Consider the following 266181-nt stretch of genomic DNA (forward strand, 5'->3'; position numbering starts at 1 on the left):
TTATTTATTCAATATGTAGATATTATGGGAAGCTGGGTTGGAAGAAGTCAAGAGTGGTTGATGGATGAAACATCAATAACCCATGCTATGCCAGTAATACTGTCCTGATAGCCAAAAATGCAAAGAAGTTGCAAGCCTGGTACTGCATTTCTTAAGCAAGACTCATAGTTGGTACTTCCAACAGTTTTTGGTATTTCTTTCCCCCTCCCTTTAGGGGATATTTTTCCAATGAAATCTGTAGTTTTAAGAGGAGGAGGAAAGAGGAGGAGAGGGAGGCACTTTAATCTGAACTTTTGTTAATTTGGAAATGTGATGAAAGCTATCAGTTCACAAGTAAACCTTTTTGCAGGTCCAATTCAATTTAGGGCAATTCTGCCCTTCAGCCTCAGCTGCTTTCTCATGTGCTCCCAATTGTTCTTAAGCCAGCTTTAGAAAATCCATTTCCAGTTTGACTCCAGTGGTTTCACAAGAATTCTGAGCTGGTGTTCAGACTAGACCGTGGACTCTGTAAGATTCCCCTGTTCTTGCCCTTCCATTCAGAAAAGGCAGGAGTAGCTAATTGGTTCCAGTATGGACTGGCCTACCAACACCGCCCTTCTTCTTTTAGGGATTCTTCCCTCCTAACTAGCTCCATACTGTTTCTTCGCTTTTCCAATTTGTTGGGAACTGGGAAAGCGGGATGCTCCATTCAGCCATCATTTCTCACATTAGCTTCTTGACACTAACATGAACCCTTTTTAATTTCTTTTTTTCTCTTATAGCTCCATAGAATTGCTCTGAAGCTGCAATAATCAAAACAATAAGGAACAAGTTATTCTTTTGTCCTTAAGTTCTTCTGAGATCTGGGGAAACTTTGCAGCAAGGAACAATAGATAAGTCAGCTTCACAGAAAGTGGTATGTCCACGAACAACCCCATCCTATTTCTTTACCTCCATCCTAACTTAATGCCTGTAACTTAAAAGCCAAGCTATCTTGGAACTCAGGCTTAAAAGGTTTTCAAAAGAGTCCTGTCAGTGGTAGGATTCACATTTTTTTACTACCAGTCTGTGGACATGGTTTGGTGGGTGTGGCAGGGGAAGGATAGTCCATTCCCACCCCACTCCAGGGGAAGGTTACTGCAAAATCCCCATTCCCTCTCAATCAGCTGGGATTGGGGTCAGTCAGAGGTGGTATTTACCGGTTCTCCAAATTAGTCAAAATTTCCACTACCGGTTCTCCAGAACTGGTCAGAACCTGCTGAATACCACCTCTGAGTCCTGTGCTCAGAAACAGCCCTACTGGTATATTGTAAGGAGTAGTTGTGGGGCACATTATACCCCATCCCTACCTCTGCTGCCTACCTCTCCTGATTTCCTTCGTTTGCACCTATAACCTCTTAGCTCTTGCATTCATAATTAAATCTACTCTCTATATAATTAGGAGAAAGAGGGGAGGGAGACTTTACTTCATAATTAATTCACGGTTTACTTTTCCTACATTCCAAGGGTAACTTTCTATATTTACCACCAGATGGGTCCATAGATATAGAACTCCACTATGCAACATTACAGAAGATGTCAATTATCAATCTAATTTATACCCATACATATGCACATTGTCTCCTAACAACATGGAAATTACTGGTCAATTCTTGCATATTTTGTCCATTATGCCACAAGCACAAAGTCCAGCTTTATCTCAAGTATGTTCATATTATTCTATGCAAAATCCAGTGTCTACCAGTCATGCTAAAATACCATTACCTATATCCTATCAAGCATTGTTGTTTGTAAACATTCTGAAAATTACTACCAGGCTGGGTGTGTGTTTCAGACCCTGGAGTGTGCATTGGGGACTTATTATTATTATGGCATGTACCCTGGAGCAACATCTGGTGTCCATAGGTTCTCAAGCCTGCTGTACTGCTTCAGAATAGAAATGAGTTCTGTGCTACTTGGAGCATAAAAAGAAAATGTACTAATCCTTCCCTCAAAAGCTACCTTTAGGGAAATGTTGAGAAATGCATCGGTCCAGAATTAATTAGAGGTAGGACACATTTCCTGTTTTCAGTTTGATTTGGCTTGGCTTTGCAATGAGCTATTCTCCTCCAGAGAAATTCTGGAAAGGGCTGGTTACTTCTCTTATGACCCATAGACTTTGTGTCATGGTGTGCTGCATTTTTCCTTCATTGACTGATTCATTAATTCTTCTCTTCATGCATTATCGTTACTACCACTATAGCCACTAAAACCCCATTCATCCCATGGCTAAATGTGGCTCATGCTGAGACTTCAGCACCATAAAAAAACCATAAACTCAGTAACAAAAACTTTGAATCTTAGCCTTGCTAATTTCAGCCCTTGCCTCCCTACACCCTAGGATATGTTAATCGCATCTCCTGGAGATGAATAAATTGGCCATCAATAAGTTAATGCTTCAGTGTTTATTGGTCAGGCCAGGAGTGAGGCTATTTTAGGTATAGTTGCTTGGGAAACTATGAAAACTAATTTGTATTAATTCAGAGTGTAGTTTCAAGGCTATAATTCCCTTCTTCCCCAGTCCCACCACATAGCAGAAGGAGGAAAGAAATGGAGATCCACAGGTGATAAAAGTTGACAAATGAAAGTATGCATGTGCATACTTACCAGAAAACTGGTAGGATATAATTATGTTTGCTGCATAATTGACACATTCAATAGCAGGTCCATGCATTGCCACCATTGGAAGCAAAGCAACTTCTTTTGATATATTTTAAAGCATTTTAAAGCATCTGATGCCACGAAGCATTTGCCAGTTTTTCGAATGGTGCATCTTCTCCCAAACTGCCTATATTCTGATATTATTGTCAGTGTATCTGGAATTCATTCACTTTCCCAGAATTCTGTGTTCTTGTTCAGCATCTCTGTTCTGGTCAGCTTGACCTCTTCCAAGACTGCACTGTGGAGAAAAGGTCAGAAACTAAGAGTGTCTTTGCTTTTCTCTGACTCATCTGTTGCAAACATCAAAATAAGTTTCACACATTGTGTCTGCACTGCCCCTATTGGGTTCTGGAGAAATTTCACGCAATATAAACCATGATGGCAAGACGTAAAGGAATGCCAATGTCTTGAAAACACATAATAGCACAGAATCATAGGGGCTGTTTTAAAATATTTCTACCTCAATGCACAGTTTGAAGACATTGTGCTTCTGTCTGTGTGTTTCTGTGATAATGGTCAGATCCAAATCCCAAAGGTGCTTTTTCAGGAGGCAACTGGACTTTCTTGTTTTTTTTCCTTTTGAAGACATTTTGCTTCTCATCCAAGAAGCTTCTTCAGCTCTGACAGAATAGTGGGGAATGGAAGGATTTATATTCCTTGCAGACAGCTGGTCATTTGCATCCTTTTAGCGGGTTGGGTTGTTGAAGTACTTGGAGGTTTATCTGAGTCCTTAGGGTCACCTGAGTAGTGGTCCTGGTTTCTGTAGTCAGAATAACAAAATAACAGGGTTGGAAGGCACCTTGGAGATCTTCTAGTCCAAACGCCTGCCTTGGCAGGAAACCCTACACTACTTCAGACAAATGGTTATCCAACATTTTCTTAAAAACTTCCAGTGTTGGAGCATTCACAACTTCTGGAGGCCTTGTTCCACTGATTAATTGTTCTAACTCTCAGGAAATTTCCCCTCTGTTCTAAATTGCTTCTCTCCTTGATTAATTTCCACTCATTGCTTCTTGTTCTACCCTCAGGTGCCTTGGAGAATAGTTTGACTCTGCAATTTTTCCTCTGCAATTTTAGTCTGCAATTTTTCCTCTGGAAATCCATTCCGACTCCCACACCATTCAAAGGGTGTTCATCCCAAATTGTATAGCTAAAAATCTGTAGAGATTTTCAGTCATCCAGGTCATGGTTGTTGTCTTCAAGGAATATAAATCCTTCCATTCCCCACTAGCTGAAGAAGCTTCTTGGATGAGAAGTAAAAAATCTTCAAAAGAAAAAACAAGAAAGTCCAGTTGTCTCCCGAAAAAGCATCTTTGTGATAGTCATGACCTGGAAGACTGAGAATCTCTACAGACGTCAGACCCAAATATTATTTCATATTTTTCCAACTCTCATTTAAAACAATGTACATAATAACCACCAAATCAAATCCACATGTGTCTAATTACAGCTACTGGACCTGGAGACATGTTTATAGTAAGTGGGTGGTTGGCTCTTCCTGCCTAAGATAAAGTAGCGATGAAGAAGTGGGCAGGGAAAATATTGAATCTGATTTAAACACAATCATAATATCATCTTCATTATGCAAGAACTTACAATTCACTGGCTGTTTTTGCAGGGACTCTTTTACACTGTACATAAAAATGCAACCACATTCTATAGTGGAATTGACAGCAATGGCTTCATGGATACTACCTGGATGCCTTGTCAATTTCTCAAATCTACAATGCTGGAACCTCCTTATGGCTTTCCACCTATATTGACCAAGTTTAAGTTTGAAGCCCAGGCTGAGCTCATAGGAATTAATTCATGGGAATTCACAAAGGAGGGGTGGATTCAAAGCAATGGGGGGGAATGAAGACTGCCACATTAAAATGCAATCCAAAAAAGGGTTCCAGCACAAATTCCACTGGCTTCATTGCCAACCACCGTTCTGCTTCTGCTGATGATTGTTTCTGTTTTTATATAGGACAGAAGACTGTAGCTTTATTTCTCCTCCCACCAAGCATTATTTGTCAGCTGGAAAAACAACCACAAATTGTGCTCTTTAACATGTGGTGGGGCTAGTTGGGTAAATGGTAGACAGATGCTTTGAATTGTGGCGTTAGCCACCTTTCAAGTTGCTGGACTTTCACAGTTCTGCAATGAGCATCATAAAGCCATGTCCAAAATAGCCAGCTGGCAGACCGCAGGTAGGGAGGAGGCTCATGATTGAAGTGGGAGGGACTTTCCCAGTCTTTTTGCTCTTAGAGCATTCTTTTCCATTTCATACCAGAGCTCTTGACTCTCTTTCTTAAATGCTTCCCCCACTCATCACCCATACACACTCAATGGGGAATCACCAGAGCAATGCAAATGATTTCAGAAGTGAAGAGAAGTGAAAGGATGGTTGGAGGAAGCTGGAAAAATAAAGAACAGATGTCCCAGGTGGAATCTGACTTGAAAGTACATTTCTGGCCACAGAGCAAATGTCTCAAGGTTCTCCAGTCATCAATGGAACAGTTCAGAGGAAATAAATTAGGGACTTTCCTTCTCCAAGACACCTTGCCCACATTCTCTCCATTTTGCTGATACACCACTTATTTTTCTCCCTCCCTCTTGATCTTTTTTGCACAGACAGTGAGACAACCCAAGAGCTCTTATATGAGATGAAGAGCAGAACCGAAGCCTATCCTGAGATTTTCCCAAGGATAGAGGGTCTTGAGATGGCCAGCCTTCTCTTTCCCTAAACCACAAGTCTTCTCTGGCATCTTTCCTTTCTCCACTTCCGGAGTTCAGTTTTTACTCTGGTCCCTGCAACTCATCAGCTGCCTGTCTGGAACGAGTCCCCTCCCACTCCCAAACCACAGAACCAAAAGTAAAATAAAGAAATGAATGAATGAATCCATGCGTGCACACAACTGCCCGCCATCATAGTGTACACAAAATGATTACGCATGAGTCCTCCTCTCAACAACCTTTTCCTTTCCCACACCCCACATACTGTCTCTTTTCATCACAGAGGAGACGCAGAATCGGAGAAGAGGCCAAGATCTGAGGGAGTAAGAAATCTCATGCAGAGTTTTGTTTCGTTTTGTTTTGACTTTGGCCATTTCTATAGCGGTGATTGAGAACATCTCTTTTCTGCACAGCACATGTTTCAAAAAACAGACCTACTGCTTGTGGAAAACAGCGTGAAGCCCAAATAAGAGCTTTAGCTAGAGATTATGCAGGCAGCTGCCTCTATGGAAGTTGGTGTTCAGTCTCTCCTGTAACCCACACTCTTTAAGTAACACACACTCTAATCTGCATACTCTTTCATGGCAAAATGGCCACAAAAGAGTGTGCAGATAGGACAAAGGGAGCTAGACAGAGCCCAACTATGATTATCTTCAGGGCACAGGGGGCAGCAAGCAACGACATGTGCAACCTGTCACAGATTTTTGTCCGAATGGCATTGCAATGTCACACCTCAAACTTCAATCCTCCTAAGGTGTGAGTGCGATGTCATAAATCACAAAGAAAAGGGTTGGGAGTGTCATGCTGCTTTCATCAATCTGACCTCCCCTTTATTTGTCGTAAGTCGAGGCATACCAGTACTTCTCAGAAAATACACAGAATGGAAATATTTTCAGCAGATATAACATTATGCTCTTTTGGAGTTCCTATTTACTGGTTTTCTTTTCTTTTTTAATTGATGTTATTCCTTTCCCAAAGCAGGAACGGCAAGTATTTTGTCAAATTTGCCCCACAGCCTCCCCCATATCAATGGGGAAAACTTCCCAGTTCTGGAGAAGCCCTTAAACGAAATGATGAAGTGACCGAGAGCCAAGCAGAATTCCCTTCCTCCTCCCGAGCGCTTGCCACCCCGCGCCCATTGACTCAGAAGCCGAGCCCAGAGAATTCAGCCGAGCTCCTTCTCCGCCAAGGGTGCAAGAGCGCACCCATCGGCCAGAAATGGGCCACCTTCACAGGTCCTGCTCGCTGGAGAACAGCGGGACTGCTTTCCCACTCAGCGGATCCGGCTTGAGCAGCCTGGCTGGGAGAGGAGCAGTTGGCAAGAGCGCGGAGCTGAGGGCTGCCGCTGCCGTGGGAGGTGCGTTGGAGGACACAAGGCTCGCTGGAGAAAGAATGTAGAGGCAGCTCAGCGGGGAACAGGGGAGGATGTGGCGGCGCGTGTGAACCGGGACTCGTCGCCGAGGAGAGTTCGGCGGGAGGAGTCCCGCAAGGCCGAGAGGAGGAGGCGGCGGAGCAGGAGCAGCAGCAGAGGAGGGGGAGGCATCCGCTCGCAGCACGGCCAGCGGAGTTTTTTCTCCTTCGGCTGGACGGCGCGGTCGGGAGGCGCTGATCGTCCCGTTGCGGCTGCGCTCTTGGCTAAGCGGGAACTTTTGGCCCCACAAAAGTGGGACTCGGCAGAGCAGAGCGCTTGGCGCCAACAAACCTCCAGCCGGCATGAGGCGCGCCGGGCAAAGAGCGGGCAAGGAAGGAGAGGAGCGGACGCCAGGTGAGCGGGAAGGCAACGCCGCGCGGAGTTAAAGGGCGAAAGGGGTGGGACGCCTCGCCTCTCACAATCCGAATTGGCACGAGTCGCTTGGGAATCGGGTGGGACCGATGGGGCAATTGTAAGGGCGAAGGCGAGCCAAGAGACAGAGACAGAGACAGAGACAGAGACAGAGAGACAGAGAGAGAGAGAGAGAGAGAGAGAGAGAGAGAGAGAGAGAGAGAGAGAGAGAGAGAGAGAGAGAGAGAGAGAGAGAGAGAGAGAGAGAGAGAAGGCGATGCGCCCGCAAAGCCACAGCCGTGCGATTTGCAAGCTTATTTGGGGCTGGTGGCGGGGGGGGGGAGAGCCCGGCTGGTGACGGGGACGAGGTGGGACCGTTTACACATCTCGTGTCGCCAAAAACGACAAAAGGCATCTGGCCCCGATCCTCGTCCCCTTTTTGAACTTGGTGGACCCACAATTGTATTCTCCCTTCACGACGGGGCTGTGCTGGGCACTGGTTCTAAGTGAACTCCAGTTCACCATCACCGATCTCCACATTTCGTTATGTGGCGGGTGGGTTTGAAGACTCCTCCCCTTTTTAAAAAGTTGCGGTGGGACCCTCGCCCATTAACGGGCCTTAATCCAGAGCAGCTTCCTCGGCAGCGCGTTCATGCGGGGAAGAGACCAAGGACCCAATCGGCATCTGGCTTAGCGGGGGTCCCCTTGGCCTTTCCAGCTTTTGATGATCCGACATTCAGACGACACAATCGGGCTAACTAAACTTCCCCCAAAACAATTTTGGGGAAATATAAACGAACAATGAAAGTAACAGGGAAGATGAGCATGAGATTAAGGGGAGTGCATAAGCACACCAGTGTGCCTACCGTCCCTGTCCTAATATTCCCCTGTATTGGTATTCATTTCATATATTCATATTATGTATATACATATATCTGTTATCTAATTCATGCTTGATGAAATAAAATATTATTATTATCATAGCACTGTGCATCGGATAAACCATTCCCAACCCAACACCTCCCAAAGTGTTGGATTAAGACAGGGAATTAGAGTGCCAGATGGGAAAATTTAATTTATAGCATCAGTTTTTAAGCCAGGAGGCATTGTTCTCCTCCTTTGCTTTGGAGTTTGCTTGTGCATTTATTTGGTTAAAATGTTCATGTACTGAATTTATACCCCGCCTTTCCTCCAGGGCAGCTCAGGGTAGTATACCTAGCAGGATCCGCCTAAGTGGGTTGGACTGAAAGCATATGACTGACTTCAAACTACTCAGAAGGGCAGACTTGAACCCCAGTCTTCTAGATCTAATTCAACATTCTTTGTATTTGCTTCTGGTATGATCAGGTGAATGCATTTTCAGGACACCCATGGATCTTCTCTGGAAATCTTGGAAAAAAATTCACAAAAAATGGACAGAATTTAGGATAACTGCAGCAAGGTTTTAAAATGGCCATATTAAATAGCTCTAAAGAAACGGCTGAGATTTCAAAAGTTTGGAGTACAAGGAAGAGAAAAGCACTTTTTTAGGAAACAGCCTAGTCTTTGAAATGAGGAGATCTCTATGAAGATAGCTTCTAAAAAACAAAAATGTACTCATTGTGTTCTCTGGAAGTATAATGGAAGAAAATAAGCAGAAGTATATGAGATGCAATTCTAAAGTAATGGTAAATTTAGCAAAATGTGGTAATAAAATATGGGCAGTCATCCAATGCATAATCAAACCAATGCCATTTGCTTGCAAAGAAACATGCAGCTTCTACTGAGCCAGTGATTGGACAGGCCTTCGTAAAGTACTCTGGAAATGGGCAGGTCAAATCCAGAAAAAAGATGGAGCCTCTTAAAGGTTTAAGGTTTTTTTTGCTTTAAGGTTTAAGGTTTAAAGTGAAATTGAAGGATGGTAACTAACAGTTCAACTCCTTTCCTATATAATTAACTACTAAATAAACACACTTAATTTCTTTCCTATTCCAGACTGATCACATTTAAGTCTCTTCCCACTTCAGACATAAAACTGCATATATGGACTTTCAAAAGTTAATTTGGAAGAAGAACTTTAGGCAGTATCTCTCTGCTGCAAATTAAAGCAGCCCCACTTTTTTTTCAAGCAATTAAAACTGAAGATTCACAACTTCTGCATACTGCTATTGAATATCATATATTGAATATATATATATTCTGTGCAAGAGAATTTAATCGGATACACACTTTTGATCTACAAGAAAGGGCAATCCAAATATTTATTTTATTTAAACAATTTATATGGCTACCCACCTCACTATTAAGTCTTTGGGTGGAAGGATCCTTCCTTCCTTCCTTCCTTCCTTCCTTCCTTCCTTCCCCATACAAATGGACTTTTTGCATAAAATACAGCATGTTATAAAATAAATTAAATTGCAACTGGGGAGTTCTGTAATGGTTTGCTTCAAGAACAACTCGTTGATCAGTTTGAAATGTCATATCGTCTCCCTGGGTCATTGTTTTATCAGACAAGCAGAAACATGCTGGGCAGACAGTTACAGATCATACAAGGTCAAAATATTCACATGACATCATATTCGGCGTGTAGAGCTATTATTTCATTTGTGGACTGCTCTGTGGAGTATTGTAACTAGAACAGAGTGACGTAGCCTGAAATAAAATGAATACGGACTGGAATCTCGTATAAACATAAGCACAGCATCTTTCTGATAGTAAATACAATAAAGCTGCTCTGTCCTTTTCTTCAGGCTGATACGGGATCATGATTTTAATGAGTAGAAGAAGTTTTGAGTTTGTTCAAAATCTGAAGCACTTCTCCACTTGTTCATTTCCATATTCACACTCCCTTCTGCTCCCTCTCTTCCTCTCCATCTGAAGTAAAGGACAAGGGGGAAAATAGAGGGGCATCAGGGGACAGCATCTGGAGTGCCTGGCAAGGACACTCCTCCTCCGCTCATGATTTCATGACTCTCTCTGGGTTCAGACTTATGGGAAGAAGGTTTAAAGGTACATGGACTGCTTCTCCTATTCTCTCCCTTTCCCACAATCTCCCTCTTGTAAGGATCCAATTTCAATGCATCCACCATCTGGAAAGAATATTACTTCAGCTAGACTTCAGGAACATGAGAACACTTTTCTTCAAACAGCCAGCCCATACATACCCTCAGCTTCACAAATATTTATACAAATCTAAACCCCCCAATAATCTTAACTAAATCACCTTATTTTTGCTGGTATATCCCAGTGATATTGAGCTGCAGTGCATGAATTGACTGGTGGTCTGCTTTTAATTTCCTGTTTTACAGATGATGTAATTTCACTGCTTTCTTGACTATGGAAACCTAATATTGTGTTTGCTGTTAATTTTGCATTCATTTTACAAGTCCTGCATTGTCTATTTTCACCATTCTTGGTCATGAAAAACAGTGGGGTACTTAGGCAGAATCTGTTTGTCTGTCTATCTGTACTTACATCTGCCTGTATTTACACCTGTCTGTCTGTCATCTATGTCTATCTATCTATCATCTATGTCTGTCTATCTATCATCTAATTTCACACGCATCCCTGTCAGACAGCTAACAACCAATCAATTGGCAGCCCCTGATATCAAATATGTGAATGGAGTTTGGAACACATCAAATCCATCACCTAGATCAGACCTGCACAACTTGTAAAGGGGACAGGATGACACTGATACATTAAAAATCATTGCAAGCTGCAAAGAAATAGTTGATGTGCCATTCAGCTACTCTGCAGCTAATGGAGCAGAGTTAATGGAATTATTACTTGCTAAAAATTGCCAGCAGGCCACACAAAGACTGCTTCGTGGGATACTTGTGGCCTGAAGGCCATATGCTATGCAGGCCTGACCTAGATGCTGCATACATCTTGCTCATGGTCAGGCTGCAATGAAAACCAATAGGAAATGACTGCAGAAATGTGGAGCATTCCAGACACATACCTCTGGGTGCACAAGAGCCATAATTTTAAGAATTATGACAAACATGCGTTGGTTGAAGTAATTAGTGCACATCTAAGGGAAGACATGTTGACACCTTCTTGGAACTTTCTGATATCAGTTAGATAATTTAGATCAATCAATGAGTCTCTGGAAGGCATTCAAAACAGCCAGATCTACACAACCCTTTCAGTTTCTAGAGGAATTGCTTGATGGCGTCATTACCAGGTGGAAGCCTTCTGATATACATATGTGATATATCTTAATAATATACATTAGGGCTTTGAACCTGATACTGATATCATCTCTCATAGGTTCCTATTCAAAATAATAGAAGTATCCGCTTTGCCTGGTAGTCCTTTAGATTAACTGTTTCCATTTGTAAACAGTAAAGTAATCATTACAATCAGAGGTGACATGCAAGTAGTAGTAGTAATAGTAGTAGTAGTAGTAGTAGTAGTAGTAGTAGTAGTAGTAAAAGTCATAGGTACTGGAGTTCCAGTGTGTTAAGGACGTGACCCGTCAAAACCGCATTCCACAAAAGCGCGGTTGACGAAATCGCGTATGTGACGTCATCACAACGCGATGAAAAAGATCGAAAAATTGAAATAAAAATTAAATTACAGCAAGCCGATTCACATACTATATTGCCAAAAGTATTTGCTCACCCATCCACATAATCAGACTCAGTTGTGAGCAAATACTTTTGGCAATATAGTATATATAGCAGACTTTAAAACAGCATTTCTTCAAGGACTACAATCCAAAAGTAGGCAAAGGCAGGATATTTGAGTGTCTGTGTGTGTGTGTGTGTGTGTGTGTGTGTGTGTGTGTGAGAGAGAGAGAGAGAGAGAGAGAGAGAGAGAGGGGGGGGGGGGAGAAGATTTTAAAGGTTCCTCTTATATCCCCCTGCTATTTGTTTCCAGCATAAAGTTTACATGAGATGCTTTATTGTCTTGGGCCCCTGGATATGGGAATCTGTAAGAATGTATTTTCCAGATTGCCTCTGCCCATCCTTTCCAATTTTCTGCGTGAAGAAAGACATGTCTGGAATAGATAATGCCTTCCAGAGGCACATATGATGGACGGGGCTGAAGCAAGCAGCAAATGTTGGCTGTAACCCAAAATGGGTGAGGATAGTTATTCTCCCATATGCCCCTCTTTTTCTTCTTTCTGCTAACTCTCACTCTGAAATTAATATATAGGCAGCATATACAGTATGTTACTCTAGGGCTGCGGGCTGATTATCCATGCATTTAAGGACAAGGATTGAAACTGCTGGACAAAAGACTCTATGTATATTACTTTGGCCTACATTCCTTTGATCGGTATGAAATTATTTTTCATAGAACAGCCAACAAATTAATAAACAATAGAAAAATCTGCTACAATGTGCCAAATATAGGATAGTATTAAATTTATGATTTGGTGTGTGATCAGCAACTATCTGTCTGGCATGTCTCACCGTAAATGCTTACATACGATATTGTCTTGGAATGAACTGAAGAAGCTATTTTGGATGAGAAGTGAAACATTTTCAAAGGAAAAAAAAAACCCCAAAGGGCAACGCCCAGTTGACTTTTGAAAAAAGCACCTTTGAGACAATTATGACCTGGATGATTAAGCATCTCCATAGACCTTGAAAGTACGTGCTGTTTTCTTGTGTAAAACGTACCATTTGTGGATCTGATTCATTCTGGTGCAGTGAAGTGGTTTAAAGGCAGTTGGATTGGACGTTTTCCATTGTTGTGTTTATCAAGGAAAAAAGGAGGAGGGAATCAATGTATAAATAGGACTGTATAACTTAGCAATTATCTGATGAAGATTTGTTCTGCCGTGGAAATATACACTTAGTATTTTATCAGGAGATACTCTTATTATCTCGTCTTATTGTTTCTCCAAAGCATTCACAATGCCCTACGTGGTTCCCCAACCCATATCTTATCTTCACAATATCCCTGTGTAATAAATTAGTAAGGGAGATAACGATTGGCTTAAGATCAGCCAATGAGCTTTGAAGTATGGTGGGATTTCCCAAGGTCTATGTAATCTAGCCTAACTCTCTTACCCAGAGAGTAATATTAGCTCCGAGTTACTTTCTTAGCCTTAGTCCACTGAGTCAGATCATGTTTCATAATGAAATCGAGTACATACTTGTTTTGCTGACATATTTAACTGTTCTTATCCAACAGAGGGTTTAAACAAGAGGCCCTCCCATAGTTTTGTCAGGTTCTAGCAATCAGCTTTGCTTTTTTCAACTTGAAGCCTTCCTTGCTTGTTGGAAATTCTTGGAAGTGTATCCAGAGTGCCCAAATTGCGGAGAACTGGTGGAGAGATTTTTATGTATTAAGCCTGACTTTTGTTTGGACAATAGTAATGATTCCAGGTCAGCCTCAAGCAAAATTCTCCACTTGTAGTTTTCTGATTTTCAAACTGCTATGTTTGCATAAATATTGGAACAGCAGCAAAGTGTGTTGTGTTTGGTAATTAGTAACTTAGCTGAAGCTCCTTATAAGAACTACTGGAAAAATAGCAAAGTTGGGATCTAGGAAACTGGATCTTTTAGCTATATTGGGAGTTTTTTTTATTGCCACCAGCAACTATATAGAAGACAAGCAAACTGGTAAGCAAAACTTCCATCTGTGGGCCAAAGTAGCTTGTTGGCAAGTCCCTTTTTTTTTCCATTTCTGCATTTTTCTCTGCAGTTCTCTTTCCCTCCATCCCCCAACTCTGAGTTTGCAAATAGCATCCCAGGGCTGCCAGTAGCTGAATCTGAATATATAAAAATATATTTGGGAGTTGAAAAAGAGGGATCAAAGCCTTACTTGCTCCCCTTCAAACGAATTCTCTTTTTCCCTTCCAGCAACCAACATTTGTGCTTCCACTCTTGCTATTACCTCCACTTTCTGAATGTTCTGTATAGGCTTGAATGGGCAGATCTAATTATTTACAGTTGTTAGGAGGCAACGGGAGCCTCCTGTTTACCGTGTTAGAAGTCTGTAGGAATGCCAACAGTTTGTTTTCACCTTCAGGGAAGGTGTCTTAGTCAGTCATAAAAGAAAGACAATCGCAACCCTCTTTTTCTGCTCAACATATTGCATATTCATTCTCCTGCTGGGGAGTTCTTTCTTTCAATCTGTAATTTGGCTGTCTTCTCCCTTGTTGTTGTTAGTTGCGAAGTTGTGTCTGACGCATCGTGACCCCATGGACAAAGTTCCTCCAGGCCTTTCTGTTCTCTACCATCCCCTGGAATCCATTTAAGCTCACGCCTACTGTTTTGGTGACTCCATCCAGCCACCTCATTCTCTGTCGCCCCCTTCTTCTTCTGCCCTCAATTTTTCCCAGCATTAGGCTCTTCTTTAGTGAGTCCTTCCATCTCATTAGGTAGCAAAAGTATTTAAGTTTCATCTTCAGGATCTGGTCTTCTAAAGAGCACTCTGGGTTGATCTCCTCTAGGACTGATCAGCCAAGAAGGGAAGGCGGGGAGCCAAGCATCCCCCCAATGGTTGCAAACCTTCCCCATATGCAAGAAACACTGCAAACTCCTATTTTTTGCAGCAGGACTCGTGCTTAAAAATGAATATGGATGTCTGCTAGTAATGACCACATTACTAGCAGGACAATGCTGGTGCATAGGCTTTGTACATGGTGCAATGGTAAGCCACAGAGGCCATGTCAACTAATATTGATCTGATATTAGAAATGTCAATACAGCGTTAATAAATCTGTGTGCTGGAATTGTATGAACATCCACTCTCCTTTTACTTTGACTCTGATTTTTATGTAAAAACAACTTCCATGCCAGAGCTGTATATTTTTTCAAAGTCAACCCCAGGGTTTCTCTGCAAGTTGCCACCGAATTATAATTTCTAATATAATATAATAGTAAAGAATAGCTAGATAACGATCGTATTTAATTTTAATTATTTAACAAGCCAATGCATGCTGTGAAAAGAGCTTTTGGAAGCATACGGGGCATTTCCTAACCAACGTAAGCCTTTCAGTGCAAGAGAAGGGTAGAATAAGTTGTCAGACTGGTTAGGAAAGAGTCTGCTCCAATGCCAAATCTCAATTTTATGTCAGTAGTCTTCCTGGCATACTTTGTCAATTCTCAAGCATTTCATTAGTGGCTCAGCATTTTTGACCTGATTCACTAACAGTAGGGAGAAATGTTCCCTGGTCAAAAAAAAAAACCCCTCAGTTGCTAAAGAAGTCACGATCCTTGGACACTCTTGGTTGACTGAAATGCATTCAGTGGCTTCAAGGTGAAGGAAGAAGAACCTGCCTGAGGGGAGACCTCTTCAAGGAGGTCAGGTGATGCAATAATGAGGGTTTTTTAAAATGAAGACTGTCCTATTCATCTAATCATTTCAAATTTGATTATTGGGTGAATAGGCGGAAATATAAATGTAATAATAATAATGATAATAATAATCAAAATACAAAGACATACAAGTAGAAATTGAACGACTATTGCAAGGGCAAACAAGGGTAGTAGCAATAGTAATAAGCACCTTGGGTGCAGTCCCAAAACAACTAGAGCACCACTTGAACACCATAGGCATTGACAAATTTACCATCAGTCAATTGCAGAAGGCAGCTGTACTTGGAACTACTTCCATCCTGCGATGATGTCTGTAACACCATCAAACATCCAGATTTGCCTATCCCAGGTCCTTGGTAAGAACTCAATAGGTAGACAAAAATGCCAAGTCCAGACTGAACATCTGGCTGACTGTGCGATTAATAATAATAATGTGGAGTTGTAATTTTTAAATGACTATAGAGTGCTGTAATGGCTTGCCTAATAGTTCATTTCTTTCTTTAATTTTCTCTGCAAAGTTTGAAAAGGTACAGTTGTTTCACAAAGCCACATGACTCTCTCTGTGCTCTAAAGAGCATCCTACAGTTCTGGGTCCCCTCCCCCAGCTTTGGATGCATGGTGATAATCTTGGCTGAGCCAAGAAAAACATTATCAGTGATTCCATAGCATGGAGTATCACTTTGAGGCAAATCATGGCCACTTGTTTGTTGTGTTTCATTCTTTACTTTTATATAATTGGCTTAGATGAGTTTTGTTGTTGGACAGATTGAAAATGTAAGTAACCATGAGAGATGGCAATGACCATCCATAAAAGCCCAATCGGAATAATATATTATCTTTTTGGACTGCATCGATCAATATGCTTTGGAAGAGTGTATGTTGACTGGATCTCTTCAGATGTTACATCTGATATACGGTAATATCTGAACTTCTTTCTTAAGATAACTGTGAAATCTAAGTACTGTGCAATTTTCAGTCTATTATCTGTGCTTAGTACTGGATTGTCAGCAAAAAATACTAATAAGATGGCCTTTAACTAGATGGATTTTCTAATTACAACTAGTGTTGCTGTGAAAGCTGAATCACTGGATAGGGATTCATTGCCGCATTGTCTAGAGCAGGGGTGTCAAACTCGAGTTCATTGAGGGCTTCATCAGGGTTGTGTTTGACCTCGGGGGTGAGGGCGTGACCAGGGGGCATGGCCAGCCTGTGGTGGCCCAAGCGCTCTGCCAGTGAAAATGGAGCTCAGGAAGGCTGCACAAAGCCCTCCTGAGCTTCATTTTCATTGGCAGAGGCACCATGGGCCAGTCCTTCACTGTTTCCAGGTGGCCCGCAGGCCAGATCTAAGCATGCTGCAGGCCAGATCTGGCCCAGGGGCCTTGAGTTTGGCACCCCTGGTCTAGAGGATGCTACAAGTGGTGCTGCCCTTTTCTTTTACAAAAAGAATACAATTGAAGTGTGTCTGTCTAATAAAAGGGAGAGGAAGAGATCAGATCAGGAATGTGCAGAAGAGGGGGCGGTTAAGAAACAAGAAGTAGAGGGGAGAGAAATTGGATGCTTCAGCAGGAAGTATTTTTCCTATGAAGTGAAGGAATTCTATTTCAAGTTCTATGCAACATTTTCCCAGGCAAAGTTTGTATTGGATTGCAGTCTGTTACTCATTTAAGATGCCATTTCAGACAGTTGCAGTCAGGACCAGTTCTATAATTAGGCACAGCCTGACAAGTTCAGACAGCACATTTTGGGTGTTTTGAAAGGGTAAAAATGAAGAGGTTGTGATTTTACCATTAATGCATCATTACTGCCAGAAATGAGATGTCCTTGTGGCATTGCTTCTCTCTTGTGCTCAACTAATTTAACAGGCCTTGAATTCTAGGCAGATGACTCTGGACTGTGGCAGGGTAGAAGAGAAGATGATAATACCATCTAATATTTTAATTTCAGTCAATAAATATCAAATCAGTGCTGCCCTGTGTCTACAATTGTATCTATATTTTAACTTGTATCTTGTTTTGTTTCGTTTTCTGTGAAAATCATTGCTTGGAAATTCATTCCTACACTAATTCTGCCCTTCCCCTTAATATGTAATAACTTGCTCCCGTTTTTCAGTCCTATGTGATGATATAAAATGAACTTGGCCTTTTTTGGCACAGTGACAATGTATTTGATATGGAAAGTCTTTTATAATAGAAACCTCACCTGTTTGATAATAGTAGCCTCACCTGTATCTCCTTTGCCTTGAGGATCTGATTGCTCTCTGTTTAAAGGAGAGTTTCCTGTTCCTACTTTGTTACAACATGAGATTCAGGAAGCCTAAGGACTAACATTGTCTTTTACTTCTTTTTAAAGGTCCTGGCAGCCGAGCCTGAAGATGCTGAGATGCAATCAGCTTGGAGACATCTTTAAAGAGCCACGCTCTAAAGATTGTGGCGTGAGCTCCCCCTGGTGGAAAACAATTAGAACAAAAGTTTCTTGATGTTTAAAGTGCATCACTCTCAAGTCATGGCTATTGTTAGCACAGCGCCCCCTAGTTTCTTATTCTTTCCGGAAAATGAAGTTGTGGACCCAGTGATCGTACTTCACTACAATTATACTGGAAAGCTGAGCCGTGGAAAAGAAAAAAAATTGACCATCATTGCACTTCTCATTATCTGTGGCTTTATCATCCTGGAGAACCTAATGGTGCTGATTGCCATTTGGAAGAACAACCGATTTCACAACCGCATGTATTTTTTTATTGGCAACCTGGCCCTTTGTGACCTGTTGGCGGGAATAGTTTACAAAGTGAACATTCTGATGTCAGGAAACAAAACTTTGACTTTGTCTTCCACGATCTGGTTTGTTCGGGAAGGCAGCATGTTTGTGGCACTGGGCGCTTCTACACTCAGCCTGTTAGCTATTGCTATAGAACGGCATTTGACCATGATCAAAATGAGGCCATACGATGCCAATAAAAAGTACAGGGTTTTCCTGCTTATTGGAACATGCTGGCTTATCTCTCTTTCTCTGGGAGCTTTGCCCATCCTTGGCTGGAACTGTATTGGCAATTTAAGAGACTGCTCCACCATTTTACCACTGTACTCCAAGAAATACGTGGCATTTTGCACCATCATCTTCATAGCCATCCTAGTGGCCATTGTAATCCTCTATGCCCGCATTTACATCTTGGTGAAATCAAGCAGTCGGAATGTCACCAACCACAACAACTCAGAGAGGTCCATGGCATTGCTGAGGACTGTTGTGATTGTGGTTGGGGTTTTCATTGCCTGCTGGTCTCCCCTGTTCATTTTGTTGCTGATTGACGTCGCCTGCAAAGTGAAAGAGTGCTCAGTTTTGTATCAAGAAGATGGCTTCATAGCTTTAGCGGTCCTCAATTCAGCCATGAATCCCGTCATCTATACGCTGGCAAGCAAAGACATGCGCCGGGCCTTCTTTCGCCTGGTGTGTGGTTGCTTGGTGAAGAACAATGTTGCCATGTCTTTGCCTATCCAGCCCACCCCGGATCAGAGTCGAAGCAAATCCAGCAGCGGCAACAACACTCCAAAACTGAACGATGACTTTCTGAAAACAAAAAATTTGTCGTACATCACCGAAAAGAATAAACCTCCGTTTTATAATGGAAATGTCTGCAAGTGAAATCTGCTGACTGGGCACTTCAATGATTCTTGTGCTGTGGCTTTTACAGAGCCAAAGAGAAAGGGGTTGTTGTAGTTTTTAAGTGGAGTTTCCTGCACTTAACTCATAGGAAGGGCAAACTTGAGACCGCTGCTTAATTCAAAGTGCCTATTTTGAGCACTGAGCTTTAGGCCTTCACCAACTGATTTAGGAAAGGTTTGGCTGCCTCTTCTAGTTCCCGTGAGGATTGTGTAAAGAAGAAAAAAAAAAAGCGCTACCCCTGACATTGCATTCTTGATGCAATTCAAATGAAAAAGTGTACTTACTAGAGAAACAAGGTAGGAATGGCTGTTGATTACTCAAAAGCACTACATGAAATTCACTTCTTATGTTACAAAAGGCAACTGTGGAAGCCCTTACAGGACCCTAGCAGAGTCTTCCTCAGCCTACATCCGTCTGGAATCAATGTTTAGGACTTAAGAGAGTGCCTGGACAATTTAGCATCTATATGACTGGCTTACTTTTTCCGTAATAGAAACACTTATAAACATTCTGTGATGTCACAGTCATTCAGCAAGCAGTCTGGGAAAAATGCGAAATCATTTCATAATGATGGCTGGTCAGCTGGTTGCATATGTGTACAAAACGCCCTTCTCCACTGTTACTGTTCATTGGCCGCAGGAGACAAAACTTTCCCTATCCTGCAGTTTAAGGTGAATAATATACAGATATTCTATCCAGAAGAGATGCAATGGCTCAGTGGCTAAGACTCTGAGCTTGTCAATCAGAAAAGTTGGTAGCTCGAATCCCTAGCACCGCGTAATGGAGTGAGCTCCTGTTACTTGTCCCAGCTTCTGCCAACCTAGCTGTTCAAAAGCATGTAAAAATGCAAATAGAAAAATAGGAACCACCTTTGGTGGGAAGGTAACAGTGTTCCATGCACCTTCGGCATTTAATCATGCCGGCCACAATCACAGAGATGTCTTCGTACAGAACTGGCTCTTCGCCTTTAAAACGGAGATGAAAACCACCATCCAGAGTCGGGAATGACTTGCACATATGTGTGAGGGGAACCTTTTCCTTTACCTTATTCTATCCAGGCTGCAATGTTATTGATTTCTGTTAACATTTTCACAAATATTTATTCATCTATTTTGAGATGTGTTATATCAAGAAATCAGGGCTTAAGTTAGAATGCGGTGGTTTATTTTGCCAGGACTGATAAACAGCTGCAGGCCCAGCATTTGTTGTGTTGAAGTACACCAATCAAGGCATCCTAGGGAGGAAAAAGAGGGATTTTAATTTGGGGCACCAACCTTTGTTTTTCTTTGTATTTGTTTTCTTTTTATTATGCCTGCTGTGTGGCATAGGTTTACATTATATGGCATTATAATATGCTAGTCTGTATATAATATAACTTTTTATTGTAACAAGTACTGTGAACATGTAATCTTCAAATATTTTTTAAGTAAATGAAGAAAACATCTTTATGTAAGTTTTGTGAGATAGAAAATAGATGCTCAGTTAATCCAGTAATCAGTCTTGCATTTACCGGTGCAAATTTCCAGTGCAAATCAGCAGTTGTGACTAGAAGCCATTTCTGTATTCTTCTGTATATATATAAAAAAACGCATAATCATTGTTTTTCACTAAAATAGTTTTTTTATTATTATTTAATGTAGTTCAATGATAAAATTAAAACATGTGACTTGGAATTTCATGCATATTTCACCTACATATATTTTGATGTGGGTTTTGATTTTTTTACTATTTGGGAAGAATGTTACAGATTGAGAAATAGGTCTGCACTATTGTTGTTTAAAACCGAACCAGATAAATGGTCTATTGGAAATGATGTGATCCTCCCCAAAATCAGGAAAAGACAAAGCACAGGAAAATTGTTGCTACTTAGAGAAAGATATACAAATCACAAATCATACTTCACTGTTGACGCTCCTTGGCAGTTATATCTAGGCTCAAATTGAAATCTCTACATTACATTGAAATGTTCCTTGTTGGGGTCTTCCTATACATTAATCTATTCTTAGGCTTATCTGCCTAAGCCCTTTATACAAGTAGTCCTCAGCTTACAACCTTTCATTTAATGACTGTTCAAAGTTGCAGCATTGAAGAAATTGACTTAACAACTGATCCTTGCACTTATGACCATGACAGCATTTCTACTTATTATGATCAAAATTTGGGCATTTGGCAGCCACAATGTATTTATGATGGTTGTAGCATTGTGAGGGTTGTTTATACACAATTTTCCCAGCCCGTTTCTGACAACAAAGTCAATGGGGGAAGGTGATTTTCCTTAATGACTGCATGATTCACTTAACAACTGCAGTGATTGCTTAACAACCACAGCAAAAAAAGAAAGGTTGTAGCAACAGAAATTCTGGTCCTTTATTATGGTTATAAGCCAAGGATTCCCTGTATATACTCTGTGCTTATTTTGGACTTAAGCCTTGTTTTTCTCCTCATTGTTTTGTTAATAGATCCGGCCTATTTTTGTCAAGGTCAACTTCTTTACTCTCTACACCGGTAACAGCTCTCCATGAGGCTTAGACATTTCCTTAAATATATGCCATAATGAATTGCTGTTCCACAATCCATCTGGAAAATATAATATTTCTCAGAGAAATGCCATGAATTGATAGAATCGGCCAATTTCATAGAGCCTGTCTTAAAAAATTTGTCAGGGGAAAGTGTGATGCCTGAATTCTTCCCTCGGACTAGATCCAACCCAGTCTGGGATCGGAACCACAGCAAAGCCTATCAAATCATACAGTCAACAATGAGCCAAGTCCTGTCCATGCCTGGTGACCACTACATATGGAAATTGCTTCCACCGTGCAAGCATTTCATATTGCTTGCATGCCATGAGGGAGATCTGAATGCTATTCCTTTCGAATATATCTCTTCTTTAGATGGGTTCTTTGGGAAAAAAATTAAGAGTTATAGATATGAATCAAAATCGAAGAGCAAGAAACAAGCCCTTCTCTTTCTAAATGATGACAGAAAAATGAGACAGGAAGGGCGAGAGCAGATAAGACTGTCAAATACATCTTGAAATGCTGGCAAGGAACAGGAGACTGTCTGAGTCAGTCAGACTTTTCCTAAAGCCAAGTGTGTCCACCCATCAATCTGCACAGCCCACAAAATGTCATGAGCAACAGCTATCCTGTAAAAACGGGTAGCAAGAAAATGGTTCTGTCTTTGTGCAGTCAAGCCAAGGCTGCAGTGATAGATGAGATGCAAAACAAAACTCATTGCTGATTTTCTAACGAGGAGGGAGAAATCCTTCAGATTTCCAACTTCACATACAGTAATCTAGCAAATACCAAACCCTGCACTGATTGGATGTCATCATTACTCTGGATACGTTTACCAAAGGACTATTTCTCACTGGTTCATGTTCCTGAGCAACAGATTGGATAATTGTTATCATTTCATGAAGCCTTCCTGAACATTTCTGCTGTAGTACAGTGTCCCAGAAAACGGATCTTTTACAAGAAGCTTTTGCTTTATTTATTTACCATTTTACTAATTAGACTTACAGCTTTCCTCTGCAAATTTCACTTTTGTTTCTCCATAATTTCTTTCGGTAGTCTGAGATACAATAACTGCTACCAAATTACTAAATAAACTTCCATGGTTGAGGATAAACCTGAACCTGGATCTCCCTGGTCCAAGTACAACACCTTAATTACTACACTATATTGACTAAAAAGGGTTTAGACCATTGGTTTCTTCCAGTTGTAAAGCTGGCATTATCTGATATCCTCCAGATGTTTAGAATTAATTTCATCGTTCTCAGTATACACAGCCAATGGTCAAGGATACTGGGATCAAAATATTCAGAGGACACCATGGTGTCTATCTTGTTCTATATGTTCCAGGTCAAGTTAAAACTTCAGAATATAAAAACTAGTTTACATTTCTTAGACTATGCATTGCACAGTCAATTGGCAAACGGCAGTACTAAGTCTAATTTGAGATCATTATTTGATTGGCAATGCTGAATTTCTGAGAAAGTAATATTATAAATTAGTACTCCAAGTTTGGTTTGAGAATTGGATGTGATACTTTTTAATGTGCTTCTGGTGATTCAAAGGTTTGGAACTGTTTATTTTGAACAGGAAAGTACATATTATGGAAATGGAGGAGACAAATTGCTAGTTGACAATGATCTTGCATTTGAAGCAATGTTTCAATAAAATAATATTAAATCAGATAATTAGAACAGCTCCATTACATTATTTAGAATTATACTTACTTGAAAAAGTCAGTATTCTTTATTTCTATTTTGAAGAAGAGCTCCAGAATTTTTATTAATGAGTTCAATTTGTGAATTCTTACTTTCCCCTCCTGTTCAGCCAAATGATTTGTAATCTTAGATGACAAAGATCTAATATTACACATCTGGAAAGTATAAATTCAAAGAAAGCTGTAATATTGCATTTGCACACAATTTTAAGTACCCATTTGATATGTCATCAGTACAAAGTAATTATCAAGAAAAATGTATAGATAAAAGCAGATATAGTTTTTATTTTTAATGAAAAATTGAATCTTTCAGATTTGCAGTTTGCTGAAATTGTGGGCAGGAAAATCATGTTTCTTATATTCAACTCCCTCCCATTCAAAAGTAGCCAAGAGTCTTGTTTTATGCTTTTCTTTCTTTTTTAGAAACTGCCTAGGATGGTTAACAGCTGTTCTTTGTGAAGCGATTTGAATCATAAGCTATATTTCATCAGTCTCCAATTTAAAAGTCTCTGTAAGAAATTATGGTTTTTTTTTCTGAAATAAGTTGGAGACAAAATACTATTGTTCAAATGGTAATATAGCTCATGAAGAGACCACTTTCTGCCAGCTGGGCTGCTAGCAAGGAGGACCATTCAGTTATCTTCTCCAGATGTTAGTTTTCCAAACTGGAAATGACTTTTTGTAAGATTTGTTTAATTTGACCTTGCTACAAATACATAGCATTAAGAGGTAAATATTGACATCATAGAAAGTAAAACCTTTTTTTTTTTTGGCCCCCGTGATTTCCAGACAATACAAAAGTGGCTATAGATATAGAGAGAATTGCACTTGTTTTAAATGTACAAACTCTTTGGGAATTGAAATTCCAAAAATACAGCAGACACTTATAATTATCTTCCCAATGGCAACCATTCATAAGACAGTTATTGGCATGATATAGATATTCCTGCATCAGGAATCTGATTAATCCACCTAAATTAAATTAATATATTTCTTCTTAGGCTATTAGTTATGCAGCTGATCCAAAAAGAATCCTTGAACTGCATGCTTTTAAGGTGCCAGAAAATTCTTTGTTGTGTATACCTGAAAGAAGTGTTAATCTTAGCTTTGTGAAGATGAATTGCAAACTGCTTGAGACCATTTAAGTCAGAACTCACTTCAAGTAACAAATGCCTCTAGAAGATCTACAGGTCAGGCATGAAAGATCAAATCCACACATGAAGGTCCAGTTAAATCAGTTTATTGCTAATCATGCCTATGCACAGGAATCTTCTCAACTAACGGTGAGCATCTGCTTGGCGTTAGATAAGGATCAACAGAATTCAGGGGAGGTTGGACTTAGTTCACTTGTGCCTACATAGGGATTCTAGGCTTATCCCTCTTTTAATTCTGCCCCCAGGTTCTCCCACTCCTTAGAATTTAGAGATTTAATATTGCTTCTGTTAAAGGAAGTGTTGTCAATTAAAGTCATTTATAGATCTAAAAGTCAGAGCATGGATCTGCAGATATTGGAAAAAATTAAATGGGTTGCTCCTTGGATGAGAAACCACCAAAACCCGTCTAGAACAGTGTTTCTCAAACTTGGCAGGTTGAAGATGTCTGGAATTTAACGACCAGAATTACCCAACCCGCATGACTGTCCATGGAATTCTGGGAGTTGAAGTCTACACATCTTCAAGTTGTCAACATTGAGGAAACACTGCTCTAGACTGTAAACAGTAATCTATATTCTAAGATGTAGATTAGACTGGGAAGTTTCAAACAAAGACCAGAAGGTGATAGTGGCAAATAATTTCTGTTTCGTTGGCAAAACCACAATCCAATTGAAGGTATACAGTATTGACTCATGAGTGACTTTCTATTTTTATAGCTGTCAATAGGCTTATCCTTCGTTAATTGAACCAATCCAACATTTTTGTTAAAAGCCTCAGAGCAATTAATTTCACAATTTGGGGTGGGGTGGGAATTTTTTTGATTTCTATTACATTTATAATATATGAAAAAAAATGTAATTATGAAGTAAATGTATTTGAGTAATCCAAATTCTTATGATAGGATAATATGTTCTTTATTATTTCCTTTATTAATTTTAATCTTAAAAATACTATTATGCTTCCAGCTTCATATACCCCACCCCACCCCCAAATAAGTAACAGATGAAAAAACAGGAAACCTTATTCTACTTTGTAATGTTATAACATTACCACTACACCACTTGCCCCTACTACAGTCACTCCTTCCCCCTACTACATATGTTTCCCCTACCACCACATATTATATTCTTGTAGGAAAAGATGGGCACACAATTTTAGACATGACTGGAAAAGAAGAATTACATGCCTAATAAAACACTCTTAAACACTCTTTTATTAAATCAAAGTAATTTCACACAGCATATTAATAGAAAATTCAATGCATGTACTTCATACACAGATCACATCAAGTCAAAGTCAAAACAAATCGCAAACAATCTGGAGTAGTGTTATATACAAACTGAAATGAGACATCTGAAGTGTGGGGAAATGATCATTTACTTGAGAAACAAGAATGTGTTAAAAAGTTGATTCAGGATAACATTTCTTGTTGGCATACTATCTCACAGAGTCATTTTCCTTTGTCTGATGCTTGTTCATTGCATTTTTTTCTGTTTGCTTTCTACTATTGTGCTTATTATATTACATTTCTTACTTTTTTTTAGCTTTAATTTTCTAAAGGAAACAAGACTTGTGACACGTATATTCTAACTTCACAATCACACACAACTCAGATCTTTTCTTCTGTTAAAACTCCACTGAAGAGTAGAAAAATGGTTGTTGTCTTCAGCAGATTGACTTCAAAAATATAACTATCTACCATGTCTATATAGAATGGGACATGTGTATATGTACACAAACAGTGTTCCTGTTAAGGAATGAGAACACTTTGAGTAAAGACACTTTTCTGAAAATCCTTTTAAGCAGTGTTTTTTTTTTAAATGCTTCCCTATTCCGAAGTCCTAAAAACATATTATTCTAGTACCCTGCAGAACTGGTATTTCTTCAGCCTACAGAAACCTCAACGGATGATGTTCTTTTTCTATGGACCTACAGCTACACTTTTATTTCTGATTGTGGCTTGTTGCACATCTCACCAGCCACGGGGCCAGTCACTTTTTTTCAGCAGGCTGTTGGAGGCAGAGTTCAGTTCCAGAAGAGACAATAGGTAAATTGTACTCAAGATGATGCTTGATCAGGTGGCTAATGCTATCAAAGGTACGATCCTTTGTACGAATCTGAAAATAAGAAAGGACATGCAATCATATCATTTGCCAGATTTGATTATGCTTAACTGAAGGTCCCAGCCAGGTATAACAATACATTCATATGAATTCAATAGGTATGGCAGTCTGGAAAATTATACGATTTGGAAAGTCAGGCTGGGAGAAGACCAACCAAATTAGTGAGGAAACAACTTCAAAATGAACCTATTTCTTTGGTCTGTACCTATTTCTTTAACTACCAAGCTTGATTCTACTAAACTAAAACCCAATATAAAAATATTATACTACAGTCGTGGAAAAAGACTACTTTTCATCATTTGTATATTTCTTTGCAAAGTTTTAATGTCCAACTTAAATAATGTAAATAATGAGCAAATACATGGATCACATTGTGAATGTGGAGACTAAAATTAAATTGAAGCTCTGGGATATTCTTTAAGAGCTCACATCCAAATTTAGGAATTGGGGTCTTTAACAGAGCGGCAAATTATTTGAGCAGAAAAACCAAAATTGTACTTCTAAAATGTGGCATGTTTCCTCTCTTTATGAAGCATCTCCCTGCTTTGCAACCTCAGCCTAATATAGCCTCATTGATGTGGTGAGAATAATCTTTGACTGTCCTCTGCTGTTCAAACATGAAAGTTACACATATTATTTCTTGGTTCTTCATCAAGAATCAGAGACCAGCCTATAAATTAGTTGAGAAATTTAGAGGCCATGAAAAGGGTGATGCATCCTACTGACGTTTTATCGGCACTAGGGATTATACAGAATCATCCTTTCTACTATATCAAGACCAAAAAAACACTTTTTCCCCTTCTCTTTCCTGATGGGAAAGCAATTCTCTCCTAAATTAAGGTGGATCCAAGCTGTATCAGAAATGGCTTCCAGGGAATGTGGCTCAACAGGTTCATATGGAAAGTTACTCAGTTTTGAAAGAAATTGGCTAGGAACTAGAAGTAGATCTGCTGGTGCATTGTTGGAATAGAGATTTATTTGCAAATAAAACTGATTCCACAGGAAGAACCAGCAGAATTCTTTTTTTCCCTTTCAGAAGAAAATGATTCCATGTATAATCTAGCTAGTTATGCTGATCACTTGAAATGAATTTGATACATACGTCAAAATCATTTCATCTGACACATGAATTGCTAAAGGGATCTGAAATATTACATCAGTTTATTTGCCCCTAGATTGCTTTGGAGAGATTCAACCATCTTTCAGGCCTTAACAAGGCCTTAAACAAGGCTCCAACTCTTCTTCCATAAATATGAAAGAGTTAGTGGAACAGGTGTCTAGACTTTATGTTGAGTTCTCTGATACTGACTGGAGAATCTCTTCACAAACTTTGCCTTCAGACATGAGAAAACAATGCCATCTGCTATTCTGAGTGTCTGTGTTTTGCCATTCCTGTCACTCTTCTTCTAGAAAGTTATCTTAGAATGAGAATCGACAGACAAAGAGAAACCATTCTCCTGTTGTTCTGCTACTGTTGTTGATTGAGAGTGGATAGGGAGAGTTCATGGTTTCATCTACAAGAAGAGGATATTACTGAAATAGAAAATTCCATCATCCAGTGCCCTCCAAGCCCTACTCTTCAGACAATGAACAATGTCTTCAGCTAAGCCTGAGCCTTGCAGTAGAGATAAGGATGAGAAAAAGGCAAACCTTCAACCAGGGGAGGGCTGCTGGGGGTTCGCAGGGGTTTGGGAGAACCTCTAGCTAAGATTCTGTGCAGTTTGGAGAACCCCCAAATCTCACTCCTGGCTGGCCCCACCCAGCCCCTCCCAGGAGTCCCCTCGCGGCCTGTTTTGGATGCAGGTAAGGGTACATGCGGAGGGCAAAAAATGGGCCTACCAGATGTACTGGATGGCCTCCAGAGCCTGGGGAGTCCGTTTTCACCCTCCTGGAGGCTCGAGAAAAGCCCCCAGAGCCCGGGGAGGGGAAAAACGCCCCCCTCGGCCTGCCGTGGTGCAGGAGCCCAAGTAGGCTATTGCCCACCATGTCCACATCCACCCAGCAACCAGGCAGAGAACCCCTTGCTAAAAATTTTGAAGCCCACCCCTGCCTTCAACCAAGAACTATATAGATTGTTTTGTATGGGAGTACTTTTAGCAGCCAAAAAATGGCATCTGGGCCATCAGGTTCAAGCCTAAATTCAGGGTAGGAGTCCAAACTTTACATCCAAAACCTGGAGCAAGAGAGAATGACTTTATTCTTTGCAATATTGCCTCAAGTAAGCATATCCCTCCTTAGATGTTCTCAATGCTAAGCACGGCTAATTATGGCAAATGATCATCATAGGGCTTGATTTTTAGTGCCCTGATTGTTCCCTTCTCCAAGCCTCAATCCATCTTAGAGCACCTAGTTCAGAAATATTTCAGGCTGCATCTCATCAAAGTACATTATGATAGAATGATTTTTTTAATGATTTGGAAATGATTCAAAAAGAAAAGAGATAATCGGATGAAGAGTGAACTCTTGCAATTTTTAAGATCTTGGTTATTTCATATCCTTCCCAGAAGAGACTTCTCTTGCCAATAAACCATACCAACTAGCCCTGCCAGTTAAGTAAAGAACTGGGTTTTTAAAAAGGTTTTATTTTGAAATTGGAATATAATATTCTTTGCTGTGGTTCCACATCACTGTGTTGGCTTTTGGATAGGCAATTCGGGGTTATCAGGAGCTGCGGTGGTACAGTGGTTAGAATGCAGTACCGCAGGCTACTTCTGCTGACTATCTGCTGCCTGCAATTTGGCAGATTGAATCTCAACAGGCTCAAGGTTGACTCAGCCTTCCATCCTTCCGAGTCGGTAAAATGAGGACTCAGATTGTTGGGGGTAATATGCTGACTCTGTAAACCGCTTAGAAAGGGCTGTGGACAGTGCACCGTGAAGCAGTATATAAATCTAAGTGCTACTGCTATTGCTATTAGGCTGTCTTGTCCTTCCCTTGCTGCCTTACCTGAAAAGAAATTGCAGAGGTAATGTCTCAAAACATTATTGAGGTGAAATCCTTCAGGTTATTAAGCTGAACTTTTGTAGCATCACTCTCCCTTAAAGATCTGTCCCTCATTTCATTTTAATCCCATTCATCCCCCCCCTCATGAAGCAGTTGCAGATATTATGATGCTTATGGTTGAAACTTTTATTAACTCATATCCTGCTGAACTGAATCACACTGCCTATGGATTTCAAAATGAATCAAATGAATCAAAATGAATCAAATCACACAACTATTGAATCTCAGGTTTTCTATCTGAATTAAATCGAGGCTGATTTGCACACACCAAATACTTACAAAGGTTCTTATGGGGTGATATCCCTCAAGAAGCAGGACTTCTCTGCAGTGGGTTTCATTAAGCTGAAGCTTAAAATTGCCCTGGTCCCTAAGATATAATTCTCTATTGCTCTGAATTTTGTATTGCACCACCACAAGTTAAGTGTGAATCAGCTTTAATGATGAAACCAGATAGTCCAGAAGGCTGGGTCTCTACAAGTAAAGTAAAAAAAGGTCTCTCTCCTTAGGATCACATACTTACAACTCCTTCAGGATCTACCAACAGAAGATGTTTGGCTTGTCCATTCTGTAATCCAGTGAGTACATAGGATCCTGGATTGGATGTACTTTTCCTAACCAGAAAGTCTCCACTTTTCTTTAAGAGCTGTTCTGCTTCTTTCCTGGTCATTTTTCCTTGATACCAGGGCTCTGTGCTCAGTTCTTCAGCTGCAGCTGCCCCACTTGCTCTGGAAAAGAGAGGACTGGTACATTCAACTGAGGTAGCCTTATTCAAAACAGGGCCTGGCATTTGATTCTTGAGAGCATCTTCGAAAGGGCCTGGTAAACAGTGGAAATAACAGAGAGAAATTAGCAACAATTTATGCCATCCAAATTCCTAATTTTCCCCCCCTATATACTGTGCTCAGGAAAGAGATCTGGATAAATTGCAACTATCATTCTCTTCCACTGAGACTGAGGGATCTTAAACCAGGTTAATTTGAATGGGTTGTCCTACTGCATGTCAAAAATTTCTGAACTTTTCTAGTTAATTCAGTTGGATAGAAAAGAAAATATATTTAACTTTTTTCCAAAACTAAATACATTTCAATATGATTTTTATGAATAACATTAGCATGTTTCTGTACTAATTTAGTTAAAAAGTGATGAAAGGGCTCTTCAGATTAAAAGTTGGGTCAAAGAGAAGCTGTGGGATGATGGAGTGATATGTAATAAAAGAATAACAGCAAGCCTATTACCTTAGCAGAGGAAATAAATTTTAAAAAGCAAGAAATTCCTAGATGTTTTCAAGCATCACTTTCTGGACACTGCCAGCAGGAGGGATAAGAACTAATCTCAACCTACAGTCCAGGAGGGTCTCATGATTGTTGATATTCAAAGCCTTGAAGATGTTCAAGAGAATTAGTCATATATATTTCTATCCATTTTCTAGCACAAAGTCATTCCCTAAGGCAATTTAATCATCCAGGAGGCGTACTGAGTAGGCAAGCAAATGATAGCCCAGCTCTTCACATACTCCATTCCTATCAAGGAAGGAAGGAAGGAAGGAAGGAAGGAAGGAAGGAAGGAAGGAAGGAAGGAAGGAAGGAAGGAAGGAAGGAAAGGGCTAGCTGAACCCAATCATCCTAGACAATTTCTCTCAAGACTCCAACCTTTCTTTTTAGAGAGGAAGGTTAGGTTTTAACTCCAGAAGACTCTCAAGGAAAGGGTTTATCTAGGTTGTTAGAATCAGGCTCAGCATGCATATGGCATTGGTCATGCTTACTGATAACTTGTGACAGAGTCAGGATGGAGGAACATACTTCTTGATCACTCAGCAGTACTAAACATGGTATTCTTTTGGATCGGCTTCAGGCTTGGGAGTGGAAGCATTGTACAGAATATACCGAATAACAGAGTTGGAAGGGATATTGTAGGTCATCTAGTCGAAGCTCTTGCTCAGGCAGCAAAGCCTATACCATTTCTGACAAGTGGCTGTCTAGTCTCTTCTTGAAAGCCTCCAGTGATGAAGCTCCACAACCTCTGAAAATCAGCTGTTCCACAGGTTGATTGTTCTCACTGTCAGAAAATTTCTCCTTATTTCTAAGTTGAATCTCTCATTTATCAGTTTCCATCCATGTTCTTTGTCTGGCCTTCAGATGGTTTGGAAAATAGCTTGACCCCCTGCTCTCTATGACAGCCCCTCAATTATTGGGACACTGCTACCATGTCTCCCCTGGTCCTTTTCTTCACTAGACTAGTCATGTCTAGTTCTTGTGACTGTTCTTCAATATGTTTTACTCTACAGTCCCCTAATCATCTTTGTTGTTCTTCTCTGCACTCTTTCTGCATCTCCACATCGTTTTCATAGCGTGGGTGACCAAAACTGGATCCAGTATTCTAGATGTGGTCTTATTTATGTGTTATAGAGTGGTATTAGTACCCTCACATCATTGTTCACAGTAGTTCTCCTGCTTTCTGTGTGACAAGTTCAATTAAATTGGAATATTAAATTAAATTAGAAAATGAATGGAAATTGCTTGCTGATTATTTCTCTGAGTCCTAAATGAAGATGATCACTGCTCTATAGCAGGTTTAAAGCAGCAAGTGATTGGAAGTTCGATTAATCCATCATTTCCTCCCTGCAGAAAAAAGTGCAGCCTTCCTGCTCAGCTCTCATTTGCTTTTCCAAAAGCAGAGATAGTCAAAATAGTTGACTTCAAAAAATCAGGAGGAATGTTGAAAATTTGGTTCAAAATTAAATATATTTTTTTTAGCAATTGTTGGGGAATTGAATCATCACAATCTTTTAGCCAATAAGTGTCCTTTTTGAATCTCTTTACAGGATTGCATTTTTCACTCAATACAATAGTGGCTAGAAATTGTTGACCGCCTACTGAATTCTCCAAAGCAAAAAAAAGATCATCTACTTCAAATTAGATTTTTAAAAGATGGTAAGGTGAACGTACTCATGTCAAAAAGATCTTTTCCTGGCCTGTTGTCTTTGGTGCTTTCTATTTTTTCAGTAAACAAATGTTCAGCCTCTGTCTGAAGAGCATGGAGCATTTCCATATTTATATGTCGTGTATTCACATACATTGGCATCTCTTTTGATAGATCAACATTGGATTTCCTTCTGGCAGACTGTAGATGTCCAAAGACCCTGTGAAACCAATACATCCAATGAAAACCAATTTATATCCTGAATTCAACAGGTCACTTTGCTTCAATTCTAGAAACTCAGTTTCATTCTTTGTCCATTATGTGGAATTTATTCTGCATCACTGTTGACCACAGCATTATTCCAATATTTTTTTCCAATCCTGTGAACAATCCGACTTATGCAGTTTTTAAACTGTTTATTGCTCAATATTAATTATAACCCTTTTGTTCTCATTTTCAGTAGTAAAATAACATTATCTGGACACAAAAGCCATACAAACAGATAAAATAAAAATGGGGAAAACTTAATAATTCTTGTCCTCTACAGGTACAGTAAATGAAATTATTATAAATCACTTAGTCAGTTCATGTCAATTCATCTGAAATACCACTGCTACTTTTAGAAGAATACAATAAAAGTGACAGAGGAGCAGCAGGAAGTTAATTAATTTGGGAAATATTCTTTGCTAAATAAAAAGACTTCAAGCAAACTTACAGGGGATTTTTACAAAAGAGAAGAACTCTGCTAGATATGTTCGATAGCTAAAGAGCCATAGTGTGAAAACAAAATTTAACCAGGATAAAAATAGAAAGCTCTTCTAACACAATGCTCTGTAATCTTTCAGTTACAAAAGCTCATATTGCTTGGATTCTGACATTTACTACACCAATACATTACCACTTCCAAGGTTCTGGAAGGAACTCAACAGTGGCCAATGCCAGCTAAAGAACTGGCATATGTGATTTCACATTGTGATGATGATGATGATGATGATGATGATGATGATGATGATCATGAGATCATCATCATCATCGTCGTACTATTTATTGAAATTGCTGTACCAGGAAATGCCAGCGTTAAAGAAAAAGAACTCAGGGGGGGGATCACAAAATAGCATGACGTGGCCATCGAAACTACGTGGTTATGGATGAAACATGTAACAATGATACCCATTGTCATCAGGGCACTTGGTACCATGTCCAAGAATTTTACAAAATACATTAAAAAATTGCAGCTTCCTACAATAACTCCAACGGAACGCAAAAAACTGCGCTACTCGGAACATTGTACATTTTAAGAGATATTTGGTTGATACCTAGGATGCGGCAGCAACCCGTATCAACCATCAGAGCCTGTCAGTGATATTTGTGATGCATTTGTAAATGTTCAGTTGACTGAGTTTCATGTTTAATGAATAAAAGATATAATAATAATCATCATCATCATCACAAAATATGTGCAAAGAAGAACGACTGTGGCAAAAGAAAGCAAAATAGTACCAATATTAAGAGGCACCTTGGGTACAATCCCAAAACATCTGGAGCACCACCTGAACACCATCAGCAATGTGAAAATCATGTTTAGTCAATTTGTCAAGGCAGCTTTACTTGGAAAGCTTACACCCTACAATGAAACCTTGAACACCAACAAACAGCAACATCTGCCTATCCTAGGTCCTTGGGAAAGACTCAATAGGTAGATAAAAATGCAGATCTTGTTGTTCAGTAACATCAATGGCAATGATGTTTAGTAATAGCACTTAGACTTCTATACCACTTCCCAGTGCTTTGCAGCCCCCCTGTAAGCGATTTGTAAATTCAGCATATTGCCCTCAACAATCTGGGTCCTCCCTTTATCAACCTCAGAAGGATGGAAGTCTGAGTCAAGCGGTACACCAGACTTTTTTTTATTATTCTTTTACCACATCTTTTCTATATAATTCAAACTCTCTGTTCAATCAAAAAACAATGAAAGATGGGTACAAAAGCCAAACTCAGGAAAAGCCAGATCTGCATTGTCTTGCCTACTCTCCAAAAGGTAAGTAGGGACAATACCATCTGAATTATGTGGAGGCAGGGAAATGCTATTCCATATGGCAGTGATATAGAGAAAGCATGTTTCTTGGGTCCTATGAGATAACTGAGTGAGAACCTACTGTAGAATATGACTCCTGCCTATCCAATCTTATTGGATGGGCAGAAGTAATTGGAACTATGTAGATCTGTACCTTGAGTATACATATAAAATACAAGAGTATAGCTTACCTTGCCTGCTGGGTGCCTGTTGCCGTCTTCATCACACAGATCTCTAACGTGCTGGCTCTGGTAGTATGTTTGCTCTTTTCCCAATGCTGATGCAGACTAAGGTGGTAGTAAAATATTCTTCATGCAAACGTTACCTTTAAAAACTGTTATGCATTTTCAGTAAGTCTTTTTTTTATGATTGGTCCAGGTGCAATTCTACCCAAACCCAGTTTTCGTTCATTCATCATGTATGACACAATGAGTATGCATAGGAGGAGGAAAGTAATGATGACCTTCTGGAAAACTGCATTCCTTTCCTGTTTTATTAACCCCTGTAATTCTAAATGACAAAGTTGGTATATTACATCTATAAAAGGAACTCCTCCAGTTGAATCACTCTCTCCTAATGAATGAAGAAGAGAAGAGAGACAGAGAGACAGAGACAGAGAGAAGGAAGGAAGGAAAGAAGGAAGAGGGAGGGAGGAAAGGAAGGAAGGAAGGAAGGAAGGAAGGAAGGAAGGAAGGAAGGAAGAGGGAGACGACTATTTTAGTTAAATTAGGAGAGTGTAAAGAACAAAAGTTACCAGAGCAGTGCTTTCCTTCACAATCTTGTAAACAATTGTTAAATATTAAATACTATGAATAAATATTAAATATTTCCTTCATTGTATTATTAGATGCAAGATACCAGAACATTTAGAATCTCAGCTAATGCACACTGGAATAAACCAAACCAAAATTAGTTTCAAACATGACCAAGCAGGAAGGAGATCATCAGGCCATGTTATTATTCCTGAGTCAACTACACCAACATCTCTTTTTGGCCTATCAGTCACTTATGGAAATAATAGAACATACCATTGTCCTTATGCTACCTATTACATTTTAAATGAAGATGCTACATATGTTAACATCTGCCCAAATAGTAATGGCATTTAGGGGGAGAAAAGCTCATAGGTGCCTTAGACGCAAACAGAAACTCTAGTGAAGATCTTGTTCCCATGAGAAAAAGCAGTGGCAATACAGAATTAGAGATTTATGATAAGGCCGCTCTTCTGTGTCAAATTATACTGACATTTTGAAAAGATGCAGACTTAAAAAAAATTACAAGAAACGAGGACAATGGGCAGCTTTCATGGATCAAATAAAAATATGGCAAGAAGGACTTATAGTATTGTATATTGGTACAGATAGATATCATATATAACATACTTGTTATAGATAAAATGAAGAGGGACAAGTATTTCATTCTCTGTTCTGATATCAAATTTTGGGTCATGCAGCTACATGGATTGGCTGGAGAGGCTTTAGTAAAGTTCCTCCCCACCCTTTACTTCTCTGTATCTTTTAGGCAGCTATTTTCAATCCACCTTCAACCTTAATACTCTGGATGACTTTCATAGGGATTGCTTTGCTTACCTGAGCAGGATCTGAAATAGGGGGAATTTGACCTTGACTCTTTCGTCCATTTGTTTGGAAAACTATTGTAGTAGGGATGTTCAGCCACTTCGCTGTCTTCTTCCATCCACAGTTCATCCAGACTTTGCATCCTGCAGAGAGGTGCTCAGTTAATTGCTTCTTGATTTATCTTCATTTGTTATCACAATGAAACAATATTTAATATTGGGAATGGTTTCTAAACAAAGAGCTATTTTTATATCAGAGTATCTGTGGATCCTAAAGTTGGAAATAATGTAGGCACATATTTACTGCAGAAGTCATTCTTTTAGTCGTTAAACAATTAAACAATTAGGAATATTTTATTGGTGTACTTTTTTTTTTTTGACAAATGAACTCTCAGGATAATGTTGTAGGATCCAATCTGGGTGGTCACTGGGACCAGAGGTTTTTGTCTTCCTAGCTTTGGGAGTCATGCTGGAGTCCATCTTCAGGGAACTCGTCTCTAGCTGAAACCTTGAAGATGGTGCCCATCTTCTCACTGAAGATGGGCTCCAGCACAAGTCCCAAAGCTCAGAAGACAAAGTCTCTGGTCCCAGTGATTGACCCAGATCGGATCCTACTTTTCTCTGAGCTCCTCCAAAGGGCAAATATGAAGTGTGAGAAGAATGCCACTTTCTATCTTCAGTAGTGCGTATGAATAGGTAGTTTTATGCATTAGGACTGAAAGCTCTATTATGGTACAGTTTGAGCCCTCATTCCTTTAAACAGAGTACAAATAAATCAAGAAAATACTGAAAATTGCTCCTGCTCCCAGGGGTTTCAACCCAACTTCGAGATCTACTTTACTGTTTTATAACAGTTATTCAAAGATTAATAATAACAATATAATTTGTTCAATTTTTGAAACCACCTCATCAAAACTCAATGATATACAGAAGCAACTTAGAACTAAGGAGAAATTTCCTGACAGTTAGAACAATCAGTGGAACAACTTGCCTCCCAAAGTTGTGAATGCTCCAACACTGGAAGTTTTTAAGAAGATGTTGGATAGCCATTTGTTTGAAGTGGTGTAGGGTTTCCTGCCTGATCAGGGGGTTGGACTAGAAGACCTCCAAGGTCCCTTTCAACTCTGTTATTCTATCATTCTATCAGTACCACTTTGCCTGCCTGATTCTGAATATACAAGCAGGACAATTCAGCTGTCTAAGATCTTCAGCATAAAAACATTTGCTTTGCCTTCTATCTTATGAATGTATTTCTCCCATTAAAAGACATCCTAATAAACTTTATTGCCCCTTCACTCTCTTAGATGCAAGAAAATAATCAAACTATTATATGTAGTCCTTAACGTACAACCACAATTGACCCAAAATTTCTGTTGTTAAGTAAGACAATTGTTAAGTGCATTTTGAGCTCTTTTACAACCTTTCTTGCCACACTTGTTAAATGCATCACTGCAGTTGATTAGTTAGTAAGCTGGTGTTAAGTGAATCTGGCTTCGCCATTGACTTTGCTTGTCAGAAGGTTGCAAAAGGTGATCATGTGACTTGGGACACAGCAACAGTCATAAATATGAACCAGTTGCCAAGCTTCTGTATTTTGATCACATGATCATGGAGATCCTGCAATGGTCGTAACTGTGAGAAACTGTCATAAGTCACTTTTTCAGTGATTTTTTCAGCTATTGTAACTTGAATAGTCACTAATGAACTGTTTTAAGTCAGGGGTGGGTTGCTACTGGCATTACTCCTGGTTCAGCACGCCAAAATAAGAGTTCCTGACTCTAGGGGGCAGTGCTCATCTGTTACAAAGCCGAAGAGCCAGCACTGTCCAAATGTTTCTGTGGTCATGTGCCCAGCATGACTAAATGCCAAAGATGCAAGGAACACTGTTGCCTTCCCACCAAAGACGGTCCCTATTTTTCTACTTGCATTTTTACAGGTAGATCTAATTAAAACATTTGCAGCTAGGTCTAGTATTAAAATTCCTGAGTAAAATAACTCTTGTGATTCCATTAAATCAAGAAACCTGTGTGTATAAAAATCTCAGTGATGCTACTCACCTGTCTTGAAGTGCTGGAATCTTAGAGGGGCAGTGCAAATATTGCTTAAAACGAAGTTCAAATGCTTGCCCTATGGTACTGATTATATCCTGGGCAAGACCATCACAACATTCCAGAATATGACATGCTGGAAGTGATGAGAGAACAAGACCATTATTCAAATATATCCAGGAGAAATCTGTATTACTACAGTTTCCAATTTTATTTGCTGATTTTTGTAAATACCAAAAAAAAAAAAAAAAAATCATCTAAGCAATGTTAATGGCATCATACTGGCATTTTTTTAATTCTTGATTAGGAGCTGTCCAGAGTTTGATATAAAATGAATGGCTAGGTAAATGTTTTAAATAAATAAATACATTTTATCTGACCACTAGGTCATTCCTGGAAAGAAAAGCAAAAAATTGAAGATCTGACTGGAACTATAGGATGTCTACTCCTGGTATAAGTAGTTAACATGTTTCATTTCTTTGATAACGTTTTATACATCGATCAGTCTTCAAGATATCTCAAGATCATGTTAAAATGCACTTCTAACCACTCCTTGGCCAAAAGAGCCCCCAAGTGGCTTTAACATCTTTTGTTCTGACTGTGGCTTCCCGAGAGCATGAAGCAAACTCCTTGTCCTGGCAAAACCTCTTTTATTAATTTACTCGGAATTCTGCTCATTCACATCCAGCAAAGTCTTTCAAGGGAGAATTTACAGTCACAGACCTTATCTGGCTTGGAGAGCTGCCAGACCGATATCTGCAAAATTTGGCAAGGAGTCTTGGAGAGTCACGAACCAATTAAGTGAACTAATTGTCTCCTGCAAATTCTACTCCCCTTTGCTCCTCTTTTATTTCCTCGTCCACCTGTGGCCTTGCTCCCAAGTTGACCCCCGTTATTTAGCTGTTCCTTTCGTCTGACAATTCTGCACATGCGGAGAATGTAATAGATGAACAGCTGGGAACAGGCTCCAGCTGTTCATCTGCCTCACTGATGTCTAACTCTGAAGGCAGCTGATAACTTTGCCCCCCCCCTGCCTCTGACACAGAGCCCTCATCAGAGCCTTCCCCAGACTCCAAGACTGGCCCATGTTCCTCTCCAACCTCCTCACTATCCGAATCTGCTGCCAGCTCCACTGGCTGCTGGCGGGCCACAACCAGTGATGGGTTTCCATTTTTTTACTATCGGGCAAACATATGCACACAGAAGAAAACTAACCCACCTCAACTTTTGAACTCTACCACTTCATTTGCAAAATGTTGAGAATACTGCCCTTCCTGTTGGAGGGCATAGGTTTAAAGGGACAGGGAGCCAATCCAGGAGATAGCAAATGCTACATATCTAACTATCCTCAACAAAGTTATGAAAAGTTCTTAAGGGAGCAACATTATAAATGTAAGTTAATCTTGCATGCAAATGCAACACACTCGCTGGACTGGCTGTTATACAATCATTCTTCTTCCATTGCAAAGAGCTATGGTCCAATAGCGGTTAGAACACAGTATTGCAGGCTAATTCTGCCGACTGCCAGCAGTTCGATTCTCACCGGCTCAAAGTTGCTTCAGTCTTCCATCTTTCCGAGATAGGTAAAATGAGGACTCAGACTGTTGGAAGTAATATGCTGACTCTGTAACTGTTTAAAGAGCGCTGTAAAGTACAATGAAGTGGTATATAAGCTCTTATTTCTAATATATGAAAGGCTGGGAAGTCAGTCTCAGATCTTTGATTATTTTATTAATTTGGCCCTCAATTTGAAGGCAACCAAAACTCCCCATTGGCAACAGGAAGGGCATCCAACCATTAGAACACTCTACTAGCTCCATTCAGTTGCCCAGAGTCCATCCCGCAAGGGATTATGGGGTCAGTAAAAGATGTTGTGCATTAAAGGCAGAGGTGGGTTCCTACCAGTTCGCACCTATTCGGTAGAACCGGTTCGTCAAATCTACCGAACCGGTTAGAAGAGGTTCTACCAGTGGACCCGGAAAGCAGGCCACACTTACAGAAGAGGTTCCAAAAATTTTTGAAACCCACCACTGGTCCTTGGATATGATTATTCTACACTATCATGCTCATATTTATAAACTCAGTGCCTCTGCAAAAGGTAAGGATGACTACTGCATTTGTGGTGCAATCAGAACATTGTGTGTGTTGAAGTTGTTTTAATGCAAACCAAAGATGCCTTTTAAAAAACAAGTTTACATCATATTCTTATGCATGTCAGTGCTGTGTGAAGTAATTTAAGGTGGTTCTGACAAGTGTCGTTGGCATCTTCATATCCGGTCACATGGGCAGCAAGCCACTCCCATCCGGTCACATGGGTGGCAAGCCACTCCCACAAAGGAGGCCACACCCACAGAGTAGGTTCGAACAATTTTTGACACCCACCACTGATTAAAGGAAACAAATATCTGAACAAATAAATACAAGCACACTGCTAGCAAAATACCTGTAGGAAGCCATTAGAAATAGAATAATAATGGAAGAGAATCTGGACAATATATTTTCAAAAGGAAGATGAGATTATTTACCTCTGTGATTAACAGGATCCTTAGCTACATATGCAACATAGTCTGTTGTATCCTGTTGGAGGAGGATAGAGAATAAAAAGTGAAGTATCTATCATGAATGTGAAAGTTTCTTTTTGTGCTGATTCAGAGGTCAGTTCAATTTTCATCTGAATCTTTGCAATCTGGTACTTATGCCTGGATCCCACAGTGACAAAAATATTAGAAAAATCCTATCACATTAGATTTTAGAACGGATACATTGATCAAGCAAGCCTTCTCAAAGTCTTGCATAGGTAACTTTGTAAAGCAATTGAGCAAATCTTTAGATTCAAAAATCAACTGAAAGTTTGAGATGCTATTTTCGAAAAGTGGACTCTAGTTTTCCAAGTCCATTAAATGGAGCTCTTACAAAATATGAAATTATTATCAGTAAATCTTAACTAAACTTCATGTATATTGTAAACCCTGCTGAAAATATGTTCAAGTATCAAGTTTCAACTGAAACTTTCTTTGTCTTTCTCCCTTACCACTATGCCCTAAAGGTGTAACAATGAGCAGTTTCCTCCCCAAGAAAGACAATACATTTGGCACAATGACCTCTTGCATCAATAGCAAATGGTAGAAAGGAAGAGACTTACCACATCTACTCCAGATGCAAAAGAAATAGATTGCATATGATGGTTTGCTATAATCTGTAGAGTTAAGAAAACATAATGTGTGAGGTACACAAGAATTCTAGTTTTCTTCCCCTCCCCCCAGCTGTGTTCTTGAGTATGTACAATCAGAAGCCCAAATTAGAAATACAAGGGTAACAGTGACAAATGTCATGTATCTCTACGCCATCCATTAGAGTACATTCAAATGGCAACTCTGTCTGTAAGATCTTCAAGAGTCATTCAGATGTGAACCTGGAATTTGGCAATGAAAGCCAATGCCTCCCTGCCCCCATTTTTAATTTTATTTTTTTAATTCCAGTATGGCTCTTAATATACAGACGACCTTTCATTATTAGGTACTTCGAGAATCAATGCAAAGAACTAACAACCCCAGCTTAATGTCTGTCCCCATGACACTATTCTTGTCTCATCCTCTGGCCAGAGGTAGTATTCAGCCAGTTCAGACTGGTTCGGGCAAATCGGTAGCTCTGACAATCAGCTGGCCCTGACCATCTGCCCCTGCTCTATCCTGTCCTTTATTTCCTGCTTTCTAGCTCACCTCAAACGCATGGCACAGCTGATCCCCTCTGGCAGCTGTTTTACTTACCGTTGCTGACTTGGAAGGTAAGCAGCTGAGCTTCTAAATGCTCCATTTTTGGCAGTGCGCATACCTGCACACAAAGCACATGCTCACCGAACCAGTTATTAAACCGGCAGCATCCCACCACTGCCTCTGGACATGGTTTACATAGCCCTACCAGAGGTGGGTTCCTACCAGTTCAGTCCAGTTCGGCCAAATAGGTAGTAACTCGGTCAGAGACGCCCCTGAAACAGTTGTATCGGTGGAGCCATAGGCACCGCCATCTTGTTTTTTGCTTCTGCGCATGCACAGAAGCAATTTTTTTACTACTATGCATGCACGCATAGCGTACGTGTGAGCAAAGTGCCTGCAAATCCACAGCGCTCCTCTGAGCGAACCGGCAGTAACAGAAGCCAGAACCTACCCACGAGCCCTACCCTACTGTTTTCTATAGTGACAAACACCGAAGCTTTTCTCTTTAAACCACCAAAGTCACATCACAATGCTATGTAAAATGTGTAACACTGGTCTCTGGTTGAAGTTGTAGGCATACTAAAAAGCTAAATTATTCTCTTCTTTCATTCCAATTTGAGTATTTTTGTCTTTATGGCTTTTAAATCAAGATCCAGAAATATTCATTTCTTTAAAACATTTATATTTATCTTTTAAACTAAAAAATTAAAAAAACATAAATATATAAACAATTAATCTAACAACATACAAAGCAAATTCACAGCTTGAAAATAGCATAACAGTAACTATGTAAAGAAGCATGCCAGATCACTACCCACTTTACATCTGCAGGATGTACTTGAAGGGATGGGAAAATGAAGTCACTTATTGGTGAGTTCAAATGGAAGAAATGGCCTCTCGAGTTATACACATGTATCTATATTTTTACTGAAATAATTGTATATTCAAATGTTATTTTTTTTAATTATAAGAATTAAGAACGGAAATAGCTTGCTCACACTAATCATGAGAGTTTAAAAAGAGATAATGGGAATGAGAAAAATACCAACCTGCTTGCAGTCGGGAGTCATCAGGTTTAAGCTGGTAGTAGATATATTCAGACTGATGTTCATTCCTGCAAACTGAAGATTGGTCTTCCCCAGAATATTAGAGAGAGCTTTACTTGGTGGCTGGGAAAGTAAAATGCACATCTTTCAGTACTCTGTCCACGTTTGATTCCATATGAATCCCTCTGAATAAATTGTCACCTCTAAAATTTAATAGTCAAGAACGTGACAATTCAATCAACAGTGTACAGATGCTTTCAATACTGATTTAAAAGAATAGAAAATACTACAAGGAACAAAAATGGATCTCATTTTGTATAACCGAGAGATGGAAGAAATATTTTTAAAACTGGAAACAACAACCTTTTCTGGAAACTGGATCAGTAACCCCAGCTGCTGGTGAGAACTTGCAGGATTGCAAATCTTAGCAATAGCAATAGCACTTAGACTTCTATACTGCTTCATAGTGCTTTTACAGCCCTCTCTAAGTGGTTTACAGAGTCAGCCTATTGCCCCCAACAATCTGGGTTTTCATTTTACTCACCTTGGAAGGGTGGAAGGCTGAGTCAACCTTGAGCTGGTGAGATTTGAACTGCTGAACTGCAGCTAGCAGTCAGCTGAAGTAGCCTGCAGTACTGCACTTTAACCATTGCGCCACCAAATCTTAACTCCTGCTTAAGATTATTTGTTTTCAAAAAGTATTTATAGGTAGTCCTCGATTTACGACTACAATTGAGCCCAAAATTTCTGTTGCTAAGCAAGACAGTTGTTAAGTGAATTTTATACCATTTTACGACCTTTCCTGCCACAGTTGTTAAATGAATCACTGAAGTTTTAAATTGGTTATTAAATGAATCTGGCTTCCCCACTGACCAGTGGTGGGATTAAAAAAAAAATTAGTACCAGTTTTACTACCAGCTTGGTGGGCATGGCATGGCTTGATAGGCGTGGGCATGGTAGGGGAAGGATGCTGCAAAATCTCCATTCCCACTGCACTCCAGGGAAAGGTTACTGCAAATTCCCCATTTCTTCATGATCAGCTGGGACTCGGGAGGCAGAGAATAGATGGGGGTGGGGCCAGTCAGAAGTGGTATTTACCAGTTCTCTGAACTACTCAAAATTTCCACTATCTGTTCTCCAGAACTGGTCAGAACCTGCTGAATATCACCTCTGCACTGATTGCTTGATAGAAGGTCACAAAAGGTGATCACATGACTCTGGGACACTGCAACTGTCATAAATATGAGACAGTGGCCAAGCTTCTGAATTTTGATCAGGTAATGAGGGGATTCGACAATGGTCAACTTCGAGTGGTCACTAAATGAATGGTTGTAATTCGAGGACTACCTGTATTTTAAAGAGCACTTGTATTGACTGAAGACAAATAGGTTTCTAAATAGGCACTGCATTTTTTAATGATCCTAATTGCTATGAATTCAATCATATAAATATGTACACACAATACACATTAAATGCACAAACTCATAAGTAAATATAAATAGCCTAGTTTTTTCAGGGACCATTTATCGCCTGAGGTTTGTGCCCATCCTGTAAAATTGGGCAGAGTTGGCATGCTCTTGGTTCAATCAATTAAACCGTATCAACTGATAAGAGTCCATGAAATGGGCCTTCTGTTTCTGGGACTGCCCTTTTGTAAGAACTTTCCCTCAGATTCATATGGCCTGTACCCTGTACCCTGGCTTTACTTAAATTAGCCCTTTAAACCTGATTCTTCTCCAAGGACTAGAACTTAGAGTGGCAGGCCCGATGTATGATGAATTTCTAGAGACTGAGCTATTTTCCTTGCAATATTTGGTTTTATTTGGTTGTGTATTATATTGTCTCAAATTCTTTAATATTGTATACTAGAGATACAGTGGAGTTGGGCAGCTTGTGTAACCAACCAAACAACCGATAAAAAACTTATCTGTCTCCAATCTCATTTTTCAAAAATGAAGTTTGAGAGCAGTGACTATTCAGCTCCACTTAATTCTATTAACAATTGCTGAGATTCTTGCTAGATTTTTTAGACAAAATAATCTTAGTATGTTGAAATTAAACTTGTCTGTGATTGGATAGTAGAGATATGACCTTTTCAAGCCTACTGTGTACCACTGAAGTTTGACATCAATAATACACTATGATTAGAAACAAGGCATATAGTCTTAAACTCCAGCTGAATGACCAGTTTCGGTTGTTTTATTCCATGTCATTTGAGTTGAGAGATGATGTACAAATCAAATTTATCTTGCATACTTTGTGATATCCAATAATGTGAAGCCAATCATCTGGAGGTTTGGTTTACATTGTTACAAATATAAAAGGTACATGCCTATCTGTTTTTTGTCAATCCTACAATAGTTGTTGATATCCTGAGGCAGTCACTGGATAATGTTTGAGGGAAAATAGACATAATTTAATTCAGACATTTTGTGGATTGGGAAATCAGCTGTTTGGAATGGTAGACCTAACTACTTAGTGGGATTACTTTCTTCTTGAAGAATTAAGTGTAAGCTTGAGAACTCTCTTGAGCTCTCTACTATAGTCAATAGTTTGAGTGGTAGAGTCATAAAAGTGAATTTTGTTAATTAAAGGCAATATAGCAGCTATCACATGTTCAAAACGTTAGGAACTATTGTAGTCATTTGTAACCCATCTCTACTTATCACTAAACTGAAATAATGTTGTTATTCATTGTAGTTGCTTTGAGTCTAGCTCAGAAACTCACAAACACCTCAATGTGAATGAACAAAAAAATGGAATGAAATGATTTAGGTTGGGTTAGAAGGTGAGTTAAAGAAGTGGATACTAACTAAATCTGCCCAATTTTAGGATTGGGCAGAGTATTTAGTTGGGCACAAACTTCACAAACTGTATATATTTGTTTATATTTATATGCATTAATACGTATTGTGTGTGCACATATTTATATGAACACTGACCCAACGTATAGGAATTAGGCTCATAAAAATGCAGTGCCTATTCAAAAATCTATTTGTCTTCAGTCAACAAAAGTAATAAGAATGTTAACAAATATAATAAACCACCTTTGTTAAGATAATAAACCAGGAGAAATCTGAAATGCTAGAGATGAAACCAAACATACTGGTAGATCAATGGAAGAACATTTTATAAAAAGAAAAGTTCATATTTCCTTTTCTATTTTCTATTTCTACATAGGGCTTTAATACAGCTCTCACTTTAACATGCTTCTGTACTGTCATGACTTTCCATCCAATTATCACATGTTGTTGAATCATTACATAAAAACATAAATTTCATATGTTTAATGTTCCTAACACTGCCTCAAACCCATTGCTTAATGCAATCTGAATAAGAACAGCAGATAAATAATTGTAAATAATTACATGATAGGTACATGTAAATTATAGCAATATTTGAACTGATGTACCCATGAGTTAATTTATCCATGTAAAGAAAACTGCACTGGGCTCTATCATGTTGCAATGCTTAAGATATATTAGCACATGCTGAAAGTACCCTAGCACAATACTACTTGATACAAAAACATCCTGCCTGCAAACAGCTAAAATTACATAGAAAGATATTCTAGTTAGTCTTTTTCTTAATGTGGCTCCATCTGCAGTAGAACCTCTGATAAAAAGAAGCGTGACTACTATTAAAATAATACTCTCCATAGAGCATTATCTAATATTAATCTGTAAAATAGGGTCAGTAGTAGCTTCAGTAGGTAATTTTATGATATTCAGGTTAAGGCCCACCAAATTTGGGGTGTCCTTAGACAGCTGTTAGGTTGTTAAATGGCACTAAGACTTAAAATTGTCTGTGTCTCTTCACAGTCATCTAGTAGTCATCTGGATTGAAAACCAGTTTGGTCTGATGGTTAATCCTTAACCCTGGTTAACTCGGGTTAATACACCAAGCAACGAACAAGAAAACTCGAGTTCCAATCCTACCTTAGGCATAGAAGCCAACTGCATACTTTGGGCTCTTTTTCAACCTAAGGAAGAAGATAGTAGCAAGCCACTCCCAAAAATGTTGCTGAGAAAACTGAATAAATTTTTCCATATAGTCACCAGAAGTCAATATATAAATGTGAATAAAAAATTAATTCTTCTTCCCAGGACCCTCTTCTGCTCAAGTTCTTATATATGTTTGTTTGTACAAAAAACTAAACACAAATGTACTTAGTGCTTATCAATTATTTGCATCACATTATCTTGGGTAGAAGCAATATAAATTAATAAAAAAACAAGACAGCAGTTTTGTTTGATGGTGAAGATGTTCTAGAACTGAAAGGACTTGGGCTCATGTCTGCTTTGATGCACAGAAGCTGACTGGTTAATTGTGGGACATTTTTCAGAGATAAAATTGGAGAAAGGCATGATAGTTGGGCAACAATGGTAAGCCAATAAATAAAATTAAGATTACTACCTTTCTTCTTTTAAAAGCTCCTTTGGTTCCTGGCACAGCTTCACAAACAAGGCCAATTGCTTCTCTAAAAAGATAGAATAGGATGTCAAAAGCAAATGCTTATGCTATTTTTCTTCATTTATTTTTACAAACAGGGCTTGAAAATCTAAATTGGTCCCTTATGACACACACACGTGCACACACACACACACACACACATATCTGCAGAAAAATCTGAAGTTAAAATTAGCATTGTATGATATTAGGCACTTGAAATATTGTATATTTTGACTATTTCATACTTGTATTAATTGTGCTAATAGGAACAACACAATTACTCAAACATCAAATTTTCCTAGAGGAATGTAAGTTAGTAGCATAATACATTTTCAATGCATGGATTTTCCTTCTATCTGAAATATATTTTTTGGGATTTCTGGAGTCAATGAGATTGGTTTTAGATTAGATATAACAGGCATTTCCATACCAAAAAGAGTATATGAACATTTATTATGAACCAATGCAAACAGTCTGAATAAATACATGGCACACTCTGTCTTACAGTAATTTTCATTTCTTGCAGTTTTTGGTTTAAATGCACACAAGCACATAAACGTACACCAGGACAGAGCACAATCCTTCACAGTCAAATCAGGTCAAATAAACTCTTATTGAATATGATGTCAGGGTGATCTGACTGCTTTGTTATAGAAAAAGACTCCTCAGTCTTAATATTTACTTCTATTATAGAGTGACTGCTAATATTAGTTGTATGCTGAGCTATGACTGAAATAAAATAAAAGGAAATATAACGTAAAATAAGAATTTAGTGTTGAATAACCTTCATAGTTCTATAGCCAAAAACAATCGGCGGTAATGTTCTATAGATACAGGTAGTCCTCGATTTACAACCACAATTGAGTCCAGGATGTTGCTAAGTGAGACATTTGTTAAGTGAGTTTTGTCCCATTTTATGACTTTTCTTGGCACATTTGTTAAGCGAACCACTGCAGTTGCTAAATTATTAACATGGTCATTAAGTGAATCTGGCTTCCTCATTGACTTGGCTGGTCAGAGGGTCAAAAATGATGGTCACATGGCCCCAGGACAGAAGTGGGTTCCTACCAGTTCGGACCAGTTTGGCCAAGTAGGTAGTAACTCGGCTGGCCACGCCCCTGAACCAGTTCTATAGCCGGCACCATCTTGTTTTTTACTTCTGTGCAAAACAATTTTTTTACTACTGCGCATGCACGCATAGCAGGCAACAAGCACACTAGCACAAAGCGCATCCCTGAGCGAACCAGCAGTAACAGAAGTCGAAACTTCTGGAAACTGCAACTGTCATAAATATGAATCAGTTGTCAAGCATCCAAATGTAAATCACATGGCCATGGGGACTCTGCAATGGTCACAAGTCTGAAAAATGGTCATAAGTCACTTTTTCAGTGTCATTGTAACTTTGAATGGTCACTAAATGAACTGTTGTAAGTTGAGGATTACCTGTAAAGGAAAACGAGGACCGATGCAGAATGATCCATGGTGCAGAATGACCACATACAAGAATCAAGAACTCATCCCTAACTTCTCCATAAACCATTTTGCTTAGCATGTTTTAGAGACGATTTCAGTATGTTACATGTATCCAAACTGTTCAGAAATACAGTTGTTTTTTTCACTTTTCATCCACAGTATTGCCAAGACTGTATTTTATTATTATCATTATTATCATTATTATCACTATTATCACTATTATCATTATTATCATTATTCGCAACAACAGAATTGTATCACAGCGGCCAGTTGTTTCGCCAGATTTGGCATTGATTACTAGTCGGACCCCACTCAGGGGCCTAGGACATCGTAACGTATTTTCGTAATATGTGTGCAGATCTAAGCAGTGAGGCTTTTGCATTTGACTGATGGTGATTTTGTCAATTTTTAACTGTTTTAAATGTAATCCAGTGCTTTTGGAATAGCACCCAGTGTGCTGATTACCATTGGAATTACGACTGCTAGTTTGTGCCATAATAGTTGAACTTCGATTTTCAAGTCCTTGTATTTCGCATTATTTCATATTCCTTCTCGTCGACCCTGCTATCACCTGGTATTGCGATGTCTATGATTGTAACCTTATTTTTCTTAACCAGTGTGATGTCTGGTGTATTATGTGCCAGTATTTTGTCCGTTTGTATGCAAAAATCCCACAAGATCTTGACCATCTGATTTTCAGTGACTTTTTCAAGCTTATGTTCCCACCACTCTGTTGTTGTTTTAATATTATAATTTTTGCACAAATTCCAATGGATCATTTGTGCTATTGAATTGTGCCGCAATTTATAATCAGTCTGCGCAATTTTTTTACAGCAGCTGAGTATGTGATCAACAGTTTCATCAGCTTCTTTGCAAAGTCTGCATTTGGCATTATCAGAGGATTTTTTGATTTTGGCCTTAATGGCATTTGTGCGGATAGCTTGTTGTTGTTATTATTATTAGGCATTCTGAGGAAGATTGTATGATTGTTGAAAGGCAATATTATATGATACAGAAGAGAGATAGTTTTCTGGAAACTTGATCCTAAGATTCTTAGGACTTTCAAAATAATTAGTGCTTGGAAGAAGGCTTAAGAACAGACCAGAAGACTAAAGATGATACCTGAGGTAGATTCCCTAAATTGAATTCTGTTTCAGCAGCTGCAAAATTATTGTTTCATAACAGATGACATAATAGTTGCTAGCATTTTTTTCTCTGCTAGCTGTTTCCTATGCTGGGACTGGAACTGCAGGAAGGAAGGAAGGAAGGAAGGAAGGAAGGGAAGGAAGGAAGGAAGGAAGGAAGGAAGGAAGGAAGGAAGGAAGATGCTGCATGCTGAGAGTTTTGTTAGTTTGTTTGCTGGCCAAAGCAGAAACAGGGTAACTTCTTTATACTCAGCATAGAAAAAAAACAGATAATCAGAAGGAACGATTAGTGCCTCTTGTCCTTTCTTCCTATTGCAACAAATCAGATGATAAAAATTTAGATTAGCCTTGCAGAAGTAAATTATTATTTAAAAAATAGCAAAAGGAAAAGTGGGAAAGACTGAGTGGGTTTATAAATAGAAGAAAATGGCATCTTATTCACATTCCCTGAATGCAACAGGATTACTGCCCAATAAAATCCTTATCTGGGAACACCAAATTACCAAAATTATTAAGTGCTTTTAAAAAAGTATGGCAAAAATAGGGTTAAATGCTGGCTTGCATTTGTTAACTCTTTTGAAGCAATGGACAAGCTTTCTCCAACTTGGTGCTGTCTTCATTGGAAAACTAGAAGGATTGAACCTCTATTTCCTGATTTCCACAGCTGACAAGCATTCCCAGAAGAGCATCTGTTGGCAAAAACAAGTCTCCAATTCTTTCATGGATGGGTGTTTATCTTGCTTTCGTGATCAGAACTGACTATTGGGCCAGAAAAGGATTTCCAACCAATTAATATAGGGCTATTGGGGCAAAAAAGGTAAAACAATGCATAAGTAAAATATCTCCTCCTTTTTTCTCCTTCTTTATCCATTCCTTATATATGGCATATATCTAGCTATTAATATACACATAATGATATTAATACAGTATCAAACCTAACTGACTGCCCTCAAAAAGTGGGCTCAAAATATTAAATCAGACTTTATTAATAAGCTATCAGAATAAATAATTTTTAAAACTGATTTACTTTGGCAGCTTTATGTACTTTTCAATGCATATATTCACAATGGACCCAGTCGGTTATTCAATATTGCCATAGTTTCACCTTACTATTTAGGAAACCTATTGTTTTCCCAGGTGGTAGAGTCAAGGCTTGGCACATAAATGATTATATCCTCCAGATTTATAACAGCATATCCTCACTTTCAAATATATATACTCTTGGATTTATAAAATCAATCACAGCTTTGAAACTATACAGAAGCTGTATTGAAAAAGTGTTCTGAAAAATGATATGAATGTATTTACATTGAAAACATGGATTCAAAATTGACAGCAGCAAGTTTTAAAGATTAGACTCAAGCAATATAGTAGTTACATATTTCCTGCCTTAAGAATCATTACACATCACAAAACAGAGGCAAATAAAACACGCTTAGAAATCTTAACTTGACATACTGTTGTTATTTATTTGGAATTTCGTACATAAAGCAGCCTTTTCCTACTTAGGACATTTCCCCATAGCTCAAATAAAGCACTGAGCTGCATTTCACAAAAGCTTATTGGTGTTAATAATTTGATAGTCAGAAAAAGGTGTCATCAGGCAACTGGTTTTTTGTCACATAGATTAAAACAGCTCTCCTCCTATTTATATTTCCTCTGTGAGAAAGCAGAAAGGTAAAGCTGCCACAGGGTATATGTTCTCCCCATGGTCAATCTCAGTTTGCTAACTCATAGGGTTGACTTGATATCCTAATTTTCCACTCAGAAAAGGTTGCTGTCTGCACTCCTCTCGATATTTCCAAGTGGCTGGAAAATCACCTACCAATCACTGCATTACAGGAACAAATAGTCCTCGACTTATGACCACAATGGAGCCCAAAATTTCTGTAGTTAAGTGAGACATTCGTTAAATTAATTTTGCCCCATTTTGCGACCTTTTTTGCCACAGTTGTTAAGTGAATCTCTGCAGTTCATAAGTTAGTAACACGGTTGTTATATGAAATCTAATTTCCCCATTGACTTTGCTTGTCAGAAGATTGCAAAAGGGGATCACATAACCCGGGACGCTGCAATGGTCATAAATATGAACCAGATGCTGTGGATCTGAATTTTGATCACATGATCATGGGGATGCTGCAAAGGTTGAAACTGTGAAAAACTGTCATAAATCACTTTTTTCAGTGCCATTGTATCTTTGAATGATCACTAAACAAACAGTTGCAAGTCAAGAACTACTTGTTGTTACATCTGCAGATTTAGTCATCTGTCAGAAGGACAGTGGATGGGCCAATAAAGGGATCACCACAAACCATTTCCCTCCCTCCCTCCCAATCCCTTTTTATCTTTCTCTGTTGCTTCATTGTGCAACTCTTAAATATGAGTTTAGTATACTTGGTGCAAAACCCATGTTCAAAAGAATCCCAAACAAGAGGTAGATATAATGGGCATGGGTTTTTGCTGTGAAACGGCTTACTCCATCCTTCATCTTCTTCCTACAAACCCCACCACCACTGCTGCTCTGCTGCTAAGTCTCTGAATTGGAGGTGAGTATAAAGGGAGCAAGTGCTTGATCAGAAAGAACTGGACTTCCTACTCGCCAGAGTAGAATGGTCCCTAAAGACACTGTCCAAGAATATGTCAATCATTTATATGCTATTTATAAATGCATATATTACATAAGCATATATATATATGTCTCACTCGTCATCCTCAGGCTGGTTTTTTGGCTTAAAGCATGGCCGGAGCTGCCGTTTTTCTATAAATCTTGGTGGGGAAGTGTGGAGTGCTGGCTTTGTTTCAGTAAGTGAATTGATTGGCTGTGTGGCTGTATCATGATTCATAGATTGGTGCTGATTGGTGCTGGCTGTGTGTCCATTGTTGTTTGTGTTGTAGCGGCCTGGGTGGTGATGGGGCTCGTTTGTTTACCAGCCACACAGCCAATCAATCCACTTACTGAAACAACACCAGCACTCCACACACCCCCACCAAGATTTATAGAAAGACGGCAGCTCCAGCCATGCTTTAAGCCAAAAACACCAGCCTGAGGATTGCGAGTGAGACCTTGCCAAAACGTTGCCAAGACAATCTCAATCTTACACAGGAAAAGACCCAAATACAACAAGAAACTTACATATAATTATCATCACCAGCAACATGCACCCTGCACTATTCCTGGTATTTTTCTCCTTCAAGTAAATTAATTGTATCTGATTCAAAAGGTACAACAGTGATGGGAATGTATGTAGAATATATCATCTTACCTTGTTATCTGTGTTCTAGTATTAAAATCCAGAGATTTCATGGACCGCAAGACCTTTATACATCCCAAATACTACAAAGAGGAAAAAGTGTGCATATAATATAACTGAAATAAACTTTGTACAGCAAATCCATACTCATACTTTGATAGACAGAGGTTCTGGTTTTATTTATATCTCTTCTCCAACAATTAGTCCATCAAAATGGCTTGCTAAGCATGTATGGTAAAACAAATCCCATTATCCCCTTTCTTATTCTTATATATTTTTTCATTTATCTATGCAGCAAATAATCATTTTTTTAAAAAAATTGGAGCCCTCCCTATTAGGTTAGAAGCTACACAGAAGGCCCTTTCACTAGCGTGTACATTTTTAAGCATACTATTATTAGTCTAGGTTGCATAATTAGTTAATGCTGCAGAAAGTCCCTTATGCTTATAATTTAATTTGATGCTACATACAATAACTGTGCAAGAATAGAATGAGTTAGAAAATTTGCATACACGATATCATTTGTGTCTACTGTGGGAAAATATATCCTGTGCCGCATGCATGACCCTCAAATTGTGAAAGGCATCAGAAGCCATGCAGACCTGTTTCACGTTCTTTTCCTAAATGTTTGCACACCAACACATCTGCACGAGAATTTAGGCTTTACAGTAAAAAAAAGGCTAACTTGCTATTGACAATTCTGCAGCTGTGTAGATATATTTAAATTAGACTAACTTGATTATAATAGGCCTGGCCAATCTCTCCTTTCTCTGCTGGAAAAGAAATAGAAGGCAGCTGTAAATTTCCTGGCCACAAACATCTTTTGCCTGGTCCAGATATTTCAGTCAGTAAACAACTTTGGGCCAGTTGCATGCTGAATGTAGAGGGATAATGGTTGGAATTCAACTTTGCAGGCACCAGTTTTCTGCACCAATAAATCTATTGACTATTGGGAGCAATAGATGCAAACATAATTGGCAGAGGGACTCAGGACTTTTGTCCTCTTTCTTTGTCAAAAAGGCTTGCTTTGTATGTTTTTTCCCCCTAATGGACCTTCTATGGATTATGCTGAAATTTGAGGGGCTTTCATCTCATTCCTTGTAGGTCATCTAGTCCAACCCCCTGCCCAAGCAGACCCTACACCATTTTTGACAGATGGCAGTGCAGTCTCTTCTTGAAAGCTTCCAGTGATGAAGCTCCCACAACTTCTGGAAGCAAGCTGTTCCATTGGTTGATTGTTCTCGCTGTCAGAAAATTTCTCCTTATTTCGAGGTTGAATCTCTCCTTGATCAGTCTTCATCCATTATTCCTTGTCTGGCCTTCAGGTGCTTTAGAAATAGATTGACTCTCTCATCTCTGTGACAGACCCTCAATATTGGAACACTGTTATCATGTCTCCCCTGGTCCTTCTTTCACTAGACTAGCCATGCCCAGTTCCTCAAACTGTCATCGTATGTTTTAGCCTCCAGACCCCTAATCATTTTAGTTACTCTTTCTAGACTCTCAACATTTTTTTTATGGTGTGGTGACCAAAACTGGATGCAGTACTCTAGGTGTGGTCTTACTAAGGCTTTATAGAATGGTACAAGAACCTCCCTTGATCTTGATTATCCCTCTGTTAATTTAGATTTCATTGGCTTTTTTGGCTGCTGCTGCATACTGTTGGCTTATATTTAATTGGTTGCAATGCATACAATACATACATGCAAGCTGTTCTGTAGACAAACCTGAGCAGCTTAGGTTCGCCATTGTTTCCTTCTGAGGGCTGAGGAAATGTGACTATTCCAAAACCCAGCCCTTCTCATTTACTTTAGATTTAAAGTGATATGAACAAAGGTGTATAGAATCACACATGTACACAAACACTTTTTATGGCATTTATTATTTCAACTTGCACAGGTGGTAAATAATATTACCTGAGATGTTCAGCATATTATGTAAATCAATTAGAAATATAGACATTCCTGAGTAACATTCACAAATAATCTGAAATTTTGGATTATTGGTGGAATCCTGAAATTTTAAGGAAGCAAAATAGAATGAGCATTCATACTTATGAACTTGGCTATAAATAAATGCCATAAGAAAGTGTGCATGTATAAAAAATAAAATTGGCTTACTGAAGAAATGAAAATGATTATGCAGAATTTTGCAAAAATGATGATTGGGATGGAGAAAAAACTGCAAAGAGATACTAAATTCTATAAGAAATTTACCATATCCCCAAATATGAGATAGCAATCTGAACAAAATACTATATATAGGCACTATTATTGCATTTTTAATCATGAAAATAGCATTTTTATAGCAGCTTCTAATGCTAGCCCCTCCCCTAAGTTTGGTAGTTTGCCAGTCAGCCCATAGTCTAAAAATAACCTTGCAAAATTAGACATTTCTTATATAGGCACATTTGAATTCATGCCTGTCTGAATGCAATCTGTCTCACTACTGCCGCATAATACTTTTAGCTGGGAAAAATAACCCTGTCTTTGAAAATTTGCCAACAGTTATTCATGTTGAACTGATTATGCGTATAGTAATGTCATAAAACAGAACTGGCTTCATAAAAAAATATCCAGGCTATTAATTGCATATGAATAAAGGTTAAGGATATGTTTTGTTTCAGGTATTTTTTGTGTGAAGCATCAATGCACAGACTCTATAAGTCTGTTATATTTGATTGAAATTTATTTTAAGATAGCAGAACTCTGCATGATTGTATTTTATTATTCTTAGATTTTCAATTCAAAACTACAATATAAATAGATAAATTTCCCACTCATACTTGGCCCATCACAAGACCCATTACAAGGCTCTCACTTCACACACCTACGCCTGACCCATCACAAAATCTCCTGTTCACACGAAGCCCTCATAAACAGAACACTGAGATTGACATGCCCTAAACTAATATGTTACCTAGTCTGGTAATAAAACTTTCAGAAAGTAACCCACAAGCTCTTGAGAATGAACCTTCACCTTCAAAATTAAATTACTTAAACAGAGAAATTAAATAGAAATTTTAAATTGTAATATATTAAAAAGATAAAATAAGCAGAAGGAATTAATTATATTATTGAAAATATACAATAGCTCTTACCCATCTGGGAAAGTACCATAATAATAGAGAACTGAGACAAATACAGTAGTAGTTATGCAAATCAGGTTCACAGTTGGATTTTCTAAAAACCAAAATAAAATTAAACTGAAAATGACAAAGTGGAAGAGAAGGCTACCCACTCTGATGTGATATGATATATCTTCTCTATCTTTGTGGGGGTATCCACAGGAAGAAGTAAAAAAAAAAGTCCTACCCCACCAAGGCATTTTGGCCTTTGGTCACCAGACTATTAAAAAACAAAAAAACTTTATTTACTAAAATGTGCATGCAAGCTTTTACAGAATTATTAAGAATTATCTATACTGGCCTGAGATCCTTATGGAAGGTAGAATACAATATAATAACTACTCATGATAATATTTTGATGAGTGGCAACACAAGACCTACTAAAACTGACCTCTTTTCCTCCTAAGTCTTTATTTTCCTGATCTTAGATTCCATTCCAATAAGCATGTTTTTATCGTTATTAATTTTATATTACAGGTAGTCTTTGAATTTTGGCCACAATTATGACTGGAATTTCCATTGTTAAGCCTTCTGATCATCGAATCAGTTTTATGACCATTATTCTTTTTGCTGTGCTCATTAATCTGGCATTCCCACATTGACTTTGTTTGTCAGAAACCCTCAGGGAAGAGAGGTGAATGGCAATCATGTGAGCCCGGGACTTTGCAACCTGGCTGCCAAATGCATAAATCACAAACATGTGACTGCAAGAACTCTGGTGCTTCTAAGTGCAAGGACCACTTACAAGTCACCTTTTTCAACACCGTCATAATTTCAAACAGTTGTAAAATGAATAGTTGTATGTGGAGGATTACTGATATGTTGTAGGGTGATACCGGAATTTGGGGTTCATTTTCCTTATTAGAAAATAACAATTATTTGACACTATCGCTATCTCAGTTGTCTTTGCTATTGCTGCAAATCTGTCGCGGAATCTGCAGTTGAAGTTGGAGGGAAGAGTTAAGAGGCTGGGTAGTCTGGAATCACGGAAGGGGAGGAAGCAACAGAAAATACACACCCTCTCCAAACCTTGGAATGTTTATCTAGTTGTTCCGTAATGAGTGCAGCTTGTCTGGCAAGATTTTTGTAAATAGCCGAGTAGCAATAAAAATACTGCCCTGATCAACTTTTAGTGTCATTCTGGTTCCTTGTTGCAGACAAAATCTGATGAAACAGAAGTGGGAATGTCCCTAACTGTTAGCCAGTATATTCCAAAAAAAGAAAAAGCAGCTAGGATTTCTTGACCCTTAATGCCATTTGCATAGATACAGAATTTTACTAAATGTGCACTCAACATAATGGATGCTTCTCATTAATGGATGTAGTGAATATGCTTTTATTTCCAGATGAAAACTATGGAAAGCAAATATACTTTGATAAGAAATGGTACAGAAAATGTAAATACCCAGAGTACAGTCCAGGAAGATGTTTCCATAAACACTCCTTGAACTAATCAAAATTGTGTTTTATTGCTCAGAAATTCTCATAGACCCGGAAAGAGTCATACTATGCTTTATTTATGAAGTTGGTTGAAATCTAATTTTAGAGCAGCTTTCAAATTAAAGTACTTTGCCCTATGCCAATTTTTCTAATTATATTGCATATTGTTATTTGTTTTTTTTTTCCATAATTAAAATGTTATTGTATACATTAAAGTAATTTTTATCATAATGTTTTTAATAATTTCCTATGGCCCTTTTTATTATATCAGATTGTCAGGTCATGGTTTTCTCACTAATGAATACAGGGATCAGTCACAGTAGTTTCAGTGGTGATGCAATATCAAAACTCCCAAATGTTTCTGTAGCAGCTGGATTGTTTATCTCTGTTCTTGATGTATGTTCTTGATGTACTTCTTGGCATTCTAAGATAAATCAACAAACTCCACCATGGAATCAAATGCCATTCAGAACCAGCCAAGTATCAGAAAGTGATATGAAGCTGGGGGCCATATTCACATTCTTTTCTCTGCAGCATAAACATATTCCAGTAACTGTTTTGGTGAAGCTGACTTTACCTCACCTCAGCCCAAAGCTGAGGTATGTTAAAATCATCTTCAGCTGTTCCAGTTTTCAAGTCTGCATTTAGCACAATTTCGATCATTGGGATGCCTTCTGTTATTGTTGATGAAGTCGAGAACTTGGGTTTGCCCTATTATTATTGGACAATTTATATTATGGCTGTAAATCCTTCTCCTTTCATAGTTAAAACAGGCCACAGTCTTCCATTGCTATTTCTAAGATGAGATTCCGTTTCTCCTGGAGTCAACCTGAAATATTGAGTGCTAGTCCTTTACTGAGAAAATGCTACTTCTTTGCTGAATAGGAAGCCATTTTAAACTAAGAAAGAAAGCCACATTGTGTCAGAATTTTGTTCCTTTCAAACATTGCCATTAGCTAATTGGATCACTTTCAGATCACTGCTGATTGTAACTCTAATTTAAGGTCCAGAAGATAACACTTCAAATTTCCACGGCGTGAACGATTCACTAGGTAGCTTTGCACAAAATAACTAAGGTCTGAGCAAAAGAGATCCATTAAAATGCTTCTATAAGATTGTGACATGAACTCCAGACCTTATTACTTGCATGTGATATCACAACAAAAGTAGAAACAGGTGGATTTTTTTACTGCAATGTCACAATATGTTTCACAATTTTAGTATCACAATGTTGAAGACCTGATGCCTATGCTTCAAAGCCCTTCTAGAAAAGAGGGAAAAAAACATTTGAAGCTTTGTAATTAGAATACCAGGGATAAATGATTAATCTAGTACACATTTCATCAATGAAGGATATTTCTTAAAAGAAAACTTTTGTTCACTTGTTTCAAACATAAACATCACCTTTCCATGACAAAACACTGAGAAATGTATGTGTTTCATATGCTGTGCATAGAGGCCATGATGCTTTTTAGAATTCCACTGCATGACTGAATCAGAACATTTTATTTTATGATCAGTTTTGAATTGTTTTAAATTGTTTGTGGCTAATTTCCTGATCAATGTCTGTGGCTGTAAAACGGAGCTTTGCACTTTACAAAGTTCCTGCAATTTCAGAGCAAATGAATCAAAAAAAGCAATTTTGAACAAAGACTATGTTTGCTTTTTTAAATTTATAGGTCAACTTGAATAATAGAATCTAAATGCATAAGCACTGAGATATCACACAAGTATGTTAGTTGCATACCATATATATTAACAAAAGGTTGATATGTCTTGTTTAATTTAGTAATAAGGAAGCTGACAGGAAGAAAGTTTCTTCTCTCCATAGTCACCGTTATCCAACAAAAATTGCTGAAAGAATCAGATGGCTGGCTTTGAAAGCATGGTTGTTTTTAGTGTAGTCTAGTTATATTTTTATAAATAGGAAGATCTGCTGTTTGGAGTTGCGGAGAAACTATATAGCTTTAGCTATTGCTCACCTTGATTTGTTGGTGTTAATATAAGAAATTTGGAATTTTTCATTTCCTTTTCTATTTCAGACAACAAAATATCTTGGTCAACACAATTTCATGGTACTTCTGAATAATATAATATGGACCCCAACTAATGTAGCTAATGGAAGTTACAACTTACCATAAGTAGAATAGATTTTTCTGGTGCACAAATGAAAAAACAAACAAAACAGAAGAAATCCCATTGCACAGAACTAATGCATGTTGGATGTATCCCCATATATGTGGTATTGCATTGTCAATTATAAGCAGCAAAATTGCATCTTTCCATAGTTATTTTAAAAAGGTTCTGAATTTAAGCTGGCAAATTAGGCTGAAAAAAAAGTTGGCTTCATTTTATTTTCAGCAAATGTACTTTCACTGTCCCTTTTTAATATATATTAATTGGAGAGGCATAATCATCCTTTCCGATAAATATGCTAAAAGCTGGCACAATTTCCTAAACTATATGAAGATATTCGTGTATTTGTAGAAATAGAGATGATACACACACATACACACATAATTTGACTATAAATCTACTGTATATCAGTTTTCAAAATATATTATTTATCAGAGAAAATTATTGAGAGATATTTCAGGTTCAGCTTGATCTAAGAGCAATATGTTAACTAATGAAGCTACGTGAAGCTGCTTCCCATGCCAATCTATTGCTTTACAACAGACATGGCTTGTAGACAGTGGGTAGAAGATGCACCATCTACATTTTTTAAATTTAAATCAATAAAACAATGCAAACTCACAACAGTTTAAACAACAATAAAGATTTTAGCTGTCTTCAGCCACTGATCCTTGAAGTTAGATTACGCTCATAGTTCCAAACGGTTAGGTATTACAGAATTGAAAAGGGATTGCCTTGAAGGCATTGTTTCCATCCATCATATGAACTGATGCCCTGTACTACACTTAGAATTCTGGATGTCTGATAAAAGAAATACTAATGTTTTGAGTCTCCAATACATCCTGGGAGTTATAGTACTATATTTTAAAGCAATGTCCATGTATTTATTAAATTTATTTATTATCCTCACCTTATTTTAGTAGCATTTAGTAGAAGGAGTCTAACGTATTCTAGAACCCCAATTAGATCACAGCAACTGCCATAATACAAATTATATTTCAGGATTTATAATACATACAAATTAACTTGGTGCATATCTGACAGGTAATAATCCTTACCAACATGAATGTACTTTTCTTCTGCACAAAGAAAATGTTTTTCTTTACCTAATTTCTGGTTATCTTACAGCATCATACAGATGCTAAATTTTCCTGTGGAATTAAAGACACATCTGACAATAAATTGTATACATTTTTGAATAGTCTTTGTATGTGTATTTGTTGAATGATAAAGAAGTATTAACCAGATTGAAAAAAAGATGGCTACACATTTTCCCTCTTAATTTAATTGCTTAACTGTGGGATACAAAAAACATTAGAATTTATATAGACCTTTGGCTTCTATTAAATGAATTTAACAAGTGGTACATTGCCAAATCAGAATTTTTATTACATTGCACCAGGCATGGATGCTGGGAAGGAAAGAAAAAAATCTAGGAAGCTGCTGGCCTTAGACTTAAAAAATTCAGTAACTACATCTATACCATTGTATACTTGGGAAATGTGCTGTATATAGATTCTAAACCAATTATTCAATAGTTTTAAAATTGTACTTCAAACTGAACAGTTCCAATTTTCATTAATAGATAACGAGATTATTGCACGACTATTTTTCTCCCTGTCTTCAAAAAATTGTGAATATCACTAAAATTTATTGTTTTGTAGAAATCTGCTGGGTTTAGTGATTTCCCAGCTAATTTGATAATCCCCTCCATTTAATAGGTGATATAAATCAAGGTATGCTACACACACACAGAGAGAGAGAGGAGAGAGAGAGAGAGACGAGAGAGAGAGATGAGAGAGAGAGACGAGAGAGAGAGAGGAGAGAGGACCGAGAGAGAGAGAGATGACGATGAGAGGAGAGAGAGAGAGGGAGAAGAGAGAGAGAGATTCCCAAGTCTTAAAGTTCCAGTTAAGCAGCTGTTTCTTTAAATTTAGATATTAAGATTTTATCATCTACCTTGGCTCACAGATTGCTGCCTGTTCTTCATCCTAATATTACACAACCCCTTAGGTTGGATTTCTGTCTGCTCATAAAGGGTCTGATAATGTAAAATTGTTAATGAATGTGAATCCTGCACTTATTTCTTTAGATGAAAATAAAGTTTTTGATGTAATTTCTCAAAGTTTCTGACACAGATGTTAACTCATATTAAATTTCCCCAACAATTTTACATTTGGGATTAATGTTTTACTGAATTTCTCATTTTATGATTGTCAATGGTGTGTCACCTCCTTGATTGAAATGATGCCATTGATGTGAGAATTAATTTCCAATTTCAGAATATTTGAATGTTATTTAAATTATCACAGCCTGAACTTTCCGTATTGCCACATTTTGGCTGAAATTCACAGGATTGCTAATATGACCAAAAATAATCAGTGACTTCTAAAATTATGTATAGTTCTACTTGGCTTCATGTATATAATATAAACCTAGTTTTATACAAGATACAGAGAGAGAGAAAATTGCAAAAGGAAATTTCTAATTATATCCTTTAAATTAAAGCAGATCAAACTAAAATAGAATGAGTATAAAAGCAAGTTGTTATTAAAATATTAGACAAAATCTAAAGTAGTTAAAAGTTAAATTAGTTGTTAGAGAATTAATAATGTGAATTATTAAAATGAAGGATACTAAAATATTGAACTTCTAAGATATCAAATATTAAATAATAAGTTGCATTTATTTGTTGTGTAATATTATAGATAGTGCAAATTTTAAACTACTTCACTAATAATTAGCAGGTTAGAATAAAAATACTCAAAATTTTAGATAATTAACTAAGGTATTACATGGGCAGTATATCTTTGCTGAATGTAGTACTCATCACTTTCTCATTAAATCTTTTTTTTTCAAAATCATTCATGTTTGTCCCACTATCTTCAACATTGATGAAGAGAAATGTCTCTTAATGGGTTCTGAATGTTCTGGATTTAATGTATTGTATCCTGGAGTTTTTCCATTATGACTGTTTATAGTTCGGTGTACTAAAAGTCTAAATCTGGAAAACTCATTTCCTTCCATTTATGAACTACAGCCATCCTTCCTGCCACTAATCAAATCCTTATTTTTCTCCCTAAAGCAACATTAAAAATATTGTTCTTGTTTTACAGGGATGGAAGATGAACAGATCTGATCCCCAAGCAACAAATGTTCAGAACTGTCAGATCATTGGGTAACTCCACCAAATGTGCCAGTTAATCATCTTTAGAAAAAGATGTTGATATTTTGGTTAACAAAGGAACAAAGAATTTTTGTGCATATTATTATTATGTAATGTTATTATCAAAAGGACAAATCTATTCCTGAGTTACAATATAAGACTGTTGAAATGTGTTTACCCTCATCAACAACAACAAGAGGACAAGAAAGAGGATTTTTGAGCTGCTGATGAAATTTTTCACACATAAGATAAATTTCTAGTTCTTTCTTCCTTAATTTCTTTTTGGGGGAAAACTAATATCTTTGTTATATTATTTTTTAATTCTGTGTATTCATGTAATGCCTTACATGTGCCGGGGGGGGGGGGGAACAGAAACATTAAAAATTCCAAACAATAAAATATTATTAAAACAATTATCAGTGAAGTCAGGAAAGAAGTGAAAAAATCACTACGCAGCCAATATCTGTAATATATGGAATTACAATTCATTATTCCCAATATCAATAACTTTTAAAAAAACTTTAATAATTAAAAGAGGAAAAAGAAATCTAAAAAAGAAAAAATATGATGCAAACAAAATTCAGTAAAATAGAAATATCAGTTCATTTTTAAACACAACATTAAACTTTGAGTACACAAAATAATACTGGTCTATTACCTTCCATTCTATTCCAAGTCAATTCATAAGCAGGTAGCAAAAAATAATGTCCAATAGTAACAATCTTTTTGCTGAACTAGAATTATATACCGAGATCATGAATAAACTTTGTTTTCTATATATCTATCCAGAAAAAGTCAGCATGAATGCTTAAGAGAAGCTTTCAATAATAAATAATTAAAATGAAAATTTTCTATAAAGCATACTATTTACCCTAATCCACCAACAATAGTGCCTCATCCATCAAGTTTTTAAAGTCACTTGAAATTTGCAACTGATGCTTTTTTATCAGAATATAAGTAAGCAAATGATACAGAATAGCTATTCTAAAATCTGACACTATATATATATTTCCTTCATTATCCAGTAATGAGTACTATATTCTGAAAAATAGCAATGAGAAGCATATTTTATTCTACATGCCATGATAAATTTGTTCATTAAATATGGTTAAGTAATTTAGCTATAATTATAATTACAAACACTAACATTTTCCTATTTTTGTAAAAGCAAACTTTTAAACCAGATAATTAAGAAGATAACTGAAATAAAAGTACAGCCAGTGTAGAATCTTGAGCAATGAAAATTAAAGGTCTGCACTGTTGTACTATACGGTATATAATTTCCCCCTTTAAATAATCATTCCTATTTTCAAAAAATAAAATATAAATACAATGCTTCTGCTTAATCTTATGAAATATCAAATGTTTTTTATGAAAATCTGTTCTGTTACAATGAATGGTCATTCTCAACAGTGCCATTTTAGAACCAAGTAACTATCGGCATACAGTCACAAAATAAATCATTAATTTTGCCTTTAAGTTCTTAGACGTCACCTGGTCAGATGAAACCTTAACTACATTGAATCAAAAAACTGACCTAGAAATGCACAAGGATTTATTTGTCCTACTCCTTAACTATCAGGGAACAGAAAGGGGGGAGAAAGTCCTGTTAAAGACTGTTATGTAAAACAAGACTGCATTTTGAATGCACCACTTCAAGAAAGAGTATTTCTGTTTGCAAATAAGACAGATTCTACAAGCTGTTGCTCTTCTAGCCATGACATGCAAATAAGAGTTGCGTGTGTATTTGTACACACACACCAAACACACACAGACACACACACCATTTGAGATATTTGATGTTTAAACTCAGAATTATCATATGGAAAGATATTACTCTTACCTCACCTATTACAGATTCTCCAGAGACAATACTAATAAATATATACAAATACATGCAGTGCTCTGAAGAGCTGGATATATAATCCCTTTAATTTTGAAAGTGCTCTTTCCCACTGCTTTAAATCATTTAAACTGCCAAGAAGTCAGCTTGAATGTTCACTTAATGAAAGCAAATTAACATCGGTTTTTCACAATAAAATCTTTTGCACTTAACAGTCTTCATTAGACTAAATTCCAGATTAAAAACCTCCAACCTATTTGGCTGGTGTCTAGGTTCCCCCCCCCCAAAAAAAATATTAAACAGATACAAAAAAAAAAAAACAGAGCGTGGAAAGAAAGAAGACCAACCTTCACAATATACATCACTCCTGGTCCTAGGATCTTCTCATTTGAATGCAGCCATCCTTGGGGTACTTTGTTGGCAGTGCTGCCACGCTGATTCCAGTCCTCATCTCCCAGGTACATTTCCTCCGACCATGGTTTTTTCCCGGTATTCATCTTGTTCTTGTCCTGCTGAGAAGGCAGGGTGGCAGTGGCAAGGCTACATGTGTTGTCTGAAGTCTCTGCTGCTGGACTACCCTGCAACTTGGCGACAGCCAGCTCTTTCACTGCAGAGGAAAGGTTCTTGATGCCCCAAAGGCTGCCTGTGGAGGAGAGTTTTAAGTGGGACGCTTTAGGCACAAGAGTGGAAAGGGTGGTGCTTCCACCATGCTCCTTCTGGAGGTTCTCAGGTGAGGCCAGATATGGCGAAGACGCTGAAATGGTATCTGTTGAGGATAACTTGCTGTTGATGGACCAGTTATGGACCGTATCATCCACTGATGTCACCGAATCATTCCTGAAGCGGTTATACTTGGAACGCTGAAGCATGCCCTTCTATCTGGAATCTTGTGTTCGTTCCAGCAAACAGGAAACCCCTCTACTAACATAGCAGATGATTTAGAGTATCAAAGATGGTCAGTGAAAATGTGGCCATGGGGAGGAGCTTGTGGTTTTTTTTTAAAGAAAAAAATGAAAGGAATTTTGCTTAAGGTTCCATGGTAAGGCTAGGCAAAGCGGTAATTTTCTGTGCAACAGAAAGATCCCAGTCCAGCTCAGAGCTGCCAAGTCTCTCACAGCAAAAGCATGACTCACCCAAATGAGAAGGACCCTTTTCAACAAAAGGCTCAGTGAATGCTGCAAAGCACTTCCTGTAAGGAAAAAAAAATCCACCCACTTACAGCACACTACCTCCAATCAATTCTCACATTTCCTTTCCCTATTTGAAACAGATATTTAGCCTTCCTTCCTTCCTTCCTTCCTTCCTTCCTTCCTTCCTTCCTTCTAGATGGATGTCTGCAATGGCTCAAAGCAATTGCATTAACTTTTTTCCCTATGTAAAGTACTAGCCTATTTTGGCTTTATAAATATGCCCCAGTGTGCAACTATTCAAAAACAGAAAGCAAATGCTACAAATTCTACACAGTACAGAATCCCTCATTCTCTCCTTGTTTTCCAGAAAAGCTCATTATCAATTAAAATAGCCATATGTTTGTCACTATAATCACCAAAGTGCAGTCTTTCTTTCAAAACCACAGTGTTCTGATTCTGAAATTTTTAATGCCAGCAGTTTATATTAAATGTTGTGCTGTACAATATGAAAAACATATGACTTAAGTAATTTGTATAAACACACATATGCATATTTTCTTTAATCTAATATTTCAGGACAACTAAAGGACAACTGAAAAATATTTAAGACAAAATAGTAATGCCTCCCTTCCAACTAAAAATAAATCCATTAATAATCATTTTGATTTTCATCAATAATAATCAAAAGTGTATAAAATTCTTAATATGAAGAGATAAGCAACACACCAACCCTTAAAACATGTGTAATATATTTATTGTAATCATGCAAAATGTAACATTCTTATGGAAACTAATCTTGCTAATATTTCATTAAATTAATGTATTTAGATTTGAAACTATGATTTCAAATAATTATACTGAAAAAGGCAAATTTCTGAATAATCCTACTCCAATTTAAACAAAAAACAGAAAAGAGAACGGCAGCACACAACTTAATATATTATCCAGAGAACAGTTGACAATTTTCTCACAGTAAAGGCTAGATTATAGAAAAAGCAATCATACAACAGCATCTTTCAATTCAGGTATTTAATGAGACAAATTGATGATACATAAATGAAGGCAGCACCTCTGATCCCAGCAGTGATGAATGAAAATGTCCCATTCATTGTAAAAAGCAAATGTCTAGTGATCTGCAGAATAGCCTTTCATCACACTGCAAACCTGCTACAGCTTCCACACTGCATTCATTATTCCCCCTTTTCTCCTGCTACCCTAGCAACAGCAAATATACATGGTAAGGATCGTTTCTGATCTTGTGTTCTGCAATAAGCCGCAATCTCTGTCATTCAGAAATTATTCCCTCCATGAAAAGTAGATTAAAAAAAAACCTGGAAAATATGAATGGATTTCTGTATATGTGAATGGAAGAGCTGGCTGGCATACCAGCATTTCTGTGAATGAAGCAGGGCCTGGCAGGCTCTACCAGGCAGTAATTCCTTGGATGCTAACTATGTGGACCAATAAGATGCAGCCAGGATGACTCATTCAACAAAGGCTTGCTAAATAGTGGAAGATTCCATTTTGCACACAGGTAAGATATTTCTATACGTATAGAATCCACAACTAGGAATCAATACATGTCTCCAAGTAAATAATGAATACATTACTGCAATATTCTTCTCCAGCATATGGTATGTGTTTGTGTGTGTTCCTCAAAATTCATTTAGCAGGTTTATGTTTACTAGACAATGAAATAAATTCATACATACCTTGATGCTTATGAATTCTTACTGCAAGTATACCAGATGCTGGGCATGATCCAACCTTTGCATGAAGTCCCTTACCTGAGAAGAAGGATTATTGGGACTTTGGAGTTATGATAAAGGTGAGTAAGAAGGGGATGTGGAAATGCATATGATTATGCATGAAGTAGTGAAGTACATAGCTTTTCTCTTAATACTACAACTTAGATCAACCAATACAGATTGTACTTCAAACAATGCATAGTCATTGCATACTGCTGAATTCAATGTTACAAAATGGAGGCAGCAAATAACCATAAGTGACTTAAAAGGGGATTCGACAAATTTATGAGGAACAGAGCCACAAATGGCTATTAATCAAGATGGCCAAACCATATCTATAGCTTAAAAAGCACTATTCCTCTAACTAATGATTGCAGTGAAAGATCTGTGCCCTTTATGGTCTTCCTGTAATTATTTGAAGAAAATCAGTTCATACAAAACAGGAGGTTAAAGTGGAAACACCAATGAACTGAATGGAAAGGTCTTTTTAGTGCATTGTATGTACATTTAGCATGCCATGACATTTCTACATATGTGTTTCTTCAATGTTCCTAGGCAGATTTACCAAGCAGTTTTAGTTGTTTCTGCTACATTGAAGCAACAAAGAACAATTATTCTAGATAGTGTGGAACTTCTCCTGGTACTTTAGCTCAATTTGGCATGGACATTTATATAATTATATTAAGGACAATGACTACTTTTCATTATTTTCAAATGAAGAGAAATTAAAAGATATAAACAGTTATCACAACTTTGAGGGTTGCTATCGAAGTGCATTTCACTGTGCTTAAGCCTTTGCACAGAATTTAGAGCTCTAGATGATACTGTATTTCTTTACACGATGGGGAAGACAATGCTAGAATTTTCTTAATATTTAATTTTGGGACAGGTTAAATTTTTGAAAAAACGTTTTTAATGTTTGAGGATTTGAAATTCATTTGACTCTTTTCATTTAACTCTGGTTGGGAGTTTACTCTTAAAGATTTGAGAACTCTTTTAATCCCAAATTGGCATTAAAGATGCCCTCCTAAAACCCTTAGTTTTTGCCTCTGGTTTGTCAGATGTGTGGGATTTGACAAGCATGACACTAATATGAAGTACAAAAAATGAATTTTGGTATAATTATGAAGTAAAAGAGGCTGTGAAAGGGAGGGAAATGCATGTCAGGGAATGATTGCTGCAAATTATATAATGCATATATAGGGGGAACATTTCAAAGAATAGTGTCAAGGGGATATAGAAACAGTCAAAATTAAAAGAGAGGAAGTATAGCTCAATGGTGACAGAATATAACATAGCAATGAATGGATTACCTGGGTGAAGTAAGAGATTTGTATGAGGGATGATAAAAATGAATGCTACAAATGTTAATGGTCAAGGAAAAATTGATGACAAGGACATACTTAATGTGAGAATATTAAAAATGGCTAAGGCTGCATGAATGGATGGTATAACAGAAGAAATATTAACATATGAATGTGGTTTGCTTATGAAACAACTGAAGGCTTGTCGTAATGTTACTAAAGTGCTACTGTTAAGGACATGAATCTGTGTGAGACTTTGTATGTAGAGAATGATTGTTGCTGGGTAAGAACTTGAATGATTTTCAGTGCATGCTAGATAGAATGAATGCTGCAATAAGAGTATGGATCTGAAAACTATTATATCAAAAACCAAGTACTTGATAGGGAAACAGAATAAACAAGTGCAGCTTGTACATAAAGAGATAAAAGCAGAATATACGTCAGTAGAATGCTTACTAAAAATGGGGAAATGGATGCAGTATTTTTCAAATATACAAATACTAATAGAAAAGTGGTAGGTAGTATGGGGTCTGTCATGAGGAGCGGATACTTCACGAAAGTATTGTATGTAGAGTGAGAATTAGGCATGTCACAGATGATGAATCAGAAGGAGCAGATTAATGGGTACTGAATGAATATGGATTACAGTGAGCGGTACAAATGATATTTGGGTGGTTTATTCATATAAAGGGAATCAGTGAGAACTGAATCACAAAACAAATGTGATAAGGAAAAATAAACAGGTTGAGAGGAAGAAGACAAGAAAGTCTTATTAAGATGATGAATTCCTTAAAAAGCAAGAGATGCAAAATTTAAAGAGCCAAAGGCAATGTATGAAGCATTGTATGGATATGGAGGAATCACATATGTTTTGCAAGAATAAAAAGCTCTGGAGAGGTATAATGAAATATTTGGTTTTAGCTGTAGTTCCTTTGCATTTTCTGATCTCATGCTTAAATTGGTTTAACATTCTCTATTCCTTTTCTCTTTTTTTTCCGTAAAGGATAAAGCTGAAAGATTTGTATGTATGTGTGCATACATACATTCAGGGATGAGGAATTCCCACAGATCCACTTTTGAGATCCCTTTTCTTCACAGGTGATTCTCTCAATTCTCTACTGAATCTAACACTAACATTCCTACTTTCTCGCATTTTCATATGTTCAGTGTGTCCGTGTTCTCTTTTTCTCCAAATCTGTTTAGCTAATGTCCCTCAGAGTTTTAGGTGATGTTTCTACTTTAACATAGTCAAAGCCTTATTCGTAAGGGTTTTAAAAAATGATGAAGGGCCTGAGCCTCCCCTCCTGTCATCTTCTCACTGCTTTCTCCATTGATTAGGTTTTTTTCTACTGTTTTTTTTCCAACCCAGAACCCATGGACTGGGAGTGTTTGCGGGAACTTAAAATGCCCCTTGTTAAGTGACTATTTTGCTGCTTTGACCAAAAATTGATCTATAAAATCATTTAAAATCCTGAGTCACATGATGACTGCCCTCTTCAGTGAAAGCCCACAACAATTGGTCGAATCCCTTTAAAAAGGCTTTCATTAATCATAATTTAGGGATTAGGTGGTCCACGTAGCACTATTTTATAATTACAATCTTCTTGTGTCTTCATTTATACCACTTTCATCATCATTTTCCTTACCAGAGAAGGAATAAAATCGGAAATGTAGAAAAGGGAAATAAAATGCATGGCTAGAACATGTCAGGAGGCGCTGTCTTTGCAGGAGATTTCTTGTGCCAATACATATACCCCTTAGCTAATAAAGCAAAATATCAGTGAGTAATTTTTTTTGTTCTTCCTGTTTTATACTCTGACCTTGTTGGCAAGGGGCAGTTATGGCTTTCTTTATAAACAGAGTAGAGTAAATGGACACTCCACTAGGTGTGTGATGGTGAACCTATGGCACACATGCCACTTTTGGTATGCGGAGCCATTTCTTAGGGCATGCAACACAATGCCCTGTCAGCTCAAGCGCACATGCGTGCGCTGGCCAGCTGATTTTGGCCTTCATTTTTGGCTGTTTTTTGCCCTCTGGAGGCTTCCCTGAAGCCTCCGGAGGGCAGAAAACAACCCAACTCACAAACCGGAAGTTCAGAACGGATTTCCGGGTTGCCCGTAGGCTGTTTTTCTTGCCCCCGGAGGGCAAAAAACAGCCAAAAATGAAGGCCAAAATCAGCTGGCCAGTGCACGCAAAAACGGCCCAACAAGAAGTCGGAAAACAGGCCTCCAGGGAGATAGGAAGGCCATTTGCGCCCTCCCGAGGCTCCTAGAAAGCCTCTGGAGCCTGGGGAGGGTGAAAAATGGGTCCACCATGCCAGAGGGAGGGCGCATAGAATTATGGTTGTGGGCACATGTGTGCATGACCTCCCTGCACTTCTCTTGCTTTTGGCACACAATGGCAAAAAGGTTAGCCATCATTGGCATAGGTGATTTAAAAGAAGAGACTAACAGATAATTTCTCCTCCCCACTCTGCTCCCCAAATTATTTTGACAGAAAGCATCAGTGAGAGAATTCCTGAAGTAATACTTTCCCTATGCTTATATGGTGAATAGGGCTTATTATAGTTGAGACATCATAAACAGGTAGTCCTTGACTTACAATAGTTCACTTAGTGACTGTTCAAAGTTACAATGGCACTGAAAAAAGTGACTTATTACCATTTTTCACACTTCTTAGGACCATTGCCATAGTCATTCAGCCCTCCCTCTGGCATGGTGGACCCATTGACAACTGACTCATATTTATGACGATTTCAGTATCCTGGAGTCATGGGATCACATTTTGTGACCTTCTGACAAGCAAAGTCAATGGGAAAACCAGATTCACGTAACACTTCACAGTGTTACAAATTTAACAACTGAAGTGATTCACTTAACAAATGTGGCAAGAAAAGTCATAGTAAAATGGGACAAATTCACTTAACAAATGATTCACTGAGCAACATAAATCTTGGGTTCAATTGTGGTCATAACTCAAGGACTACCTGTGGCTCCTAGTAGAATATAAGATAAAAATAGAGAAAGGTGTGCTATTAATATCAGCAAGGTTTTTATGGTATTGCAAAGCTGTCTAGATATTATTATGAAGTATTATTATGAATTGACTAGAGAACCATCATTACCAAGGAATGGAATAAGGCAACTTCCAGTGCATTTTGTATTTATCCATAAACACAATTACAATTGCAATCCTCTAGCTCTGTTCTGTAAGCACTTTTTGAAAATAACAAACTTACTATTGGTGCAAATTATCATTTAAATCTAAAAAATCTTCTGTGCATCTGTGCTGGGAACACACAAAGAGAAACTTAAAACCAGTAAATTTAAGTGCTTCAAAATTTCAAAGTGAGTCATGGAGAAAAAGAATAAACTGAACAATGGTGTGGTAAAACAGGAAGATAGGAAAATATCCTCACTGCCATCTCCGTGATGGGAGCTCAACATTCATAGAACAACGTTCTCTATCAAAACAGAAGCAGAGGTCTGAAAATGTGGCTGGTCAAATTACATCTGCCCAGATTGTCTTGATCTCCTCTGTTGTCCTTAAGGGTGGTAGCACATTAGATGTTTTTCCATCACTGACATCAGTCAGTCTTGCAACAGACTTGAGAAGAGTTTTCACTAGCTGGGTGGATCAGACAGCAATTGACTTTGTTCCAAGATGTACCTATTGAATTCTATAAGTAGAGTGTTTAGAGGTCAGCAGAACTATGAGAGGAGAAATGAATTGATACTTGGGCCAACAAGGCCACAACTTCATTTAATTACTTTCTCCTACATAAAGGGACAGGCTAACATTCACTCACATATGGGGATAAAAAGCAGGATATTTGGAAATGCCATGGAGGAGAACAAATCACACCCACTATCCCTAATCGTGGTTCTTTCTTCACCAAATGGGCACTCAATTTGGGGGCACACTGTGCCTCTATCTGTAGCATAATAATGAGCAGCCCTTCACTTATTTTAATCAGAGGGGAAAGTGGAGAAGGGAATGGAAACATTTGACAAAATGATGGTTTGAAAGAGCATCCTTTATAGGCCCCATGAAAGTAAAGACTAGTTTTGCCAACAGTTCATTCCTGTTTTTTTTTTAAAAAAATCTGGTGACCCTTATTTTAACACTTCATCAAACAGGCAGACATTTAGTTAGTTTTTTTTTTTACTTTAATTACCTTTCCCCAAGCATAACATTCAAGTAAACTCAAAAGTGTTGGAGAATTATTTATTTTTATTTAAAGTAAGCCCTGGCCCCACCATAAAAAATATTGGCAAGTTCCACTTCTAAAGAGTGGCCCACCTCAAGGGATTGTTGTGGTCACAACACAATCTATAAAGCACCTTTATTAAAAGGTTTACCAGACATGTCTGCAGTAAATTCTGTCAGATGATAGATTATTATCAATCTATAGCTGGAAGGGATCTTGGAAGTCTTCTAATCCAAGCAGGAAACTCTATACCATTTCAGACAAGTATCCAGTCTCTTCTTAAAGACTTCCAGTGATGAAGCACCCATAACTTCTGAAGACAATCTGCTCCACTGTTAGGAAGTTTCTCCTTAATTCCAGATTGCTTCCCTCTGTTGATGTTGCTTCCATCAACAACTTCTAAGTTCTAAGCAGTGAATTTCTTCGCCTTGAAGTGGATTAAGATTTAAAACAGGTTCTTCCAGCCCAGCAAAAACCTTACACAGAGGAGTGGATCAATGTGGTTAGAGAAGAAAATAGGTCTCCGAGAGTCATCTGGAAAAACAAGATCCATTCACGAATGCCTTCTGCTAATGTCTCCTCTTCCCTGCACTGTTAGGATTTCCCAGATCTCATTGTTTTTTTTGTCAGCCGGGGAGACCATCTTGGGGCAGAGAAAGTAAAAGGCAACTCCAACTACATCCAATTTATTGGTTTGTTTTTTTTAAAGCAAGCAAATCTAAGCCTTCAATGATATTAACATGACTATTGTTGTTATTTTATATGTCTAAAATTCTATGCCCAGTCCTGTGAATTTCCAAATGAGAGCCTCCATCTTCCTCAGAAATACTCATTAAAATGAGTATTTTAATAAAAAATGTTCTGGTTAATACAAATCTTAAAACAAGCCCTTCAATTTCCCCCAACATGCATTTACTTCTCTTCTTGCTGCATGAAAAGATACAAAACTATTGACAATTCACATGAAGAAGAACCATACAACAGAAATACATTTTTTTCCTGATTTGCAACTTCAGACTTCAGCCTTTCAGTTTAAAATTCTCACTCTTTCTCCATTTATATTCACTGTTTCCATGACAGTCTGGTTGCTAAGGGTGGACCCAATAAACACATCATAGTTTAATCTTCATGTGGAAGTTGTTCTTCAACAAACAGGACACCAAAGCAATTACATCAAAGCAACAAAAAACATTGCAAGATTTTCAAAACTTGTAGCATGAGCTGCTGTCATGAATACATTGTGTACCTAGGGTGTGTGTGTGTGTGTGTGTGTGTGTGCGGGTGTGTGTATGTGTGTGTGTGTGGTTATTCAGTACCAAGTTAATATTTCAGGATATTAAGTTCATCACTAACGATGAACTCACGTTCTCATTATTGCCAGACGCAGGAACATACAAACAAGATGCACAAGTGAATTATGTTTCTCCGTTCTATTTCTTGTCATTAGTTCACAACTGATAAAACCTCATCCCAAAAACTACTGGTAGTCCTTAACCTGTGACCACAATTGAGCCCAAAATTTCTGTTGATAAGCAAGACAGTTGTTAATTGAATTTTGACCCATTTTTTGACCTTTCTTATCACAGTTGTTAAGTGAATTATTGTAGTTGTTAAGTTAGTAATATGGTTAAGTGAATCTGGCTTCCCCATTGACTTTGCTTGTCAGAAGGTCGCAAAAGGTAACCACATGACCATCATAAACACGGTCAGTTGCCAACTGTCTGAAGTTTGATCATGTGGCCATGGAGCTGCTGCAACCATCGTAAGTGTGAAAAATGGTCATAATTTTTTTTCTGTATCATTGTAACTTTGAACAGTCACTAAATAAACTATTGCAAGTCAAGGACTACCTTCCATAGATTTTCCATGTAGAAGATGTTGGGGCAAATTAGGTTGTAATTAACTGCTGAAGAATACAGTACAAAATGCTGACATGAAAGCAGAAAATTTAGACAAAGTTTTATGTCCAAAGAATTTATAGGTGATAGAAAAAAGATCTGTATTATGCAGACCCTATAAATTACCAGCTTGATCTGAAGATTTGCTAAACAATTTTATATGAGTCAGAAATGCTTTTAGAAAAGAACTAAAACCGAATCAACAAAGATCTCCTTACACTTCACCTCAAACTCAGCAACATGATCCATCCCGCACTTTAGGACAAATCCAAACAACTCGCTGCCTGGAGAGCCGAAACACAGACCACTTTCAAGACAGAAACACACATCAACAAACTCTGAAGACTAAAAGAACAGCAGAAACCAACCCCTCCCCCCTCACAGCCACACATGAAACAAACAGTGAATAACATCTCAGATAGGATCCTCACCAAAGCCGAAACCAATGTCCTTTCAAAAGGATTCAACTTTGCAGTTGCCCCCAAATACATCCCCACTGAAACCATTATATGTGGAGTTGAAACCAGCCTGACCAAAATCAACCCTGACGACGCTAACAGAATCAGACTCGAAATCACCAACATCCTCTGCACCAGCAAGCCACCCAAAAGCAACTTACCCAAAGAAGAACAGACAGCACTACTTAACCTGAAAGAAGACTCCAGCATAATAATCCTACCAGCAGACAAGGGCAATGCCACGGTGGTTATGAACACTTCTGACTACCAAACCAAATTAACCAACCTACTCTAAGACTCCACGTACAAACCCCTAAACACGGACCCCACTACCTACCTGGAAAAAAACACTAGATCCAAAATAAAAGCCTTCCCCATCGCGAGGATCCATCAAAGAATCATTCCCAGAGAGAAATCATCCAGATCCCTAAGCTCTATGGTCTCCCCAAGATACACAAAGAAGGAACTCCACTTAGACCCATAGTCAGCTCCATAGGCTCACCTCTACAAAATCTAGCCAAATTTCTTGCCAACAACTACAGCCCTATGCAGATTCCATCACCTCACATGTAAAACTCTTCCAGTTCATAGAGATCATAAAGAAACAAACATACAGCCCAGCGACCTACTCATGAGCTTCAATGTCGTATCCCTCTTCACCCAAGTGCCAATCAAAGAAGCCTTGACAGCTATCCAAAAATATAACCCCCCCAAACACGTCCTTGATATGACCAACCACTGCCTATCCAACACATACTTCATTTAATGGACAAAATACAAACAGATAGAAGGAGCACCCATGGGATCACCCCTCTCACCTGTCATTGCCAACCTCTACATGAAAAACTTTGAAACCCAAGCTCTAGAAAAATCTGATCACAAACCCAAACTCTGGCTCAGATATGTAGACGACACTTTCATAATTTGGCCACATGGGAAAGAAAAACTGGACAACTTCCTTACACATCTCAACACCCCAAAATACAGTTCACCATGAAAACAGAAGTAAACAACCAACTTCCCTTCCTGGATGTCTTAGTCTACAGGAATCTAATGGCTCCCTAGGACACACCATCTACCAGAAGAAAACACATACTAACCGCTATCTGCACGCACTCTCACACCACCACCCAGTCCAGATCAACTCCGTAGCCGAGACACTCATCTCCAGAACAAAAGCTTAGCTGATGAACAACACCTAAAACCGAACTACACACTCTGACTAACGTACTGATTTCCAGTGGATTCCAAAGAAATAAGATCACCAACCTAATCCAAAAGAAACCCCCACTAAAATCCAGGACAGAGAACAAGAAAACAGAAAAGCCCTCCTCCCATACATAAAAGGCACCACAGACAGAATCCACAGCAAAATCCTCCACAACACAACATCAAGACAGCATTCTGCACAAACTGAAAATATCCACCATCCTAAGAAACCTCAAAGACAAATTGAGTTAGAAAATCAAGGAGTATATAAATCCCATGCCCCACCACATACATCGCACAAACCAACAGAAGAATAAGTGCACACATTGAAGAACACAAGAACACAATCAGAAAAGAGGAACCTACTTCTTCCCAAGTCCAACACCTTAAAGCCACAGGACATAAAATGACTTTAAAAAGACCACAACTATTGCCAAAGCTGAACATTTAATAACAGAATAATCAGAGAAGCCATCGAGATAGAAAACGCCCACATAGCATGAACAAACGAGATGATACCTCCCACCTACCAGCCATTTGGAAACCCGCCCTTATTGACAAATGAGTCCCTAACATGAGGAATGACACCAGACCCACCTCACAAGAGCCACACAGATGTCACCACCACACATCCACGCAGATAGCAGACTCAAACCCACACTGATGATGAGGCACGACCAAGGACCAGAAGCCAGACCGCAACTGCACCATTAGCCACTTTAAACCCCTCCAATCCTTACATGAAGCACAAACCCCCAACCAATCAGAACACACCTCCACCCAATCAGAACACAGCCAAGCTCCCACTGGCAGCTCAAACTCTCACTGGCAGTTAAAAGAAAGAAACTGAGATCTCACATTGCTCCTGGAAGCATGAAGCCGAGCAAGCAAGCCTGAAGATGACGAATGAGACTTCGTCGAAACGTCGCCAAGACACTTCCAATTTTACGCAGGAGAAAACCCAAATAACCAAAGGGACACACCACACACACACACACACACACGAAAGATGGCTGCCATAATATAACTATATATATATATATATATATATATATATATATAATTATATATATATATATATATATCTATATATATATATGTCTCTAGTTGTTCGGGTTTTCTCCCGCGTACAATTGGAGATGTCTTGGCGACGTTCGACGAAGTCACATTCGTCATCTTCAGGCTGCTGCTGACTACTTCAGGTTTGGTGTTTCCAGGAGTACTGGAAACACCAAACCTGAAGTAGTCAGCAGCAGCCTGAGAGATGACGAATGTGACTTCGTCAAAACGTCGCCAAGACATCTCCAATTCTACGGGAGAAAACCCGAACAACTAGAGACCTACATACTAACACCCGCGAAAACCTCAGAAAACATTATATATATATATATATGAAAGATGGCTGCCGTAATATAACTGGCATAGGGCATTTTCCCTTCTCCCCATACAGTGTTCTATTGAGAATATTACCACATTGTATCTTTCCTTGCAAGAGGAAACCTGATTTCAGTCAACAAAGCATTTGCTGTGCCTTTTAGAACCGTCAAATTTCTATTAAAAATATTCTTCAAAGTTTAATACATTTGAAAGGCAACATCAATATTCCAAAAGAAGAGAAGGGGAAAGTGATGTCACAAATGTCATATCCCACCAGAGACAAAAATTACATAATTGCATAAGGCTATTTTATGATGATGTCTATGGCAGTAGATGACTATCTAATCAACATGTGTGATGTACCGCCTGAAGTTTACAATTTAAAATAATTGTAGAGAGGGTGTTAAATCTGCACATGCTCACTTGAATTCTGACCAATAGACATTAATCACATCTGAAGTCAGAATAGAATGCATTGAGTTAATTCAATCCATTAGTATATGCAATCATTAATGTATCAGGCAAATGTTTTGGCTTTTCAGGTCACTGGGATCACTTCCATATTTTTTCAGAAACTTTTCTGGAATTCCCCCAAACCATGGATCTTTTTTTCATTATTAATACTATATTTATTAAAAGGTTAAGAATGCAAATGAAACTATATATTTGACATCCGATATTTATATGATGATTTTGCCAATGTACTCAGTTCAGTTTGGATTTTAAGTTCAGGATCGATAAAATCTTTACAATGACTACTAGTCAGGGCGGCTATTTGGGACTCAACATCAAGGCAATTTTCCATTAATGAGCATTTGGGAACTGTTGGCATCATCATACACTGGTTGAAGGTACTGCAGTAGAATTTGATTGAACCCTTTAGGATAATTGTTACCACATTAGATAGATTTTTTTGCTTTATATCAGCATGATCAGAAAGCAACGCCAACAAACTACTTGAAGCAATAATACTTGAGGTTGTACATACATACTATACATACATACATACATACTACGTACGAAAAATACCTGATTTTAACAACCTGCCTTTTTTGTTATTGTTATGTTTGAGGTCGGGAGTTTTGCCTAATGACTTGTTCTTGGATTCGCCTTCCTATTCCCTTATTCATTGCTTTTTTACTAAAAGAAGAGCAAGGCAATCTTCCCTTGAATCAATACAGGCTTTCACAAAACATCAAAGTTGAGTTTACTTTTCAAATGAAAAGTATGAATTACAAACACTCCATGTCTAACAATTAAAATGAGCAGAATTTAAATTAATTTGGATACAATCAAAGGCAAGCCGTTAAATCATAGACAACCAATTAGGTAGACTTTGTTTTATTTTAATAAGCTATCCTGCCTTTAGGCTATGAGGATTTGGATTCTATGAAGATATTTGAGTTTGCTTGGTATGAAAATGAGATGTGCTTGGAGAGTTAATCTGGTGGAGTCGTGACTATTGTAACTCACTGTCAACTTCTCTCTGATGAGAAATAATTAAAGCTTCAGGAAGAACACACAGAAGCAGTGGAGTATGCATATACGTAGGTGTGGAAAGCATTGTTTCATCCAATCATTGAGTAAAGAACAAAGCATATATACTATCCATCGCTCTATTCTCTTTTGGGTAAGTAGCATTAAAGCAAAGCACAGAAAGGGTGTAGAAATGGTAGACCAAAGAAATATAAGATGTAAAAATAGGAAATCTAGCTATATCGAGCTTATTCAGCCATATAGCTAAATAAAATATATTATTCGTGCAACTGGGCTTATTCAGTACTACATGACCTGAACCACAATGGGAAGTTGCAGGATCCAGTGCTGACCTGAGCTGCATACAGAGAAAAGGATTCTATGTGTAAACAGCATGGTGCTTCAAATATAACAAAACAGCGTATTCAGGATGTGCTCTGAGCCAAGGGCTGATATTATGCTCAAGCAAACTCTCAAAAATACGGAGTGGTGATTATTTTCTGTCTTCATTTTACCTTTGTCTTACATTATTTATTTCTTCACTTAATTGTAAGTCTGTATTCCTCTCTGTAAAAATGTTTTAAAGGATTTTTTTTAAAAAATAATTCTTTCCAAGTAATCTGATACCAGTCTGGAGAAACTAACAATAAACAACTATGGTCCTTTGTGACAGACAAGAATCAATTGAATTACTTTCAAGTGTGATTGCTTTTAATTTGAACCTTTTCTCTGTAATGTCTTTACAATAAACATTTTCTTTGTACCTGCTGGTTCAACTTTATTCCTGAAGCCGCCTTCACCTTATCATAGACATCCATGAAGATGTCAAATCTGAATAGTGATGGATGTTGCGTTGTGAGAAAAGCCCCTCCCTGTTTATGGGAGTGATGTCAGTTGTAATCCCATGCCTCTTGCAGATTGCAGCATCCCTCCTCCAGACCACTGATGATTGATTGCATGAGCTATCAAGTTATTGTTAACTCTTAATGACCATGTAGACACATTTTCACCAAGATGATCTGTCCCTAGTCGGATCTTCTGCTCTTCCAATAGTGCCCTCATTGCCTCTGTAACTGAGTTTATCCACCTTGCTGCTGGTCATTCTCTTCGTCTCTTTCCCAAACATCAACTTTCTGCATTATAATGCATTATTTATGCAGTATAAAAATTGTAAAAGGCTATTTTTAGTTTCTAAAAAGAATTTAACTAAGCATTGAATTTTAAATTCTATTTTAAAAAATATCCTCTTGACTTTTTAAAATGACTCAAGGGAAAACTAAAGGAGGATGATATTGACCTACCTCAGAAAATTATCAAAATATAACAAGTATTGAATAAAAAAGGTTAAGGCATGGGAATGATAATGAAACTGGAAAAAGCTGTAGATGTTGGTGATCAAGAAGAAAGTGGACCATACACCAGTGGCAAAAATCTAGAGCAGGGTGAATTCGTGTATTTTACTAGAATGTTATAAGATGAGTAATGGATGAAGAAATTTTAAGATGTGCAAATATTGATAGAAAATGAATGGGTGCTAAAATGATAATTCAGTACAAAAGGAAGCATATTGAGATGGTTTGAATGAATGATAAATAATCTGCAAAACCAATTTATATGAAGAAAGAGTAAAAAAAAAAGTTGAGAGGAAGGGGAAGGCTAAAAAGTTGTAATGAGGCAGAATTTGTGGGATGAAGAAACAGACAGGTGAGAAATTTGAAGGACAAAAGGCAATGTATGTATGTTCTTTAGGGGATTGCTCAATTTCCCAAATGGGCTTTGGGAGTCAAACCATAAAGCAACACAATTAAACTGATTCAACGAAATTCCTACTGAAGGAAACAAAAACAGATAATAGTGCCCGATTCAGCTTGGGTCAAGGCATGATAAAATCAAACCAAAATATGAAACAATATGAATGTGGTGGTAGAAAAGATGATTTGTCAAAATAGGAAAACTATGGAGAGGTGAAGAAATATTAGACAAAATAGCCTAGACCCAGTTACAGAGGTTCTTGGATGTCATATTGATTATTCTTTCTTTACGCAACAGAGTTGCTGCTATGAAATTAAACTTAAGAAAATCTCCCATGTATGGTGCTCAGGACTCTATTTAAATTTATATGTCACCTGGGACCCAGCAACTTGGAATAATTAAACTGGAATCCAAAAGATTGGATAGCATAAGGAAGTTTGACTATTAAAAATAGTTCACCACAAAAAAGAGAGGGCGGAACATAGAGGAAGATACACCTTCAAGAGAACAGATTGGAGAACATGAGCGAGTGGACTTACAATACTCAGAGACATCACTACTGAGTTTAGCTTCTGGTTTAACTATAGTTTCTGGTGACAAACATGGTTATTATTTTTCTTTGAAGACAATTTCTTCACTGGCTTAATAGTGGATTTGGCCTTAGCTAGCAGTATTGAAAAACTGAGTTTTTATGTAACCAACCATGCACATATTCTGCCTTAACAGTTTGTCCTCAGCCACACTGTCAATGTTGTTTATACATCAGTATATGATACATATGATTATTCTTTAACCTAACTCTGCTTTCCATTTCCTCACAATACAACTTTCCCTTCACAACACATCGTTGCTTTGTATGAATTTACCACTTACTTTTTTAAAGCCACAAACAGAGGTCAAGATCTTAAATAACTGCAAAGCAGGAAATAAAAACAAATATAGGCATGATATGTAACAGGGTAAGCTGTATCTATCAACTTGCTCATTACAATTTCCTTCTATAGAAACAGGAGCACTTTGTGGGTAGGTATATTTTCATTATCTCCATTAAAAAATTGGGGTCATACCTCGGGATCTCGTTTCTGTCAGGACTTAAGATGATAGGTGATACTCATTTCTTCTGGACTGAATCACACAGCAGTCCCAATATGCTTTATTGCTTCTTTTGTCCTTGCTCTCTATATAGTTTGTAATGGAGAGTTCAGATGAGGAGCATACAAAACCTTTCCTGACTTCGCCAGTATGGTATGCTGCAATCCTGAATAACTATGGCCTGGCCCTTTAACATTCTGTCTTCTCCAAGGTGAGACTGACGTCATATGAGTGGGTTGGAATGTTGCCATAGCAATGCAACCTGTGGGTGGAGATGTCAGCCAACAAGTAGGTGTTCCCCATCCTTTCCCCTTCAGATACAGTACATTATAAGAATTGTTCAAATATGATTTTATTAGAGGAGGACACTGTTGGAGATAAATTCCAACTGTCACCTGTCAGTGGGACTCTATGCCTTTTGCTCTGAAACAGCTATGGGTGAGTGGTACTCTCTTCATAGACACCTGGTTTGCTTCCTTGGCTTATCAGCTTTCAGGATAGCTGCAGCCATCCAAATTTGCCCATGATGAGAACATTATCCTTTTTGATAGTTTTGATATTTTATTTTCCAAAGCACCAGAGGGCAAGACAAGAAACAATGGGTGGAAATTAATCAAGGAGAGATTCAACCTGAGGAACTTCCTAACAGTGAAGACAATTAACCAGTGGAACAGCTTGCCTTCAGAAGTTGTGAGTGCTTAATCACTGGAGGCAAGTGGACAGCCACTTGTCTGAAATGGTATGGTCTCCTGCTTGAGCAGGGGGCTAGATTAGAAAACCTCCAAGATGCCTTGCAGCTCTATTCTGATTGATTGGTTGCTTCTGATTGATAGATAGATATTGGCATTGGCAGCCACCCTCTACCTCCATTTAATGCCAAGAAAAACAAGGAAATGGCACTCCCCTGGATTTGACGATCCCATTTGACTGCCTCAGAATATCACCAACTTGGCACGTTCATTCAAACACTGCAATCCATAGAGAACGCAGGCATGAGTCATCGGGAGACATGCTGCTTTAGCTCTGCAGCTTATGTCCTGCCTTCATAGCAATAGCTGTACCAGCCTGGGCTATTCTACCCAGCAGCAGTGATTATTCAGCATTATCCAATGGTGGAGCCAGCAGAAAAGTATGCCATCTTCAAAGAACTCCAGCTGTGCTTCCATCCCTATTGTGTCTCAGCAGAACAAGGGTTTTGTTTGCAGAAGGGGGAGAATAAGACGCAGGATGAGGAGGAATGCCTCCTTTGTAGCCCATAATGGAGTAGTCACTCCATGGGATCAGAGATGTGTAACAACAGAGCCCTCACTCCTGCTCCTCGCCAATGTGGCAGAAATCAGGGGAAGGAAGCAGGGATCTCAGGTTTTTTTGGTGCCAGTTCTCTCAACATCCAAAAGCCCCACACTTGCCCTGTGTAGTGGGTAGATGAAGCCTGTTTTCTTACCCAGAGGGGAAGAGATATGGAGATTTGCAACCCACAGCATTGTAGTAAAGGAATCTGAAATTTCACTGTGTGACTGTCAGCTGCAAAACCAGTGTCCCCCACAGTAATGTTACAGCCACTTCATTACAGGACTGTCAGTTGCAGAATTGCTTCCAAGAATTCACTGAACCTCAGAATACTCCATTGTCCCTGTTTTCCCTTTCATAAGGGGAACTGAATCTTCCTAGTCCTGGCAGAACTGACCTCCCAAAGATCTATATCCCATTTTTTTCTCTTCCCACTGGTATTGGCAGAAGTAAAATAGAGACACCAAAGGTACAGTGGGTACTGTGCTGCTGTCAATCAATAGCTAAAACTAGAGGGGAAAGTGTGTCAGCAGAAGCCTCAGATCAGTAAAGGATATTATCTTCACTACTGGTTCGGTAGCGGGAGTGCGTGTGTGTGTGTGTGAATGAAGCATGTGCAGAAGGTTCTTGATGACACCAGGGTGGGTGAGTGGAGCCTTGTGCCGCCACTACCAGTTCACCCAAACCAGTGAAAACCGGCAGCATACCACCTATGCCTCAGATGGCTAATGGGAGTTAGAAAAGTGCTAAAATGCACTTCAGCTTAGACGAACCAAATGGCACTGTTTATGCTGGAAGAAGCTGGAAAACATCATCATAAAATCAAAGCAGAAAAAGATTCTCCAAGTGTTGAGGGCAAACTGAATATGACGTTATCTGTTTTTAGAGAATATGTTTGCCAAAGCAGAGCCAATCATAGATAGCAGCTTGTGTAGAAGATCAATAAAAAAGAATGTGCTTTTCCTTATCACAAACACTTGAAAATGAAAGTGATCAATTTCTATGTGTAATTTATACCAATTGAAGTGTATTTGGATTTGATATTTGTCATGACAGCTGCTAGATCTTGCAAGTATGCCACTATCTGGAATCCAGAATGATATTTAGAACACTGTATCACTGATGCAAGATCACCAGTGAAGAGCCCAAAAACTCTACCACTGGACTGGAATAGCATTCACTGGAGAAAGAATTGCTGGTGGAAAAAAAAAAACCAGAAGTCTAGGGAGATGGAGGCAATGTGAAAAGAAGTTGTTGATGGGAAAAAGAGGAAGAGAAGGGGGGAAGAATAGATTGGATGAAGTTGAACCTTGTGGAAAGCTAGAAACTGACTGCAGATAAAGTGGAGGAAAGCAAAGACTTCCTAAAGAGAGGAAGAGAGGACTGAATGGTGGAGAAGATTGCGTCAGAAATTAGGAATGCACTAGATAAGAAGAGTGAGATCATCAGAGATCTAAAGGATACATTTACTGAGACAATGTATGGGAGGGTAAAGACTGCTGGACCTGGGAGGCATACTTGGAGAAACTGCATGGATTTGGGCCAAGGGCACAGGACCAGAATCTGGGTTGCTGGGCTAGGATCCTGGCATTGCAGTCATGAATTGTGGGCTGCCCTGTGATTGCTATATATCCTCCTAGGGAAGCAAGACAATCACTTTCAGGCCTTGGATATGTTCATGAGATCACCTGGCATGTTGACCAGTTTGTACAATTCTGATCAGAAGCTTCAGTGGATAACTTGTCAATAAGACAGGGCAGTTGAGAGGCCTCCTCTGTAGTGATTCTTCTTGATCCAACTCTAGTAAGAGGCAGATGTAGGTGAGGTTGAGGCAATAAGGACATTGATGCAAATCAAGAGAGATGATGTAAAGTTTTGGTGTGAGGAAATCAGGAAACTAGAGTGACATGCCAAGTTGCTACTGTACCAGATTGCATGTGAGGCTTGAATGGGATTAGCTTTGGGATAATGGTGATAAGACGCTGACCTTGTTGATTGGCAGTTCAGCAGTTTGAATCCCTAGCACCGTGTAATGGAGTGAGCTCCCCTTTCCTGTCTCAGCTTCTGCCAACCTGGCAGTTCGAAAGCATGTAAAAAATGCAAGTAGAAAAATAGGGACCACTTTGGTAGAAAGGTAACAGTGTTCCGTGCACCTTCGGTCTTTAGTCATGCCGGCCATATAACCACAGATGTCTTCAGACAGCACTGGCTCTTCAGTTTGGAAACGGAAATGAACACCGCCCCTAGAGCCAGAAACAACTAGCATGCATGTGCAAGGAAACCTTTACATTTACTTTAATGGTGATTCATTAGGATCTATTGGTCTTCCAGATATCAGAATACAAACCTGAAGGGGTGAAGATAGGAAAGCAGGTGCGTTCATGACCAATAGAGTTATGGTGAAAATGCTGGGCTAACTTTAAAGAGAGTCCTGCAATTGCTTCTGGTTCCAACTAGATTGCCAGTGACTCTGATATCAGTCTGCTGTTGATAAATTCCTGACAGTGTCTAATCAGTTACTTTGTTAACAAAATCATCCATTACTAGATGCATTAACAAAATCATATTCTACTAAATATGTTAACAAATGAAGACAATAGTCTGTATGCATGATTGTTTTTTAGATTAATTTATATTACACTGAAGCTATACATGTGAACTCTTATAACTTCTGATAGTACTACTAATGGGAGAATGAAAAAAAATGGACTTTTTGGTTATAAATCTTTGAGGCAAAATGAAATCACTTTGTTTTTAAAAAATGGAGTGCGCTCTGGCACATGTATAGTTACTATACGGGAAAAAAAAAGATTTACAGGAAATCCTTGACTTACATTTGTAATGAAGCCTGTCCGTGATGTTTATAAGTCATGATGGTTATAGAATAAGTCATATAACTGATCTGATTTTAAACCTTTTTTGTGATGGTGGTTAAGTGAAGCACTGAACTTGTTAAGCAAATACTGAAGTTTGTTAAGTAAAATTTATTGAGGGGATACAGGCAATAAAACTATCAACATCCCATGGGAAATATTTTTTTCTATACAAAAAAATTAACCTAAAAACCAGAAGGGTACTTGAGACTTCTACTTAAATACCCAGTGTTGTATTTTTTTCTGACTGCAATATCAGTAAATTCAATAGCACTAAAGCTATTGTTACTTCCAGTTTGAATATTGTATAGACAAATCAAAGTGCATTCCTCTGTAAAGGTTTGAAAAATTGAACAAAGTGCCATGATCATTCTATCCTAAATATGTACAATTATAATCCATTCATACAACACTGAAATTTCAAACTGAAGAATAATAGTATTGATTAGAATTATGTTATGTTGGTGTCCTAGTTTCTTGAAAAAACTGCTACTGGCCAAATTCACACAACTCACTAATATCAAACTAAGAAACAAAACAAAACGGTATCACTGACCAATTTGTTAACCTGGATCTTCAGAATTCCAGGTGATAGGAACTCTGAGTTTATAATCTGTTTCTATTTTAATTCCAATTTGGGATAAAATGTAGTTTACTATATTATTCAAACTATAGTTTTTTTAAGGATTTAAATGTATTTCTTAAAATCTTGCCAAACATCTTGTAAATCTGTTGCAATACACGGTGATTAGATATTTACCCATTAACTTGGAAAGTATTTAAAGCAAACTAATGTAAACAAATGCCAGGCAAGGACATGAGGTAAACAACTTGACAGGATGCCTATTGGGATAAGATTGCCTTGGAAGCATATATCCTGGTACATGGAATTTCTGAGCAGCAAGAACTTTCAAAGCTGCCAACATTTATACAGGAAAAATATTTAAAGGCAAGTTGTGTGGCATGCGGTCCTAATATAAACTACAGAGTTTAACACATTAATATGCCAGCAGATTCTGAAATCCATAGTGTCATAAAATTTCTTGCAATCACCAAAGAGCTGTGTCAGTTTTTCTCCAGTCCATCAAACTATGTAAATTATCTATTCTTATTGTGGTCTTGCAAAAAAAAGAAAAAAAGAATCCTATTTAGATAATTTTCTTGCCATGTTTTAGGTAAAATGTGACCAAATTATTTAGGTTTCTTTATCATTATTAGAATGCTGTAGAGTTAGGGCTATCAACTGACCTTTGTCAGATATTTAGAAACATGGATTAGATAGTAAAAAGCATTTCCTATTCCAGCTACCTTAAATCAATTTTTGAGCTGGTTAGAGAAGACTAACTATTCTGTTCTATTCAGAGAATGCAGGAGATCCAGTGTTCAGGATTCTTACTTTGACATGAAGTATTTAACTAGATTTTTATTATAAATTGAATGTATTTATTGGGCATCATTTTACAGTATATTTATAGAAATAAAATATAAATAAAAATCTTTATATTTAAAAAGTGACGCATAATATGAACACCACTATTTGGGGGAAAACATGTTCAATCCATACTACATTATGTGTTAGAACCCTTGAAATCTCAAATTATTGCTCTGATTGAGATATTCAGATCTGAAGTTGAAAGAGACTTTAGATATAAAGTTAGGTTTCAGATATGGCAGGAGATAAAGATTATTGGCAACTCCACATGGTATTTCTAGTTGCTCCAATAAACATCATACTTGTAATTCCCACTTGTCATCTCCATTAGATAGCAAACTAATTTCTTTCTAATTACTCAGTTGGGATTTAAAAACCACTATGAAAAAAATTTATGAGTAGAAATTTTGGAGCAGATCTTTTTATCTTTAAATAACTTTACATTTGTTGTTAAATTGAGCAGAGAAAAAGTATCTTAACATCTCTTTCTTACAGCAAATGCTAAACTCTTAAAAAGTAATAAATGACAAAATTAAATGTGCTAATTCATAGATAGAGACAAAAGTCTGATTACTTTTTCTTCTCTACTGGTTATCAGGAAGAGCTCATAGATTATTCTGTGTTTCAACATCAGCCCTGGTGAGAACAAAAAGGTTCAAAATGATTCTGAGTGTTTGAAAGTGAAAACAGTAATGGTTTGGAAGTGCGACAAGGCGAAAAACTTAAATTTACTTATCAAGGAGTATGCTCTATTGAATTCACTGGTATTTAACTTCCAAGTTCTATTGTTTAGGGATTGTGCTAAAGATTTCATGAAAAAGCTTTAAAGCTACGCAGACTCCAATAATACGGTACAACTTAAAAAGAAGCATGTATGCTATGCAAATGTTATCTGCTCGAAAAAATAAAAAATAATCATTTGTGAGTAAAATCTCTTTGAACTGCTGAAGGAAAGTGCATGTCTGAACAGAGAGGTAAACTTTTAACATAGGAAAATAGAAACCTTTGAAGTTAAGACAAGTAGAATGTAGGAAAGAAAACAAGAGAAAACCCACATTTCAAATGTTATGTGGGGAAGCAATGTACAGAAAATTTTTAGAAATTTTAAAAAGTTGGGCCTACTCAAAACAGTGAAACTGAAAATATGTATAGGTAGTCCTCAACTTATGACCACAATTGATTCCAAAATTTATGTTGCTAAGGGAAACATTTAAGTGAGTTTTGCCCCATTTTACAAATTTTCTTGCTACAATGGTTAAGTGAATCATTGTAGTTAAGGTAGTAACATGGTTGTTGAGTGAATCTGGCTTTCCCACTGACTTTGTCAGAATTTCACAAAAACTGATCACATTACCCCAGAACACTGCAACCGCCATAAATGAGTCAGTTGCCAAGCATCCAAATTTTGATCATGTGACTATGAGAATGCTGCAATCATCATGTAACCATTTTTTGAGTGCTATTGTAACTTTGAACAGTGGCTGTTGTAAGCTGAGGACTATTTGTACACAATTATTCAGAAGACTTCCTCTAGTCAAGACCATCAAAGCATTTGACTGCTATTCCCATCATTCAAAGATCCTCAATACTGGAGATTAGAACAACAGATAGTCCTCAACATATGGCTACAATTGAACCCAACGTTTCTCTTGTTAAGTGAGACATTTGTTAAGCTATTAATGCCCCCTTTTATGGCCTTTCTTGCCACAGTTGTTACATGAATCACTTCAGTTGATAACCTTAAGTGAATCTAGTTAAGTGAATCTAGCTTCCCCATGACCTTATCAGAAGGGTGCAAAAGAGGATCAGATGACCTTGGGATACAGCACGTCATGAGCCAATTACCAAGCACCAAGTTTGATCACATGATGCTTCAAAGATTATAGCTGTGAAAACATCCATAAGTCACTTGTTTCAGTGCCGTTCTAACTTTGAATAGTCGTTAAATGAACTGCTGTAAGTTGAGGACTACTTATGTAGTCTGTCAGTGCTCACTAAATTGAGAAAGGCTGACTGAGCCACCTTTCCCAATATTGGAAAGTCTGTCAGTGGGAGGAAGATTTAAATTAGCTCTCCATGGTGCAGAGTTGAAGGATTTGGAGTTGGTAGATGCTGGGTGGGGGTGGGGGTGAAAACTGGACCCTTGTAGACACAACCAACAGAAAGACTCGGATCCCTTCCCTCTTTGAAGGCACTCAGTAGAGGGAATGAGACAGATTTAAAAAAAAAAAAAAAGGTTTGCAAATCCTACACGCAACACTCTCTTTAGGAAAAGGATGAAATGGCTCCCTGGTATATTACTGATTCTAGAATGCGATCCTTGTAGAGTTTTATTCTTAAATATCCCACTTTTGATTGCAGTTCTGGACTCCGCAATTCATTAGAGTAAATTCTTAAATGAAACGGCGAAGAATGAAACGACGCGGGCAGAAAATTGTCCTGAAAACAATATGCAAAAGGTGGGTAGCTATGCGCGAAGAGCAGCCATTTCGATAACAATAGTTAAGGGGGGGGGGAATAACAGCTCTTGGTCACCACCCGGCCGGAGATATTGGAATCGTATATCATTCTTTCTTTTCTCGTCGGAGGGAGGGAGAGACAAAACCCGCCAGGACCCAGTAATCAACGTCTGAACATTGCAAGCGAGTGTGTTTAACGCCGCCACAACTCCGCCCGCTTGGGCCTCGGCGCCTCCGCTCTCCGATTGGTGGAAACAGAGACAAACCTAGGAGAGTGTCAAATAGCAACAGACCGAGGCCACGTGACGGCGCGCGCTCCCATTCGTTCGGGGCTCCCTTCCAATCACCGCCGAGATGTCGGATTCAAATTGGGTCGGGTGCCGAGTTGCTTTCACGGCAGTCGGTTAGTGACGAGCTCTGGGGCCGGAGGGGGATTTCTCTGTGGTCGCCGCCGCCGCCGCCATTCCTCTCATAATGTCTCATAAACAGATCTATTATTCGGATAAATACTTCGACGAGAACTACGAATACCGGTATGAGAACGGGGAGGCTCGTGTTGCTTCGTTTGTGTGGGGGGCGGGGCGGGCGGGATGGCTGAAGTCGGCTTTCGATCAATTTGCCTTTGCCTCAATACATAGAAGCGAAACAACGAGCGGTTGGCCGCCTCAGAGGCTGTAACAAAAAGGAGAACTGAGGAGCTTCAGGGGTTATTTAGGAAACGCGGGGGGAAAGTGGCATCAATGCCCACCAAAATTATCTTTATAGGTAGAAGTTGCCATGCAAAAGAGCTGAGGCACTGCTAAAGTACAGTAACCGCCGTTGTTTTCATACACTCGGCCTCTGAGGGGGTAACTTTTCTCCCTTTCCACCCTGAACTCTTTATCCTGATCGCAGCTGGGGAGGGGGATAATTGGCTGATCCGAGGTTAACTTTCAGGGAAACCTAATGACTGAGTGGGCGTTGGCTGCAGTAATGGTTCTTGTGCACCTTTTAGATTTGGGAAAATAGTTTGATTGTGTATGGTGTGAATATTGAATATTTGTTTGTGGAACTGCAAATGTAACGTAATATTAGATACTTTGAAAGTATCTGAATGCTGCCATTGTTGATTATGTAACTTCAGCCGAAGCATGATTCTAAAGAATTTTGATCACTTCCAAAAAGCAATGGATTTTTATCGGAGATTTTATTTTACTCATGACTGGGTTCATGCCTATTGAGTCAACTCTAACCATTTTATCCGTGAGTTTGATATATACATTTTAAATCGTGATAGGCATGTGATGCTGCCAAGAGAGCTCTCAAAGCAAGTACCAAAAACACATCTAATGACTGAAGAAGAATGGAGAAGGCTTGGTGTTCAGCAGAGTCTTGGCTGGGTCCACTATATGATTCATGAACCAGGTAAAATAAATGCAGATGTTATATTTTTAGAAAATATTTTCCCTGTAGACTTCATGTTGCATTGATATGAATTGGGAGTGTTTGCATAACCTACTGAAATGTTTATTTCATTTGTGGTCAGCATTTTTCCCTTTCTATCATTTGGGAATTGAAGGGAAAAATACAAATGTAGTGTGTCCTATGTCAAGCTAAATTGTATAGTTTTTGCTTTGGAGAAGTAAACTTAGTTGTAACATATTATATTGTGATACAAAATATTTTGAATATTTTGTTTAGCATGTTTACATGTCTTTTAATAAATGTTAAATATTTAGTTGTGATATGATGTCACAATTTGTTTTGAATATGTTGGACTACAGTCTTATGTTCCATATTTGAAAGGGGATTTTTCTTTCCAAATCAGTTACAATGGCAGTGATAAAGGGATGGGTTTAATCAGCATGATTGGCAAGTGTAAGCTTTCACAACAGGCATAAACAAATTTCTGTTTTTCTCTTGCAGAACCACATATCCTTCTTTTTAGAAGACCACTTCCAAAAGGCCAACAAAAATAACTTCTCTAAATTTCTGAAATTTTATGTACAAATGTATATATGTTGGTAGTATTCAGTGAATACTTGAGAAAAATGTACAAATAAGTCATTACCTGTGCATGAGCTGTATTATTCACAGCAACAGAGCTCAGTAAAATGCAAAGTTAAGTTGGCTGCTATGATCTTGAACTCTCATTGTTAACAAGTGCCTATTTGCTCTTGTCAATTTTGTTCAATAAAGTTTACAACTTACATGTAATGTGTTGATTATACAATCTTCAATGATCTTTGGTTTATATTAGAAAGGTATCTTTCTATAACTGTTAGAGCAATTCATCCTGTGGCTTTTCAACTCCTAAAATAGGTCTGAAGAAATAAACCTGTTTTTAAAATTAAATCTTGGTATGTATTTTATGGATTTTAATTTCTTAATCTAATTTCCATACAATATAAGAAAAGCTGTCCAATTTTTTTTAATAACAGCTGGCTTATTTCTCATACCCTGCCTATAGATCTGATATTTCCTAATAGATCACCTAGCCATAAATATCACCCTCTATGAAACTAAGAAAAAAAATGAGATTCATGGGCAAAACCAATTGACAAATTCATGCTGATTTGTGATAATTTGTTTCCAAAGTGCTTATGGATCAATTGCTCTGTTACCTTTAAAATCTTTCCCAATATTGATGTTAGAGTAAGTCTTACTGTTCCTGGAAATGTAAGGTTTTTGAAAATTTCTCAAGGATAAATATTTGGCTAGACTACAGTAAATTCCTTAAAATCCTCTAGAATGCAATTCATCTGACTGGAGATTTAAACTTAACACACATTCCATCAACTTGTTTATCAATTTCATACTTCCAACAGGCTGGAAGACAGCTGAGAGTAACAAGATATTATTTAATATAGCTAATTATTAAAGTATTACATTTAGAGATAGTAAACTGTAGGACCTATATATAACAGGGAAATAATAGTTTGGAAATGCTAAAATTGAGCAGGACTTGGGTGTGGTCATTGGCAAGATGAGTCAGCGGTATGATACACCCATGAGAAGGTAGGTAACAGACTTGGCTTGCATTATAAGAATTGTGTCAAAGGTGGATGAAGTCATTCTATTCGTTACTGGTATAATCACATCTGGAATTTCATGTATGATTTAGAGGTTTACATTTCCTGAATAATATTGATAGGTTATTGTACAACAGGTGTGTCCAGCCCACAGGTTGCATGTGGTCCTGGATAGCTATAAGTTTGTAAAGTTTTATAATTTGTGATGTTTATATAAACTATATTACATACTTTATATGCTGCCTGAGACAAGCCAAAAGGTTGGCCAGCCATGCTGTAAAGCAAAGGTGTCAAACTCAATCCTGTTGTGGACCACATCAGGAGTTTGTTTGCCCTTGCAGGTCCGGGGTGGGTGTGGCCTGGTCATCGTGGCTGGGCCTGGGGCGGCAGGAGCCAGTCCCTCGCTGTCTCCAGGACAGGCCAATTCCATGGTCTATCACAGGCTGGATCCAGCCTGCAGGTGTGTTTGACATCTACCGTAAATGATTCAGAGGAGATAATGAAAATTGTATTGAGACGACATGCTTTATGAAAATAAGCTGAAGGAACTTAAGTTGTCTGATTCTACCCAGGGGATGGGGAGAACCAAGGGAGCATGATTTAAAACAAAAGTCACAGCGAACATGGTTGAAAACTTCCATGGCAGCAGAAACTGACCAGAAATAGATATAAGGTGCGGCTACCTGTATATTGTTTAAATAACTTACTAACAGTGTTAACAATAGTGGAACAGACTTGGAGATTGTGAGTTCTCCATCTATGGACAATTTTTAATAACTGCACAACCATTTCTCATGGATATTTTAGTTTTTCTGCACATCACACAGGGTTAGGTTTAGATGATCTTTATGGTCCCTTCCAACTTTACAATTCCATGATACGGTCCTACTAAAACTTCAGAGCATAATGGCAGAACATCCTTTTCTAAGACAAACTTGTGAGTAGTGCCACGTTTTCTGTGTTAAGTGTTGTTTCTCCCAGCATTTGGAATACTGATTCCCTTTTCTAAACTAACCCCTAACCTTTATGTGATGTGCCTATATTGACAGAATAATTAATTTTCACTATGGAGTCTCAGGCTCAAATCCTCATTTATCTAGAACTCATTCAACACAACTTCACACAGAATATTGAAGAGGATGAATGAGACTGCATGTAAACAGCATGCCACTTTAAGCCCTCCAAATAAAATTTGAAATACACCAAAAATACATGCAGTGCATTTAATGAGGCAGTTTCCCAGGATGCCTTCTGTTTAGAAAAATCAAACGTAGCTTATACATGAGATCTTATACATAGTAGTATAGGCTTGCTAAATATCAAGTGTCAAATGAAGGCAGCTTCCCAGGGCAATTCAGATGTATAAGGTTTTTTGAAAGGAAAAAAGCGTCTACTGATGCGAAGTTCCAGAAAAATTAGAGAATAGCGGTGTATTGTAGTCAAGGTTTTTGTCACTTCCTCTCGGAGATTGGGTAGCAAAAGCTCCCACGATGGCCTACTCTGCCTCTGCAGCTGGATGCGGCTTCCCACCCGCGCAACCGCGACCCGGCGCGACTTCCTCGGAAGAACCGTCGAACACTTCCGCCTGCAAGGTTCTCTTTGCCTCTGGCGTCATGGCGACTGTCATGTGACGTCTACGCAGCTGCTGATTGGCCGTGATCCCTGTAGGCTCCGGCGTCGCTTCCAAGACGACTTTTGTGCGCGCCAGCGGGGTTTGTGGTGGAGGGTAGGGTGGAAGTCGCCGTTAGCAAGGCATTGACCTTTGCTTTTCTCCCCGCCATGACTTCAGAACGGGGAGCGGGCAATGAGGTAAGCGGGAAAACGGCGGTCAGGCTGGGTCTGCGGAGCACTAAAAATAAAGACCGGCTTTTCTTTTAAGTCGCCCTGGCCGTTGTTATGTAACCGGCAGCGAGAACTCCCACTCCCCCGCCCGCGATCCCGGTAAAGAAAAAGAAAAGGAAGCCTCTGCCCGAGGTTTCTTCTTGGTAAACCACGTTGCTTGCTTTTCGACGGGAGCCTCGAAATGAAGGTGTAAAATGACAGTCTGTTCAGTTCAGGTGGGGAGTCCTTCCTCCTCTGCCAAATGAAAAGCAAATACAAGCGGAGATCTGGCGGTCGCACCCAAAGGCCCTTAGGAAAGGCACATTTCGAGTGTGTTTTCACAATCCGCTAAATTGTAGTTAACGAACTGTAGTAGAAAGTCCGAAGCCAAACAAAATGCATCACATTAAAACATAGTGTGGTTATTTTCGTTTTAGTTCAAGTTATTTTAATACAAACTAGCATGTTTGTTAACCATGACTTACTGTTAAAATATTCCGTGAACGTAGCAAATATACTGTAAACATTATCATTACAGGACATTGATAGATTCCATTCCTCTTTCAAGGTGGCTAAAATTAAGATGAATCTTGCCTATGGAATTGTTTTTCAATAGTGTATTTGCTCTTGCACCTAATTTCTGTTCTCTAAAGCAGAGAGAGAATTGCCATTTCTCTCCATTTGTTCGTTTTTCAAAAACATCATATTTTAATGCCAAAACTTCCCACAAAAAAGCTAAAGTTCAGGGGACAGGGCTTTTTCCAATAAAAGGAACATATTGTATTCACTGAATATATTTATTATCTGACTTTCAAGACTTGTCTCAGATAACATAAGGTACCTTACAATATAAAACAGCATTGTAATTCTATTTGTAAATGTAAATGATTTCAAATAATCTGACTTAAAATAAGCAAAACAGCTTCTTGAAATTAAGCTCTATACCCAGGAATTAGATAATGTGCAACAATATTATTTTCTTGATATTAATATACAAATGGTTTGCCATTGTCTTCTTCCAGAATTTTAATCTAGTCTAATTGAAAATATTGACACAACTATTTAAAGGGGCAGGGAGAGAGAATGATAGGAAGCCTGAAATTGGACTTTTCTTATTATTATTTGAACTGTAAGAAACTACTTATGTAGCAGGTACTTCTTTTATTACAAATTACAATGTGCAATGTGATTACAAATATAACAGATAAAAATTTTTGAACCATGCTTCTAATGTCACCAAATGTTGTGCGTCTGGCAATAATGAACAGTGAAATAAGAGTAACATTGGCAAAACTGCAGAAGATAACTATCAGAAACAGATGACAGCAAGTAATGATCTTTGCATATATATATATAGAAGATTATTTAAAATAATATTAGTAACCAAATTAAAACTAGATGATGCAATAGTCATTAGTATTTCTTCTTAGTGAATATGCTTATCTGCATTTAGTAGCTTTTCTTCTGAGAGCAAAGTGTATCCAGGAAAAAGTATTCTCTACTTTAATTTTGCCATATTGCCTGACACTACTAGTCAAAGTTCTTATTATTTCAATTTATTTACATCCTCTGTGGTTAGCAATGCTAAGAATATTTTGTGGATAACATGATGCATTCAAAATGAACCAAAGACAGTTATTCCACTTGGAGAAAGAACCAGCAAGTGTGTGGTTCCATATGGCTTAATAGAAATATACAAGCACATTAAAGGTATATACTGTGATTTCAAAGAGAATAAACGAATTTACTTGAACAATATAATTGGGAATGTTGTAGAAGTTTAAGATAACTGAATCTGGGCTCATTACATGGTATAAAACAATGGGAATTGCAAGTACAAATATTTAATATTTCATTTGGATGGAAGTGGGCTTTACCCCCATCCCCACCCCCATGCACTCACACTTTGGCTAAGATTGTATAGTATATGTTATTTTCTGTTTTTAATTTATGAATTATTTATTTCATCAAAAGGATAATTATGATTAGCTAATGGCTGAAAAATATGTGATGCAAAGTTGCAAAATTTTCAAAATATTTAATTTTTTAATGTATTCAAATTGTCAGAAATGTAAAAATTATTCAATCATACTTTAGCTTAATATTTTTGCAATGTGATTTAATGTGTATATTTCACTTTTTGATTAAATCTGCACTCGCAAGCAATCAGTATAAATTTGCCAGATTATGACTGCACTAATTGCAAAAATAAATAATTCATATTCTTGACCGAAACATTTACCGTATATACTCGAGTATAGGCCGACCCGAATATAAGCCGAGGCACCTAATTTTACCACAAAAAAAACTGGAAAAGTTATTGACTCGAGTATAAGCCTAGGGTGGGAAATGCAGCAGCTACCGGTAAATTTCAAAAATAAAAATAGATACCAATAATGTTTTTGAATATTTATTTCAAAGAAAAACAGTAAACTAGCGGTGTATTCAATTAAATACTTCACTCACCTCATGATGCTGATGTCCCGCTGTGATGATGATGTCCCGTGCAGCCGCGGGAGCAATGTCCCGCCTCCTATGACACACGGCACAGTGATTCCTATCATTGGATCACTGTACCAGAGGAGGTGGGACATTGCTATGTGGCTGCTTGCCATAACAAGGAGGAGGTGGGACATCGTTGCAGAGCGGCAGGAGGGGGAGGAAGGGGAATCGCAAGACAGCCCTGCATTACATTAGAACGTGAGGAGGGGGGATGGTGCGGTGCGCGCTGCGCGGCAAACTGACACAGAGGGAGGGGAAACTCACAGGGGCGCCGGGCCATTCACGAGTGTCACCCAGCGGCATGGCCCCGCCCCTTTTTCTCCTCCATTTCGGGCAAATTTTTCACTGACTCGAGTATAAGCCGAGGCGGCTTTTTTCAGCCCAAAAAGTGGGCTGAAAAACTAGGCTTATACTCGAGTATATACAGTAAGTTTCCTGCAATGTTTCTAGAAATAACCACTAGAGGGTGCACAATGAAAGGGCATTTAACTGCTAGCTGAATAACTTGCTGCAGTTTGGTTGCGACTTTATAAATGAAAGTTAACATAGAGCCAATGCAAACATACCACAGTGTATATGCATATTATAATTTTCAGCTCAAACCAACCAATTGCAGATTAAAGTCTTTTTCACTGAATGTTACAGATTATAATCTACAGTGGTGATCTAGTACGAATTGGTAGATATTTTTTAACTCCCCTAAATAGGGGTGAAAAAGAGTGAGTAGCTCAAAGTCACTTGGCAACTTCTGTTCTTAAGGAAGGATTAGAATCTTGTCTCCCTACTTCTTGTCCAGCACCTTAGCTGCTGATATTGTCTTTCTCTCTACATATAGAAACATGCATACATACATAGATATAGATACATAAACTAAGAATGTGTAATAAGATGTTTTCTCTTTCACAAACTTCTACTTTAAATTACATCTGACATTTAAACTCGTAATGCAAAACTGTAACGGGGGTAAAAGGCTAGTAGGGAGATTCCTGCAAAAGAAGAGAGATTGCAGAAAGGGAGAAACTTCCTAAAACCTATAGAAAGTCTTTTAACTTAATTGAATAGCAAAGATAGAAAAAATATGTGTCTCTACTGCTTATAATATCTTTGCTGCTAAATGTAATTATCAAGAGAATATACAGTTGGCATTTTAATGTCTCATTGTTTGAAGAGCAGAAGAATCGTACTTTTTCTCATGTATATGCATAACATTTTAATTGATTTTGTATAATCTGAAAGTATATGTAATCAAAACTTATTTTGTAAAGCAGGGTATCAAGTTATCAGCAGAGGTCAAACCATTTGTCCCCAAATTTGCAGCAGTAACAGTGGCATGGTCAGAACCCTCAGAAGCATGTGTCTTTCCTGGATATTATACAACATGCTATCCATATGTTCAGGAGCCATCAGTGAATAAGTATGTACCCTTTATGTCTCATTTTTGAGGAAACTTAACTTCCCAAGATCTTGAATTTAATTTTTTAAGTTTGGTGAATTACATTTATTGGTTATTTATTTAAGCAATGTATATGGCTCCCCAGTTCAACAATAATTCTGAATGATATCATTGAAATGTTCCTTTAATATTTTAGACTATAATATTTAGTGTACTTATGAGATACTTCAAAGTTGATGAGTCACGGGGCTTTTTCTCAACCCTAAATGTCTTACTTGTATTATCTATACAATACTAAGAATAAGAACAGAGTTTAAATGGAAAAAAGATGATCATTAAAGATAAAGAAAAAAAACTTTGAGATACCAGTTCATTTTTTTTTGTGAGATTGTTTTGTGTTGGAACAAAATATAGCTTATCATTTAATCATTAAAAGGAAAATCATATTTATATAAAATTATTTTCAAAAACATACAGATAAATGTTGATACTTTCACAACTTGTGATATTCATTATAATGTTATGTTATATGTTGATCAGAAATCTAAACATCTAGTGTTAGCATTTAGAACTGAAATATTTTCCAGCTATCCTCTTTTCTTTCTTGGTATAGTACTGCTTGCAATTTATGGAAGAAATTCTACATCTATACATGTATTTTTGAATTTTGTAAATCAGCTTTCATTCCGTATCCCATGTCTTTTTATATTTATTTCTTCTGCAAAAATTCTTAGCAAAATAAACCAAGTGATTTGTGACAGCTTTAGAAAGCCATGTTTCTGCATTATAACAATTGTTTCATAATTTGTTTCATTTGAATATCAAACATACTATGATATAAAATAAAAACATACCTCTACAGTGGGATTATTTTCCTACTATAAAATGTTGATATGTTTGAGTAACCTGTTCTGCTAAAAATCAATATGCTTATTCTGTTTAAGACAACAGCTATATGTTGAAGAAGTACCATGGGATACCTCCACCTGTCTTTCTCAGTGTGCACCTCAAAATATTACAGGATGTACTTCTCTTGAGGAGTACACCAATTCTCCATATTCTCTTACTGCCACACCAAGAACACATGCAGTTTCCAGCTTCCAGAGTCAGAACATTTCTAGTAAACAGGGTAGAGAGTACACCCCACCGCCTTCTTTGATCAGAAAAGAATGTGCTACTTTATCCAGGGTAAGTGATAACAGCTTAGACAACTATTTTCAGTTCTTTCTGTATTTTCACCTCTTGCTCTTCATTTCCAAATAAGGAGCATGCTTTTTGATCCTTAGCTGTCATTGGATTCACAAGTAACGACTGTGATTACCCAATTAGATCCACTGTTTTAGCTGTGACCTTTCCTAAGACAAATCAGATGTGGTAACCCTTGTCCATGCTTTGCATTTCAATGCATCTATTACAAAGCGCACTATAAATCAGGGGTCTCCAACCTTGGCAACTTTAAGACTTGTGGACTTCAACTCTTCACTAGCTGAGGAATTCTGGGAGTTGAAGTCCACAAGTGTTAAAATTGCCAAGGTTTCAGATCCCTGCTATAGATAGTCCTCGACTTATAGCCAAACGTTTGGGATCAGAACTTCCATTGCCAAGCAGGGAAATTGTTAAGTGACTGGCAATTTTACAATAGCCACAGCTATTAAATCACCCCAGTTTTTAAATACATCCCCCACTGACTTTGCTTGTTGGACATTCCCTAGGAAGGTTGCAAATGGAGATAACATGACCCTGGGACATCGCAGTTATCATAAAATGCATGCAAATTGCCAAGCACCCAAATTTTGACTACCGTATTTTTCGGAATATAAGACACACCGGAGCATAAGACGCACTGGAGTATAAGACGCACCAAGGTTTTGAAGAGGCAAATTTTTAAAAAAGTAGGTAGGTAGATAGAGGGATAGAGAGGGAGAGAAAGAGAGAGAAATACAGTAGGTAGTAGGAGAAGTTAGATAGGTAGATAAATGGAGAGAGAGAGTGAGAGTGAGAGAGAAATAGAGAGTGTGTGTAAGTAGGTAGAGGGATAGAGAGAGATAAATAGATATAGAGAAATACAGTAGGTAGGGAGAGAGAGAGTAGATAGGTTGGTAGATAGAGTGATAGAGGAATAGAGAGAAATACAGTAGATAGGGAAAGAGAGTAGGTAGGTAGGTAGGTAGGTAGATAAAGGGATAGAGAGAGAGAAATAGAGAAATACAATTGTTAGGGAGAGAGTGTGTGTGTTTGTGTAGGTAGAGGGATAGAGAGAGAGAAAAATACAGTAGATAGGAGTTTCTGCTGGCACAGCACTTGATCAATGTAATTCTCATCAATCAGTTAAAGAGCTTTCCGGGGGGGGGGGGAGTTTTTGCACTCTACAAACCTCCCCAAAATGGCCCGGTTTTTGTGAAAACGTGCCCGTTTTTTTTTAAAGGTACAAACAACCTTGGGGGGCTTGAGTGTGTTCTTGGGGGGACAAAAATGAGCAAAAAACGGGCCCGTTTTTTGTCAAAAAAAATTGCATGCATAGCCTTATGGAGGCTTATAGAGTGCTGCTGGGGGGGGCATTTTTTGCTCATTTCTGCCCTCCTCAGCCCCTCTCTGCGGGGCTTCGGGAGGCAAAAAATGCCTTTTTCAGTGTATGACACACCCAGATTTTCAGCCTCTCTTTTGAGGAAAAAAGGTGTGCTTATACTCTGAAAAATACAGTACATAACCTTGGGGATGTTGCGATGGTTATAAGTGTGTGCCCCAATCAGAAGTCACTTTTTTTTTAGTATCACCGTAACTTCGAAAAGTTGCTTAAATGAATGTTGTAAGTCGAGGACTACTTGCACATAGGGTTATCCTTGAAAAAAGCCCAAAACCCTCAGTTAATACAAAATGCAGGGGCTGAACTGCAAAGAATATTTGAATCATATAGTTAGATCTGTATTACTGCAATTTGTTTTCTTAGCAGAAATGAAGTAGTTAATATTAACAATTTTTAATGTTTAGAAGATTACTGAGAAAACATCTTTCCTATATGAACATGTCTGAATATTAGGATGTGAGGAAGAGGCTCATCTGTGTGGCTTCTCTGTCTGTGAACCAATTGTTAGATATATGCAAAAAGGCCTTCTTCTGCATTAATCCCAGTAAGAAATATGCTCTCTTGTCAGTGTCTTTTCTTTAGGCATAACTTGTATTTTTTCTTCAATGCTCATTTTGTTTTGCTTTTATTTTAATAACTGTTGAATATTTGAATAAATGTAAATAATATAAGTGGAATAAACAGGGAAATAATTTAGAAAAATCAACTTGAAATATGCATTGTTTTTCTTTGTTATTTTGTACAGAGACAACTGAAAAATAATGAAACTAGACTGGAGGATAAAAGGCCTAATAGAAGTGATTTTACCTGCAGATCAACCGAAAATTCAGCTTATATTCCTCTGCATAGCAGGAATACTATTAAATCTGGTACACTGACTCACATGATTGAAAAAAAAGAGGCCAGAATACACAGTGAGATCATGTTTAGATTACATATATTATTAAACAGTATATTTAAAGATTGTTAAAATGCAGCACTTTCCCATCCACACAGAGAAATTATTCTGAAATGTTCTCTCTATTGAAATGAAGTTCCTATAGAAGTCTTTTGAGAAAAAAAAATCAGATTTTGGATGTAGCTGAAACAGGGCATAGTTGTGTACATCTACAAATTTGACACTTAAATCAAATGGGAGGGGAATCAAGGGAAACAACCTAATTAGAATTGAGCATGCTTAGTGCGGATATAATCATTGGTTGGCTTAGCTGGGGAAAGAGATGAAAATCAAGATAATATACAGGGTGGTAGAATTACAGCAGCTTGAGTTTTTTTACATAATTTGTTTCAGGATTTGGCCTAAACATAGTAACTTTAAAATAGTAAACTGATTATGGCTATTAAAAAAGGTAACCATTAGTGTTTACATTTTGTTTTAAATTAGATAGGCCTATTAAAGTTATGAATGGGAAGTTCAAGCAAATTCCAAATGCTGAACATCTACCAGAACCTGCCTTTGAAATGACCTTGTCAGATTTCCCAAAACTCCAAGACCTAGAAAGTAACAATCTCCTGGATCTTCAAAAGCATGCATGGGGGCCAGTGGTCTCAGCAGAAGGAGATAAGCTGCCTCTGACACCTCCAGGAAAACTTGCAATTTCAAACATAACCAAAGAGGTTAGCCACTGGATAGTGTTTGAGATGTTGAACATAGAGGTGTTGATACAAAACTATTTGCTGATCAGTACAACTGCCAATCTCTATTAAGGAAAAATGAATAGAAATATATGTCCCATCAATAATGTCAATTCCGTTGCATGTTAGAGAAAATTTGGAACTGAATTCTTAGTTACCAAAAATGTTCCTCTAAGTCTTCTTAAAATTACCTGATCATTTTATATATTATGTATACAATCCTTTTTTTGGGAGGGGGGAAGCAAAAACTTAGTTTGATTTATATTTATAAAGAGAAACAGTTGGGTTGGCAACTAAAAATCAATATATCTTTTACACTTGTATATATAATAATTTTTGTATTTAATTGATAATTTTGTAGTTGTCTCACAGTGAGATCAATGCATTGAATGCATTCGTATATCTTAAAAAAAACGTGTATATGTATGTATTTGTATTTTATTTTCAGTGGCTCTTGTAATTTATAATTGAATGTAACTAAATATGGATTTTCCATTGTACATAAATTACACACTGGATCCTGAAGAAGTCATTTAATGAAGCAAGATATTTTCTGCAACAACTGAAGCTATTCTGGAGCAGTTTTAATGTATTTTATTATAAACTATTTTATTTAATTTATTATCATGGTGAGGCTTTATTTTCTGATTGACTCTGAGTAGAGGTGCATATGATAAATTATTTTTAAATGACACTAAGTTGTATATATTCAACTAAAGGTGTTAATATTTACTACAGGGTGAAGTATGTGGGAAAAAGCATTTCACAACAAGACCTTTAAGTTCTTCATCAGATCCCGGAGGTAAGCACTATCCAGCATAATATAACCTGGCTTCATGTTGATGTATCCTTCTACTTTAGAATTTAAAGCATTAATTCACATTCCAGTTCTTACTTTATAAATAAATATGCTTAAATCCATTCATTTTGTGTATAAAATATCCATACATATAATTAGTCTTTTTCAACATATAGTAATAATTGAGGATTTCCTGTTTTCATTTTACACGCAAAATAGAAATAATGATTCCATGTGAGGTCAACTCTTAGTTTACTCTGATATTAGTTTAATAATATATTATGTCCTCAGTTCCCCAGACAAGAAAATAACCAAACTCAGAGAGCATCAAAGACCCCTGATTTCAATTCTTAGGTTACTTTGCAATTGGTTTGAATAAAATATTCTGTTTGTTCTCAGTTCCTCAGGCAAATCCAGGCCTTTTCACTGAAATACCCTTATCTTGGGCCACTGTGCTTTCCCAAACTTCCAAAAAAGTTGTTCCAGTTCCAGCTTCAATTCTAGCAAGCAATCATTCTGGAAGTAAAAAAACAGATAATGCTCCTGAGGATTACAAGGTATGAAGACCAGTTTCCAAGCTCTTTCACTATTTTATAATTAACCAGAACTTCAGTGAACCTGCAGTATAAAATATTTAAATGCATTGATTTGTAACAGGAAGAATGATAATTGTGATAAAAATCAAAACACATGGATAGTATTCTTGCCTTGCATTAATAAAATCTATTTCTCTAGAATATTTTAATGCAAGTGGTATAAAAATGAATATATGAGATTAAGTAACCCTTGTTTTTCTTTCTTTTTCTGTGCATACTGACTCTCCTGATCAACTTTCATTGATTTTCACCACATACCTCTTCTTGTATTTATATTTATTATTTTATCTACATTTATTTATTTAAAAGATTTATATGGCCGCCCGTCTTAAATGTCTCTGGGCAACTCATGATAACAATAAACCAATAAATAAAAGGATCATACTCTACAATACAATCTTGGCTTTGTTTTCTATCTCTCTTAAGAAATATTTACTTCTACTTTATACAGAAATCAGAAAGAGAAAATGCAAGTAATCTTGAAGAAACAGCAAAGAAAAAAAAGAAGAAAAAGAAAAAAAAGAAAGCCAGACCATGCAGTGAAGTAGAGAAACTTCCTATCCAGAGGATTTTAGTTCAAGACCCTCCAAGAATTCAGGTGCTAAAGTTAATTATCTGACACAACTAATTATTATATGTGTGTGTAAAGGAATTATAGTACAATATAATTTAAAGAAATAAAAAATAATTATAATTTAGTCTTCACATGACAATCAAAAATCATATAAATTTTATTTTAGGTAGAATAAAAATTAAGCCTAAATTCCAGGCTTTAGTATAAATTTCTTCCCTTAATTATTTAAAATATTAGTCCTATTTAAAAATAAAGCTTTGCCCTTTTTATTTTATTTTTTAATACCATTTGCAATAATGATAGTACATGTGGAGAAAATCACAAACTTCTTATAAATGTTACACATTTTACTACTAAGTAGAAAATACTTTTAAGTGTTAAACTGATATAGTGTATAATAATTTTCTTTAAGTTTATAACTTGGATTAGTACTGTTTCCACTAAAAACTATATAATATGTTCAACAACATTAGGGATTTGTTTTCCTCCCTGAATGTGAAATAAACAAATACAGAGACACATACACACAGTAAAAGGGAGGACACAAGAGATTGGCTTTGCTTGATGCCCTTGGCTTAGTAAAACCGACTGAAAATTCATCTTAGAGTGTAACTGTAATATTACATTAGAAATAGATTGCTTTATCACTTAACTTCAACTGATTTCAACTGCACATTCTTAAATCTCTCATTGGAGTTTCTTTTGAGAGGAGTGACACATAAGTTTAATAAATAATAGCTTTTGAAAATGGTGGCTTGTTCATGTGCTTTTGTATTTATATTCTGCTTTAGAGTTCAAAAACTTTCAAGTACATTATCCTTCATAATTTATCACACAAGACTATTGAAAATATATGTTCCATATTCCTTTAGTTACTAAACCAATATGTTTATTGGATACATGAAAGATGTGTGATGCAATCCTGAGAATTCAGAATCGGAAATTGGAGAGTCTTCATTATTACATCAACTTAGTTACATAATTATATCATCAAAATTAGAAATATTGTTTCTTTACATGAGACAGATGTCACTTGTCTTTTTAATCACTTCATATAAAAAGAAGGAAAAATACTGAGAATCTAGAACCTGGCATAATACTATAATGAGAGAGAGGGAAAAGGAAGGTTTGCTTCTGGGAATAGTGTAATATAGCTTAAACCAGAGCTAAATAATCTTTGGAGGTCAATGCCACTGTAAGATAGAACTGTATTATTCAGTTCTATCAGAATAGTCCTTTGAACTTCAGTTGAGCTACGGTGGCTGTATTATGGAGTTTTTCTGCCTTATGTGCATTATACATTTTTTGGGGTATTTCCCTAAAAATGATAAGAAAACATATAACCAATATTTGCAGCATGATTAGAAAAGGCTGTATTGCCTTGAGAAAGAAAATCCAAGTGGCTTCTATCCTGGTGATATTCAGGGAGCTATTAGGCCTAGCTGTCTACCAAAACTTGGGGCAGATCAATAGCTGAGCTTCTTTTAGATGAGTCTTTTGCTTATATGTGATTTCTTTGAGGGTTGGAAGTTGGTAGTGTTCTTGCTTTAATTGTAAGCCATTTAAAAATCTCAGGAGTTAGGCAGTCTCTAAATTGTATTTGTAAATAAATAAATTGTTTCCTACCCAGATCTACTCAAACAATCTACTTTGATTTATGTAGGATGTTGAAGAATTCCCAGATTTAGCAGCTGCTTTTGACAGAAAACATAAACAGGCAACTGAAAATATTCATTGTTTAACACCTATTATTGAGAAGACTAAAGTAAGAATTATTATTTGTCTCTATTTTCACTTTTAAATGAGTATTCATTATTTTTATTTTTATGTATATTTTTTGTTATGAAAGGTAAAATACAGAACAGAAAAACAAATAAAACAAAACAAAAACATGTCCAGTATTGATAACAAAAAAGAAAAAAATGGCATATAAAAAAAAGAGAAAAAGGTGATTCAATGTTAAGTAAATTTAACATCAATTTTTAATGCCTGGGGTTTATTCCTTTCATTTCAAATTTCGGTCATGAGCACTTTGCTCAAATCAATTAAATATCCTGAAAAATAAATGCAGTGGACTTCATTTATCAGTCCAATAATAAATGATATCAGTCATAATAAAGGAATTTGGAATAAAAATAAGAGGAAGATACAGTGTCAGAAATTTCCTTTGTCTCCACCAGTTCTCCTGCAATCCAATGAACAGGAAGGTGATATTATACAAAATATCAATATCACCTTTCTTACTCAAAATTCTTGAACTGTGCAAACACTCCTCATAGGGTTTCTTAGAAAATAAAAATAATAGAGAGCTACAGCATTAAAAAATAATCTTGGAAAAATACCCTTGCTGGTTTGCATTTTCATAAAAGGGTGTCTTTCTAGTTTTTATGGTTGGCAATTTTTGTGAATAGGTAAATACTGAGTGCCGAAACTGGAGCGTGTGTGTGTGCACTGGAACTCTGGAACCCGGAAGAGAACAGCTGGCCAGTGCATATGTGCATGGCGGCCAGGTGCTCTTTTCCGGTTTCCAACATGTGAATGCATGTTCATGCCGGCATGAAGACCAACTGGCCGGCGCGCATGTGCAAGCCAGAACTTGGAAAAGCAGCTGGCGATGGCACATGTGCCCACTGAGAGGACTCTGTGGGCCACCCTCTGGCACGCATGCCATAGGTTTGTCATCACAGCCTTGTGGTCTCAAAACTGCTTCATGGTTCCCAATGTATTAAGAATAGCTGCTCTACACACATTAGAAAATCTTTGGTAATTGCTTGGACCCAAAGTTGTTTGATGATGACAACATGCATGCACAATGGGATGGGCAATCCTATCACATATGGCACACACAGAGATGTGAAACTAAAGAACTGAAGCAGGAATATCACTTGAATCCAAACATATCATCATAATTTTGAAGTGAGTAACTAGAATCCTGTTAACTCATGAAGTTTTAAGGCTGTTGCCGCATAAGAACTTAGATCAGTAAATTAAAATCTACAAGTAATCCTTGTTTTGTAGCCGGCAACTTAGTCATTAAGCAACGTGGTTATTAAGTGAAACAGCAACAATGTGTACTTTCTTCAGTTTTCCTCTGCTTTATAGACCTGCAAAGGTTGTAAACAAAAGGGCTGGTTGCAAAGTTTCTTTTTCATCCCCATTATATCTACAAACTGTTGTGAAACAAGTCAATTCCTAAATAAAGACTACTTGTGTTTAGATTACTGAACTGAGCCATAGTTTTTCATCCTTCATAGCTTTTTCATTGTATTTATTTTCCAAGGTAATCACAAAGCTCTCATTTGAGTCTCATGATCATTCTCCTCCAAAGGAATTAATACCTATGCCTGATGTATTATCCACAAGAAAAACAGGCAAACAGGATCCACCAGCTCCAATAGAAAAAAAGAAAATGCAGGTAAATTTGTCCGTTCTGTGTTACACTAACTTGCTTGTGAGTTATACAAATATTGCTGGATAGGTATGCTCATATTTTATTTTTTAGATAAAATTTGGAATGTGAGAAAATCTGTGGGTTTTTGTTTTTGTTTTGTACTTCTTTACAGGATACTCTGCCATCTAAGAAAAATAGAAAAAAGAGTCAGATTCCTGTGCAGCTTGATTTAGGGGGTATGCTGGCAGTTTTGGAAGAAAAACAGCATGCAGAAAAATTAAAGCAATCATTTAAACCTCTGGTGCTTTCAGGTATGCTTTTGATAGTGTTTCTCTAGATGATGACATTCAAATTCATCACTCTTTTTCTATTTTGAACTTATATCTTCTAAGGTGAGGTAATTATTAAAAGACTTCAGTAGAAGGAATAAAAAAAAAGAATTCAGAGAAAGGATATTATTTTATTATCTGTCCATAGCAATGTGAAGTCAATGCTACCAGTTCTTTAGCTTGTATTGACTGTCATATGCATCAACTTTTTCCATGTAATGCTTTTTCTTACCAGTATTTTGTCCTTGTATTTATTACATTATTTCAATATTTGCTTTGTTTTCCTATACATAAGTTTCAATTTTTAATTTGCATCAATGCCTGTTCTTGGCTGTATTTTATGTAATCAGCCAATGCGTGTTTTTCTTCTTCAATAGTTTGTATGATTTGAAGTAAACCTCTGCCTCCATTATGCGGGGCAGGTATAATCTATCAAAACCACTATGGGGATATAGTGCATAGCTTTAATGTTTTTCAGCCCAAATGGTCCACTTTTTATATCATATGTAAGCCCAAGTATAGATGGCTTTGATAATATTTCCACCATTCAAATAATAATAAATTATGATTATCATGATTTGTGGGTAATCTACCATTAGATTGACAGTCTTAAACACTGGATGGATATGAAAGATAAAGCAGACTGCTCCACAAAAGTTTATGGGAGCAGTCTGAATATATCACGCAATATAGTACAATAAGTGTGGTCAGACTTTGAAATGCAAGGTGGTAATGACTTCACTGAATTTCAATGGTTTCATGACTTCTTAAATGTAATTTAAACATTTAGTGTTCAACACCAAACTGGTTTATTTGCAATAATAAGGTAAGATGAAGGTACAAGACAGAGAACAAACCATAGTATTTCATCATTAAAGAAATAGCAGTGATATAAACAACTAATTACTTTTAGCTAAAATTGGTAATGACAGGGCAGAAGAAATTGGCAGCAGTTTACTTTTCTAAAAAATTATAATATTCCCAAGAGAAGGCTTGTGTAATGTATTGCTACATAAAGAAAGGAAGATGTTCTCTTGTACATTCTTGAGTTCATATGATGAGTTCACTGCTAAACCTGAATTACACTCAAATGTAAGTAAGGGCTTCAGATTTAAAGCCTCCATCAGATTATATTTATATATTTATATTTGTTTCAGTTGGTAGTGGAGTAACATTGTCCACAAAGGAATCTCCCAGAATGACAAAAACGTCGTCATCAATTCAGAAAAATACTCCACACAACCCCTTGGATTCTAGTTCTCCATTGGTCAAGAAGGGGAAGCAGAGAGAAGTCCCAAAGCCAAAGAAGCCAACATCACTAAAAAAGGTACATTACCTAACCACTCCAAGTACAGTATAGTGTAACTGTTACTCCTTTGCCCTACCAACATTTCTCAACTGTGACAACAGGCTGGCTGGAGAATTCTGGCAATTGATGTTGACATGTCTTAAAGCTGCTATTGTTGAGAAACAGTTATAGATGCTTCATCCTTCTTTAATATTTAATACATATGAAATTCCTCAAACTGTTGGCTACCAGAAACATACTAAGGACTAATACATTAATTCTTAGGGATGTGGGAAGGGGACAGAATGTATCTGCCCTGAGTGTGGAAGGGATTGCCACTCCCGAATTGGACTTTTCAACCACACCAGAGGCTGCATTAGGACCTCTTTCCAGAGCACGATACCATAGTCTTTTGAGACTGAAGGATGCCAATGTGTAGAGATGTGGGTAAGATAGAAATTGAGTGAATTCACTGTTAAGGTAGAATTGCTGAAAGAGTTTTTTGGGAACGATCATTTTTGAAATGATCAGGAATATCAAATGTATAAGCTACCTTATTTTGATACAATAGCATAACATTAGTATCCTCCTGTGAGCTACCTTTTAATTTAACATTAAAAAGATGATTCTTCATGTTAATATAATGCCATAGTTTTCTCATGGGATTTATCTCTCTATTAATTTAAATGTTGCAATTAGCAACTGCTTGTCAGAGATGTGTAACAGCCCTTCTACTCCTCTAAAACTACACCACCAGGTCTGCCTCTTCCAATAGAACAGTTCAGGGTGATGTAACAAAGTCTTCAGTTTAGTGTTTGCTGCCACCATTTTGTTTTCTTTTTCTTAAACAGGATTGTAACAGGCCAAAAGAATGAAACGTCCTCCCTTTTTTTGCAATTGAAGGAATTTAAGAGCATTTAAACGAATACCTGTTTTTTCCGTCTATAAAGACCAAGGCCTTCTGATGCATGTTACCACATTGTAATCTACATAAGACATAAAGTGGCAAAATATATCTGTTTAAAATAGTACTGAAAGTTTACTAAGAATACACAGTAGTAGTAAAGAAAGCATGAGATATGTTGGTTTTTTTTAAAAAATAAGGCTCAAAAAAGAAGTATTAACAAAGACACGATGGCTTAGTACAAAATGTTAATGAAGTATTAGATGAAAAACTACCTTTGAAAAAATTGTATGAGGCTTGCTTAGTGCCTGCTCAAAATCAAATCAAATCCAAATACTACTCTTTCTGGATATTAATGCACGTAGAAGTCTGCATAAATCAGATTTTTTTCTGCATTCTGGAAGATTTCATTCACAACTTGAGCTTAGATTCCTTTTTCTTTCTTCACAGTTAGTCATGGCTCCCAAGAAAATTCCACAGAAGAAAGGAAAAATATCTAACCAATTTCTCCCATGCTTCTTAGCTGCCAAGAAAGAGGTGTTGTTCTTCCTCAGGGATTTGGACAAGTGACCCTCTAGATTTTTGGCCCATTGGGGCGGTCAACATGAATAAAATCTCACCTAATGGGACTCTCTTAAAAGCCTACATTATTAAAGGCATTCATTTCAACTCATCCCATTGAGACGTGGAACAGGAATTCAGTATTTTCACATATTTAAAATCTATTCACTTGCCTTAACTACCTTTCTTGGAAAGTCAGACAAAAAGGATCCTAAAGTAGTTAAATTATGCCTGCCAACATTTCAGGAACCAGTTAACCTTATTTAGGGTGAGCCTAATGCAAGTATTTTCTTTTTAAGATTATTTTGAAGGAGAGAGAACAGCGAAAACAGCAACACGTTTTAGAACAGATGGCTACACCGAAGAAAGCTGATGCTGTCGAGCAGAATGCAGAATCTGTTCCTGATGACGAGCAATTTTGTAAAGCCCCGAAAGAAGGTGCAGGGTTCATGGACAACCAGTCAGGTCCAGGTGCTTATAGGGAATGGAATTTTTTTAATGTGTTAATGAATAATTGGTTTGGCTTGTTTGTGATACAGCTGCTTCTGCACGTAAGCCTAGATATTGCTTTATCCTACACTGTGCACAAAAAAATCTTGTTTAAAAATTCTCATCTTCCTTTTGTAAATATAATTGCCGCCTTTGAGCCTTTTGTAGATAGTTAAAACCTGCAATGGACAAGGTTGGTCTTCATTACACCAGGCTTATATCTTAAATTGGCATCTAGGATTGCCAAGTTTTATACATGCAAAAGGCACCGTTCAATTTAAAACAGGAACAGTAAAGAATTAGCTTCTCATATAACCTAAGGGACTTGAAAATGCGAAGAAGAGATAATATTTCTATTTTTTGCTTTAATCAAATTTTTAATGTAAATATAATGATAACTATAACAGTTACATTTAAAATTAATTATACAATTAAAATCTATAACTATACACACATATATAGAGATATACAATATTATATACATTTAGTATATGCATATATCACCTATTCTTTATTCTCAAGAAATATATAAAGTTTAACAATAAATTAAATATAAAATGCAATGAGAACATAGAATAAAGGAAAATGGGGGGAAACTCTCACTTAGCAACAGAAATTTTGGGTTCCATTATGGTCATTTAGTCAAGGACTATCTGTATTTATAAATATGAAACATATTCCCTTTGAAGGTTGATGATGTGATTATTTTAAATGTTAACTATTTGCTTTACGTACAAAGATTACTTAAACTTTAAACAGATGTAAGATGTCCTGTTCTATGGTTTTCATTTCGGTAATCTCTCCTCCTTATGTGGCCTGTAACTTTTCATGCCAGTTTCACTGTAATAATTCCTTAAATTAGTCAATAATACTTCTAAAGCTTCTGATCTATTAAAAAAAATTAACCATTTGTGTATTCATTCAACTTCCTTTTACTTAGAAGTTGTAAAAGAAGTTGCAGAGTACCCAGTACTTCTGACGCCAAGTAATTCAGAAGTGGACTTGAAATGTACAGAATCTAGTGGTTCCATGCAAAACTCCATTGATCCATCACAGTTGAAATCCAACTTTCCCAAAATCCATAGCCGAAGATTTAGAGAGTAAGTACATTGGTATCAGTCATTCAAACATTGCTTTTGTTATAGGCTTGGGAGGTCTGTGAAGCAAGATGCCTATAAAAACTTTCAAATTGAATAGAGTATGAAGATACCATTTCTTATTCTCCCCAATTTGGGTAACATGAATGTTTGAAGGGAAGCTCTACTCATACTGATCTGAAATGTTATTACAGCTTCCCATGCAGTGCACAATTATGTTTTTTTCACGCTCAAGTTCAAACAAGTAATTTTGACTTGAAATTTCCAGCTGAACCTCTGAAGAGCAGAAAGGGATGGTGCTGCCTCTATGGCCCTCTTATGCATCCAATTTGACTTCCTCCATGCGTTCAGTTACATGCTGGATTAGTAAAATTCTGGAATGACCTTAATTGTAAACAAATGACATTTTAGGGTGGAATGGTGGATGTGCACTTTTGAATAAGCTTGTCCACTGGAAAATTTTGGTTCACCAAAGAAGAAATTGACATTTTTGAACTGTTTTACCCAGTTACATTTTCCATTTGGTTCAGGTATGTTAATTAGGTGTCAATTTGGTTCAGCCCCTGGTATAAGTAGGGACAAATATCTTCCATCTTGACTTGTGCCAGATAATAATCCATAGCTTGTCCAAAGACATTCCCTATCCTTCAATCTAATTGGTATTTTTTCTTTTTTCTACTTTGTTCAGTGTTGCCAAATGTAGGGATTTTTTTTCCTCATCAGTCCATCATACCACTTGTCCAAAGTATTCTATGCTGATCATTGTTTCAAGGGAGACATTAGATTTTATTTAGTCCAAAACTGTTTGGTTTTTTAAAATTGTCTTCAAATCTGAAATCCTCATTCTTTCACTCTACCTTAATGTCCAGGATTAATTGCTGTACATTTCTGCTGGATAAAAAAAAACATGTATATATGTTTATTCTTCGTGATGTCAATTTGCCATTGCCATCCTGCTAGGGTTAATTTATTCTTTATTTCTGTAGCATACTGTCCATCCTTATTCTTGACCCTAAACTCCAAAATTATCTCCCACCTTCAGTTCTTTCAGATTTTTTAGTTATTAAGTAAGTATAATCTTTATTGTCATTATACTTAAACACAACAAAATTGGTTAATCTTTAATAACTCCCTGCGGGTATAGACTAGTTTTTGCCTAACTCTACTGTGGTACCAGGAACTCAAAGCTGCAGTGTCTAAGCGCGCCGCCCTCTTGTTCTTATTTCATCTTGTTCCAGGCTTCAAGCAAAATAAAATCTGGATAGGGTTAGTAGGATGTTGTGTGCCTCTCTGTTAAGTAGTGTATTCTTATAAAGTTTCTTTACTTTCGGCAAAAAAAGTCAGCATTTTATGCACATATCAAATTTTCAAACTTCCAGATTTGTTTCCAACTGTCTAACCTTTCTGTTCTTCTATAGATTGTCTGTATGATTTAAATAGAGCAATGTGTATCCTTTTCATACTTGCTTCCCAATTGTGAACAACTATTTTTTTCCACATGTAGTTCTTGCAGTGGCTTCTTGGTCATTATAAAGGTTCATCTGAGAAATAGTTGGATGTTCTGGCATAATTGCCCTGTTTCTCTGAAAATAAGACCTATCCTGAAAATAAGACGTTTTACGTCTGCACATAATATAAGCCCTACCCCCAAAATAAGCCCAACTGCGGAGCCAGCTGGCTGCCCATTCCATCTGGTTGTTTGCAGTGCTGTATGCATGAGGCACGGGTGGGTGGGTATGGAGCCTCCTCATGCACCTTGCAAAGGCTTACCTCAGGGCTTCGGCAGCTAGGCCATCCACACCCCAACACCTGCCACATGGTGGCAGCACCAACAGTCATGTGCAGCAGGAGGTGTATGCAGGCCTACTTTTTCTGCTTGCTCATGGTTCGCAACGAAGCAGGAGGCCAAATGATGTGCTGGTGTTGTTGTTGCAGCCAGAAGGTGAGGTATGTGTCCGGGTGTGGATGGCCTGGCTGCGCGGGCTCTGAGGTAAGTCAGTGTGTGGCATGTGGAGCAGCTCTAGCCCCTGCCTCGCCTCATGGTCCACACACTCTGCACTAGTTTACCTCAGGGCCCCTGCCTCGCCTCATGGCACCAGTGTGTTGCTCAGCCTCCTGCTCCATTGTGACAGTGAGCAAACAAGAAGTGGGTCAGTGGCCACACAGGATCTTGCTGGAAAGGGCTGCTGGAGCCACCTCTGCAAGGCGAGGCAGGTGTCGGGGCATGGATGGCCTGGCGACAGGGGCCCTGAGGTAAACTAGTGCAGGGTGTGTGAGGCAGTTCTACCTCCTGCCTTGTAACTGCAGCCCTAGTGTACCACGTAGCCTCCTCCCTCCCCCTCACGAGCAAGCACAAGAAGTTTCCTGTTCATTGAAAAAAAATGTACACACGGGTGTTGTGACAGCAGCTGACTATATCCAGACAGAGGGTGCTGAGTACGTTTATCTTGGACCACTTCCATGCTGGGCAGTTCCATTGTGTGAGTGTGCATTAGTTTTCCTTGAACCACGGATCTGTTGGAAGTGTGGCTTGTATGAACTTCCCCTGAAAATAAGCCCTATTGCTTGTTTTGGCGCCCAAAAGAAAATAAGACCTGGTCTTATTTTTGTGGAAACACAGTATTATATATTTCACAATCTGGCAAGACTTATAGTCATAGTTATACTGTGATGAAGCATATCTTAAATTATCTAATTAACTTTACTATCTGTCCCATTTTAGTTAGTTGAATTCATTAATAGAATGATTCAGTTATTTTGTTTGCAATTATATTTTCCAATCTCTGGGCCTCATAATGTTCTGTATATGAAGTAAAACTCTTAGTACCTTATCTGTTTCTTCTGTAACTTTAAACAATTCAATAGGAATTTCATCTATGTCTGGTGCTATTCCTTTTGACAGCTGGTTTAATGTCTCTTGTCCTTCACTTCTAGGGAAGTCAGTTCCTGAATATATTCCTCTGCAAGAAATGTTTCTATTATTCTGCAATCCTTTTTGTAAAAAATATTTGAGTATTATCTCCAAATTCTATTAACTTCATTTGCTTCTATCCAATTCCTTCCATGTTTCTTCCTAAGAAGCCCTAACTTGGCTGAAACCTCCCATGATTTTTTAAAATCTTTCTAAGGCTATCTCTACTTTTTTATCATTTGCCCTTTTTTTACATTATGCTTTACTTTTTTACATTATTGAACTATTTAACCCTTTCCTGCTTGTTCTTGAAAATCTATGTTGATTTATCATAAATCTTATTGCCAGAGGCTTTAGCTTTCATCCTTTGTCTTTTCTCAGCTATCATGATGCTTGATCTGCACGTCATTTGAATAATTTCTTCTTTGAAATGTTTGAATTTTACAGGGTCTCTTATCTCTTCTGATCTCTCTTCAGGTTCTTTTTCACATAAGTGTATCCTGTCTGTTCCCTTAACTGAGCTTAATTTCTGAATCCCAGTAAAACTTCTTTAGCATTTGTTTAACTTTTAAAGTTTAACTTGCATGTTTGGCGTCAATGATTCATGATCTGTTCAACGATTGTCACCTGGAAATGAAGTGAATCTTCATTTCAAAAGATTGAACAAAATATACTTTTTGATCATCTGTTTCTTGTTATAAAGGAGATTTTATTCTGATGTTGTACATTCAGTAATGTCCATTTTGCTTATGGTGTCACATGAATATTGCATAGCATATTTTATTATTTACTATTCCAAATATTGTATATCAGAAATCTAACTAATTAGGATATGGCTGTGTCTACATAAGGAAAATTTTTAAATGAGGACAATTTGCCAGGCCTTTTCTTTTTTTGTATGTATATTTCTCTTGAATGTTTCTCTAAGGCATTTTAGTCAGTAGTTTTGTAGTTTATTTTATGGTTTAGAACTTATTTGTTCTGAACACAGACTTCTTATTTATTTATGTGTATATATCTTTGATTAGAATGGATAAGAAAGAAGATAGAGAGGAGTCTCAGGCATTTGCTGAAATACTGAAACAATTGATTCTTTCTTTAGCTACTGTACCCAAGTGCTTAGTAAAGAGGTTGACAGCTGCGTTACAGATCTCCTAAAAGAGTTGGTTCGTTTCCAAGACCGCTTGTATCAGAAAGACCCTGTGAAGGCCAAGACGAAACGCAGACTCGTTTTGGGACTCAGAGAAGTGTTGAAACACCTGAAGCTGAAGAAGTTGAAATGTGTCATTATTTCTCCAAATTGTGAAAAAATTCAGTCAAAAGGTATGTTTTTTTAAATTAAAGTATTTACCTAAAGCAAACAGATAATTTGTGATGTAGTTTAGTGGGACATTGGAAAATCCCTCAGGACATAAATGAAGAGAAATTAGTTACTCTGACAGCAAAATTCTTTTAATGGTTGGTTCCTTTAATTTGTTTTTTTTTTTTATCACAGGTGGGTTGGATGAGACTCTGCATCTCATAATTGACACTGCATGTGAACAGAATATTCCATTTGTGTTTGCTCTCAATCGCAAAGCTCTAGGGCACTGTGTTAACAAATTAGTGCCTGTTAGTGTGGTGGGAATATTCAGCTATGATGGTGCTCAGGTGAGTTGTGCTTTAGCCACTGTTTGCCCTCTTCGGTTAATATTTCAGCTTTTAAAAGTCTTAATTATTAGTATTACAACAGCTACTGCCAGCATTTAAAAAGATGCCAATCAATACTCCAGGGTATTTTTCTATGCCCTTAAGTAACTTGGTGCTATTCTAAGTATTAGAGCAATGCAGAATGGTTCCTTCATGATTACTTGTAGTAACCATGTTGCCACCCAGCAAATATGTCGGTTTTATGCAGTTACTTATATATTCAGTGCAGATGTCTGTAAAAAGAAAGTTTTTGCATGCACGGCTACAGGTAACTTTGTTTATTAGATTTATATGCTGACCATCTCCTCTCAAAAGCAACTTTTTTCAAATAAAAGTTGGCTTTCAATGAATCAGGGCTCTGCACTGAATACATGGACTGCTTAGCAAGCAGGAATCATTTCAGTGAGAAGATGGTTTTGTCTCAAATGTGTATATGTCAGATACTCTTTTGTAATAAGTATTGAGCAACATGAAGAAAATTATGTTTATGTTTCAAACTTCAGCAAATTACTTTCTCTTTGCTTTCCTGCCTACTCCTACAGAAATGCCTTTTTGGCTGTAGCAGAATATTATTTCTAACTTGTTTGAAGAAAGAAATCACTGCACTTTCCCCATGCCTCAGTTATTCCATATAATTCAGAACATAGTATATTACAATTGTAAACAAGATGCACTGTGTAGACACTTATTAAAAAAACAGATAAGTGATTAATCCAAGGTCCTTTACAAGAGAAGATATACATATTTCACAACTGCACCCACTTCCCAAAGTCAGTGGGAAAAAACATAATTTTCCATTTAATTTTAGTATTGCTTTCCCAGTATTTCAGTATCCAACAGTAACTGCAGTTGTTGGTTTATTAGCATCAGTCTATTCCCTTATGTTGGTGCAGCATCTAGGCTTTTTGTCAAGATGATAAACTCTTTTGCTGCTTAGTTTAACTTTAGATTCCTAGATGATAGCAATAGCACTTAGACTTATATACCGCTTTACAGCCCTCTCTAAGTGGTTTACAGAGTCAGCATATTTCCCCCAACAATTTGGGTCCTCATTTTACTCACCTCGGAAGGAGAGAAGGATGAATCATCCTTGATACTGGTGATATTGGAACTGTCAAATTGCAGACAGCAGAAGTAGCCTGTAGTACTGCACTCTAATCACTGCCCCCCCACCCCATGATCAACTTATTAAAACTTAGTATGATGAGTTGCCCTACATTCTTATAAATAAGACCCTATTTGTAAATACTGTGAAGTTACTGATGAATCAAGAAGTTTCATGGCTTCAGAATTCCTAAGGTGGACTTTCCCTGAAACAAAAATAAGTAAACTGATCTTAATTATCTATACAATTGTATTTGTATCATGCTGAGTTCATGCAAGTAGAGTTTGTTTTCACATACAGTTAGGATCTTGGCCACAGAGACTTCCAGAGGCACTATAATATAAAATGAATATTTACATAGGTATCATCACTGTTCAACAGCTTTTTTGTTTCAGTGTGCTGCGCTTGTAGATTCTGATTGCTAGCAAATTTTATGTAATGTTACTAGGTATTCTCTATTACACAATTTTCAGTAGGCAGTTCAAGCGCTTTAATTTCCTGTGTGTTTTATTATTTTATTAAATGCTATTTTCCAGAATCATTTTTGTAGTCTCTTGTGTTTGGTACTTTAGCCTTTAAAAATAAAAAAGCAAACAAACCCTTGATTTCCACATATCCTTGAACTTGGGAATACATGTCAGATTGAGACTGTTGAGCTATTTAATCCCTGAACATGGAACTATGCTATTTGGGGATAACCAGTTATATTTGATGAGAAAGTTCTAAAATTAATGTCAATGCAAAATTCCAATTTTTATAAATCAGGACTACTTTCACAAAATGGTGGAATTGACAATGGAAGCAAGGCTGGCGTACAAGGAGATGATTTCAACTTTAGAGAAGGAGTCAAGTGAAGATGTGAAACAAAGTGATTGTGTACTCCAAACCGATCAGGAAGAGAATTGTGCACTAGATAATGGTATGGTGCCCTTTCAAGAATCTGAAGAGGATGCCCCAAATTACAGTGAGTTTTCAGGGTCTTTGTTTAAAACACGTAAATTGTTTTTGGTTCATCTGTATATTTTCATCTTTAAGGTAAACAGTTTTATGATAGCAGAGATAGCACAATTCATGATTACAGAATGTTCTGGATGACTCGAGAATGTTCTGCTCTCCCACTACAACTATGCCGTCCGTGGAGTACTTCAACATTTTCAACAGTAAATTTTTTTAACCAGTAGTAGTTTTAGAAGCTTTAGAATTGAGTTCCAGGAGAAAAGAATATTCTGGAATATTCTTCAATTGCAGATTTGCACATTTGTTGTTGCAGAATATGTCATTTAATTCTTCAAACCTTGAGTACGCTAATCTTGGTTTGTTAATCCTTGCTGCAGTTTGTATTTCAGTCTTTAGAATGATGCCAGAAACTGCCTTTAAACCAGTCTTGCCTTGAGACTTCTATAGCAGAATAACTAAAGTCGTGTTAATACCCAAACATAAATACAGGTAATCCTTGAGATACAACAGGCCACTTAATGAACATTCAAAGTTACAACATACACCCCAAAAGTTAAAAACAAATCGGTTACAAAGTTACAAATTCTGCAGTGCCCCCATGGTCATTTGCCCTTATCATTGATCATAGAGATGCTGCAGCGTACCCACGCACCTATTTCCCCCCATCCTGCCCAGCCAGGTTCTCAGAGGTGCTGGGCCTGCTTTGCTAACATACTGGGTTCCATGAACTTTTCTCCACTCCCATCACCATTTGCTTACCTTTTGATGAGCTCAGGAAGTTAGGGTAGAGAAGGCCACTCCTTCATTGGGCCACATGGTACAATCAAGAGGAAGAAATCCAGTCAGGTTTGTTTCCGTTGCAATTCTTTCCTCTCCAGCTAGCATAAACCACTACGATTTCCTCTTAACTCTGCCAGTGCTAGCTTTTTATGCTAGTGGTGCTAAGAAAAAATCTCACCTATTTTGGTTCCTTGCAAGTCTTTCCATCCCAGCCAGCATTAATTGGTGCGATTGTTTCTTAGCACTGCCAGCTGTAGCATTACGCTAGTCTTAATGCTGGTGCTGCTAAGAAGAAATCATGGTGATTTACGCTGGCTGAAGAGGAAAGGCTTGCAAGCGATCAAAATAGGCACGATTTCTTCTTAGCTTTACGCTACTCTTATACTGGTAGAACAAAGAAGAAATCCCATCTCTTTTGCTTCCATGGAAATCCTTTCCTCCCCAGCCAAGGTAATCACTACTGATTTATGCTGATTGGGGAGGAAAGGCTCGCAAAGAACCAAAATAGGCGCAATTTCTTCTAAGCGCCAGTAGTGTAAAACTATGCTGGCGGAGCTAAGAAGAAATCGGAGTGGTTTATACTGGCTGTAGAGGCAAGAATTACAACGGAAGCAATCCTGATTTCTTGAGCTTGTTAAAGGATAACTTAAGTGAATGGTGACAGGGTGGAGTATGGATGAGGCCCATGGGGCTTTGGGGAAACTGAGGGGCAGGAAGCAGAGCATGGGATATTTTAGATGGTGGGGGAGTCCTCCTGAGAGTATCTGTCATTGCACTAGGTCTCCCTGAGTTTGTCCCGGTTTCTCCCATCCCTGAGTCACCCCATGCTCTACCCATCAATCTGCACATTCTTTAACAAATGCATAGGGGAAAGCAGGGACAGGGGAGGTCTTTAGTTAGGTGCTTCATTTAACACAGTAATGGAGCCTGACTGGGCAGGCTCCATTACTGTTGTAAGTCGAGGACTACCTGCACTACAGATATCCAGAATGATACTGCCTCTTTAGGAGAAGCCAAGCAAAACCATCATTACCTTGTTGAACTTATTTGTGATAGAACGTGTATTTAAAGTTGAATACCCTTCTCAAAGCATGTTTGGTATGTTTGGTATCAATTATAAGACAAGTTTGAATCAGTGCTCTAGATTCTTCCACCAACACATGTACTTGTATTGTTTTTTTCATTTCTGATAGCAGTAATTCTTCTGAATGCAGGCCATATCGTGCTGTACTGACCAAACAATACATTAATACAAGGGTCTCCATCCCCTGTCTGAGGTATTGGTCCATGGCCTGTTAGGACCTGGGCCGCGCAAGCAGCGGGAAAGCAAGTGAAGCAAATGCATGTACGGGATCTAGGTTGCGTGCAAAACCATCTTCTCCCCCACCCCCACCCATCCATAGAAAAAATGTCTTTCAGAAAACTGGTCACTGGTGCCAGAAAGGTTTATGAATGATTATGTGCATTTTTTGTGATCCTGGAGCTCAATACAAGAGTTGCAAGTTTTGAGTAGGAAATAGTTACTAGTTAGCTACTATGGGGAACCATTTTTCCAACTGTAGTATTCTCAAAAGTATAGCAAAATTACATTGCATTCCTACCTTTTACGTTATAGCCTTTGTAAGAATTATAGTCCATAACTGTTGTTAATATGTCTTTGCCCAGAGGAAAATCTTTTTGTGTTTTGTTTGTTTGCACCTCTAGTTAAGATCTGGAAGCAAAAGCTTGAAGAGGAGTATAATCCCTACATCTTGGAGCTGGAAAAACTGTCAACCACTGACATGTTGCCCTTGGGTGTTGAGGAGCCTCAGTAAATCAAGACTACCTTCTTTGGCATTATTGACTTTTACTTTATGTGTGTGTCTGAGTGTATATAGACTTGTAAATAGTGAGTTACCTAAATTTAATTATCTGTAATATAGGATAGAAAACCCACAGTTGAATTTCTGAGATAATTTAATGCCAAAGAATTCAGAGCTGTCCAATAACTTCCCTCCGAGGGCGGATTCAGTGAAAGCGCTTGGCTCATCCAAATGGAATACAGAATGAGACAGAAATCGAATCAGGTTTGTTTGTATTTTCATATAGCAAAACTGTAGAGAAAGCACCTTTAGCAGAAAGCCAGACAGGTAATCTCTGCTCCTATAAGCACAGAGTCTCCAATCACTGTTCTCATGATTTCCCATAATTATATCACTGGATTGATACAAATGAACTGCATTGTGCTTGTAAGTGGTTTCTTTTTCTCTTTATGATAGAATACACAACTGTGCATAAAATAATATGAAATGAAAAAAAAAAGTGAAGGGAACACCATTGATTTTCTCTGGGACATTATTGTAAATATATATATAAAATATACTAATATATAATGATTCCATTTGGATATATGCAAATTAGCAAAAAAATGCAATACTGCCAGCTGGTTTATTTTGTGATGGAACAATTTGGTGTAGGTCATGGGTGTGTCAATAAAAGATGGTAGAAGCAAAGTGGAATTATTAAATACATAGAGAATAATCATTAATTTATTGGTATGCTATTTTCCTATTCGATCCCGTTCTACAGCTTGATATTAACATTTGAAGGGCTTTGTAAAGCCTTGGAACTTGGATACATTTGTTGCAAATATCCTGAATGGGATCCCCTCAGCTAACAACTAAAACTTCAGCAGTTTATTAAATATTGGTGATAGATTATAGTCAGGGGGCTATGATGGCCTAGTGGTGAAGATGCTCACCTCCTAATTCAAGGTAGCATCAAATCTTTCCTAGAGCACGAAGAAGAAAAAATCTGCTGTAAATTTTGCATGGTGTTAGGAAGGGCATCCAACCAGTAAAATGCTCAGCTCCATTGCCCCACCTCTACCCCAAATTAAGGGATTACAGGGTTGTAAAAGGGAGTTTGGTGGTAGATTTTAGTCACAGTTACAAAAAATGTCCATCATATGATATCTTACTTTTTGCATACAAAGTAATTTCTTTGTTAATGGCTACCTTTAGAAAGCTAGTAGGATTCTGTTGTGCAGAAAGTGGCAGCAGTGCAAGTTGAGAAGTAGGCAATGTGAAATGACTGAGTTTACTAAGCACTCTTTTCTACAGTTTTGCTCATTTATCCATGCTAAAGGCACAGTTTAACCTAGTAGAAAAAAAAAGTGTCCTAGAACAGCAGTCCTCAACTTTTCTGGCTTGGCAACCCGGCAGTGGGGAGAAGAGGAGATAGTTCCCTGTGAGTGGCAGGTGAGTGTGCACCAGTGCACAAAGCTCCATTTTGCGAGAAGCCACCGCTTGCATGAAGGGAGCTTCACGTGTATGTACATGCTCACCCGCCACTTGTGTAGCCCGGTTCAAACAGGCCACGGCTCAGTAGTGGGCCATAGCCCGGGAGTTGGAGACTTCTGTCCTAGGATGTTAAAAAAAAAACCACAATCCAATCCTTTGTATTAGCTTTCCAGAACCCAAATAAACTTAGAAGCTGAAGAGAGGTTAAGCTGCTCTATCAGCATAACTTTTTTTTTCCTCCAACAGAGTTGGAGGTCTTATTTCAGCCAGAAGAACCAACTGTTGTGTGGGAGTTTGACACCCCTGCTCAGATGCTTTAGCCATTCTTATTTTTGCCAGAGAGATATGGAGGATTGTTCCATTTTGGACCATTTTATGATAAGCTTTTCAACATTTCAGTGTCTCGAGACAACTGAATAATTGTACAACTACTGTATTTTTCATTTTTTATTTTGCAATATGCTTCTTATATTGCAATATGCATATGTTTGCATTAAAATAACATCAGGTATTTTACTGATGCTATTACTGGGCAGTTTCACAGATAAAATGCTGCTTTTCTTACGTACTTGTGTGCCTTTTTAAAAGTGTGGAAATTTTCATTGTAATTTTCATACAATTCCAGTCACACTTGTGATTTACTAATTTAGGTATATTTCCCAGTGCTCGGATTTCCAAATGCTATTTGCTCCTTTATTATTAAGTATCAGTAAGTACTAGTAACGGAATTTGGTTAAAGTTTTTATGTCTTCCTGTGCCTTTTATCTGCATAAAATGCAGATATCTTATTTTTTTATTAGCAATACTAGGGTATTGGGGCAAGTTGCCTTTTGCCAAGGAATGCACTTAACATTTTTTAAGAATGGTGGGATTTTTTTCATTATCCATCACATTTTGAAAACATATATTTCTTACTTCAAAAGTTGACAGGGTTTTAGTAAGTTTTATGTTTTAATGCGCCTGAAACTGCATCACTAACTTTGAACAATTGTGGTTGGAAGATTTTCTGGTGGATGCAGAAAAAGAGAATTGAAGGTAATCTTAAGCTACCTCGATCTACAATAAAATGTCTTACAAGTCACTGCTGTGTGTTATAACGCTGGAGATAACATAGCTCAGACTCTTGATTATTTGCAATATCTTTCTAGTTCGCACCACTTCCTACATTTTCTAGCAAATGAAAGTTATCAAGAAGTTGTGAATTTTCATTGGATTTTCTATATATTGAAATATGTAGTTTTAAAAATGGAATGGGGAAACAGGAAAACACTTCATCTAAAGGTCCAGCATGGGACTAGCAAGTGTGCCTCAATGATTTGATAAGATTACTGGTAATTGGGAATGTTGTGATTTACCTTGTGGCATCACTTTGAATTTCTGCCATCTAAAGGTCCAGCATGGGACTAGCAAGTGTGCCTCAATGATTTGATAAGATTACTGGTAATTGGGAATGTTGTGATTTACCTTGTGGCATCACTTTGAATTTCTGCATATTCTGCAAGAACTCTGAATTCTGCTAACAGAAATTTAAAACCAGGGAAGCAGATTCTGCTAACAGAAATTTAAAACAGGGAAACAGATTCCATCTTGTTTGACTTGAGTGGATGACTTGATTTCATACGTGGTTATATTCACACATCCGTTGAAGACTGATTGCACAATATGTTTCAGCAACTCTTCTACCAGGTTTCCAAGTAAAGTTTGTAAACTGAAACCAAAGTGTTTTGCATGAGAATCGGCGTAACTTAGCTCTGAGCAAGATAATGGTGTAATTTTTGCTAGTTATACTCATCTTCACTTTTAGGTGTAGTGTAGTTGTAGCACTTACAGAGTTTTCATTTACTTTTGTCAAAATATATATTTAACTTTTTTTTAAAACCCTGGTTTTTTTACTACCTGATTCAACAGATCAACCATTTTTAAGGCTTCAAAATGACAAGATTATGACATAAGAAATAGTTGAATTTTTCAGGAGTTATTTGCAGGCATAATCCGTTTTCCTCAAAAGATCCCGCAGCCAAGTAACCAAAGGGAAAGAACCTACTTTGCCTGAATTATACTGTCTTAATAAATTTATAGTGCAGTGAGATTTCATGTACTAGCCCAGCTGGAATTGTTCTTTTGAAATAGGCAAAGACCGAAGTAATCGGTCATGGGATTCATTGAAGATCAGGTAATGCGGTCGTGCACATCTTGTAACATCCTTCTTCTTTTTTCTTGGCATGGGGATATTTACAGAATATCTGATTGGCAGCACTTCAATGCACACTGTTCACATCAGCTGACAAAAGCAACAGGCTAGTTTCACGGCACACAGGTCATACCTGAGCTAGATTGATGTCAGAGTATCTTTTCTTTTTCAACAATACTTTTAGCCTCTCACGCTGTGCCACTTTTGTTGCAACTGTCCTAAATAAATATGAACCAGAAAAGGCCTTTTAATTCTAGTGAGTCAATGTACAGTAATAAATGTAATACCTTTTCCCTGAGCTTGCTAATCATAAATCTTACTTTCTACAAGGATTTAAGACTTTGCACACTCATATCAACTTCTCAATTTCTATTCAGTCTTTAACCACTGCGAGGTGGCGCAGTGGTTAAATGCAGCACTGCAGGCTACTGCTAGATCAGCAGTTCAGCGGTTCAAATCTCACCGGCTGAAAGCCCTATGAAGCGGTATATAAGTCTACTGCTATTTATTACAGTCACGGACCAGCACAGCAACTTCTCAATAAACTGACAAGTGTGTAATTCATAAAAGTGCACTTTGAACTACTACAGTCATATTAGACTTCTCTGGGTCCTTTGAATTGGCTCTGGGAGCATTCTGGAATAAGGATTTTATGATGAAACTGAGCTAACAATATCGGGTTTCTTCAGTGCATTTGCTGCTTTTGGCAATATGAATATAGTGGAGTGCCTAAGGGTGACTCATGAAAGTACAAGAAAGAGCATTCAGATGTGGAAAAACATGCAAACTATCTCTAGCAATTGCCAATGTAGCAATTGAGAAAAGTTACAGGTTGATTTGCCACGTTTCAAACCAACTAATATGAATTTAGAAATGGTAGCTGACCAGCCTGAAGACTTCCCAAATAATATGGTAAAGTACTTTGTGACTTGCAGGGTTCCTGTTTTGTGGCCAAAATGTTAACAATTCTGCACAAACTAAGACAGTTTTGCCAATTTCTTCTGGGCACCCTGCAAAAATAAATTTTCCTTCATCTAAACAAAATGAAAATCCAGTTGCCCCAAATGTAACACCTACCAATGTGTTTTTCCAATTTTCCAACAGTTTCTCATGCTCACCAATAACACTTCTCCAGCTAGAAAACTCTCTTGACCAGGTCTCTTGATAGTTGCTACCTAAAATTAGTAAGCAATGGGAGGAAGGGATTTGGGTTACCGTAGGTGCTTATTAAACATTCAAATATCTATATATATTGACCATGCCAAAACATTGCCAAGACAATCTCAATCTTACACAGGAAAATACCCAATATATATAATAAACATCTAGAGGTAAGCATGTGATGCTATGAGAATATTTAACATTTACATAGTTCAAATCATTGATTGGCAATGGTATTACTCATTTTGTAAGCTTTATTTAGATAAAAGGGAGTTACCTAAAAAGCAGCTTAGTATATTGTGCAATAACATTGATAGAAAATATTTCTGGGTAGAGCACAGGCACCCACACCCACACTTGCTCATTTCTGCTTAGTGTTAAATTATTGAGAGGCTGCCAAGTTTTCTTCTGCTCAGCAACAGCAATAGCAGTTAGGCTTATATACCGCTTCATAGGGCTTTCAGCCCTCTCTAAGCGGTTTACAGAGTCAGCATATCGCCCCCACAGTCTGGGTCCTCATTTCACCCACCTCAGAAGGATGGAAGGCTGAGTCAACCTTGAGCCGGTGAGATTAGAACCGCTGAACTGCAGATAATAGTCAGCTGAAGTGGCCTGCAGTACTTCACCCTAACCACTGCGCCACCTTGGCTCTTCACAATCCGGCTGCATCCTTTAACCACAAATGATAATTTTGCAGAAATGCCAATTTGCTTGTGTTGGAACAGGTCAGCATTCTTGATATCGTAAATCTTTGTATTCTCACTAGGTCCCCTTTTAGTGACTTGAAATGAGCAGTCAAGCTGACCCAGCAGGCTTGCTCAGCTCAGGACTATATGTGTCTAGGGCTCTTTGGTTTTAGAGCTCTCTGACATCTTGAAATCTGAAAAGTCACTACCCAACAGAGACCCTGTTACCTTCTACAGTGATAGAAGAGGTAGAGGCTTTGCGCCCAGATTCTGTGATCAGCAGGCAAGTATATTCTGCATCTTGTACTATGGCATCTTTCACCCAGCTTAAGAGATGCACTCGGCCATTGGACAGCATGTGGGTTTGCTCATTCACACAGTTTGCCATTTTTTGCCCATTTTTTTTCCATACAAAATGTGCATCTCTGGACCCTGTGGGAAAGTGGTCAGTCATACAAATAGGACAAGTGCAAAGTCAAAAGCAATACAAAGTCTCCCTGGAACAGGATACTCTAATTATACATTTTTGTATCTGCTAGTAATCCTGAGATCTTCCAAGCAAAGTCTAGAAAAATATTGGTAAAAGAAACACTATTTCCCAGATATTTTGGTGATTAACTGAACATCCAGTAGAAATGCCCTTAGCTCCCTTTGCCCACCTACCTGTCATAACCCCATTGACGTGCCTTCTGTGTTCATTACCTAGATTTCTTAAAAACAGGTTTGAAAATTTAGGATTAGGCACAAACCCATTTTACTAACTATGACTGGAAAGTATTCTCCCACCCACCCCCCTCTGTAAACCAATTGTTCCATAAATTGACAGGAGCCACTATCCAAAATCCATAATGCAATGGCGCTTCCCCTGACACTCAACACTTTTCCACTGTTCTTGTCAGTTTAGCTGTAAGCATTCTTTTTCCCGATGATTTCTTTAGCCCTTCAATTGAGATGTGTGTGTGTGTGTGTGTGTATATATATATATACATACATACATATATATATACATATATACATACACACACATACATACATACATACATACTACCTTTAATCCAAGAGTTCAACATGGAATAGAGTAAAAGCAAATGCACTTTCAATCTAGCCTTTCTCCAAAGGTGCAAGAAAGACCTACCGAAAAAATTTCTTTTGTCTTGAGACCACACCTGTTTTGATAAATATGATCCCTGATACACTATTTTTTTAAAAATCGGATTGAACCTCATTCATAGAAAAAATTACAAATGCTTGCTCCAAAATATATTTCCATTGGATGAGTCCCTCCCAATTTATAACATCATATTAAATTGATCTCAAAATTTGCTATCAAATGCGCTGAAATAATGCTCTAAGCAGAGCTTTGAATATATATAGGTAAAATACAAACACTATAATTGTGGCGTCAGGTTGAAATCCTTTCCTAGTTTCCAGTCTTTTGGGAGAGGTTTTTACTTAAGCTTTGAGAATTGAAGAAAGGAATTTGTGTTGGACATTGCGCTTTTAAACACCACAATCTCAGGTTCTTTTCACAAACTGTGAAGTGCTCTTGGGAGCCATTCAAAAACATTTCATTCCTACAACTCCTTTCTCAAACAGGCTACCCTCAAAGAAATAAATGTCTTCTGATCTGGCCTGCAGATAACTTTTGCAGCTGACACTCTTCTTTCTGTTAGCTTCCCAAGCAGCACCGTGGGGATGTGACTGAAGACCCTGATCAGGCACCTTTCCTTATTTTCCCATGAAGGTTTCAGAGCCTTCAAAACAGGATTTTCCCTTGTTTCAACACAAACCAACTTCTATTTTCTCAGTGGCAGCAATACTCCTTCATTTCAGGTCACAGAGGAGTGGAATTTTCTTTTTTTTACTTTAGACGAAGGGCTAATACATAATTTGTGATTGCATAAATACATCCCTCATGTTTAGAGAGAGAGTGAGAACAATTCATATACATATAAAAAATACTTTGTACTGACACTTGCAACCATTATTATCTCTACTTGCAATTTAGTATATTCCAGATATATTAGACTGCAACTTCTCATCTTCCTAACATTCCATAGATAATGGCCATAGATTTTGTGGTTGGCAAATAGTTATGTTTAAAAAAGAAAAGAGCTTTTAAATTGTAAAATTTGACAACGTGCACAAGAAATATTGCTGCACAATATTTGAGTACAATCAGCTCTCCAAGCCTTACTGGTTAGATTTAAAATTCCTAAAATGTTTTGCATTTACATTTAACTGCAGTAAATGTTTTGGCAAATTATCCATATTTTTTGGAGTATAAAACAAACCAGAGTATAAGACGCACCAAGATTTTGAAGAGGCAACTTAAAAAAAAAATTTTTTTGCCTTCTGCAAACCTCCCAAAAATGGGCTGTTTTTTTCTAAAAACGTGCATGGTTTCCCCCCCCCCCAAAAGGGCATGCATAGCCTTTAGGAGGCTTGTAGAATGCTCCTAGGGGGTGGGAGGGCCAAAATTGAGCAAAAAAATGTCCCTTTTTTGCTCAGTTCTGCCCTTCCTAGCCCCCAGGAGCACTCTGAAAGCCTCCTAATGGCTATGCATGGCCATTTTGGTGAAGGGGCGGGTTTTCAGGAGGCAAAAAATGCTTTATTGAGTGTATAAGGTGTGTCTTATACTCCGAAAAATACGGTAACTAGGCTGCCAGTTGATACAGAAGTTGGTATTGTGTTTGAATTTATTTTTCTAAGATATAATTCAACCTTGGCTTAATGGCATTAGTAGAAATGATTTTATAGATGAGGATTTTGCAATGAACCATTAAACTGAAACCATTTGGATGGCCTTGAATACTTGCATGTTTCATTAAAGGAAAATCAATGTACTTACTTTCATTTTTCTTCATGTTTCAGCGATGCTTGTAGAATTAAAAAAATATTAATAGTTATCAAATGCAGGCATTACATGTCAATTTAAAATATTAAAGTGAGATCAGGAATTATATGCTTGGAATGCATACAGACCATCCAGATACTGCTTAATAACTCCCAGCAAAAGGAAAGCTTATTAGCATATTTCTTCTAATGTTTACTGGCATATGTATCCCACATTTCCTTTGCAGATACATATGCTGCATGAAATAGAAAACAGAAGGTGGAAAAGGCTTTCGATCTGAGGGTAATAAATTTGCAGAATATGGAGGCATACACTTTCAATATAAAACAAGCACATTTGTAGTTCTTTATGCATTAAATCAGTGCTGAATTTAAATACAAAGCTGATTGTATCTTAAAGGTCTACTAGGGCTCCAGCATTGCACATCAACACCTGAGCCAAGTACAACTTTTCACACCAGAAGAATTCCAGTGCAGATATGATTTAAGTTGTGCTTCATGTCATAATGCAGAGACTAGCATCTCACTTTTAAAGCTGCATATCTATATTTGCATGAGAGTAAGGGTTATTGTTGAATTAAACCAAAATGTGATCTGCCATTTTCCTCGTAGGTTTCAACCCAAAAGTTTCACTTCAAAGCTTACATTCTTCTAGTCCATGTTCCCATTACTGATGATGAGCTATTGATATAAGACACTTTGCAAAGCTGCTTATGGAGAAAAAAAAATACAATACAAACAGAACACTAAATTTCTGTATTCTGAAATAACGGAAGAAAGATCCTGCAACTAAGTTACAGACTTAGAAGCACACTTTAAAGCACCATTCACCTTAGAAAAAAGTTTGAAAGGATGGTGTGCTAATTATTATAAGCTCACAATATTTTGCTCAGGAAAAACCATTATAATAGTGAATCTTTTCAAAACTAAAATTATTGGGATGCAGGTCTATTGTTAGTTTAATTTACAACGGAAGATATTGATAGAGTCAATCTAGTTTCAGTTGGAAGGTGAAGGTGAAAAAAATAAGATTATTGAGGATGGAAATCAACATGAGAGAAGAGTAGAATCAAGGCAGAAGCACAAGGTAAATGCCAAAAAAAAAAAAAAGATTAAATTATTATGCCTGTGTTCTTAAAGTCATTTTTTTGTGTATAAATTCAATGACCCTGATGTAAGAATCCTCATCCTAACATGGAAACGTAGCATGAGTAAAAATCTACTGAAGACTAGCCAAGGATTTTTCATGGGACAATATATGTGCCTTAATTTCTCAGTATATATATATCACACAATAGCAGATGTAGCAAACAGCACTTTCTAGAAAATATGCTTAGGAGCACCATAACCCCAAGAAGATTGTAAGAAAACCAAAACTGTTTTTAAAAATCAACATTCTCAGACTAAAATGGCTCCAGGAGAGACACCATGAAAAAGGGAATCTAAAAGATAAGCTTCACCATAATAATATTTAAAGTGAGAAATGAAAATTGCATCTAAAGGAATCCACTGACATTTTCATTTATTTTTCACATTTTTGAACCCTCAGAGTACATCTCCCTCAGAGAGGGACTCTCATGTTGCTGTGAGCTGAACCACTGTGAGAGAAACAAAAAAGCTTTAAAATTTGAAAGCTCTTTTCACACAAAAGGACTGCTTGCTGTGTCTTCTTCTGATTTCTACTCTGGGCACGTGGGAAGCAGGCCAGCAATTCTTCAGGGATGTCCATGGGGATCATAGAAAAAGACAAGATGGTGGCCATGATGGCTCCTCCTGTTTTTATGTGTGATACATGATACACATTAAAAAAAAAACAAGCGGAGCTTTGATTAGGCCATTATGGCCACCATCTTGGCATTTTTGACTCTGCAATTCCTGAACCCCAAATAACGTCTCTCTCCCTATTACAAGACAAAAATTGGCATGATTCAGGAATTATAACAGCTTAATTGGTCAAGAAGACAGTAATTTAAAATTATTCTCCGGAGACGAAAAAGGAGGAGCCATACAAATTGGGTCGTCTTTAGGAAAGATTGTGGTGAGGAAAACTACCTGGGGTCCCACATATGGAACGGGCCTCACTCAGAATATAGTTGAATATTTAAAATAGTCAAATGGATTTAGCTATTTCCTTCAAGACACTACATCAATTAAAGTAACCTTCTAGTAATTATTTCAGTATTTTGGGTTTCCTAACATACTCTGGTTTTCAGTGGGTAAAACACAGTGGAAAGAAAATCAACTTATTTCATGTTACCTTCAATCTGCCTACTAAACGAGATCTGGTGGCAAATCAGTTTCAAGTATTTGTTTTAAAGAAATAAAGAAACATCTCTAGTGAACACTATAGGGAAGATAATGATTTAAAATCCTTGGGCCAGTAAAGATTGATTGCATTTGGATGCCACCCATTTCCCTTATAAGGAGATGATTAGTTAAGTCTCTACAATCTTCAAAACTGAGCGGAAAACACTGTTTTAAACCAAGATCATAAAGCTCTCAACATCAATTTTTACAGGTTATACGTTATATTAAAGATGGGAAAAATTCTGAAGTGATTTATCATCTTAATCCGATTTTTCTCAAAAACCTGGCATTTTCATAGTGTGTAAACTTTTTATACCCACTATAATCTTCCAATTTTTTTTGCTTCCCCTTCCAGAAAAAGTTTCTCAATCTCCTGCTTATCAGCAGGGGTTTTTTTTTGGGGGGGGGGGGGGAAGCAATGTTACACACTTCAAACTTTATTTGGCCTTGCATACTTTGCAGAAAGATTTTATCTATTTTTTATAATCACTAGGTATCCCAAATCAGAACATTTTGACATAATTCAACAACTAGATGTGGTTTGCATGAAGTGATTATTTTTAGGAGTGTCATAGATTGTTTTGAGTGTCATCGTGGATGTGTGATTTATTTCGCAAAAAAATATTACACATAAGCAGAGTCTTGGTTCTTGGGAGTTCTCTAAGATGCATTAGTATTAAATAGCATAGGATACCTCCATTGCTTGCCATATCAATACTTATATAGGCCTTTAGAGCCAATAACTGTCATCTAAATTAAATACATTTAAAAAAAATATTTAATTTCTCATTGTACAAAAAAGAGCAATTAGCTTTCAGAGCTTCATTTTAGTCCTAGAACTGAAGCTAAGAGTTAAGGTAGTCTGTAATTTCCAGCATCTCCCACTGCAAAGATGCCTCAAATTGCTCTGCCTTGAATTTTTAAAGTGAGGCACTGAATTCTTACTTTCCTGCCATCCCTATTTCTACAAATGCCTCTAGATTCTTGGGATCCAAAACACTTTATTCTGCACTTTTATTACTAACCCGCTAAGTAAAGAATGGATCTCAGTACTGCTCTCGGATGAGCTTTCTAACTCATCTCAACCACACGGCACAGCTGATTCCCCCCACCCAGCTGTTTTACTTACAGTTGCTGACTTGGAAGGTAAGCAGCTGAGCTTCTAAACGCTCCATTTTCAGTGCTGCACATGAAAAGTACATATGCACACAAAGTGTGTTAAACTGGCAGCATCCCACCACTGGAGAGGACATATTCCTAGACATCTTTTGACATATGCTGGAGTGCGAAGTAAATGATGTTTAGACCACAAATTTCCTATTCATGAGTCTTAAAAATTCCCTAACAAAAATAGGCAGCAGATAGAGGAAAAATCCAGCAATCTCTGATTCAGCACATCTGATGTCTATGGGGAAGTCAATTATACAATAAAGCATCATCTGAAAATTAATCATAGCAGGAGGCTCCACACCCAGCATTAAATGAAGAGATAACCAAGAAGCTTTTATCAATCCTTACAATCTCAACTTTTCAGTATAAATTTGACATAATTCTGAATGGGACTGTACCTATTTTGGGCCAAATGATGTTTGAAATATTGAAAAACCACCATAGGACTGGTTATAAATTAAGGTGTGGAAATGCTCATTCACAGAACAATGGGTGTGGTTAGCTTTAAGGCTTCCATCTCCTCAAGTGCCAAATTGATGAAGTCAAAAGAACAAAAACATGAATACAAGAAAAAAGTGTAACTTGAGCATCAAAACAGACATATTTTGTTCCATCCCTCAACAACCCAGAATACCCTTTTCCCCTTGCACTCGAGCTGATGCTGCTTTTCTTTCTTTTTCTTCCTCCCTCCCTCCCTGTCCCTGTCCCTCTCTCTCTCTCTCACACACACACAGAGAGACACACCTCACCCTCCTCTACTGGGATTTCCTCAAACTTTTTCTAATCCCTTTTATCTATCTTTGCTTCATTCTTTCATGTTTGAACAACCTCCTATTCTTACTCCCAAGCATTAGAGAGGTCACTCTTCACCATCCACTAATTAGTTCCTTTAGCCTCTATATCTCATCTCAGAGTAGTACTGAGATCCATTCCTTACTTAACGGGTTAGTAATAAAAGTGTTTTGGATCCTAAGAATCTAGAAGCATTTGTAGAAATAGGGATGGCAGGAAAGTAAGAATTCAGTGCCTCACTTTAAAAATTCAAGGCAGAGCAATTTGAGGTATCTTTGCAGTGGGAGATGCTGGAAATTACAACTACCTTAATTCCTAGCTTCAGTTCTAGGACTTAAATGAAGCTCTGAAAGCTAATTGCTTTTTTGTACAACAAGAAATTAAATACTTTTTTTTTTTACATTGAAAGTCACAAATTTAGCCGAGATGGCTAAAATATCTGCATATCTTAAGGACCAATCAAACGAGGGATATAAACGAGACTGGAAAAAATGGATTGATTATATACAAAATAAATACGGGACTAGGAAATTCCAGATAGCTTATGATTAAGATCAGGAATGATATAAATTGTTTAAAGTTAGCTTAGCAAGGAGGAGCTAAGTTCAATGTAAAGATGTTATCAATTTTTTTTATTCTTTTCTCCAATATATTTTAGACTGTCTTTGTTAAAGATCTATACAGTGTATGGGTTCTGAGAAGTTGGGGGAGGGAAGGCTGGGAGGTGGGGAGGGAGGGAGGGATATATATCAGGTTTGACGAGACGTATTAGATTTTAATGTACTTTGATTCCACATGTATACTGTCTTCTCTTATATTGTCAATACTATTATTATTATTATTTCTTTAAAACTAGGATATGTTAAGTATATTGATATGAAGCGGAAATATACCAATGAGAGGAGGAGTGGGAAACAGAAGGGAGAAGAAAGATGGGAAGAGAGGGATGAGAGAGGGTAAGGGGGGAATATGAGGAGGATAAGGAGGAGTGGAATGAAGAGAGAGAAGGAGAAAGGAAGGGGAAGTAGAGTAGGAAAGGATGATGGAGGGAAGATAGGAAGTTGGAGAGAGGTAGAAGAAAGAGGTATATGGAGAGCAGAAGAGCTATAATGGGTTTTTATTTTTCTGGGCATTGTTGACAAGAGGAACTGATATAATTATTATTTAATACTATATGATACTGGCTATGTATAGTATACATGTGATTGTATGTTATGAAAATGGAAATAAAAAAGAAATTCTCCAAAAAGAAATTAAATACTTTTTAAACATGTATTTAATTTACATGAGAGTTATTGGCTCTAAAGGCCTACAGAAGTATTGATATGGCAAACAATGGAGGTATCCTGTGCTATTTAATACTAATGCATCCTGGAGAACTTCCAAGAACCAAGATTCTGCTTATGTGTAAAAAAAATTTGTGAAATAAATCACACATCCATGATGACACTCAAAACAATCTATGACACTAAGAGCCGAGGTGGTGCAGTGGTTAAATGCAGCACTGCAGGCTACTTCAGCTGACTGCAGTTCAGCAGTTCGGCTGTTCAAATCCCACTAGGCTCAAGGTTGACTCAGCCTTCCATCCTTCCGAGGTGGGTAAAATGAGGACCCGGATTGTTGTTGGGGGCAATATGCTGACTCTGTAAACCGCTTAGAGAGGGCTGAAAGCCCTATGAAGCGGTATATAAGTCTAACTATTGCTATTGCTATGACACTCCTAAAAATAATCACTTCATGCAAACCACATCCCGTTGTTGAATTATGTCAAAATGTTCTGATTTGGGATACCTAGTCGTTATAAAAAAATTAGACAAAATCTTTCTGCAAAATATGCAAAGCTAAATAAAGGTTGAAGTGACTAACATTGCCTGCACCTGCTGATAAGCAGAAGATTGAGAATCTCTTTCTGGAAGTGGAAGCAAACAAATGCAAGATTATAGCAGGTATAAAAAGTTTATACTCTTATTAAATTGCCTGGTTTTTTGAGATGTAAAAAAAATCATGATAAATCACTACAGAATTTTTCCCAACTTTAATATAAAATAAAAGCTGCAGAAATTGAGAAATAAACTGAAATATTTATGGTTGTGTAAGTGTGCACACCTTATAAATAGGGATGTGGCTGTGTTCAGAATGAACCAATCAGATTCAAACTGATGTTAACTAGTCGTCAGGACACACCAGCCATCAATTAAAATAGATGTGTGGAACATGAAGAACTGGAACTCTCCATGCAAAGTGAACATGATTTAGTAGGTATTATGGAAACCTGGTCGGATAAAAATCATGAATAGAATGCAAGAATGGTAGGATGGAACTTATTCAAAAGGGGCAGAACAGACTAAAGGAAAGAAGTGGCATGAGTACTCCAGAAAGTGGTAAGGCAAGTAAACAGCATGTACTGAGATTCAGGAGTTTTTACACAAAGGTTCTAAAACATCTTGGTAAATTGCAAGGAAGGGAAACAACCAAGATATTTTTTGGAGCCAGGTGCTAGAGATTGTCAAGCCTGGTAGAAAATGTAGATAATGCTCTCCTAGACACTAGGATGACTGGCAACACAAATGGTTTAAGATAGAAGCTTACTTTGAGAAATGAGAGGGGGAGGTTGAAAGATAAGAAAATCAAGACTAAAAACTAATTTACAATGAGTCAAAGTATTAAGAGAGGTAAATGATCCGAGAGAACGAGGTGTAGAAGGAGTGATTTAATGTTTCAGCAAAGGAAAATTTAAATATAGAAAAAGTTTCAGTTAATATTGCTACCTGATTGTAATCATCACTTCTGAAAAAAGGGATGAAAGACACCTTCAACTTCCTTATGTAAGTGAATTTGTGCAATCTGTATCATGAATAAAAGCAAATAAATAATATAATTATGGGTGCTTTTCACAGATGGCTTTGCCCACAGATTTAGTTATCTCCTAACATTCATTTGGAGTTTTGCTCCTGTTTTGCCTGTGCAAGCCTCTTCAGCTTTAAGAAATTCTGTGAGCCTCCATCTTAAGTTGCCAGAGATCTCCTGGGGATTCTGGGCCTCTTGCTGTTTGGCAACTCCTACTTCAGCATCAAAATTCAGAACTTGTAAAGCTGCAACAATGAGCAGAAAGCATTAAAATGTAAATGCAAAGCCCTTCATTACCACAGGAACAATCAAAGGCTTAAGAATAGGATTCTATATTATATAGGACAGTGATGCACATATGAAAGAGATCTGAGTGTCTTGGAGCACAAGCTTAAAAGATCCAATTGTATGAAGCATTTGCAGAAAAAGCAAATGGAACACAGGTAGTTCTCAAGTTACAACCACAATTGAGCTCAAAATTCCCTAGTCCAGATTTCCCCAATTGTTATGGCCATTTTTGAGAATTCTGGAAGTTGAACTCTATGCATCTGGAGGCTGCCTATATTGGAAAGCAATGGCTTAGATAATCAGGGTCCCTTTCCACCCTTAGATTTTATAATTCTATGAAATTCTAAATCCATTAATAAAAAGACTTCTATTCCTTTCTGAGATGTGTGATTTATCTCACAATAAAAGGTAGGATTAACACCTCACCAAAAGCTAATTTAATAATTCTACCAAGTATAATCAAGTATTTTTAATTCAGATATAGTATAAGCATGTTATTAAAATAGTGCTAATAATCGTGTGTGTGTGTGTAAATTTATGCAAGAGACAAAAGCAAAACATAACCAAGAAATCAAGATTATAGAATACATTCTGGTCAGGAAAATGTTTTGATAACATCCCTAGTTATATTTCTCTGTTCAGAGAAGCTTAAAAGCAAGTCCTGAGTTATACTCACTGACCTGTAGGATATAAATCAGGTAGCTCAATGGTTCTGAAACTTTTCTTCACCACAGACCCCCTTTAAATACCTTTTGTGGCCACGGATGGAGCATGGCCACAGATCCCCAAGAATTAACTCAAGATTTAAATCATAACGTTCCTTCAAGCTTTCAAGGACCCCCTGTGACATTGTGGCCCCTCAGGGGTCACGAACCACGGGTTGAGAATCACTAGGATAGCTTGAAGAAATGTATGTTCCAACTTCTTCCTAATTCACTGGAGGCTTAAGATGGCATGCTACAAAAATGTAAACAACGGCACTTTGGTGAATAAACAAAACCGGACAGTGGCCGCTGGAAGGATCTTCTGACTTACCTATGGCTTGACAAAAGAGAAGGAAGGTGCTATGAGCATTAACATGTAGGATCTGGTCACTTAGGAAAGGTGGTAGCAGTGTAACTGGAGCATGATCTGTGATAGACCAAACTTCAGGCTGAGGGCAGCTGGGTAACGAGAAATCACTTCCAACACAGGATAAAGAGATACCAGTAGGAGGAAATGCTACAGAAGCGGAAGCTGTGAAGAAGAGGACAGAAAAGGAAAAAGAAGAAGAAAAGGGCACTAAGGAAAAAAGTCTGCAAGAAACACTTCACATGCCAAAGAAATAATGTGCATAGGAAAGAAAAAGAGGAAAAAATAGAAAACAGAAATGTAAAGGAAAGTCATGGGGATCCTGTCTTTACTCCACCAAACAAGAAACCAAACTTTTGTGGATTTTATTGTGATATAATCAATCTAAGGCTCAATAATAAAGATGGAATGCAATTAATTTCAATATTTATTCCATAACCTTTTCACATATACATAGTTAAGATAGAAAAATAAAAGCAAAATGAATCATACAAAATATAAAACTATTCACAGCAATACCATCTAAGAGAGGTTGGGGAGTTAACAAAAAAAAAGGTTTGAGGATAAATTTGCCTACTGAGCAAGGAGATTTCTTGCTATTCCTAACCTCCCTGTTTCTTATAACACAAAAGAGAGACACAGAGACAGCAAAATACAAGTATTAAAACTGTACATCACAAAAGAATTTTACATACAAATAGTGCCACTGTGAACCACATTTAATGTATTTTAACCCATGAAGAAATAAAAGAGTTTTTGGGCAGTTTTGGTTTGTCTGTCTTGTTTCTTCACTTGCTTTTTTCAAATGTTGATGGATGATGTGACAAAAGTGTGAAAATATTTGGCAAAGTTGGCTATGGGTGTTGTAATATGATTACTTTCCAACTGTGAAAAAGGTTGAAAAATAAGTATTCTCTTTCACCTCTTCAGGGACATCCATCAAATATTTGTCAAATTCTGCATTATAAACACACAAGGCTCTCAAAATGTGTGTAGTTTGGTGACAGGGCCTCCCATTGTCCACTTTTAAAAATCCCAAAATGTAGTTAATGTGGCAGTGTCTAACACCTTTGTTTAAAAAAAAAAACTCTTTTCTAAGCTACATTTCCCCATAATCCAAAATTGAGCACTTATAGTGATTACCATACCATCTCTTAAAATAATAAAACAAAATCATTTAACCAAAACATATCCCTGAGAACCTTATGCAAAACTATCCAGACCTGTCCCAATATACAGCATATTCTACAAAAAGTACACAAACTGTTTGGAAAAACTTAAATGCTTCTTTCATCAACTATAGTTAACAGACAAAATACAATGATGGCAGTACATTAAGCATTATAAATCACTAGATGCAAAGAAATGTCCAAAACTGGACAAAAAGCCTATAATTTACCAATCTGATAAACTAAATATTATTTCCAATTTGGAATTAAACTGAAATTAGATTTTTAACAGCAGTTAAATATACGCAAGCTGTAGCTACTTAAATCCTTTTTGGCATGGATTTGCAAAAAGAGTTAATTTTACTTTCTATGGAAACAGGAAATAAAGTAGTATGTGCAAATGTTAAATCAACCTCAAGGGAGAAAAAAGTTTGAAATTTACAACTGGCCATTTAAAATAAAAAAATCAACAAACACATGAGAAAAATAAATGTGGAACATAATGGTTTTTAGAATACAGCAGATGGTTCTTTGTTCAATCCAGTTGTGAAATGACAAAGTATCACATACAGATTGATGACATGTAGATAGCCCTTTGTGGCCCAGTTATCACATTTAAATGAAGTGTATTAAAAAAAATATAATAATCAAACTTTCATCAGAAAAACTGGGACCAGTTGCCTTTAATCAGCCTCAGCATCTGAGTCAGCAAATTTCAGTTCACACTTAACATCAAAAGGTTTGTCCTTGACATCTTTGTAAGATTGCGAATGGTCCTCATCATGCTGAATGTGGCCATTTCCATAGTCTGCTTCGGTTTCATAGCCTGTGTCATGTGCTGGCTTTGGATGTTCTCCACTTTGGGTCATAAGACTGCCTGGCTCCACCAAGGTCTCTTTCACACTTTGCTCACAATCAGAAAAATCCGCCTTGGGCTTCTTCTTCCCAAGTAGCATAGCTGAACGGAACTTCAGACACTGGTCTGGTAAATATCCTTTGTAACAATTGTAGGCAAACAGACTCAAGAACAGCACAAAAAAGAACAAAAAGAGAAACATCAAAAGGGAACTATCATTTGCTTTTAGAAACATGGTCTTTTCAGGGACCTCAAGAAACGACTTGGTGCGTTCAAGACTGGAGGCAGTGCTCATTAGCATTGGGACAAGAGGATTTGTTTCTATCCTGGTTGTTGTGACTGGCACAATTGTTGGAATGTGAACAGCTAACCTTTCAGTAGGAAAAGAAGCCATTTTGGATGCCTCTCTGTTACCTTCTGTTTGTGGAATAGGCTGCTTTGGGCTCAGAGTGGTATGCTGGATTTTTTTCAGTTCCAAAACATGCTTAGCCAACACTTGTGAAAACTTTTGATTCTTCACTTTTTCTTCCGACAGGCATTGATAAACACCACTGTCACCTTCAGACAAATTGAAGATGAGCAATGCTTTCTCCAGAAGACGGTACTTAGGGCTTTCCACCTTTAGCACATCATCCTTGAATTTCCAAACCACCTGTGCCAGGTTGGATTTCTTTGAACATTTTAACTCTGCAGTGCTCCCATGCCCGAAAGTGTGCTGCAGAGAATGCTCTCTGACTTTATCTGAAATGGCAAAATAAATGTGAAACCATGTCAGAAATGACTTTTTGAAGAGAAGGGGACACCAATTCAGCCATATTGGGTCATCAAATGCTCATAATGTCAGTGCAGGTAGCCAATCGCACCACACCTATGGCAGTATCCAACTGGTATCCTTCTGTTAACAGGAAGCATCAATCAGAACAGGGGCCTTCAAATGCTAGGCATTCATGGACTAGTTTGCAAGATGGCACAAGGCCTGCAGAGTTATATGATATCATTGAAAAAAAGCATTGTTTATTCTGTTGACGAATGCCTCTGTCAGAAGACTTTACAATGGATATGACCATTATTAGTGTGAGACAAGATACAACTTACATTATAAATTATACCCAGGTTCAACTAAACAGAGATGTGTAGAATGTGTCTGCCCTTATATTTGGAAGTGAAAGGAGGCACAGGGAAAAATGTATGAATGATCCTAACAGAGCAGAGGAAAAAAGGCTAACAAATTTAAGTTGTATAATGAGCAGATCATAGTAACAAATATGGTACACAGGCTTAACTTAAAAACAAACAAACAACAAATACAACAGCAAATATAACACAAACTTGGAAAGATAAACTATCTCAAAAGAATTATAATCTTTGAAAATGAACCTTGTGTTTAAATATTCTTGTATAGAGCAACCTGTAGTTTAAAACAGTTAATGCTTTTAAAACAACTCTTATGATTCTTTTGTACTTTTGATAGGTTAGATAATATGTAATCTAAACCAGAAACAGCATCACTGGATAGACAGGCTTTTAATGTTCAAAGTGCAGCCTAATTAAGCAATGTCCGTTGTTTTAAATGGCCAAATGTGCCAAATGTTACTTTTATCAACTTTGACCACAAAACAGGCTTATGCATGCACTGGAGTTGGAAAAAGGCTGCATTGCAAAAAATAAACTATTTGGAGATTTGACCAGAATTTGAAAATAGATTACAGCTAGAACAGTTCCATGTTAACAGTAATAATCATCCCTGGACATGGAAATTTTTTTTTGGAAGGGAAGATCTCTCAATAATTTTTTTTTGTCAGTTTGGAAACTCTCAGTGGATGAGGAAGAAGAATCTATTAAAAAAAAACTATAAAAAGCTAGAGTAACTAAATAAAAACACTAAAACCATGCTAGATTAAAAATAGTCTACTAATTGATTCATATGTAGGTAGACTCACAAAGCCTTTGTGTAAGGCTATTGTTTGGTGTTCCTACAAAGCCCTTCATGTTAGTGGATCTGGGTACTTGAGAGACCGCCTACTGCCAATTACCTCCACCCGACCAATTAGATCCCATAGATTAGGCCTCCTCCGAGTCCCATCTGCCGGTCAATGTCGACTGGCAACTACGTGGAGGAGAGCCTTCTCGGTGGCAGCTCCGACCCTATGGAACGATCTCCCCGTGGAGATTCGTACCCTCACCACCCTCCAGACCTTCCGCACAGCCCTTAAAATCTGGCTATCCCGTCAGGCCTGGGGTTAAAGACTGTAACCCACCCGAATAGTATGAATGTTGTGCTTTTAATGATGTACTGTCTTATGTGTTAATTGTTTGTTTCCCCCCCCCTTTTCGAGTTGTAAGCCGCCCTGAGTCCCCCCAGGGAAAAGGGCGGCATATAAATAAATTACTCTAAACTCTCTAAACTCTAAACTCTTTCTCAGTTTCTTTTTATACGACCCCATGATTTCATGTGTGGGTTATTCCTGGTTTATGCAATTGGACAATTCCATGATCAACTTGGTTATGAATTCAGAGATGATCACAGTCCTGTTTCTTCAAACATTTTAAGGGTAGTTACAGAATAAATTATGAAGCATGTTAAAAATATAAGCAATGTGATTACAATATATATTATATGCAAATGAGGAATATTCCCTGTAGAAATAAATAAATGTATCAAACATTTATTCTGTGTTATTCAATCATTTATGAAAACCAAAGCTTACCTGAACAAGAGGAGGCATCTCCACTTATATTCTGAATCCAATCCCTAGAAACAATATATAGTGTGAGATATAATAAATTGCCATATCCTGTATGTATAACCTTACTGCAAAATCATCAGAACTTTTTAAAGTGCACCGCTAATTATAGCTAAAAATATTCAAATAATTTATTTGAATATTTATTATATTCAAATAAATATAGGGGAGAAGCATGTTTGCAGAAGGTTATGCTGGATTTTGAAATCAGCTGCTCCTTGCAACAAACAAATTCATGAAGGAAAAAAATAATTTGCAATGTTATTCATAATTTGTCTGTTATGGAGATATAGCAACATATGATTTATCAATGAAGAAAAATGGTATGTTCCATATACTATTTTTAACCACCAGCCTTTGGTTCTCCTAGCATACCTTCACAGAAAGGGGAGAACTTCCAACACATGAAAGAATCCTCATGCATCAGTGTGACATTAGGTACAGAAAAGCAAACAGGAAAAGATATAACATTTGAAGCTAATGTATGTGTGTATAATCTGTTAACCCTGCAGATTAACAGATATCAATCTGGAGCGTTTGAAATGATTCTTCAATGCAAATCAGAACAATCCACGGGAAACAAAAACAAACCCCTTTTTGGGGAGGGGACAGGAGCAAATGACCAAGGCAAAATAAGACCAGAGTGTCTAGGATGGACAAAATGGCTGATACTTGCCATTTTCCTAACTTCCTTATTCTCCATTTATACCAGGCACAAATGGGTGATCTCAATTTAAAGTAAGAAACTGTATTTTCCTCCTAAAAATATTGTAAACAATAATTGTGTGCATAATATGCCTTGCAGTACTTCTACGAAATGCAAATAAAGGCGAAAGTACCAGTTGGTTTGGAAAGAATAGTAAAGCAGGTTAGTGCAGTCTATAGTTGAAAACTTGGGAGATTGAGCTAAGAGGTGTGTTCTGATTCATGCAATTTGTTCTCTTATAGCCTAACTTGCTTATGCATGAAAAAAATCCAGAACACAACAGCCAAAACTGGGACGACAAAATAATAATTACAGTATTTAGATTGAAACAATACTAATTTCCTTTTTCTCACTTCTTCCCTTCCTCTCTGATACAATTAAAGGTTGTATTTTTCATTTATGACAGTTTGCCATATCATCCAAATCTGGCAAACTCTAATTAATCTTATTCAAAAGCACGGTTTATAAAGCTGCCTTATTTCCATAAAATATAGCTTAATTTAATTGCATATTAGAATTTAGATATAATACTAAAACATTGTCTTGGGCCACATACAAACTATATAATATCATTAATGTATAACTTTATATCAGTTTGTATAAATAACTTTATTTTTAGTTATTTTGTGGGTCCTGTCCAGAACTACCTGCAACCTGCGGGCTGTGCATTAGACATACCCAAGCTAAACTAAACATGACCTGATTTCGCAAAGCAAAATATTCAAGCTATTTTTTTACTTTGCATTTTATATATTCTGCATTGTATTTTAGAGAGTTTGGCTTAGAATTAAATTATGTTAAGTTGTATATATTTTATGAAAATTACAACATCCCTATTAATCTTCAATTCATATTATTTTCCCTAGTTCTAAAAACAAGTTAAAGTAGCAATTTATACAGTTTTTTAAAATTATGAGTAAGATCCATTGAAGCCAGCTACACCTAGTTCTAAGTAAACATACACAAAATTATTTAAGTGTTCTGATCCCATTGTTCACTGGAAAGTTGTGAGTTTCTTCTTTTCTAAAGTGTTATAAACGAAGTTTTTCAGATATCTTTTTCTCTTTCATCCCATCCCTATTACTTTTCAAATTTTACTAACTATCCATATGCTTAAAGTTCTTTTTCCAGATGAGGCAGAAAGAATTAGAAGAAGAAATAGTTTCAAAAGAATAAAAATAATATAGGACTGTCAAGATGTTGTATTTTGTGCAATATGCATGCTTAGAACTGCTCATTGAATGACATTTTAGTAGTTGATTCACATAAACACATTTGATCTTCATTGTAATATATAATGTAGTTGCATCTCAGTACTTTTACCTGTTATTCTCATTTTCTTTGAAGATATCACCGCAAAGGGATTTATGGGGATTCCAACCACAGTATGGATCTCTTGCCAGGATACAGTCCACACAGGTACTATACTTCTCACAAAATGCAACAGGTGACTGGACTACTCCTGTATTGGATCCTGCATAGAGGTATTGCTTTCCCTGCAGAAAATACCAAGGCAATCGGTATAAGAGGGCATATTTTACTTCCCACCTCAAGCAAGAAGGAAGCTTCATAAAAGATTGAGCAACAGTATTTCTCAAAAGAAAATTCTGCTGTTGTGAACTAACAGCCTGTGTAAGCCACAACCATTGTCAAAACTAACAATATTAGGCTGCCATGGGACTAAGCTGCCTAACACAACTTCAGACTTCCAATTTGTACTGATTCCAAGGACCTTCACTTAATAAATTGTGGGATGTTATTGTTTTTTTACTGTGAACCAGAGGAGTAATGGAAACATCAAACATCTATGGTGTCTTATGGACAGAGTATTAAGACAATTACTTACTATATATTACTACAGCTGTTGATGTTGCAACATTCTTTTCTCCATTAAAGAGATGATTGGGATGTTAATATAAGCTCCCAGCCCTAATCTTTTTAAAAGAGATAACTAAAATAGCTTATCGTTATTTTAAGATATGCACCGCTTGGTTTAAAAAGCAGGAATTAGATAAACAATGGAAATGAGCTTGTAACAAGCAGGACTCATCCATCATGCCTTCTAAACCATCAATGTGGTTTGCTTATTTATGGCTTGGAATGTTGTGTAACCTCAATCCTAGTGGTTTGTAAATCAAAGATTATGATAGGGATGGATAATCTTTTTCTGAACTATAAATGCAACTACGATGCCTTTGGTGGCATGGTGGTCACAGATAGGGGCCAATTGTTTTTAGGTGCTGGGTAACAACACACTTTCACTCTTGAGCCCATTTCTCAATCAACTTACTGTTTAAATTCAGTAGGAAAATTGCCAAGTTATCATGGCTTGATTTCAAAGTGTTTTGGGAAGATTTGTAGGTGAAGATGCAAATGGGAAGGGGTCTATCTGTTCTCATTTCTAGCATTATTTTTGAGAAACATAGGTAACATTCATGTTGCTGAAATTTGCCGCTGAATTTCAAGATGCCAACAATGGTTTGATCAACGAAGTATTATAAACAAATCGTGGCTGAGTACTGAGTGTGAACTCCATCACAGAAAACTGAATGATGTCAGATTATTTGTTATTTGTCCATTGAGCACAGTAATTCTGACACTAGCTCTCCAGGCTATTAGTCAACAGAACAAATTAAGATACATTAGACTTTCATTCTTCATGAAAATATAAACTTATCTCTGAATGATCACATTCCTTCCTGCTTGTAGTCCCAAATCAAAAAGCTATACAGGTATCCTTAATTTAGGACTGCAATTGGGAAGGGATGCAGTTGTAAAGCATGACACACATAACTTGCAACATAATTGCAAGTCCCAGGTGGATTACAAATAGGCTGGCAGGTGGATTATGTGGCTGTTGCTGGGTGGAAAAAGGTGAGGAAGTAGAGGTGTAGTGTCAGCACAGCTGCTGCCACATGGGAAACAATGTCTGAGTGATGGGAGTAGGTGAGGCACAAGGGTAGCAGGTGCTATTGAGTGGGAGAAAGTGCAAGAGTGGCTGGGGAGGCGTGGTATGGGTGCAGCAATGCTCAGGAAATGTGTGCAGGTGGCTGGTGATGCACAGCACCAGCGTAGACCGGCTGGGGAAAGGTGCATGCATGAGGAAGATTAACCCAAGCAATTTGTGTCCTTCCCTGTCAGTTTCCCCATTGACTTTTCTGGTGGGAAGATGGCAGGGAAGATCACAAATTGTGATCACATAATTATGGGATGCTGCAAGAATCATAATGGGAGCCGGTTGCCAGACACAGCATAATTCTGATGGCTGGGATGGCTGGAACATGAAAACTTTGGTTGCTGAACGAGTACTTGTTAACCGAAGACTATCTGTAGTCCCCAAAAGGCTGCATGAATACAAACAATTACAACTTGGTGCTTCTGCAACTAAAAGTGAGCATATTATGAGAATCTATTTGGGTGTTTGAGTCTTGGCATAGACTCAAATCTACCCATCACCCAGGGAGCTGCATCTGTCTTGGAGCCTAATTAATCACCCTGATTCAGCAGCTGATTCCTCCCCCCCCCCCCCCAAATCCCCAATCTTTACATATTGCAAGCTTTGATTTCCTCAGGTCTCTTTTTTCCCAGGGTTACTACAATTTCCTTGCCTTCACTTCAGCCCTACCTTTTTTGAAGAAAGCAAGAGAGTCTGAATAGAATCAAAATTTGGGAAGAGCTGAATTTCTTCCATAATATGCATTCCATTTTCATAGCTGATTGCTTTGTGAAGAGCACCTTGATCTGAAATGACAGAAGGCAATCTTTTTGGCAGCCATGTAAAAATAAACACACATTGACCATGCTTGGGAGTCTACAGATTCCTTCTTCACAAGGGATTTCAAAACCTTTTAGCTTTCTCTGCTTTTTCAATGTTTTGCATATTGCTTTTTACTATATAACTTGCCTGCTTCAGCAGTTTTGCCCCTGATCCAATTTTGCCTCAGCTTTTATCTCCATTCTGTTGCTTTTAATTTTAGATAAACTGCAGTGGTTTATGTATGCACCTCTTGAAAAGTAGAGTGGATTATATAACATATCCCACACCTGTATCAAATGAACATGCAACAATATACAGGTAGTCTTTGACTTACAACCATAATTGAGTCGAAAATTTCTGTTGCTAAGTGAGACAATTTTTAAGTGACTTTTGTCCCATTTTACAACCTTTCTTGCCACAATTGTTAAATGAATCACTGCAGTTTGTACGTTAGTAACATGGTTGTTAAATGAATCTAGGTTCAATATTGACTTTGCTTGTCAGAAGATCACAAAAGCTGATCACATGACCCTGGGACACTGCAACCATCATAAATGAGTCAGCTGCCAACCATTTAAATTTTGATCACATGACCATGGAGATGATGCAGTGGTAATAAGTGTGAAAAAGTCATAAATCACTTTTTCCAGTACTGTTATAACTTTGAATAATCATTAAAGAGACTGTTGTAAGTTGATCAGCAGCTACTGCATTTCCCAGAATTTTATCCAGTGATAGAAAGTTGACAATGACACAACCAGGACATTTTGTAATAATTCCCAGACTGAAAAGATAGTCTCTCTTTTATTTAAATTGCTAAATTTCATTTAAGGTTTTCAAAGATACAAAGGAAAACTTCTGAAGATGCATACAGGTAAGTCCTTGACTTACGGCCATGATGGAGGCTGGAATTTAAATCTTAAGTTGTTACGGTCATAAGCCCAGGCACCTCCTGAGAGAACTTGATTTTACAACCATTTTTACAATGAGTAATCTTGGTCATTAAGAGAACTGTGTGTTTATTAATTGAATCCAGCATATCCAATGAGCAACTTTTGCTATTTTCTACTGAAAAATGCCATACATTGTTGTTACAGCGATATGGAGTACTGCAATCAGTCAAAAAATTAATCTGGTTCCCAGGCGCCTGAAATGTGATCACATGACCAAGAGCACAGTTGTAATTTCAAGAACTGAGTTGTAAGTAACTTTTTAAAAATCCATAGTGACTTTTAATGGTCATTAAACTACTAATCTTAAATCGTAAGAGGACTGTAGGAAGCACTTTTCATTAATTCTGGGCCCACTTTTCTCCCACTTTCAGTATAACTGAAACTAACACATTGGATTGGCCTATTCAACTTCACTGAAAAGCCATATCATCTTAATACAATGTGGAAAACTCACCTGTCCCGATAAACATGACATCATACAACGTGCCATTCAATGCACGGACTTGGTCCACCACAATCTGGGTATACTTCACATCACGCTTGATCAATCTGGGTCTGTCTCCTATTGGGGTCACAGAATCATCCATCAAAGGATGGTCTTTGACGAACTGTAAGGTTTTATCAGGTAAGTTCAGTGTACTCTTAAAATTTTCTCCTTTGGCCTCCTTGTTTATACACTGTTCCATGAAAAATAAACATAAACACACACTATGATTAATGAACATTAAAAAGGAATAATACATACAGTCCTTGACTTACAACAGTTCAAACAGTGACTGTTCAAAGTTACAATGGCACTGAAAAAAGTGATTTAAGACCATTTTTCACACTTACGACTTTTGTAGCCTCCCTATGGTCATGTGATTGAAATTCAGATACTTGGCAACTGGTTCTTATTTAGGACCATTGCTGTGGCCCAAGGTCTTGTGATCCCCTCTTGTGACCTTCTGACAAGCAGTCAGTGGGGAAGCCGGATTCACTTAACAACTGGGTTACTTACTTACTGGGTTACTTACTTATCAACTGCAGTGATTCACTTAACAACTGTGGGCAAGAAAGGGGGCAAAATGGGAGCAAAACTCACTTAACAAATGTCTCATTTAACAGCAGACATTTTGGGCTCCATTGTGGTTGTACGTTGAGGACTACCTGTACAAGCTGTAAAATAAAGTCTCTTTTGCAAAAATTATCTAGCTGTATGAACTAATTTTTGTACTTTTTCAAGAGGCAAAACTCAAGACTTTCCAAACTGGATGAAATTAACCTCAACAATGGAGGAATTATCTCATGTGCCTTTTAATTCTCTTAAAAGATAGTCTTTGGAAATGAAACAGCACATTAGGAATCTTTAACATATAACAATCACAATAGCACAGTACTCTCTGAGCGGTTTACAAAATCAGCATGTTGCCCCCAACAATCGGGGTCCTCGTTTTACTAACTTCGGAAGGATGGAAGACTGAGTCAACCTTAAGCCCATCAGGATCAAACTCCAGACTGTGGAACAGTCTTTGCTTACAATACTACATCCCAACCACTCTGCCACTAGGACTCTTATAACATATGATCAAATAAAAATGGCGCTTATCATGTTTTTTAATGTTTTGTGCTGCTTTCTTTTGCAATGTATGCCACATAGCAATAGCAATAGCAGTTTGACTTATATACCGCTTCATAGGGCTTTCAGCCCTCTCTAAGCGGTTTACAGAGTCAGCATATCGCCCCCACAGTCTGGGTCCTCATTTTACCCACCTCGGAAGGATGGAAGGCTGAGTCAACCTTTGAGCCAGTGAGATTTGAACTGCTGAACTGCAGTTAGCAGTCAGCTGAAGTGGCCTGCAGTACTGCACTCTAACCACTGTGCCACCTCGGCCTCTAGAGTAACATCATCTGAGCTGGACAGTTACATAACTGTTCTAAGCAAATCAATAGATAAGCATATTTCTTCCTCAATTTCTCATCAAAATTATTTTCCATATATGGCTAGTTATTAACATCAGACCAGCAAACCTAAATATACATTATAATAATCTTAAACTAGCTAAATTGAGGCACTCTTGGTGTTCTCTAAGCTTGGCAGTTTTCTTGTAGAGAATTCATTGCCCAAATAGGTAACATCATCTGTACAATGTTGCAAACAACCAAGTTCAAAGAGCACCAAGGATCTCTCATTTCAAACTTGAGCTACAAATATTCTCCTTTATTGATACTTCTTAATTAAGCAAAAGGGGCAAGGAATGTCCCAATCACTTAAGACTAACCCAATAGATGGTTAGAAGAGCTTCTAGTGTTAAGACCAAGATTATGGTTCTCTTAAAATCCTCCCCTGTGGTCTTCAGGGATATAATTTAGCACTTATCGATGATGATATAATAAAAGATGAAAACTTGCAGCAGTTGGTTTTATCTACCTTGTCAAGAGGTGTAACAAACAACTCACTTATTCAGACTGGTGCTACTATTGTTTGGGGATTATCACTATTAAGTTAGATGCCATCAAAAGTATATTAGTGGTGGGTTTGGACCCCAGCGCAGTCAGTACACTGCGTATGGGGCTGGCCGTCTTAGATGAGCATGTATGCTGTGCATGCATGCACACACAACCACCCTGCAACACCCAGCTGGCCAGCAGATGTTGCACAGACACCGCATGCTGTGCGCACGTGTGCAATGGGCCAAACACGTTATTAAACGGCCATGGGATGCAGGCGGGCGGGCCAAACGAGCCAAAGTACCGGTATGGTGGCCGCTTCTCCCGGCTACTACCAGGACGGCCGTAGTGGGCCATACCGCCTGGAACCCACCACTGAAGTGTATCTAAAATTGAATAAAAACTGTCCTTGCAATTGTTTTTTTTTAGAAATCAAGGAGAGGGAACAGTAACCAGTTTGCATATTATCCAGAACTTACTGCTCCAGGCCGTGGCTTAGGAATCTCTCCATTGTATCGCAACCATTTTGTATGGGATTGTTCAACTGTGGTGCTTTGCATGTACTTTCCTTTGGCAAAAACTCTTCCACTGTAGAAATATTGTAGGCACATACTGCTGAGGAGACCCACATATTCCTTAAAAAAAACAAAAAAAACATGGAAACTTATTCAACTTTTTACATTCCTGTGGTAACAAATGGGTCTCTAAAACAAAAAGCTATTACTTACAACTGAGGAGTAAAAACCCCATAAATCACTGGTTCTTTTAAATTTGAAGTCTTTAGGATAAAATATCATGACAATGTTGAAAAATAAATTTTTCTCTGGGACTGAACAAAACACCGAGCCTTGAGGTAAGTAGTCCATTTTTTTTGTAAAGTTCGATGTCCTCCTTGGTCCCCATTGAAAGAAAAAAAAGCGCATTTTCATTGTCCAAGATCAATTTTTTTAAAAAAAAGTTTTGCACTGTTAAAGCATCAGTAATATAAAAATATGAAATTTGCCAAGCCATTATTTACATTTTAAGCCACTTACTTAAAAACTGCCAAACACTGAGGAAAAGTTCAACCTTAAAATATCATATCCAAACTTAACGGGAAATGTTCTAACCACAAACAGAGACATTTCTGCTACAATATGGAGGTGTCAATGGTTTGTCTGGAGAATGTCTTTTGCCAAAGTTTCAACATGTTATTAATAGACAGAATGGGAGATTTGAGAATTAAAATGTTTTGACTTCAGAATGTATTGTATACACACACTCACCCACACCACCATCACAACAAAACTTTTCAAATAAATGAATAAGGCCCTGTAGGCAGTCTGTGCTTTTACATAATTTTATGTTCATAAACGCCATTCAGTGTCTCTATAATGTTAATGACTTGAGGGCTGCTGTGATAAATACAGCTTTTTCCCACACTCCCAACAACCTTGGCATTAGGAAGAATTGTGTCTTTTCCCTGTGCAACTTAATTGATATCAACCTGGGGGGCAGTTGGAAATGTTTGTTTCCCTCTACCTTTGTGACACAGGAAGAATTGTGCTCTTGCACCGCAAAGTAACAGGAAGCCTCAATCTCCAAATAATGAATTTTAAGCCAGAGCTTCCGAAAGAGAAACATGTTACACTGAAAGAATTATAATTTAAAATATCCCTTGTCTTCAGCCTTTGCTGCGACCACACTTTTTCTTAAAAAGTAGACAACTTTTCCTAAATACCACCAGCAATGCAAAGGATGTGCATATATATCAGGCATGAAATACTCTAATCTTCGCTACTGGTTCAAAAGTGGCAGCGTGCTTACACATGGTGCTTCTGCGCATGCGCAGAGAATCCATGATGACGTCCAGGGTGGGTGGGTGGAGCCTCCCGCGCCACCACTACTGGTTCTCCTGAACCGGGGCGAACCAGCAGAATACCACATCTGATGAATGGTATGCCTTCAATATATTGTTGACCTCCTGATGACTGCCTCAACTAGTCTCTGGAGTTTTCTCGGCAAGATTCAAAAGTAGCTTGCAAGGGTTGAGAAAGAGGACTGGCAAAAGGTCATCCAGCTAGCTTTCAGCCTAAGGCGGAGCTAGAATTCACAGTATCCCAATTTCTAAGCCTGGTACCTTAATCACTACATCAAGCTGCTCTCATATTGCCCTATCCCCTTCATATAATTCCATATTAAAAAATGAGAATCCAGATTATATATTAGTTGTGCTACCATTTCAAAGTAATGACAAGCTGTCAGTGTGCAGAGAACCATCATTGCCACACCAAAGCACATTTGGTAAAACTGCTGGGATTTCACAAATCTTGCAGGCTTAATCAACTTGAACTGCTTAATACATGTTGCAAATTAAATGCACAGCCTAATATGTTACAAACTTCCGCACCCTTCCCCCACAATAAAAGTACAAGGTGACAAGAGCATTAAATGTCTTGGGGGAAAAAAAACCATTGTTCATGGTAAAGGAACTTTTACTGCACTCACATAAAGAGTGACAGAAAGCACCATAGATTATCAGGAGTTTTCTCTTGGCACAGAAGGACACATTCCAGTCGAACCAGTTTGATACTTAATGGCCAAGTGGTCACTATTTCCCAATTCCTCAGGCTGACAATGACTGATAAGCATATATGTGAGGAGAGAAATGTGTGATAGTATCATAAAAGCCCTTCGTTTTCAGGATACCATACCAGTGGTGAAATTCAATTTTTTTTCTTACCAGTTCTGTGGGCATGCTTGATGGCAAAATCCCCCATTTCCACCCCACTCCAGGGGAAGGATAGTGCAAAATCCCCATTCCCACCCCACTCTGGGGCCAGCCGAAACTACACAAAATTCTGCTACCGGTTCTCCAGAACCTGTCAGAACCTGTTGAATTTCACCCACTGTACCATACCAAGTCTTTGGTCCTCCCCGCCGCCCAATTTTCACAGACATTTAGCAATTCCAGTAAGCAATTCTGTTCTCTCAGCAAAAAGCTATACAAAAAGCATTAATTGTTGAGAGTAATTTGGATATTTTTTTTAATGTTTCCTTCCCATGGAAAACTTGTTATGGCCTTCAAATGCTGATAAACACAGCTTTTGAAATCCCTCACTAAAGGCTATGCTGGCTGGAACTACCAGGAGTTAGCAACATTTGGCAAACGATGGAAATTATGGCTGTCTACACACAGTCCAGTTTAATGTTATAGTGCTCTGTGGAAACACAGCAGATCTAATTTAAAGAATGGCAAGTTTGGCTCTTAAGTAGAAAGGCCAAACAGACTAACACTGTTGCCCTTGGGATAGGCTGCAAAGAAAAGGCATGTCTGGACTGACAAAACAAATTCTTGTTTCAACTGGTTCCTTCCTCCATCCCAGAAAGAAATAGAAAATGTTTTCACCCCACCTTACAAACTCTAGCTATCCTTGGAATCATCAGTTTGTTAAGGAATTCATATTCCACTGACACCTCAGTGAAAAAGAAGTACACTTTGTCGTCATCTCATCAAGGCTTTCTGGATCAGCTCTTATCACATCAGCAAAATAAAATTTGGTTCTATATAAAGAAAAATATAAACCACATTGACCACCATTTTAATTATACTCCTGTGGCCCACTTTTCTGTAATTGTTCATTGGATACTTTTTTATTATTTCCATTTTCACAAACCTAACAGGAAAAGCTTTTCATGGATTAAACTCAGAGATCAAGATTTACGTGCATGATTGAATGAGTGATTCCAATCTAAATTTCTTGTTTTACAAATGAGGAAAACACATGCATAGCTCCCAAAACATATTTGATAAAATAGCATGGATGAAAACCCAACAAAATATTCTATGGGGAAGAGAGTTGCAGAAACAGCATGTAAATAAACAAGTCAAGCAGGTTACTTTCCTTGCTGTTTGCTGGTTGTTGCTGGTTGAAAAGTCTCCAGGTCATTCATAATCAAAACCAAATTGGGTTAATCAAAACCAGCATCTTAAATACTGAAATCATTACTTGGAATTTTGGCATCGCTTTCAAACATAGATGGAAATTCAGGAAAAAAGGTTATTTCTGCAGCTGTGGGTTTGAAAGCAGCACTGGTTGTTATTGTTTAGAAAAAATAGGAAAAAATCTACATCAGATAAACCTGACAGTTTTGACTAACATTTTAGCGTAGGTTTTTTTTAAAATTCAAGGTCATTGTTAAAATTATCTAGGATCAAACCCCCTCTAAATTTCCTCACCATTAAGCCAAGGAATTGCATATTCTGTCCTTAGTGGATTTTGCAGTGAGTTCCTAGAAATAATAGGTTCACTTCCTAAAAAATTGTAAGATGTTGCAGAGTAAAGATCCCCATCTGTGGAACAACAACAAAACAGAATAAAACTAAATGTATTTCTCTTGAAACATTACATGACATTCTATTTTGCTTTCCCATCCGGACTAAAATTAAATTGCTTTCTTCTTACCTGTCAAATCTCTATATACCACTTCTCTATTTTTTAAAGCAAATACTCTGTATTGCTTTTAAATAATGACAGAGAAATGTTGCTTTTAAAATAATGACAGAGAAATGGGAGAAACCCACAAATGATAAAAATATGTGCATTGTCATGGAAAAAGAAAGTGTTTTTTTTTAAAGTGGGGGAAAAAATTAACAAAAGAAAAAATAAAACGGTGCAATCCTTTAAATGTAAAGAGTTACAATTCTGTGTAGTTATTTAATGCAATTATTATTTGATTACATATTTATTCCTAATGTACCTCTTTTCCTATTCCTATATAAACTTTGCATTTGTTGGTTGAATTCTTTGGGGTAGAAGTAGAAAAGAGTGATTTTTAAAAATTATGAGGAAAGCTAAATTAATAAGAACGGCTTGTGCCAAATTACTTTTTTTAAATCAGAAAAATTCCGTTCTAAAAAATAGCTTGAAAGAAACTTTACTACTGCTAAACAAACATGTATATCTTCTTGATTTGTTCAAGAATAACATTGTTGAAATTATATACTTACCGACCATGACTGATGTATAACTTTGTGCAGGATCAAATGGGCACCTTCCTTTACCATCTTCATTTCTCCCCATAAGCTTAAATGTTGTCAGATTCTACAAAACAGTTTATTTTTTTTATTTATTTTCTATTTGAAATATAAGCTACATTCCACCTTACAGTTGTGAACATATGGAATATTTCTCAGTTCTACCAATTAAAAGAGCATTCTTTTTATTTAATTGTTAGATTTTTTTTGAAGTAGTATACACAGTATACTTCCTCCTTCACTTTTCTCTTCAACAATCTTTTGAGAGACGATTTGGTTGAGAGAGGATGATTGGTTCAAAATTACCTATGAGTTTCTATGCTTGAGAGTACGATCCTAGTCCAATACCTGAGCTGCTATACCACACTGGACCATATTTCTACTCCCTTTCCATGATAAGGAAAAAAAAGATATTTGGGGGAGGGGGGGGGAGGTTAGAATTTACAAATGGAAGACATCATTTGGAATGCACATAGACACATACAGAGCTATAACATTTCATTATTGGATCAGATACTGGCAAAAGGATGCTGTCATGATTATTCAATTTATTCAAATATTTTATTACTGCTAAAGGCAATTCAAATTGGCAAACAACAAAAACAAAATAAATAAAATGTCAATGGGATTGGAATATACAAAGACCAAACCCATGCAATCATTTTTGAAATCATCCGTTGAAATATTCATAACTGTTTAAACTCATTCCAGACTTCAGTCCATTATCTCCTGGTAAATATCCCAACACCTAATTTAAATCACAAATGAGATACTGCCTTAGATGTTTAATTTTAGCAGGACTCACATATTTGAACTGTATAAAATCATTGAATCTTATCAACCCTATAACATTGCTATATTAATTAACAAATGAACCAAATCAAAGTTATGAGTGTGCTCTGAATTATAAAGTATTTGGTTTTGTAATAAATTATCACTGTTACTTTCCACTCCATATACAGGAACATGTGTAAGGAGACTGTTTCAAACGAAGCACAAGGCTCAGTTCAGTCTTCTGGCAAAGACTGGAAATGAATGACATTTCTGCCCCTTCTTCATTCACAGTCGTACAGCCTGTTTGCCGCAACCAACTCATCGCGGGACAACTCGCCATGGGACAATTCAACAATTCAATTTAATTATTTTAAATAATTAAACATTAGTTTAGTTTTTATCATTCATATTTTATTAGTTTAATTCTTATCATTCACATTTCAATTGTTCCTCCTTTGGCATCCTTTCTTTAATAACTTTATTCCACTATTTCTTTGAAATTAGTGCAACTGTTATCCTGCAGTGAGTTGTTCTGTAGTGAGTTGGCTGTAGCAAGTTGTCCTGCAGCAAGTTGTCGTAGAGAGGTAATGCTGCGGCAAACTGCTTATTCTCTGTTAATGTTTTTCTGCATTGTGTGGAATTCTGGACCCATAAGACTATAGGGAAATTCCACTGGTTCTGGATAGTATTTGCTGTAAACAGCTGCTCTCCATTTGTGAATGGTGATCAAACAGAGGATCACCTCTGTTTGAGAATGCTTGTGTCTTCCCTGGTTTCACAATGTGTTAGAAATCTATAACCGTCTGCAATAAACATTGAAGAGTTGAGTCCTCATTTAGAAGCCAATTGAAGGCAAAAGAAAAGTTGCGGTTAGAGCAAAATTAAGCGTGACAAGAGGATGTGAGCAAAGATTCAGCAAAGAACAATATGGACAACTGGGGTACACAACAGAATAAAATTTGATATGCTATGGAGATTACTGATTATATTCATTCATGTCTCAGGTATAAATATGCAAAAGTATTTTGCCTAAATATTTAGGAAGCCTTTTATTACCGTAACTTTGTTGCCACCCAAATCAGAAAACCGATTAGCAGTTTAAAATCAATACATTTTATAACTATTTTGACATCCCAGTTTGTTCTGAAAGTAACATCATTTTCTCAATTTTGATAAAATAAGGAAATGTTTAGAGCCCTGGATTAAATGTGAAGAATACTGAGTTTGACTACAAACATTTGGGGGGGGGGAGCTATGCAAATTCAATTTTTATTATGCCAAATAGTATTCTAACTCTTAGGAGATCGGTGGACAAATTATGATAAAAATTAAGAGACAAAAGAGTGGAAGTGAAAAAAGTTAGAATGTCAATACCTGATTCAGAATGTTAAAGAATGCTTCTAATAGTAAAAAAACCCATTAAAGCAACAAAGTTGCAATTTAGAAATAGGAACTACATGTCTTTAAAAAGTTGACATTATTTTTGAAGGGATGTTAAATAAAGAAAGTTCACAAGAATTTTGTCCTTGAGAACAAAACAAGATCAAAATAAAGAAGAACGATAATACAGAATACGATGTATGGAAGGTAGACAGGTGTATTTTTGTTAAAAGGAGGGATGTAATTTGAAGGATTCAGAATTGAAAAATAAAGATCACGTCAGAAGCTGACAGGGACCAGAGAAACGGAGAGTCAAGAAGTGAGTTTAGATAAAGAAACAAAAGGCGTATCAGGCATGGAAAGGATATTTCCATATGTTCTGTAAAAACAACATTCGTAAATTAGGATAAGTCTTTATTATCAGACTAAGAATTTTTAACTGAATTTTAATTATGCAAAATGGGCTTTTGCTCTTTACACTACTGAACATAATTTTCCAGTTGTCTCTAAATAAACTTTATTCTCACACTTACCAGATGATCACAGATAGGCTGAAATGCATTTGTTCCACACACATAGAGCAAAGTATCATTCAAATATTGTAAGACACGAACATAGTTAAGGCACTCTGTCTGTTAAACAAAAAGAAAAATTAACAGGAGAGAAAATAAAGAAATCATCAAAACCTCAATGTTTTTGTAAAAACTCCAAATTGGTAACATAAATGGCTTTAACTTGTGCACACAGGTAAAAATTGTTCACTATATTAGCCCATTTTTAGGCAAAATTTTAAACATGGGGCTTGAGTAGGTCTCCCATTGCAGACTGTGAAAGGGAAGACATCACGTTTAGTCCTAAATAAGATTCTTCATTGGGCAGAAAAAACTACATAGGTAGCATCTGGTAAATTCCCATCTGGGGTATGCTGTATAAGCTCTAAAGTGGGATGAAATATAGCTAAATCTCTGTTTGCTTTCTATAGCTAAAAACCTTTCTTTAATAATTCTCATAGCTTGAGTATATTGCGTGCCTCGAATATAATGTCGATGTGCAAGTATGCACTACTGATTTCACCGCATGTATTGGACATAAACCTATTTTTTATTAATTTAATACAGTTTCATTGAATCTTTTTTAGTGAGCTGCCAATCTAAGTATCATTTCCAATTATGGTAGGATGCTTCAAAAATTCAGAATTCAGTTACCTACTTTCCATCTTTAAAATCTTTTGAAAGATAATGAAAAATTAACAAATTGACAGTGATATCCAACAACTTTTCCACAAGCATTATGCAAATTGGTTTTTTCCTGAAATCCTACATCTATATAAACACTGCATGAGCCTACCAAAGAGATTGCAAAGAGTGAAAAATGATTATTTGATCCTCCTTTCATTTTCAGGCTATTTCCTCGGGCATCAAAAAAGAACCACAGCCTCACAGCATGGAGCTGGGAACATTTCAAATGAAGGAAGAAAGGGGAGATGCCAAATGATGGATTCCACATTTGTGCTGTTAATCAAAAACTGATGTTCAGGCAAAGGAGATAATTCTATCATCCTAGTAGGATAGGGGTGGGGTGGGGGGAGGAAATTATTCCTGTTTCATTCAAAAGCAGCAGTAAAGAAGATCCAATGTAAATACCTGTGGGGTTATTTTCCACCAATAGGTTACCAATCCTTCAACACTAGTGTTTCCAAAGTGTTGCAACACAAAGGCAAGCCTGTATACATACCGGAAGGTGAAAAAAACAGGGAGAAGCAGTAGCTGATTTAGGGAGTGACTGTCCCAGTTGGATACTGCGTCTACCACATTTAAAGAATGCACAGGAGTATGCATTCTTAGCAGTGCTTTGTGATTTAGAAAAAATCAACTATTGCCATACGTATATACACAAATGTGGCACTTTTAGCAATATGACTTACCATGGAAAACTCACTCTATTGCAATTTTGATTAAAAGGCCACTAAATGGTTTCTTCATACCAATGCTTTCTTCAAAGTAAAATGGATATGGGACAATCAACAACATTTACTCACCTGTTTTGATTTGCCCTTTTCTGCACATTTCGTTTTCTTGTCTTCTGTTACCTTCCAAAACACCTGGAGGAAAACAAGAAAATCAAAAGGCTTTTCTGATGCTATTGCCCTCAGCAACTAACACTAAAGCCAGAAAATAGACAGCATTCCAAGACAAACATAAATGAAAATTCTAAATTAACTAGGTACACTCTTGACAAATAACTTTCTCACATATACCTGCTATTCTGGAGCTATATCAACACCAACTAAGCTTAAGCAACACCAACAAAGGGCAAAATTATTACACATTATATTCTAATCTATACTGAATGGATTTCTGCAGTGATTCATTATACCCTGAAACTTAAAAGGTCCTTCTCCATGCTTGGAGACATTTCCTCCAGTGAATGGGGAATATAAGCAGCAGGAAAGCAATAATATAAAAGGCTACTGTGAATCAAAGAGTCAGCAGCTGGAAAATAGCTGACAAGTTCCACCCAATAAAAGCATCTAGATTGAGTTTTTGAGCTTTCCATAAATCTATGCCAGAATTATGCTAGCAGAATTTCACCAGCAGCGTGCTTCTACTCAGAATATCTTTTAACCACAGAAATCTTAATATCGCTCTAAAATGGTACTAGGAAGCAAGTGGTACTAAATTCATGAGTCTTATCTCTGAGTAAGCATATGTATGACTGCATCATTGGCAGAAAAATCTGAGAACCATAAAACTGCATACCTACCCCTCTTCCTTTTTTTCCACAATGTTGAATGAATTTAAAGCAAATATAACTTCTCTAGCCCCCACATACAAAATATCTCTGTCTTCATCTAGTAACAAGGTTGAGTAGTTAGATATTTCTGGATCTTGAAAATGTACCAGATGAACTTCTGTTAATAAACAATGATTTCAGAGCAAATGTTAATTCAAAAAGTGGCAATCTTAAGGCAAACATTAATCAAAACAAGGATTTGTTAAGATTCCTCATTTTGAGTCATGCAATATTACATTAAAACAGCACAATCTACTAACTAGGATTAAGGGAAAGCTAAGAGGCAAAAATAACTTTGTAAAAATAACTTTGTAGGTCAGAGTTATATGAAAACCTGATGTTTGAGATTGGGGCTCTTACTGAAAAGCAAGTATGAGAAAAATGAGGATCCGATACTGAAGAATTAACCAGAAATACTGGAGTACAAATATTAGCGTGTATATTAGGATTAATCTCAAGGTCAAAATAATTTGAGACAGACTTTAGAATGCTACTGGGACAAAGCAGTAATTGTTTCTTTAAGTGTAACATATAACAATTATGTAAGTATTTGGTTCTCTGCCCATACATATTCTTCACAAGTCAAAGAGCAAATGTAAAGAGAATTAGATTTTATTCAAATGGCCCTCATTCAAAAGACACCAAATCTTGTGACCTACAGTGAAAGATTTTATCTATCCATTTTTAGATTAGTTTTTGTCACTTTACAATAAGTAAAGAACAACCCTTTACTTAACCATAGATATATTTCAAGGATTTGTTATTCATGGGTTTATGATAAGCAGCTTCAATGTTGGTATATAACCCCAATGGTGTAAAAAGGGCCACCTAATCTAAATAAATAAAATCTAATTTATTTTAGATGGTACAGCTATTCTTTTAAAGAAGTCTGATTTTTGTTGGGAGACGGATACAAACATTTATCAGATTTAGTTTGCTTTAATCAATTTTCCTACTTTTTTAAAAATTAAAACTTCTTTACAAATAGTTTGAAGAATGAATAACTTTAATTATCTGTTCTATTGTTGAAACTCTATTCATATTTTGTTGTTTCATTATGTTCCTGAATAGCAATATGAATTGTATTCTGAAAGAATAGGGGAAATGAAAAGTCATAAGGAACAATGAATTGCCTTTTGAGGTTGCCTCCGAAAACACTGAGGAATAACCAAAGGCAAAGATAAATGGCAGCATATAATGTTGCTTTCTATACTGTCACAGTTCCAAGTCTTGTTAGAAACTTCTGAATGGAACTTGCATTCCCATTGATTTTATTTTGGTTTTGAGCCAAGTTCTATGGATATATAAATACAATACTGCCTTGTTTCAGCACATTTAACTCCTCCCTTCCACAATGAATGAAAGTATGGTTGAAAATAATTAAGGAAACCTTGATTTGTTCAAACTAGCTGCATTTTTTTTTGAAGAAAGCTATTTATCAATCTGATTTGAAAGCAAGGATAAGCAATTTGAAAGAGCTATACGAAAAAAAACCTCCTGATCCAACATATAGATTTAAGGATATGTTGTCCAAAACATAAGGAATAGTTGCTGACAGTGTAAGAAGTGCTATCTTGGATGTAATGAATTTCAAAGAAATAAAATCTGCATATAAGGATTTCAAGATATGGACATACTGAGAGGGAGAGTCAGGGGCTGATAAGTACAGCTGGGAACCACAAACATGGTGCTGACAGCCATGGAGCTTAATGAGGCCACCCAGGTACAGTGTATTTAAAGGAAGAGCAAAGGGCTGAAAATGTATCTCAGGGACTACAAGAGAAATTGTTGGGGCAGCTTTCCTTGAAGAAACATTTAATAATCAATTAAACAAGTAGTAAGAACCCAGCTGAGGACTAGGTTGCAGAACTCTTCAGCTTACAAGGTCTTTTGAATAGCAGCTATTTAAGAGGAACTGTTTGCCAATGGACGTCATGTACAAATGTGTCACTGTTTGGCTTTGTATTCTATTTAATTCCCTTGAGAACTACAGTGTGTTAATTAATCTATCAAGTTCTGATTTTCTTTTTTCTTTAGCCAACCCTTGAAGTGGACAACTTAATAATGAAACATTTCCTTATGAACCAGATAACAGATTGGACTATCATCATCGCTCAAATTGATATCCACCAACTGGGTTACATTTACCAGTTAAAATAACTTATCACTTGAAAATTTCTCCTTAACCAATAGATTAGCCATAGCCATACTGAATTTCAGGGAAGGGAATAAAAATAAAATTCCAGCTCTTATTACATGGAAATTATTTGCATTTAACTCTTGCTATTACACAATGGGAACTCATCATGCTTTATATCTGCTTCCTTCTACACGTACACTGTTTTTCTCCTTTGCAAAAAGAGTTATATGAAAATAAGCTCCATGTAGTGAGTTTAGGAATGGAACATTGGTCACTAAGCTACTTGCCCAGCCAAGTTTGCATTCTTTCCTAAATGAACATTATTTCCAGTACTGTGTCTTATCACAAAGAAAAGAGGATTAGATAAGGTACACAAATGACCTAAATTAAATTCCCATTTATTTATGTAACTGTCATATTACAACAGTTTAATATTATCCATTTGATGTATTACACAGTACTTGCAAGTAAGATTTACCTAGCGTTTTTATTTCCATGAATTGTAAAGGCAGACTAGCAACATAATTAGAATGCATTAAATGCATATATCATTAGCATATCTGAAACTATTTCTTACCTTTATGTTCCCATGAAATTCGGGGCATTGGACCTAATGCCACTGACATTCCAAGATATAAACTCATAATCCCATATAGAGCAAGAGCCATGTCAAAAAATTTTGTTTTACAATTGTAGATGGGTAAGTGCAGCAGCAAAACGTTCATTTGGCAGAAAAAAATCTGCCTTTTAACTTAAACAGCTTGTGCAAATATAGAAATCCAATTAAATATGCTGTTGATTTCTCGCCAAGGTGTTTGCAAAGGTCTATTATTGGATCACTTCTTCCAACAATATATTTGCCACAATGATGAACAGAAGAAGCTTCCAGAATGAGTCTCAGTAACTCTTCTGCTTCTTAAGCACATGCTTCTGATTAGTTGGACTGGAATATAAACCTGCAAAAAAAAGAAAAGGAAGGAATAAAGTGGGCAAAAGTTTTCACAAATGATTTCCAAACTACTCCATTCTTTGTAGTATAGCAGAAGACTGATCTTACAAAAGGAAAACTAGTTCATTTTTTAAAATAGGAAATTGACAGTAATATTTTCCATGTGGTCTTGTAATTTATTTATGAATAGAAGTTCAATATACTTAGACACACATTTGCACATTGGAAAAAGATGTGGTTTAATCTTTTTGAAAAATCCCAAATAGAATAAATCATTTACAGTATACTCACAGATGTTTTAAGATACAGGAAGCTTGAGGTATTTCTATGAATTCTGTTCAAATGTTATCATAATGGTTTCTAAACTACTAAAAGTTTCAAAATCCACAATATTATTAATAGAATTTAATAGAATTCTATGGTCACATAATAAGACGTTCTCACAAAATGATTACCACAGGGTGTTTATGAGTGTAATCAGTTAACTTCCATTAAAAAATGTACAGGTTTGCAAGGACCCAATATTTGATATAATAATGTCACTTCTCGGATCCAGGATATTATGGGAAATACACATTATTCCTGAAGCTGGTGCTTTGTGTCACAACATGAAAGTTTCTATTCTTAAAAACAAATAATTATACAGGTAGTCCTCAACTTGCAACCATTTGTTTAGCGACCGTTTGATGTTACAATGGCACTGAAAAAAGTGACTTACAACTGGTCCTTGCACCTGCAACTCTTGCAGCATCTCATGGTCACGTGATCAAAATTCTGGCACTTGGCAACCTGTTTGTATATATGAAGATTGCAGCATCCTGGTGTCATGTGATCACCATTTACGATCTTCCCAATAGGCTTCTGATAAGCAATGTCAATGGGGGAAGCCAGATTCACTCAACAACCTCAAGTTTCTATTAACAACTGCAGACATTTGTTTTAATAACCATGCCAAAAAATATTGTAAAATTGGGTTGAATCACTTGACAACCAGCTTGTTTAGTAACAGTATTGGTCTCAATAGTTGTTGTAAATTGACAACTACCTGTATGCAAGATTATAAATGCGGTGGACACTAGAAAACATAATGATGGACAAATTATCATCCCTGGGGCTCATGCTGTGGATACAAATTAAAACTAAACCTCTGTATGCTACATTTTGTGACTACTGTGAGTCAAGGCTTTACAGTATTAAAATTCCAATTTCATCACATTACTGGGCAGGCTGGGATTAGGTGAGGTAAAAGTAGTGATTATTTTTATGGGAGGTAAGTCTTGTAAACAAGAAAGACTACCAAATGAAGTTATTTTTCTTTCCACAAGGGTCAATGTGCAAATTTCAGTTCATAAAATATAGATGTATTAAATACACATCACATCATCTACTGGAAGGCCTCTACTGGAAGGCCTATTCCCCCCCACCACCACCACCACCAAAAAAGTAATTATAACAATGTGTTTTAATATGTCTGCGACCAATCTGTTTTCTACCCAAAGTTGTTTTTATCCATTTCAATATCATATAAGTCATATCATACTTAGAAATAATCTCAGAAAATTTACTGGGAATGCAATTAAACATGTACAGAATTGTTGCCTTAGTAAGTTACTCAGTTATAATTATGTTTCTGAGCAAAAGCATATTCCTCCTTATTTTGTTTGTTCTGGTTCGTTTTCTTTTATGCCTCTATAAAAGGTGATCTAGGACAGTGGTCCCCAATCCCCGGTCCGCGGACCGTGCCGGGCCGTGGAGTACCTGGCACCGGGCCGCGGAAGCCGTGTTCGCTGTCCCAGGCGGCCCCGCTGCGGGGAAACGGAAGCCCCGAGAACAAAACAGGCGTCAACGCAGAGAACGGGAGCCTCGCAGAAACAGCCCTTCGGGCGCTTCCTCTGCAGCCGGAAGCTTCAGCGGCCAAGGCGGCTCCGCTTGAAGAGGCTCTTCGAAGCTTTTTCCGGCACCGAGAGGAGGGCTAACCCGCCCTCCCTAGCCAGGGCTCCGGCTTCGCCACATGCGATGCTCGGCGCATCCCCCGCTGCTGCATGGCCTGCGAACCCCGGCAGCTCCGCTTTCCGGCTGCAGCGAAAGTGACAAGGCACCTGCCGAGCGGCCCCAGCCCAGTTGGCAGCGGGCATACGGTCCCAGCCCAGCCAGCCTCATCGCAGCGAGGGGCTCTTGGGGAAGCTGCCTTGCTCGCCCCCCGACCGGCTAATTTGCAGAGCGAGGCTTCCCCGATGCAGTCCCGGCGACTTCCCTTCGTCTCGTCGGAGCTGCCCCGCGGCCAAGAAGTAGCTGGGAGGGCGGCCGCGGCTCCCCTGGGTGAGGCCTGACCGTGTCTCGGGAGGCGCCCACGCGAGCACGGCTCAGCCGGCAGCCGGGCGGGCCTCCGGAAGTGCTGGCGTTCCTCTTCAGTGGGATCGCCGAGAGGCCGAGGGCAGAGCCGCTCCCTTCCTCCCCATGGAGCCCACCGTGGGGAGGGGGCGAGGAGGGAACCGCCGTTCGTCCCGGCAGGTGGGGGCGGCGGTTCACCGGGGAGATGATCCGGAGGTAAGCACGGCTGACGACCACGCCCGCCCACCCACCTCCTTGCGGGCCACTTTGGCCTCGGCGTGCCGGAACTTGGACACCCTGAACAGGCTCATGCACCTCTGAAGGACGGCGACCAATGACCGCCCTCTGGGCTAGTGCCCAGAACCACTTCGCGGGAGCCCTGTGGGTGGAGGGGGTGGGCAGGCAGGGGCGCAGGGTCGCGAACAACGCCCCCCCACCCCTGCGCGCGCTCAGCGGGCCACGGTAAAATTATCAAAGGCTGACTGGTCCGCGGCGATAAAAAGGTTGGGGACCACTGATCTAGGAGATATAACTAGAACAACTAAAAAGTACTGTGATATTGTCGCATACAATGGATATGAGGAGTCACCAAGAGTCAAGTGGCACACAAGTTTAACATTATTACTGTTATTATGATCACCATTATATTTACTAAAGTTAATATAACTTAGTATATTATACAATTTGCCTAATGGATGCCCAGCCTGACTTGATGCTGATTCTGGAACATAAACTGGAGGGGAAAAAATCAGAGTTCCACCTTCCATAATACATAGGAAATAACTAAATGATGTTTCCATATTTTTTTCAAAATGGAACCAAATCTGCAAGAAAGGCTAAATTCTTAAGGATGAGACCCAAATTTTATAGAAATTGGTAGAGAGAATTTGAGGCATATTACACTTTGAATAACAATGTATTCAGACCAGTGAAAGGTCCAATTAATCCTTTGCCAGAACAATTTAACCAAATCCCACCTTCTATTCTCTCAGGATCAATAGTAAAGTGAAGGATACTGCTAATAAGGATAAAAAAAGGAAGAGACATTGGCACTTCAATATTGTTTACAATTTAATGTAGTAAAAACTGTGTGATGAAAGAATAATCTGCAATGTATGAATAAGGAGTAAGTAAAATTAATAAAACTGAGAAACCATAGGAATTTGTATTATATATTTAAATTTAATTCTGTGGGGGCGCAAACCACAATTACACTGATCTCAGATGCACATCTGTCCATCCGTTGGCTTCTCACCGCTGTTCTTCCCTTCTCACAGGCTGTACATCACCAGTTTTTGTCATCAACCACAGCTGTAGTCCACACATAAGACAGCTGGTTTCTTTCTTTTGCCATGCAATACCCAAAACCAGACTATCTTCCTAACTTCAAACCAAACAGTGTGATGAATTCCTCCCTCCCTCTTCATTTTCCATGTTGAGGGCAGTATTTGTGTGCATGCACATGTGTGTCTCCAAAAGGTTTACTTAATCATCGAAGTGGCATCTTGTGCATTCCTATAACAAGTAAGCCCTATGAGCTGGGAAAATTAATAAAGAAATTTACAACTACACTACTCAGCTGCAATACCCTCCTCAGAAGTGGAACTTCTTGGGAAGCAAACATTCTGATGAGGTTAACAAAACCAAGTAGGAGAACGGCTGCTCTTAGGATCCAGCCTGGCATCACAAGAACATTTATCTATGCCATCAACATTCATTCCAGATATATGTTTTCTATATATATACATTTTTATTAGGCCTTCTAAATATTTATGTAATGTGAACAATTTCCCCAGAAATGGGATCACTGGCTACAAACTGGTGTAATTGCAGGTGGCAGCCAAAAATCCAAATTAATTTGACACAAATTTTGAGAAATTAAAATTAAATTCATCTGATTTCACAGGACAAATGTTTCCTCATGTGATACAACTTATGAATTTCTGGATAAAATTTAAAAGAATATCCTGAAACTGCCAGTCAACTACTAAATGTTCTTTGTGAGAAAGAAGCAGGGTAAATACGGAAGGTATTTACAGGTAGCATTAATCTCACCAAATACTGAACTTTTATCAAAAAAAAAACAAAAAAATTATATCCCATCAGAGAACACTAACTTGTTTTGCTAAAGTATCCTACCAATAACTTTCAAGGGTCTTTGGGGGGGGATTGAGGATATTGGAAATTTTTATTTTGTATTTATAATAAACATTTTACTTTTTATTTTATTGCCAGTTTTTTAATCTCTAGAGCTTTCCCTCTTGAAAAAAATAACAAAACAAACAGGTTTTATTGTCTGAAAATCCCTATTCAACTTCCCTGTTCCACACAATTCTCAGAGGTTTTATCAAAGAGTTTTTGCTGGCTTTCACAATATATATATATATATATATATATATATATATATATATATATATATATATATATATACACATACATAACATACATACATACATACAACACACACACACATACATATACATATACACACCAAACGTTAATACAGCATAGGAGCACATGGCTTTTCAATGCTATCTCTTTACTCCTACAAATGGGCACAGACCTCAATATATGTTGATGCTGCTCAGATAATTATGTATTTTTATTACATAATATGATTTAGATCGCAAACATTTTATTATGCAATAATCTAAATGTTTACAGTTCTTTAAAATCATAAGCCAATGCAGAGAGAAGTCCCATTTACCTCATGCACGAAACCAGTAGTTAAAGAGCAACTCAATGGCAAATTCAGTTATGAAAATAGCTCATAGACAATTATTTCTGCAGTAGTGCCTCTGGGTGAATGTGGAAGAAAATCTTAGGATACAAGGAAGAAAATATAAATGAAATTTTTTTTTTTACTTTTTGAAGCTGATTATTAGTTGGAATTAGGACTTCCTCTGAAGTTGATTATAAGCGTTGAATACTATGTTTTTAGTTCTAATTCTTCTTTAAAAGATTAAAAATCCTGATCTACTATTTTACTTCCTTTTCTGATAGCTATTTATTTATTTTCATCTTCATTGGCAATCATATTAATGTTTTATATTGAAAACTGGGATAAAGATAAAAATGTTTTGGTGACTGCATCAATTTATATTACTTTAAAAAATACTACTGGCGTTAAACAAATGCATAAAATAATATATAAAGCAGGAAACATCAAACTTTCTAAGATAGTATCACTAAATAAATGTTCATAAAATGTGGATATTATCCCTCTTATTTCTGTTTTTTAACAACAGAGAAATTCATAATTTCTGGTAAATAAAATAATGATTGATGTGTTAGTTCCCATCTCCTGTCCCATTTTGAAGATCTTTTAAAACTAGATTTTTACCCAAAAATTAATCCAAAATTAAGTGTTTTTTTATCTCTTAAATGTAAACTTTGTCTTAGTTTGTATATACCATATTTTATAAACAACTCTACCATGAGTCTTCTCTGCTCATAAAAAAATTCAATAGAAATCCCTGAACACTAAAACTTTCATCTCGGAAAGCCTAGCCAACTCAATAGCATTGAACCCTGGGGTTGAGGTGGATAAACTGAGTTAGACTAATAAATGTGGTGGTGGTGATGGTGGGGTCTGTGGCAGATCACCTACTAGACTTCTTGAACCCCAAAGTTCCACTTATTCAGATGTTTGAGAAAATTAAAAGAAAGCATACATGTGATTAAGCATACATATGGTTAAAATGAAAATGAGGCCAGAAAGAACAATAATAAGTATTATCCAAAGTTTTGCATGCAACAAGCAAAGACATTAAAATAACAGAGAAACGCTTAGAATTGAATTCAACTCTCTTTTCAATTGAATGACAAGAGATCTGTGTTACTATATAATCTTGTGCTGCATATAATTGGAAGCCAGACAGATGGATATGGAATCTGTTGACTCTCCTTTTAAAATATTTATCTTTTTTATTGTGGAGTACTTTAGCGGCAGAACTAATAATCTTTGTGTTTTGGGATAAATTAGTATGTGTCATCCAAGGAAACAGCTGCTATAGCTAAGCAGTGTTATCTACTACAAATGATCTACCCATTTTTGAAGTCTCCATAAATCCCTCCAAAACAAAATTATTTTAAGATGTTGGTTACATTTTATTACAATTATCCATAGGTATACATATACCAACTTATAACTTGAATTAAATCACCCAATTTTCAAATATATTCCAGTGATAAAAATAACCATAGATTGGAAGTGCTTGCACTTACTTCAGGCTAGCACAAACCAAGTGAGCAGACAAACATATAATTGAGAATGGAAATGTCTAGCTGGATTAAATTACTGCCTCTTTATATAAGGATAGAAAAATGGTTCTGGGAAGCTTGCAAACAAAAAGGCTATCAGCAATGTTTTTTGATATCTCTGAATTTAAATGCCAAACAGAGTTAATAACTGGAAAGATAGAGCAATAACATGGGCATAAAAGAATTTTCTGGTATGCACCATCTTGTACAAGTATCTTTGTAACAAAGTTCTAATGCAAGTGTCTTTAGGGTACTGATGACCACCTTTAAAGCACTCCATGGTAGTGGATCTGGGTACTTGAGAGACCGCCTTCTGCCGATCACCTCCCTCCGACCGATTAGATCGCACAGACTGGGCCTCCTCCGAATCCCATCCGCCAGTCAATGTCGACTGGCAACTACACGGAGGAGAGCCTTTTCTGTTGCAGCTCCGACCCTGTGGAACGACCTCCCCGTCGAGATCTGTACCCTCACCACCATCCAGACCTTCCGCGCAGCCCTCAAGACCTGGCTCTCCCATCAGGCCTGGGGATAGGTTCCCAATTTACCCGCCCGAGTGTTGACTGTTGAATGAAGTTGTGTTTTATTATTTTTTTCTGTTCACACATTGTTGTCTTTTGATATTGCACCCCCTTCCCTGTGATTGTAAGCCGCCCTGAGTCCCCTCAGGGAAAAGGGCGGCCTATAAATCTTAATAAAATGTCTAAAATGTCTAAAAATGTCTTTAAAGGTAAAGGTTCCCCTCGTACGTAAGTGCTAGTTGTTCCCAACTCCCACTTCACTTTAGCAAGCGTATCCTTTGTGTGCAAAGCAGCTGCATAGCTACAACATTGCCATACACTATTATTGGTGAGCAATCTGCCAACTGCTGATGCTTAGTAAAATCTGTTTGACAAATCTTCTCCCAGCCAAGAGCTTGTTTAATGTGGCCCTTGGGTGTGGAGTACCTTTTTTCAAGTATGCTTATCAATCGATGCTAAAATGATCTAGGACAGAAAAACAAAATAATGGGCTTTGCATCTCTAAACTTGGCTATGAAAGAAAAAGTTTAAGACTGCAACAGTTAAACTTTGGAATGTTTCCATCATAGCTTAAACACATGGTAATAATTTCGTTGAAAGGATCTTTTGTGAAAATGGGAGTATCTTGTAGTGCTTTCCAGTTAAGTAGCAGCATACTGAATGTTTTATGTTTTAAGTGCAAAATAAAACATACTCGGTTTGTGTAAATATTGTAGGAGACAATTCATCATACTATTAAAGCTACTGTTTAGAAAGTGATAAACAAATACTAGTAGTCCTTCACTTATGACTATTTGTTCAATGACCATATAAATTACACGATGAATGAAAGGATTTATTGTGCAAGTGGTGGGATTCAATTTTTTTTTTTACTACCGGTTCTGTGGGTGTAGCTTGGTGGGCATGGCAGGGGAAGGATACTGTAAAATCTCCATTCCTCTCCACTCCAGGGTAAAGTTACTGCAAAATCCCCATTTCCTCCCGATCAACTGGGACTCGGCAGGCAGAATAGATGGGGGCGGGGGCAGTCAGAAGTGGTATTTACTGGTTCTCCGAACTGCTCAAAATTTCCACTACTGTTCTCTAGAACTGGTCAGAACCTGCTGAATACCACCTCTGATTTGCCCAATGTTATGGCTGCTGAAATGCCCCAGTGATTATGTGATAAAAAGTCAAGTGTTTGGCAGTCTGTTCACAATACAACTGCATGGGCACTGAAATGTCCCATTTATTTATCTCGCCCCGCCATCCTAGCCACCCACCCAGATCACCACAACTGAGAAGCTCAGGCCTGCTCCTAGCCCCTTCAGGCCTGAAAAGCCTTGGTCAGTTACAGGACACACCGGTTTGCACAAACTGCCTCACAACCTCAACAATTTTTTCTGCAGTTGTTAGCAGAAAACACTCACTCAGGAAGTGTAGCCTTCCTGAGACTGCTTCATGCCATTCTGTACATAAGCACCATCCTCGCAATTGTTCAGAAGGCACCAAATTTCCCAATTTGAAGGAGCCTTCTAAATGATTACATGAATGATGCCCACATGCAGAATGGCACAAGATGGCCTTGGTAAGACTGCACCTTGCGATACGTAGGACATACCTGTCAGCAGCTGCAGGGAAACATGCAGGAGTGCAACCTGTGCTTGCTAAGCGGGCCCTGTAGCTGCCCAAGGCCTCCTGGGCCACAGCAGTTTTCTGCATGCAGGTGGACCCTATATCCTATGCTGGGCCGCCCCCAATCCCTTAGGCACCCCCCCTCCATACCTTCCACTTAATGACTCATCCACTTAATGACTCATGAGATAGTTTATTGACAACCAGAAATGTCGTCATTATGCAAAATGGTAATGTGACATCTGCTTGGTCAGTGACTGAGATTCTAATCCCAGTTGTAGTTGCAAGTCAAGAATTTCCTTTGTATGCAAAGTGTTTTTTTTTAAAGTAGTTATGCATACTACCTAAACAATTTTTTAAAAATACATCAGGTATAATGTTTAAACATGTAAAGTTTTGGCTTTTTTCTTGCTTTAATACAATTGCTGGTCATTCTGAAGGATATCAGATATTGAATTTGTTGGAGATGACGAGGCTGAGCCTGAAGGAGGATGTTAAAGGTGTCGTCAGTCATGAGTCCCTATACACCCACAAATATTTAAGTCCAACTCAGAAATATTTATCATGTAGCCTTTGTAGTAGTTCAGATTCTTGTAGAGAGTTTTAGCTTGCAATTAATCTTTATACTCATTTGAACTGTCTGAATCTCCAGATTTCCCCGGTGCTTGACATAATTCCATATAAATCTATTCTTCCATTCATAAGTGGTTGATAGTAGGGTATTAATTTTGAAATGATGACAGGTTTCCAATTATAATACAATTCTAAAATGAGCCAACTAGATGGCTGTTGAAAGGAACTTTCACAAAGGAAGTTCTCCATTGGCTTTCAGCAAGAATGCATGTTTCAAAAGCAACATTATTTTTCTTCAGAAATATATAGGCATTTATTTATTTATTAAGTTTATATACAGCTTAGTTCTCATATGTGGACTGGACTGCTTCAGCTAGCTGACTGACATATTTTGTAAAAAAGTTTTTTATTTTTCCTTTCAAATTCATTTTTAAATATACATTCTTATAATTGCTATTTAACATTTGACAATTCATATCATTTTTCCGCCTGTATATTTACATTTTCATACTTTCTTATTTCCCCTCCCCAATTTAATAATGTGTCATCTGAGTTATTTGTTTTATACTTTGTTCCTTTCTCTATTTGTATCTTTTTTCAAGCCAATCATAAAATCGCCCCCATGTTCTGCAGTACATTGATTCCTCTTTGTCCTTTATTCTCAATGTCAACCTAACTGACATATTGAATGGCTAAAGCTTCTCTTCATAAGCAGGTATTGTGGCTTTATCAGTACACCCTCTCATATAAACCCATATAAATCATACAAATACATTAACAAAAATAAATATTTCATCTACAGGCTGAACTGCTTCAGCTCAGACACAGATTTCTTATGCAAGAAGGAAGCATCCCTATACAAAATGTTTTATTCCTGCCTCTCAGGGACAATTAGTCACCATTTGCAATGCATGGAAGCTTACCCCATTTTGGTTTGTATTTTTTATAATTTAAAAGCGGAAAAAGAACTGATTTCAGTTGGGGCGATTGGGGGAAAAAAACCTTATTCCCCATTCCCAACACTTGTCATTTTCTTTTAGAAAAATCTGCCTACCCTGTAGTGCATGCCTCCAATAGAAAAAAGGATACTCATCAATACTCTAGACTATCTGAATACCATTAAAGGAATGAATTGTATTGATGGGTTTTAAAGGAGTAGACTCTGTAATCAGTACTCCATGCAATACTGTGGGACCATCCAGCAGAGGTTGAGCGGCAGGGGCTGGGTGTAGGAGATTGGCAGTTTGAATTCAAAAGCAGCCATTCATGAAAACAAAGCCTTAAATCCTTTGCCTCCTAAGAGTTAACAGAATGTTTTGACAAGGATTCTCAGGCAGCAAGATTCTTACATGCTACTAGAAGTAGAGGTTGTGTAGAAAGGAAAATGCAATGGATTTTACACTGTTGAATGTTTGGCCACAAGGCCTTCAGTGTTTTTGTCTGTCAAGATCAGTTAAAGGGCTTAAAGTTAACTATCTGTCAGACATTAGTTGCCATGAAATACTTGTCATCCTTCATTCCCATGCACGAATGACAGTCTTTTCAGACAAGCAAATACAGAAAGCCATTTCCCCAAATACAATTCCAGAACGGTAATTGTTTAATTATATGGTTGTCAAAACCATAAGTTCAATACATACAGGCAGACAGGTTTTCATGTTGTTTTCAGTGGAATGATTTCTAATGGCAGAAAGAGAAGCTGTATTTTTCATCAGTCAGAAGAAATTACTGCTGATTTGTTTGGGAAACTTGTCTCCTTTTTCTGCCTTATTTCTGATATTCTCAGCTTGCAGGCCAAGGTGCATGCAAATCTGTCAGACAGGATTCCCAAACCTTGGCCACACAATAAATAAAAGCCAAATAGTCTGGAGACTGGATTTATGCATATACAAATATATGAGACCTCTGACTGCTTGGAAGATCCAGACAAATTGTAACTAATGGATGGGTTAAAACTCACAAATGGTCTGATTTTAGCAAAGTTGCACAATTTCCACGTTTATTGTTAGAACAATCTTTTCAAGGCCAGTTTTTTTAAAATCAGTGGCGCCATAGGAAGAAAATAAGTAAAGGCCAAAATAAAGCCAAACATAAAGAAATGAAAAGGATTTTATTATGTCTGCTTAAGAATATAATTTCAGAGATGCCTGAAAAATATTGTATTATAGTTTCAATAACCAAAACTCCACTTTTGAAAAATGACATCATTCCTTTTCCTCATCCCAATGTTTCCCCAAGTTTTTCTATTAAAAAAAACTGAAGAATAAATTACCTTGTTTTTATAGTTTTCCATGCAAAATCGAAGTAGCACATAAAGCTATTTTTAAAAAAACAGGGAAAGAATTATCAAAAAGCCACTTGATAATTTATGTGGATTGATCTTTGTAGAATGACAGATGCTAGGAAAACGCTTACAGCAGCACCAGCCTAAAACAGCTAAGATGATGTTAAGAATTGTCTGTCTGTCTGTCTACCTATCTATTCTATCTTTTAATACTGTACATTAACATCAACATGCAGCCATATGTCATTGCCTTTTAAATTTTATTTTATAATAGATAAAGAAAAGGCAGAAGTAACATCAGGAAGGTAAAGAAGAAAATTTACTGAGCTAAAATTATCGATAAAGAAACTTGTTAGAAACTATGCTATACATTAATAAGCTAGCAGCAAATTAGCTTCATAATTTTTTCAATTCTGAATCAAGCTTTTGGGAGAGTCTGAGTAAAAACTTTATTTTTATTGAACAAAGATTATTATATGCAAACATGATTATAATTATTTTATCCGGGTTTAATGCACTGTTATTGAAAAATACAAGGGATTATATATTAGAATATCTAAGACTATTTAGATATTCCAATATACAATCCCATCAAAAATACTTGTCACTTCAGATATTGTGCCACTTGGACATTAAAAGTGACAATATGCATTTAGATTAAAATGTAGAAGAAAGAGAGAGGGAGGGAGGGAGAGAGAAAGTTGTCACCATTTGGAACTTGTCAGTTTCTCACGAATCAACTACTTTTAAGCATATGTTTTCTGTGAAAGTAAAAGGGGAAGGTTTCCTTGTTACTTGTATCTGACTCTAGGGCCTGGTGCTTATCTCCATTTTTTTGAGCCTAGGGAGCCAGCATTGTCCAAAGACAATTTCTGTGATCAGATGGCCAGCATGGCTATATTTCAAAGGCACTTGGGACACTGTTACCTTCTCACCAAAGTAGGAATTAATCTACTTGTATCTGCATGCTTTCGAACTGCTAAGTGGGCAGGGTATATTTTCTGTATAGCATAGTAAAGTAAAACTCCAGCATTATAGTCCAGAAATCTTCAGTCTATTATTAAAAGAAAATAAAGAGGTGCATTGTTTTACATTTTATTTTTCTTAATAAAATTATTATTTTGCTCTTAGTAAACTATGAGGAAAAAAGTGTTGGCATTTCAGTTCAGAACTAAACAAATCTGCCAGTCACTTTCCTTAATAGAAAGTAGGCGCTATTTTACTACTCATTGTGTGTTTTGGTTTGGGGTGGGGGCGTCTTTTATTGCAGTGTTTTAACATTGAAGTGAGAAATTCCAAAGTTCAAACAACCCTGGAAGCCCCATCCTCCTGACACAAAAGCTTTGCTTTCAAATCCCAAAGGCTACATGATAAATTGGAGATGGATGATAGATAAATTAGAGATGAAAGAAAAGAAATAAAAGAAAAACTGGTTTGCCACTATCTATTGAAAAGTTGAGTACTCTAGGGTTGCAAAACCTCTTGCTTTCTAAATTTGAGAACCTATCTTGAAAATGAATCCTCAGGAACAAAGGAAAATTCATCAAGCAGAGTTAGCTCCATTATATTCTCCTTCTACTGTGAACAATCAGATGCTAGCATGAGTCAGATCCCAATATATGGTGGCCTACCTACTCTGCCATGAAACTTGCATAGGATAAGCCCATTTAATATATAAAATGTAAAAGTCCAGTTCTGGAAGAAGAGTGATTCAGTGAAACTAAGTGTTTCTTATTTGTCAGAATTTTGTCAGTTGTTTTCTCCTCGACAAAACATGCCATAAGCATCACACTTGGAAGCAAAACAAGATTTTAAGTGAATTTCTATTCTCTGTGAATCTTAGTACTGGAAATGGTCTGTCTCTGGAATTTGTCAACACAGCCATAGCCAATTATTTCCCACCAATTAGCCATCTTTCTGTCCCGATGAATTGAAATTCTTGGGGAACCCACACTCACTTACTTTAATCCAGTGCTAATAAAAGAACCCACAAGAAAAGGATAAGGAAAAACTAAAATGCTGTTTAGATTGAATAGGAAGGGAAACTATTCATTAGTGCCCTACCTTCTGTACATTTATTGCTACAGAACCTGAAACCTTTACATCTGAACAAACTGCACATAGATAGAGAGTGGAATTCTTCTCAGAAAAACGTGTAACTGAAATCCACAGAAAAAAATTATCCAGTGTCTAATGACCTTCCTGAAAGACATTTTTCAACACTGACTTGAACAATTCCTCTAGGACAGTGATTCCTAGAGGGATTCTCAAACTGAGCTCAGAAGTCCACCAGATGGTCTGCTAAAATTTCCCCACTTTCACTGGCCAAAGTCAATTTGTTTCTTCAGCCTTGTCTCTGCATGCCATGATGATCAGCTGGCAAAAATATCCTTATCACAATAGTTCCTATCTCCACCATCTGTCTCAATTGTCATTGCCTACATGAATGAAATTCTTAGTTAAATTTAGAATGCTGACTTTTATTATAATATTTTGGAACCAACTATAAAAAGTAAAGAGCTTCTTGTGAGAGTCAGAATTCTTTTTGGCTACTTTGGTTGTTAACAAAGATAAGCAATTTTATGATTTTAGAAACTGGACATAATAGGGGAATAAAGATTCTAAGTAGAAGGGAAAAAATACAAGCCACATTTTGGTGTCAGTTGCGATTTACAAAATGATGTTATGTATCATAACACATCATAACACTGGAAATATTAAATGAGATCTTTGATCAATGGAGCAGAAATTAGTAGCTACAATATCAACAGTGTCAGTAATAATGTATGATTCAATGAATATACAGTATTTAATGAATAAATTATCTCAAAAAGCTGTCAATGAGGAAATGACAGATTAGATCAAAAATATCTGACAAGGCTGAGAAAGTACTGAAAGTGAAATTATAAATGACAGGTCAAGAGAATGATTTGGAAAATGATGCATTATAGGGTTCATAAAAGAAAATGGCTGAAATTTTAAAAACTAAAGAGGAATTACAAATGACAGAGAGTAATCTTGAAAATGTTTTCTGATTGGGCCTACAAAAAAGGATTGTTGTAAATTCTTGAACATGTCTGTGTGATGAGATAAAGAAAAATGGAAGAAAAATAAAATCCTACAATAAAATAAAGATTAAATTGCCAGAAATAAAAATAAATATAAAATTGAGTTAATCAAAGTTAAAATAAGACATATTTGCAATTCTACAGACTTTTAGATGAAACAGGGTTGAAAAGTTGATGTTTTACAGATTTGTTTATAGATAAGGGATAGAATACCAGTTTGTAAATTATGGGCAAAAAGTTACTAAATTTATCTATACGTAATGAACATTGGAAGACACTGTTTATATACGGTATTTTTCGGAGTATAAGATGCACCGTTTCCCCCCAAAAAAAGAGGGTGAAAATCTGGGTGCATCTTATACTCTGAATGCAGCCCCACCCACCCACCTGCCACCACCTTTCAGCTTCTGTTCCCAAACTTCTGATTTACATGTTGGGTTGTTTTTTTGCCCTTCAGAGGCTTTGGGAAAGCCTCCGGAGGGCAAAAAACGGCCGAAAATGAAGGCCAAAGTTAGCTGGCCAGCACATGCATGCACACTGGAGCTGACAGGGCAACCCCTCAGGTGCGCTAACAAATTGGTTCCCTTTAATATCTAATTATAGTTGTAGGACTGAATAGATTCTTGCCACAAGTTAGTGTGTTGCAGAATATATACAATATATATTTATTGAATAGACAAGGCAAGAAAATGTTCACAAATGAAATGCATCAAGAATTAAATTCATTTTAATAGCAATTTCGGTAGCACAGAACAATTTCCCACTTAAACTCTGTGCATAGTTTGGCTTTAATTCTAAAATCCACACAAAGCTAAAACATCAGCTGCCACTATGATGAGCTAACTAACAAAGCCCATTTTAAGAATGAAGTAAAAGCAGTCATTTTGTTCACCACTTTCAAGTTAGTAGCTGTTTAATTTGCAATTATGTCTCCATTTAATGTTCCCCATCCAAGGTGGTTCATAATTTGTTTAATCAAAGCATTTTTATGGCTATAAAAAGGTATGAGACCTTTTTAAATAATCGCACCATTAAGTATTTTAAGGTCTCTTGAATATCTACAACAATATCAGATTACAGTAATTTGTGACAAGATTGATCATAAATGGCATGAAACAGCTGCTGCAGGAGAACTGAACTTTTAGCATGACTCTATAGGAGATGACTAAATTCAAGTAAGCTATTGCGTTCAGAAGATAAATGTACTTTCTAAGAGATTTTGTTCTAATTCATCTTACAACCTATAATTTGGGATATGATTGTTAAGTTAAAAGGTAAATGATGTTCACTTTCAATTTATGAACACAGCTGAGATGTGTTTGTGTGTACTTGCATATATGCCTTTATTTTTTGGATCATTAATTTTTTTTCTTTTTTCTTTCTACATTGACCAAATTGCTGCACTAACAAAATGTGAACAAGCAAAAAAGGCAAGAGCTAACATGACCTAAATTTGGAAATTCTTTCATTGTGAAATGAAAATAAATACCTTGCACAAGATCACATTCTAACCTCTACAGTAATAAGATATTATCATTCGTTAGTTCCTACTATCATAGATTGAAATACCTGTACAAATACCTGTATGTTTGCATTGAAGGAACAAAAACTTTACAGGATCTTCTCTATAGCTAGTATAGATGTTATATAACATGAAACAAGCATTTCTTACTACACATACAATGCAGCAATAATTCACAAAACTTATTTCTTCCCAGGTATGACTTGTGATATTCAGCTAATGTAATATTTTCCCCCCTGAAACAGAAATATGACAAATTTGCACCCTAACCCTAACCCTATTGCTGTTTGGTGATAGCTCTAATATCTGAAAACATAGCTTCAAATGAATGATTAAACACAATTACTGACTTGCATTGCCACTGCAATTCTTCATAGGAGCGATAATGACAAGTTAACACTTTAGGTACCATTGTATCCTCATAAGCAAAGAAAGAAAAATGGGTAAACTGAAGCAAATTAAAATAAAATTGGTTATTTTCATTCAATTCTGTATTTCGGACAGATAGATTTATTGCATCCAGAATGCCACATACAGAGAAAGCTTCAAAGCCATCTTATTTTGGCAATGCAGAATTACTAAGACTTTACTTGCTGGTAATTTCCTACTGATAGTCTATACCAGTGATGGCGAACCTGAAGGTGCGCGCATATGTGCTCACGCACACACGCACCACAGTGCCGGAAAACTGACAACCAGCTGGCTGGCACACATGCACATGTCGGAAACCCGAAGATCAATTGGCTGAGCTAGGGTGACGAGCACATGCCCACAGAGAGCACTGCCATAGGTTCATCATCATTGGTCTATACCTACGACTATAATTGAGACCAGAATTTTCATATCTAGGTGATGTGGTTGAATCATATCCAATTTTACAATTGTCAAGTGAATCACCATGGTCATTAAGCAAATCGTGTAATCGTTAAGCAAATACAGATCCCTTTTCAGTGCCACCATAAGTTCAAATTGTCATTAAATTGAGGTCTATCTGTACAGGATAAAGCATCCTATACAATAAATGACTCCACTCATGGAACACAGTTTTATAGATGGAAATTTCCAAAAATATATTGCACACAAATTATCCTCTTGAAATAGCATTAGGTATTAAAAGTTCTGCCTATCTCAGCCTACAAACTTTCCACTGCAACATATACGCTCTTAAATCAAGAGATACTTGCCCAGAAGTTGTATTTACCTGCATAAATATTTAGTTGGGAATTGCACAAGTTTTCAAGTTCTGTTTAAGTATTATATTACTTATTAGTTAAAAAAACTGCAGAGGCAACTCAGTGAACCAGCTATAAATTTTTACCTTGTTCATATCATCATTATTTTTAATTACATTTATCCACTCAAAATATAAAGTTATCTTAAGAAGCTAAGGATACATTAACTAAAAATGTAAACTATAAAATGCACTATCTTCATGAAAAAAGATTAATTTAAAGCAATTAATTAGTTGATAACAGAAATAAAATTAATGGTATGTCCATTTATGATGTTGATCATAATTAAGAGGCTTGAGATGGTAAAAATGTCTGCCTACTGCCAAAAAGACAATGAAGATACTGTCAAGTAAGCCTTTCAGGGGAGTTTATTCTAGAGGGAGGGAGAAAGCTATTTAAATGCGTAGAATGCAATTGATTTTAAAAGGCTACAAGGGGAGAAAAAATTCTTAAGATGGAAAAAAACAGTTATTTTTGTCATAATTAACTGCAATGTCAGATTACCCTATGCTTATGCTATTTGTGTGTGCATGTGTCTGTTCCTTCAAGGAACATGAAGTCTGCACAAAACAAAGAAGTGATTTTTGAATAGCAACCATATAGGGTGGGATAGGGAATTCTGCTGGCTGTTAACCTAACATATCAAAAAGGCATCAGCTTAGGAAATAAAATTGTGTCTAAATTAAATATTACTGACACTGTTATACAATGAACTCCAATTTACCAGACCTCAGCACGATAAGCTTCTATTCAAAGTGGACAGCTAAGCTTTCCAAAGAAAGGGTCTACAGGGAACTCGCTACAGTCAACTTGCTTCAGGACAACTCACCATGGCCGCGGGTCAACTCGCTGCGGGACAAGAGTTACACTAATATTGAGAAATAGTCAAACAGAATTCATTAAAGAAAGGATCCAAAGGAGGGACAAAATAATAATATGAATAACAAAAAATTAAATATTTTTAATTATTTTAAATAATTGAATTGTTGAATCGTCCTGCAGGCAAGTTGTCCTGAGGCGAGTTGTCCTGCAGCGAGTTGACCGTGGCAAGTTTGCTGGAGAGAGTTGTCCCAGTCCGTCCAAAGAATGTGTTAAACACTTCCAAGAAAAGGTACTTTGTTTGCATTAACAGCCTTTGTGAAGCACCTCTTTCCAAATCATTTGGACAGCCCTGTCATATATATTTAAGTAATTAGGAATGGTTTATAAAGTGTTTCAAAAAGCTATTTGTGCTCAGTCACTATGCCTACTAATCTGCAGATAAACTATACTGAAGGAATCATAACCAAAAAAGGCTAAGGGTAGTTCACCTCTGAAGGAAGGGAAATTGAGTTCAGAGGCCAATTCAGAAATACATTAAAATGCCTGCTTTTTCTAGGGGCAGAGGTGAGATTCTACAGGTTCAGACTGGTTCATAGCTCCGGCTATCAGCTCGGAGTGAACCAGTTTCATTGGTGGGGTTGCAGGCGGTACACCCCAGTAGTGGGCGTACTGGAGCCCACCCGGAGCACCGGATACCATTCCGGTATGGTTGTACGGAGGGCCCACTCGAGCTGCTTACTGGTCCTTTAAGTCTTCGGTGCTTCCGCGCACGGTGCATACAGCGCCTGCACAATGCTCCGCTCAGCAGCTGAAGCACCGCAGAGGCTCGCGGAGGCAGTAAGATGCTGTACGCATCCATGTGGACAACGCCATGCCCGTTCCAACTGTACTGCTTGGAACGGGATCCGGAACCCACCACTGACCAGTTTGCTCTGACTTTCAGCTGGGCCCGCCCACCCGTGCCTGTGCTATACTCTCCTATATCCCCTTTTCTGAAGCCCAGCTGACCGGGGCGGCAGAGTAGATTGCCACACCTCAGTTGTTTTCCTCCACAGCAGTAATATGGAAGGTGATTTCTCCACAAACTGCACACACAGCATGTGTAAGGTACATGCGCAAGTGAAGCAAGTGCACCCTTAGCAAACCAGTTGTCAAACCGGTAGAATCTCACCCCTGTCTGAGGATATGCAATCTTTTCAAAATAAGATAACTTCCAGTGGCTTAATTTCAACTACTAGAGTTTCATTCATATTAAACTCAATGTAACATCTATATTCCCATGTAAAATGAGACTTTTAAGTGCCAGAATATATGTCTTCAAATTCAATTCCGCTTATCTGGGAGTATACAAAAGGAGCTTTTGAGTTATAACAACAACTGGAACTGGAACTTCCATCATGGTTGTAAAAGCATCACCATGACCTGCATTGATCTACAATGGCTATTCTGGTTTTCCCTACTGCAGTCATTATCTGAGAATTATGGGTTGTTAAAGGAGTACCCACCCCATTCAAGACATCACAGGCTTGGTCCCTCATAGTCCTGAGCCTCAGTAGGGTAAGGGACCCTAATGTGTGGATGATCTTGTGAAGGAAGGGAAGAAATGCTGCATAGGAAGCAATCAGGAGAAGAGAGGCAGGAGTCCCCACTGTTTTAAACAGTCAGAGGAAGATAGGAACCACCTATCTCCTGTTTACAACACTGTCCTTTCAGCAGTTCTAAGAAGGTTCCACACTCATCTGCACTATTCAGGTGATCCTGAGGGCACAGATAAATCTCCAAGTGACCTCAACAACTCTCAGAAAGAGTGCTAAAGACCAGATGACTGCAAGGAATATAAATCCTTCCAGTCTCCACCCTTCAGTCAGAACTGAAGAAGCTTCTTGCATAAGAAATGAAGCGTCTTCAAGGAAAAACAAAGTCCAGCTGCCTTTTGAAAAAGCACCTTTGGGACAACTATGACCTGGATGACTGAGAATCTCCATAGAAAGTCAGAGGAAGAAACTTAGGAAGGATCTGTCCTAATGGTTCAAGAAGTTAAAAGTGGCAGCAGAAAGTCTGCTTTCTGCTAATGTAGTCTTTACAATAAAATAGAATTCGTTCATCTTGTCATGCTTCCCATCTGATTTACCTGGGAGGCTGACTGAACCGCATCCAAAATCTCCCCCCTGCCACCCCCACCCATTTCTGCCTAATCTTTGCCCTTTTTGGCTGGCAGGCACCCTGCCTTGCCAGATGGCAAGCAATCGCAGAACTTCATAGCTCTGCAGCTGGTTACCACACCCCAGGAAGCCTCAGCAAATCCCAGCAAGCATTCATTCGACCAGTTTGCCTTCTCTCCCCAGCCCCATTTGGCTCCCCAGATCACCCCAGCAAGCAAACATTCCTTTGCTAACATTTATCAAAAACCATCAGGCGGACTTGCCTTCTGAGTAGGCAGAAGAGGTAGGGCAGGCGAACAGTGGTTGCTCTCTGAAGTTGAGAGGACAGAAATATCAACCCCTCCCAATGCAGGAGCTTGGTGGGCTACAAAGAGAGTAGAGCAAAGGTGCTTTTTGGTAAGACTGGTCGCACAGAAGGATATTCATCCTGCTAAATGAGCTACACCCAGGGCTGCTTCTATTGAAATTAATTTCGAATGGTTGCTAAACGAATGGGTGCAGGTTAAGTACAACCTGTATGGGTGATACAGGTACACCCTGTTTCCCTGAAAATAACCCCTCCCATGAAAATAAGCCTTCCCCAAAAATATTGCAATACAGCAGCAGCCTTGAGGTGACCACGCTCACCACCTCCTGCACCTCAAAAATAATAAGACCTCCCCAAAAATAAGGCCAAGCTCTTATTTTGGGGGTCAAAAGAAACCTCCAAAATTTCAGGAAAACGCGCTCACCTTTTACTTACAACCACCACCATTGAATCCAAAATTTCTGTTGCTTATCAAGACAGTTGTTAAGTGAGTTTTGCCCCATTTTACACCTTTCTTGCCATGGATGTTAAGCAAATCACTGCAACTGTTAAGTTAGTAACACAGCTATAAGTGAATCTGGCTTCCCCATTAACTTTGTCAGAAGTTCTCAAAAGGGGATCACTGCAACCGTCATATGAAACAGTTGCCAAGCATCTAGATTTGATCATGTGACCATGGAGATGCTGCAACAGTCATAAGTGTGACAAATGGTCATAAGTCACTTTTTTCAATGCCATTATAACTTCGAACGGGCACTAAATGAATTGTTGTAAATCAAGGACTACCTGTACTGTTTAAAAGTACCCATATATGCTTGCAGATAAGCCCACCTGCAAATAAATTGACTCTCAAATCTTTAGGCAAAATATTATGAAAAATGTATAAACAAATGTATAAACAAATGTGAAAATTAAAACATATGAAAATCTAGTGTGTAGACTTATTTCTGGCACATTTACATAGTATTTTTATTAAAAAATTAATGGCCATTTTATCCACAGATGGCTTATCTGTTAAGTATATATAGTACTAAACAAGAGTTGTAGGATTTTTTTAATGTTCTCTTGTCCTATTCTGCACTGTGTTACAAGCAATGAATTTGTTTATAACCTGCTGCTGTACATAAATCTGGACTGCAATTTCCACAATTTCAAGCAAATCAGGCATATTCTCTGGGAATTTAAGGGCAGCCTCATAATGGTGGTAAACCCCCTATGATGCACAAGGCTACTACAGTATATAGCTATGCAGTGCATAAAACTAACATCACAGCATTTTGTGATACTGTTGATCAGGAGCGTTTGAAGACCAAATTATCTAATAGTAATAGCTGTTGCTGGTAATTTCTCTCTCTCTCACACACACACACACACACATACTGTAGAGCTGTGCGTATATTACTCATGAAGAAAAATAAACTGCTAATTATTTGGCAACTACATACCCACAAGGATTCAAAGGAAAATCCATTTGAATATGAATGACTGAAAGCCTGGAACTACTTAAATGGAATAGCATAATTACGGTCTTCAAAAGAAACTTTATTTTCTCAAGGCTCCATTATAAGAATTAAAACACAAGCTCTAGGTTTATTATAAAGGCAGGAATTATACACCTTTACTGTGCAATGTTCAGCAAGTCTAAAAAAATCCAAGTAAATTAAATTCCAAGTGACAATTAAAGCATTTATAGCTCTTTCACACACACATACTTTGCTTCCTGTTGATGCCTCTTCACTGGAATGGCACAGGCATACACCCAAGAGCTAAATCCTACTCGCTGCACTGCTTTTGAATTCGAAATCACTGTCAAATTAAAAGTTCTGGGAAAAGTTCAATATCTGAGAGAGCAGCTGAGCAAGAAAATGTATAGTGGTGCTTAAAAGTCTGTAAATCCTTTTGCATTTTCAATATTTCTACGTAATATGACCTAAAATATTATCTGTTCTTTACACAAGTCCTAAAACTGGATAAAGAGGACCCAATGTAACAAAAGGTGCCAACAGTATCCTTGTTCACTGGTTTATTGAGGATAATGAGCAAAGGCTACCATTTCTGTGTAGCAACCGCTATGTGAATCTTTGCTTCCAGTTAACTGGTGTGCCAAGCCAGAAAGGTTGGGGATTGCTGCTCCAGGATGAAGATCAGGACTTTGACTTAGCCATTCCAAAACATTAATTTTCTTCTGCTTTAACTGTTCTTTGGTCATACAACTTATGTGTTCTAGAATAGCAATAGAACTTAGACTTATATACCCCTTTACAGTGCTTTACAGCCCTCTCTAAGTGGTTTACAGAGTCAGCATATTGCCCCCAATAATTTGGTTCCTCATTTTACTGACCTCAGAAAGATGGAAGGCTGACTCAACCTTGAGCCTGGTGAGATTTGAACTGCCAAATGGCAGGCAGCTGGCAGTCAGCAGGAGTGGCCTGCGGTACTGAACTCAAACCACTGCGCCACCACGGCTCATGTTCACTCACTGTATAAACCACTTTCTCTTAAGCTTCATTTCACAGATAAGATACCCTGATTTTACCCTATTTCCCTGTAGAACTGCTGGTATAATTCAGACTTCATAATTCCAACAACATGGCAAGCTGTACAGCAGCAGCAAAGCAGGCTCAAATCATGATATTCCCACCATGTTATAGATGGGATAAAGTTCTTATGCTGGAATGCAGTCTTTGCCTTTCGCTAAACAATACTTTTCATTCAAACCCAATGTTCTATTTTGGTCTCATCCATCCACAAAACTATCTTCCAGTAGCCTTCTGCCTTATCAACATAGTCTTTCATAAACTATAGACAGGCAGCAATGTTCTTTTTGGAGAGTGGTGGTTTTCGCTTTGCAATCCTGCCATGCACATGATTGTTGTTCAGTGTTCTTCTGATGGTGATCTCATAAAGGCTGGCATTGCAAGAGAGATCTTAAGTTCTGCAGATGTTATCCTTTGGTCTTGAGGCTTCCCAGAATATTATATGTCTTGCTCTTGGTGTGATCTTGGTTGGTTGACTACATCTAGGTAGTGTGACAATAGTGTTGAATTGTTTCCATATCTCCCTGGCCGTGAATTGATGGCATCAGAATACTTTGGACGTAGTTTGTAGCCTTTCCAATCTGGTGAGCATCACAATAAATCATCTTTAGGACTTCTCATACTCTCACTTACCTTGCCACTGACTGTAGGTGTTTTTTTTTTTTTGCACCCTAGGAAAGAAACATCTGCCGCTACCTCTCAATGGCAAGAATTCACAAACTTCTAAGGGCATCTCTTTCTCTAAGTGCGCCTGTGTAAAAAAACATCAGATGGAAGAAAATAATATCCACATTTTCATTACTGTCATCCTGATACCCTTACTACTAGACTAAGATACAATAACTTCTGAATTGTCATCTATTTCTTCTCTTCCATCCAATTTTTCTTCCATATTTGCCATATAGTATGTCAGCTTTTAAACAGTAATACAACAGTGCAAGTGTGTAAATGTGCAAATAGGGCTTTTGTTGGTATTTATTGTTCAAGGAAGAGATATAATAAAACATTTTGTTGATGTGAAATTCTTTTACTTTATCCATTTGGATTATCTAAACTCCCTTTCTTAACCCAAGAAGCAAAATTTTGTTCTCTGAAACTTCAATATATAACTTAAGCTTTAAAAGAGCCTTGAGCAGAACTATAAGTTAGAATCTTTTGTCCTTTTGACTGTTCTTCATCTAATATTTCAGCCTTTGGATGCCTATATGCAAACATATCAAACACAACCTTGGTCTTTCTCACCACTAAGTTGCAAATTATTTTTTTATACACTTGGGAACAATGTATTGGTATTGAAAGACCAAGTAGCAGTCAGGATATGCTGGCTTAATTTCTCCTGATGTTGCTCTATCCTAAGAAAATACTGGGATTTAGTTATGAAAAGTTTCAGATGCAAAATCATGTAGTATAAAAATAACAAGTTATTCTCCATAATATAAAACAGAAGTAGTTGAGCAGAGGACAACGTGCCTAAACAATAATCTAGAAAGTTTTATAGCTGTACAAGCTAGTTTATAGGAAAAGTGTTTCTTCATGAATTAATGATACCTATTCAAAGTAAGCAATGATATTAAGCATAATATTCAGAAAGAACTATTGGTTTTTTTTAATCCATTGTACAGGGATTAAAAACAGATCACTTTGAACTTTATGTTAATAAGTGGGTATAAGAAACGTACTGCATTTTTATGCCATGCTACCCAGTTCCCATTCAGAAATCCAGGTGCAGATCTTTCATAATGCGCACTTTGGATTTGGTATCAAGTTATGGGAGAACATGACTATGTGAAAATTATGGTAATAGAACCTCTGCCTGCTGAAATCTCTCAGTGCATTACGTTTGAGTCCTGACAAACACAAAATGACCTCTCCTCCACCACTGCTCAGCAATACTGAATAACAGTGAGAGGAGGCATTATTGCAAGCTGATGATTAACTATGAAAAAGAGGCACGTTTTTAAAAAGGATTCATGGCTCAGACAGAACAGTGACAATCATATTGTAAATTAGTTTTTCATGTGTAAACCAACATGTTAAGCAAAACCTTAAATAAAATTAGGGATTACCCCAGTGGATAGCCAGGATTGAAGAATTTACCAATCGGGGCAAATACCAAGTCCATTCTTCTGTCCCACATAAATTTTTGTATTCCATGTGAATGTACAAAAGCAAAGAATTCACAGATTAAGTTACTAGTACAGCCTCACATTTCAAGGTGGTATAGTCTATTGCATGTGTTAATTTTTTATTGAGAACAAGCCAGGAAAGAATGCACCACAATAACTTGATTATTCTTGTTCAAGCATATCAATCACTCCAACCTTCCCACTTAATAACATTTTGCCATTTTATACCATTAATTGAGTTCTCTATTTTGTTTCAGTTAAAATAGCCTTGTGCCCTTGTTACTCACTATACTGAAAAATGCCTGCCACAGATGTTCTGACACCTGGAAGGTCCTTGGCAGTTCCCATATATTTGCAAATTTCAATCTAGCAGCAAACACAGAAAGTTGTAAAGTCTTTGGCAACATTCCAACTTACTAAACCACCGTACTAGATTACACAATTGTGGGAAAGATTTAGAAACAGAAAAATATAACCTTTTAAGTGTAATTTGTTATCTGGCCATTTAAGTTATGGAATTTGAAATATTTACAGCATGGAATTCTTGTGCAGCATACAGATGCACAGATTACTTGACTTTTTTCTCCATCCCTCCTCTTCACATTTCTACATTTGATTTAAACACAATTCAGAATCTGATGGGATGTTAATGATGAATATATTGCAACATTAACTAAAGTCTGCCAATTTACTCCCCCGCTCCTTCATTTAATATTCATACAAAATTCACCCATACAAAACTAGGTATTGCTTCTTCTTGAACTAATTTCAAAAAGAAGAAGAATCCAAAGAACCACAGGCACATCAGCTTGATGTCTCAGCCAAGCACATTTTGTGCAGATTATCAAGCATCATTTCTATGGATGAACTTGTATTGACCTGCAACAATTAACAGGAACTAGGATAAGTTGGTAACAAAGGTCAGGCTAACCCTTTCTTCACCTTTGACTGAGTTAACTTAGCAGATCAGCGTACAGTACAGACTACTGTATACTGGTCTGCAACAAAGCCATTTTTATTGAATACCATGAGATACTACCCTTAGAATGTGGATATAGTTGAGATAATAGTACTGTTACTACTCGAGCCATGGTGGCGCAGATACTGCATGCTAACTCAAATGCTCACTCCAGGAGTTTGATCCTGAACAGCTCAAGGTTGACTCAGCTTTCCATCCTTCTGAGGTCAGTAAAATGAGGAGCCAGATTGTTGGGGGCAATATGCCGTCAATATGCTTAGAGAGAGCTGTAAAGCACTTAGAAGAGGTATATATGTAAGTCTAAGTGCTATTGCTAGTTAGATGGACTCATAACAACTGCACCTAATGGTTCCATCTCAACTTGGATGGATATATTGAGCAGCAGCTTAGATGAAAGTATTGGGTGGATTTTGTGCTGGAAACTTTAATATTTTATCAATAGCTTGGCCAAGGGAGTTGAGGGATGTCTATAAAGTTTGCAGAGAATACAAAATTGCAAGGGGTGGCTAACACTATACGAAATGGAGAATATTCAGAAAGATGTAGGGAGGCTTGAGCAGTGGACTGAAATAAGCGAGATGTAATTTAACAAGGAATGCAGAGTTTTGCACCTAGCTAAGAAAAATATACGGTGTAAGGATAGGGAAGGGGAAGACGTGACTTGGCACTTACATATGGAGAAAGCATCTGAATATCCATACACAACAGTTGCTCCAAATCAAGGGCTATGTTGGGCAGCACTAACAAAAGCATAAAGTTAGATCATGAGAACAAACTGCTACCTTTTAAACTACTCTGTTCAGACTCCATTTTGAATATTGTGTCCAGTTCTCGGTATCATAGGTTGTTGGTTTTTTTTTTAAAGGCAGATACAAACTAAAACAAGTTAAGAGATTGGCTACTTAATGTGTGGAAATAAAGCCCTACAAGGAACGGTTAAAGGATTAGAATGTGTTTAATGCAAAACATGATAGCAATCTTCATTTGGGGGGGGGAGGGTGTTGAAATACATAAGAGACAATGCGCTTGTTCATTATTGCTCATTCCAACACTATTCCCCTCATCATCAATCAGATATTTACCAGAAGTCCACAGGAACACAATCACACTTTTTTTTGGGGGGGGGGAATCTTAACAACTACAAGAGATTGGGGGGAGGTTGCCTCTGAAATGATAAATAGCATATAGTCATCATGATGAGTAGCCAGACAGCTTTATCTTATATGAATGTGTGTCATTCCCTTATTACATTGTTTAACTATATAACTATATAAGGCGTGAAAAAATGCTGTTTTTCATTTGCAACGAATACCCCATAATTGAGCTTGACTGGATGACTCTGGCTTCTAGTTTATGAGCTAGATTTCCCCGACTATCTTCTCCCCATCATCATTGCCTTACCATTCACCTTCAAGCTAAAAAACAAAACAAAACCCAAATATTACAATCTTTTTTCATAGGAAATGATTCAGATTCCTCTTTCCTCTATAACTTTGGCACAGAGTCAAATCTGAAGGGCATGCTATATATTTTTGGCATAGATTAGAAACTTCATTATTTTATCTTTAAGCTTTCAACATCAAGGAAAATAAGGTTTTGGCCTGGCACTGAAACAACAGCAACGCAAGCATCAAATGAGCCTTCCTGGAGCAAGAAATCTAAAAAACAGGAAGCAAGGGCACAAGTGGGAGACCCCTACTACACTCCTGAGGAGGGGTTCTGGTGACGATCCAACATCCAGAAAGGCTGATATGAAAGCAGACATTCCGTTGAGTAACTGGCCTCAAGTTGAACAAATAGCTTTAAAGACAAGCACTGGCAATGGAAATTGTGTTGGGAACTGTATAATTAATTAGCCTTGGGCATCAGATGAAATGCATGTAATTAAATTTATTAATGACATTAGATGTTCTAATACAAACCATTGCTCAGTTTTTCTGCAGGAAGAAAAAGACAGAAGAAGGGATGTAAAAACACGGAGGTTACAACCGAAAACAAATATTATTTCAATTCAGTACAATACAATACATAAATAAATACTGTAATTTTTGTACTGTAGGACTCACCACACCATAAAATGCACATTAGCTTTAGAGGAGGAAAACAAGAAAAAGAAATCTGCCTCTGCCTCCAAGTATCCATCCGATATTCATCTGGTTAGCATCCTTGCAGCAAACAGCCTGGTCAGCTTCAGCATATTATTGCAGCCATAGCACGTGGCTCGTCAGGGATCCATTCCGTTGCACCCACCACCGGTCAAATAAGCTGAGTTGCTGCCGCGATGAGGAATGCTGGAGTTTTGCGGGCAAACAGCTGATTGGTGGTTGGATCAACCTCCAAGAATACTTCTGATTAGCTGTTCTAGGCAAAAGGGATCGGCGGTGATACCCGCCGCCTAGAACAGCTGATCGGCAGTATTCCAGGAGGCCAATCCAACTGTTAATCCAGAACACTAGACTCCAGTGTTCCCGGTCAGCGTCGGAACAGCGGAAGCAGTGACAGGTGGTGGCGGCAAATACTGTTACCGCACCAACCCCCCCTACCCACACAGGCATTTCCACCCACTTTTTGGAGGGGAAGTGTGTCTTATAGTGCGAAAAATATGGTAATACTGAGGCAGGGCATCAAGAGCCCCCTTCCCCCAGACACACCTATGGAAATATCTTATTATAGAGATGACTATATCTGGGAATGAAAACTGAAAAACGTATCTATCCTACAAGAACAAGATGCTCTTCAAAATCAGAATATAAAAAATGTGTGGATTTGCTTGTCCTATTTTTTCCAGAATAGTATTTTTTTTTTTACAAATTACATCTAAGCATTTCATGTTTGGAAAGCCAAAAACAGTTCTCTCAAAATAGTTTGTAATCTCACTAACTTCGGAATGCAACCCAAATCACAACAATTTAAAATGTACAAATCCATCCTTCAAAAATGTATTTCCTTACCAAAGCATGTCTTCCCAAACAGATTGAAAATGCTATTTTCTTCAAAATCAAATAATTAATGTAGGGAGCCCCAAGGACAGAATACATACACTACCATAATAAGTTATCATATACAAATTTTCTCATGTAATTTTCAAATTTGCCAGAATTCGCCAACCTAATTGGCAATCAATAAAACACCATTTAAAAAGAGGGAAGGTGGGTGCCCAAAGAAGCAATATTTCTCTCTGTTCTAATTTGAGCAAGTTTGCTTCCAACACAAACTGGGCTATGACACTAATCCAACCAAGCAAAACAAAAACCAGCTAAATTCAGACTTCAATTTATCCTAGCACTTGTTGCTAGGAAACCTTTCATCCTCAGGGTCATTTTGTTGATTATCATTTATTAGGCATATGTTTAAATCATTTTAAAAGACAAGCTTCATTTAGTTTTCTGCACCAAGTGAGCAGGCACACACACATACATACACTCACTTGGACCTTTTCTTTTTTTTTTCACCATTAAATTACAAGTTCACCTTCGGGGCATGCTAAGAAATGTTTGCGTTATTGTTTCTGTAGTGATGAAACATTCCTTCCAGAAAGCTATTGGGCACTGCATACTTTGTACACAGTGTAAGTATTTCTTATAATTAACATCCATTCTTTGCAAGAATGGGCCTTGCTAATGCTTTAGTCCTTACTACAGAGGGGAGAATTTTTAATTTTGGGCTGCATCGCTTCAAACCTCAGTATCTAACTCCGAGCTAACTATGAGCTATTATGCACTTGCATTGAAAATTATCTGATTTTCATGATTTTTGGTATGTCTTTTATAAGATGGGAGGGGCATTTGTTACTGGGACTTAACACTGATTTTAAAAACAAAAAGTACAGGACCTGCTAAGCTTATTGAACAAAATCATTTACATACACCGGCAAAGCTCTATTTAAACTACATACCAGACAGATACTGTTGTCTAAACTTTGCCCTGAAATAAAGGAATATAGTTCCTTTATTTAACACTCTTTCTCTGATTCATAAATGGAGATACAAAGCAAAAAGGAGATAGCACATGAACAAAATATGTTTCTATCCAGATAGTCCTCAATTAACAACCATTTCTTTTAGTGATCATTCAAAGTTAGAACAGCACTGAAAAAAAATGACATGACATTTTTTCATACTTACGATGCAGCATCCCCATCATCACATAATCAAAATTCAGATGTGTGGCAACCGGAATGTATTGATGACGGTTGCTGTGTCCTGGGGAGTCATGTGATCACCTTTTGTGACCTTCTGACAAGCAAAGTCAGTGAGGAAGCCAAATTCACTTAGCAGCCTTGTTACTAATTTAACAACTGCTGTGATGCATTTAACAACTGTGGCAAGCAAAGTCATAAAATGGGCCAAACCTCCCTTAATTGTCTTGCTGACAATTACTTTTTCTAATCTTCATATTAATACATACAGATGGGATTCACATTATGCTAAGCCAGGGGTGTCAAACTCGTGGAGTCACATTGTCATCATGTAACGTATAGTGATTTCCCCCCCCCTTCACTAACCCGGGTGTGGGCGTGGCCAGTGTGTGATGCATACAGGCCGCGAGTTTGACACTCCTCTGCTAAGCCATTTAGTTCTCTTTAGCTTTGGTTTAGAATCTTGTGGAAATCTAGCGATTGTATGTCAACCACGATTTATGTGCTAGAAATATATGAATCCAATCTACTGTAACATATTCAACAATTAATATTTTAATACAATATATAAACAAAAAGATATTCATTTATTAATGGGGAATTTTCTTGAAAAACGAAATCAACATACCTGGTAATTGAAAAGAGGCAAAAGAAGATTAAGTATTATGAAACTAGAAGGGCTGGGAACATACTTGACTCAGTTCCAGATCTCTTTTGTGTTGAGAAATGGCCTTTGCATTCAATTCTATATTTTGTTCCCTATCTATTTCCAACATATTTACAAGTTAAAGGAGATCATTGAATTTAGAAGGTGGTGTTAGATCAAATGACCAGGCTGAAAACAACTTTATTTTTACTTTTCGGCTAATGAAGGGGTGTCAAAACTCACAGCCTACGGACCAGATGTGTCACGCGCTGGCCATGCCCACCCATTTTAGCGAAAGAGGGGGAAGTCATGATATATCACGTGAGGAAAACGTGATGGTGCAAGTTTGACACCCCTGAGCTAATGCTAATAAGACTACTGATGCTGCTAGTGAGAAATTAAGACTTGTGTGAATAAACTGTAGTTCAGTTCAATAAATCATCCAGCATAATTGCAAATTCTTTTGGAAGCCACATTATTCCTTTTAAAATATGACACGAGACTGTTGGATCTTCTACTGTTCCTGGAAGATCAAGTGGCAGTGGTGACCAACTGTTTCTTTGTTCAATTCTATTCTCCACCCCACCTTTAACATTCATTTGGGTGGAAAGGAAAGAATGTGATTCTTAGGCTTTCAAATGAATTTTGAAAGACTGCCCTTTTCTGCAATTATTCAAGAAAGTAGAGGCAATGCTCAATTTTCAGAAAGTGGTCTGAAAAAGACTGACATTTTTACCTGTTTGTTGATAAAATGTTGAAATATGACCAGGGACAACTTAATTCTAATGATCAAATATTGGCTATACAGATAGTCCTTGTTTAGAGACAGCCTTGGACAGTAACTGTTTGCAGTTATGAAAGTGATGGAAAAAGTAACTTTGTGACCGACATCCGCATTTCTGATCTTTGCAATGCCTCTCGCATTAGTCTTTCTTTCTCAATGCAGTAAGTTAGTACACATTCTCCTGTTCCTGACCCATTTTTTCCTTTCCCTCCTAGCAGAGCAGCGAGCAATCAAGCTATCACTTTCTGACCTACTCTTCTCTACAGTACCGTCTTCCCTAAAAAAGGCTAATGGCAAGGTAACAGGCTGAGCTGTGACCTTAATTAGCCAGTTTGCAACAAGACCCTATCCAGTTTTACACTAAAGCTTGTCTCATAAGCATATTAAAAATAAAAAATAAAAAGCCAGTACTAGCACTTTGCTAAAATTGTATATTCCACAGTGTGCCTGCTTACTCTCTTGTAATCCCTTCCTCTCTCCAATGATTTTTCACTTAATAACCACTTTATTTCACAAGCGAGTTGCTGATTCCAATTGCAGTCACTAAATAAGGATTACCTGTATTTGCAAATAAGTTCTCAAATATCGGATAGATACAGGAAATTTTACTTTGCACATTTATTTCTTATAAAGTAGACAATTTGTATATTATGTATTTCTCCATGTAGTACAATAAAGGCCAATTATAAGCAGCAGTTAAATCTCCAAATGATGAAGGAAAATGCTTAAAAGCTAATAGCCTGCCATAAAATTATGCTGCCATATAGGCTTTCTCCAAGTGTAAATTGACCTTAAGTAAGGTTCATTAAATTACTGTAACAATTCTAACATCATGGCATTGTTTTTCTCTCCAGATAATATATTTGTTCAAGAATTCAACAATTATAGATTAAATCAATTTGGGAAAGAAGGTTGTGTCTCAAATACCAAACCAGCAATATCAGGGATTAAAAATGAATACTTTTAAAAGTATTTTAAATTCGTTCAATTCTCGACACTATAAAAGGATGACAGCTATCGAAGTCTGGGCAGCCAATATAAATTAGATGATGAAGAGGCCATTTTCTAATAAATTGATCATAGTATAGTATACCCATAGTATACCCTTCAAATACAAGGACATTTTTTTCTGCTCATATTGGCCATTTTATTGATTCTAATTAAGTACAGACTCCCACAGTAACAAAAGATAATGCAATGTCTGGGTCAAAGGATATCTAGAAAGTAGGCACAAACTGCAAATTCATCGTTTCAAAAAGCAGATCTTCGCTTTTCAAACTGTATCCCGAAATACCACTTAAGAGCACATACACTCTGAAAGATTTCACAAAGTGTATGTTTATTAACTAAGTTTACTACTAAAAAGTAATTAATATTAGAGAATAGTTACATCTTTGTATCCTATTCTATTGCATTTAACATGTTATAGGTTCGTGATGAAGAACCTGAGGCCATTTTTTGCCCTCCGGAGGCTTCCCTGCAGCCCCCGGAGCACGAAAAACCGGCCCTATGGGCAAACTGGAAATTCGGGAACGGACTTCCGGTTTACTCGTAGGGCCGGTTTTAGCCCTACAGAGCATTCAGGAGCCCTCAGGAGGCTTCCTTGAAGGCTCCGGAGGACAAAAAACAACACTACGAGCAAACCGGAAGTCACTTCAGGGTTGCTTGTAGGGCCGGTTTTAGCCCTCTGGAGCCTTCAGGAGGCTTCCCTGAAAGCTCTAGAGGGCTAAAACCGGCCCTATGAGCAAACTGGAAGTCTATTCCCAAACTTCCGGTTTCACCCTAGGGCTGGTTTTTCGCACTCCGGAGGCTTCAGAGAAGCTCCTGAAGTCTCCGGAGGACCTCCAGGGGGGCTGTTTGCGCCCTCCCCAGGTTCTATAAAGCATTGTGTTGATGCAAAATTGTGGACTGTTTGCCCAAAGATGCTAAAGCAAGGCGGTCAAACTCCTGGCTGGTGGCCCGGATGCATCATACATTGGCCACGCCCACACCTGGTTTAGTGTAGGGGGGAAGTCCCAATACATTAAATGACACCGCCGTGATGATGAGTTTGACAGCCCTGAGCTAAGGCCACTAGTGTAGCCAAAAACCAAAGGCCCACATTTCTCATCTCATTCTAGTTCTATGAAGCTGTCATTACCAAACCATCTCATTGGCTGCTTCAGGAATTTATAGAAGTTGTTTTCAAACTTGATTTCCACCCAGGTCCGTCAGAACTTTATCTCCTAAGTTTCTCCAAATTGGAAGATAGCCAGGATAAAATATATTTTTCCACAGCATAACAGGTTTTTTCCAAGTTATATTAGTTTGATTATTTTTTTTTCTCAGAAAGGGTGGAATGATCAAAATATAGATTATTTGCTGCTAAAAGTTTAAGGCATGCCAAGGATAGGAAGCCTTAAAAAAGGATCCGAAGTATAACGAATTCCTGTCTGTCTGATCATCTGTCCGTCCCTCCCTCCCTCCATCTAATTTATCTGCTGCCCACCTTGAGTGCCTTCAACATTACAAGCTATAAAATGGTAACACATGAATATTTCTAAAAACAATAAACATAGAATTACAATCAAAAGTAATTAACCATGGTTTGTTGAAGGTATATAAACACTGTAAAAACACATTTATATAGTTTGCAGTTTATATGTGGTTTGCTGGCCACTTTTGGTTATTTTTATTATTTTTTGTATCTTAAGAATGATATCAGATTTGAATATGACATGAAACAAATAGGAATATCCAAGCAAATTACAAATTATGTTCCCCATTCACACTATACCATACCTGCAATCACAAAGTCAATAAAATTGTGATTATTTCTCTAGATCTGTGATGGCGAACCTGTGGCACACATAGCCATATTTGGCAGCATGCCAGTTGTCAGTTCTGGTGCGCATACGCGCGCCAGCCAGCTGATTTTTCACCCTTTCGGAGTCAGGGGAGTAGTAGTAGTAGTAGTAGTTTATTGGTCTTATATGCCGCCCACTCCTGAAGGACTCCGGGCGGCTTACAATAAACAAGGAAAGGGGATAAATAGACAAAACAACACTTTAAAATACACAACATTCATAGTTACCGTGGGGCTGGGTACTTCAATAGACCCCGGCCTGCTGGAGCAGCCAGGACTTAGTGGCTTTGCGGAAGGCCGGGAGAGTAGTAAGGGTCCGGATCTCCATGGGGAGGTCGTTCCAAAGGGCTGCAACAGAGAAGGCTCTCCCCCGGGGAGTCGCCAGCTGACATTGGCTGGCAGATGGAATCCGGAGAAGACCTAGTCTGTGAGATCTGATCGGTCTATGGGAGGTAATTGGCAGGAGGCGGTCTCTCAGGTACCCAAGTCAAGGGGCCTTTGGGTTGGGAATGAGTCGGAAATGAACTTCCGGTAGGCCCGTTGGGGGCGTTTTTCGCCCTCTCCAACCTCCAGAGGCTTTCCTGAAGCCTGGGAAGGGCGAAAAACGGCCCCAACAGGCCAACTGGAAACTCAGAAATGACAGTTGGTCTTACCTGAACTGTTGTTTTAGGAGGTTTTGCAGGATTAGCCAGGATTGGGTACTGTCTCGAGGCCAATTGGACATCACAATACCCAATCCTGGCTAATCCTGCAAAATTCCTCCGGAAAACTATCTGTTTCCAGCTTCCAGAGGTCCTCTGGGAGGCCGGAGTAGGTCATTTTCACCCTCCCCAAGCTTCAGGAAAGCCTCCGGAGCCTGGGGAGGGACTTGTGCTTGCATGTGCAGGGGGGTGTCACACATGCATGCACAGGTAGGGGTACAGGGGTGAGTGGGCACATGCGTGTATGCGCAATTTTGGAATGCCGTAAGAAAAAGGTTCACCATTACTGCTCTAAAGCTAATTGCATAATGGTTGAGAAGATGTGAGATCAATACAACAATTTACAGGGAGTCCATGTAATAGAATTGAGGAAAAACAAAGGCTATTCATTTTGCTCTTAGTCCATACTGAATTCATAAAGGTAGGTTACAGCCCATGCAGAACACCAGATGACTAGCAACATGCAAGACTTCTTGGTTGTTGTGTAGTCACACCGGCTGTAGTTGGCTTGGAAAATTGCATTTGAAACTTTATGTGCAAAAGTAATTTAAATTTATAATCTATAATGACATTTCATCTAAATATATTAATCTCTGATTTTTTTATCCTGCAAAAAAAAACACCCAGCATTGGTAGCGTTTTATTGGTTGAAGAAGGTATTAAAATAGCTTTTTTTCTGTTTTTCAAAAACAGAAAGGAAGGAATTTAGAACAATGAAGGAAAAGATAACAAAAATTCTAAAGATCGGGTTGTTTGAAGAGCCTAAGGATACTCATTTTGTTAATTAAAGTTATTTAACTATATGTGATAACAAGCTTCAATGAAATTTATTGCCATTTTAAAAGCTTTATGTTTCTCCAATTTAAATGAAAACAGCCTTTGTATAAACTGGTATTTTCCTTTGTTCTCAAGCATATCAAATAAAGAACAGAAATTGAATTTATCCAACCATCTTCTATTAGTTTCTTGACATTTTCTAATCCCTCATCACATTTGTGTTTTCAGAATCATAATTGCCATTCCCTCTCCATGTAATGAAGATAAGAGGGCACAAGCAATAATATACTTTATTCCCAAAGGTTTTGAAAGGGGAAGAGAGAGAGAGAGACAGACAGACAGACACACAGACAAAAAATGCAACTTACTGGCCACAAAATCCTTGTAGCTATTGAAGGAATCTTCCCACATGGTATCCACAGAAGCCACGATGAGGAAAACAATCCTATAGTAGGTTCAGAGAAAGAGAAGGAGGAAAAAAAAGAAAGGGAGAATGTCTTGTTAGTAATGCCATTCCAGTAAAAACGCCTTCTCAAAGAAATTGATCTCAAGGTATCTTTATGCCCAGGAGAAATTTGGAATGCTAAGTATATCTTTCTTACAGCATTATTAAGCATCTTGTTTTATAGCATTATTAAAATCTACAATCACGCAACAAAGGTCTGTAATAATATATCACTAATGATTTTCACTTACATCTATATGGTTACAATAGATTTATTCCTCTATTTCTTTAAAGCAGACCTTTGCGGCCTCCCGGGCCACATCCAGCTCTTCGGCAGTCCCTGTGTGGCCCTCATGATGTTAATTGCAAATTAAAAATCAAATTTAAATAAGATGTGACATATATTCTAATCAGTAGCAACTACCATATTTTTTGGAGTATAAGACGCACCTCCCCCCCAAAAAGGGGTGAAAATCTGGGTGCATATTATACACCAAATGTAGCCCCACCAGAGGCCAAAAAGGTGAGGCATGGAGGCAGCAATGGTCTGTGGCAATCCCTGCAGCCTGGAACAGCTAATAGGGGTTTTTCCGGCAGTCTGATCCACCACCAATCAGCTGTACTGCATCAGGCTGCAATAATAGCAATAGCAATAGCAGTTAGACTTATATACCGCTTCATAGGGCTTTCAGCCCTTTCTAAGCGGTTTACAGAGTCAGCATATCACCCCCACAGTCTGGGTCCTCATTTCACCCATCTCGGAAGGATGGAAGGCTGAGTCAACCTTGAGCCGGTGAGATTAGAACCGCTCAACTGCAGATAACAGTCAGCTGAAGTGGCCTGCAGTACTGCACCCTAACCACTGCGCCACCTCGACTCGTGCTAAGACTGTCCTGGCTGGTCAGAGTTTGCAGCAGCAATCACATTCAGAAAGCACACACAAATAACTGATTCAGGAGAATTCAAAATAATAATAATAATAATAATAATAATAATAATAATAATAATAATATACAATATAATACCAAAAGCAGGTTTTCCAAGGTAGCAGTAAATACAAGCAAAACACAAGCAGTTTCACTTTCAGTTCTCAGCTAAGTTCCTGTCTCCTTGTTGCTCACACAGCAAATACTAGAGTCCAAATAGCCCTCATTGGCTGACTTAGTTGCTATGCCTATCAATTGGCTCACCAAATCATGAACTCTCACACAGTGACAGAAAGTTAGCCAGCTGAGTACCATGGATGCTGGTAGGCAGAGGCAGAATTTTTTTTCTTCTCATTTTCCTCCCCAAAAAACTAAGGTGCGTCTTATACATCGGAGTTTCTTATACTCCGAAAAATATTGCAATCAAAAGTGTATAATTTACTACTCTTTATAAAACAATACAATTAATATTCAGTTAAATTAAATTCAATCTTTGGCCCTCCACAACAGTCCCATTTTCTTATGTGGCCCCTTGGAAAAATTAATTGCCAGTCCTTGCTGTAGAGTCGAGGTGTCAAACTGGAAGTCCCTGGGCTGGATGCATCATGTGTAGGCCACGCCCACTCCAGCTCCATGAAAGGGAAAATGTCACAAAATGTCACGATGGCAACGTGACACAGTGAGTTTGACACCCGTGATATAGAGCATTACTTTTTTAAAATAGAAAAAGAAAAACAAAGGAAGGAATTGCCTGGGAAGCAATGTGCGAAGAGTTGGATTTATGAAACCTATCAGAGCCTGAATCAGTTTCCCACTATAGGGACTAATACATTTTACAAGATATAGGAACCATTGCAGTTTATACCACAAACACCCTTATGTGTTGATTCTTGGTTTTATGTCTTCTTCCAGCCACTATGAAATGTGGCAGTAAAATATACTTCTTGTGAGACAAATTCAAGTCAAAGGTCTCTGGAATGTTTGCTACTATCTTGAGAGGCTGAGACATAATACCTTTGCCTGTGGTATCTGCTGCTCAGTTTTTTTGTGTCTGAAATCTGAAAACTATGTGACAGATCACTTCCAGTTCAGCCTGTCGATTTGGTACTCTTGAAGTCACAATTCAAGAAGTAGGCCGTTACACTAAAATCACTATTTGTGTTCATACTGTATTTGTATAGTATTAATACTTCTCAGTTTGATTGTTTTTCTCTTCTCTCCTTGGTCAAGCACACACTGGGCACTGCATCAGAAGAAAAGATTTATCTCTTCCCTTCCACAAACCCAGCACGAGGTCAAAACTAACATTGTTTTACCTGAAGATGCCAAGACATTTAAATTCTACAAGTAAACTTATGAGAAATTAAATCAATGTCCTAAATTCCAAAGATAAGCGTTATTCAGACTCCCTTTATACTGTAGCTCTCATAAAAAGCATGTTTTATGATCCTTCAAAAAAACATCAGAGTTCATCAAAATTAAATTCAGTAATGCAAGGTTATTTACGTAAGAACAGAGTGTTCTGATGCACTTGAAAGTAATGTAATTTGACCCATTAGATTTTTTTTAAAAATAAGCTATGGTGGGAGTGCTGACCTTCAAGTAAAGGAAAGCCTTTAAATGTTCTGTTGACATCTGAACTAAAGAAAGAATAAAAATATCACCTCCCTTACCATCTGTATACAGCCTTCAACAGCACTCTGCTTTTCAGTTTATTATGGTTTATTTGAAATGATGGCAACTTATAATTAACAAACTAAAACCAAAGCAGAATCCTTTTTCTGACATTTCAGAATTTTGCCAGCTTGAAAACTACACCATTTAGGTTTAAAAACATATAAATTGTTTCACATTATGAAGATTTTTTTTAAAAATGTCTAAGATGATATTATACAGCAATTTATCTAAAAACTAGTCCTTTCACTCATAGTTTGTAGGAAAAACTGGAAAGTCCTGTCACTGCTTCTTGGCTGATAAACTGCCATTCAACAAATAATCCTTCTCTGTTCCTCTATAATAAAGAACTATTAATCCTTTCAACAATTGCCTTCTTTTTGTCATTTTACAGTGCAAATCAATATGAGCCCTAAGAAACATCTCAAGCTGAACACGTGATACATTGATTAAGGGGCTAATTCTCTGTATGTATAAATAAAGCACACAGCATTTATAGAAGAATGATGTTCAGAAATGCTATTATTTAGGCTGTCTCTGGGTGTACAGTTCCCCCCACCCAAAAAAAGACAATGAACAGTTCTTTCTTTGGAAGCTAGAAATGATACAGCTGTGATGGTGAACCTATGGCATGTGTGCCAGAGGTGGCATGCAGTGCCCTCTCTGATGGCACATGAGCTGTTGTCCCAGTCCAGCTCTGCCACGCATGCACGCACACCTTCCATTGGCCAGCTGGTGTATGCCGTGCATGGGGGGGCATGTGCATGCACAGGAGGCGTGCACCTGCATAGGATGGTGGGGGCATGCAGGTGGACGCACATGCATGCATGTGAGGCAGGGCACATGTACAGGAAACATGTGTGCATTCCATTTTGGGGATTCCGGGACATGCAAACACACATTCGGGTGTGCGCACACACGTTTTGGGCACTCACTCCGATAAAGGTTACCCATCACTGTGATAGAGGATTGGTTCACCTACTTTCATATAGTTCATGCAGCTTTCCCCTTTGTAAGCACCCATGTACAAAGACACCCTGTTAAAAACAACTCCACCAAGGAGGAATGTTGATTAATTCTTATCAACTGTACAGTAAGTGAAAATGTTGAGAGTTAGGATTATATTTTTCCTGACAGCCAAAAAGAAGTGTATCTCAATGACCCTCAGTAACAGGGTAAATAACATTTGTTACATGAAAAGTAGGCAATCGTTTGGCCTTCTGGTTCACTATAATGTTAAACGCATTTTGTGAATGCTTCAATAAAAGACTTGCCAAAGGAGAGATTGTTATGGTATTATAAGCAACACTGAGTCTTTTAGAGCTGGGCATCATTCTGCATCTGTGGACAAAAAGGTACTTTGGCAAGTGTAACTCCTGTGCTGATGTATCTTCTCCTGGAATCACACTGAAGCCACAAAGGATGGATAAGTGGTTGGAGAAATAGATCCAGTTGTTCAAAGGAGCAGCAATCAGAGGCTTCCCTAGTAACCTTTTTGTCACATGTGTAAGTGGCCGAAGGAAGGGAGCAGAGGTGGGATTCACTCACCTTCCCTACTGGTTTGCAAATGTCAGCACGCTTGGCTCACTCACATGGACCTCATCTGTGCATGCATACCACCTTCTGTGCATGCGCAATGCTCGCACATTACATTGGGGCAGGTGGGTGGAGTCTTCTGCAGCCCCCCCTACAGTTCGCCCAAATCAGCTGAATACCACCTCTGGAAGGGAGGTAAGCAAAGCACTGAAAACACTGGTGTATGGGGGAGCTGGTGAGATGGAAGTTGCTGAGGAGAGATGGTGAGAGAGATAGTGTGCTACACACCAGTTTTATTCTATTTCTCTGGCAAACAATTGCTTCATCTGGAACCCAGAACAAAGCATTCTATGTTACAGTTCTGCTATACAGTGGTACTGAGACTGTTTAGCAGAATTTCTCAAACATAACACAGGTATTCCTCAACTTACAACCATAATTGAGCCCAAAATTTATGCTGCTAAGTGAGACATTTGTTAAGTGTGTTTTGCCCCATTTTATGACCTTTCTTGCCACAGTTGTTAAGTGAATCGTTGCAGTTGTTAAGTTAGTAACATGGCTGTTAAGTGAATCTGGTTTCCCCATTGACTTTGCTTATAAGAAGGTCGCAAAAGGAGATCACATAATCCCAGGACACCGTAACCATCATAAATATGAATCAGTTGCCGAACACCAAAATTTTACTCACATAACCAGGTGGATGCTGGAACGGTCATAAATGTGAAAAACAGTAATAAGTCACTTTTTGAGTGCTGTTGTAACTTTGAACAGTCATTAAACGAACTGTTGTAAATCGAGGACTACCTGTAGTTTGTTCTAGGTTGGAAACAGAACGTATTTTCCATTCCACATATGCCCCAGCTTTTAAATTAATTTCAGGTAATACTAACAACTAACAAGCTTCTCATGTCATATGTGAGCACTAGTATTCATTCTACTACCAGTACCAGAAGGTACCATTATTAAGTAAGAGCGGGAACAGAAACTCTTCCTACTGGTATCTGTAAACTTGGCAAATTCATTTACAAGAATTCCTCATACTAAGTAGAAATTCCCAAATTATGGTACCCAATGCTTTTGAAGGGCAACAGGTTAGAGAAAGATGACTTAATATCCAAAATAAGTTATTTTTAAATTAAACATAGTAGCAAAATAATGAGGCAAGTAAAAATAGGGGGGAATCTATTTTGGTGTTATATACATATTGTTGATTCAGATCATATTAATTAAAGTGTAATATTCAATAAATATTTAAGTTACAGCATTCCTAGAATAACAAATAAAAAGCAAGCCTATTTAATTACTTGGTTTTGTTGCTATTTCTGATTGCTTTGAAAATGTTCCTGCTGAAGCTGGAAAGCTTAATTGATTTAATAAGCAACACGTTTTTTCCCACTTTCCAAATGTTAATAGAAAAGATTCAGAGTTGCTTTGCAAGGTCACCATGTGTCCCCCTCCCTTCCCAATCCATTTGGAACTGAATCAAATGGAAATTATCAGTCTCTGATCAGCTGTCACACAACTGCAAGTTTGAACACTTTAAACTGACAGTCTGTTTTCTGCAAGTCGAAACACCATTCATCTTTTAGACCTTCTTTTATTCCACAGGTCAGAACACTTCAAAAGCTGAAAATGTTGCATCTTCACATAGTTTAGCCCAAATGCATTCATCCCCCATCCCCTTTAAGCGTTTCTTAGCACAGTCAAGCCTCATCATGTCCACAACAGCCTCACGCACCACAAAATAAGAAGGAAAACATGCTGTTGCAGAGCCATTTGTGCTGCAATACAATGCAAAGTGTTTAACCCTCAGATATAATTATCTGGCTTCATGTATTCAGAAAGCCATATGAAACAGTTACTGTGAAACCACCCATTTATTTTCAAAATTACCCAAATAGCAAAACATACAAGGTATGTTACATGTCCCCAAACTCTTTAAATCTTAATATTATTTCTTCTAAAGCAATTTTGAAATACTATTAAGCTTTGTAAGGATTCTTAATATAATATTAAATTATACACCTTAGGCCCATTAGCCAGTTTGCATCAACTCCAGTGGTCGTATTCAAAATTCTTTACTACCGGTTCTGTGGGCGTGGCTTGGTGGGCGTGGTGTGACTTTGTGGGTATGGCAGGGAAAGGATACTGCAAAATTCTCATTCCATCTCCACCCACTAAGCTGCTTTCCGGCTCCATTCTTCTGTTCAGGGCAAAGAAGATCAGCTGGGAGGCAGTGGGGACAGGGATGGCCTATTTGCCGGTTCTCCGAACTACTAAAATTTCTGCTACTGGTTCTCCAGAACGGGTCAGAACTGGCTGAATACCACCTCTGATCAACTCATAATAGCTATAAACCAGGGTTTCCCAAACGTCTTGTGGTTAAGGCACTGGAGATCTTGAATTCAACTCCTGCTTAAGCCATGAAAGCGAGCTGGGTGATTTTGGGCCTAGTCACTCTTAATTCAGCCAAACTGACCTCATAGGGTTATTGTTATAGGGAAAATAGGAGGAAGAAGATTAGTTAGATATGTTTGTTGCCTTGAGTTATTTGTAAAAATAATCAAGGCCAGAAACAAGCAAACAAACAAACAGATGTGTACTTCCTTGGGGGGGGTACATATAGAGTCCTGGGGAGGTGTGAATAACCTTTTTAGTTATACTTTGTTTGAAGTCCACATTTCCCAAAAAATTAGTTATATTGTTTTCATTGTTTATTTATGAGTGGGGCTTTTTATAGATTTTTAGAAGAGATGTGAACATTAAGGTTACACTAAAGAAAATATGATGGCAAAAAGTTCAAGAAGTCCTCCTATAAACAACTAGCAATATTTTTCCTCCTGAGCTATTTGTACCAAAAGGAGGAGGGGGGACCTAATCGGCATGCATCATAACCAAAGATTTCCACAAAACATCAAAAACACAGTTCCTATTCTACTGTGTGTGTGTGTGTGTGTGTGTGTACACATACATACACATGCCTAAGGGAGGCCTACAATTCACAAATAGACTCTCATTTCAATAGAAATATCCTAGTAACAAAGAAGACAAAAAGAAACGAGTTTTCTTCTGCTCAATGTGACTTTTGATAACTTCGCAAAAGCAGTAGAATGGAAAAGTAACAGAAAATGATCTTTCCCAGGCTAATGGGAATTTTCAAAATTCCAAGTAGCAGATAGAGCAAGCTTTGAGACACCACACAACTTGGAAATGGATTTGAACAATGCCTTAAGCAATCTCCTACAATAGAGGGGCTTTTGGGACCATCCCATGTCAAACTCCTTCTTGCTTCTCATCTTTTTTCTGGGACATCCTTTTGCTACCAGTTCCCAAGGCATTTTCTCACCCTTCCCTTCACCCTTCCCTTGTAAGTGCCAAATTTACAAGGCAGTCCGGGCAGCAAGAGAAACCATGAACAATTGGAACTGCAATCTTCATTTCTTATTCAACAAAGTTGCATGCCTCTACTGATCCAATATGTTGGTTAGAATCTTCTCCAAATAACAATCTGTGTCAGGAAGTCTAACAAGCAGAAACATTATGTTCCTGAAGGGTATTTGGAATGGCTACATCAATTCCAGGTGATAGCTTAGACTAACTGTTAGAAAGACTAAGTATGAGTCACGCAGGAAAAGAATTTACTACTCACTTAAACTAATACAGATGTTTACAAAGATATTATAATCTGTGAAAAAGGTTATACTACTGAGTAATGAGAAGAAACAAAAACACCAAGATTGCCCAAGCTAAAACAACTGCTTTTTAAAAAGACTGTATTTGGAAATAAGTAGAAATAATCCACAATGCTAAGGGAACGTCTGGTTTTAAATTTTTGATTTTTTCTTGCCCAAGGTTGTTCAGGGTTATATACTTTTTCAAGATGATACCAACCCATGGTATGCCAGAAACCAGTTCAAACAAATAAGTGAAGCCTGTACATGGGATACAGGCAGCATGCAAACCCATTCCCCCTCTGGTTCACGGGAAAAACCTCTCTCCATGGAACCTGTCCCTGGTGGCCAAAAGGTTGGGGGAAGCTGTTCTGGACTACAACTGAGAACTTTGAGGGGGAAATGATTTATTTCAGCATTATTTCCAAGAAGAGAAGGCCAAGGTTTAAAGAAATGTATTGTGAATCTTCCCTGCTACTTTCTGGTAAAAGCAGCATATTCTATTTATTTATTTATTTATTTAATCACGCATACAATTTGAACTGAGCAACTGAATTCCTTTCTTTGTGAAACTTACAATGAAATGGATAAAATTTCCCTTTCAATGCCTTGCTCCTTCTTCTAGCAATTGTCAAGGTAATTTTTACTTAACTGAAATATCCAAGGTATTTAATGAAGTCCCTGTGAAAGGAAATACTTTAGAATGGAAATGTTTCTGGAGGTTCATCATGTAAGATTCACTGTGCTGAGGACCTGATGCTTTCTTTTCATTAGGACACAATTATTTTTTAACAGTAAATGAGAAAGTAAATGTTTTAGTTCTGCAGCTTATTGATAATAGTTTGGGAACAAAGGCGTGTGTATTTATCTTACCCCTGAAAAAAATGCCCATACTAATATAGTAATTACTAATTAATAGTTACATTATAGTTGTTAATGATAAATAATAGGAGGTTCAGTTTTTTATTTGGAAAAGAATGTTTCCAAAAGTCAAATTTTCTTTACAAAACACAAGGATCAAAGGATTACAATCCAGAACAAATTTACTGAAATGAAAGTCATATCTCAATGCTTAAATGCTTTAAAGCTGGTTAGGAAATGGCTGGCAATGGAAGTAGGGGATCTACTTTCTCACATGCAGCATCATTCAAAACAAAGCTATGTATCATTTTCTAACAGTTTTAATTATTAGACCTATAGATCAGTCATTACATTAAAAAGCAAAATCTAGGCACAGCAGAACAGAGCCTGGATTTACTATTTAGCATATCCCATTTACATCACAAACCCAGTTAAATAGCATAGGCTTAACAGTTAACTAATTCCTTTCTGTTTGCAAAACCTACCAAAAGGGAATCCTTGGTCTTGTAAAAATAGATTGCCTGATTCTGGTCACCCATGGGCAAACGTGTAATGATATCATCAGATGATACAACTGATATTACTTGCATTAGATGCATTATTACTTGCACAATAGTGTCATAGTATGTGTTCAATGTTCTATCTATTAGTGGAAATAAGCCATTGTTTGAAGCTGGCTTATTTCTGTTAATCATATTTAAGATGTACCATGCTTGGAACTGGAGACAGCAAGTCATGCTTAGTATTTAAAAAAAAAAAAACTCAAGGCAAATTTCCAAAATTTTCCACCACAGGAAGAGAGGTGAAACTGGGATGACACAAAACTTTTTTTCTAGCTTTATTTTATCCCTAACAAGAATAAGATGGTTGCGCTTTAAAACCAAACCAGCCAATGAAAATAGATAGACCTCCAGATACGGTATTGATCCCCAAAGCAAAGTGCTTTAATGTTAAAACAATCAATTTATTAATAAGTCAGTGCTAAGTTAGCCCAAATTACAAACTGAATGGCAAATTTAGAATCCCCTAATTAGACTTAACCTTATTTAATTAATTTGTTATATCAATATCTCATTTTTTCTCTAAAAACTCAAAGGCAGTTTATCTTTCATTTTATCCCTATTATAACACTAATTCCAAAACTGGTTGACTGGGAGAAAGTAAAAAATAGGTGCTTCTCTATGGCCGATGTCTTGACTGGGACTGTATCTAATATGACAATGACGTCTAACAAGTATACCATAGCAGCTCTCATTAATTCCACAACTGTGATTATAAATATGATTAGATTTTACACTAAAATCATTCACTTGTAAATATATTAACTGATAGATGATACCTAGTAGCAAGGAAAACAATGCCAGAAAAATCTATCATCCTCTTTCCTTAACTTGCCCCATATTAAGACTGAAAACGTGGTTTCAATTGTAGGCCTCAATGTTAAGACAATCTACTTTGGCAAACAAGCCTAGAAAGCTAAGCAAAATATATCCATTCCTTTCGCTAAAACCTCATACATTGCTAAAATTGTGCCGTTCTGGAAGCCAACTTGACAGGATGACAATACAAGTAATATTTTATAGAACATTTAACAATTAAAACCTTGAATCCTGTTCTGGCATGCTATGCTTTACAACTCCATCTGCTTCTGTTGAAACCATATGATAGCTTAACAACTGGGGATTCTTGCTATGGGAGAAATCATTTTCTCGATGCTCCTTGTGAACATTATTCCACGCAGACTGAAGCAACATAAACATGGTGGAAAGAATAAAGATTACTTTGTCTAAAATGCTAACAGACAAACTGCCTAAATCATTTGCATGTTGAAAATAGTAATTGTCCTTCTTGGTGAATTGGTAGTTTTTTCATATGTATATGGAAGAAATATACACATACTATTGGGTGGGGCCGTGCCTTTGACTCAGTATTGACTCCTGGAGATTTCCTGGACAAATTCCCATAGTTTAGCAAGGTTTTTAGGAAGTGATTTGCCATTATCTGCTTCTTTGGGCTGAGAGAGTGTGCCAGGCTGTGTGACCCAAGATCACCCCAGCTAGTTTTGTTCCCAAGGAGGGACTAAAACATATAGTCTCCCAGTTTCTAGACAGATGTTTTAAGCATCAAACTGGCTTTCATTTATACATACATAGAAGCACAATTCTAATGAGGAAATTGAAAATAATCACAACACTGCCATTTATCCCAATGAGCTAGAAAATACCTTCAATACACCTGTGAAAAAGGAGAGTTGAAAGCTGACCAAAAATAAATAAATTCTCAACCAGGTTTCATTCAGATAAGGGCTCAATAAATCAATAATTTCCACATAAGGATTTTCCACATTTCATGGTAAAGCAGGCTGCTACAATGCGATTGTGTGTTGGTGTCTGCAGTTGCATTCACTTATTGAACAGCTTCCAAAGCAGTCCCTCCTGACCAAAGGTCACCCTTGTCTCTTTAAGGTTTCAAGCAGAAGCTGACTTGTACTCCTGAATGTATAAAATGCAGCCTGTAATTAGTAAGATAGTTGCTACCTTATAGTTAGTTAACAATCTAAAAGGCATAACCCAGAATAATAGGCATAACACAAAATGGGAAGGGAGAAAAAATAAAACAAGGTCGATTATCAGTTTTAAATGTCTTATCATGCCCAGCAGGGACAGAAGTAGAGCAGATATTGTATTGGAATGACAGCTGCTATTTGGGAAAAACGAACAGCAGCTGGTTTCTCCATGTGATTCAAGAGTCCTGCTCTTGGTTCCAGCTCCTACCAGGTATATAATAGGGTTGCTTCTGTAGCTAATATATTGTGTATCATTTTTCCAATTTAAAATTGCAGGTTCTGATGTACCATCCCTAACCCCGGCTAACTGACTGATGTTTAACTTAATTTGATCTGGTGTTTCTTTTTCTTGGTTTATGATACCTTTAAATTGCTGTTTATTCATTATTTAAACTGGGAAATTGCACACACACAAGTGGATTATAGGTAGGTTCACATAGGTGTTATCTTGCTCGGTCAACCTGTCTAATAGGAAACTGGCCTGGACTACCAAGAATGGTTGTTGTCTTGTTCTCACAATACCCAAAACAAATGTAGATGACTATAGTTGGAATCTAGAATTCTACCTCTCTTGTAATGTACTATCTCAAACTCAATTTCTTTTTTTATACTAGAAAAGCCCTTTATTTGTAGAACATGGCACTATTCTGTCTCAAACAAAAAAGGTAGAAATGCACTCACGTGTCTTTGCTTTGTGGGGATTGTGTGTTTGTGTGTGTGTGTATTGTTTAAATGTTTTAACAATTTTAAAAAATGCCCAGAATCACTGGGCATCAGGCAGCATATACATTTAAAATATTAAAATGCAATGTAACATTTATCTCAAATTATGATGTATAAATTTCTTTGTACAAATATGGGTGAATTTGGACACATGAACTGCTGACAGGCAGATTAATCCAACTTCTTAGCCTTGATACCTAACTATTCCTTTAATGTAATCATAACGGTAACAAGACATATATTTCTCATACCTATAAATAGCACTATTGCACAAATCTGCAATCCAGTTTAAATGGACTATAAGCATTTTTGAGTACACGCTGAAGCCTGCATTTTTTTTTCAACCATACCCATTCCTTTTAGGCAGAAAGATAAATGGTCAACAGAAAAGACAGAATATTTAAATTATTTGCAGGTTGGGTATTGAGACTTCTTATGGCTAAGTCATGAAATCATCTGCATGTCTACAAGCATTACCACACCTCAGGCTATCAACTTCTTCAATCAAAAAGAAGGAAGAGTCTATTGGCATTTTAGTTAAAGACTGACTAATTCATTACTGTATAAACTGTAGTTTTGCAATTTGTAAGCCTTCAAGTTACCACATGAAATATTTTCTTGCAATACTCCTCTGGGGTAAATGAATGTCTTCACCTTCTTACAGGTAATATTGGGTGACTAAGCAACATGACAAAGGACAGATAGCAACTTAACTCCTAGCAATAATGGCATTTCCTGCTACTCATGCCCTCTTGTAATGTTAAATTGTAAAGCTTTTGAACAAAAGCCAAAACAAAAGCCAGCAGCCCTTTTGAACTCATGGCAGTTTTTTTCTTTCCTCCAATGGTGCATTTTGCTAAATTTCAGCACACAAGATTCTTATTTGAATATGTTTTACTGTTTTGTCTGATGCTGCTCCCCTCAACCCTTGATTTTGCTAAATTGTAACTGTGATTAGATTATGTCACACATAACCAACCCACTGCCTCTGGTTTCAATGGGCCTCAATGCGAGCCTGTCTGAATGGCAGGCAGAATTACTCAATATTCATTACTGTTACTATGGTTTGTCAAACTCACGTAGTCATGGCAGCATTACATGACGTATCAGGACTTTTTCCTCCTTCACTAAACCGGGTGTGGGTTTGGTCAGCATGTGATGCATCCAGCCAGGAGTTTCACAGCCCTGGCTTATAATGTCCAACTTCAGAAAACCAGTCAATATTTCTCCCTTTTTCATATTTTTTTTTTTATTTTGTAGGTTTGACAGGATCACAGACTATAATAATGATATTTAACATTTCACTGTGAAGAAGTAATTAGCTAATATAGCAAGAGTTTTAAAAAATCTATTTGTTTTAAATTAAAATAATCGATCATTACTGAGTTTTTAAATACATCTTGAGTTTATTTATTGGTGAAATGCCTTCTTATTAATGCTTATGTGCCAATGGATGTGTGCTGATGATTCACTAGCCCTGAGTTATTTAAAGGGATGACTCCAATTGATTTCCATGGCAATTTGAAGTTATCACTTCGCCAGCTAAGGAAAAGTACAAGGGTGAGGCTGTTAATATCAGAATGCCATTAAGTTATTTCCTTTATCTCCTTCTAATGTTAATCATATTACACACACACACACACACAAAAGGAGGGGAGAGGGGGGGAGAGGTACACACTTTGAAAACTCACAATAGATTTCTGACCTGCTTACTGAAAATATTGAAAGCAGAATTCTGTTGCTGCAAGATAAAATATCTATCTATCCATACCTCTGATTTATATAGCCATCCATCTTACAATAAGTTACTCTAGACAGCGTACAACAGTATACTAAAATAATAAATATATAAAAACAATCACTGTAAAATTTAACAATATTTTTAAAAAATGAAAAACCATATGGCACAGGAGAGAGTAATTATCGGACTTCCTGTGGGAGGAGCCTGTCGCCGAAGGAGCTCAACGGAGCCCCTCTCAGAGTTCTGGTCTGTATATCTAATTAAGATCAATAGATATCACCCCTTTCTGGCAGAAAGGGGCAGGCAGAAGCTCAGGTGCTAGGATTTATTCGTAGTTCACAGCCCCCTTTCTTTTTTTTTTGGGCTGCGAACGGAGAAGAGATCCAGCGTAACTGAGCTCTTATCTCCAGCCAGTTCCTCGCAGCTGCCTTTTTGCAGCCCTAGACAGGCGACCCCCCCACTCAGGACAATGATAAATTGTTTAAAGCAACTTAAGCTAACACGAGCGGGTCTCACTCCTGTGATGTTTTTTTTTCTATAACTATCTAAACACCAGCCTTGTTTTTCCTTTGAAACTTCTCTGTGCAATTGGGATACAAAATGGCGTTTTTACTGTGTTGGTGATTGATGACGTAATTAACCGGCTTTATCTCCCCGGAGACTGCTACTCATTAACAAGCAAAATCTACAAATAATTTATTGAGAACTGATCAGCTGAAGACACTGTTTATCTGTTTATTCTCAGCTTTTATCTATAATGCCTCCCAGGTCTAAGCAGGCAAAAAAATCCCCCCCGCATGTGCTTAAAGAACTTGTTAGTAAATCGCTGCCTTTGTCTCCTACACCACCTACTGGAGATTCCTTGACACAGGAGCTTTTCTTTCAAATAATTAATGACCTTAAACAAAAAATTAAAGAATTTGTGCTGGATTTATGCGATAAAATACAGACTAAAATTGCCCAAATAAAGGCGGATATGTTTGAAGTTACGTCTACTTTGACAGATTATATCGAAGAAATGGAGACTAAACTGGAAACTTTGGAGGGGGCTAATTTTAATTTGACTTCTAATATCCAAGCATTACAACAAGAGATTAGAGATACTCAAACACAACTTACAATGATAAATTATAACAGAAAGGCGTCTGCAATAAGAGTCAGAGGACTGCCCGAAAAGAAAGGAGAGAGCTTGAAACAGACGTTTGTAGAACCTTTCAGCCAAGCGGTGGGAGGTCCGGGACTCAATTTTGATTGGAATATTCGAAAAATCTATCGCCAGAATTCGCGTGTAGCAGAGCAACGACAGCTTCCAAGAGACATAATTATATACTTTTTCACAAGAGAATCCAGAAATGCGATCACTCAAAAGTTTTACAATAACAGGCTCCGAATCGATGGCCATGATTTGTTTGTCTTTAAAGAAATCCCGCTCCAGATGCTGCAAGCAAGGAGAGGCTATACTTTTTTAACCCAAGAACTTAGAAATCGTCAAATACAGTATAAATGGGAAGCTCCAGTTGGAATCACAGTTACATTTGAAAATCAAAGATTTCGTATTAATTCTGTTTCGGAAGCTCGGGACTTTTATTATAAAACTCTGAAGGCGGGGCTTCTTGACTCACTCGGAAACGCGGAAGGACAAGGTGAAGGAAAGACAAGCAGCAAGTCACTTGGTTACAAGAAGGAGGGAGTTGTTCTCCCCCTACTGGAGAGGCAGAAGAGCGGAAACTGAGGATTCAGTCATATTTTCAAAGCAGCGGGACACGTGGTTATAAGGGAGAGGGTAGCCTTCTCTTTCCGAAAGGACAGAAGAGTAAAGAATATAGATCCAGCGATGTCTTTAAAATACTTTCTAAGCTTTTGGACTGATTAAAACTTTAGGATTTCTGTTTGGTATGAAATGGTAAAGCTGTGTACTGATGAGGAATGGAAAGAAGCATTGCTTATTCTAGACAGATATTATACGGGACTTTTACAAGACTTATTTGAATCTCAATCCAAACTGCGCATGAAGTGTTTTCTGTGAGGAAAGCGGGGACTAAGATTTATTTGAATTGCGGTTTGGGATGAATGGAGTTGGGAGGAGTGGGGCAGAAAGGAAGGTGGAGCGGGATATTGATGAAGGGATCTTGGGATTGAATGAACTGGTATGGATTTTGGGCACACATTTTACGGATTTACATGCTTGAAGTATAACATAAAACGCTCAGGATTTTAAAGTGAAGAGCGAGATCCTAATCTTATGCAATTTGGGCTTGGGAGGAATGGAGACGTGAAACGAAGGGTAGGAAGATGAGTAGTGAAAGTATGATTAGACTGCTCTGTATTTGAAGATAAATTGATTTTTGTATAAACTAATATTTGAATATAAGGTTAAGAAAGGCTATCTGGAGAGTCTACAGGAAGATGGGGGTAAATATCAAAGAAGTAAGGGACGAGGACAAAATATAAATGGAATGATTCACACTGTTTAAATTTTAAGAATGATGGGAGGCTGAGCATAATGCAAAAGATTTTTAAATTTTTTTTTTATTTACTTTTTCGTTTTTTTTTCCCCCCTTTTTCGGAGTGTTCTTTTTATTTTATTTTCATTATTATTGTTAATAAGATATTTTGAAGGTGAATGGTACTGAACTGTGCCGGGTGTGGGACCTGGGAAGTCGGAGGGGGTTAGGGAGGGGGGTTCATTGGGGGTGGGTGGGCGGGTGGAGATATAGTTTCAATATATAGAATAAGAAGAATACACTTGTATACTGTTGATCCTTATCTTTTCTTTTTATTTTTCTCTTTTTTTTTCTTTTTGCTTTTTTCCTTTCTTTTTTCTTTTTAGCGTAACTGAATAGATTAAGGAATAGAGAAATGCACCATAGCGAGAAGTAGAGGAAAGGAAGAGGGAGAAGTAAGGAGGGAGGAAGAGGGGAATGTAAGGAGGATGAGAGGGGAAGGAGGGTGAGGAAGGCGAGAAAGGAAGATAGGAGGGGAAAGGGAAGTAGGAGGGGTGATTGTTGGAGGGAGAAAGGAAAGTTGGAGGGGGAGAAGAAGGGGTGTATGAAAGCGATAGGTTGGGTTTATGAGTTGTGTTTAGGTTGGGGTTTTTCTTTTCTTACTATTATATTATTATTATTGCAAATATCCAGTATATAAGTGAATGTACAAAATTGAAAATGAATAAAACATTTAATAAAAAAAAAAAAAGGAGAGAGTAATTATCAGCCACAGTGATAAAACTATTCTAAGATTTCACAAACCCTCCAGACCCCCAGAGCTGGTGACAAAGCCAGATCTTGAGGTAACTCAAGGCAATGGAGAGGGGAGTGGATGTTCCAAAAGCAGGTGCCACGGTAGAGAATACTCATTTTGAGGGACCCACCAAATCTAGATTCCCTGATTAGCGGAAGCCACACTATGTCTTCTGTACCAGAGTTGTTGGGACAGGCAAAGTTAATGTTAATGTAATGCTATTTGTATTTAGGAAATTTGCAATGTTGAGATAGAGATTAAAAGGTTATGAAGTTAAATGACCTTTCTTTCAACAAACTACTAAATACACAAACATGATATGCACACTTAATACATTGAACTGCCAATGCAGGGTCCCTTTATGGCGATGCTAGGATTGCTCCTTCCAAAATTCCCATCCAGCAATTGTCTCTGTTTGTTGGGAATCCTGGAAGTTGGTCCCAATTGAACTTCAAGAGAAAGTTTACTCCAAAACAATTGTAAATGTTTGTAAGATTTTTAGGATATTTTAAAGTCTCTTTAGCTCCTGCACTAAACCAAGGAACAAAAGATTTGACTAATTTTATCTTCTTTTCATAATCTATGTCACAGAAGTTGACAAGAAGGAATTCATCAAAAAATATATCACTATATCCAATATCCAAGGAAAGTTCTGCCTAGAATATAGCTACGGTATTAGCCAATAAAAAAGAAAATTAGAAAAGGGAAATAAAAGAGGAATCAGCAACTTTATGATGCACTGGACACCAACTTTTAAATACTAAGTGTAATAAACAGTAATTATTAAAACAATTTAAACCAATATTAATCTGTATTGGAAAAGTGAATATGCCTTGTCAATTTTATATCTTGTATATGTATCTTTAAGTGCTTCCAGAAATGTAATTATGCAAAAGTCTGAATAGTTTTTTAAGCATATTTACATTTTCTTTTCTCCTACTACAATCAAAGGAGAGAATGAATATAATATTTCCACCTGGGCAGTTAAGCATGCTAAGCCCTGTTACTAGAGACATGCCTGTAGCACATATTTAAAACAAGATATCCTAAATTTAACACTTTTAAAAATAGACAAGGTATTCTCGTTACCGAGTATTACCACAGTTTCTGCATGAACTAATATTAATTTACAGAAACACATTTCCGGCAGATGTACTTTATCAAGACACTTTGGCCTTTAAAGTTTAATATACAAGCAATTTTGCTTTAATGAGGAAAAAATGGAGATATAACTACCATCCTATTTATCTGAACTGAACCCTGAAAACTTTTTTAAATGTTTACATTTTCCTTTGTAAAATCCTGATCTTATGAAAAAGTATCTGCAACTGTCTTCATGTAATCAGAACCATCATTGGAGTGAATTTTCTAGATAGTATAAGCTAAATTACAGTATTTCTGCATTCTTCTACTCAGTTTATGGCTCCTTAATAGAAACCGCTTCACACATTACCTATTCTAAGTCTACTTTGCTCTGACTTTTCTTAGACACATTAATTCACATAATTCCCAGCCAACAAGATTGATGACCAAGCTTGTTGGGAACTGTGAAAGAACAAGGTAATAGAAGGCCATGCTAACATATCCTGGATTTGGCTTAATCTGGGTGTTAGGCATTGTATTACTTGTGCAAAGCCATTATTTGCCCAATGAATGGCTTTGTACAATGCATAAAGCGGGCTACTGAAGTATCAGTAGCTTGTGGCTCAGACTCTGTGGCTCAGTGGCTAAGACGCTGACCTTGTCGATCGGAAGGTCGGCAGTTCAGCGGTTTGAATCCCTAGTCCTGCATAATAGGTAAGCTCCCGTTACTTGTCCCAGCTTCTACCAACCTAGCAATTCGAAAGCCCGTAAAAAAATGCAAGTAGAAAAATAAGGACCACCTTGGTGGGAAGGTAACAGCTATCCGTGCGCCTTTGGCGTTTAGTCATGCTGTCAACATGACCATGGAGAAGTCTTCAGACAATACTGGCTCTTCGGTTTAGAAACGGAGATGAATACCAGCCCTAGAGTCAGAAATGACTAGCACGCACGTGGGGGGAAACCTTTACCTTTTACATAAAGTATCATATGATTTAACAAGACTTGATTAAAACAAAGGACAGTTTGGGACAATGTAGTAATTCATCTAATCTTTACTGTATTTCATGAATCAATTAGTATAGTTAATGTTACTTTTTCATTCTAAATGGTAGTCAATATAGAAAGGAATTAAAAAATTTCAGTCTTCTCTATCCCAGCAGAGGGGGAAATGTGCAGGCTTAATATTAAGCCTAAATCATGCCATCATGCTTTGCTTTACTGAAATATCTGTGCATAAAAAAAGATTTAAATTCACTCTGAAAACACTTAAATATCAATAGGTTTATCCTATCCAATTTTGTAGTAATATTTTTATTATAGAAACCGTAGACCATAATATTCTCCCTCTCTCCCCCTCACACACAAACACAATCATCAATAAAGCCTCTGTGTTAAATAAAATGCATTTCTTGGTAACTTAATTATAATTTTATTTTTAAAAGCTGTTTCTCATGCAGCTTAAATGCACAAAAATATTTAATTCATGAATGCAAATCAAATGTTTGAAAAGAATTCACATTGGCACATCTATGAACCTGAATGCAATTTAATAATAACCTTTATTTGCATAGTTCTTAGCCTGGTTCCTTGTAATCTTTCTACTCAAGCAGAATTATGCAAATACCAATGCTTTCAGTATCTTATACAGCAAGAAACTGTACAGTTTCATGTTTTTGTTTGGACCATTTGAAGATAAAGGCTTACTTGAGTCCAGGAACTGAGATTTGCTATTGAGTGGAAAGATCCTGAGAAAAGTCCTGAGAATGACAAGATTCTAAAGACTATTTTAAATTTTAAATCTCATGCAGTCCAACAGCATTTGACATCTATGCTACTTTCTTTAAAGGAAAACAAATCCAATATTGAAGAGAAAGGTCAAACATTCATTGTGACTGTACCAGCCTTGGCTGTTCAATTTATGATGGGAGGAGATCACACTATCACATTTTATATTACATTAATAAGTTAAAGTTAACAAAGCAATCCCTATGTGTTATTGAATTTTGTTAATAATCTAAAGTACATTTATGATTTTAAAAAACCTCACTGAATTCTAATGACATTTCTTCTAACAATCCATCACTGAAATCACTGACCTAAATGGCTGGGCTCAAGCCTATTAAGAGTCTATTAAGTCTCTTTAAATTTAATATACATAATAAGCAAATCTTGCACAGGGAATTACCCATCAAGCAGTTCACTTTTTATTCATTTGTGTAAGAATGAAAACAAAAATGTAATTGGGGCTCACTGTCTCCTCTCTTAAACTGTATAAGTTCTTTCTCTGACTCCAAATGAATTCTGTAAGATTCCCACTGGAAGTAGTCCATATCAGTCTCTAATCACTTGCCAGAAAGGAGCAATTAGAAGCATTTTTTTTCTTCAGTAAGCATACTGGTTCCCAAATATTTAATTTTTCATTTAGAAATTGAATAAATGTTGATTATCTTATTCCCAGCACTATTTTAAAGCTGCCCACCAAGAGAAAAAAAATGTCCTAACGCAGCATATGATTCTCACTTGAAATACATATAAGGGATAACTGTGCGACTATTGGTCCTGGACTGCAAAAATGAGTCTGGTCATTAGCAAGATGGCAGCAATAAGATATGGCCCTCAAACTCTCTGACGCCATCTAGAGGTCATTTATATTTGTAGTCTAGATCTGGTAACCCTAATATACTGCATATATATTTATCTTACAAGAAAAGTATTTAGTGGATGTGCTCACTATTATTAAACATATATTTGCCTTACTTTTGTTTTTCCATTTTATAATGCAGTGTCACTTGTTGAGATGGGCAGCTATAGAAATCAAATCAAATCAATCAATCAATCCTATTAATAAAGTTTATGGAACAACTTTATGGAAAACAATTCCAAGTCTTAAACTCTTGTGTCAACCTTTCAGTGGAATCATTTCAAAGTAGTAGGGACAGTGTCAAATAAATATTAGGCAATCATGTCTTCTTGATAAATAAGATTTCACATTATCAGATAAGAGATTTCTTTTAATTCATTATTATGAAACTTCCTACAAAATATGTTGTAAATTAATAGAAGCACATGAACCTTTCCTGTTTTCATACACAATCCCATTATGGCCTGTTTTGTGGAATTATAGGTAGTCCTGTTTAGTGACCACAATTGGGACCAGCAATTCGGTGATTAAGCAAGTGGTTGATAAGCTAATGTCCTTATGATCTTACTTCAGCTTTCCTTGGGTTTATGACCTACAAAGGTGATAAATGCAAAGACTGGTCATAAGTTACTTTGTCATCACTATCATAACTGAAATGGCTGCTAAACAAGATAGCTGCTAAATGAAAAATACCTGTACTGTAATGCATTGTGTATGCATCCATTCTATCAATCAATATTTTTAATCAAAACTGACATTTTTTTTCCTTAGCTCTTAAGGTGAGAGTTCAAAACATTTGAATAAGGGACTTTATACTGTCACTGATTACACAGATATGAATGAACAAGACTTCAACAAAGCAATTAGGATAGTCCATATTGGTGAAATGATGTCCATTAAGTTATAAAGAGATGGAAGTGGTTGAGCAACTAATACCTAGGTAATATAGTACAGATGAACACATTTAAGAGATGATTTCAGAAAACAAAGTCTATAGAAAAATGAAATCTCAGACATAATTTCAATAAGAATTCTGCATCTTGCATATATCATTTATCATCTTGCATATTCTTAGAAAATAAAAATAGGCAACTCCAAAGTGGTAGTCTTTTGAAAATATATATTTATGCAGAAAATGCCTAAAAGAAGTAGAAAGCACCTGCAGACACTCTATAAGAAATGGCACAAAGTAAGTTAACCAAATTACCTACTGATAAACTGATATCTTTTGAGGGATGATATAACATATTTCCAAAATTCAAAATGTGATCGCTGGCTCGAAAGAATGAGAATCCTTAGTTTAGTGCTACTGTGTACCAAGTTACTTATTCAACAATAAGTATATAACAAATTATGTCATAAAGTAAAAATGAACCTACATCACCAGAAAAATTACAAGGGGAAATTCAGCCAGGGACTTTTAAGAGATTGACATGAGCAGGAAGATATCAGTTCTGTATAATCCTCCAAGATGTCATTTAATGGTATTTGTTCAACTACTTAGTGAAGTGAGGTGGGCCCCCACTCTCCTCTTCTTCCGTAAAGATGTAAAAAGATGGCTCTGTGGCCTTTCATGAGGTGTACAATGTAGCATGTAGACATGGGGCTGGTTAGTACCCTGAAATCCCTTCCCCTGCCTTTTAATTAATTTTTAACATTCCTTGACTCTTTCAAACTTTATATACTGTTTTTATGTTTTTAATATTTTATTGTACTCTGCCCAGAGTCTCTTTGGGAGGGACATGAGTGGTTCTTAAATATAAATGAAATAAATAAAATAAATTTGTTATAATGACTTAATATAATAAAACATTCTAATTAATTCTAAGTATTCCTTGAGTAGTTAGCTAAAATTATGGATCAGAATAGAATGAAGAAAGTACAAACACTATCAGAACAGCGATTATTAAGATAGAAAGCATACACTTTACTCCAAAAGTTACAATGAATTCATAGGAATTTTGTTTAAAGTTTCAATCAAGGCAAAATACATCAAAATTGGGCAAGTGACCAAGAGCAATTAATCATGAATTTGGCAAACAAACAAAAAAAGCTGTTATCCTGCTTTAGAAATGAGTTTCCTTTCAAACACAAATAAAATAAGAAATGAGATATAGAACTAAAGAATATGTATATAATAACAAACCCATAAATTCTGACTGCTTATGATGCTATTTCAGAAATGCCTTAATATCTGTCCATCAAGCATTACTTTGATGTAGCTCTTTCTGACAGGAAATCTCAAGAGATTGAACTTGGGATCATCTCATATTTTCGCAATTAAGGTTTCCCTTCTAAGCCAATGCAATGTGAGGAAGGAGACATCACTCATCTCTGCTTGACACAGATTATTAACATGGGTATATGAGAGAGGAGCACAGGAAGATAAAGTTTCAGCTCTCATTCAATAGGCAATTCTGGAACTGATACACATTTTTAGCCTAGTCTAATTAATGGAGTAGTTGGAAGGAAAAGTTGGAACTGCCTATCAATCACTCAAGCTCATTTAGGGATTTAAACTAATAAAAATGATAATTCATTTGCACTGAAAAATCAACATTAATTAATGTGTCAAAACACATTAGGGGTGTCAAAATCAAGGCCTGCGGGCCAAATCCGCCCCTTGAGGTGCTTAAATCTGCTCTGTGGAGCTGGCCTGGAAATAGCAAAGGACCAGCCCACGGTGCCTCTGGCCAAAACTTTGCTGTTTTGTCCAGAAAAGTGCTGGAGGAGGCAGTCCAGGCCAAAAATGGGGGCGCGGGGGCCATACACAGCCCCTACACAGCCCATTTTGGCCAGCAAAGTGCTGCAGGAGGCATCTGTCCCATCTCCCCTCCCCCATGGCCTGCTTGCGGAGAACTGCAATGATGATATGGTCCTGAAAGAAATCCAGTTTGACACCCCCGTTTTAGGGACTAAGGGGTTGTAAAAAGTGAAGTTTTCTTTGTTTCCTTCAACATGCTAATGTTTTAAAATCTTAAGACAGAAACCTTTAAAACCTTAAAGCAGAAAATCTAGATTTAACCCAGCTAATTTTCTCCTCCTCTCAAAACAGTAAAGCCATCACTGAAATAGGATTTGGGAGGTTTAAAATTTAGAGATGTACAAGTTTTGAGTCCACAACAATTGTTTCAATTTCATGATGGGTTATTACAAATTAACAGTAGTACTCCAATCATATCCTGGCCAATCTCATAATATTCTGTGCATGAAACTGGACAGTTCTGAGTTCAGACCATTTCACAAAAGTACAGGATGGCAGTGGAATTCAATACATTAAGCTCAAACCAGCAAATCATAATATGGGACATATGAATCAACAGCAGACAAGTCTGTGATTTATGTATAGCATTATAGGGAAAGAAAAGAACAGGCAAGAGAAGGGCGGGGGGGAGAGAAGTATTTGTAAACACCTCTGGATCCTTGAAGTGACATGATGTTTGTCTTGATAAAGTGATGTAAAAATACATATGAACTTACACATAAAGTCCCAATGAAATACCTGAATCATTTGTCTATGGTGATTCTCAGTCATCCAGGTCATAGTTGTCCCAAAGGTACTTTTTCAAGAGGCAACTAGACTTTCTTATTCAACAAAACTATTTTGTACAAAATATATTAATTGATCTCATATTCTAATATTTTTCAGCAAGTACTGATACAATCAGCATTCTGCTGTAAACTGCATCAGCTTGCCAGAAAAGGAAGTGGCAAAACCATGCAGACAAAGTGATGGAAATAAAAGTTAATGTTTAAAAGAATAGAAAGCACTGCTATTTGAAATCTAGCTCCGCCCTGTAAATCCTGTAAAAAGTTTTGGCATAAGGTAATCATGACAAACAGCCTCAAAGGAGTACTTAACAGAACATGTATTATTTGAATGACACATACAAGTAAGCTTTGAGGTCAATAAATGTCACAAAATTCTCACCACCTAAAGTTTTTTCTCCCCAACATTTGACCTTGCACTTTCAAAAGCAGTCTGCTATGTCTGATTCTATAATTCTGGAGGTATTATACTGTATGTAAGCTTGCTAAATCCAGACTATGGCTATTACTTTAAAAAGTGTCTGTGTTTGCTAATTGGAAATTGTTAGCAGTTTTTAGTTTCTCTATTGGAATTTCTGCAGCAAATTAGTCAGTCAATGTTACTTCCTAAATCATACTATAAATTTGTATAGTTTAGACCAATGCTTCTCAGTCTTAACAATTAAGACATGTGGACTTCAATTCCCAGAATTCTCCAGCCAGTACTGTTGGCAAATACTGAGAAATATTGAGAAAAAGGTTGAGAAATACTGGTTTAGAATATTCTGAGAACTGAATCAGTTGGGAATTGTTTCGCCCAGAAATCAGCAGTCTTTGGTTTTCCTGTGTGTTGTCAACTTCATGGTCAGCATGTACCATATTTTTCGGATATATAAGATGCACCTGTGTATAAGATGCAACAAGATTTCAAAGAAGTAAGAAAGAAAAAACAGTTTTTGTCCTCCCCAACCCCTAAGAGCACTCTGCAGGCTTCAGCAGGGCTGGGAGAAGGCAAAAATGCTCCCGTTTTTACAAAAAATGGGTGAAAAATGGCAGTTTTTTTGCAAAAACGGAGGTGTTTTTGCCTTCCCCCAGCCCTGCTGAAGCCTGCAGAGTGCTCCTGGGGGCAGACAAAAACACTTCCATTTTTGCGAAAAGAGGTTAGGTTTTTGCAAAAATGGGATGCGGGGGCGGCATCTCGGGAGGCCAAAAATGGCTGTATTCAGTGTATAAGACGCACCAACATTTCCATGGTCTTGGGGTAGGGGGGAAAGATGCATCTTATACTTCGAAAAATGATAAATCTTCCCAGGTTATATTAGCTAATAATAGTGAGGCCTCTGCAACTAACTATATCTAAATCACTCGAGGTTTTCAATAATAGACTGGAAAACAATTTGACTGGGAAGGCTTCTGCCTTGAGGAAGGGGTTGGGCTAGAAGACGTCTGAGGTCCCTTCCAGCCCTATGATTCAGAATAACGTTTTTATTTTGACAACATATAGCAAACAAATCCTGAAAAGGTGTTACAATAATTAAGATGCCAAATGTTTCAACTGTCTTAATCACCTTAGTCATTTTGATATTTACAAACACATTGAACAGAAGTTCTGGATATTTCTTGTAATTCCTGAAGGGCCATAAATCACTCTTTTGGCAGAGACAAAGAGAGCTGTGAGAGAACCTGAACTCCAGAATGATTTGTTCCAATTATTACAATAATTCTAACCATTATTGTATGTCAGTAACCCACATCGCCAGATGAGAAGTGTCCCTGTCTTTGTGGCACAACTGTGTCCCAATCCAAAAGTTCTGTGGAAGTGATTTCAAAACACATTATCTGCCCTGAAAATAAATATGCACCAACTTTAGCATACTTGAACCTAATCTAGAAAATTGCTGAAGCTACTCATAGCCATATTCTTTCTGACAGAAAGAAATACAATCTTTCCAACAGAGGACACCAAAACCGGTTAACTCCTGTCCTCACCTGTCATTTTCAGCCCCACAGGAAGTGGCAGAGTAACAGCTATCAGAAAACCTTCCCCAAAATAACTGTGTTGCTGCAATCCAAGAGATTTGATTGCACACATCTACACAAGGTGCTCTCTCATAGCCCACTTACTTTTAAAGCTTTTTAAAAATAGTCTGACATGGTACCAAAGCATTAAATATACTTACCAAAATAACACGAAAACCTTGTAACTGTATTCTTATTTTGTATAAGCGTTCTACCAGTATGACTTGAAATATCAGTCCATGATTTAAAAAGAAATTGGAAGATGATTGCATGCTTCATTACTTCAAACATCAAAATGGACTTTCTTTGTGAAAAGCACTCTCATGTAGCTAACACATAAATTCTACTTGCAGATTCAGTAGATGAAAAATGGGTAATCTATGGACACCTGCTGTCATTCCTGAATTGCTGCATTATGGAACGAATTGCATAAGGCCTCTCCCTACTTCAATTTTACACTGCAGAGTTTAAAAAAAAATGCAATGGAAAAGTTATTCAGTCTGGGGTCTTTTTTTTATTTTCAGAAAAAAAATCCAATATTTCCTTTCCCCCCTCCAAAAGCCCCCACTACACATGCTCATTCATTGATAATAAGGAATGGACACGAACTGCTAATTCTGCATTGGACAAATTTGGTAATTTGAAACTTGAATATTTCAGGTACTTGAGTTAAACCTATGTGTGAGAAATTAATGTCAGAATATTTTTTCAATGTAAATTGAAATTCAAACTGTGCTCTAAGTAATTCCTTATCCCAGAATTACATTTTTGAAGTTTTCAGTTCTTTTTACCCCTATATTTTCTATGAAAGATTTAGGGATGCGTCAGCTTCTCTTAGAAAGTTTTCTATGGAAATAAAAAAAAAAATCCTTGTAAACCCCACTCTAGGTAGTACATTTGCCTTGAAGCACTGTTTGATCCTGAATTTAAGTGCTCAGAAACAACAGAAATAAGAAATATGAACACAGATGGAAGCCATGCGCAATGGCCAGCTTTCCCCTTAAGTTGCCATTCCTATTTGCAATAAACACAGACTCCTTCTGTTCTCCGCTCAATGAATGTACATGTGACACATTTACATGTGTTTGTGTGTGGTAATGTGTATATATGTGCATTTATACACATACACCTCTGCCAGAAGCCAGGGCAAGGATGAAAAATTATACTAACTGAATAATCATTTTAATAACTACTAATTAAAATTAATTGCCTGGAAAATAAGGTACCACATTTGCAAGATGAATGGGCCCCCACCTGCATATATCAAGCATTCTATCATGCAAATCACTCACACCCAAAAGCACACTCCATATATGTTCTCCTCCCTGCAGCAAAAACACTAAATAGAAAAATAAAAAACAAAAACAGTAAGAGGGAGAGAAACAGGATGTCAGCCTCTAAGACAGGTAAGAGTCATTAGGTGATTTAAAAAACTTTAATGGATGATAATAATAATAAGCTGAAGGAACAGTGGACCACCTAGTTAGGTGCCGCAAGAAGATCGCACAGGCTGACTACAGACAACGGCATGACAAAGTAGCAACAACAATGTGTTGGAACATCTGCAAGAAATACCAACTGCCTGCAAGAAAGACAGGGGGGGACTGACGGACGGACCACAAAATAGACAAAGTGATAAAAAGAAAAAGCTAGAGTGCTCAGGATTTTAGAATTCAAATAGAAAATAGAAGCATAAAAATAGTAGAAAAAATCACCATAAATAAAAGCCAAAAACAGTGTCAATAATGACAAAATCACCATCAGTCAATTGCAAATGTAGCTTTACTTTTAACAGCTTACATCTTGCAGTATAATAGACTTTTATTTGCTGATGTAATCAAACAATATCTGCCTATCCCAGGTCCTTGGGAAGAACTCAATAGGATACAAATGCAAAATATGATCTAATCCTCTGTCTGACTGGCAACTAACTATAACAATAATAATTCATTAAAATTGTCAAAATCCTCCTCTACTTCAAATTAAGCATAATCTAATTAAAGGAGAATTGTTTTGATCTTCTTTATGAAGTTTTTACTTTCTCGGGATTCAAATATCTTTTCTTACAAATTTGGCATTCCCTATTCTCAATCAAACTCTCATTGCTACATAAAAGGGACCTGGAGGGGAAAAAGACAACAAATACTTTTTTAGTTGTTATAAAAAGGGTTAAAATCAGCACCTTCAAAGGAGATCCTTGTCTTTCAATTTGCCACAGCCAACTCACCATGGCCAACACACCACGGCCAATTTGCCACAAGACAATTCACTGCGGGATAATGTAACAATGCAATTTAATTATTTAAAATCAATAAAAAATATTTTAATTTTTGTTATTCACATTTCATTGTCGCTTTTGCATCCTTTTGTATAAATATTAAATATTTCTAAAAATTCAGTTAGTCAGAACTAGTTCAGAATATATTGCAAACACCTAGATATGAAAGGGTACAAGCAGAAGTCAGTCAGAGATCTTTCAATTCCTAGCATATTCATTTTAATTAGTCCAATACAGATAATCCTTGCTTAGTGGCACTCAAATGACCATTCAAAGTTATGACATTGCTGAAAAAGAAGACTTAAAACTGGCCTCAAAAATGCAGCTGTCAGTTTCCCAGTGGTCATGTGATTATGATTTGGGCACTTGGCCACCAGAATGCATTTATGGCAGGACAGTGGTCCACAGTCATGTGATCGCCATTTGCATCCTTCACACCCAGTTTGTGACAAGCAATGTCCGGGGGGGAGGGGGGGCTGGCAGGAACTCTCAAATTACAATTATTTGCTTCACGACACCAGTCAAACTGTAAGTCAAGTGCAGTTGTGATATTTCACTTAACAACCAAATTGTTTATTGACACAATTGCCAGGCCCAATTGCAGTTACTAAGTGAGGACTACCCATAACTCTCTCACATAAGCTCATATGCTCACCAGACACAATAAAATACTCCCAGAATTTCCTCAGGAAATAAAGCTCCAATAGCTTTTCAAAATATATTTATCATCTATGTGGCCTTCGCAATTAGTAAAATCGAAACACTCATTTGTTCCACCACACCCAAGGAAAATAATTTCTAAATTATATGCAGGATTACATAACGTTAGTGTATCTCCCCTGTATGTACTTCAGAAACAATTTATATATTATTTATTATTATGGGATAAGACAAGCAAAAGTGCTCAAATCTAAAAGAGTAAGAACATTTCAACTTTACATTTTCCTCAAACCAAATTTGGATTGGATTTTGCCCACTTTTCTCTATTGGACTAGATGAACTGTAGCAAGCATACATACCCTCAGATAATGTCCTAGAATTGTTATTTTTCAAACTAGGCCCCCTAGAATTAGTTCCACAGAGGGGGAACAAAACCCTATTATTTTAGCCTCTTGAGAGATGGCAGGTTTTTTCCTGGCCATTTTCGGGCCAAAATCGGCCCCCCAAAAGGCTGAAAATCAGCCTGAAAACATCCCAGAAAAACTGGCTGTAAGAGGAAGTGAAGCCAGGTGAGCAGGACACAGACGTGTCCCAGATCCCCTCATTCCAGCAATCTCGCAATCTTCTCCTCTCTGCTAGCCCCTTTCTTTGCATGGGATCAGTGGTGGGTTGCAGGTGGTACGCCCCGGTACGGGCGTAGCGGTGCCTGCCGGGAGCACTGGGTACCGTTCCGGTACGGTACTCCGGAGTCCCCACCCACCCACTTTACCTGTATTTGAGTTCTTCGGTGCTTCTGCGCACGGCTCGTACGGCATCTGCGCAATGCTCCACCGAGCAGCTGTAGTGTTGCAAAGGCGTCGCAAGAGGTAAGGAAGGATGCATGCGTGCGCTGCATGTGTGCGTGTGCGCTGCACACATTTATGTGGTGGACGCCGGGCCCCGTTGCACCGGACCAGTTGCACCGGGATCCGGAACACACCACTGCATAGGATCGCCAGGAACGGAGACAGAGAGGGGGAAAGGGGCAGCATTTCTGTGTGGCACTCTCCCCTGGGTACAACAGAAAGGGTTGATAGCTGACATTCAAAATCTACATATTTTTTATGAAAATGTTCTGGGGCCTCATAGGCGTGAAAACCCTCTCTTAGAAAATAGCTGTGTGCCAGTTTCATTAAACTGGTAAACATATTGCAAAATGTAGAAACTATACCTATCTCTTTAGAACAAAATACATGCTTATGCTAATCATTCTTACACTGTGATCAGTCTTCAACAAAATCACAATAGCACTTAGACTTATATACTGCTTCACAGTGATTTACAACCCTCTCTAAGCAGTTTACAGAGTCAGCATATTGCCCGCAACAATCTGGGTCTTCATTTTACCAACCTTGGAAGGATGGAGGGCTGAGCAACGTTTAGCCAGCAAGACTCAAACTGCTGGCAGTTGGCAGAATTGGCCTGTAATACTGCATTTTAACCACTGCACCACCTCAGCTGTTGTTACTCAATAGTATACATCCAAGCATATTTATCCACAAATAAATTCAACTATGTTCCAGCATATAATTTCTTAGAAATATGTTACATGCTATAACCAGGGAAAATTAAGGGTCTCTGTTATTCACAAGTCATATATTAACAGGTCTGCAAGATTGAGCTGTGTTCACTAAATAACAGTAAGATAAACTCCAGGTGTGATATAAAAACACCATATTTACACATTTCCAATTATTTATTTTACAATATAAACTCTGGACAGTAAGAAAGAGCAAGAAGATAAAATCCTGACAATTTAGCAACTAAAAGTATAAATACTAAGAAGGAGGGGACAATATAAATACTGAGGGGGGAGGGAGAGGAGCAGGACAATCTGTGCTATTACACATGTGGTTGAAACCAGTTGCTTGATCACTGCAGGCATATCAAATAACAATGAATCCTTGCCTCGCAAAGTGGGTAGACATCTGGGCTCAGAACATAAGTAGGATGAGGCCCATTTAGGATTCTGATAGGAGACCAACAGAATTTAGGCTAAGCGGAGAAGTCAAAAAACAACTTACACAAGACAGCCAAATGAACCATTTCATATAGTTACCTCCAGAAAATTGCATGAGTGTGTGCATGAAGTAACTAGAAGCTCTCAGTGAGAAGGAGATTTTCACTTTTCAGTTCAAAGCTTGTATATTAGATGTTTGTTCATAGAAGTGCTAAGCTGTACAGCCTAAAAATGCTTGCTTCAATGACTACCAATATGAACAAGAACTCAGATCAAATTTTGCAAGGAAGCTGGACTTCTTCTGACCTTGTGAAATCAGGAAGTAGACTGGCTTTGGTATGCAAAGGCCACCTGTGAATTAGATCTGCATCTGATCTTGTTCTGCTGGTTAAAGGGGTGCAATTGGAATAGAGAAGTGATAAATGGTTCATAGACACAGGGGGTTGTGCTTCTTGCCTTGAAGGAGGAAGTGGTGTAACTCCTTCTGAAGATCAAACACTAGTTTTCTTTGTTTTGGAGAAGATAGCAGAAATGCAAATGAAAATAACCCTGGATGGAACAATTTATATAGATTAGCTCTTAAATATAGTTTCAAATTCTGGTATACAGATGATCTCTGCCAAGACCTGGATACTGGGAGAACATGCCTCTTGGATTTCTCAATATTATCAATCATCCTTCTAGATTACCTGAGAACAGTGTTGGAGGTACTGTCATTCAGCGGTTTCACTCCTAGCTGTGGAATATAAGGAAGATGCCCATGATGGAAATATGCAAGAATTTTTACTTAGGTAAAAGGGGCTGAAACATTTTTTTTTAAAGTACAGAAAAATGACATTTGAAAGTTGCTTAAGCAATAATTTGCACAAGCAGCAGACAAGTGTGCCCACCGCTCACACAAATGGAGCTGCACACGCTCGCTCATCACTTTCCCATCTTGGTTCATAATGGGCTGTAGCCCCATAGTGGGCCATGGAGCAGGTGCTGGGGACTTCTGCACTAGAGTGTAAGAAAGGGACAAAGATATTGCAGGTTTTCAAGATTCTGTCACTGTAGCAAGATCAATGAAGTAATTTTACCTTTTCTGATCTTGTCTAACTACTGGGCCTGACACCCACTGACTGGTTGGTTTCAGGTAATGATAATGAGGGGAGAGCTATGGAATTCTTGGCCCTTCCTGTATGGGATGCCACAATCCTGTTTCCTTCCCCCGTTCTGTAATGTCTACATAAAACTGCTTGGGAGTTTATTCACTTGAAGTATGATCAGTATACAGGAAGTCCTCATGTAGTGATTGCCTTTTTAGTGACCATTCAGTTACCACAATAATGAAAAAGTTTGTAGCCAACACTCATATTTACAACTTTCACAGGTCTGTAAAACAAAGGAAAGCTGAAGGAAGATCTTAAGCACAGTTAGTGACCACTTTGCTGAATAACTGAGTTGTTGGTTGTAATTGTAGTCTCTAAATGAGGACTGCCTGCATATTACCAGTTATATATTTCTACCCTAAGCCAGAAAGAAAATTCAGTGAACAATTTTACAGATGCCTGAACATAGTTAATGACTAGATGAGAATAATTGACTGCAATTGGTTTTAGTAACACAGAGTGATTTAGAAACGGAACAGAAGGAAGGGAAACTCATCAAATTTGCAGATGACTTAAGCTGGCAGGTATAGCTAACACTCCACAAGATAGGCTCAAGATCTAGAAGGATCCAGAAGATCTTGAACCCTGGGTCCTATTTAATAAAATGAAATCCAATGGTGAGAAAAGTAAGGTTTTATACTTAGGCAACAAATCAAACGTACAGGTATAGACTAAGTGGAGCCTAGCTCAATAGCAGCAACTGCGAGAGGGATCTTGGAGTCCTAATAGACAACCACTTAAATATGAGGCAGCAGTATGCTGCAGCCACCAAAAAAGCCAATGCAATACTACACTGCATTAATATAGAGACAGAATAAAGATCACATTAAGTGTTATTATCACTTTATAAGGCCTTAATAAGACTGCACTTGGAATACTGCATACAATTTCAGTCACCACAATATTAAAAAAAAGATGTTGAGACTCTGGAAAGAGTGCAGAGAAGAGCAACCAAGATAATTAAGCAGCTGGAGGCTAAAACATAGGAAGAATGGTTGCAGGAATTGGGTAGTAAAAAGAAGGACTAGGGTGACAGGACAGCAATGTTCCACCATTTGAGTGGCTGACACAAAAAGAGGGGCTCAACCTATTTTCAAAACCACCAGAAGGCACACAAGAAACAATGGATGAAAACTAATCAAGGAGAAGCAACGTGGAACTAAAGAAAATTTCCTGACAGTGAGAACAATTAACAGCAGAAAACCTTGCCTTCGGAAGTTGTAGGTGTTCCATTACTGGAGGCTTTTAAGAAGAGACTGAACAACCTTTTGTCTGAAATAGTATAAGGTATCCTGCTGAGTAGGGGGATTGGACTAGAAGACCTCCAAGGTCCCTTCCAACTCTGTTATCCTGTTGAAACTGAGGTTTAGTTGAGGCTCCTAGGCCACCTGTGGACAGCACTCTGCTTGAAGAAATAGGTTCATGATTTAGCTTGGATTCATAGCTTCTACTTGATCATGTGGAGATTTTGGTTAGGAGAACATTTGCATAGTATTGGTTGATGTACCAATTGCAATCCTTTCTGAAATGGGAACCTTTGGGGACAACCAATCATGCCCTCACCAGCTTGAGAGTGATTTACTGCAATTTATTCTCCTTACAGCTACCTTTAAAGGAGTGGTTCTCAACCTGTGGGTCAGGACCCCTTTGGGGGTCGAACGATCCTTTCACAGGGGTCGCCTAAGACCATCAGAAAACACATATTTTTGATAGTCTTAGGAACCGAGACACCAATTTTATGGTTGGGGGTCACCACAACATGAGGAACTGTATTAAAGGGTCGCCGCATTGGGAAGGTTGAGAACCACTGCTTTAAAGACTACTTGGACATTTCAATTGCTGCAGAATGCAGCAACCCATATGGCGATAGGCAACAACTTTCAACGTAACATCTAAACTGTGGAAGTTGTACAGTTACCAATATGTTTCCAAGATTTCAAAGCTCTGATTTTGACCTCTAACGTCTTACAGGTAGTCCTTGACTTACCACCATTTGTTCAGTGACTGTTTGAAGTTGTGACTGTGTTGAACAAATAGCGGTTACAACTAGTCAACTTTTAAAATCTGATTATTTTACTAAGTTACAAGCTATTACAGAGATGTAAATGGAAAATTGTGCAAAATGCCTATATTCAACTAAGATACACAATGAAGACAGAGATTAAATATAACACTTTTAGAAATGGGACCATACTTAAAAAGTGAATGTTGTACTTACTGCGTTTATACATGTTCTTTTCAGCAAAATTAGATAACATGATTTAATGTTTTATTATTTACCTATGAATACAGTGCTATTTTAAACACGATGGTGGGTGGAATAGTGTCTCTTAAAACTGCTGTGTCAAAGTTTATTTTTCAAAAGCATAGAGAACTGATAAAGTGGAATACAATGTTCTGGGAAAACAATGATAGAAATTTTGGTATACTGTTGCAACATATTTTGTTTTTCACAAAGTGTTATCATGGCATGAGACATTCTTTCTGATTAAATAATTGACGAATGGTCCCTTTTAGAATCCAACTAATTGTTATTTCTTGATCAGAAAGAAACTTTCACTTGTTAAATGTCATGGAATATAGTATAATGTTTGTGTTTTCTTTTACTGTGGAAAGTTATTCTTATCTAGAAAAATATCTGAAGGCACTCATATGGGTCACCTCTGCAGAATCGAAATTAATTGTATGCTAGCCATTTTCACATGATTAAGTTCCCACACTCAATGATTGGAAAAACAAGTTAGCAGCAGAGAAAAAGTTTAGAGCAGAGACAGAATTTTAATCAAATAGGAAAATTTCCTTCTTAGTAAGCACAGTTTTACTCTAACGTAATTATTCTGCACTATGTATGTATTACGTCATTTTTACTCTATTCTACTCAAAAGCATATGGATGTCTTACATCACATTATTAAAACTAAAAACAATAAGTAGAACATAATAATAAAACTGATGAAGATGAAATGTGATGAAAATGTAAAAAAAATATTCCCACATGACCAATTTAGGATATCTCAACTAAAACTCAAGATAATAATTTAAGAGATAATAGACTTTGTCTTTGTAAGAGCAATTCATGACAAATTTTGTGTCACTAAAATTTAGTATTATTAGATGTAATTCCAATTATGTGTTGGATCTTTTAGCTTGTTAAGGGGGGTGGAACTCCCCCTCCCTCCCAAAAAAAAACCTGATACAAAAAGGTATCCAAACAAACTGGGAACCTGAGGTATGAAAACAATGAGAAAGCTGCACTGTAGAACTGTATGTACCCATTTAAAATTTCTTCAGTGGCCTGAAACTGAATTACATAACCAGAAAGATCTACACAAATCCTCTATCAGGCTGAGTTGCCTTATAGAACAACAGGAGTCAAGACATTACAGAAGTCTTTCCCAAGTAGGTCCCCTCAGGACATTTTAAGACTGTATGTCTAGTATGTACCCTGTAGCTGAAGACTGATGGAGGGATCTGAAGTACTGAACTGAACTAGATCCTCCAGTAAATATCATGAGTAAGCAAACTGCTAAGAGCAAATTATTTCATTGACCATCCTGGAAGTCACCTGCCTTCCAGGCTTGGAGATCCCAAGCCATTTTATGCTTTAATCTATTTCTGGTATGTTTTCTGTAGTTAAAAGAAAGGAACTGAAGCCAAGACAATATAAATTAATTTGTGTGAAAGCTCAAGAAGAGATCTTGGGAAAAAGGAATGTTCTGCACAAATTACTTTCTACCAGATGGAGAAGATAGATATTACAAAGTAATATATACTGAAGACTCTAGGGTGGGGAAGGCCACTTCATACATTTATGTATTTGATCTAGTGGTTAAGGCACCAGGCTAAAAACCAGGAAGAGTGTGAGTTCAAATCCCATTTTAGGCATGAAAGCCAACTTGCTAACTTTGGTCCAGATACTCTCTGTCAGCCTCACAAGGTGTTGTGGACAAAATAGGAGGAAGGATTCTTATAGCTATGTTTGCTGCCTTGAGTTATTTATAAAAATAATAAAGACGGGATTAAAAAACATAAATCTACATTTGTCTGCAACCAATAGACTGAAGTCTACTAGCCTTGTCTATAAACTGGTTCATTGTTCCATAAGCAGCAAGGGACATCACTGAGAGAGAGAAAAAACACATCTCATTCAAAAATGAATGCTTGCAGTTAGTAGTAGGGGTTGCACAAAGCTCTTCCTATCTGTTTTGCCAGCTCCAAGTGCTAAAATTAAACTTTCACAGTCTAGTAATTTCTGTGTTCCTATTTTAATACCCTTGTCTAGCAAGTTCGACCCCCTCCTCAGTGATATGAGAGGGGGGGCTTTTCAGCTTTATGCACAAAATTTGGTCTTAAATGTGCGCATTGGTCAGAACACGAGTTTCTTTAAATATTACAATTGTATTTTTGAACAGTTGTTAAATGAGGTAACTGCTAAATGAGTAGCAAAGATTGCTATTTTCATGTGTTAGTTTTTCCCCAAATAAAGTATGAACACATCACTGCCTATCCATTAGATGGTATGCTGTGAGGGATTATGATGGTGCAAAAATTTATTAAACGACAGGGATAAATCAGGCATGTTAATGTAATAAACTGTGAAAGGGGCTACAAATGGAACAAATATGATATTTAAGGTTGAATCAAAGGGCATAAGATATAAAAGGGATCCCTTGCTTTGAATGGCTTTAAGCTTACACCCCCCCCTTTCAGTGAAATAATAAATTATAGTCTAGTGGCCTTCAACATTTCCAAATGTAACAGTAATGTCTTATCCTAATTAGTCCCATAATGGTCTCCAGGTTTTGCCTTTTTTGCTTTCTCTCTTTTCTCTCTTTCAAAGGTTTGAGAAACATCTGTATGTTGCATGGAGATTTGGGAAATCTTTTTAGATATTGAGTAGGGGGCTACATGCACACTTTTGCATAAATTCATGTCAACTAGAATTTATAGTAATGAGGAAAAAAACAAGGAATCTGTACTTGTATGAAAAAAAATAAATGGTTTCTGATATATCTTTTTTATTAAAAAGAAAGTCTACACAAAAACTTAGTGGATCTCTTCCACAAGGCCACAAGATTATTTACACTATAGCACCACCCACTTGACAAAGCCTTTTAATCCTGAGCAACATTCACTCATTGTGGTATAAAAATATACATACTTCTTGCTGAGATGCAAAACCTCCACATGGGAAGTTACACAGCATCGTTAGATCACACCCACATAAGGGACAGGTATAAGGAAATCTTTTATATCCACTTTGAAGTCCATCAGAACCCATCATGGTACAATGTCTAAGGTGGTACTTAGAATCAGAGAGGCTGAAGCTCAGAGACAGCCACAGCCATGGAAGCTCACACGGAGATGGGATACAAGCCTAATGTATAAAAATCAGTGAATAAAGTACATTTAGAACAATAATGGCATCAGATGTCATTTCTTCCACACCTTAATGTCAGGATCACTGCAGAGTTTGATCCAAAATCCAACCACACCAAATGATCCCATTTTTAAAATAATAGCCAAATTAAACTTAACTTGAATGAATGCTAAGAAAAAATAACATACTGGTAGAATGCAGTTTAGCATGAGGATTAATAAAGTTCTTTCAGGCTATAAGGAGTGGGTAAAAACAGGCTGGGGGGGGAGCAAGAGCTCACTGGAGGATAGATGCATGTGAACAACAGGTGCAGCTCAGCTCTACTCCACATCCCCTCCTCTGTTTGAAATAGCAAATTCCAAAACATTCTATTCATGACCTGAAGAAACACAGGCTGAGAAGGCGCTCTTTACTTTATCCATCCCAGCTTCCTGAGGATATTATTACAACTCCAAATAATACCGACTCCCACTGGACAAAATGTGCCAAGGTCCCAGGTCAGGGAAGGTTCTCCTTTTTACTCTCTTTGTAAAGCAGCATTTTAAAAGAATAGCTCCGCATTCTTTTAAAAAAAATCTATCCACAGACTAGTCAAAATATATAATTATTACTACCATTAAGAACAACAATAAATCTAGCAAAGTCTGAAACTACCACCCTCAGCACAGCAGTGGGAACTGGGTTCTCCAGAAATTGCTGAACTGCACCTTTCAGCATCCTTCACATTGGTCATGCCAGCCACAGCTGCTGGGGCTTCAAGTTCAGAAAACATCTGGAGGACCAGATGTTCTCCACCCCTCTTTAGAAGCAGCATTTCACTCCTGAGCCCATAACAAATAACAGCATAAGAAATTTAAGGTAACAGTCTGATATAACTCAAATTTAAATGTAAAGCTAACATAACAGGATTTCACATTGATTGTTTTCTCCTGTATATGTCTCCCCCCCCCCCCTATTATTTCCATCTTTACAAAGAGCTCTTTCCTTTCAGCCTTCTCCTTATGAAAGTGTCACTGGGGAAGCAGAAAAGGTCTTTGAAATGGTCAGGAACAGTGTAAGGTTGAGCGGCCTCAGTAAATCATGACAGAGCAACAGTGGAAATCCACCTCTTCCATTGAACCTTAGACACAAAGGGGATTGCACGATTCAGACTATTAAAAAGACCGGGGGGGGGGGTGGAGATTATAGGAGGCAGGTGAACGTATGAACACAGATTGTTAAGAAAGAAAGCCAAAGGTCACGTCATCAGACATTTCTGGGCAAAAGCAAAGAGAGGGGGCGTCAACCATCCTATGGAAAAAGAGTGAAATAAACTGAATACAAAATGCAGACCCCAAAGCAATTAAAGTGCCCACCCCCTGAGTGGGAAACCCCCCCCCCCAACGCACGAATGCAACACCGCACTCTTGGATGTTTTTTTTTCCTTCCTCCAAACCTAATCCATTAAGCAGTGGAAACGTTTTGGTATTCGTTGTAAGGCGATCCGCTTGTGGAAGGTAAGGGATGTGTTTCAAATATCATGGGTCTGCGAACCACTCTCCATAGTAGAAAACTAGGGCGGCCAGCCACTGCAACTCCACATTTCCTTTATACTCGCCCCGCCACTGCCAAACAACCGCCACTCCCTGCAAACTAGATTGGGAGAGGTAGAAAAAAAACCAAACCCACTACCATTTTCCAAAGACCATTTTTTGCCGACCATGTAAAATTAGCCACCTTCTGCGTTCTGGGATCCGATTTGTCCCTCTTTTTCTAAGCCAAGGATCTGTTTATTCCACGCCTGGCGGGGGATACATTTCCAATGCAGACACCCCGCCTCTCCCCTAGCTACAACCGACCGCGCACCGATTACTCTCCACCAGCTCGCTTCAAATGCCTACGTCGCCCGGGTCTTTCTCAAAAATACCGTCTTTCTCTCTCTCTCTCTCTCTCCTCCCCCCCCCCCTCCTGCACGATCCCCGAGCTCCAGGGTTGTGCAAATACGAACCTGAGCAAAAGCCTCGCCGCTCTCACAAGATCCTCAAGCGGCTGAAGGGGCTTGTGTTGAGGACTCGGAAAGCCGGAGAGCTGCTCCCCGCCGCCTCTTTTCTCCTCCTCCCTTTCCCGCCCCCGCGCTCCGCTGCAGCAGGCTTGAAAGAAGGAGGCTGCGGTGAGCAGCACGCATGGGATACGTCGGAGAGGAGCTTACCTGCTACGCTGCCTTCCAACTTCTTCTTTAGTCGCGGCTTTTGTGAAGAACGCGCCCCACCGCCGCCCCCCGGTTGCAGGAACCGTTCAGCCGGGCCAGGCCGCCCGCACCGTCAATTGATGGGAAATAAAAGGGAGCCCGGCCGCACCGAGAAAGAGGAGGAGTTGGTGCAAGTGTGTTACAAGTTTGGGTTGCCCCGCAGATATGGCGGCGGTTCCAGAGAAGGAGGAGGAGGCCGAGCGAGCCAATGCAACAGCGGGCGGCCCACAGAAGCTTTTCTGCCCTCCAGCGATCCGCTTCGGGGAGGAAAGCCCAGGGAGAGGGGGTGGTGGTGGTAATGCCTTGAGTAGCGGTGGGGGGCGGAGATTTTAAAAGCAGGGACTGAGGCGAGGAGAATCACAGGGGGAATAAGACTGGGTTTATTTAGGCTGGGATTTTTCCCCTCCTTTCCCATTCCGTTCATTCAATTCTGATCAGGATCATAATAATAACAATAAACCAACAACCGATCTTCGAGATCATATGAGCGAAAGTCGGGGGGGGCTTGTACCGGGAAGACCTTAGGAGAGATCCACAGACACACGCATCCATCTATCTTTGGCTCCCCCCCCCCCCCAAAAAAAAAAGATTGCAACAGCCCTTTGCTTCTAAGACACCAAGGCTTTGATTCACGTGCTATTGTTACTGTCTCGCTGGTGGTTTTTCTGGGAACTGAGTGCAGACAGGCGAAGGTATTGCACAACGTAGGTGTGTTGCAAACAAGGATCAAGGATCACTCCGTTCCTTGTAGGGGCGGGGGAATATCATTTCCTATTTTCTTGCTATTACACAGAACTTAAAAGTTTGTTTTTAAAAAGGCGCCCTTATTTTTTTTAGGACCATTTGTGTGCTAAGGCAAACAATCATAATCGTCGGTTGTTTCTCCTATTATATATTTACACTTTGTCTGGGAGGTGCTCATTTTGAATCACCGTTTGCCCATAATGCGGCCATTTTCTCTCCCCCCCCCCTCCCCAAAGTTCAATGATTAAAGGCCTTCATTTCCCAGAATCCTGAGAAAATAAATACTAAGAAAGAAGCACTTGCTCCTTAAACTGCCAGCTTCTTCACAATTGGTTGTCTGTTAAGACTTTGCTGGCACAATCATTATTTCAGTAGTCCTGTTAGTTGCTAGTTACATACCTTTCCCACTGAGATGTGGCAGAATCTCGACTTATCCTTGGTAATAATATAAACCAGAATACAGGTACTCATCGACTTACAAACGTTTGAAAGGTACAGCAGCAATGAAAAAAGTGACTTAATGACTGTTTTTCACACTTCAGAACCATTGCAGCATTCTTGTGGACATGTGATCAAAATTCGGATGCTTGCTAACTGATTCATATTTATAAAGGTTGCAGTGTCCTGGGGTGAAATGATCATCTTTTGTGACCTGACAAGGTCAATGTGGGAACCAGATTCACTTAGCAACTGTGTTACTAACTTAACTGCAGGTAAAAAACTCACTTAAATGTCTCACTTAGCAATAGAAATGTTGGGCTCAATTGTGGTAGGTTGAGGACCACCTGTAATACACCTGTTGGTTCAGGAAGTCTGTTCCCTCTGAAATCTTCAAGACTTTGCTCTATAGCTGGTACAATGGAGAAAATAAAAAAGCAATCTTTGGTGATCTTCTCCTGACTAGCAATTTTTGTAAAAATTAACAGTTGCCATATTAATTGCAAAGCTTCCTAAAAAATGCGTGATGCAGTCAAATAAAGTTTATTTTGATAAAAACATATTTTTTACACAACAGGTAACAAACATCCAAATCTGATCTTCCAGAATACACTGTTGATTTACTAACACAATGTGATGCAACCTTATATTTGTTCAAATGTTTGCTAAGCAGACTTTTCCATGTCTTAATCACCTTTTTCTGGAAAATACTTTGAAAATATGAGAGTTTGCTTTTGAAACTTGTTGGAAGAAATGTCCTTCTGGGTTCAGTTCCAAGTGGGGAAAAATACACCGGAAACATGGAAACTGCTTGGAAAGATGTTTTAATTGTGAACAGGATCACATGGCTTGAGCTCCTGAACAGAAAAGGGAGATCATATGCTTCAAGATGTTAGGTGAAGAAGAACAAAAAGGGGCAAGATGCTAAAAAACCCTGGTTTTATGCCCTCTCTGGCCTTTGATCTTGATCTTGTATTCTGATTAGTTGTCAGACTCCCATGGGCCATGCAGGGGCAACTCTGTAGGCTGTGCTTTGAGTCCAAGTTTGGTTGCCTTGCTGGCTGATGTAATTTTCCCAGTGTCTTGTGGTGAGTTTCTGTGGAGGGTTAATCCTACCTTTGTTATGAAGAGTAGACTGGCTCAGTCCTTTTAATGACCCATTGGCAAAGGTGGAGGCTATTAACAGTGAGTCTGTTTCCTGTCTAAAACATGTTTCTCCATTTCTTATCCAGGAAAATATAATATTCTGCCTTTTTCATACTTCCTAGGATATTTCATTCTTCTAGGAGAGGGGTAGAGGCTAGCTTCATATAATCTGATGCAAAGTTCCACTGAATCTGGCACAGTAGTGCCATGTTAAGGTTGCGAAGAAAATGCAATTGCTACATCCTCACATCATTGCTGTGAATTGGTGAGCTAAATGGTAGAGGACATGTTTTACATTTCCTATTCTGATCTCCTTACCTTATGAAGATTTTAAACCCAGAAGAACTAATGAGAGTCACATATTTATTTATTTATTTATTTATTTATTTATTTATTAGACTTATATACCGCTTCATAGGGCTTTCAGCCCTCTCTAAGCGGTTTACAGATTTTTTAGCAAATTGAGTCAGCAACTTGCCCCCACAGTCTGGGTCCTCATTTCACCCACCTCGGAAGGATGGAAGGCTGAGTCGACCTTGAGCCGGTGAGATTTGAACCGCTGAACTGCAGATCGCAGTCAGCTGAAGTGGCCTGCAGTACTGCACCCTAACCACTGCACCACCTCGGCTCACATGGAAGATTCAGAACTATTCTGAAGAGGGAATTTTTGCTTTCCAGATGTTACAGAATGCCTAGTAGATTCATCCATTAGGATTAGCAGTGGAGGATATAAGATACTACCATTCAGTAATTTTTGGAGGACCAGAGGTTCTCCAATAATATAGCAGTAGACTTATATACCGCTTCATAGGCCTTTCAGGCCTCTCTAAGCGGTTTACAGAGAGTCAGCATATTGCCCCCAACAATCTGGGTCCTCATTTTACCCACCTCGGAGGATGGAAGGCTGAGTCAACCCTGAGCCGGTGAGATTTGAACCGCTGACCTGCTGATCTAGCAGTAGCCTGCAGTGCTGCATTTAACCACTGCGCCACCTTGGAACAGGTGTGCCAATAATCTGATTTGCTAGGTAAATCATCTATCTGATATCCAGGTTGATAAATGTAGAACATCCCTGTTGCCAAAACTGCAGAAAAAGTCAAATTTATCCAAATGTGCGTCTCTCTTTGGCAACAATATAGAAGTGTTTCATCATTGTCACTTTTTTCAAGTCTAACCTGTTACTCTTATTCAAGTACTAAATCCATTCTTGTTTATTTTTTTCTTAAAATCACAACATCTCAATATGCAACTCTTAAATGAAATAGAGGTGGAGCTAACAATCTATGGTGTGTATGGCTATCACGGTATTCAACATAATTAAGTTGTTAATACAGTATATACTGCTGGCCTTTTAAATATTAAGAGTAGAACCTATCATTTGTATATTGTGTTTCCTTTCAAAATAGCTAAGATGGTGTTTATACTTTGCCACTCACCCCTCCATTTTATTCCTAAACACTCTCTTGAGCAAGATTAGGACAGGAGATGAGTTGCCCAATTATCTAATGAGCATGATGGTTAAGCAGGGCTTGACCCCGACATAGATCATATTCATAAGACACACCATGCTATTTTGTGGTTTTGCTTACTGTATCATCCCAACATAGGGTTATTTTGAGGTTAGGTGGAAGTTCTAACCACAGTGTCACTTTGCAAACTGGACTATTCTCTGCTGTTCTACCTTTGTTCTTATTTCTTCTGATTCACAGAGACTTTATTTAAAAAATGGGGTGGAAAAATCTTTAGCCTTTATGGTCTTTATGCCCCAACCTACCTGATTGGATCACCAAAGGCTTTTTGTGGGGGTGGGCATTTGCAAACAAAATAAAACAGAACATGCCAGAGACCAATCAACCCTGATAAGTACAAGCAAATTGTGAATTGCCATGTTTGCTTTATTTCACTGGCAATGCTTTTATCGTAGTACCATTGAGTCATATTTAGTATCTCTTGTCAATTTGTTCATGGGTTCTCTCATACTACTAATTCTGGCTTTCGGTCTCTCTTTCACTTCCCTTTTTTCTCAGACATGGGGGAAATTGCCTGTTTGTTAAGTCTGCTTTTTTCCGTCTTCACAAAATAGTTAAATTATGTTACCATAATTTCTGCTGCCTTGTTGGAAATTTTGTTAGAAATATAGTTAATGAATGATTATTTGACTTACATCACTGACCATTTAGTAGCTTCCATAGAATAAAGGCTAATCCTCACAGTGACTAAACTATAGTAATAAGTGTAAGAATGATCAAGATATTGTGTTTTCCTTTTCTTTCTGCTTGGTCTCTGATAGGCAGATGTGTTTTCAGGGGCAGGAGTAGACAAGGAGACGCAAATGACCATTACATATAGTCCTTGACTTCCAAAACCACATTTGAGACTAGAATTTGTGTCGCTAAGCAGTGTGGTTGTTTAGTGAATTGTGGCCAATTTTACAAGCTTTTTTGTTGAAAGAAATCACCCAATCACTAAGCGAATCTGCTTCGCCCACTGAGTTTGCTTGTTGGAAGCTGGTTAGGAAGGTAGAAAATTGAGATCACATGACCTTGGGATACTGCAACCATCATAAATACATGCCAGTAGCCAATGCCAGAATCGGGTTCATGTGACTATGGGGACAATGCACGAGTCATAAATGTGAGGATTGGCTGTAGGTCAGTCTTAACTGAAGAATTATACTTCTCTTGATATTTAAAAGGCCAATAAAAGTTAGTAGTATATTTAATAATGTACTAATTTTTTTCAACACTTGTAACTTCAAATGTTCATTAAACAAAGACGTCATAGCCCTCTTGTATGTGTTTCATCATGATGGTGCAATACTGCTTTCATTGTTTTGATAACAGTTTTTGATCTTACAGGTGCCTCTGCTTATAGAAAGCTTGCCTTACACTTTAGGGCAATACTTTGTATTACACTGATATTTGGGCAGAGACTAATAGCAATTTATTTTTTTAAGTACCTGATACAGAACTTCAATGCAGTACACTCTATATTCCACGATCATTAGAATTTGGAATCTGATGCACACTTGAGGCTAAACTCGTATCTATCCAATGCATCCAGGTGAGAAACTGGAGAACCAATTGTAGCCCCACTTCCATTAAGTTTACTCCCACAAATTTAAACAAGCAGACCAATCTAGTAAAGTGAATTTCCAATTAAAGTAGAAGCAAATTATACATTACCCCTCCCCCTCTTTCCTCTCTGCCTGAAGGCCACAATTCACCACAGGAAGAGAAAATATTCTAATTAGGTAACCACTAGGTTGATTGATTGTTTTAAAAAAGGTACTGGATCAAACAATAACAGCTTCCTAGAGTAGCCAGTTATGAAAGTCACAAACATGGCATGAAAACAGAAAGTTCTTAGCTTGTCTTCAGCAAATGATATTTTTTTCAAATTAGGAGGTTTCATGTATCATAAATATCCCTTAATAGAGCTGTCTTCCAAAGCTATACTAATCCTCTCTTAAAGGCATCTAAATGAGTTGCAATCTTTTGGCTGAAGCACTGTCCAAATAATGGCTTTCTTTTATCTATCCTGAATCTGCCAGTCAATTTATTGACCCTTTCAAGAGGATTCCTAATGCTACCAATCAAAGGACATTGTGTAGCAATGCCCCCCCCTTTAATGGGTTATTCTGTGGTAAGAAAAAAAGGATGGGAAAAGCAGTAGGAAAACACGAGAGGCTTGTAAGTGGGAGATATCAGGATTCCTGTAAAATGGTTGAACAAAGTAAGGCAATTTTATGTTAAAAGTGTCACGTAGAAACAGCCCAGAATTATGAAGGAGGAGAACCTTTTTCTGTCCCTTTTCTATCTATCTTGGATAATCTTGTGTTTTCTTTTTTTTCCTCTGTATAATCCCTTTCATGTTACATGTGTATTCCAAAAACACTTGGATTTCTATAAGGGTGATAACAATATTCTTATATCCTTATATTTTTTTTCAGGAAATCTACTGTAGCACTAGATTGGCCATGTGGTGTTAATGGTGTCAGCATTAGCAGTTGTGAAAACAACTTTGGTGAAAGAAATTCCATCCAGAGTAGTGTTTGTTTTATCAATGTTAATTGCCAAATAGTGTGAGCAAGAAGAAGCAAGGTTAGGGAATAGACACACAAAGGGAAGGAATACAGTATTGGAAAGAGTGGAACGCCTCAGTCAATAGCTGGAAACTTTCCCAGATCATCTCATTTCCTGAGTAAGGCAAACAATAATGATGTCTAGTAACTTGTTCCATTTAAACAAACAAACCGGACCTCAGAGTTACAGCGAACGGATAAAACAATACGAAGAAGCTAAAGGCAAATTCAGGGATGGTTTGATGTGAATGTGATTGTGCAGAGTCAGCTAAAGTTCTGCCATCAATTTCTCAGAGTTGAGCATTTTAAATTATCTTTGATGAAAGGCCACATTATGGAACTAAGTAAATGCAATGACAATGCAATTAAGTATAGTCTTGAAATACTTTTCATTTCAAAGAAAAGGCTTTCCAGATGACAAGGCAGTTTTAGCCATTTGTGTAGCATCCTCACTGGCCTTTGCAATTGTGTGGTATTCTTGTGTCATGCCGTTTTATAGTTGAATGGGGAAGTATCTTGACAGCCTGGCAAGTTTTACTATAGAAATGGTAACATTTGTTTCCTGGCCTTCAAGGGGCAGTTTGTGCTTTCAGGGGTGAGAAGGTAAGTGGGAGGCATTCTTGCCCAATTCCCATTCTGGGCTTCATTGTAAGGAAATGCTGGTGTTATGAGCCACAGGTCTGAAAGGCAATGGATATTTGCCAGCACAGTGAGAGGGAAGCTTCTATGGGTCATTAGTCCTTATCATTATACTCTTAATGATTTCTTTCCCTTGAACTGCTTTCCAGCAAACTATATGTGACATTTCCCCCCAAGCAACAAGAAACATTCAGAAACACTTGGTTTTCATGCAAATAAAAGAGGGAGGACACAAGTGGCCTTTCCTCTTGGTTTTGTGGAGAACATGGTGGATTTTTAAAAATATTGTTTCCAGGTCAAGTGAACATCAAAAGGAAATTATGTAAATAGTTTTGAGACTCCATCCCATGGCACTCCTCTATTTAAATTATTTTAATGAATTTAATGTGCTTATTTGCCTATTTTGTTAACTGATCCAATCATATTGCTGGGGGTAGTATATACTTATATAAATTAATGTAACATATCACACATTGCAGACAAATTTCAGATGCATGTCCATATCCAATCAACTGGAGTGCAAAGATTAGAAAGTCTTTCTAACTATAAGAAGGATGATGCTTGAGCTTCTGAGAGAAGCATCTCCCGTGGGGCCACCACGGAGAAGGCCTGCTACCTCCTCCAGGTCCCATGAATGTCAAAAAAAAAAAAGGCACTCCAAGCAGGATTCATGACAGGGCCATATTACATGGATACAGTAAACTTTGGCAAGACAGGTCCTTATATAATCTGTAGAGCAGATATTAATCTGCTATCCTTAAAAAGGCTTCATAAATAATAACTCGGATTTTGAATTGAGTCCAATACTCTAGGAAGGCAGAACAGCAACCTTGCAATGAAGACACTGTTCCACTAGCAGTCTGGCAGCTGCATTCTGCTTTAATTGAAGCTACCATAGGGTCTTCAAAGGCTGTCCCACCTGTATGCACCAAAGTACTCCAACCCCCTGATGACCAAGGCATGAATTACAGTTGCCAAGATATCTAATGGCAGAAATTGAAGAGGAACTGATGCGGGGGAAGAAGGAGAGAGCAAAAGCAGCTTGAAACTCAATATTAAAACTAAGATCATGGCATCCGGCCCGTTCAATAGCTGGCAAATAGATGGGGAAGAAATGGAGGCAGTAACAACTTTTATTTTCCTGGGCTCCAAGATCATTGCAGATGGGAACTGCAGCCAAAAAATTAAAAGATGCTTGCTCCTGGGGAGGAAAGTTATGACAAATCTAGACAGCATACTAAAAAGCAGAGACCTCACCCTGCCAACAAAAGTGTGTATAGTCAAGGCTTTGGGTTTCCCAGTTGCAATGTATGGTTGTGAAAGTTGGATCCTAAGAAAGGCTGAGCACTAAAGAATTGAAGCCTTTGAACTATGGTGCTGGAGAAGACTGCTGTGAGTCCCCTGGACTGCAAGGCGATCAAACCAGTCAGTCCTAGAGGACATCAACCCTGACTGCTCCTTAGAAGGCCAGATCCTGAAGATGAAATTCAAATACTTTGGCCACCTAATGAGAAGGAAGGACTGACTGGAGAAGAGCCTAATGCTGGAACCATTGAGGGCAAAAGAAGAAGGGGATGACAGAGAATGAGGTGGCTGGATAGAGTCACCGAAGCAGTATGTATGAGCTTAAATGGACTCCAGAGGACAGTAGAGGACAAGAAGGCCTGGAGGGACATTGTCCATGGGGTTGCGATGGGTTGGACATGACTTTGCAATTAAAAACAACAACCAGGTATCCTGGGGTTGCCATTCAAGCAAGCAGGCACTGTGATAGAAAAGGCACACTTGCAAGATCCTACTAGATAATATTTGTTTCGTAAGAGGGCACCTAATGCACATCCATTCTGTTGGATCTTATTAGACAGGCAAAAGAAATGTGGTTCCTTCTGTAATCAGGGAACTGTGAAGGGTTTTAGACTTAATATCTAGCACCTTGAATTACATACAGAAGCCAATAACCTGTAGTGCCACATTATGGATCATCTATAGATTCTCAGTACTTTTCAAGGACGGGTCTGTGTAGAGTACATGTTCTCATAAACATGCAAAACATACTATGTTTTGTTGTTTGAAACATCTCAGCCAAAACCAATCAGATCAGTCTTGTATGCCTTTTATACTGGATTGAGGAACCTATAACTTCCACCAAATCTCTATCTTTTTACATGTATGTGATGCATGTTATAAAGTGGGTAAGGTTCAATCATATAGTAATTCTACCATTTTGACTATTCCTCTCCCTGCCCCATGGATGCCCCCATGTGGAGGAAAAATTCTAATGATTAAATTTGAGAGGTGCAAAAACAGACCTACATTTATCTACCCTGTTTCCCCGAAAATAAGATCTCCTCAAATAATAAGCCCAATTGGGCTTTTGAACGTATGTGCTAAAATAAGCCCTCCCCTGAAAATAAGCCCACCCCAAAAATATTGCAACACAGCAGCAGCCATGAGGTGACCACACTCGCCACCTCCTGTACCTCAAAAATAATAAGACTTCCCCAAAAATAAGGCCAAGTGCTTATTTCAGGGGTCAAAAGAAAATAAGACCCTGTCTTATTTTGGGGAAACACGGTGCCAAATTGAATGGAGGCTAATAGATATTTGCGGTGACTACCTCTATTCTTCCTAGTAAGAAAGCAGAAATATGTTTATTAACTTCCAGTTGAATTCTTAGCTGCCGCTTGTAATCTTGTGTTCATTTGCTTCAGCTGCAAAATTTAATGTCACTTACCCAATATTAACTGTATATTGTATTTTTAGAGCAGGAATAAAAATTTACAAAATATGTTGGAACTGCAAAACAATCAACATCACCATTACGTACCTGGCTGCATCAGTCTCAAGACAATATAGCTGAAAGCTCTTGAAAAAGTCCAGTATTTTGTCTCCTCATAATGCCAAGAAATGTGTCATAAAAGAAAGGCAGCTAAGTTCTAGCTTGTCTAATCCAAAGATGCATCTTTGGTCCTTTAGCTCTATGATTCAGTCGGTCTCTGCCAAATGAGTAGAGATAAGATCATTAATAATATGATGTGTGACATGGAGCTGACTCCTAACTAATACTTTAAAGTAACCACAGACATTTCAAAAGATTCATGACTGACCAGACGAGTCAGGTAGAGGCAGTAATCATAGCTTTTCTGCTGAATCCTACAAAGCTAGGGTTTTAATGTTAGTTTGGTTAACTAACCAACTAACCTCTAAAATACAGAAAATGTAATTAAATGCCATTATAAGCTATACACATTATATTAAATAGGTATGAATAAATGCCTCAAAGTTTGGTTCAGTTGGAACATATCTCTTAATCTTAAAGTTTCAGAGGAGCCTTATATCCCAAGGCAAATAAAAATACTTTAATTAAATCCTGCTTTTTCTGCACATTAGATGGAACAGATATTAATAATGAAAACCTGAATTAAAGTAATCTACAAAGCCTGAATGTACATATATAAAAAGTCCTCACACTCTGAGTAGAAGCTATTATGCCCATAGGCTTTGGTAATGGCAGACTCAAATTAGAAAGACATGCCAAAATGACAAACATTTTAGTTGTGATGATGAAAGAAATGTCCTTCTGAGTTCGCTCCAAGTGGGGAAAAAGACACTGGAGACATAGAGGCTGCTTGGCAGGTTAGTTTATTGGTGGACAGAACCACATGGCTTGAGTCCTGAACAGAAAAGGTGATCACATGCTTCAATGTTGCTGGAGAAGAAGAGAAGGGCTGAGGGAGGGGCTTGCTAGGCTTTTTATAACCTGTTCAGTCCCACTTCTCTGTTTCCTGTTCCTGTGTAAGAAATGTATTCTGATTGGTTGTCAGACTCCCATGGGGCCAAGCAGGGGCAACTTTCTAGGCTGTGTTTTGAATCCAGGTTTGGTTGAGTTCTCAGATGCCATGTGGTCAGTTGGGGCCAATATTATCATGCTTTAATCCCATCCCCCTGCAGCTGAAGTGGAGAAGCCTTTATTATGTAAAGTAGACTAGCTTGGCCTTCTTAATGGCCCATTGACAAAGTGGGGATGGGCAGGAAGCTACAGACAGCTATTCTGTCTTTTAAAACATGTTTCTTTCTTTTCACATCCAGAGAAATATTCTGCCTTTTCAATATTTCCTAGGATATTTCATTTTTCTGGGAGAGGGCTGGGTGATAACTTCCTACAGTGACAATGCTGAAAATGGTAGTGGAGGAAGACAACTCAATGCAAGTATCTCTTTTTTATATAAAATAGTTTTTTATTAAGCACTTTTACCTTTAAAAACAGAAAAAACACCAAAAAAAAACCAAGACTAACATAACAATATAAAGTACTTATACAGCCTTTTGTATTAGCATTCATCTTTAGCCTTTGTAGTTCTCCATTCTCCATTGCCTTCCTATTGATTTTAACTTCTCTAATAGTGTAATAACAATAGTACTAACACTTGTAATAATATCAAATATCAAATTAGAAAGACATGCCAAAATGACGAACATTTTAGTTGTGACAATGCTGAAAATGGTAGTGGAGGAAAGGCAACTCAATGCAAGTATCTCATTTGCCGCATATTTAATTGTTTGCAACAAGGAAAAACAGATCCCCAGTTCCTGGGATTTTGATACACAGACAATAGGACATTCCTAGCAAAGAATATTAGCAGTCTGCTGTATAAAATGAATAACAAAATATCTGTGTGGAATCAGACCAGATGAAAAAGTTTAGTGTGTGAATTTTTAACAAGTGCAAAGTCCCACACTTGTCATTCCCTATCAAGAAAATGAGTGAATGAAGCTCTAAGTGACGCTTGTGAGCTTGATTTATTCACGTCCCAGTGAATAGAAAAACAAGATTGCCACCTTTACCAGGAGATATTAAGCAACCCTTCCTGACCTACTGTTTTCAAATACATTGAGCCGCAAACCCCATAGTTCCAAACAAGAATAAGAGTTGCAATTCATCTGCATTGCATGTAATGCGTCAAGAAAGGGGCATGCTATGTTGGAAAAGCCTGCCCCAAAATATGAATGTTGACACATGTGTGACTGAGTTGTAACAATCAGTCTCCTTTCTATAACTCTGGTGTTTTGATAAACATTAAGTTTGTATAAATATAAAATTGACACGTGAAACAAAATGCTGTTAAAATTTATCATATGCTGGCATCAAATGCTGGTTTGTTGTTTTCAAGAGACAGATTAAATTAAAAAAACATCTGCATTGTAGGACATCTGAATCTGTGATTGAACTCTTATTCATGTATCTCTCCCACATTAGTTCATTAGCGTATTAACATAACAAAATATGTATAAGTTGACAAATTGTCACAAATTAACTGCTAAATTTTCATTATCATTATCACTTGAAGCTGCTTTCAGTAGTATTTGTAGGTACATCATAAGAACTGCAAACTCAAAATCCCCAAAACAACATTGCTTCCAGTAGACAGCTAATTCTCCACCAACTAAAAAGAAATAGATAATATTTTTATGTACACATGTGCCAGTACACACACTCAAATATTATCTTGAAGCAGGTATATGCATTTTCTACAATTCCTTGCAACAATTGTATAACCTGCAAATATAAACTCTTGATGTACTAGACTAGACTTTAGTTTAAGATAGTAGCAGAAAACAATGAAAGTAATGTCCAATCTGATGGGGTAAACTGCTAATTGGTATAAATTAAATTGAAACCGTAATTGGTATATAAAATATCACTGCTTAACCAAAAAAAACATGTTACGCTTGGGCTTTGAATTTTTCATTGATTATCAAATAGTACTGGGGGGAAATCAGAGTATTTATTTCAATCTATAAGGCTGTATATGGCTTAGTATCTAAAGCGGTACCTATAGAACTGCCTTCTCTTATCTGGTTTGGTCCATTTAATGTTCTTTTTGAGTCGTACCATACTTTCATGAAATAATGGGGGAGAGGTCAGGAGTTGATAGTCTAGATCCGTAATTGCAAACCTATGGCACGCATGCCACAAGTGGCACGCAGAGCCATTTCTTAAGGCACGTGGGGCATTGCTGTGTCAGCTCCAGCGTGCATGCGTATGCTGGCCAGCTGATTTCGACCTTTATTTTTAGCCATTTTTCACTCTCCGGAGGCTTCCCTAAAGCCCCTGGAGGGCTAAAAACACTCCCAACGCGCAAACCAGAAGTCCAATCCCAAACATCCGGTTTGCACATTGGGCCGTTTTATGCCCACCAGAAGCTTCCCTGAAGGAGGGCTTCCAGGGGGTGTTGAGGCCATTTTTTCCCTCCAGGCTCCTAGAAAGCTGTGCGGCATGCGTGGAGCAGCGGGGTGTGTGTGTCACATGTGCATGTGCAGTGGGCACAGCACATGGGACATTAAGTTATGATGGTGGGCACGCACAGGCATGCAAGTGTGTGTGATAGCGTTTGCTCGCTTGTACTTTTGGCACCCAAGGTGAAAAAGGTTTGCCATCACTGGTGTAGACTTACGTATGTTGAATGTGTTCATCTTAAAATTAAGGCTTGCTTTATCCTTCTAATATTTTAGGACCTACTAAAGCCAAAACCTTTTAAAAGATCATTTGGTTGAATCATTCATTATTCCCATATTTAATTTATTTCCTTTTGAATTACTCACATTGATTATTGATATTTTATTCAAATCTGTGATTATCTGTTTTATTTATCACTGTTATTATAACTTTCCATTGTATAATTGTAGCTTTCATCAGTTGTCAGTTATAGTTTTATTGGTTAATTAGTTACTGTGAACTTTTTAATTATGGGTGTTTTTGTCTGTTTTCTCATAAATCTATGAGTCTATTTGGATTAGCAAAATGCAAACAAATAATAACTAAAATCATACTTTCAATGAAGAATAATCTGCTCAAAATGCTAAAAGTAGGTACAGTAATGCAGGATTGTATAAAAGTGCTTTAGCCCTGTAACATACCACACTGTTTGCTCTGTAAAGCTTAGGAACAGGTTTGAGGAAATTGAATAAAATTGATATATGTAATATTGCACTCACATAACAAACTAGTAATAGATATAAAACAAACAGCCCAGTGAATAAAAAAGGAAAGGAAGAGTTCTTTTTCATCCCTTCCCTTCCTTTAACCTGCCTTTGTTGTGTTGGCAGAATTTCAGTCCCTGTGATCTTTGTCCTCAGTTGAGAGGCATGCAAAGACCTGATATAACATGCTGCCCTATTAATTGAATCCCTTTTGCCCAAGCAAAACCAGGTCATTGTTCCATCAAGTATGGAGTTACAGAAGTTTTTTTCTGGAGATGGGAGGAGGTTTATTATTATTATTGTCAGGCAAAAGTCTTTACTTTCCCCCCCAGTGGCATTTATTGAGTTTCTTATTTGAAAGAACAAACAGTAGTGCACTATCTCATTACCTCTGCAGCATCAATTAAATAAAATGCTACATGATAGTTTGCTAAGAACTTATTTATTTATTTATGGGGGACTGTCTTGAACAAACAAATCTTCTGGGAACAGAATTCCGACTGCTGCAGACTCATAAAATAGACTCAGAAAGATAAAGATCAAGAGCTTTGATGAAGAGCTATTACAAACATAAAAGAACATTTTATTGTTGCATAAAATGTAGAGTGAATCTCCCATGCATAAAAAAAATAAACTGGAAAAGACTGGAAAAATTCTTCAGAATTTATGGGTAGCCCATTTTACTTTACCACTTTACTTATTCAATTGCAGAAACAACATTTACTTTCTTTAGTACCTTTTAGGAATCATAAGTAGTCACAACTACGTAGTCTTAACCTCTGTTCTATAACTGAGGTCATAAAGAGTTGGATTATCTAGATCTCAATTCTGTGGCTATCAAAGAAAATTTATTCAAGCTTTACTTCTCTCTTTATAGTGTTCTCCTGTTTACTTTTATTTTCACTTTCAACTGTTCATAAGATTTATATGCTACAGTGCTTACCATTTTTAATTATTTAAACTACAACTTATGGAATTGAAGTTTTAAGTAATATTGACTACTAATGAGGGGAGTAATTGACAATGGCCACTTTTAATTGGTGGATTGTCAATAAGGAAAGCATATTGTTTTGAAAGTATTTCAGACATTTTTTCCTGGTAGATTTGCATTTAGTAAAATATGAATATTGTTTGAAAGAAAGATTCCTCTGCTTAACTAAAGGATTTTTTTTATTAGGAAACCCCCCCCCCCCCCAGATTAAACAGTAAAACTGGAGAACTGCACTTAAAATCTGCACTCTTTTCTTTCTACAATGGAAATAGCTACATATCTTTTTTCGTCTTTGCAGAAGCATTAAGCTAAACTTAAAACAAATGAATGCTTCCTGGAAAATAAATATATCTGTGTAAACTACTCAAGCTGCTTTATTGAACCATGACATACCAAGAACTATCCTTTGGAAAGGATTTTTGGTTGAAACTTGTTGAATTATTTACCGTATTTTTCAGAATATAAGATGGACCTTTTTCCCTCAAAAAAGGGGCTGAAAATCTGGGTGCGTATTATACACTGAATTCAGCATTTATTGCCTCCTGAAACCCCGCCGCCTTCATCAAAATGGCCGTGCATAGCCTTTAGGAGCCTTGCAGAGTGCTCCTGGGGGCTGGGGAGGGCTGAGGAGGGCAGAAATTAGTGAAAAATGGACCATTTTTTGCTCAATTTTGCCCTCGCCCCAGCCCCCAGGAGCATTCTATAAGCTTCCTAAAGGCTATGCATGCCCTCTTTTTGACAAAAAATGGACCTGTTTTTGTGAAAAATGAGCCCATTTTTGCACTCTACAAACCTCCTAAAGGATATTCATGTGCTTTTTTTTGGAAAAAGGGGCCCGTTTTTGCAAAAAACAGGCCATTTTTGGGAGGTCTGCAGAGTGCAAAAACTTTTTTTTTAATTTGCCTCTTCAAAACCTTGGTGCGTCTTATACTCTGGTGCATCTTATGCTCCAAAAAATATGGTACATATAACTAATCAATATTTATTTTGGAGTATCATACAGAACAACCTTTTTTTTTTAATTGTATACTTTAAATGAAGCTCAGCAGCTTCTAACTCCAGGGACTTATCTATATAAGATTTCTTGGCAACAAGAAAGGGTAGTTCTCCTACCCTACCGTTCCAATCTAGGCTATAGTTTTAGGATTTTTTTGGTTGTTTCCCATCTTACTAATAGCCAGGTCTGATCCTGGTTAGCATTTTGTAATTAGCTAAACTGGCAATATATTGCTACCTATCCTGTTTCCCTGAAAATAAGACCTTCCCGGATAATAAGCCCAATCGGGCTTTTGAGTGCATGTGCTAAAATAAACCCTCCCCCCAAAATAAACCCTCCCCTAAAATATTCAACTGCATGTGCAGCCAGTCCCTGCCATTTCCTGGGGGGGGAGGGGGGAACATGCCCCACGTGCCCCACATGCAAATGTCACCCACGCAGAACAGCCTCACAGAGGGTGCTCCCGCACACCCTAGCTACCATGCCTGTTGTCTTAGTGATGGTCACAAAAAGAATGGCAGGCTCAGGACGCTAGGCCTGGCAAGAGTATGCCAGAAACAGAGACAGAATTTCCTGCTCTCTCTGGATCAGCTGACCTCCCTGAAAATAATACCAAGCATTTATTTTGGGGGTGGGGTTTGAGAAAATAAGACCCTGTCTTATTTTTGGGGAAACATGGTACATAAACATGCATTTATTTATCTGTTATCCGTAGCTGTACAAGTGTAGTTTTAGGAAAATTGAACTTGTACAAAAATGAAAGTTCTTACATATATATTGTAGGAGGTTTATTGTCTATCCAACTCAAGCCACAGGGCTCCTTTGGGGTTTTTTTATTTATTTTTATTTATTTTTTAGTAGTTTTCTTCCTCTTTTGCCAGAATTCCATAGCTGAACAGGGTATCAGTTTATGAAGCATAAAGAGGCTCCAGAAAAGATCACTGAATTGTTTGTATTCACTGACAGAGCCAACCCATTCCTCAGGCATTCTTGCACTGTGTTGTTAGAGGGCGGGGAAAGGAAAAAGGAAAATAAATAAATAAACAAACAAACAAATAAATAAATAAATAAATAGACTTGATAAATAGACAAAATAAATACAATTGAATATCTAATAGCAATCACAATTTAATGAAGAATTTCAAAATAATTTTATAGTTGATCCATTTGGGGGGCAATTTTATGAATAATACCGTAAAGGCATTGTACTTAAACCAAGTAGCATAGTATGTAGCAAGCAACACACAATCAAATATTTGCCAGTAAGTCTTTTAATTTGGTAAGCAGTTGTTGAAGAAAATTCAAATAAAAAGACAACTTCTCTTTCCATCTCTATTATTTGTTGTTTTCTTCCTGGTTTCAATTGGTACAAATTAATTTTCACTGTGGCAGTACAATAAAAAGCAGATAAAAAACCTGTTTATGATATTTTACGTATTCTATTTTTTTCTTAGCCCTTAACCTATATCTCAAGAATTACAATGAATGGGTATTGATGAAAAGGTGATTAAAAACTATATGGATACTTATTAGAACTTAAACTAGAAGAACAAGAAGTTAAAGAATCTATGATTGCTTGGGGGGGGAGTTTGGTCATGGGGTTGATTTAGAGAAATGGCAAAAATTATGGTCACAAAATTATAAAATGACAATGTCAACAGCATATAAAGAAAACTTGTATAAGATGTTCTACAGGTGGCACTTATGATTTATGTTTGTATTTTATTCTTATGATCATGATATATCACTTTTGCTTGCATGTACCCTGAGAGCTTATGCACTGCAGATAAATTCCTTGTGTGTCCAATCACACTTGGCCAATAAAGAATTCTGGTCTATTCTATGTGTATTTCTGCACATTAACCCAGGAATATGGTTAACATGGCCAAATGCTCAATATATGTCTGATTTATTGCAGCAAAAAGCAGAGTGATAGGTGAGGAATTAAGGCTGCATCCAAACATAAAATTAATAGGAGGCCTCTTGGATAAAACTGTAGGAAGTTAAAACCCACTCCTCTCCTAGAAAAATGAAATATCCTAGGAAATATTGAAAAGGCAGAATAATATATTTTCCTGGATGTGAAAAGAGAGAAAAACATTTTAAACACAAAGTAAATTCCTGCAGCTTCCTGCCCACCCCCTTTTGTGAATGGGCCATTAAGAAGCCCAAGCCAGTCTATTTGCATAACAAAGATCCCTCCTCCTCAGCTCCAGGTGATGGAATCAAGGCATTAGCTCTTTACCCAACTCACCACATGGCATCTGAGAACTCAACCAAACTTGGGACTCAAAACACAGCCTAGAGAGTTGCCCCTGCATGGCCCCATGGGAGTCTGACACCCAATCAGAATACATTTCTTACACAGGAACAAGAAACAAAGAGGTGGGGTCAAACTGAGTATTAAAAACCCAGCAAGCACCTCCTCCCACTCTTCTTCACATGGAAGCATGTGATCGCCTCCCCCCACCCCCAGACCTCAAGCCATGTTGTCCTGTCCACCATTAAACCATATTTCTAAGCAACCTCCATGTTTCCAGTGTCTTCTCCACTTGGAACTGAACCCAGAAGGACATTTCTTCCAACAACATTGGCAATGTTAAATAGGGTATATAAGCATTTAATTTAACAAACATTTTGCATTTCATCACTTAATGTAAAGTATTATTTTATTTGCATACATTGAGTCAAGTAAGATGTGGGAGGTTTGATTATTCTGGCTATCATCACCCAGTTTACCTGTAATTCCAGCTTTTTTCCATGGAAGAAAAAAAGGTTTAGACTCTTATCACCACAAGATTTGGTCAGAAATAACTCTTTTCACAATTTACCTGTCTAAATGGAAGTTCATCTACTAATTTTAAGCCTGTTGGGGAGCTAATCTTACCTGATATTTAAGCAATAAATATAACTAATAACTGAACAACAGGATAGCTGGGAAGCAATAGGAAGTGAGAGGGATTTTTTAAATTCTTAAATTATGTAACTATAATATACATACTACCAAAATGGGGGGGGGGGGCAAATACAAACAAATAAGAAGAAAAACAGAGACAACCTACATTTACTACAATAGATTTAAAGTGCAACTCAGCTTAACAACAAATTAAATCTTGCCATATGGAATTCTAATGATCTTTTTCATTAGCAAAGACCCAGTCTCAAAGAGTGAAAATAAACACATATCTTCAAGCCAAGATTTTAAATCTGAAGTACAGTAAAGTCACTCTCTAACAAAACAAAACCATGTTCTTGAATTTTAAGGTCAGACTAATACATTCCAAGTTTAACATTCCAACATTCCAATATTCCAATAGTTTAACATCAAATAAACATTTTTAAATCTTGTTTTTATTGATAAAATTATATTAGCAATAGTTTGACTATCAGACCAAAACAGAACAGCTGTAGAAAAGAACCAAGTCATATGTGACAAACTCTCCTCAAAATATTGTATCTGTATTATAAAAATATTGACACCCAATTCTTCCCAAGCATTCACAGATGTGTCCAATAAACAAGAGAATTAATATGTTTAATGAGCTTGTCTTAAGGTGTTAAAATAGGATGTTAGATGAATGTTGAAGGTTGCCAAAATTTATTTTGAAAGTGGTAGCAGTATTTAGCACGAGCCAGATATATGATACAGTCTTATATTACACATCTGATATGCATCAGAACATTGGCAATGCTCAATGCCTTAAACTACTTAGAGTCTACCACTGGGGATGTGTCTAGTCTGGCCATGTTATTTTCTAACATTAATTTGCATCAGAATCAGTGAAGTATTGCTAATTCCTAGTGCTTTAACAAAATACAGAAACTAACATTTATAGGTCTCTTGATAAACACATGCATAGACAACTTACAAATTTGATGAGACTGTCAAATGTGAATTGCTTTTCTATAAACTCTCATAAACTCAGGGTTCACATCTAAAATACAAGTTTGAAAGGACTTGTCTTTAATTTTCGTATTTTTAGTATCATTCTTCCTCTTCTGGCATAAACCTTACCATATAAACAATATGATTGATGAGGATGACAGTGGCACAGTAAGGTCAATGACTTCATCTTCTACTGGCCCCTTAAGATATACCCTCCCCAATTCAAATGCTAAATACTGCCCTTCTTTGCCATTTTAGCTTGGAATGTGAGAAAAAAGCAACACTTGGTTTGCCCAACTTTTTTTATTATATTGATTCTGAAAATAGTGATCTGCTGCTTATAAATGTTGGACTTTGAAGAGATTGAAATACTCATGACAGGAACAAGAAGACAAGCAAACAAAAAAGCAATTGATAAGTTCCTGAGAATTATTAGGGGTGGAAGAGCAATCAATTGAATTACTATGGGGTTTTTTGTTTGTTTGTCTGAACCTAGGAATCTCTTGGAAGATTGATACCATTAAATTTTGAAGAGACAATCTACTTCACTTCACATCCATTTTGATTGTAATTAGTGTGATTAGCGGATTTCGGAATTCTGGAAGATAAAGGAGAAGCCACAATCTCTGTTTTGGAGAATCTGCATATAAATGTGGAGGAGGTTGTACTGAAGTTGCAAGATCCAAATGCCAAATGTTGAAATAATAGTGAGGGAGGAGGGTGAGGTTTGTGGTAGGATTAAACTCTTTCAACATTCTATTATAAACATTCACTGTTGTAATGGGAAAATGATAATATCTTTTATTGGGCTAATATCTTGTAAACTTACATGAATAAGGGTATGTATTCTGCTTTTGGTTTTAAAATGGGCTTTCCTAGTTGACTGGAAGAGTTGTTTAGCATGTAAAAATTGCAAACAATAGGTCGTAAAAGATTGCAATGCAAAAATAAATGTTATTGAAAACGATTTTAATTTTCTTGGGTGCTATGGTACAAGCATGCAAAGAGCAGAAGAAACTTTGATAGATGGTTTAAAATCTAGGTAAAAACTATTATACTAAGAAAGAAAAAAACCCAGACAAACAGTACACAATCAAAAAGGAAAATCAGGCTGGAAAACAAGATCAGTTTGTGAAGATCAGATGCAAGCTAGCTAGAACACATGAAAGAAAATAAGCTAAGGATCAAGAAGACCAAAGAATACCTGATAAATATTGGCTAGAAAGAAGGAAGATCAAGGAAGCACCGGAAAGAATAAAGCACCAAATAACAGCTATAGCCAAGATACAAAGCTCAAATTACACACTAGGTAGAATCTCCAATTTTAACCAAATCTGAAACATTTCTATCAATCCATCAATGAAGAAATTGTAGTGTTAATAAGTCAACACCTATCACAGAAGAAACAATGCAGTTTCTTGTTGCAGTTGTGTCAATTCAAAGAAATATAATACATGCAGCTTGAATAAAGGAGGTGGGTAAAAATAAAGATACTGAAGAACTTAAAATAACAACAGAAATGACGGAGAAAAGGGCAAGGAAGATACAGGATTGGTCAGCACCAGATGAAGATGAACTACATAGAGTTTGATTGAGATATATGGTTGGTCTGCATCCACTTATTTCCAAGCAGTTTAACACCATACTGCAAAGAGGTATGAATTGAAGATTGGTTTACATTTGGTAAAACCTATCTAATAATAAAAGATACAATAAATGTTGCAATAGCAACCAACCAGAGACCTCTTTCCTGCTTACCTATGACTTTCAAATTACTAACTGGCATAGTAGCTGATGGAATTCAATAGCGTTGTTAAAAACAAGCTCTTTCCACCTGAGCAGAAAGGATGTCAAAAATGGGGGTGGGTAGGGGGTGGACAGAAGATCAGCTCCTATTTGATAAGATGATTTTGGAAAACTACAAGAGAAGAAAGACTACCTTGAATGTACCTTGGATTGATTACAAAAAAAGCATTTTACTCACTGCCACATGACTGAATAATCAATTGTCTAGAAATAACAGAAGTCAATAGAAACTTCAGAAACTTTATTCAAAGATCAGTGGCACAATGGAAGACAAAATTGCCAGTCAATGGTGATAGGCCCAAAGAGGTTAGTATCAAAAAAGGAGTCTTTCAAGGAGACTCACTATCACCATTATTGTTTGTCATTGCACTGATTGCTCTGTCAACAATACTGAATAATTCAGGGTATCAAACATCAAAACACCTGCCAGGCTATCCCACCTCCTTAATCAAGATGAACGGAAGCTATGTGGAAAAACATCACCTGAAAAAGAATTACTATTCAACACTGTCTGTATATACAGCCAAGATATTGTTGTGGAGTTTAGACTGGACAAAAGTGCCACCCTCACCATCAAAAGGAAGGAAATAGTGAAAACTGATGGGAGTCAAGATGCCCTATGAAAATCACATCAAGGGTCTAGATATGAATATTTGGGCATCCTTCAAGCTGACAACATCAAACACACTGAAGTCAACAAGGTTAAAAGTGAATATATCATGAGACTGAGGATCTTAAAGGCCAAACTCAGTGGAGGAAATACTATCAAGGCAATTAACATCTAGGAAATCTCAGTCATTAGATACACAGCTGGAACTGGACTCAAGCAGAACTAAAATGCCAGGATAGGAAGATCAGAAAAATAATGACAATGAATCATGCCCTTCATCCACACAGCTATGTTGACAGACTCTGCTTATCAAGGAAAATAGTGAAATGATTATTTTCCTTATCAAGGAAAACGATGGTCATGGTGGAATATTGCAAGTATACTAAGTATACAGTTGAAGAAGAAAAAAAGGGCACTTTTTATCTAAAGGACAGCGAAGAAGATGCACTGAAGCTACTATATCATGAAGGTTACTGAGTACTGGCAGACCAAAACTGGCTTACAAGAAAGACCAAATGAAAAATTACAAAATAGACATAGCAAGGCAAAGTATTACAGGACATTTTTTTTTAAAAAAGTTAGCAGGCCAAGCATATAACAATAAGAACTGGCAATGGCTAAGAGCAGGAAAACTGAAGAGAGAGACGGGCTAATTCTGTCTGCCCAAGACCAAACTGTAAGAAGAAATGTGTACAAAGCCAGAATTGAGAAGATAGCAAAAAGCAGCAAATGCTACCTCTGCAAAGAAGCTCAGGAAATGATGGACTGCTTAGTTGCTGTGAGAAGATCATAAAGACTGACTATAAACAACAACATGACAAAGTAACAACAATAGTGCACTGAAATATTTGCAAGAAACACCATTTGCCTGCAAGCAAGAAGAACTGGTGGAGTCACTAAATAAACAAAATAATAAAAATAAAGAAGCTAAAGTGCTCTGGGACTTCAGAATTCAAACAGACAAGCACCTGCCACATAACACCCTAGACTTAACAATTTATCAATAAAAAAGAAACCACAGCTGGATAGTGGAAGTGAGAGAATCCTGAAACAGCAGAATGAAAGAGAAAGAACTGGAGAAAAAAATCGTAAAATACAAAGACTTGCAAATAGAAATAGAACACCTAAGGTAAAAGAAAGCAAATATAGTACCAATAATAATAGACATTTCTAAAACATCTGGAACACCACTTGAGTACCATCCACATTAATAAATCAGTCAATTGCAAAAGGCAACTTTACTTGGAATAAGAGGGGTCCTTGGTCGTCTCTGAGCTTGGTTGTTTTCTTGCAGAGATTTCAGTGTTAGTCTAGTCGAATAAACAACACTGGAATCCTACTGACAAGATTTTCCCACAGTAAAAAAATAATAATGGAGAAACTGTATTCAGTCAACAAAAATAAATTATGCTGTCTGCAGTGCAGATCATGAATTTCCTCTTCCAAAATTATAGTTTCAACTAAGATTATGTCAAGAGACAGACAACCCAATGCAAATATGTGGAGAACAGATATTGTCTTCCTAGACTGAAAGTCAAAAGGATAGAGCCATCAAATAAAGACTTTTGCCACTTGGGGAAAAACTGTGACAGAACTAGACAAAATATGAAAGCACAAAGATATTACACTGACAAGAAAGGTAATATCAAGACCTTGGTTTTCAAATTGTGACATTTGGCTTTGGATATTACATGATCAAAAAACTTTAATGAAGAAAATTTGATATATATATATATATTTTGAACTGCTATGCTGGAGAAAATGATTGGAAGTACTTTACATCATAAGAAGAACAAATCATTCAATACTAGATGAAGTAAAACCAGACTACTCAT

The 266181-nt window shown here is 37.6% G+C and overlaps 5 protein-coding genes across 8 annotated transcripts; 3 read left to right on the forward strand and 2 right to left on the reverse strand.

The window, feature by feature from the left end:
* Positions 1–6826: 6826 nt before the first annotated feature.
* S1PR3 (sphingosine-1-phosphate receptor 3) lies at positions 6827–19852 on the forward strand. Its single transcript, XM_032214089.1, has 2 exons — positions 6827–7162; positions 17773–19852. Exon 2 carries the CDS (start codon positions 17899–17901, stop codon positions 19057–19059), a length of 1161 nt encoding a protein of 386 aa, XP_032069980.1. The 5' UTR covers positions 6827–7162; positions 17773–17898; the 3' UTR covers positions 19060–19852.
* A 6603-nt stretch (positions 19853–26455) lies between these two features.
* SHC3 (SHC adaptor protein 3) lies at positions 26456–65868 on the reverse strand. The gene is given in 15 exon segments (XM_032214481.1): positions 26456–26581; positions 30111–30406; positions 32536–32697; positions 32700–32729; positions 34775–34798; positions 34801–34870; positions 36173–36221; positions 36223–36303; positions 38217–38343; positions 40733–40784; positions 41350–41403; positions 42970–43089; positions 47383–47446; positions 53300–53370; positions 65347–65868. Coding segments are annotated over 15 exon segments (1848 nt in total).
* Positions 65869–91090: 25222 nt separating this feature from the next.
* On the forward strand, positions 91091–92901 carry CKS2 (CDC28 protein kinase regulatory subunit 2). Its single transcript, XM_032214206.1, has 3 exons — positions 91091–91243; positions 91987–92114; positions 92616–92901. Exons 1-3 carry the CDS (start codon positions 91185–91187, stop codon positions 92666–92668), a joined length of 240 nt encoding a protein of 79 aa, XP_032070097.1. The 5' UTR covers positions 91091–91184; the 3' UTR covers positions 92669–92901.
* A 2504-nt stretch (positions 92902–95405) lies between these two features.
* Positions 95406–124532, forward strand: SECISBP2 (SECIS binding protein 2). Of its 4 annotated transcripts, none has more exons than XM_032214105.1 (18): positions 95406–95530; positions 99310–99458; positions 100382–100625; positions 102767–102890; positions 103406–103638; positions 104395–104458; positions 104855–105012; positions 105503–105649; positions 107289–107390; positions 108906–109040; positions 109189–109327; positions 110503–110672; positions 112398–112569; positions 113528–113687; positions 117698–117918; positions 118091–118245; positions 120155–120353; positions 122831–124532. In XM_032214105.1, exons 1-18 carry the CDS (start codon positions 95501–95503, stop codon positions 122938–122940), a joined length of 2712 nt encoding a protein of 903 aa, XP_032069996.1. In that variant the 5' UTR covers positions 95406–95500; the 3' UTR covers positions 122941–124532. The 4 variants fall into 4 exon arrangements, with proteins under 4 accessions (XP_032069996.1, XP_032069994.1, XP_032069995.1 ...); XM_032214103.1 differs by having other exon boundaries at positions 95407–95530; positions 102767–102935; XM_032214104.1 differs by having other exon boundaries at positions 95407–95530; positions 99313–99458; positions 102767–102935.
* Positions 124533–140190: 15658 nt separating this feature from the next.
* SEMA4D (semaphorin 4D) lies at positions 140191–243004 on the reverse strand. The gene is given in 21 exon segments (XM_032214107.1): positions 140191–142542; positions 144510–144553; positions 146575–146747; positions 148877–148992; positions 150416–150638; positions 152871–152974; positions 152977–153026; positions 153120–153185; positions 153187–153232; positions 153235–153292; positions 155785–155882; positions 155885–155923; positions 155926–155934; positions 156611–156724; positions 157382–157475; positions 160096–160194; positions 161601–161663; positions 162328–162473; positions 165073–165451; positions 202045–202121; positions 241986–243004. Coding segments are annotated over 19 exon segments (2604 nt in total). The 5' UTR covers positions 165221–165451; positions 202045–202121; positions 241986–243004; the 3' UTR covers positions 140191–141628.
* Between the last annotated feature and the right edge of the window lie 23177 nt (positions 243005–266181).

This window comes from Thamnophis elegans, chromosome 3, assembly GCF_009769535.1.
Source record: "Thamnophis elegans isolate rThaEle1 chromosome 3, rThaEle1.pri, whole genome shotgun sequence".
In the NCBI taxonomy this organism is placed as follows: domain Eukaryota; kingdom Metazoa; phylum Chordata; class Lepidosauria; order Squamata; family Colubridae; genus Thamnophis; species Thamnophis elegans.

Bases quoted from the DNA above. Each gene is read 5' to 3' on its own strand.
- CKS2 (XM_032214206.1), top strand. From the start codon at position 91,185: ATGTCTCATAAACAGATCTATTATTCGGATAAATACTTCGACGAGAAC. The intron at 91,244-91,986 runs GTATGAGAACGG...AAATCGTGATAG, and splicing joins GACGAGAACTACGAATACCG to GCATGTGATGCTGCCAAGAG. The intron at 92,115-92,615 runs GTAAAATAAATG...TTTCTCTTGCAG, and splicing joins CTATATGATTCATGAACCAG to AACCACATATCCTTCTTTTT.
- S1PR3 (XM_032214089.1), top strand. From the start codon at position 17,899: ATGTTTAAAGTGCATCACTCTCAAGTCATGGCTATTGTTAGCACAGCG.
- SECISBP2 (XM_032214103.1), top strand. From the start codon at position 95,501: ATGACTTCAGAACGGGGAGCGGGCAATGAG. The intron at 112,570-113,527 runs GTGCTTATAGGG...CCTTTTACTTAG, and splicing joins GGACAACCAGTCAGGTCCAG to AAGTTGTAAAAGAAGTTGCA. The intron at 120,354-122,830 runs GTGAGTTTTCAG...TTGCACCTCTAG, and splicing joins AGAGGATGCCCCAAATTACA to TTAAGATCTGGAAGCAAAAG.